The following is a 229,640-nucleotide window of genomic DNA, read 5'->3' as shown; positions in this document are numbered from 1 at the left end:
AACTCCGGCTGTTCGGATATCTGAATCAGCCATATATGTAGCAAGGTATGATCATAATTCTTTAGGCTTGGATAACTGAATTTGCCATCAGAGTGTTCTGATGGCGGGAACCTCTTGGCTTGTACAACTGCGTTTTTTCCTGCCTCCTGATTTCCTCCCGAACAACATGTGGCTGTGCCATGACAGTTGCCCAGTGTCTCCTAGTAAATGAAAATCGTTAGGTTCCTTGTTTAACTCCACCAATTGCATATCAGTTTTGGCTGTGTAGCATTTCTGAAAAATATCACACACCTGCTTTGGCCACGAAATATCATTCATCTGTCTAAAACACGGATGTAGAATCCATGACAGCTGGACTACAACTCCCATCATTCCTGACTATTAGCCATGCTGGCGGGGCTGATAGGAGTCCATTCCTGTTTAAGGAGAAGAGTTAGTAGTTCTCTGGTTGAACCTTGCAGGGAGGTTGGACCAGATGACCCTCTGGGTCCCTTCCAACTCTACAATTCTATAATTCTATGGATCTCTACCACATGGCCTATCAGTTTGTGCGTGAAAGCACATTCATGTTCTTCAAGTGGGGGTTGAGGAGCACCTTGGAAAAATTAAACCAGATTCATCTGCCACTCTGTCACCATGTAGCATTGACTCTCCACCCCGGATATGTACAACATCATTCTGAGGGAGGGACAAGGGTCCTCCTTGGCACAGCCTGTATTGCCACTGGCAGGTAAGGAGAAGCAACATCATAGCCCAGAAATCATAGTTCCATGCCTGAACATTGACTGACTAGGCACAGGAAAGGGCAGGACACTGGAGGAAACATTTACTGGCTATCACCCCATTGCAGGGGAGTGTGTGTCCATTATTTTGGGAGCGGGTAGACAACATGCACACAAGAAGATATATGTGTAAGGGTTAAGAATGCCTACATATATAGTTCTGTAAACAAGTGTACTCCTGATAACAAAAGTTTGGGAAATAGTGTCCACCTTGGTGGCCTCTCTTTTCCCGAATTACTTCTAAATTATACATTATATCAGGGCTGGGGAACCTCAGATGTTGCTGGAGTAAAACGATCAGCCCTGACCATTGCTCATACTGGCTGCGGCTCATGGGAGTTGGAGCCTGAGCACATCTGGAGGACCACAAGTTCCCCATCCCCGTGTTATACATTCCTTTAAAAAACAAAGCGGGGTGCTGGTGGTATTTAATTCAGGTCCATGGCATAAGGGAAGCAGGGTTAACTCTGCTGTCACACAGATTCTGATGTGTTTTAACTTTGCAGGTAGTAGTTTGGGGAAGGGGCATTTAAGTTGGAGAAAAAGATCCCCAGGGAAGACCTTTTACTTAATTACATAGTCCACATCCAGATCAGAGGACTATAGCTGTCAACCATCCCTTATTTGGCGGGAAAGTCCCTTATCCCAGCGCCTTGTCCCGATGCTGTCCCTTATTGATGCTGTCCCTTAAATTTCCCGGGTTTCAAAGGAAGCAGCTCCTCTCCCTCCCTCCCTCCCGGCCAGGGAGGAGGGAGGCTCCAGCTATGATGCTTGGCTGTGTTGCTCACCCAATAAGGAGTCTAAGAATGACTGGGAGGTGGAGCTTGCATGCCTGGTGCCGATCAAATCGGCCGCGTTGCCTGAGGACTCGCCTCTGCTCAGCACTTCCCAGCGGAGAGGTGACGGTGGTTTTCCTTGCTGCATCCCCTTTACTGGGTTGCTGCGCTATGGGAACCACTGCTTGAGGCTTCGTTTGGCTGCTGGCTGGACTTTCTGCCTTTGGCTCGGAGGGGCTCAGAAGTTGAACATACCTGTGCTCTGAAAATCCTGTATTTTGGCTGCTGATCCCTTATTTTCGAGGCTGCTGATCCCTTATCTTCAAATCTGTAAGTTGACAGCTATGCAGAGGACCCTGTGGCTGCTATTTGGGGGGGGGGGTAAACGAAATATGTAGCTTCCTGATTTGTTCCTACTATAAAGATTCCTGGGAATCCACGATCCACGGCTGCAGGAAGCAAAGCTTACTTTGAGAAGCACCTGCCACTCATAACTGAGCTTGGTTTGCTTTGAACTCATTGTAAAGGAGGAAGAGGCCAGAAGAAAAATAAAGGTTGCTGTGTTTATCTCTTGAATGGGATGTGGGAAGGTTGAAAATTGGATATATGTCATGTAAGCAACAAGCCATTTACCTTCCAGCCGGAGTGTACCTATTTATCTACTTGCACTTTGACATGCTTTTGAACTGCTAGGTTGGCAGGAGCAGGGACTGAGCAACGGGAGCTCACCCCGTTGCAGGGATTCGAACTGCCGACCTTCTGATCAGCAAGCCGTAGGCTCTGTGGTTTAGACCACAGCGCCACTCTGCTCTGGTTCGCCAGAAGCAGCTTAGTCATGCTGGCCACATGACCTGGAAACTGTACACCGGCTCCCTCAGCCAGTAAAGCAAGATGAGCACCGCAACCCCAGAGTCGTCTGCGACTGAACCTAACAGTCAGGGGTCCCTTTACCTTTAAGCAACAAGCCAACAAAAAATGACAACTGCATCAAGCAAGTAGGTTTGAAAGAGTCCTCCCCCTCTTTTCTTCACAGCTGGCAGAGCAATGCTATATGGGGCTACTCAGAAGCAAGCCCCACTAAGTAATGGGACTTGCTCTCAGGAAAATGTGTTTAGGAATGTAGCTTTAACTCTTGGATAAGCATAGCAAGGCGGGACACATAGGTTTAATTTTTAAAAACCATTAAAAAAAGGTTGAATTGTTGCAGTTTCTTTCCAAACCAGCAACCTCTGTTAGCATGAAAGGGTTTTTGTTTTGTTTTGTTAATTCCAGTTTCTCTAGATCTTCAGGAAATTCCACTTTCAACGGGATTTTGCTCTTGGTAATCTTAGGTGTACAAAACATATCTTAACCTTGCAATTAGATGCTTTCTTTGCATTCTTTATACATCTGCAGTGAGGGACAACTTTCCAGTGCTTCCATGTGCTACAGCCATTGGAAGATACATATATATTTGAAAGGGATTTTCCCATCCTGACATTTGTTATGACAGCAGGAATATGGAAGCCCATGCCTGAAAGACTTAGGAGCCTTTGGGTACTGACAAACACTGCACCTCGTTTTTCCTGTCTTGCATATTGAATACGATCTGCTGTTATCACCCACACAAAGCAAACTGGATTGTAGGCAGGCAGGCAGTGGACCAGTCGGCTGCAGTCGACTCCCATGCAGGCACCCTGAAAATAAATTGACTTGGATCCTAGGAACCTGGTGAGTGTTATCACTATTGAATTAGATTTGCCCACAAAAAGGAAAGACAAATTTGCACTCTCTAGTATGCTGCATGATTTGATTTTAGGAAGTGGGTATGTGTGGGTTGCCATATTTCAAGAAGGAAAAATCTGGACACCAAAGTTGTTGAGCACTTCCTTGTTCTGTTTGCAAAAACCCAGACATTTTGCCAATTTAAAACAAATCCCCCCAGATGCAAATGTTGTGCTTGGAAGAAGAAGGATAATAACAAAGAAGATTTAAAGAAGGGACTAGTGGACACTCAAAGCAGTAGAAATATGAGATGATTGGACCCTACTGAACTTGAAGCATGGGAACCCCCAACAAAAATTTATAATTTGGCAAAATATTTGGACTTTATGATATATATTTGTATAATTTGGAATATTTAATGTGATTTGATTGGGTTGTTAAAATGGAAAACTTAATAAAAATTATTATTAAAAAAAAAGGAAATGTTGTGCTTGGAATCCTGGACATGTCCGGGACAAAACTGACAAATAGCAACCCACACATTATCATTATCATTAATATCACTTCTAAAAAGTGATGCTGCTTTAGTTAATTAGTATAGGAGTACCCTCCATTTCTTTAACGGATGTATGCAGTGGTCAGTCTCTACAAAAAAAATGAGAAATTGGCTATCATTTGCAAGCCATTGATCTGGTCTATGGTAGTTACACAACATTATTTATTAATTCATTTCTTTTATTTATTGCATCCATATCCAACCTTTTCTCCAAGGAGCTCAAGGAGGTGTATGTGGTTCTCGGCTTCCTCATTTAATTCCCACAACAGCCCTGTGAGGTAGGTTAGGCTAAGAGGCAGTGGCTGACGCAAGGTCACATCCAGTGAGCTTTATGTCCAAGTGGGGATTTGAACCCAGGTCTCCCAGGCCTAGTCCAACACTCTAACCACTACACCACACTGTCTCTCTCATTTAGAAAGAATAAACAAACAAACAAACAAACAAACACAATGAGGCCTATAAATCCCATGCAGAAGTCCATCCTGGGAGAGGATAGCCTTTTAGTAGTGAAAGAGAATTATTGAATTGTCTAATAATCCAGCTTTGGTGCTCAGACCATGTTCCCAATGATCTTCACAGCTGCCTTAATAAGTTCTATCAATTGTTGTTCTTGACCATCTCGGATTGTTTTCATTTGATTTTTCATTCTGCATTGCTCAGGTGGAAAAACAGCTACCACCCATCCCCAGGCTTTCTCAATAGAAGATTATTGGACCTTGCAGTTGTGATCTGTTTCGTATGGTTTGAAAAGGATTGGGCAAGAACACAACAGCTTTCTTGGGAGGAGCAGCTACAACGCCCTACAACTATTTTTCTCTTCCCTTTGGGCTGGGAACCTGGAGTCACACAAGAGTATATTAGTTCATACACAACTCAAAAAATTAATCAGGTCGTCCTCAGTTGAGAAAGTGGCTGCTTTGAACGCTGTACGGTAAGATCAGTATTACTTCGGGTTTAAAGGGTTAATGCAGAAGGGAAATGTCCTAAATATGCAACATTGCATTTAACTTTCTTATTAGCTTTCTTAATTGAGATTGTAACTGTGTTAGGGGTAAACTGTAGTTTCCAGTATACATTGGAGGAAATTGTGTGCTATAAAAGCACAGCTTGGGTGTGAGTATTCTACTGGATATTTTTACTTACCTGGGAGGAAGGTGGTCAAAGCCACATAGATGCAAAGGTGCAAATGATCTGAAATAAATCAGACAGAATAAATAATAATTTGGAGCAAATATCAGAGCTGGAAATGTGAATTTCAGCTATCTACAGGCTGTATTGTTTGTTTATTTTGCAACATTTATATACCTCTTGATTTTAATAAAACCTCAAAGTGGTATATACCATGATCCTTTTGTATGTATGAACTCCCTGCAGAACAATATTACTGCCTTAGTTCATAATTCAGCAGATGAGAACAGAGTTTTAGGATTAGAATCTAATAAAATTACGGGTAATTAAGAGTCAATGGGTACTGCACAGGATGCAGCACTTAGGAAACCAGGAGGAACTGAAGAAGCCTATTGTGCACATGTGTAAATGTTCAATTACTAATTTCCAAATAGAATTTAATCATTACACAAAATGTGTAATGTCATTACACAAGGCTGTCAGTATAGCGTTGGTGGTGGTGTGTACATGAGAGTAGAGGACAAACTCCTGGTAAAATGTGATGGTAGAAAAAGATGACCTGTCATCACACAGCAATGATATAACTCAAGAGCTTTCCAGACTGTGTGTTGCGACACATTTGTGTGTCAGCCATAGTGTGTAGGTGTGTCATGAGAATGCTCCCTGCACCCCTCCCGGGGCTGAAAAGGGGTTAATTTAACCTCCAGTTTGCTAGTAAAACTGAATTACTGTGTTCCAAAATGATGCCTGTCTAAAATGTGTGTCACCAACATGAAAAGTTGGGAAAGCTCTGATAGAACTGCTTCTGTCCCTCTGTGCTGTTGCTTGCCTACTTCTCTTACCTGCTTGGATAAATGAGATTCCAGGAGTGCTATTAAGCAAGTGCCTAAAGGGAATCTGCCAATAGGATCATGGTGGGAATGGGTTGGGGATTCAGTAGTACCTCAGGTTAAGTACTTAATTTGTTCCGGAGGTCCGTTCTTAACCTGAACTGTTCTTAACCTGAAGCACCACTTTAGCTAATGGGGCCTCCACAATTTCTGTTCTTATCCTGAAGCAAAGTTCTTAACCTGAAGCACTATTTTTGGGTTAGCGGAATCTGTAACCTGAAGCGTATGTAACCTGAAGCGTCTGTAACCCGAGGTACCACTGTATTTGTTTGTTTATTTGTTTATTCTGTTTCATAAAATTTATACACCGCTTAATTGAAAAAACAAAAAACCCAAAGTGGTTTACAAAAGATATAACACGCAAAAGTTAAAATACTAAAGCAGATTTAAATTATCTCAATTTTCTAAGCATCTGGGTAGGCTTGTCTAAACAGGAATGTTTTTAGCAGGCGCCAGGGGAAAAGAGTACAGTGAAGGCGCCTGCTTAATCTCAATAGGCAGGGAGTTCCAAAGGGTATACGCTGCCACAGTAAATGATCAAGTTCTTACAAATGCGGAACGGGTATTATGTGACACCTTTGGAAGTGCTATTTCCGCTGGTCAAAGCGATTGAGTGGGCACATGGTTGTATTTTCTTCCATTGCATCATGAGTTTTAAAAGAGGCACATCCAGGTTTCAGGATTGCAACCCTGAGTACTCAACACATTAAAAAGTTTCTTCCTGATGGGTCCAGATTGCCACCAGAGTTATGTGGGTCTGTGTGTGTGTCTGAATGCCTGGTGAGAAATCAAAACGAATAGTTGACCTTTACATGTCACAATAAACCATGGTTTACTATGAATAAGCCAGTCTTGTCTACTTTGCTCTTCCCTGTTGGCATGTCAGAGAAACAAACCACATATGCAAAAATGGCGAAACTTAACAGAAGAATAAGAAATCAAGGTAACAAACTTTTTATAAACGAATGGAAATGGTTTCTTGAATATTTACAGATAAATTGCAAACAGATAAAAACATTAGCAGAGTTATTGTAATAACCTGCAGTTTTATGAGAGTATATATTTAAAGTAGATAATTAAATGAGCAGATTAAATGAATTTGGATATGCAGAAAATGTTAAAAAATAAATTTAAGGAACTGCAGAAAGAGGGTGAAGGAAGTCAAACTTTGAAATGTTAAATTGATTGTAAATCTAATTAAATGTATAAACTTGAAAAGTATAAATAGAAACTGGGCATCATGGTTTGTTTCACTCTATGGCTAAGGTGTGTAGCTGAGGCTCATTAATTGTGGTTTGTTTGAGCAGAACAAACCCCAAGCCTCTATTTGGACATAATTTGGATCATAGTTTGTTATGTGTTAGTGGGAAGGAACTGCAAGCAGTTTTGGCACATTTACAGTAACCCATCAACCATGGTTTACCATGACATGCCAACTGGGCTAACTGTGAATGCTTAGTGATCTCCTTGAGGCCTTCACCTCCCTTCTGAAGCCCACCTCAGCCAATGTTTCCCTTCAGGAAAATGTTATTCACTTGTGGACTGCTCAGCTGTATTCCATGGCTGGCATTATGGAACAGGCTATTGTGAAAAGCCTCTGGAGTTATGTCATGCCTCTGGATTCATGTGACTGCTGACTCACTCTAAAACGCTATCAGCAGACTTCCAAGCGCAGATAAGATCAGCTGTTGCATCTTTTTAATTATATTTTAAGTTGATTTGAGTAGGCTGGCCATTTTAAAAATTCATGTATCTATAGTAAACTTGGGAGTGCAGGTGTCAGAACACAATGAGTCAGTTTAAGGAGCTGCTTCGATTTAAGCAGGGGTTGAGCAAGAACACGGTCATGTGCTGAACATTGTTTTTGGGTTTCCTTCATAGCTCGATACCTTAATTCACTGCTTCTTGCCTTTCCTGTTGCTTGAAAGGCACTAGGAGGTTCTCCAAGAATATATTGGCATTCTCTTTTCCAAGCCAAGGCCATCCGCAGGCATTGAGAAAAGCAACGTTATTCTGCACACGGGTAATTGCTAATCTCAGGCTACTATTCTACACTGAGGTACTAGGGTACCTGCATCCCCATCAGTTCTTGCCTAACTGAAGGAAGATAAAAAAATATAACAGAATGTGGCAGTCAGGTGTCTGTGATGCAATCCTTGTTTGCTGATTTGGCATGGAAATTACCATTTCACAAGGACATGGATTGAAAATAAGGTGCTCAAAAGCACACAGTGCAAAAAATAAAATAAAAATTAGGACACAGGTGGGCTATGAGCAGCCAAGTCAAGTCCTGCCCACCTCCCTCCACTGCCAGTGGATCAGCCATCAACTGGCCAGTGGGTGGGAATAGTAATATTCCCATCCCATGTTGCAAAGCAGCTCAGGGACAGCAGTCAGTTTTGGGGCTGCATCAGGAGTGATGTTGGAGGCCTCCAGGGCTCCTGAACCACCCAATATAGCCGTTCCCATGTTGTTAATCTCCCTACCTGCCCCAGCATATCCTATGGAACCTTATTGTCCAACTCATGGCTGAACAGCTATGCAATGACTGTGTCTATGTGAATTTGTGTGTGTGTGTGTGTGTGTATGTGTGTGTGTGTGTGTGTGAGAGAGAGAGAGAGAGAGAGAGAGAGAGAGAGAGAGAGAATGTGAGTGTTTGTGAGGTGGAAGGGTGTGCCAGGGAGGACGGGGGGAATTTTTAATACCATTTTTAATATTTTTTAAAAAATATAATATCTGGAATCTCTATAAAATAAATAACAGTGAAGGGAGAGGGGAACGGTTAATCATTAATATTATCTACACATAGTAAATTCCGGCACTCTGCTAGGATGGCTACACAAGCTCAAACTCAAAAATGCAGTTATTTGCAAAGCCTAAATCAGACAGGTCAGGAGACCGTTTCCTGTCTAACCAGCTATCTGAAACTGCTGATGCTAGCTACAGGTCAGAAGGTCGTTTCCTGCCTAGCCAAAAACTGCTGTCAACTAAAAACCACTAGCAAGATGTTTCCTGCTTTGCTTCTGCTTTAAGTAATGCAAGATAAGAAGAGATACGAAGGGAATGCTTAGCTAGCAAAAGAAAGACACGTGTACAAGAAGGTGGGAGGGGGTGCTTACTGAGCAGAGAAAATGCTTAACCAGCAGAGGAAGTGCTTAGCTAGCAGCCTTAGCCAGCAAATATTGGGGGGGAGGTATGGGAGGAGGGTGAATGCTTTCAGGTATAAAAATGCTTGCTGAACATGGTAACAACACAGTCAGATTTCAGAAACTATATTCTGCTGACTGTCTCTGTGCACAGATTTGCAATAAATCTCTTTTCTCTGACCAAGAAGTCTCTGGAATTGTTTTTCCCCTCTGGCCACGGGGTTGGCGGACCGCTGGACCTCCGGGTACTGCTAATCTAAGGCTTCAGTTTTGGGGGCTCGTCCGGGATGGGTCCCCACCCCACGAAAGGTGGACCGAGGGGCCAGACTCGACCGGGTGAGCAACCAGGACCAGGGCTCGCAATCTCCAGCGCGCACCCTGCCAGTTTGTAGGGGGAGATCGCCACGCTGTGCCTGAGCCGAGACACCCAGTCGGGAGAGAAAAGAGGACGGCCGAAGGAGGGGTCCGCAGCGGAACAGGTAAGCCCAAGGGAAAGGGCGTGGTAGGAAGCCTGATCAGCTTCCCCTGGCTGTGAGCAGTAGAGTGCCGCCAGTAAGGTTGGGTAAAAGGGAAACAGAGGGGAAATTGTATTGGTGTGTTTTGTGTGTTGCATGTTGAAATTATAATGGTGTGATTTGTATGTTATATGTTGCATGTCGGATACCCCAGTGACTGAATTGTTGTCAAGTGTGGGTCGGGGCTTAGCGTCCCCTTGGCCGAGCGATTGCAGGGTTGTGCATTTTCTGCCAGGGCGACCTCGGCAGGTCACAATCTGTAGTGCGTGGAGTGTGAAAGAATTTACAGCCCATTAGGTGCGGGGTATCTGAAAAAGAAAAAAAAAAATGGGGTCTGGGGCAAGCCAATGTAGTCCTCTGGAATCTTTTTTAAAGAACTGGAAAGCGGCCACAAAGCATGATGATTGGGGGTTCAAATTGAGAAGACAGAGGATGAGGACATTGTGTGAAGTTGATTGGCCCCAACAAACTAACTGGCCCTCGGAGGGGAGCTTTGATTTGCAACTAATCAGCCCACTATATCAAAATATCTTGAACGTCCACCCAGACCAGATCCCTTATATTTCTACTTGGAAAACCAATGTAGAAAAGAATCCACCGTGGTTGAAAGCCTGCCAAGGCGACGCCCCACGAAATACAATCTGTACAGTTCGACCGGCAGGGAAGGCAGAAAAGCCCCCGGTGATACCAGACCCAGAAGATGAGGAGGGGGGAAGTCATTAAACCGCCGCCACCCTATGCTCCACCAGCTGCCCCTCTAGCGAATCCCCCAGGCCCAGGGCCCCAGGACCAGGGAGGAGCCGGCCCTCAGCCTGAACCCTCCAAGGTTGATGAATTAGAGAGCAAAGAGGAAGAGGATGATGAGGAGTTTATGAAGGGACTAATTGAGTTAGCAAAGAAAGGAAAAATGTGGACACAGTATCAGACAATTGAGATTGCAACAGTATGTACAACCCTATGTGAAAGAAGTGGATGTTAGTTCCCATTTGTTAGCAGCAACCAGGGTGTCCCTCCATAAGTCCCATAAGGCACAGAAAAAGGGTGGGACTGCAATGATGCCTCTATGCAGAGTGTATGACCCACCAGCCCCCCAGGACAGGGTGGGGAAGCACCACCATGCACTTATACAGTCCAACATGTGCCTTTTTCAAGTGCTGATGTGTGCAATTGGAGAAATTAGAACCCTACCTTTGAGGAGAACCCAGATGATATTGCCAACGCCCCATTATAAAGGCTGCCTTTGTAGCTCAGGCAGCGTCCGATATTCGCCAAAAGAAAAAATCCAAAAGCATGAGGGGTGCATCGGCCATGGGCTGGAATAGATGTTGGAAATAGCTCAAACCACTTACAATCAGAGAGATGAGGAAGCCCAGAGGAAAAAAAAAAAAAAAAAAAAAGAAGTATCAAACAAGGAAGTTGACGGCATTACAGGCTACCACACCCACCCCTCAGGAAAGAGGAAGTGCCCGGGGAGGAGGGCGAAGCCGTCTTGGAAGGAATCAGTGCGCCATCTGCCGACAGGAAGGGCACTGGAAGAGAGAATGCCCTATTCTATTATTAGGAAGAGATTTGTTGGTAAAGTTGCAAGCCCAAATTACTTTTAAGCCATCGGGAGAAGCCACATTGTCCACTATGTCACTTGGGGAACTGGTTGTGGAGGCACCCCTGAGGGAGTACTGGCGCCTCATGATAATAAAAGAAGAGGAGGGACCCATCCCCGCCAGTATTCTGGAACAAGTGAACCCCCCAGGAATGGCAAAGAATATCCCACCAATAATTGTGAAGCCCAAGCCATTTGTCAATCCTGTTGCAGTAAATAAGTATCCCATCCCACGAAGGGCGACTGAAGGAGTGTAGGTGCATCTAGAGCGACTGCTCCAACATAGGATCTTGAGGCAATGCCAATCACAGTGGAACACCCTTTTGTTACCAGTGAAGAAAGGAAGCAGGCTATTATCCTGATACCAGAGCCAAAGAACTGCAGAGAACTCTGTGGCTTTCTGGGGTCTGCAGGATTTTGTAGGATATGGATATTTAATTACAGCATCATTGCCAAGCCTCTACATGAGTCAACCAGAGGAACTGAGAGAGACCCCTTTGTTTGAAACACAGAACAACAGCAAGCCTTCGTGGATTTGAAGAGGGCACTACAGCAAGCCCCAGCGCTTGGCATCCCAAACCCTGAGAAACCCTTTACTCTATTCGTGGATGAGGACCAAGGGACAGCGAAAGGCGTTTTGTGCCAAAATTGGGAAGCTGGCAACAGCCAGTGGCATACCTATCTGAGCGCCTGATGCCTACAGAACAAGGCTTACCGCCGTGCATGAGAGCAGTTGTGGCAGTAGCCACCCTACTGAACAAAGCAGACAAATTTACTTTTGGCCAAGACACTGTTTGTGTGACCCCGCATGCAGTCCCAGCTCTGCTTGACATGAAGGGTACCTATTTCCTCTCCCAAGCAAAGATGATGAAGAATATTTTAGCAGGCCTGACCTCAAAGATGAAGCAAACCCCCACTGGCCTTCATGGTTTGTGGATGGAAGCAGCTTTGTTAAGGCTGGACAGCGAAAAGCAGGCTATGCAGTGGTAGCCTTGGAAGACCAAGTGATCGAAGTGCAGCCACTCCCGCCTGGAACGTCGGCCCGGCTGGCATAAATAACAGCGCTCACCAGAGCCCTGACCCTAGCAAAGGGACAGAAGATAACCATCTCCAGAAGAGCGCCAGACGGTTGGACAAGTGGATGGGAGGGACGCCCGCGGGCAGCGTCCCCAACGTAGAGACTTTTTTTTTTCCCAGCAAATTCTGAGGCACCGCCAGGACTTTTGATATTGGGGCCAGAACTCTTTGATATGGTCACTCCGTGTGTCAGGCCTCTGCAAGGGTGGATATATATATTCCTGTGGGTATATGTTAATATATGTAGAGGGAGAAGCCCCTTTCGGATACAGTATGTTGGGAGGAAATCATGAGAGTATTAAGCATCCACAAGGACAGGTGGGAAAATTGGTTAAGATAATAGGCTCCTCCTCAGAGAGGTGGGACACAACCTCCCAAAAAGCAAGGCAGCTGATAGAGCACGAGTATCAGTGGGCCCTTCAGCAATAAAATAGATATGTCCTAGATAATATTTCAGTCACCATTGATCACATGGAAACAATGTTAGCCAGGAACCCGCTGAAAGCCACAGGGAGTGATGCATGGGGTTGGTTGTATTCCTGGCTGCCTGATGGCAGTTGGCTCAGGAATGTTATAGTATTATTAGCAGGACCGCTATTAATCCTTTTGCTTCTTTGCCTCTGTATCCCCTGCTTATTGCAATGCTTGCCGCAAATGATGCAAAGACTCCTGTCACGGAAGCTAGGACCCACAGTCATCGCTGTGATGAGGGAGTATAGGCCCATACCCCAGAACGAACCTAAGTATTAGGTTGTTCAGAAGAAGAGGAGGGAGTGAAGGGAGAGGGGAACGGTTAATCATTAATATTATCTACACATAGTAAATTCCGGCACTCTGCTAGGATGGCTACACAAGCTCAAACTCAAAAATGCAGTTATTTGCAAAGCCTAAATCAGACAGGTCAGGAGACCGTTTCCTGTCTAACCAGCTATCTGAAACTGCTGATGCTAGCTACAGGTCAGAAGGTCGTTTCCTGCCTAGCCAAAAACTGCTGTCAACTAAAAACCACTAGCAAGATGTTTCCTGCTTTGCTTCTGCTTTAAGTAATGCAAGATAAGAAGAGATACGAAGGGAATGCTTAGCTAGCAAAAGAAAGACACGTGTACAAGAAGGTGGGAGGGGGTGCTTACTGAGCAGAGAAAATGCTTAACCAGCAGAGGAAGTGCTTAGCTAGCAGCCTTAGCCAGCAAATATTGGGGGGGAGGTATGGGAGGAGGGTGAATGCTTTCAGGTATAAAAATGCTTGCTGAACATGGTAACAACACAGTCAGATTTCAGAAACTATATTCTGCTGACTGTCTCTGTGCACAGATTTGCAATAAATCTCTTTTCTCTGACCAAGAAGTCTCTGGAATTGTTTTTCCCCTCTGGCCACGGGGTTGGCGGACCGCTGGACCTCCGGGTACTGCTAATCTAAGGCTTCAACAGCATATCTTATTTGAAAAAACCCTCATTTGTTTATCAGTTTTAGCATTTTTTCATTCTATTTAATTTAAGCTTTTCATAACAAAACATTTGTTAGCGTCATTGACAAAGATCATTCTCATAACTCACTAGTGTTGTAACCAAAGCATGACCACCTCCATCTTTGTTATAACTGAAGCAGGACTAACACCATCTTGTTGCAGGTTGACACCATAATCATGTATCCTCTTTGTAATCATGCTGAAATGCAAGCTTAAGACAGGGAAAGAGAAAGTGCAAGACACAAGGGGTGTGTAAAGGAAAGTTTTAAGAGCGTGCAAGGGCAGGACCTTTAAAACATGGGTATAAACAGGAAAATGCCTAGCTAGCTGAGGTTGGAAACATCCGTCTTTGTGGTTAAGCTGGGAGTAAGGCTTTATCGCTGGGTGTCTTGCATGTCTAATCTGTATGAATATAAAATGTCTGAGTCCCCACTTTGGGCAAAAGATTCCTGCATTGCAGGGGATTGAATTAGATGATCCTCATGGTCCCGTCCAACTCTACAGTTCTATGATTTTATGAAAAGCTGTATGTAAACAGAGATCAGGGTTCAACCTCTGTCCGCCTTCTTTGATCTCTTGCTGCAACCTTTCCTGTTTGAGCAAGAAATAAAACTGCCTTTAGCGGAGAATTCTCGGGTGACACTCGTCCTTGCTGGTAAGTGCTTTAAATCAGCATAATACCCTATTTCATTTCGAAATGAATATCTAAATTAGTTTGATTACTTTTAGGATTAGTTTTTAATCGTGTACAGAAACAAGAAAGGGAGACGCAAACCACAGTATTTGAATATATTATATATTCATATATATGAGAGAGAATATCTTTCCCTAAAAGAATTCTGGGCACTATAGTTTACCGCTTGCAAAGTTACAATTCCCAGCAACATTTAACGAACTACAGTGCCCAGAATTCTCTGAGGGCAAGAATGTGCTTTATAGCATGTACACGGTCTGTTTTCTTTGCCACAGGTCATCATGTCTTCTATTAAAATCGAGACTGTTGTGAAGCAGAAGAACAGGATGGGGGAGTGCCCTACATGGGAAGAAAGGGAGAATTCCCTTGTATACGTAGACATCAATTCACAGAAAGTTTGCCGCTGGAACTCAGTCACCAACGAAGTTCAGTGTGTGTCTGTGGGTAAGGAAATAGTGTTTTTCCTTTTATTTTGTGGAATTGTTTTGGCTTTGAAGAATCAACTCCTGAGGCATGACTTTCTCAGCCAAGGTTTGTGAGAGCGAGGCAGATGCAGGCCCCCTTCAGACCCAGGTTGTTTTGCGATCTTTCCTCAGTGTTACCACATTATTGCCCTCTGAAGGGGCACTCTTGTGCTGTAGCACAACAGAAGTAGGACAACCCTCCCCCCCCCCAAAAAAAAAACCCCATTTGGATGGCGGAATAGATTTCATCAGAGAGATGGAAAAGGGGTTAAGTAGGCTTGCTTTGGCCTTGTGCTATAAGCACGAAAGCCCTGGAGTGGGGGTGGGGTAATGCAGCCTCTTTATTTTGCATTGTGCTCATGATGGTATTAGGACAATTATATGCTCTCAATACCGTGTGTGCCTGCAAATGTTTTGGGTAGGCAGCCTACCATTTTGTTTCCAGTCAGTGCACATCTTGTAGTAATAATAATGATAATAATTTATTATTTATACTCCGCCCATCTGTCTGGGTTTCCCCAGTCACTCTGGGTGTTTCCCAACAGAATATTAAAAACATGATAAAACATCAAACATTAAAAACTTCCCTAAACAGGGCTGCCTTTACCGCTTGCAAAGTTACAATTCCCAGCAACATTTAACGAACTACAGTGCCCAGAATTCTCTGAGGGCAAGAATGTGCTTTATAGCATGTACACGGTCTGTTTTCTTTGCCACAAATGGTTCTAAAAGTCAAATGGTTGTTTATTTCCTTGACATCGGATGGGAGGGTGTTCCACAGGGAGGGCGCCACTACCGAGAAGGCCCTCTGCCTGGTCCCTGTAACCTTGTTTCTCACAGTGAGGGAACCGCCAGAAGGCCCTCAGAGCTGGACCTCAGTGTCCGGGCTGAAAGATGGGGGTGGAAACGCTCCTTGAGGTATACTGGGCTGAGGCCATTTAGGGCTTTAAAGGTCAGCACCAACACTTTGAATTGTGCTCAGAAACGTAACTTCCTCAAGTCCCATTGTGCAACAGTGCCAGAGTGCTCCTGCAAATAGCAATAATGCAATAACACAGGGGAAGCATAACAACTACTGGAGTGGTACAAATCCATCACTAATGCAGAGTTATTGCGACCATGACATGTTGCAGACTTGCCATGCCAAAACGAAAACCAACCCAAGTCTGGAAGGGGATTTGTGGAATGGACACTTAATATAGTTTGAGTTTATTGCTCCATTGTCTCCAATCACATGCTGGCTGCAGAGATGGGAATTGTGGCCCAAAGCTTCTGGAGAGGCCCACAGTGACTATTCCCCAAACAGGCTTCATTTCTGCATGGGAGCACTTCTTCATCAAGGGTGCTCAGTGTATTTTGCCCTGGTTTGTAAACTTGTCCGTTCTTTCCCTGCCTGCAGACGCTCGTGTTGGCTCAGTAGCCCTTCGCAAGTGTGGTGGCTACGTGATCGCTTTAGGAAGAAAGTTTGCTTTCTTGAACTGGGAAGATCAAGTAGTCACTGATATTTCTGAAGTGGAACAGGATAAACCAAACAACCGATTCAATGATGGAAAAGTAGACCCAAGGGGTTCTTTTTATGCAGGTATATATTTGATCTGAATGCAATTGTATGCTGAGCTCAGTTTAGATAGCCCTAATGAGTTGGAATGTGTCTAAAAATTCATGAAACTGATTAATCTATTTTTTTTTAAAATATTTTTATTCAAAATTTTTTCCATATAAACATAACATACATAAACATACAAAAACAAAAACAAAACAAAAAACATGTACCATTTCATATCCTAATTTCTTATACCTTCCTTCCCCGACTTCCTCATGCCTCCCTTTTCTGTATTCCAAATTCTTATCAATTACTCAGCAAATCTTCCCTTATTTTAATTTAAATTTAAGCTAACCTCCCTTATTCTCCTTGTCTTAACCATTACTAATAGTAACCATTTACTTTCAATCCATCATCATTCTAGCTTTCATTAACTTTATGATATTTCTTTAAATAGTCCTTGAATTTTTTCCATTCTTCTTGCGCTGTTTCTCTTCCCTGGTTTCGGATTCTGCTCGTCATTTCTGCCAAACCCATGTAGTCTATCACCTTCATCTGCCATTCTTCCAGTGTGGGTAGATCTTACGTCTTCCAGTACTTTGCAATGAGTATTCTAGCTGCTGTTGTAGCATACATAAAGAAAGTTGTATCTGTCTTTAACACCCCTTGGCCGACAATACCCAAGAGAAAGGCCTCTGGTTTCTTGGTGAAAGTATATTTAAATACCTTTTTAAGTTCATTATAGATCATTTCCCAGAATGCCTTAATCTTCGGGCACGTCCACCAAAGGTGAAAGAATGTACCTTCCTTTTCTTTACATTTCCAACATTTATTGTCAGGCAAATGGTAAATCTTTGCAAGCTTGACTGGGGTTATGTACCACCTATAGATCATTTTCATAATATTTTCTCTTAAGGCATTACATGCCGTAAATTTCATCCCGGTGGTCCACAACTTTTCCCAGTCAGCAAACATGATGTTATGACCAATGTCCTGAGCCCATTTAATCATACTTGACTTAACTGTTTCATCCTGTGTATTCCATTTCAGCAGCAAATTATACATTTTTGACAAATTTCTAGTACTGGGTTCTAACAGTTCTGTCTCCAATTTTGATTTTTCCACCTGGAAGCCAATTTTACTGTCCATTTTAAACACTTCATTTATTTGATGATAATGCAACCAATCTCTCACCTTCCCTTTTAATTTCTCAAAATTCTGCAATCTCCATTTGTCCCCTTCCTTTTCCAAGATTTCCCAGTATCTTGGCCACTTTGACTCCATATTAGACTTTTTAACAGCCTTTGCTTCCATTGGCGATAGCCACCTTGGAGTTTTGTTTTCCAGCAAGTCTTTATATCTGACCCAGACATTTAATAGTGCTTTTCTGACAATATGGTTTTTAAAACTTTTATGTGCTTTAACCTTGTCATACCACAGATATGCATGCCACCCAAAAATATTGTTAAAACCTTCCAAATCCAAAATGTCTGTGTTTTCAAGAAGCAGCCATTCTTTCAGCCAGCAGAAAGCTGCCGCTTCATAGTACAGTTTGAAGTCTGGCAGGGCAAACCCCCCTCTTTCCTTTGAGTCCGTTAATATCTTAAATTTAATTCTGGGCTTTTTGCCCTGCCAGACAAATTTAGATATGTCTTTTTGCCACTTCTTGAAACAGTCCATTTTATCCATTATTTGCAATGCTTGAAACAAAAACAACATTCTTGGCAATACATTCATCTTTATGACTGCAATTCGACCTAACAAGGAAAGCTTTAAATTTGACCAAATCTCCAAGTCTTTTTTCACTTCTGTCCAAGTTTTTTCATAATTATCTTTAAATAAATTCACATTCTTAGCTGTCATGTTTATACCCAAGTATTTCACTTTTTTAACCACAGTCAACCCTGTCTCATTCTGAAACCTTTCTTTTTCAACCTGTGTTAGATTTTTCTCCAATACCTTTGTTTTTGACTTATTCAATTTAAATCCTGCCAATTGACCAAACTCTTGGATTATTTCCAAAACTCTTTTCGTACTAGCTTCTGGCTCTTGCAATGTAAGTACTAGGTCATCTGCAAATGCTCTCAGTTTGTATTGTTTAGCTCCGACCTGAATCCCTTTAACCAACTGGTCCCTCCTAATCATATTAAGCAAAACCTCCAGGACCGATATAAAAAGTAGTGGGGAGATAGGGCACCCCTGTCGTGTCCCTTTTTCAATCTTGAACTCTTCTGTAACCACATTATTTACAATTAATTTTGCTTTCTGTTCAGAATAAATTGCACCTATACCATTCTCAAACCCTTGGCCTACCCCCATTCCCCGGAGGTTCTTCAACATAAAGCTCCAAGAAATGTTGTCAAAGGCTTTCTCGGCGTCCCCAAATATCAAAACAGCCTTAGTATTTATGTTCACTTCCAACTTCTCCAAAATGTCAATTATATTCCTTACATTGTCCGACAAATGCCTTTTCGGGAGAAAGCCCGCTTGGTCCCCATGAATCTCCTCCATCAAAACTCTTTTCAGTCTCTTTGCTAAAACATCAGCAAAGATTTTGTAATCCACATTTAGTAACGAGATGGGTCGGTAGTTCTTAAGTTGGGTCTTTTCAGTCTCTGTCTTTGGTATAAGTGTAATATAGGCCTCTCTCCACGTATCGGGTGCCTTCCTCCCCTCCATGATCTCGTTGCAGACTTCCTTCAAAGGTTGTATAAGCCCTTCCTTCAAAACTTTGTAATATTTGGAAGTCAGTCCATCCGGTCCAGGTGATTTGCCCAACGTCATATTTTGAATGGCATCTTCTATTTCCTGTGCTGATATCTCCTGGTTCAAAATTGTCTTACTTTCCTGCGAAATCTTTTTCAGCCCATTTTTCTCGAGGAATTGTTGTATATCTGTTTCTATATTAATACATTTGTGTATACAATAATGGTCTCTAAAATATTGCATTATAGTAGTACTATAGTAGCAGGGTAGACATAGGGTGGTATACAAATTTAAGAAATAACAATAATAGTCAATTCTGCATACAGTATAATGACCAGGATTACACCCAAGTATGCAAATTCTTGATGGCAACAATCAAAATTGCCCAAGCAGCAAAAAAAAATTGAATTAGAAGTATGATAATATCCATAATATATATGTAAAATAAACAACAGAGTAGTATCCAGTCTGAGAAGTTGAAAGCTTGCTAACTTGTTTAGGGAAGTTTTTAATATTTAATGCTGTATTGTTTTTAACACTTGATTGGAAGCCGCCCAGAGTGGCTGGGGAAACTCAGCCAGATGGGTGGGGTATAAATAATAAATTATTATTATTATTATTATTATTAACTATTTTTGGTTGAGCCAAATAAAAAGTACTGGCCTCCTGTGGATTTTGGCCTATTTATATAGGGTTACTTCCACTCATTTATGGAGAGAGATCATGAATGTAAATGTAATGACTTTCAAATAATTGAGGTTTACGTAACAATTCCCTGCATTTTAATGACAGTCTCCATATTAATTTTTATTAGAGCCAATTTCAGTATACTAAAAGAGCCAAACGATTATCCATTTACCAGTAAAACCATCCCAGACTATCAGAAGAGGTGCATCAGTTTTTCTATTCTTCAGAGGCAACTGGACAAGTGACTGAAATATAGAGGCAGTAAACATCTTTTCAAACTGCTAATGAGAATGAAAAATCATTTTCTGATCAAAGTTTAAAAGTAAAATAGTATTCCTCAGGTTTGTTTGTTTTTAAAATTGCAAATGTGGAACTGCTTACGCTTTAACTAAAACACATGATGTGTTACTATAATTCAACCTTTCAACACAGGTCTAGAAAGTAGCTAATTAAAAATAAAAGACCAGGGAGCGTATCTTTTGTCTCAGCTAAATTGGCGGGGTTTTTTTATTTTTTAATTGTTTGATGTAAATTTTAATGTTCATAGTAAAGGCTAGAAATCCAACGTTAGCCATGCTCAGATGAGATGCTCTGAAATTAATAGATTTAAGCTACTTAACCTCTTGGAATATCAGTAAGTAAGAAGACTGGTAGGCGGGGAGCTGGCTGAGGGCACTGTGAGGTTGGTGATTCATGAAATGGAGCCGCTTCCATTGCATGATGTATGATGTGTGTCAAGGGCTTAAATATACCGTATTTTTTGCTCTATAAGACTCACTTTTTCCCTCCTAAAAAGTAAGGGGAAATGTGTGTGCGTCTTATGGAGTGAATGCAGGCTGCGCAGCTATCCCAGAAGCCAGAACAGCAAGAGGGATCGCTGCTTTCGCTGTGCAGCAATCCCTCTTGCTGTTCTGGCTTCTGGGATTCAGAATATTTTTTTTCTTGTTTTTCTCCTCCCAAAACTGGGTGTGTCTTGTGGTCTGGTGCGTCTTATAGAGCGAAAAATACGATATATATATATATATATATGTGTGTGTGTGTGTGTGTGTGTGTATATATATATATATATATGGCTGCAATCTTCAACACACTTGATTGAGTCCCATCGTACACAATGAGACTTACACCTGAGCAAACGTAGGATTACACTCTTCCTCACTAAAGGCTGCTAGGAAAGCTAGGAGGTCATTAGACAGGTGGTGTTGTGGGACTAGTCAAGTGATTGACCTTTGGGTGGGATCAGTGCTATTTGTGCATTTTAAAGAGAATTACCTGACCTGTGCCTCTGCTGACCACCCCCTAGGTACCATGGCCGAAGAGACAGCACCTGGAGTCAGAGCAAGGCAGCAGGGGGCTCTTTATACTCTCTTCCCTGATTGTGGTGTCGTGAAGCAGTTAGAGAAGGTGGACATCTCCAATGGGCTGGACTGGTCACTCGATCACAGGACCTTCTTTTACATCGATAGCCTGGCTTATGCCGTGCAAGCCTTCGACTATGACATGCGAACAGGAATGATTGGTAACATTCTTCTTCAAACTGTTTATTGCAACAGCTAAAGAAATACTTGGTAGTAGATTGGTAGGCAACCCTATCCTTTGGGGTAGCCAATGTGAAGCCTTGCAGATATTGTTGGACTACAACTCCCATCATCCCTGACGATTGGCTATGCTGGTTGGAGTCCAAACTCTGGAGGAGGGTGCAACTTCAGTCACCCCTATTACAAACTGTTCCTTTTCTTTCGATTATATGCCATATTGTCACATATGGCATTTTTCTTTACTTAATAACAGAAAACAACTATATATTGAACAGACAGATGTTTATTTCTCATAAACACACACATCTGTTTTTGGCCCTGGGAAGCAACAGTGAAGTGCTAAGGATGTGGTAGTGTCTTAAAATCCAACTCAGCATGAAAATCAAATTTTTTGGCATTTGATTCTCGTCTCAACTTGTTCCTATCTGCAGCTGACGGAAATATGACATGCTCTCAGCTTTAAGCAAATGAGAGATGTGATTTGGTTAAAACCAAAACATTTTTGTTGTTGTTGTTCACTGATATTTTGTCATATTTAATGATGTCTCACTCCTTTTGTGCACGCCCTATTTTGTTCTTGTGTGCCATCATTTTTAAGTTTTTATTATGCCTTAGGGCCCTCAAAATATGGAAGTGGCTGAGGGCTCTCTGGACCTCTGAAACGGAATGTCCCTGATCATTGAACATGCCGTTCAAGGCTGGGAGCAGGACCACAGGCATTCAAACACTTGGCCAGTACTCACTGTGAAATTGAGTGTGCGCGCATGCACACACCCACATACCCCAAGCAAGCCCCATAACTTTTTTTTGCAATTTGCCTTGTTTCTAAAATGTGGAAAATTTGAAAAGCACAACAGACAGTACAGTCTGCATAAAAATAAGCACTTGAATGCTGATTGCCTTATTCTTTATGCAGATTGTTGCAGTTGCAGGCCTGTTTACAAGCTGGAGAAAGAGGAGGCGATGCCTGATGGGATGTGCATCGATATAGAAGGGAAACTCTGGGTGGCCTGTATTGATGGTGGACGAGTGATCCGCATTGACCCTGAAGCAGGTAAACGATTAATGAGGACTCTGCATTTTTGATCCCCAAAGGGCGGGGGGGGGGAGGTAGAGATAGAAGAGATCACAAATGGAGCACTTTTATTTGACTAACTCCAGTTTAGTGACCTCTTTAAATATTTACAGGCATCATTAAATGTCTGGAAATACTTGTCTGGATTAAACGCAAGGGAGATTCTCTGCCGATTTGGGGTCATTAGTTCACCTTCTGCTGGAGTGAGCTGAGTCAAGACGAGTCTACAGACGATGAGAGGCAAATATACGTTGTTTTTTTAAAGGATGTCACCCAACAGTGAACCCTAACAAATGGCCAATACCTGTCACCTGCACATAAAAAACTATTTCATACCAGTGTACAGGGATTTCAAAAACATAGTTGTGTCTCTTGTATGTTCACTCTTTAAACATGTATGCTGTATGTCCATGCTAAAGCATAATGAGTGAATTGCTCCTGAGTTATACACTCTTTGGTTTATCAAGAGATATTGGATATCACAATATTACTGATATCACAAAACAGCTAAAATGAGTGCTATTTGGGCTAACCATGTGGCTGTCCCTTTTAAACCTCAGCACCCTATGCAAACTATTTGAATGTTTGATATATGCCTCAGAATACCAGCCATGCATGTGTGTTTTGTTTGTTTGTGTGTTTTCCAATCACTGTCAGTGAGGGCAGGGATTTTAGGGTTCCAGTAAAAATCAGAGCTCCTCGACCCATTTTTTAATTAAATAAAAAATGGACATATACCTGCATTCTACACATTTAGCATAATGAGGAAGTAGGTGGTCGGCATTGAGTAACAATTGACTTGTTATGTCTCTCCCCCCCACCCCATACTTTTGTTTTGGTTGTCCTTTCAACTACTTTCACGCAGGAAAAAGAATTCAGACTGTCAAGATGCCTGCTTCCAGGATCACTTCTTGTTGCTTTGGAGGGAAAGACTATTCAGAAATGTATGTCACTTCGGCCTACGATGGACTGGATAGCGATGCGTTAGCCAAGGAACCCCAGGCTGGGGAAATTTTCAAGGTAAACAATTTGAGCTTTGTAAAATGAACCAAGCATAACATTCATTCAGCAGAATGTGAATAATGTAAAATTAGTTTGTAAAATTACAGAAAGGCGGGTGTTGAAATCCCCTTCTCCTGGCCCAGCACAGTTTATGATAGTCAACATGGTGTGGCTTGAATTTTCATAATTTCTGAGGCATTTGTGTTGATGGTTCACTCAGAAGGAATCGGGACTCTGTCCTTTTCTTCTGTGCTCTGTCTAATTTTCTGTAGTTGTGCACAGTTGCCTTCCTGTCTCCAGGAATATCTAGCATCCTAGATGAGCTTCTAATAGCCACTTTGTCTGGGCTCCAGACTCCAGACTGCTCACTGCTGCTATGACACGTACGTGTGTGTGTGCGCGCACGCATGCACACTAACAAGGCCTTGGCAGTTCACCTGTACATAGCCTGAGGCCTAGGTGAACCCAATGGAGCAGCTGATGCTCTAGCAGTTTGCCATTGTTATGAGAATTATAAGGTCTAAGATGTTGATAAATGTACCAGGCAGACACATACATAAATATATAAGCCACATGTCTGAAACAGTACACGAAAACAGTCCTGAAACCATATTGACTCTCCCCAATTGACCTCAAATATTTCTCTGCAAGGAGGAAGGAAATCGAAAAAGCTTTCTAATTGTCTTTGGACTGTAGGGGCTTACACCTCCCTTTTCTAATACAGTCTGGCAAGTATCTGTTAAGCTGAGCACACTATCAATATGCATACGAGATTCAGGAACTGAGTATTTACCATCACAAAAGAATGGCGAGACTGCCCAGAAAATGCAATCAGTGACCATTATCAGGTATCTGGCAGACAGAATTTCTGCTGTAGACCGCCTCCTCTGCTGTTGACCTCCTCCTTCTGTGATGTATGTATGATGTTTCAGGGGGATGGCCTTGAGCTACAGGTCTATATAAGGGCTTGCACACCATTGTTCTGGGTTCCTCCTCCCTCCTGCATGGGGGGGGGGAAGTGAGCACCCTGTTGCAACAGTTTAATAAAGGTCAGGCTTACTAGCTGCTTTGCTTCTCAATATTCTCTGGATGGCCTCTGTTATTTTTTCCTACCAATAGGGAACCTACATAAGGACTCTTTACTGGCTCTTGGGTACCCCATAAGGGAAAAAGGAGCAGGTTTTTTTTCTTATAACACATTTTCCTATTTCCTAAGAACCTCCTGCTCTAAGCAGTGACTGGTGATTCATATCTGCCTGCCAAATGTGGCACGAATGGATAGGCCAAGCTACGGATCAGTGCATGCAGTGACAGATCAGATGATGAAATCATGTCCTGGTGATGGACTACTCCCCAGCCCCCTCTCCCACCAGCCTGCACAAACACACAGACACACAAACTCTCTCTTTTACTCCCAGTTTAGAAAGTTTGGGATGCAGCCTGCGGTGACACTTACAGCACCCCCTCTAAGTGCCTTAGCTAGCAATCTGTGACTTATTTCTTGTTCTCTGGCAGATAACAGGACTGGGTGTGAAAGGCATCCCACAGAACTACTTCACTGGTTAAATATTCATATGTGCTCGATATTCAACCCACCCAGAAGCCATGGTGGACAACAAGAGAAGCATGAATTTCAAACCTGCATTCTTATCTGAAGGCTACCTATATATCCTTTATGTACTGTAATGTTCCATAACTGGTTTTTTTCCATATGTTTGTCTTTTATGTTTCCCCCCCCCCAAATAGGACAAATGGCAGCTTAGGACTGTATGTGAACGTCAGGATTTTCAGTGGTTCCCCATCAAGCAAGGATCAACTTCCTCTATTAATTCTTTGTACAAATAGAGAGCAGTTTGTAGCGTCTGCTTGCCAAAAGGTCACATTCGCTTTCCAGTAGCAATTTCCATTTTAATTCCCTTGATTAATATCATTAGAATTCTTAAGAGTAAAATTGTCCTCTGCAGACAGACCTATGTTAATACGAAAGAAAATTATTCTGAAAACTGTACAAGTTGATCCTGTTAACCTGCTCTGGGAAGGAAGGAGGTGTTTCTGTTTTCCTACAACCGACGTTTAGATTAAAAGTTATTGAGTGAATTAAATTACAGTGCATGGAAATGAATAACTATAGAAATGAACAAGGGTTTTGTCAGAAAGAGCAAGGGCTGTAATTCAGCTTGTAATTAAAAGGATTTGCATTTTAAACATGATTTGACAGTTCAGCTGTTATTCCAATAAACTCATGTAAATGTCAAGAATAAACTAATATTAATTGGCTAGTAACTGGGCAGGCCTGTGAAAAGTGGGTGGCAGATATAGAAGACAGTCTCATCACAGGTGAAAGGCAAATGGGCATGATACATCATGAGACATGGAGTGTGTGTCAGTAAACAAGGGGAATTAAGACTAAGAGAGCTGAGCGTGTAATCTCACTGTATACAAGTTGTACAAGTGACAATAAAGTATTTCAATTAGTTATAATTTACTTTAAAATTAAAAAGCAGCTGGTGTTTCCTGCTTCTCCTCTGAGAGAATTTTCAACTGTATGTTCTTTGCCCTCAATTAGATTTAGGGACAGCACCTGTCTGCTCATAGCAGCAGAGCCCTGGAGAAAACATCACAAGGATGCAAAACTTGGTTCTGCTACGTTTTCCTTACTTACAAGGAATGTAAAGAACTCTGTCACATTTTCTTTCCAGTGGATTTCCCCCCTCCTGCAACTTGCATGTGTGGTTTTCATTTAAGCTGTTATGAAGTTATTATGAAGAACGTTTTGGAATATTGGAGTGGGGTGAATATCTTCCAACTTTGGTGAAATTATTTTAATTGGATATATATATAAAACTGTCACCTAAGTGGGGTTCAATGCTACTGAGATATACTTGTGAGAAAATTGATTTTTCCAGCTCAGCTTTTCCCCTCAGCAATAAACAGCCTTCTATTAAACTTTCTCCCTGAAGCATGGTAGCAAGATTGGTACCATATAAGGTATCATCTACCTGGTGCTGTCTTAGGCCTGCAATATGAGACTGCAATATGAAATTTCTGATCAAGGAGGATTATATGAGGACATGAATTTGGGTGCCTACCATTTTGTGCATGACCACTGCTGATTATATACTGTAATTATTGGTGGCTCTTTATCTCTGCATTTCATTTTCCTCTGACCTCACTGTTTACAATCTATGCCCCAAACCATGTGCATATATAGACCTGCAACCAGGGGCATACCTAGGGTGCAGGCCCAAGCGTTGTGGGGGTGTTGGTGCAAAAATTGTGCCTTTCCACTCTTGCTCTAAGTGGCTAGGAGCCTGTCTGCCCGTCTGTGTGCTCCCTGGGCTACTCCAGGGCTGCTTGGGCCAGTTGGGCAAGGCGCACAGGTTCCTCTGCCTTGGCAGCAGAATCCGGTTGCCAGCGTGGGCCATCGCAGCAGCCTTCCCCTCAGCTGGTGCTATTAGAAGTGTGAGTGAGTTTCTGGTCCATGGTGTCTCCTGGTTTTGGAGGCGCCGATTCAGCTCCTCACAAGGGAGCCTAGGTATACCTCTGCCTGCAACTCAGAGCAACACTGAAATGGTCTGTAGTCTTAAGGTGCCCAAGACACTTGGCTGTTTTTGCTGCAACAGATGAAGACAGCTACCCTTCTGGAAAGCATTTATTTTTTTGTCACAGATGGAACTATGGCACCAGGTCCTTCATGAATATCACAAATAATCTTGTAGAGTCATCCAAGGTCAGCTTTGATGCAGAGGTCTGTGGCATAATATCAGCCTGGCAGAAACTCAATAGCTTTCTCCCTCCACGCTGGATAAATAAACTTTGAAGAAAGTTGTGAGGTCACTCAAGTTTGCGCGTGTCTGAAAGTCACAAGATGTTAACTGCATGTCTGTGCTTTAGTAGTTGTTCTCCATTTTCCCCAGCAGAAAATGCCACTAGAATATATTTCTGTAGTTATCCAGGCAAAGAATGGCAGCTTTGTCTTCTTCTTTTTTAAGCAAGTATTTTTTTTAAAAGCAGGAACCATGAAGCTTTGGCCTTCTGGCTGTTGTTACACTACAGAAGGAAGTAGACAATTGTGGTGGGCTGCTGGTGCTCACCTGACCATCCTCCAACTGAGCCACTGCTGCACACCTGACCCCACTTACCTGGGAGTAAGTCCCATTGACTTCAATAGGACTTATTTCTGAGTAATCAGGATTAGGACTGCACTGTAAATCACCTTGGCCATTAGCAGCACAAAGCAATTGCCTCACACAGAAGGCAAGCATGCTTGTCAATTTCATGTGTACAATGTCTTGTCAGTTTCTTTCTTTTTCCAAAAGAGGGAGAGAGAGATAACTGTGCGTCACAGCGATAATGCACACATCCAGCCTTCTTAACCAATCCACGGATGGGCCAAAGATCTTAAGAGGTTTATCAGGAAAAGACAATGGAGGTAGCCAGGCAGCCATGGAAAGGACCACAAATCAGTCTGCAGTTAAATGGTTGGGGTGTGGAACAGGGGCAGAGGAAGGGGGTGTGGTGGGGGCGGGCTGCCCTGGGTGTCACCACTGAGGGGGGTGACAAAATGCTGGGCTGGGCATGCAGCGCACCCGAGCCACGCGTCTCTCCTGGGCGTGACACGGTGGCTTGGGTGCCTGCAGGCTCCACTCTGCCCCAAACGGTCCGCCTGCCGCCTCCCCCTCAGCTGTAGGGTGGCTGAGTGGGAGGAAGCAGGCAGACTCCTCAAAGGCCCCATGGAGCATCCTGCCCCGACTCACCCTGCCCCTGGGCATAGGGCACATGCGTCGCCCCAGGCGCCCAATCGGCTTGCTCTGCTGCTGGTGTGGAAGGAAACAAAGAGCGACGATGCATTTGAGACATAATAGTTTTGTTCTACAAGGGATACACAAGTGGCAGGGGTGCCCTGGGAATGCAGATTGGCAATGATGGTACAAGATACAAGTTTTGGAAAAAGAAATAAGTGAAAAACCAATCTGATAGCGCTGTTCTCTTTTCTCCAGAGCCAGAAAGTGTTGAAACAGCCGGCAGGGAAATGATTTGTAATGGGGAAATGGTTAGGAGAGAAAGGATTATGCAGTTATTCCCAAATATATCCCCCTGTGACTGTTTTTCTTTATGCAGCAGCAACAGGAGGGGGGAGATTGTTATGTGCTTCTGTTGCATAGGGTCTAATCTGGTTCTTTAGTTATCAGGTCTCTCACACACAAAAACTCAATCCCTTTCAATTGGGCGCCCTCATGTGGCTTTCAGTCAAGCTACTGGCAGTAATGGCAAAGGTTGAGATCTACTGAGTTCTGATAAACTGGAGGCAATATTCAAATTAAACTGGTTTTATTCAAAACAGTTCTGTTGTCCAGGGGAGACTAAAAAACAGTCTTCTGTGTTAATATAAAATACTTTTCTCAAAGGGACAGATTACTTTCCTAACACCAGGAAAGTTTTATTTTTATTAAAAGAGAAAACTTTTCTATACATTTAAAAAATATATTTATGCCATAAGTCTATCTGACCAGAATTACTTACGTCTCTCAGGAAACACTTAACCAATGGCTCATTATTTGCAAACAAGGTGAATGGATCTGCACAAAAGACTCTCAAGTTATCTTCCTCACTATTGGCATGAATTAGTTTCGTTAATTTGTCAATGGAAACTCTTTGTTTATACTCTGCTTCTAGTGGAATTAAAGGGTGTGTTTTAAATATTAGTATCTTTATAACTCACCTGACATGTTCTTAAGTATCAGATACCTTTTGAAACTAAAAATTTAGGCAAAGCATCCTCTTGAAAGAAATGCAAAAATATAGATGAATGCCTTAAGAATAAACAAAGGATTGTAGCTACTTTATATGTGTATACCCTCTCTTATGAGTTAAATATTTTAAAGCTCTATTCAGTAATAAGGTATGCAATATTTGCTACATCATGCCTGATGAAACATTTGAGTATGCATATTAAGGTAAACCAAATTGTGGATTACCAGGACCATGTAAACGTGGAGTCCTGGAAAGAAATTCCACTAAACTAAGCCTGACTTGGGTTTGAACCACATACAGGAGTAGCAAATTCTTAGGAAGCCATACTAAAAGTTAGCAAGGTACAGAACTTGTATTTAATTCATTCTCTGAGATCAATAGTCTTTGGCTGGTAGATAAACCTGCATGTTCAATGAAAATTTCAGGTACAAACACATAAGAGAATTTATAGAATCAGAATTGTAGAGTCGGAAGGGACACCAGGGGTCATCTAGTCCAACCTCCTGCAATTTAGGAATCTCAACGAAAGCATCCATGACAGATGGCCAGCCAATCTCTACTTTAAAACCTGCAAGGAAGGAGAGCCCACCACCTTCTGAGGAAGTCCGCAGCTCTTACTGGCAGAACGTTCTTGCTGATATTCTGTCAGAATCCCCTTTCCTGTAATTTGAAGTCATTGGTTTGAGTCCTATCCTCTGGAGCAAGAGAAAACATGCATGTTCCCTCTTCCATATGACAGCCCTTGAGATATTTGAAGATGGCTATCATATCTCCTCTCAGTCTCCTCTTTTCCAGGCTAAACTCCCTCAACTATTCCTCATAAAGCTAGTTTCCAGAACCTTTATCATTTTGGTTGCCCTCCTCTACACACATTCCGTCTTGTTAATATCTTTCTTAAATTGTGGTGCCCAGAACCGGATCGTACTGGATAGTACTCCAGGTGTGATATGACCAGGGCAGAATAGAGTGGTACTATGACTTCCCTTGGTCAAGACACTACTGCTGATGCAGCTTAGAATAGCATTAGCTTTTTTATTTTTGCTGTTGCATCACACAATTGACTCATGTACTACTGGCAAGCCAAGTGCCCCCCATCTTATGTTTGTATCACTGGTTCTTCCTGCCTAAGTGTAGAAACTCACATTTGTCCCTACTGAAATTCATTTTGTTAGTTTTGGCCCAGTTCTCCAACCTGTTAAGGTCATATTGAATCCCAGTCCTGTCTTCTATAGCATTAGCTACCCCACTGTTTGGTGAATTTGATGAGCATCCCCATCAATTCCTTCATCTTAGTCGTCTTAGGAGATGCTGAGGCAGTGCTGCGACATGCTTATTTGGATGACTCACAGGCAAGGACTCCATAGCCAATTGTTTTAATCAGTACCCACTGGCTAGTAGCTTCCGCATTAGTTTCCTGCTATTCCTGTTATTTAATAGCTTCCTATAGCCCCGAGGCTTAAAACTGATGTCAGTCCGGAAACCCTAAGTTGACTGAGGAAGCCAGGAATGAACAACAGGACTTAAGTCACTTCTTAGAAACCGCTCTTCACAAACACCTGCTCTCAAGGACCATTTATTGAATTACTGTACATGAATTACTTTGGCCAGCTCATGAGAAGAGAAGACTCCCTGGAAAAGACCCTGATGTTGGGAAAGATGGAGGGCACAAGGAGAAGGGGACGACAGAGGATGAGATGGTTGGAAAGTGTTCTCAAATCTACCAACATGAGTCTGACCAAACTGTGGGAGGCAGTGGAAGACAAAAGTGACTGGCGTGCTCTGGTCCATGGGGTCACGGAGAGTTGGACACGACTAAACAAGTAAACAACAACAACAATGAACAAACTAGTGTGATTCTCAGCGTGGCTAATCTGAATTTTTTAGCACCAATCTTTTTCCACGGCCATTAACAAAAGCCGGCATCATAAGCCTAAAATCATGAGAGTCCTGGTTTTCATTTAGACATAGGCTGTGATTCAGCTGCTGATCCAAGCCACCAGGTGCCAAGGTGTAGGCTGGCATGCTCTACTGGTGAGTAAATCTGTTCACGTTATTAGATCAAGGAGAGCCCCAGATACCACATTCTGGATTCCAGGGGGGTCGGCTTTTGCCTCTTGTCCCATCTCCAACAAACATCTGGTCCTCTGAAGGTTGCCGAGATGGGAATGTGGCACTCAGGTTGAAACAGACTTTCCACCCCTGCTCTTTTTGAGCTGGAGCTTCTGTAGCACCTTTCGTAGGAATTTCAGTAGATTCCAGTGCTTTTTTTTAGGCTGCAGCTATGGGCTCTTTTTTATTGTGCTCGCGACGCTGTGAGGGTGGTCATACACAACACTGCTTTCAGTACTGTCTGTCTCTACAAAAATTTCGGGGTGTTCAAATTGCTTCATAAGAATATTAGAAGAGCCTTCTGGATTACGATGATGACAACGACGACTTATTAAATTTGTATACTGCCCTAAACTTGCAGGTCTTAGGGAGGTTCACAAGATAAAAACACAATATAAAACCATAAAATGCATAATGAAAACAAAAGCAAGAACAACCCAATACAGTGGTACCTCGGGTTACAGGCACTTCAGGTTACAGACTCCGCTAACCCAGAAATATTACCTTGAATTAAGAACTTTGCTTCAGGATGAGAACAGAAATCGTGCAGCGGCGGCGCAGAGGCAGCAGGAGGCCCCATTAGCTAAAGTGGTGTTTCCGGTTAAGAACAGTTTCAGGTTAAGAACAGACCTCCAGAACAAATTAAGTTCTTAACCTGAGGTACCACTGTAATCCCCAACACATTTTAAAAGGGCATTGGATCAGGCCAGTAGCCCATTGGCCCAGCATCCTAGACTCACAGTGGGCAACGAGATACCTGTGGGAAACCCGGAACAGGACCTGAGTATAACAATATTCTGTCCACCTGCAATTCCCAGGAAACGACATTCAGATGCATATTGCCTCTGACAGTGGGGTTAGAACGTAGCCACTGTGGCGAGTAACCATACGATAGCCTTATGCTTAATCTCCAGCCAGCTCTTATGCCACAATGTCCTGTTGAAACCCTGTAACAGAAACCCTGATTTTATTTCCGTCCCACTTCGGTTGCCATGCAGACGGCAATAACGTGGCAGTGTTGGGCAAAGTGTCACAGAACAACAACAACAAAAACCCAGTATCCAACAAATCCGCTAATGCTGTGTGAAGAACATGCTGCAGGATACAGCGAAGGGACCCCGAGGCTTCCGAGGGTCATCTAGTCCAACCCCCTGCAATGCAGGAATCTCAACATGACACGGTTCCCCCATCCAGTCTGAAACCACACCAGATGCTACTTTGCTTTGCAAAGGTGCTAGCAATTTTATCACCTTCCGTGCCCTAAAAACCTTTTCGTATATATAATTTATATATACATGTCCATTGTGCAGAGTACCCTACATGGGCGTAGCCAGGATTGATTGGGGGGGGGGAGAGGACTTTTGTGGAGTGTCAGAACCGATTTTGCACCTTAATAACTGTTGATATTTACTATCGTTGTACTGTGTATTTTGGGTTATGGACCACAATGAAGCTGTGTGTGAAAGAAAGAGAGCTATAAGCGACTCCATTGGTCAGTTCGTTCTTTTTATTTACAGTATTTGCTTGATTAAAAATCAATCCAAATCTGAGGTTCTGCCTCCCTTAACAAAAGCCTGCCCCCCCAACAACAAAAATCTTGGCTACGCCCATGGTACTTTAGGAGTAATCCTGGAATCACAGAACCATAGTTTTGGAAGAGGACCCACGATGGTCCTTTAATCCAACCAGTGGCGTAGCGTGGGGGGTGCGGGGGGGGGGGGGCGGCCGCACCGGGCGCAACATCTGGGGGTTAGGGTTAGGGGGCGCAAATCCACGGGTTAAAGGGTGCAAATTACTTGCCTTGCCCCGGGTGCTGACAACCCACGCTACGCCACTGAATCCAACCCTGGCGTTTAGTTCTGAGAAAGCCTGAACCAGCCTGTTAGAAACCCCCCGTGGATGGGGCGCAGTCCCGCACCTCCGACGCGTGTTTCTTCAATCGCGCGTGGGGTGTGCAGCTCGATCCATATTTACTCGCAAGTAAGCCTTGCAAGGGAGTGTGCCCAGGGTCTCTCGGCGCTTCTTCTGCCTCTCTCACCCACCCGCAATTCAGCTTCCGCGCTTTCATAAAGCCCTGATTCTGCCGTTTCAGATTTTGCTGCTCCTCGTCCCGCCCCAAATTCAGCTGCCCCCCCCATACGCAAGAGGCGGGGCGTTGGCGACAAGGACCAATCCCGGGGCTTGCATGCAAATCGAGGCCAGCGTGTGTTTGTTTTCATTTCCCGGTGCAGCGGCTTTTGGGAAAAGGCGCGCGCTGGGTCCAGAATCTGAGCGGGCCCGGATTGAGAGAGGAGGCGAAGCTAGGCTCTGCTGTTGCTGAGAGGAACGGGCAGCTGCGACCCCAACGCTGTGGAATTGCGTGCTGTGGAAAGCCAAATGTGACACGCGACAAGGCGATTTTGAAGAATGTTTCCTGGAACGGGATCTTTCTGATTCTTCCTCAAGTAAGTTAACAGTTTTTCTTTGCAGTTTTTCTTTTTTTTAAAGTAAAAATTATTTGATGCCTCCCGTCTCCGCTTTGCGCGCGAGCAACGATACAATCCTGTGCAGCCTTGTTTACTCTCGAAAGTGTGACTAGGACTGCAGCTTAAATATTTTCCCACAGCTGAATGTAGGGCATGTCCCGCGTCTCTAAGCAACCGGTTTTTTAACTGTGCCACCACAGCAGTAATAAAGTCTAACTGATAAACATCCGTCCCCATTGTTATATAGGACTTTCCCATTCAGTTTTTATAGTAGCATAACGTTCTAGGTGCTGTGTGTGTGTGTGTGTGAGAGAGAGAGAGGGAACTTGGATTATTTACAGACAATACCAATGCCCCGTTGAAATATTTTGCGCACAATAACTTCCCAGGTGTCTATGGGGGGCGGGGAGGACGATCTACAAACGCATTAAATAAGAATTTTTACTTGAAATTTTGTATTGGGTCTGAAACCCGTGCCTCTCTCCCCCCCCCCCCGTCGTCTGTGAGCCTTTCAGTTCATCCGAGTTGGGTTGCTGAACTCTAAAAAGAAGTGCAAGACGGGAACTGTGAAATTGTGGACTTTGTGTTTTACGGATTGCTGATGTGTTCAAAACAAGCGGCATCCACAAATTCCAATAAATGCTTAGGGGTGGTTCATACTTCACCAAAATATGAAATATCAGACTGAAATATGACTAAATGAGGCAATGTGTATCATATAAGTACATTTATTGGATTGCAAAGATAGAAGAGTTGAATGTATACTTCATGACAAATACAGAAAGATCCAGAATAAGGTGCATGTTGCATTAAATGCAGTTACATATTTAATATGTCTGGCTTCTTTTTTGTTAACTTGCAGGCACAGAGGAGCAGAGGGAGGGGAAGATTAAACCTTTTCCTTTGTACTCCAGGTCCAACTAAAATTGTCCCTCAAGCTGGGATTTGCTGTAGGACAGAAGGTGCTGTTGGTGAAACCATGCATTTATTGTAACATGTAGTTCAGCCTTGAACGTACAAGTTTTTAGGTCAAGTATGGGGAACTGGTGGCTCTCCAGATTTTGTTGGACTCCAACTCCCATCAGCCCCAGCCAGCATGGACAGCGGTTAGGAATGATGGGAAGTGAAGTCCAATAATACCTGGAGGGCTACAGGTTCTCCTTACCTGTTTAGAACTTTTCTCAAACATATGCACTGTAATTATGCAATTTTATGATACAGTCATATAGCTTGAAGTATGATGTATAAATATAACAAATTAGAATACGAGTTAGCATCTCACATGGAATTCCTCGCAATAATGACCGTAAGCTAGAGGTTCCTTTACACATCAGGAACCTGTTGCTATTGCACATGAGGATCTTCTCACTAAACAGGCAAGTGTTTGGTTTAGCAGATACTGTTACTACTGATCACCTGAATAGATGGGTGATCTAGAATAGAGATGGTGAGAATTCTGCCATCAAATGAATGGTGCTCTAACTTCTTTTTTTTTGTTAGGGAGAAAGTTGGTTTGTTCTGACATTATTATTATTATGCATTTTTACCTGGCTTATAAGGTTCCTTAGGAGATTATGCCAGAGCTGTAGAAGCTTTAGCGTTACTGATTGGTAATTTATGTGTGGGAACAACTGACCTACTTAGGAAAACAATAGATAAGGAACGGCAGAAGGGATTTTACAAAAAAATAGGTTAATAGCCCGGTAGGAAATAAATCAGGTTGTGGCTGTCACAATCTCCTGTAGTCAGGCAATATTGCCCGCTATATATGGGGCAGATTAGGATGTGTTTGTATAGAGTCTAATCTGTGTTGTGCTCCCTGATGTTCCTAATTCTTGCCAAATAAAGTATACATGGATTAATTTTGCCCAGATGACATCTGTTGTTATGTTGGGATTTTGTTGTATTATATCATGGACTGGCTGGATGCAGAGGAGTGTTGGGGGGCACCAGCTCGGGAACCCTCAAGGGAAACCCCTGGGGAAGAAGTCTCAGAGGCCAGGGGACTGGTAGTGGGACGATGGGTGAGATGTCAGAGGGAGAAGAGGGAGCAGACTGGGAGGAAGAGGAGGTGTCAGAAGCTGAAGAGGCAACAAGGTTTAGTGAGCAGGGAGTGGCTGTGGCAGAGAGCAGTCCAGATTCAGAGGCAGGAGAGGGGAGGGCCAGGAGTCGGAGATGAGGCAGGCTGCTGAAGAATCCAGGGGGTCTCCCTCTCCTGTTGTGACCAACTCCCCCCACCCCGGTCTCACAGAACACACAAAGAAATGAAGAGGGTGGAGCAATGAGAGACAAGATTATGAAGCCTCAGTCTGCTGGGGAAGAAACTGGGGGAAGAGCCTTAGAGAGTGGTGGGAAGGCTCTCACAACTGCCTCTTTGGGGCAAGACCTACTCGGAAGGATTGCTGTGACCACTAGGTATGCACTGTTTTGGTTTCTTTGAATAAAGAGTTAACTTCAATGACAGTGGTGGTGGTGTTGTTTTATTGCTGACCTATTCCTGACTCCAGCTTTTGACATACTGCATCTTTTGCAGTTCATGTAGTAAAATAGATTGATGGATTTGGGATGGGTATAGACCAGTGTTTCCCAGCCTTGGGTTTCCAGCTTCTTTTGGACTACAACTCCCATCATCCCTAGCTAGCAAGACCAGTGGTCAGGGATGATGGGAACTGTAGTCTGGAAACAGCTGGAGACCTAATGTTGGGAAACACTGGTATAGACTATCAATTTTATCAATATTATTTTCTAGCATATCAAACGTGAATGACTTACTCAAAATGTATTTTGGTATTGGACCAAGATTCTTCTTTCCACCACACCCCTTCGGCCATTTGACATAATTTTGATTGCAATCCTATATCAATTTGTCTGGGAGTCTGTTGAGCACAGTGGACCTTACTTCTGAGTAAGCATGCAAAGAATTGCGCTGTTGATCTTGGTTTGTAGATGGCAGACTGTTCTTCCTAGTTACCTGTGTAAATGGTTGGGATTTTAGACATGGTAAAAAAAAGAAGTGTAGATGCCTTTTAAAACAAATTCCTGAAAACTGATTTTACAATTCTTTGGGAAGTATATCCAAAACCATTGATATGCACTTTCAGGACAGGAAAAGGTAATTTGATTGGTTTATCTGCAAAGTGAAGGGGGAAAAAAGATGAATTCAGACAACCATATTTCCCCCCCCCCCCGACTTTTGCAGTATCTAAGTACTGGGACTCAAACATAACCAGGTCATCTAAATGGGTCTTTGAAGTAGTGGACAACATAATACTTAGATGTTTTCAAATGCATTCTGACTTTAGGACACTATCATTTGTTAGATCCTTCCCAGTACCATTGGATTCCAAAGGCAGCTACAAAAGTCATCACATTAAGGGAAGAACCCAATTGTCTGAATCTATTATTGGGTATAGGCCTCTTTTAGATGGGTTGTTTTAATCCCATGCATATGCTTTAGGAGCAGTGATGCATATGGTGACTAGTGCCACTCACAGGTGAATTGACCTGGTGCCTGTAGGTCAGTTACCCAGTTCTGCCCTATTTGCCATGACTCAAAAAAAGGCGGTGATGAATTGTGCTGATGCATATCATTCCACCCACTGTCACAGCCCTTAGGCTGGTGCAATATAAATGGCTGCCTTGGAGGGCAGTTTATGACAGGTACGAAGGGTGCAACAAAGACTTGATGTGCGATTTTTTGTCTAGTACATTAGGGCCCTCCAGGTATTTTAGATGGCAAGTATCTGAGGGATAGCTCATTCGGTAGAGCATGAGACTCTTAAATCTCAGGATTATGGGTTGAAGCCCCACGTTAGGCGAAAGATTCCTGCATTGCAGGGGATTGGATTAGATGACATTTGTGGTCCCTTCCAACTCGACAATTGCAGAGTTTGACTAAATTAGTCTTTGCTCTGATTCAGCACAGTAATTCTTACATTCTCATCTTAGAGTATTGTTACTAGTTTGTGGGTGCAAGACACCTATAATTCCTAAATTTAGTAAGTGTTAGAATTTAATCAGTGCCACAACTGTACTGTGCAATGAGAAGGTCGTACCGACGGAGCAGACTTAACTTCTCATTTTGTTCAGCTTCTTTTATAGAACATCACGCAAAAGGGGAAAATGAAGGGACGTTCAAAGAAGAAATCTGTTCACTTGTACAGTGACGGCGGCCAATGGATGTCTAATTTGCCGGAATGTCTCTGGGGCATTCCTCTCTCTAATTTGTCACTTCCAGGTAAATAGCACCAGCTTTTCAGTATCCTATTACACTTAGATTTGGATTGGCTATGCTCTGTAGCATCTGTGCACTCCCACAAATGCAATATCAACATGTGTAGACCACATTTTGGAAATAGTTCTGGAGTGAGCTTCTTCCTGTCATGTTGACTGATGTTTTGGTACCAGACAACTCAGTCAAGGAGCAGGCCCAACTCCGAATCTCATCGACAAAATCTAATAGATGTAAGCCATATTGTTGGGGTACGTGTAAAAGGTAAAGGTAAAGGGACCCCTGACCATTAGGTCTAGTCATGGCCGACTCTGGGGTTGCGGTGCTCATCTCGCTTTATTGGCTGAGGGAGCCGGTGTACAGCTTCTGGGTCATGTGGCCAGCATGACTATGCCACTTCTGGCAAACCAGAGCAGCGCACGGAAATGCCGTTTACCTTCCCACTGGAGTGGTACCTATTTATCTACTTGCATTTTGACATGCTTTCGAACTGCTAGGTTGGCAGGAGCAGGGACCGAGCAATGGGAGCTCACCCCGTTGTGAGGATTCAAACCGCCGACCTTCTGTGATCGGCAAGTCCTAGGCTCTGTGGTTTAACCCACAGCGCCACCTGCGTCCCCTTGGGGTATGTGTAGTTTGCCCAAATTGTATCAGGAGGGTGGTTAGGAAATCCTAACTTAAAGCTTCTTGCTGAGGGAAAAGCACTAGCCAGGAATGATTTTCCTTTTTTGCCAGCCCTCCAGAAACAACAACCTTGGGAGGTTGTGTGATGGCTCAGAATCAGACATCACATGGATCTTGCTTTTCAACCCAGTCTCTCAGCCTCTAAGAAACTTGATGAAAGGGTTTGCACTGAGCTGGGATTTGATACCCACTTTTCCCCACTGATAGATCTTTTTGCAATCATGTGCTCAGGGTAGGAATTGTGTGTAAAGCCACATGGTTTTAGAGATGAAGTTTTGTGCAGAGGGTAAGATTTGTCAAATGATTGGAAGTAGATTGACTTTACATTTTTATTTCAATAGGAAGTCATGATGCTATGACTTATTGCTTGGATAAGGACTCGGAAGTGAGCATAAATGAATCCAAGTTGCTGCAGTTTATGGACAAGCATATGCACAGCATAGTACACCCAATTATTTTGAGGTGGTCTATAACACAGGTAAGCAGTTCTCAAACTTTCTGGTTCCTATGTCTTATTACTGAAGCTTGCTTTTTCAACAGTTAGCATGCTCACTCTGCTGTAAGGGCCACACGAGATGTCCCATCCCACAGCTACCGCAAGGAGAAATAGAATAAATGTGCCTGATGAATTAAAAATGTTGAGGTTTGTGCTAAGCAATTTAACAGCACTTTGTTTTTAACTTGACAGGTGCTGACTCTGTCAGAGCAACTGGATGCTGGAATAAGGTATTTTGATCTGAGGATTGCTCACAAGCCTGATGAACCTTCCATGAAATTGCACTTTGTTCATATGCTGTACACAACAGCGGTTGTAGAGGTACAGTTTTGCTTTGATAGCACTGAAGTATTTATTATTTCATATTATCATGGGATTTATTACCTGCCTTTCACCCTAAGGTCCCAGGGAGGACTTAAAACACAACATCAGAACACAATTTAAAAAAGAGTTTAGGACAACTTACTGTAGTTACATATACAGTCATACCTCATGTTACATTTGCTTCAGGTTGAGCATTTTCAGGTTGTGTCCTGCAGTGACCCGGAAGTACCAGAACGGGTTACTTCCGGGTTTTGCCGCTTGCGCATGTGCAGATGCGCAAAATGACATCACACGCATGCGCAGAAGCAGTGAATTGCGACCCACGCATGCGTAGACGCGGGTTGTGTTCTTTTCAGGTTGCAAACGGGCCTCTGGAACAGATCCTGTTCGCAACCAGAGGTACTACTGTAATGATCTAACTCCCCTAGATGTTGTACTCCCACCTCTCATCACCCCCATCCATTGGCCAGGGATGATGGAAGCTGTAGCCCAATGTTTGGAGGGCTGCAGGTCCCCCAGCCCTGATCTAACTACTATTTAAGTAATATGGGGCATGTGCCAGCCCCTTCCTGGTGCAGGTGAAAAAGCTGCATGTATGCCTCAATGTCTCATCTGTAACAGCCTTGTGGGGGGACATATCCCATTTGAGGAATTCCATCAGCTTTACCATTGGCTTTTGGAACTATCAGGCTGTGTACTGGATCAGGCAGGTGCCAGGCAATTTGTCTGATTCTGCAGCCAGTGCAGAGAGTACTGACCCCTATGATCCTGCAAACAGTGCTGCAACTAGACATCCCATGCTTACTAAGCAGGACTAGTTGGTCTGGCCATTTGCATTTTGTGTGCATGTATACATATGCATGGTTGCCATGGCTGTACCAATGTCCTGTTGGCAGAGAAAGCACCACATCTGTACCAGGTGAATCAGAAACTTCACTTATGTGCTCCCATGGCTTGGTATGGGTGCTGGCTCACTACAGACCAAGGTCTGTTTGTGCGTGCAGGAAATACACTACCTTCCTACGGTCCAGATCACGGTCACTGATGCCATGATTTTCATTACAGAGTGCAATGGATCTGTATTGGAATGGAAGTTATTGAATACCATTATGGCCTAAAAAAGATGTTAATTCTCCCCCCCTTTTTTTGTATCAAATGATCTTTAGTGTCAAAGTTCAAGGAGATGCTCCTTCAAGTCTGTAGTGTGGAAATATAGAACTAAGGACTTATTTGGATGTTCTTCTGCATATGTCCTGTTGGAATGAAAAGGGCGCTGCTTAAGCACATCTGTGTTTTACATGGATCCTGTTCAGTGGAGCTTGTCTAGAAAAATCCAAGGTCCTTGATGACTTTACCACAATATGAAAGTTTAAAACCAACATGCATGATTACAATTCTTTATTAAATTTATATCCTTCCCTTCCTCCCAAAGGAGCCCAGGATGGCCTTGAGAACTGAAGGCATGTTAAAGACAGAGCAATCAATACCCAGCTTGGGTATTTTGTATTCATGCTGTAGCAATGGCCCTGTTCAGAAGAAACCAGCTGTGCTTTATTTCCATTAAAATCTACAAACTTGCCCCATTGTTTTCGATCTTGCTTGTGCATGTCTCTTTTTTTCTGGATTGGGGCTGTTGCAATTAATTTGCAGGAATCTTGGTAGCTGTGAAGATGCAGTTGACTGGTATATTGGCTACTGTTATGCTGCTTTATAAATATCATAAAGATAGATCCAGACTAAGTTATTTTTGCTTAGCTCCCACTGAATGGGATTTAAGTTAAGGCACAGCTAACTTGTTAGCTTAATGAAGCTAACCTAACCAAATGTGTTATGGCTAGAAAGCGCAGCTCTCAAAAAGCTTTTTTCTCAGGTGTCCACCATTTCAATAAGACCCAAAACTTAGACTTACTAAAGATTCAGCAATGACCATGTTGACTCAGGTATAACATAGCAATTCCCTGTGATGTCAGGCTGGCATATTTTAATCTGTTTGAAGATTATTAGGATTCCACAGCAGGCTAAGCAACAATTACAGCAGACAAACATTACTAACCCTAAGTGTTCAAAATATGAATCAGCTTCTCAGAATTGCCTGACTGGCTTTGCAAAGCATGAATTAAAACACACTTCTGCTTCTCTTTTATTGGCCTTCTAGTTTCCATGAGGTTGGAACAGATTGTTTTTCAAAATACTGAGATCCTGGTGTACCTAGATTTCCAAGAATAATAGATATGCAGACTGTGGTTCAAAACAAACTCTGGTCAGTTTTAGAACAAACCAACTTCAAGCCACAGTGTCTGAAGCTAACAAGTTTGCTTTACGTGGCAATCTCTGGTCCAAATTCCTTCTCCTGGCTGTCCAGAAGGAAAACAAAGAATGTATGAGGCCAAGACTTGTGGCTACTTCCTGGTGTGTGTAGTGCTAAAACATGGTTTACCAATTAAGTGAGAACTAGACAATTGTGTTTGCTAGATATTTGGGTGCACTGGCCTTTATAGAGATTTCTGTACGCACAGAGGCTTCCTCTGTGTTTTTTTTCTTTTTTTAATGAGCCAGGGAGCGCACCACATGGACAGAAAAGGAATTCTGGTGCATACAGCCTTTCCCTTCCATGTAGAGGAGAGGTGGGAAAACCACAGCTTGAGGACGGCATGCAGCCTCCAGCCTTGCCCAGTGTGGTCCTGACACCTCTCCCCAGAATATCCTGTAGCTCACTTTGATCAAGTGCCGCCCAGCATGGAAGGAAAAGCAAGTTGCAAGTGGAGAAACATATTGATTTCTGTCTTTGTGGCTCACTTTCCTTCCCAGTTAGGCTGGAGAAAAAGAAGTCTCTGTAGATGGGTACACTCAAGAATCTTTGGATCACACCTTATGTATCTAATTAATCAGATCCTTTTTTTAAATTATTAAATCAAATGGCCCATTAATTCTGCCTACTATGTGATGAATGTTCTGGGGGGTTTTTTGTATTGTATTTGATCTGTAGTTAACTTTAGGTTCCTAATTATAACACTGCCATATTTATTGGAAAATAATGATTGAGCAACCCACCCCTAAGTTGATTGCTCTGTTATGTGTGCCAAATGGATTTGATGTCAATAGGATTTGAGACTATGCAACAGATGTTAATATGAGCCTTTTAAACCAAAAGGCCTTCTGAGCTAGGATACCTCTTCTGTTTTGGTTTGTGGTTTTGTTTTGTTTTTTGGCATGTGCAATGCAGGAACTTCAACTTAATCATACATGACAGGTGGCCATCCAACCTCTGCTTAAAAACCTCCACCTCTCGTGGGAGTCTGTTCCACTGTTGAACAACTCTTCCTGTCAGACAGTAATGCAAACAGGGCAGAAATACTCTGCTGTGTCATAAGGACAGGTTACGTGCCACTTAGACTTGAAAATTAAAGTCGAGATTTTCAAGATCCCACAATTTAGTCAAGATTATTCTATAGTTGCAATTACATCAAGTGGTTGTGTGGTTTTTTTTTAGCTGTCTCTACTGTAGACAAGGTAAAGGTAAAGGACCCCTGGGCAGTTAAGTCCTGTCAAAGGCGACTATGGGGTGCGGTGCTCATCTCGCTTTACAGGCCGAGGGAGCCAGCGTTTGTCCACAGACAGCTTTCCGGGTCATGTAGCCAGCATGACTAAACCGCTTATGGCACAATGGAACATTGTAGCAGAAGTCAGAGCGGATGGAAATGCCGTTTACCTTCCCACCACAGTGGTGCCTATTTATCTACTTGCGCTGGTATACTTTTGAACTGCTAGGTTGGCAGAATCTGGGACAGAGCAACAGGAGCTCAAACCCGTCACGTGGATTCAAACCGCCAACCTTCTGATCGGCAAACCCACATCCCTGCATACTGTAGATAATATACTTAGCTTGCGTTAGCTAACATATGTCAAACAGGAAATGTGTAAAAAAAAATCCAATCCTGCACAATTAACATCACTGTATCTGTAGTATGCAACTTAGTGTCACTTGCGAAATTCATCAATTACAGGTTGCTGTTTGTTTCAGTTTCCTCGTAGCACTTAGCAGCTATTTATTTTACTTGTTTCGTGTTGGCTTTTGCAGGATGTCCTGTGGGATATTTTACGATGGTTAAGAAACCACCCCTGGGAGGTTGTCGTTCTAGCTTTCAGAAATTTTGATGGATTAGATGAGGACCATCACCGCCATTTGGTCTCCCGCACAAAGGAGATCTTCAGTGGCAAACTGTGTCCTAGAAATGTAAGTTGCTTGGAATGTTTGGTTGTGAAGTTTCAAGATTGTAAAAGCCTTATTCACACTGGCCTGTTCAGGATGATACACTGAAATAAATAGGATTGCTCATGTATATATGCAATTAGAACTATGTTCTAATTGAATGAGATTCTGTACATATTAACATCAATACCCACATCCTTTTTGGTCAATAGGATTTCAAAAGATTCACTGTGATTCAATGGGAATAGTTTAGTGTTTAATTTCTTAAAATGAAAAAAGAAGTAGTGTTGAGACTTGAGGCGCACTATCCAGTTGGTGGATACAGACTGAAGCTAGTTAAAATGGAAAGGAACTCTTTGTCTGCTAACATTTTTCCACGACTCTTTGTCTGCTAACATTTTTGAAAACAGATTCCAGAGTGCAACTTTAGCACAAATTAAATTATGCTTTGCTATTACTGACATTACTAAGATGTTAAATGTTTCGGCATGTAAACATGTTGACGTAGTTAATTCCTTAAAGGTATGCTACATTAAAAAAAGAAAGAAGCTGCAAAACAATAATGGCAGCTTACATGGTTGCATCTAATTAAGTTCTACCCTGCATAGACCCATTGAAAGTGATGGACCTAATTTTGTCATGTGGCTTAATTTCAATGAGCCTGCGAGTAAAACACTGGATACAAGGCCTAATCTACCCTCCCAAAATGAGCATCAATCCTCTCCTGGCTGAAGTAAGCTTTTTCCAGGTTTGGTGGGGGTGTTCAGTATCTGGCCAAATGTAAAACATATCACTGAATAGTTGCTCCATTGATAGCAATGGGATTTACTCGCAGGCAGTACCACAGACAATTCTGTAGCCTGCTCCACATGGGTGTATGGATAATGAATTGGGGGTGCCAACTTGAATAAAATATGGGGGCGGGGAAGAGGCAGATAAGCCCTGCCCTACATAATTGATCACATAATGCAGCACATTTACACTATTTGCATACCAATGGCCATTAACTTTGGACCCCCCTTCGAATATTTTATTGGGGTGGAGGGTGCTGAAGGGACCCCAGTCCCTAGGAGTTAGCTTCTGTATAGTGAATTGTGCTGTGATTTTTTTTTTAAGTGTACTTGCGTAGGAAAGAAAGGTCCTTTGGTTTTTGAATAGACCCCAGTCCTAAGCTAGTGGATGGGCATCAAACTAGCAATGGTTATATTAAAAGTACATAGTCCATGGAAGGGGGTGGAGGAAGAGAGTCTCCATGAATTCAGTGGCCTTATCCTCAAAAGTGTCTTGCAATCCACTTGCAGCCGTCTTACTGTCATATATTTTGCTATACAATTAGGGAACTACAGGAAGTATGACTTGGAACTTGAGGTTCCACAAGAGCTGCCTTGAACTTGAGCCTCATCCTTCCTGTTGAGCAACATGAATTCAGTATGTTGACTTCCCTTATCTTTCAGGTCACTCCGACCCTACGGAGCATGTGGTCCTCTGGTTACCAGGTTATTGTGTCCTATGATGATCCAGGACAAGTGACAAAGCACTGTGAGTTGTGGCCTGCGATTCCCTACTGGTGGGGAAATAAAACAACAGCGGCAGAGCTTATCCGTTACATGGAGATGAGGAAAAAGAATGGTCGCCCAGGTAATTGCTGCATTTTGATTCCCAAATGGCCAGCTGGCTGGGGCTGATGGGAGTTAGTTGGAATCCAAATTCTGCAGATAGGAGGCAGAGTGCTTGGGTCCAGGAGAAAGGGTAGCTTACAACTGAGCAGAATTGCTCGTCGGCAGGCAACTTGATTTTCTCTTCTGAGAAGCAAGATGTGCTCATCCATGTCAGTTCTGCTCTTAAGTGCCCATCTCTGGTACTTGAAATGAAAAGCTAGAAAAAATCTAGAAAAAAATGAAGATCAACTGCTGAGTTAAGAGCCATAGTCTATACTCAGCTGCACTGTAGGGCACATCCCCATACCTTTCAAATTTGTGTTTTAGTCCATGGAACTAATCTCTTCTTTTTTAGCTGGGTGGCCTTTTAGGATGATTTTATGCTCCTTGTGTTGGTTTTATGTGGATTTTATATTGAGGGTTTTGTTTTGCTTTTCATCAGATACAGTAAAACAATCCTCTAAATTTTGTGAACTACGCAGATATGTGGTCAATGGGGTGGTCTACTAGATGGATAAATAAATGGCAAAAGTAATATCTGGCTTGCTCTCTGTGGTTTGTGAATGCAGCAGATCCAACATAGTGGTAGAAAGGGAGCAAGTCTGCTCTTCCTTGCTTAAATAAATAACGACACGCTATGCTGGTGCAGAAAACACATATCTAAAAGGGGATAAAATCACAGGAATTTCAGCTAGCAATTCTCTTTTTTCTTTTTTCCCTACAGCGGGATTATTTGTTGCAGGAATCAACCTCACTGGAGATTTAGGTTATATTCTCGCACATCTACGTGGATCTGTTAAGAAAATGACTCTTCCTGCCCTTCCATTCCTAAATCAGTGGGTTAAAAAACAGCGCCCTGGATCCAAGAAAGACTGTATCAACATAATTGCTGGAGACTTCATAGAAAAAAATAACTTTGTGGAAAACGTGATAGGCCTTAATAGAAAATTTTTAAAATAGCATTGCAGCTTGGATGCATGCTTGGGTTAACTCCTAGCATGCTATCTCAAAAAATAGAGAAAGAAGAAACAAAAACCTTAAATAACCCACCTACCTCACAGGAATGTTCTGAAGATTTTGCTTGCAGCTAGGATATGGATAAACCGAAGGTGGCTTCATGGAAATTTCTATGAAAAGACCCAGTTTTCCTGGGAAGCATTTAGTGCAGTAATTGCACTATACTAATATACAATCTCCCAAAGCCCTGCTCTAAAAGATCTGTGCATTCCAATCTACCAGGGGGATATATTACTGTGAAACATTGAGTGTTTGGGACAGGCATCCGGCAACCACAGGCAGAGCAGCATTCTATGCTGTTGTGATCTGGGAGAATATGGGTGATACAAAAATGGAAAACCAGGAATGCAGGCTCCCACAGTTAGGGAATTGGCTCATCTTGAAAGCTGTTAAAAGACGTGCGCACAAAGAAGTAATCATGACAGCGCAGCTTTTCTTCTTGGTTCGAAAGCCAAGCTGTATCAAGTTCCCAAAAAGCTGCATGCTAAGTGAGACAGCGACTCTTGATTGCGTGCTCAGCTACACTAGGTCTGTAAAATTCTGCAGGGTTACCAAATTCATCAAGGCTTACTTATGGAAAAATAAGGAATGTGATAGAAGTTCATGGTTTAGGAACCACTAGGAACACTAGGAAGACAGGAGTGCCTGGCGTGCTCTGGTCCATGGGGTCACGAAGAGTCGGACACAACTAAACAACAAGGAACAAAATGTTTAGCTAGAGCATCATGTTTACCATGGTAGGCAACAGGAAGGGGAATATTCATTCCAAAAGCAAACCTTAGGCAGTCATACTGAATAAATAAGAGCACTGGACTTCAACCACTATGTAGCAGCGTTACAGAAAAAGCTAATCTACTTCTATGAAGGGTATAAGAAAGGAACAGCAGCAGAAAGGCTGACCAATGTATTTCAGAATCCCTAGTCAGTGTTAACAGTTCTAAGTGTACATTGGAAAAAATAGAGCTACAATCAAGTTTCCCCTCAAGGCATTAAATATTTATTTTTGTTAAAGGAGGCCTGTAATATAAAACTTTAGGACTTTTCTTCTCCAAATAAGTAAGTACTTTTTAACAAAGTGTCAGGAATTGTAACACAGAAGTTAGAGCAGCATTAGCAGTCTGGAAAATCACGGCAACTTTTCTGATAAAACAACATTCACTTTGATTAAAAATTAGCTTTCTGACTGATAACAAACCCTGCATATAAGCAGTTGAATAGATCTGCCACTTTGCCAAGAATGGGTGGTTTTATGCAATTCCCCATAAACCGAAAGTGTTGCAACTGTCTCATGGCATTTTCACAAATACGCTTCTTCAGCAATTCAAGGCAAACAGTTCCTGATCTGTCTGAAGCAAACAGGATGAAGCTCTATATTCTAGCAAAGCGCTCTCTCTCTCTCTCTGTGTGTGTGTGTGTGTGTGTGTGTTTGACAGCTCTGTAATACCTATTAAACAGAGACTCTCTGCAAAGATAATTTATCTTGTTAACTGCAAGAGGAATAACTTGATCGAGGAAACAGTCTTTTGTATTTGCCCAAAGTGGAATTGTTTATGATCACCTTCACGTTGGCTGTACCATCTTCAGGAACAACATCCACATCTTGCACTGTCGCTTCTTTGTAGAGCCAACTAGAAAGGCAGAAAACAGTGAGTGCCTTATAGACATTGGCTGTATGCAGACAAAAACCAATCTCTGGAGTATTAGGAACACTGTGTGCTTATGCACTCACTCCTACCCTTGCATGCTCGGATTAATAAGCAGTTCCCTGGTCTGAGCAAATGCTCCAAATCAGGATTGCAGTTCACTTTGCACAATACTCGTAAATACTTCGCGTGAGGTGGGCACAGGAAGGAGGTAGGGTAGGGCTGGGGGCTCCCTAAACCAATATGAAGAATAAGAACTCCTTAGCTTCCTTCTACATTGAAACAAAGCAGTCCTGTGACTGCAGCCTAGACAATCAATGGGAAACATTGTTGTGTAGCAGCAGCACAGCAGCAGCAGCATGATTACAAGTTACTGGCCTGGTGGCACCCAAGGACATATTTCACCAGGCTCAAGGTCAAGAAAGCTAACTAACACACCAAGAAGGGAATCCTTTCAGCTTTAACTGTTACAACAGAACCAGCAGAACACAGGCAAGCTGTGGGTTTGGCAAGGAAAATGAAGCTATTTTTAAAAGATGGCTAAAACTTTGCTGTGGCGAAAGACCTAAAAGCTATCTGCGTTTGATGAAAAAGATCCTCAATACAAATTTGCTCTACAACAAACGCCCCGTAACCAGTAAGTAGCCTTACCTGAGCTGAGGTCCAGATAGATCGATTTTAATTGTCACAATGTTTTTCCCAGTTACTTTCAAAACTCTGCTGTCTATTTCCTTTTTTAATTCTTCTAAACCATGCCCGAGGAGAGCAGAAATGGCCATGGCTTCTGGCTCAGCCGGATGGTACCTCAAAGAAAGCAGAGGTCAGAAAGTCAGGTCTTGGCAGCAGGAAACAATATAGTTGATACACAGTGTGTTTTGTTGCTGTGGGCCTAGGAATGTTTCAGACATATTAAGATGATGCTCATATTTTGATTCCATTCTATGTAAGAAGAACATTCTGGAATTAAGCTCCAAGATCATTTTGTTTGGGGAAAATTCAAGAGTATCAGGATCAGAAGAATGGTAAAATTTGGGTATAAAATCAAACTTGATCATGCATGTGGTTGACTCCGGTTCCTACCACTATCTAGTATCAAAAATATTGAAGTAAATGCAAGGTTCTTTCGCTCTTAAACCAATCACATAGCTCAGGTGCTACATCTGTCTTCACCGTAAATGTAGTACAAATTACTTTTTTCTTCATTATGGTCTTCTGTAAGTGCAACTTTTCAATTCCCAAGTGTTGCATGCTTCTGAGCCTCATTAAAAGCAAGCAGCTCTTTTGAGGGTTGTAAATATTAAATGGTTTATTTCTATTTTATTGACATTTATAAACGAAGAAACTCATAAACCAGTCAATCCAGTTTAAAGGACACAACATGATTTATATTTAAATAACGTTTAAAACTGAGGAAATCAACAAAACACAAACTGTTGTGCACTGGATTCCACCTAGCAGTCATTTGCCATTGTGAGTTAGAGAAAATGTATCAATTTTTGGCCATGCTGGGTGGAATCCAACCATCCGCCCTGCATTCATGGAATACCTTTTGACTCGGCAGAAGCCTCTGCTAACCCCTGTACCCCTCCAGAGAGTGGAAGGATTTTCCAGACCAGTGTGGAGGTGTCTGATGGATCAAAAGCCCTTCCTTGAGTGCCAGGGATTCCACCCACTGACTTTTGGCTCTTGTCCAGGTTGACAGGGCCGTGGCGTTTTGCCAGCAATGCAGAAAATGAATCTGGCACATTGCAGCTCATTGCAATACTCTAGTTTAACTTGATTAAGAATTGAGATAGCCGGGAGATATAGACGATAACATTCTGTTACCTCTTACCTATTTATCAAATCCACTTTATTGTGAACTTCAATAATTGACTCCAGTAGGTGGTTGGGAAGATTAAGTTTCCTGAGAACCGATAGCACACTTTCCTTCTGGAGGCTGCTTTCTGGATGGCTAACATCCCGCACGTGTATGATTAAATCCTAGTAACAAATAATATGCATGCCCCAAAAGGTGCTGAGTTATTTGACTTTTAAAAGAGAGCTGTAAGAGAGAAGGCTAGTGTTTCATACTGCTATTTGATGAGGTACAAAACTGAACTCTAGGTGAAGTATTATTTGGCTAATTTCTAGAGTGCCTGTTTACTTTCCTAAGAAGTAGAAATTGCTTTCATCTCTAGCATATATTAACATTAACTATAGACCCTAAGCAATTTGACCTTCTCCTAAGGCTAGAGGTGGAAGTCTTTGGAACAAGAGAGGAAAAATAGACCAGGAAAAAGAAACTTTTCAAAAAGCTAAACGGATGCCTCCAACCAGATAAAACTGAACCAAACCACACGCATGTAAAGCTCCTTTCGTCAAATTCTCTTGCATCACTCTGTAGTATTTAAGATATGTGACACAAATGAGGGCTTAAAATAAACCTATTTCTGAGACAGACCCAAGAAGGTTGAAGTTAGCAAGCAGTTCAGCATATCTAGGTTGTTTTTGGAAATCAATGTAAGAATCAATGTAAGAACTATTACGGGGGTTGGGTGAGTTGCCCCCCTTAGGTTTGATATTTTGCTAAACAGATTAACAACTTAGTATCTAAAGTCCTCACTTATGACAATAAAGGTAAAGGTAAAGGACCCCTGACAGTGAAGTCCAGTCGTGAACGACACTGGGGTTGCGGCGCTCATCTTGCTTTATTGACCAAGTGAGCTGACGTTTGTCTGCAGACAGCCCCCCCCCCCGGTCAAGTGGCCAGCATGACTAAACCGCTCCTGGTGAAACCAGAGTAGCGCACGGAAACACCATTTACCTTCCTGCTGGAGCGGTACCTATTTATCTACTTGCACTTTGACTTGCTTTTGAACTGCTAGGTTGGCAGGAACAGGGACCAAGCAACGGGAGCTCACCTCGTCGCAAAGATTTGAACTGCCAACCTTCCAATTGGCAAGCCCTAGGCTTAGTGGTTTAGACCACAGGGCCACCCGCGTCCCCACTTATGACAATGTCCAATACAAATTGAGCGCAGTATGTTGCAGTCCTCAACTCTTCCTGTAGGTTAGTTAAACAGAAGCCTATAAATTCCTCAGAAACAAGTGCTAGTATCCAGGGGACCAGTATTTGCACCCACCTAAAGAGTAATTTCTCCCAAATTGGCTTTTAGGCTCCATGTCTGTTGAACGGTGGTGGTTGTACTTACTGAGCAGGCTACATCTTCTAATGTAGCTGAAAACGATTCCACGAGGTCATGGGGCAGCTGAGACAGAAATCCAATCGTGTCAACATACAGGACGGTCAGACATGATGGCAGGAGGCCAGCATGGGCTGTAATGTCCAATGTTGCAAAGAGCTGATCTTGAGGCTGCAGTGCTGAATCCCCAGTAAGGGCCTTGATTAGAGTGGTTTTACCTAACAGAAATCAAGGAAGGAAAAGCTGAACCAGCCACAATTATAAAAGGGGGGGGGGAGTTAATGGGATGGAGACTTGTCATTTATAGAAGCACAAAACCAGCAACCATGTCAATACTATTTTATAATCCATATGCCGGTGCACATCAGTGTGTTACGGACAGGTGTTCAGGAGATCATGATCCATCAGGTTTCATTTGAACAGAAGGAAGTGTGCCTGTGAGTCTTTCTGTGACTGGTAGGGGGTCCCAGGATCCAAGTTCCTTCCCTTCCCTTCCCTTCCCTTCCCTTCCCAAAAGACAGTTATGGAGCTAAGTGTGCAGCACCCTTCTGTGAAATGAGCCAGCCTGACTGCTTCTACCTGTCAGCATTTGTAGCCAAGGAGTGAAATCAGAGCTGTGATTGATGAGAGGGTTGTTTCAACACCAGTAACAGGAAACCCCGAGGTCCTAAACAGCTTGTATTTCCCCCTCCCCTTTAGTGCACTTTTGCTGCTTCTTATTTTCTAGCTGTCCTTGAAATCTCTGCAGTTTTCAATTCTTTTTCTCCTACATATCAGGCTCCACCTATCTTGTGGTGGGATCTGCTACTCCCTGTAAGTTATTTTCTGAAATAATACTACACAATAAACACAGATGGGTGTTCAGGAATCCCCTTCCACACATGTCAAATGCAAAACGTGAAAACTTTGCAAAGAGGCTTAGGCACTACCATTTATCAAGGATTTTAGCTATGTGGGAAGCCCTACTAAGTAACAAAAAAGCACTTTGTTTTCTTGAGAAGAACTGGCATGGATACATGTTACAGTCCAAGAATTAAAACTTCCTTACACAAAGCTCTCTTCACATTTATGTGAATTTCCGGCAAGTACTTAAATACTAGCAACATAAGCATTTGTGGTGCTGTTCCCTACCACAATTAGTGTAGCCCATTACTGAAATAGTAGGAAACTCTGACTTTCTTCTTTGACTTCTGAGTAAGCGCCTTTTTCTTCTAAGCCTCTCTAGCGCTTTTCGAATTTTTAGTTCCTTTTCTTTTAAGAGGCGAAGTTGTACTTCCATGAACGTTTCACCTGAAAGGCAAGCAGCAGCAAAGCAAAAATCACCCATTTGGAACACATGAGGGAAACAAGGGCGACACCAAAGATTAAGTATTTGCACAATTATTATTTTAAAAAAATAATCACACAACAGTAAAAATAAAAGCTGGAAACAATCTGAAAAGTCATGTATCATTTTTGTTAAAATGTAACAGTTTCCATCATCGGTAATGATAATATAAAATAAAGAATTTTAATATACACTGGAACCTCGGGTTACGTTACCCTCGGGTAATGTAAACTTCGGGTTGCGAAAGTGGCAAACCCAGAAGTGTTTCACCACTTGCGCATACGCAGAAGTGGTCTACTGCCGCACGCACATGTGCAGAAGAGGTCTCTCCTTCTGAGAAAACTTTGGGATACGGCCGGACCTCCGGAATGGATCCTGTTCACAACCGGAGGTACCACTGTATATGAAAATAAAATTTTGGAAGGGATATGAAGGATTCAGCAGTTGGTGGAACACAATAAAAAGTGTGTATATAGTGGTAACTGGTTATGAACTTAATTCGTTCTGGAGGTCCATTCTTAACCTGAAACTGTTCTTAACCTGAGGTACCACTTTAGCTAATGGGGCCTCCCGCTGCCGCCGCATGATTTCTGTTCTCATCCTGAGGTAAAGTTCTTAACCTGAGATACTACTTCTGGGTTAGCGGAGTTTGTAATCCAAAGTGTTTGTAACCTGAGGTACCACTGTATTGCTTAGATGTATAGAACATTGAACATGACTGCCACACCTGCGTATTGCAGCTAGAATAGTCTTTAACCTTGAACATACTAGGACAGGAATGCCTTTTTCAGGAAAGATCTGTAAAAATGATGCCAGACTCCCTTTTATTCTTACCCCAGTTCTCACATAATGCTAAGCCAAATCATGAGTAGGCAAGTATGTGGGTATTCAGAGCAGACATCACACCTGCATCATTCCTCCAGCTACTGTCCTGCTACCTGGAGCTAAGCCATGGTTTTGGCTTGACATTATTTCTGAACCCAAGGTCATGGTAAACAAAGAGCCACGGGTAAGCCAAGAAAAAAAGCTTGGCTTTAGCTCATGCTTTGTCAGGACACAAACCATGAGTTGGATTTGGATGCAACGCCAAACCAAACCACAGCTTATCTCCAGGTAACATGGCAACCACAGAATCGGAGGAAGAGCAAGGCAGCAGCAATTCATGCTTAGCTATGGTATAGATTAGCATTACGTGCTAACCAGGCCACAGATTTTCCTGGAGAATCCACAGAACCAAGTCTAAGCGAACGTGTTTCATCTGCATGGCTCTAAAGGAATCATTACAAGAACAGTTCCATAAAGACAAACTGCTTGTGGGTGGTAATCAGTGTTTGCATCAAAGCCCTTGATTGCAATAGTGATGGAGTTTTTTTACTATTAATTTCCACAATAAATGCAGCCTACCTGAACCCATAATGTATCTTGAGCCACCTCTCTGCTGATCCAACCGATTGACATCATTTCTTACATTGGTCCTGAGGGATAAAAAAATTAATATGCCTTTCAGTGGCCATAAAAGTCTATTGACAGTTAAGTTACAATGGATGCAACTCAGTTAAATTAGTTGAAACCAATGCAAGAAGTTAGTTGGAGTTAAAGTAAATACCATTGCTTTTAATGAGACCTAAAGCACAAGCCTAGGGATGCGGGTGGCGCTGTGGGTTAAACCACAGAGCCTAGGACTTGCCGATCAGAAGGTTGGCGGTTCGAATCCCCGCGACGGGGTGAGCTCCTGTTGCTCGGTCCCAGCTCCTGCCAACCTAGCAGTTCGAAAGCACGTCAAAGTGCAAGTAGATAAATAAGTACCGCTCCAGTGGGAAGGTAAACGGCGTTTCCGTGCACTGCCCTGGTTTGCCAGAAGCGGCTTAGTCATGCTGGCCACATGACCCGGAAGCTGTACACCAGCTCCCTCAGCCAATAAAGCGAGATGAGCGCCGCAACCCCAGAGTCGGCCACGACTGGACCTAATGGTCAGCGGTCCCTTTACCTTTAAAGCACAAGCCTATACATGCCTAGCCAGAAGTTAGACCCCACTGAGTTTGACAGCACCTGCTCCCAGCTAAATTGGCATAGGACTGTAATTTTACACATAATTAACATTAGCTAAGATCAGGGCCAATCTGTGATTCTTTCTGGTCATTTAAACATACAGTAATACTTTCACTGGCAAATAAATCTGTTTTATGGTACTATGGTGGACTTTTAAACCGATGGTGCTTTCACACATAAAAAAGTATGTTAAGGGTCTATCAGAACTTCTGAAAACTACATACACAGCCCTGAAAGGAGATGAAGTGCTGAATAAGCACTCATAAAAAACTGTAATGATAAAAAACATCCATGTATATATCTTTTACCAAAAAAAGGTAACTGCAAAATAGCTTTTAAAAACTTCTTAATTTGATCTAAAGCTGCTTTTATATGTTGTAAGCTGCCATGTTATATTTTATAATTTTTTCAAATAAAACAAACCAGTCTCCCAGTTTGGTGTTCTATTGATATTTCAGACTACAACTTCTATCAGCTTCAGCCAACATGGTCTGTTGTAGCTGTAGCTGATGGGAATTGTAGTTCCAAACATCTGGAGGGCACCAGGTTGGGAAAGACTGATCTAAGCTTTGTAATGTAGTTAACTACATCTATCAGTATATTACACAAGAGGCAAGTCAATTTTAAGTTATCTGAAAGCGGTTCTGCTTGCTGTTCAGATACTAACATGGAATGTGCACTGCTTTAAGTACCTTAGAAGAGGGATTTCAGCCAATGCTATCTGGAGCTTTGCCTCTTTCGTTCGAGCATTGCAGCGGAAAATATGAAGGACGACTGTGTATCTGTCAAAGACCTTCACTTGCCAGGCTTCTTCAAGTTCTTTCTTTTAAAAGATAAAATAAACTGAAGGTTTTTATATTGCCTGTGAATTTGATGGAATTCAGAATTTTAACAATGTACTGCTGTAAAAGTAGCATCTAATGGCTTTAAGGACTTGATTGCAAAAGCTATCAGAACAGCTCACGCCACTGAAAGTGGCAAAAGCAAAACCTCGTGCTTCATTTCCTGCATATTTATAGCCCTCTGATATAGAAGATGTCACTCCTGGAATGGGGATGGACCAAGTAGCCCCATCCCATAGACTTCATGCCAACAACACAACTATCGGTACCAACAGACCCTTCACACATACAGCTGTACGTGCAAAGACTTCTATGTGACCTGGAAACTGAACTGCACAGGCTTCTGGAGTGCAAAGAAGCCTTTGTGCATACAACTGTATGTGCAAAGTTTCTATCAGCACACAATCATGTTGTTAATGCAAAGGCATGGGAGTGAGGTCTATGTATCCCTGGCCCTTTGCCAGGAGCAATATATTCTGAAGAAAGCTCTATGCTCCATAAGCAATATATTCTGAAGAAAGCTCTATGCTCCATAAGCCTTTCTAGACATGGTTTCACCTACACCCAAGTCACCACCTATGATGCGTTTCCTCTTCTCTGGCATAGCATGTGTGAATATGTACCATATCACCGGGCACTATCGCATTGTGAGTTTCCCTGCTCCCACCAGCAGCTGGTACCTAGTGGAGTGGATTGAGTAAACTACTGCATTACAACACTGTGTGGTCTGTATTTATGCTACAGAGGGGAAATGTCATCACAAGGAAGTATTTGAGGTGCAAGTAAGAGAATGCCTAGTCCAGTTTTTCATGTGTATATTACAAACTGATGCATGAAAAGGCAATAACACATGGAATATGGAAACATATTTAGGTAAATTTTAGTGATGTTTAGCCATGAAGCAAACATCATACTCTGTCATAGTCCAATCCTATGCAGGTTTACTTAGCCCGTTCAACAGCAAGCGGCTACTGGACTTCTGGACTACTACTAAATCAATGATTTATGCAGATTCTTAGCTACATTCACACTATATCAATATAATAAAAATATTCCAGAACAACGAAGGAAGACTTGTTAGCTTAGATATAAAACTTTGGATTACCTTTGTTAGAGGAGAAAGCCTTTCGACATTTACAAAGACAGATGATATGTGTGGCAGTCCTTTAATCTTATCTAAAAGAAAAGTATTGAGATACATAATTTTGTAACATATTGACTTTTTTTTTAAAGTGAAATAGTAGCCCTGCATTTTAGGCATTTCTCAAGGATTGGCAGGGCAGGCACCCACTCCCTCCGCCGTGTCCTACAAATACTCATCAATCACATTCCTAGGGACAATTCACACCCTCAGGTAAGGCAAGAGTTTCAGCATCAGTCATTTGCTAAGAAAACATCTGACTCACTCTTGCACATAGCCAGATTATAGCATTATACTTGAACTACTACCAGTATCTGATGTTGGATTAATGTATATGGATATTAATCTGTTTCCCCAATTTGGGTGCGTTAGAAAACAACAAAAGTGCAGCAGCTGGTGGATGAGGGAAAGGGGTAAGCGGGTAGTACACATGCAGAAAGCTTGCTCAGAGTTTAATAAGCCGCAGGTTTATTACCAGTCCATTATGTACAGTCAATTGTTGTTATTTATTATAGCAAACCTAAACATTTCACTGAAACAGTCACAGTGAAATATTTCAAAGTTATAGCCATTCAACCCCCCCCCCCCCCGATTTAGAGCATGTGGTATTTAAATTAGTATATAAATCTTATGGTTAGATACCATGGGGTTTTGTTTCATTTTATGAAAATGATAATGTGAAGCATTAAAGGAGAAAAGAAAAAAGTTTCAAAGCTTCCTAGAGGTATCGTCTTACCAGTCAGAAGCTGAAAATTCCCTTTGCCAAAGATAAATTTATTGTCAGGAACTTTTGTAGAAAGGATTATTTTATCTACAACTGTCCAGTTCTGTATGGTGTTTATGAGAGCAGCAGCCTCAGCTAGTTGTAGTTCAGCTGTCAGTTGGGAGAGAAAAATGATACAAATACAGTTCTAGTCACATAATAACATCCATTTTCAACATCTGTTTATCCATAAACACAGTTATAATGCAAATTACATCTACGAAATGAAATCTTGGAATGTTAACCCCTTTCATGCTAGAGGCAATGTCACGTCTAGAGATGGAGACACCAGTCTGTTTCTGTTCCAAGTCAGTTTCACATGTGCTCAAAGTCCCATGAACCCGTGCAGAAGTCACCCCAAATTCAGTTTCATGCACGTCACCGTAACAGTATTATTAACAATAATTGCATCTATGCCCCTCCTTTTTCCCTATGGAGCTCAATGTGGTGTGCATGGATGTCCCCCGGCCCTCAATCTCATTTAATCCCCTGAGAGGTAGGTTAGGCTGAGAGGCAGCTGACTTGTGATGACTTGGGCTGGTTTCCATGCCTGGTGCCAACACCGTTACTCCATGTGCGAGTGCAACACACAGGAGGACAAGCTGGGCGCATCTGCCTTGCAGACAACCACCTTTCTTGTGTGGCTGTGCCTGACGTCTGGCATCACACCTGTGGTCAGCTGCGGCTTGCCTGGCCCCCATTTCACAGCTGGATGAACAATAAACACTTTCTGGGCGTCAAGAGGGAGAGTGGGCAGGCTCGGTTCCAGCAGATCTTCATCTATGTCCAGCCCGTCCTCATCTTCCTCCTCGTCGCCCCCTGCTCCGCAGCTGCTCCGGTTGCCGTCCCAAACCCTCCTTCCCTTAGCAGGCCCATGGTCAGACTCCGGGAGCCGATAGCTGGCGCCAGTGGCGTGCCAAAACCTGACCGGAGCGGGCGCTAAACGCCCAGCCGGGGGGAGAGGAATAGCGACGCGCAACTTCTGCAGCAGCTGCCGCCACCGAAGACTCACGAGGACCATGGCGAACGCGTGTGTGTAACACCCATTAAGTCCCCCCAGTCGCGATTTGTCCGTCCCCCAAAACACGCCCCGTTGGGTCCATCACCGGTTGGAACAGAACCGGGCGCAAAGCCCAGCCCCCTCCTCCAGCTCCGCCCACCGCCAACCCGGAGCAGAAGCAGTTGCCATGAGAGGGGCGGGGCTTGAAGGAAGAGCCTTCCAAAGCGGAAATCTCGTTCCTATTGGGTAAGTCGCGGCACGTGAGGGGGATCGGGGAGCCTCGAGCGACTTTTGTGGGCGGAGCTCGTGCCGCTGCTGTGATTGAACGCCGGGGCGGGCCGCTCCGTCCGTGTCAGAACCGGGCCTTCGCCTGGGCCGTTGTCGGCCCCAGAAGGGTAGGGGGGGCGCGCTCGCGGGCGGGCGGGTAGATAGTGTCCGGGCTGAGGGCCGTGCTTGCGCGACGCCGTGGCTCCCTTGCTTGCGCAACGCTCCGCGCGCGTGACCCGCCGCGTTCTCGGTCGTCGCCCCTTTTCATCACTTTCCGCCTTGCGCGGCGAATTTCTCTTCCTTTCTGCTCCTGCTTCTGCTCCACTTCGCAGCCTCTCTGCGTACTTTCCCTGGGTGGCCCTCCGTTTGCTTACAAGGTTGGGTGGGAAAACAAAAAAATTTTTTCCTTCCAGTAGCACCTTAAAGACCAACTAAGTTAGTTCTTGGTATGAGCTTTCGTGTGCATGCACACTTCTTCAGATAAGGTTGGGTGGGAGTTTCAGAACAGGGCAGGAATTCAACCGCTGGAAGTTTTTTGCACCCTATTTCGGCCCCTTCCACCCACCTGCCCCGTGTGAAATTTGTACCTGTTGATTTTCTGGTGTGGTTAAGGACACAGGAATCTCAACCCCTCGCAAATGATGACAATCTCATGTTCTTGTTTGGGAATATCTTCTTTTTGCATTCAAATCTTGCCTAGCACCTTCCTACGAACATACTTTACTTTGCCCTGGCTGGGGAAACCTAGCCAGATGAGCGGGGTATAAATAATGATAATCATAGTAATAATTCTGTAATTGGGTTGTACTTCCTCTTTAGCTGCAGTCATGATAACTGTAAAAAGATTTCCTTTTCTGAACTATATGTCCTATTCTAAACAGCTGTAGGTTTCTCTCCTCATCCCCCCCCCCAAAAAAATCTCTTTTTAAAAGGGGATTATTTTCTCTTTGGTAAATCGTATTTATACAGCAATCTCTTTCTTCTGTGTATTATATTTCATAACATACGAAGCAACGGTCTCAAAGCAAGTAGATGTAGAAGGAATTTTGTCATTGCGCCACTGGTGAAATGTTTGTTCTTTCTTTCTTTACCCATCACCGTTTTCCTCCCAAGGAACTCAAAGGCAGTATACTGGGTTCTCCATTCCCCATTTTATCTGCACAACAACCTTCTGAGGCACATTAGTCTGAAAGACAGTGACTTGGAGAATTTCAATAGAAATTAAGGAGGTAAGAAGAAACCTGTTGGATCAGATGAAAGCCAGCTTTCCTGCAGGCAGGTGCATCTACTAGGCCTATAGGCAGGTCTATGAAGGTGATCACTCTCCCTGGCTGTTGCCAGCCTCCCCTCATAACTATTTAGTGGCATGAAACCTTTATCCTTGAGGGTCCCATTTAGCCCTAATCAGCTTTGAAGGACATCTTAGCCTGTGGTCATCATAACCACATATTTATTTTTTATTCTACAGTCATACCTCTTGCTATGTTTGGTTCAGGTTACGTCTTTTCAGGTTGCGTCCCGCAGAGACCCAGAAGTACTGGAAAGGTTTACTTCTGGGTTTCGCCGCTCACGCATGCGCAGGCGCTCAAAATGACGTCATGCGCAGAAGCGGCAAATTGCAGCACGCACAGACGCGCAGATGTGGGTTGCATTCTGCTCATGTTGTGAACGGGGCTCCGGAACGGATCCCATTCGCAACCAGATGTACCACTGTATTAAGCACTTTTCTTCCATAATGGAACACACAGTGGTGTACATGTGGTTCCTTGATTACACCCTATGTGAAGAAACATTTTCTTATGTCTGTCCCAAAAGTATTACCAATCAAATTTTTGCCACAGGTGGTCTCCCTGTGACTTGAAACTTCAATGCATAATAATAATACTGAACTTTGTATAGTGCTTTCCTGCATTCCTGCACATTGTTTAGTTGTTATCTTTAAGCAACCTTGGAAGACTAATTAACACATTGTTCTGCAGCCTAAGACCTCGTTCATTTTGGCAACGAGGGCAACAAATAAAAATGATAAAAAATAAAGCAGACATGTGCTGAGGTGCCTAGATCGGGATACAAATAGCTTTCTTTCCTTCATCTGATTGCTCATTTGGTGTGTGAAGTGGGGCTGATAAGCAGATTACAGCTGGTCTGCCTGGATCAGTTGAGGAGGGATGTTTGCCAATTTGTGTGCATTGTGGGTTATGGGGTTGGTCGCACTCAATTTCGGCCCCAGCCACTAATCTCATGCCAATCCTGAAGGGATAGCAAAAGCACCTGACTTCCTTAAAGTATACTGGTAATTCATAACATCCTTAGAAAACTACAGCTCTCAGGATACTTTGGGGGAAGTCATGCCCTTTTAATGTGTGGCTTGCACACAGCCCAGCAAAGGTAAGTAAAGCTGGAGGTTGGTGGTGGGGAGAGAGTTCACCTAGTGAGATTTGAACAGATTCATAACCTGGTCTCCTAGCTGCTATGCTACAACAGCTTAGTTTATGAGCAACTTGGATTAAGAACACTGCAAAGCCAGAAGTAGGTGTTTTGGTTTGTGAACTTTGCCTTGGAAGCAGAACATGCTCGCTTCCTGTTGAGCGTGTTCCATTTGTAAATTGAGTCCCCCGCTGCTATGGGAAAGCACGCCTTGGTTTAAGAATGCTTTGGTTTAAGAACGGACTTCCGGAACAGATTAAGTTTGTACAGTCATACCTCGGGATAAATATGCTTCAGGATAAGTATTTTCGGGTTGCGCTCCATGGTGATCCGGAAGTAACGGAGTACGTTACTTCCGGGTTTTGCCGCTCGCGCATGTGCAGACGGTCAAAATGATGGCATGCGCGGAAGCAGCGAAACGCGACATGCGCAGTTGCGTCTTACGTTCTGTTCAGGATGCAAACGGGGCTCCAGAACGGATCCTGTTCGCATCCCGAGGTACAACTCCTGTCTTAAGACACAAAGTATCTATGAAAAAGACTATGTTACTGTTTTACTATAACATACACTGTTATGAAATTGTTGCTATGTTACTATGAAATTGTTCTGTAGTGTTTGTCTCAATTTTAAAATTTAATTTTTATGTTGCCCTTCCTCTGAGGATCACAGGGGCAGTTTACAATATAAGAACACAAAAGTACATAACATAGTATCAAACAAAAACAGTAACCCTCCCACTTAACCAGAGGCCTGGGAGAAATGCATTCCTGTTTCTTTGTTGTAAGCTGCTTTGAGCAGGATTTTTCTTGTGGAAGAGTGGCATGCAAATGAAATGAATGAATGATTGACCTAATAATGTTGCGAAATGATTTCTGTGTAACACAAAAGATTGCATACTGCATGTTGACTGATGGCTGGTCTTCAGAAATGCTGTTATTTCAGCGACTTTTGTCTTGTGGGATTGTAAGTAATGCTGATTAGATTTTCCTCTTAGCCATGTTGCTAAAATATACCGTATTTTTTGCCCTATAGGGCGCACTGGCCCATAGGACACACCTCGTTTTTTTGGGGGGGGAAATGAATAAAAAAAAATTATTTCCTCTCCCCCAGCCACGGGGCTGGGGTGGGGGAAGCCCGAGCTTCCCCCGACCCCAGCCCCCAGAACAGGCTGCTGCCCGCAAGCCTTGTGAGCCTGCGGGAACTCCTGCCAGGCTCACAAGCCTTGCGCACACCTGCGCGAAGCACGGAGCGCCCTCCGGAGGGCGCCCTGTGCTTCGGGCTGCAGGCTGCTGCCCGCAAGCCTTGCGCCGCAGGAACTCCCGCCGGGCTTGCAAGGCTTGCGGATAGCTTCCTGAAGTCTGGAGAGCGAGAGGGGTCGGTGCGCACGGACCCCTCTCGCTCTCCAGGCTTCAGCGAAAGCCTGCATTCGCCCCATAGGACGCATACACATTTCCCCTTCATTTTTGGAGGGGGAAAAATGCATCCTATAGGGTGAAAAATACGGTAATTTTACTGTTGTATTTTCAAACTGCTGCTATTAACATATCGTATTGTAATTTTATGGTATGTATTGTCTGCTTTTTTTAAAAAAAATTGTACAGTTCTGCTGTTCTGAGGAGAGCTGAAGAAAATGAATTTGAATTGCTGTTGCAAATATTCTTTTTCACGATGAAGCGTCTGATCAGAATGACTTGCTTTCTGTGCTGCTGAGAGGATGTAGCGAAAATGATAGCAGAGCCCAATTCCGTTGCCAATCTCCCCAACCACAAGTAAGACTTTTGACAGTAGCGTACAGAACTTATCTTGTTGTTTTTATTGAGAAGTTTATTTTATTTTAGTGGTCTGGAGTGGTGTGTGTGCTCATACATTAAAAATGTTGCTTGTCAGTTTATAATTTTAGTATGATACAATTATATAGTTTCATGTTTAGTATATCTTAACACTTAACAATGCCAGCAAAACTTAATAAGATCAGAGTTAAAATAAGAAGGAATCCGCTAGAATAAAATATAACACCAGGTTGGAGAAGGCTGAGTTAGTATAATTTAGGGTTGCCAGGACAAACTCCAAACTTGTTGAATATAATGTCTGAATTGACAAATCATCAAAACTGACTCCGAAATTGAGTGAAGTGAAAAGTAGTTTGTGCAGGTACCTCCATAAAAAGTGGAGTGCTGGTCAAATACTAAATGGTAGCAATCAAGTGGCCTCTAAACCACAGTTTGCCCATAGATTTGTAAGTTCAGACCATAGTTTGTGTTCCCAGCAACAGTTAGCCACAAACTCTAGCTTGGCATGGCTGGCTCATGCAGTATTGCTCTCCAACTTTTTCTGAGTACCCTGCATTTGGGTCAAAGTTCAGTGGAAGCTGAGCCTTCTGGTTTTGGTTGTGGGACTGTTTTACCCTAACTTTTAGCCTGGTATGGCAGTTTTGTTTTTTTAACTTGGAGGAAGGCAGCAGAAGGCTTATTTGTTGTTTAGTTGTTTAGTCTTGTCCTACTCTTCGTGACTCCATGGACCAGAGCACACCAGGCACTCCTGTCTTCAGAAGGCTTATAGGCTACACCTACTTTGCAAAGCCTTTCCCCCATCAGAAGCATTTCCTCCCATTTTTCCTTCAGACAGCAGCCACATGCTGTACAAATTGGAAGAAAAGCATTGGTGAGCCAGATATGGCCTATGGGTTGCTGACCCCTGCTTTGACTTGTGTTTGTATGTTCAGTTTGTGAAGCAGAGGTTAAAGGAAGCTAGAGACTGATTTATGGATGGAGAGTTAAATACCCTCTCCGCCCCGCCCCCCATGATGTAAAGCAGATACCCTCTCCTATTTTGCTTTGGTTGAATAGCTGCAAAGTATGTAAGCACTTCTTGCTTTGAGACATACGTAACGCGTAAAGTTGCATGTGGACAGAAGTAGTGGTGGCTGGTGCCCATTGGACGAGGAGGCCAGTGATAGGCAAAGCCAGTACCACTGACCAGCATCTTGGTGTAATGTGAACAGTGGGTTAAATTATAGAGTGTTTGGCCCATGTCTTGAGTTAGCACATCCCCTATTCTTGCTGGATTCTCTGAGATAAGAGTGCCAGGTGCAGTGAGTTACCCTATCAACACCAGCAAGGTTGATTGTATGACTTGCTGAATCATTCACCCTCCCATTGGTTCAGGAATGTAGAGGCAGACATAATAGTCTGAAGGGCATGTATCTCATTACATCCTTGTTCCAGGGTCTGACTCTGAATCTCTGAGAGTCAGGAGAAGAGGCTGGGTGGTTGTTTTTTACACAGCAGTGTTAGATAGCATGGTGATCGTGTTTGTGGATCTGTTCAAAGACCAGAAGAGACAGTATATAGTAGATAGCAGTGTTTGGCTTTGTCTTGTCCCTGGAGGCAACAATCACTTTGTTACTTTGAGCTGTGTGGGAGAGGAGTTTCCCCCTTGACTGGGGACTCTGGAGGAAGCTGTTCTGCTGGGAGCAGATAATCTCTAAAGGCTCTCCTGGGGCACTGTATGCTCGCCTGATACATCACACTGGTTGAGGTGTGGTGAACTACCAACTGTCTTCCAAAATTCATCAACAAGGCAGGGTGAACTAATGCTAGGTTTGCACCCATCTTCACCTCCGTTGAGTTCTATAAGGATGTCACAGAGACTAAGGGTGGAAGGTGGCAATTTTAAGAAAGAAGGCAGACAGGTTGGGGACTAGCTGAGGGCAGACTGAGGTTGGTGGGGCAGTGATCCATTCACCCTATTGGAACAGCCTCTCCTGGAAGAAGTGAGGAAAGCTAAGGTAAAAATCATGTGAGTCATTGGCATGTATTAATGCTAACTTGAGTGAGGAAGGCAGTGTGTGGATTTGCTACTTCTTTCTTTGTCTTAATAGACAGCACAAGCCCAAACAAGTAAGCTAGCCTGTGTGTCCATGCAGAGGGTGGGAAATTTGTTTTAAGAAGGTAGACCAACAAAGCTTCTGTGATTAGGATTATTTAAAACCCCCCCCCCCAAATCTTTAGGGTATAGTGAACTTCAAGGTGGCATCATTGACATGGTTTCATAGTATGCAACAGACTAGATGTTACAAAGGAAATAGGTAAACAGTTTCCTGTTTATTTATATTATGAATAAAAAGTGGAAGTGGTAGAGTGACTGCTTAACCCTGACATCTTTTGCTTTTTGTCTGTTTAAGAAATGCTGGGCACCATCCAACAGAAATCAACACGTGCAATGGGACTTCCAGTTTAGCTTCTTCTCCATCCGTATGTGTCTCCAAAATCTGTTCTGGACAGTCCCCGAACCTTACGGATCAGATTTTGGGGGAGCGCAAGCAGGAGACTGCAGGGGGAGAAGAGTAAGTTGAAGCTCTGTTGTGCGAGCAGATGCCCGCTTGTGCTGCGTTGGATTTCACACCCGCTCTTGAAGCTGTTTTGTCTCCCATGGGGAAAATGATAAGGGAACATATATCTTTTTCTCCGTGGGGGGGAAAAAGTGACTGGTGGGAATTTTTAATGGACAAAAAGCAGGAGGGGGGAGGGTTTAGCATCCCCTTTGCTCCTGATTGCAGTTTCCTGCAGTTGCTTTTCATTCATAAGAAGTTGTGACTTCTGTGTAACGTGTAGTTTGGCCCTTTGTTGCCTGTAGTTGCAGTAACACAAGACTACTAATTTGTTTGCCCTGTAAAAAGAAGAACATTAAAAAAAACCTAAAAACTGATAAAATATTAGCTCTTAATATTCAGCATTTCCTTTCAGGGGTTTTGAGTCAGTTTAAGTAGCAACTTGGTCCTCAAAAGAGCCTTACAGTGCAATCCTATATATATAGGATATATATGTATATGTATATCTGGAGGGATGATAAAGCTGCAATCCTATACAATTATTTGGGAATAATTAAGTTCTGATGAACTTAATTATTCCCAAATAATTGTATAGGATTGCAGCTTTATCATCCCTCCAGATAGGTGACTTTTTTTTAGTGGGTATATTCTGCAACATGTCATTGGTGTAACAGTAGTTGGTTATCAGTGGATTTGTACTAGACTGTGTGCACATCATTCAACTTGATTGGTTATTCTGTGATGCTTTCCCCATGTTACCTTATTATTGCCATCTGGAGGGAGCGCTCTTGGACTAGAGTGGGACAGAAATAGGACACATACCCCTGGAATATTTATGGTATGAAAAGTTACAGGATTTCAGCAGGAAACTACAGAATGTGCACTGATTGCAAACAAAGCTGTATGTCCACCCCAGAACCTTTACAGGCACAAACAGTATTGAAAGAAGCATCACATAAACCACCTTGATACCGTCAGGAGCATTAATAATCACGAATGCACAAAATAAAGGATATGTGGAGGGTAGGATAACAGTTCTTAAAGTCCACAACTCGATAGAGATTGCTCTCTGTCTTCAAACGATTTTTCTTTTTCTAATGACTCAGAGAAAATGGGATCCATGAGGAGGTTGTCTCTGAATCTACAGTGCAGAACGGCAGCTGCTTGAGAAATGGCAATGTTAAAACTTTTGTAAGTTTCTGTTACGTTCTATAAGTTCACTAAGTGGACAGGAGAAGGAATGTGCTTCCCTGGATCTCGTTGTATTGTACGCATAACTTAGGGTTAGATTGGGTATACAGTTGATTCTTTATGAATGATTTATATTTCTACAACTGTTGAATGTCAGTAGTCCCATACCAACGCAAACAATCTCAGATGATATTTGCGCATGCCCATAAATAGATCTCTCCCCGCCTTACAATTTTTAGGTATACATAAATGAACGTTGAATGTCACTGAGTATCATCATTCACCAATGAATTTCCAGACATTCACACATTTGTGGAGAGGGAGAGAGAATGAAAGAAAGGGCAAGGAATTGGACTAATGCCCCATGGTTTCCTCACTACTTTTATGATTCCGCACTTTCCCTCTGATTGAAGTATATGCAGTTGAAATTATTTGCTATTAAGTTGCATAAAATGTAAGCGAATTCACTCCGCAAGGGATGGCTGACTTGACACATGCCTGTTCACCATAGAATCATAGAATTGTAGAGTTGGAAGGGACCTCAAGGTTCATCTAGTCCAGTGGTGGCCAAACTTGGCCCTCCAGCTGTTTGGGGACTGCAATTCCCATCATCCCTGACCACTGGTCCTGTTAGCTAAGGATGATGGGAGCTGTAGTCCCAAAACAGCTGGAGTGCCAAGTTTGGCCACCTCTGAATTCTAGTCCAACCCCCTGCCATGCAGGAAACTCAGCTAAAGCATCCATGACAGATGGTCGTTCGACCTCTGCTTAAAAACCTCCAAGGAAGGAGAGTCCACAACCTCCCGAGGAAGACTGTTCCATTTGATTTCTGAGTGTGTGGGCATGATTTCAGGCATTTGGACACATGGTTACAATCTTCATTTGGAGAGCACATGCTAAGCACCACAATCCTAGCTCCTACCATGTAAAGATGTTAGCATGAGTCCCTGTGTCTGAACTGGGACCTCTAGCTTCAGAAATGATAGAGGGGCATTGTGTTTTGGGCGATTTAAAGTAAGGTGAAATTTCTGACTGTGACCCGTGATAGCTCATTCATACAGCCACTTAACGCTTTATTGCTGTAGAGAGGTAAAAGGAAAATCCGAGAACAATGTGAAAACAGAAGAAGACACCCTTCAGATGGTAGACGGCCAAACCAGCCACAAAATGGAGAAGTGGTTGAAGCGGTTACCTTGTTTGAGGTGGTCATCATGGGCAAAAGCGCTATGCAGGTACATCAGCTTCCAAGGTTATACGAGAGTTTGATACTGTCTGTTTCTAGTTTTTTAATCTGTTGCCTTTTTGCAATCTGGTTCAGTCTGTGGTAGATGACTGGATTGAAGCCTACAAAAGCGATCGAGATGTGGCACTTCTGGATCTCATCAACTTCTTCATCCAGTGCTCAGGTTGCCAAGGTAATTTTTTATTCCCATGCTTTCTGAGGGCAAAGATTTGTGTGTGTGTGTGTGTGAAGTTAATTCCTGTTTAGGGGTCCTGTTAATTCAGAATCTGGCATGCATTTGCTAAGATGTGGCTATTCCATACAACTCGGGTTCTGAATTTAGAGCTGTGAAAGCAGAAAGGTAGAGTAGAAATGCAAAAGAGAAGAAGTGGAGAAAATAGATAGATGAGCATAACTACTAGTACAAATAGGTAAAGTTAAAGGGACCCCTGACCATTAGGTCCAGTCGTTCCCGACTCTGGGGTTGCGGCGCTGATCTCGCTTTACTGGCCATGGGAGCCGGCGTACAGCTTCCAGGTCATGTGGCCAGCATGGCTAAGCTGCATCTGGCAAACCAGAGCAGCGCACGGAAACACCTTTTACCTTCCCGCCAGAGCGGTACCTACAGTGGTGCCCCGCAAGACGAATGCCTCGCAAGACGGAAAACCCGCTAGACGAAAGGGTTTTCCGTTTCTGAGTTGCTTCGCAAGATGATACGTCTTGCTAGTCTTGCGATTTCCCCCCCGCTTTCCCCCCTTTTTCTAAGCCGCTAAACCGCTAATAGCCTTTTAGCAGCTTAGCCGCTAATCCTTTAATAGCCGCTAAACCGCTAATAGCGCTAATCCACTTAGCCGCTAATAGGGTTGCTTCGCAAGACGAAAAAACCGCTAGACGAAGAGAAACGCGGAACGGATTCTTTTCGTCTTGCGAGGCACCACTGTATTTATCTACTTGCACTTTGACGTGCTTTCGAACTGCTAGGTTGGCAGGAGCAGGGACCGAGCAACGGGAGCTCACCCCGTCGCAGGGATTTGAACCGCCGACCTTCTGATCGGCAAGTCCTAGGCTCTGTGGTTTAACCCACAGTGCCACCCGCATCCCACTACTGCAGATAGTTGTGTTTAAAAGCTGTCTTAACCGGTAGTTGGAGAATAAGTCACACATTTAAAATGAGGTATGGAAAGTTACAAATATTGGCTGTGTTGACATGAAACGCTGAACTGTTGTTTTTTTTAGCACAGAGGGAGGCTGCACTGTGCCTCCAGATGTTGTAAGAGAGCAGCTTCCACCAACCCCAGCGAGCGGGATCAGGGATCCTGGGAGTTCAAAAATAGATGGCACTGCTTTAGCCATTCTTAGTTTTAGCACTGTGTGCATATGGTTATGCCCTGTAGGGTGGGGCGGTGTTGCTTAATTGGCTTTCCGAGGTGGAGGGCACTGCCAGTAACAGAGAGGGAGAGGGGCAATGCGGCAGGGAGGCTGGCACGGTGCAGGCGTAGCAGTGGGAATGTTGGATTGGCTATGCCACTGCGCCAACACCACAGTGACCTCTCTGCTGCCTTTCCTCTCTCTTTGTTGGTTACTGGCAGCAACTTAATGCATCAGAAAGTAACCATGGTCCACAATGATGGCCTGCTACTGCAAGCATGGATTGGAATGAGCCTGGGACTAGAGACGTGAAAGCCGGAGTGGGGGGAGGGAGGAGAAGACGGAACAATTTGAGGCTCCCTCTCCCCATGTCCATTTCTGTCTAGGTTTTTTCCTAGGCCTTCACATTCCCATCTGAGACCCCAAAAAAGTGTTGCATTTGCACCCCCCATTTCCTCTCTTCCACCTCCTGACTGGCTAGAAATATTATTACAGGTATTTTGCATCATGTGCTTATTTCACATACACGATCACAGCTTTTCCTGGGTGGGGAAAAATACATTGATAAATGAAGGGCAGAGGACGTCCACTCTCAATTTATTTATTTACACACACACCTCATGCACGGAAAGCTGTGATCACAGGTTCGCTGGTGATGGACTTTGGGAAAGGAGGCATGAGGACTCTGGCAAGGGTCTGGAGTGCTTGTGGTTCCTTCCCAAAGCCAGGAAGGAATTCCTGGCTTTTAGAGTCATGTATATTCAGAGACCTTGTTTTAAAATAGAGTTTGTCTCTATACTGGCATACTTTGTTCAGTTAAATTTTTATTTCTGTGGTTACTTACATAGGAATGGTTACGGCAGAAATGTTCCAAAGTTCGCAGAATTGTGATGTGATGCAGAAAATGACAGAGACATTTGATGAGGTGGGTTCTGCTTGTATGAGAACACTTTTAAGCTGCTGATTGTTGATAAGCTTATTCAAAAGTCTTAAATAGTTTATTTTGTAAATAGATAGATAGATAGATACGTACACACACTCACTGCTGCATTGTATAACTATCATAGTGGTTTAACAACAACCTTAAATCATAAAAACACTGTTAAATTTTATATAACTTCCCATCAATAGATATAATGCTTCTTAAAAGAAACAATGCAATATCTAATTAAACACAATTTTATGTTTTGTCCAAGCTGGGAAACTCTGCCAGTTCGTATTTTAGTATATGTGCTGCCGAAGCGAGCACGAAACTCTGCCAGTTCGGAACATTGTCATATATTAAACCAGCTTCCCAGTTGACAAAATGGTTAACTGCTCATGCTGCAAGAGTACAAACAAAGGGTCTATATGCGTGTGCAGAAGGCAGAGCCATATATTTTGCTTTTCAGGCAAAAATACATGATTGGCCAAACTGTGTAGAGGGGGAGGTATTATGTGCTACAGTGGTTATCAACTTGGCACAAGGATAACAGCATATGATCCCACTGTTACTCTCAAATGAATGAAAGCTTTGTGCAGTCACCCAGATCCTTAGCTTTGTTGGTGTTGCACTGTGCGCAAGTAGCCTACCCTTTAGCTGACTTTAGCTATTGCACACAGCTTTGCACATGAGGTCATGGTGAACCTTAAAAACTTGGGTTTTACTGTGCTTGTTTATTCCTGTCAGTTAGATTTGTTTAGCAATGCTGTTGCTTCAGTTCTGTTTTGCCTCTCTATATCTTGTAGGCAACTGGATTGCAGTATAAAAAGTTCATGGCCTATCCCTGGATCTTGACGGTTACTTGGCCAGTGGATATGGTAATACTTTGCATTTCTTTTATATTCCGCCTCTCTTCCATTGGGACTTACGATAGGGTACCGGGGGTTCCCAAGGTGTGTCCTATCCAGTCACAGGCCAGATCAAGCTTCAACAAGGCTGTTTTTTTTGCTGCTTTACCTATCCAAAAACTGATTCCAGGGTCTTTCTGTGAGCATAAGCCAGTTTTGCGATGTGTAAAACTCCCAACAGGAGTGTTCTGGTTATTCATTTATTACCCGTTTTGCAAAATTATTAGCAATGTCTCCTGCTTCCTCTTTCCACCGAGTTGCATAGCACCCTTCAGTTCTCTTCCCTTTAACCAAATAGTCTAGAATGACCTTCATGCAAGGAGGCAAAACATGGACAGTCAGTGAGGATTGTTCGAAACTAAGACCTAGGCAGTGCTCCTAGGATCAGACTGCCACCCTCAGCCGTCATAGTGCAGGGAAAAGGGAGATGTGGGAAGTAGTGTTCCACTGCTGAAGCCTGAAGCTAGTATAGTCCTTCTCTGAGCTGATGATGAGGGCTGGGTCTAAGGTGGCAGCTGCCGCTTGGGCTGGCTTTCAGCCGTATTAGTTCTGTTCATGGAAAGTAACTTGTACAGAATTCCATATGCGTCAGAAGTGGATGGGGAGAAGCTTTCCTCTTGCTCATAGCACTAGAACTTGAGTTTGTCTAGTGAAGCTGAAAATCGGAAGTAGTTAAACTATGGAATACACTCTTACAAAATGTAGTGACCAGAGCATCCTTCTAGTACAGTGCTGATCTCTTGTACAGTACAGTCCTACCTTGGTTTTCAAACAACTTAGTTCTTGAGCATTTTGGCTCCTGAACGCCGCAAACCCGGAAGTGACTGTTCCGGTTTGCGAACTATTTTTGGAAGCCTAACGACTGACGGGGCTTCCAATTGGCTGCAGGAACTTCCTGCAGTCAGTCAGAAGCTGCACTTTGGTTTCCGAACGTTTTGGAAGTCGAACGGACTTCCGGAATGGATTTCATTCGACTTCCAAGGTACGACTGTATTATTCTGTGCAGTGAGCTTGGGGGAAGGAACAGAGGCAGGAAGGGTAACCGTGTCAGATCACTAACTCTTCGGTACATTTTTGTCTTCTGGATGCATTTCCCATACACTTGGCCATTGTACTCCATGCTCTGTGAACTTCCAGACTGTATATGGAACCACTCTTGAAGATGACTCAGGAACTTCAACTGTTCCAAAATGCAGCAGCCAGATTACTACTCCCTGTGGTCCCGTTTACAATCCCCATAACATCTGTTTTGAAACAGCTGCACTGTGGATGTCAGTTTGTTCCTGAGTCCCAATTCAAGGTGCTCAAATTAGTGTTGGACGTAGGCACCAAAAAACGTGGAAGATTACTTCCTTCCTTACAGAATGTATTTGGTGTATTTGATCAGCAGAGGGGGGCCTCTTGGTCATTCCACTGCCTTCGGAAGTTCTGAGACCTTATGGTGAAGGGTGGGCAATAACTCAAATAATTATGATAAAGAAGTAGGGCAAGTTTTTGTCATAGGGGGTTGTTGGGTGGTTTCTGTTTTTGTATTTTGATTATGTATTTTGTGCTTTTATATTGTGATTTTATCCTGTGAACCACCCTGAGACCTGGGGGTATCAGGCGGTATACAGATTTAATTAACAGCTTGTTTTATACCTCTTGTAGGATGATAAGGACTACCCGCTCGTGAAGGCAGGGCCCTACTGGAAGAAGTTCAGGACTAATTTTTGCGATTTCACTTCCGTATTGGTGCAGCAGTGTCAGTTCAGCATCCTCTATGACAACTATTTGATGGACACCATCATCTCTCTCCTTTCGGGCCTGGCAGAGTCCATGGTCAGAGCATTCCGGCACACCAGCACATTAGCAGGTATGCACAACTGGACCTGTCATGATTTTTCAGAAGTAGTACATTTGGTAGCTTGTACTGGCGAAGCTGGTTAAGGTGTAGGGCAGGGGTGTCCAGACTTTTAAGAGGGCCAGATTTGATGAAGTGAAGGGCCATGAGGACCGACCAAAGGGCCGACCAGGAAATAAACTGCCACAGAGGCCGGATTAAACCAACCGGTGGGCCGGATTAGGCCCCCACAATGGACTTTGGACATGCCTGGTGTAGGGTTTGGGCAGGGATAGGTTGTCAGCAGGTCTATTCCTGTCAGCCTGATTTTCATGTGGTGCAGCTTCTCCGATCACAGCGCTGCAGCAGTTAAAAAAGCAGACCTTGCAAATTTCCCCACATCTCTCATTTCAGCTGTTCAGGTCACTATTGTGGGAAGTTTCAGAGTATAGTTTACTCGGTAGTGACTGCAAAACATCAAGATAAACACTAACAAATATATAAAGTAGTCACTGGTCATATTTTAATCACATTAGGAGTTCCTGATTATGTATTGTAAAATAAAACACTGCCAAAATATTAAGTAAAAAAAAAAGGGACCAAGAACTCATTACTCTTAATAAGAAAATAATTCCAAGAAAAGAAAATAATTCCATAACCAAAACAAATTATACAACTCACAGCCGTGGTTATGATCAGGCAATGAAGCAAAATGACTATTGACCTTTATCAAAGTTTTTTGAAACACATAAAATATGTTGATTTTTCTTTGTTTCCAGCTATGAAGCTTCTAACAGCACTTGTAAACCTCATTGTAAGTATAGATGTCAGCAAGCATAACCTGGAAAGATTATACGAGGTAGAAAAAAACAGGACTACAGGCAAAAGGACCAATACTAGACTGGACCAGCTAGAGAAGAAGAAAAAAGAGGTAGGATAAATTTCCCCTTGGAAATCGATGACAGTTTGTAAAAATCCCTATTTGTAATTGCTGGTGACTGGATTTCAATTTGAGGTGGTCTGCATGAGCGGCTCACGCCAAACGTTTTCCTATTCTCTCAATCTAAGGAGAGGAAATGAATTCTGAATCACTGATTGGCATAGTGTTGCTTGTTTCATCATATTGCAATATGGTGCTAGAATGTGAAGATTGCGTTGAATACTGGCACATCGCCCCCTAAAGACTCTCAAGACTCATGTGCCAGTCATGTGCATTCACTGAGAGTGTGACAATCCCAAAACAAGATGGTATTTGTGGTGTGGAAAGGCATGGATTCCTTGGATGGAGGATCACAAAGTTATCCAATAGCCTTTGCTTTAGTGAGTGATCAGACCACTTTACCTGGTAGTGGGTGACTTGGGGAGACCCAAGACCACAGGATTTTTTTCTCAAGTAAAGTTTCTAAACGAAGCTTCCTCTATTTCCAGTAACAATCCTTGTTACCACACTTAAACAGAGCTCTTAGGTAGCAGCGGGTTTCCTAATTTTTAAAAAATTGTTACAGTCCTAATTCATGTGTACTTACAACCACACACCTAAAAGTGGCCAGCCTTTAGTTTTATCTGGCTCTCTTCCCAAGGCTGGAGTTCAGGTGTGCACATGCTGTTTGATCTCCAATTTGTTGTGAGGTGGAGTTGGCTTGTTACATGGTTCTGGAGTTCGATGGCCACTACCCCCTAGGCATAGCCACGACTTGGTTTGTCTTTTTGGCATGCCCTCCTATTCCCTAAAGTAGCATCTCCACCCAGTCCAGTTCAGCCCAGTTCAGCCCAGACACTGAGGTCCAGCTCTGAGGGCCTTCTGGCAGTTCCCTCATTGGTCAAGGAAATAAACAACTATCTGACTTTTAGAAGGCATCTGAAGGCAGCCCTGTTTAGGGAACTTTTTAATGTTTGATGTTTTATCACTTTTTTATTATTAATAAAAAAGGGGAAACCCAGCCAGATGGGTGGGGTAGTAGTAGTAGTAATAATAATAATAATAATAATAATAATAATAATTAATAATATAATTCCTTGCCCCCACCAGGTGCTGACATGGTCCTTTGCTCCTTAAGGGGGAATTTCCCCATGGAGCTGTTCTTAGCTTCAACAGTCTTGTTTGTGGCTGTCTGGACTGTTTTCCTGAAGGGTTTTTTTTGTAACTGTGCCATCCAAAGTTCAACAGTTGCATCTGATCAGCTGTGTTGTCAGTGTTTACACACATCTTCTTCCTCCAACCCCAGCATACATCCTTATCTTGTTCCAGTCTTTCCTGCATCTTGGAGAGCGAGATCACCCTGAAACCCTTGGCCTTGTTTTCAGCCATTTTTGAAAGGAAAAAACCAAGTATTCCTGCTCCCCCCCTCACACACAAGGCTATGTCTTTATCTATACTTAGAACATAGAACCAAGCCGATTACCACAGTCATCACAGTTTTGATTAATAGAAAGTGTAAAAAATTGTACAGGCAAGCATTACATTTGATTATAGGATAACATTAGCCCTGTTGTTCCGCTATTCATTTACAAGTGAAGATTAAGATGTGAACCAACAGGTTAAATAAATATTAGTGATGAAGCAGGTATTCTAGCTGAGTTATTGAGGAAAGGAAAAAATATATATAACTATCTTCTGTTGTATCCTTATCCCTTCCAACCTTTCATTATATCTCAGTTTGAAAAAAATGAGGTGGTATTTAATCTGTGCAATTTCAGTGAAATGAGATTAAGCATAGAGATAAGGCCTTGCCTATAGGAAGAGACTGTTCAATTGTTTTCGTTTCAGTATGAACAGAAACACCTGGACATAGAGAACATGATGAATGCTATTTTCAAAGGGACCTTTTTGCAACGCTATCGGTAAGAACCTTTATGTACTTGGAAGGAGTCTCTGGTCAGGATATGGGCATCTCAAGGACAGACTGGATGATGGGATTCATTCTACTTGGGGCTCCCTCACAGGATATGCATATTCTGCAGCATCAAGTAATGGTCCTGCATATGTGACCATTCGCATGGCCTCAGTGTTCACATATTCTACTGCCTGCCCTCACATATTGCTTAAGTGATAGCAAGTAATATAATTTTTAAAATAATGTTTCAAGAATACTTTTGTTCTGTTGAATTTTTTTCCTTAACAAAAATCTGTACTGCAATTAAACAGTGAACAGTGTTCCATTTTTATTTTATTTTGAAGTGATATTATTCCAGAAATCCGGGCCATTTGCATTGAAGAAATTGCCTGTTGGATGACAACTTATCCTGATCGGTTCTTAACGGATAGTTACTTGAAATATATAGGATGGATGCTGTATGATAAAGTGAGTATTTTTTTTCCTCGACAGTTGAGAAAAAAGTTAACGCAATCAGGCGGAATCCCAAGAAGTTGAAAAAGTGATTTCTTTTTAATTGATATTTGAAATAACAAAGAAAGAAAGAAAGAAAGAAAGAAAGAAAGGGGGGTTTAAAAAAGAATGAGAGGGGAAGAGTGAGAGGAAAGAAAAAAGAAACCCACCAGCCTACAATAACAATATAATAAGCATTAATGCACCCACTTTAATCTAAGCATACAAAGTGGTACATGCCATCCAGATAGGTGTCTGCATGAAACTGAGGTTTACAAGAAGTAGGTTAAAATATAGCAAGGGCAGTGATGTCCCAGAACACTGCATAATAAATGGGTGAGTGTTTATCTTTCAAACATTTTTATGTATTGGATTTATATCCCTCTGTTCCTCCCAAAAGAGTCCAGGGCAACAAGCACATCTGAAGTTTTTAAAAGGAAGCATTCTAAAACTGTTAAAACCATGCTAAAAAACAGGGTTTTTTAGTTTGGAAAAGCATAGACCTCTTGGTGACCATAAAGGAACACAAAATCTACTTTTGTTGCCTTGCCACTAATTTAATTTAATTTTGACATATACGGACACCTATGGCTTTATAGATTTCTTGCATAACAACTCTTCTTTGTTGAAAAGGCATTCTTGTTTTATTTTGCTTTTAAAGTAAAGCACTTTGTTGCAATAATTGAACACAACATCGTATGTGCCTTGAGTGAGGCAGGAGTGAGCTCTGTTGAGTTCAGTGGCAATTGATTCCAGGAATGTGCAAATAGGATACAGGTTGGGGTTTATTTGTTTTTTGCCCCTTTAGGGAAAACCCCTAAAGCGTTCCCCTCTACTTCCTTGAGGTTCCCCAGAGTGTGCTAATCACTCGCTGCTATTTCTTCGCAATCCTGTTTCGGTTGCATAGCCACCTGATGTCACGGGACTGGCAAGGAACGCCTTTGAGTTGGGGGGGGGAAGGGAGGAGATGAGTCAGAGCCGGAACAGTCAGAAGGAGACAGAGAGGAAGTGATGGAAGGGGAAGAGGGAGAGAGCCAGGAGGCGGGAAGGCTCTCGGATGCTGAAGCAGAGCCCCAGCACCGCACAGGAAGTTCAGGAGCAGACGAAGAGATTATGCCTGTGCCTTCTGCACAGGAAAGGAGAGGGTTTAAGCGCAAGGATCAGAAAAGTCCCATGAAGCTTCCCCTCCCCGCCTTTTCTGTTGGAGGAGAAGCCGGAGAAGACTACTCCCCAAATCTGAACCGGATGATTCAGATGCATGATTGTACTGTGCTGCTTCTACATATGTAAAATAAAGAACTGTAAATATCTCTCTGAGTGAGCAGAGGGTGCTTATTGCGAAGAGCATACGCAAGTCATCACATCTGAGCACCTGAGTTTGCTACTCATATGCACAAGTGGGACCTGCAACAAAATACTGCAGCGTCGAGTTCTCTTGTTCAGGGTTCAAACCAGCTAACCAACCATCTCCCAGTTTCCCATTCCTCTTTCTGCTCTGGTTTTCCATTCCTTCCTTTCCTTTCATAGTAGGCATATCCTGTTGGGTGGCCACTGAGTGTGATCAGCCCTCATCAGTCTGTTTGGGGAGGTTTGTTTCCCTCTTATTCCCACCCACCCCGCTGCAGATTTTTGTAGTTCTGTAATTGTCAGGGTTGCCTCAAGCCTGCTGATACCTCAGTTTTGTGCATGAATGGTGCTCTGTTGACTGTACAATGGTCATAGTTTGGGGAAAATGTTTGCCGAGTGCCAGTTGAATTTTTTTTGTCCTTTGAATAACTCCAGTAGTTGCATAGTCTCATCAGTGAACTTCATCTTCTATTTCATCTTGTATTCCAGCAACCTGACGTCCGACTGAAGTGCCTTCAGGGCCTGCAGGGAATATTTGGCCAGAAAGCGCTGGGTTGTAAAATGGATCTCTTCACTTGCAGGTTCAAGGTGAGCTTGAGCAATAAGTGTCTCCCAGATTGAATATTCTGGTTGGTTTGCCTTGGAGGGCTGACCATTTTCAAAGCTGAACCCTGAATCCTGTATCACTTTAGGCCTATCAATGGTGTACAAGGTGTAAATTACATATAGCTTTAAATGGGAAGTGTTTTATAGCTGATATACAAGGGTATATTGTATATACGTGACTTTAAATGACATGGTTTCCCTTCTCCCCATGACCCAATCCTGGGAGTTTTAGTTTGGCTAGGGTGGTAGGGCTCCTCACAAGAATTCAGTTCCCAGGCTTCTCTGGGAAAAGGAGGTGAGTTAAACTAGCTTTAGTTTATAGACATAACCAAGACATAGCTTTAGACATACCCGATCTGTGAAGTTGGAAGGTGCAAGCCTTCCTTTTTACATGTTTGCTCCATGGGATAGGCATGCTGTGGTTTTGCCATTATTGCTGGAAAGCTGTTCCTAATCACACAAAATTACGATGACTGCCTGACCTCCAGTCTACATCCATTTAACACTAATGGAGATTCCTTGGCTCTCAGGCAAGAAGCCTTAAAGGACGGTGCCCTGATCATGTTGCCACATTGAAAGAGGACAGATCAGAGCAGATCGGACTTGGTTTAGTATTCCTCTTTGGACAGAAAGCAGGCTTTGAAAAACAGGTTCTTATTTAGAGAGAGGTTCATATGAACACAACCCATTTGGAGCCTTGTCTTTTGTTTTCATCAACTTTGTTTGAATTGCTGTGCAGAGACGTGAAACATTGTATGCATTGCTAGTATATGTCAGTGTTTGCAGGATGTTTTGGTACTTTGCAGTCAAGAATGCCAGGATCGAAGATTGAATCATTGGGGACTTTGAATCATAGTCTTGAATCATGTTCTACAAAAGGGAGGACATTCCTTTTTCTTGAAATAGATGGGGATTATTATTTTTTTAAACTCGTAATTAAAGTACAGACAACCCATTCCCATTTATAAAGCTTGTCTTCAATGACCACATGAGACCAATTAATGTAAAAAAAATGGTAGAACATTTTGGATCCTTTCCGTATGTATATACTAATAGACAAGTATTGGAATGTTTCTAATATATTTTTGTGCCATACTCCAGTCTTGTTTGTTGTGACATGGATCACTTGGCAACAAAACAGAAGGGAAATTAATAAGGCCGGAGTTTTGGAATGTGAAAATAAAACTTCTAATGATGTAGTCTATTGAACTATTATCAGAAAAGACTAAAAGTGCTTCTTCTTTTTTAAAGTGATCCCAGTTAAGGGAAGCTGTGTTTTTGTACTTTTGACTATCTCTGCAATAGTGAGACTCATCTATGTATTTGGGATTTACAGTCATACCTCGGGTTACAGACGCTTCAGGTTGCGCGTTTTTGGGTTGCGCACCACGTCGAACCCGGAAGTAGCGGAATGGGTTTATTCTGGGTTTCGGCTCTCACGCATGCGCAGAAGTGCTGAATCACGACCCGCATGTGTGCAGACGCAGCTCTGCGGGTTGCGAACGTGCCTCCCACACAGATCACATTCACAACCCAAGTGTCCACTGTACCAACTTGAGATATCAGTGACACCTTTAAACTGAAGAATTCTGATCTTGAAGCCTGCAGGGGGTGCTACAAACCATCCATTGCAAGTCAGAGCAATCACCACCCGAACTAAAAAAAATTGTGGAACAGTTCTGGGCCATGAGTTCTATGTCACAAACACAATGCTTATTTGCTTTTCAAATATGGGTCACTAAGGAGTTATTCTTCTCTCTCCCTGCATGCATTTCATTGTGGCCATCTCAACTTACAGATTTTACTCTAGCTTAATCAAACTGAAAAAACCAGCGTAATCTCAAAAGCACGCAGTCTGTCGAAAAAGTATAACTTCTTCAGCAAAGACCTCCAGAACAGAATCTTTACATCTTTCTTAATGTTTGTTTGCATCCATTAGGATCGACTTGTGTCCATGACTCTGGACAGGGACCATGAAGTAGCAGTTCAAGCCATGAAACTCTTGATGCTTATGTCACAGTAAATAACTTTTTCATTCAAATCTAAAGTTTACTTGGGTGCAAGATGCAAACTATAACTAGTTAAGACTTGGGGCTGCACACTTGCCTACTGTGCTCACCAACCCTCCCCTCCCACTCTCCCTAGTCTCCCCAGTTTTCCCCACAGTAACCCATTAGAGATTAGACTTTCCCCTTTCCACCCCATGCTGCTCCGGAACCCAAGACTGGCTAGCTGCCATTTCTGGGTGGCTTCCCCCTGCACTGCTGCTCCTGCCACTCTTCATGTTGATTGGTGGTGGCGGCAGTAACAGTGGATCCCAAGGGAGGAGAGCTGCTGTTTCTGGTCAACTTTCTTGTCCCTGTGCTGCTGCTGCTCTTCATCCTATTCACAGATGCTGAGGCTGGCTGTTGCTTCTGGGCAGCTTCCTCTTCCTCTCTGTGCCCAGGCTGACTCTTAATGATAACCCATGTCAGTGCTAGTAGCAGCAGCAGAGGCCTAGGCCAACCAGTGAGGAGGAAAGCAGGCAGTGGCCAGAAGATCTGAGGCCCTGAGTCTGGCAGGTGGAGGAGCTAGAGGTCTGTCACAGCCTATTCAAACTTGTCCCTCCGTGGTGATAGGGTGTGCATGAAGGAGCCTGTGCCTCTCTTCACATTGTAGTTTACAGCACCACCTTTTTGCAGTTGTGCAAACTACAGCGTGACGATGGCTGAGTGCAAATACTAGAGAGAGAAATCCCTCATATTGTGCCACATCTGCAACTGTGCATAGATGAATGTGAGTGCCAAATTTCTCAAATTTATTATGAATCTGAATATAGCATATTGCAAAGATTAACACATTCTATAGCATTATGGATTGTTTTTATATTTATGCAAATAATGTGACTTCACTTTTGGATTTATCTAACATAAACCTGTTAGGAGCATTTCTTCTTCTTTTGAGTATGGCTACTGCTTACGCCAGTGTTCCCAAACAGGCTAGCTAATGAGTTTCCTTCTGGATAATTTTTTGACTGCAGTTCCCATCATCCCTGATGGAATGCTGGCTGGGCTGATGGGAGCTGGAATCAAACAACTTAGGGAGGGAATTAAGTTGGATACCTCTGCTCTAAAATGACACCCGCAAGCAATGAGATGGCGGCTCACCCCATCCACACACGATTGTGCGGATACAGTCGTACCTCGGATCTCAACACCTTGGCTCCCGAACAAATTGGCTCCTGGACGATTGAAAGCCGTAAGTGAGTGTTCCAGTTTTGGAACCATTTTCGGAAGCCGAACATCCGGTGCAGCTTCCAGTTGGCTGCAGGAGCCACAGTTTAGTTTTGGAAGTCGAATGGACTTCCGGAACGAATTCTGTTTGACTTCCAAGGTACGACTGTATATTCATCCAGGCAGTGTTCTGTGATATTTCAGACAAGGTTACCAGTTTGTGAAAAAAGGAGTAGGGGCTCAAATATACACTTTGCCACTTTCGGTGGGTGACCTCTTTGGGATATGGTTAGTTCACCGCAAGTAATAGTGGAATATCGTCAAATTGTTTCACTAATAAATTATGCCTTGCAGTTTGTCAGATCTAAGCCTTAGTTTGTCTGGCACTGCTGGGGTTATTTCATTAGTGTATATATTACAGCAGTGAATAGATGCTAACCGGTTTGGTTACCTATTCAGTGTTCACATTGGTTTTGTGCTACAATTTCCCTTTTTCAATTCTGGGGGAGCCATTGTTCAAGCAGCTCCCACAGCAGACAGATGATCCCTGTGGACATCGCCATAGTGTCATCTCTGTGTGGTGTTTGCTTTTTCCTGGTGCATTGATAGTAGAACAAAGTACAGTGCAGTTGTCTCTGTGCTCATTCTGTTCCTGTGCTAAGAGGGGTCATGTGCCTTTGTTATGATACAATGATGATTTTTAAACCATTTAAATGTTACTCTTGTTCTACAGCTGAACTGACAAGCATTGCATTGGCACTGCAGCTGTTCAGCATTTCTGATTTTGCTGTTGTCGCTGCACAGTGCAAACTATAGTCCAAGTGTTTAAAGAACAACACGTGTTATTAGGAAAGCAGAACTCAATTATTGGACTGCCTACTCATACGTCAGGCCTATTCAGTTCAAGGAGACTTACTCCCAGGTAAGCATGCATAGGATTGCAGCCTGAAACCTAAGCCTGCCAACACCAAAGAGTTTTTGTCTGAAGAATTCAAGCGCATCCTAACACATATTTCTGTATCTGTGAAATGTGAGTGCAGTTCTCCTTTTCCTATTTAAAATCCTAGTAGAGTCGAGAGACTGCCTTGTTGTTGCCTTTCTTTCTTCTTCCATCTGTTGCTGAGCTGGTTCTCCAAAGTCACATATAGCCCTGTGGATTTGGTCTAATTACTGAGAAGGTGTGTTCAGGGAAGACAGAGATGACGCTAAATAGTGTGCGGAAAGGTTTCAAAAGCATATTTCTCTTTTTGGCAAGCTCAGCGTTGACCATCTTAAAACCATCTTACGTTGAAATTCTTTGCAGCAAGCCTAGCAATTTGCATCAAACTTTTTTTAAAAAAAGCCTTCCACTTCCATTACAGTGGTACCTTGGAAGCTGAACGGAATCTGTTCTGGAAGTCCATTCGGCTTCCAAAACGTTCAGAAACCAAGGTGTGGCTTCCGATTGGAAGCCGCAGAAGCCCTGCCGGACATTCGGGTTCCGAAAGAACGTTCGCAAACTGGGACACTCACTTCTGGGTTTGCGGCGTTCAGGATCCAAAACGTTCGACTCGCAAGTCGTTCGTTAACCAAGGCTACGACTGTATTGAATTCTGAACTGAACAAATGCTTTTTATGCTTTTGCGCCAGAAGAGAGGCTCTAATTCCAGGTGACACGATTTATTATAATCCCGGGTGTTCATGACATTCCCATTGTGGAGCAAGGATTTGAATACAAATGCTCAGCTGTCTTGGCATTGTAGACTAGTTAAACCCGGGGCGACTTAGTCATAGGCATGCTCTGGGTCATTTTGCTAATTCATAGGTTTACATTTCTACAGATCTGTCCTCCTGGTTGTCTTTGCTACAGATCTGACACCTCTAGGCAGGATCCAGCAGGACCCCCAAAAGTTCTTCAGCCTTGCTCGTGTTTATCAACCTCTTTACACTGCTGCAGCTATGTGTATGCGTGTGTGTTGAGAGTGTGTTAAAAATCACCCATGAATTTTATCGCCCTGCATTTAGCTCAGATTTTCAGAGGCAACAGCTGGCATGAAACAGGGATATAACAGTCCTTCATGAAGATGAGGGATGAGATATTACCTTCTTAGCATGCAGAGTTCACTAGAATAATTTCGTTGTACTTTATTAACTTCCGAGCACTGGAAATACTGGGCTAAAGTTCGGCGAGTTCGGAAAACAACATTGAAAACAAGTCCCACTTTAGTGATTAGGCAATTGGAAGAGATGACTGAAGGGGAAATACTAGAAGGGAATGTTGGTGTGTGAGCATAGATCTACAAATAGCGAAAGGGTTTAACACTAGAGGAGAAAGGAATTTTGGCTGGTAAAAAGCAGGGAGATCTAGCCAGCAGGAAATATAGGGAAGGAGTGTGGAAATCTGCCTTGTCAGTATTGTCCAGAAATACATCACACTTTTAAAACATTCTTTAGTGTTGTCCTGACAAGGCAGTCTTTGAAGTAGGAAAATGACTGTACTGTGGAGCTAATCGTGGTAGGTTTTATAAAAGTCACATGTTACCTTGATCTGCAGGTACTGAGCCTATATTTTTGCTTTCCTTCCCACGACTGGAACTCCTTTAAATTCTAAGAAAATTACAGTATAATTTAGATTGTTCCTTTCTTCTATGTGTTGTTTAAAGCCCAACATGGTCACTGGCGGCTTAGATGGCATCGGTGGTGAGGAGATTCTTTTTCCAGTTCCAGCAGGTTTGCCAGCTCTGACCCCTTTTTGACAGAGATGACCCACTGGACAGAGAAAAATAAAACCACTATTTTCATTTGCAGTTCCACTTTACAAGAAAGTGTCTCTATTGACAGCTTGGAAATGAACTATGCCTATTTAAAAATCAGCTACTTGCTTGTGGTTATATGTGATGGGAGAAATTCTGTGAGAGTCCAAATACTCCCTCAGTTTTACGATGAAAAAAATAATCACATACCCAACCTCAGTTGGCGCAAAGCCTCCTCTGATCTTACAGTACTTATAATATGGCATCACCCTGCCACTTAAGCCACACTTTTCTTCCAAGATCTGTCTTTTGCACCCTTCCCTTCACTCGTCTCCTGTTCTTCTTGTCTCTCACCAGCTTTCTTTGTTCTTTTGAATTTATACTTTCAATTGAGGTACTTTAACATTGTCATCATGGGTGAAGCACTGTGGATGTGCCCTTCACTATTATTTTTTTAACCAGATACAAGCTGAAGACCATTCTAGGTTTCCGTACTCCTATGCTGCCATCTTGCCAAGGTCACCTCCATAAATGGTATCCTTTTGAGATTTTTGTTGGTGAGGGTGGAAATGCCCAGAGGAAACTAAGCTTCCGTTGCTTCCCTAGAGAGCCCTACCCTCAGTTCTCTGCTACGTGTTCTGTTTGTGCTCAGTCACAGTGAAATATGGAGGAAAATGATATAACGCGGATTTGGTATGCGAAGGCAAGACTTATTTTTAGACAGCTAAATACCGGAAGGCCCTTCTGGCTTAACCTTTATCTGGCACTTGGCATTCCGTATATTTGCAGCAGAAGCATTGCTCTCAATGAAGTATTCCTTGAATGTGTAATTTCTGGTTCATGGCCTGCAAAACAGAGCCACTCTTTCTGAGGTAAAATAAGACACCACTGGGTATCAACCTTTACAAGGAGCAGACTCCATTAACTGGTATTTATTTATTTATTTTGAAAAACAAAACCCACTATTTACTTTGTAATTATGTTGGTATCTCCAGTAAACAACGGCCAAATTAGTTGAGGAGGAGGAGAGAGAATTGATGCTTCCCCTCTGCCTTTTAAAAATTAAGAATATTAGTCCGAATTGACAAACCATTAATGCAGAAGTTATACCCCACCTGCAGTGTCTATCTGCTCCAAAGCCAGCAAGGATTCTCATCTCATCTGTTGTAAACAGCTTTAAAGGTTTACTTCATGGGTGCTTCTGTAATGTTACATAGCAAAGCATAGGTTTTCTTTCCTAGTAAATACCTTGGCATACTTTCCAACAATATTGCATGCAGCTTCATATATCTGATTCTTGTCCAGTGCAGAACTACACATACATAGGGAAATGAAATTTCATAGGCATTGTCTGATTGTTTTCTAGGTTTCTGAAAAGCTTGTTGTTGTTTTTTATTCTGTGATGCCCAGTATGCATTATCATGGTGAAGCTGCATCTACTGTGCTTGAAATCATTTGTGTAAGAAACTTTTATTTTTTAAAAAGCACAAGAAACAAAAATAAAATAACAAGCAGCTCTCTGCAAATGATGGACAGTAGGATAATGATCAGCTTGCAGTTTTTCTGAGTCTGCCTTGACTCCTCAGATCCCTTTGTGCTTCCAACCCTCCACTCTTGCCTTGTTTACAGTGAGAGCAGACACTTAGCCAAAGTGTGGTTTTCTGGAGCTTTTGCTTTGCAACTTTGTCCCACTAACAGAAACTTGAGGTCCAGTCAACTAGTGGGATGCTTGTTCTGCCAGCTAATTAGCTGCTAGGGGACAGGACAAGATAGGGGCAAGGTTTGACTTTGATAGATGGTCATTTGCTAAGGAGCTGTGCTGCCTTAACATGCAAGTCGTACAACATTGTTCACAGGGCAGCAGAGGCATTGTTTGAAAAACTTTCTTTGTGTTGGGACTTGTATGAACTTTTCAATTTAGCAATTTTACATAGGGTTGTGATGTTTCAGAAGTGGGTGTTAAAAACTCCTTAAAAAACCAATGTAATGAAATCTCTCACTGGAACTGCATTGTTGACCTGAAGGTTTGAGGGGGGGGACCAAGTACCCCTCCTTGTTTTAGAGATAGCCTTAAGTGGTATGAATGTGGTGGATTTGTTTTCTCTGTGAGCTAGCTAGTTAGTCTTCAAGCATGTGAAGCTGTCTTATCCAGAGCTAGGCCATTGACCCATCTCCCTGTTGTATATTCTGACTAGCAGTTACTTCTCATGGTTCAAGAGCAGCATAGGTTTCCCCAGCCCTGCCTTGAGAGGTGATTTAATAGCCCATGACAGGGGTTAAACCTGGAACCTTTTATATGAAAAATAGTAGTTTTAATTGATTTTTGTATCATGTATTATGCTTTGCTGTTGCATTTTATTTTGCTGCAAATCCCCCTGTGACTGTTGTGGTGAAGGGTAGTATGAAAGTAGAGAAGCACATAAACAATAAAGGCTAAACTATGACCCCTTTCCAACCACTCTCTTATCTTCAAAATGCTTGGAAATAAATTTTATTATTGCTTGAAGTACTTAGCCATGTTCTGGTACAGTGGTACCTTGGGTTACATACGCTTCAGGTTACAGACTCCGCTAACCCAGAAATAGTACCTCGGGTTAAGAACTTTGATTCGGGATGAGAACAAAAATCAGGCAGCGGTGGTGTGGCGGCAGCAGGTGGCCCCATTAGCTAAACTGGTGCTTCAGGTTAAGAACAGTTTCAGGTTAAGAACGGACCTCGGGAACGAATTACGTATTTGCCTGTTCATGCAAAGGGTTAAACTTGGGGTGGGGCAGGGGTGCAATGCCAGCCCCACTCCCAGCGAGAAGCATCATGGTTGCAGTGGTTGGAATGTTGGACTAGGACCTGGCAGGCAGGCCAGGGTTGATATCCCCACTCAGCCCTGAAGCTCACTGGGTCATCCTGGGCCAGTCACTGCCTCTCAGCCTAACCTACCTCACAGGGTGGTTGTGGGAATTAAATGAGGAGGGGGAGAACTGTGTGTGCCACCTTGATCTCCTTGGAGAAAAAGGTGGGGTACAAACACAGCGAATAATAATAATAATGTCCCTCACAGGCTGGCTGCTCTCGAGATCTTTCTCCGATTAGCAGAAAGGTCTTCAAGAGAGTCTTTAAGTTCGTTGCAAACTTTGCTGTGAGCAGGAGCCCTGGCATATTGGGATTTCCAGTCGGTGGGAGAGTTAATTGTGCCAAGATCTCAAGAGCAGCTGATGTGCCTTGGGGATATTGGCTTGCAAACTCCAGCCCCACTTAATCTTTCACATGTGCGACTGAATGTCAGAACACTGCTTCTGTTGACATCTTTGCCTAATGTTCACCTCATGCTCTAAATATGTAACCAAATTACCTTATTCATTCTTTTCCATGATTGTTTGTAAATTCCTGGAGAGCCTCGCATGGTACACTGGCATAAATGTTTCTGCCGTCAAAATATACCGTATTTTTCGCTCTGTAACACGCACCCGACCATAACACGCACATAGTTTTTAGAGGAGGAAAACAAGAAAAAAAATATTCTAAACGAAACAGTGGATGTATGATTTTTGTGGTTCATGCTGTGGCCACAGACATGTGATCTGATGGTGAGTTTGGGGTAGCCCAATGCAAAAATCCTGAGGATCCATGTGGATCCATGCTTTGTAACCACGTTTTTGCACCACTGCGGCCCCAAGCAACAGTGGGTGCGTGATTTTTTTGGTGCAAGCTGTAGCCATGGACATGCTATGTGATCTGATGGTGAATTTGGGGTGACCCAGTGCAAAGATCCTGAGGATCCATGTGGATCCGTGCTTTGTAACCACGTTTTAAGTGGGGAGGGAAGGAAAAGCACTCAAGGGACACGCGTGGGGTGGGTGGAGAAGGATACTGTTAATAATGCAGAAGAGGGGTATAAGAGGAGAAGGCTCTTCTCCTATCCCGCTTTGCTCCTTTAAAGCAAGCAGGCTCTCTGTCCCTCTCTCCTCCCCACTCAGCGGCTCTTCTCCCGCTTTGCTGTTTCAAAGCGAGCCATGGAGGAGGGAAGGAAGGGGAACCATGGATCCTCTGCTCACGACTGCAGCAGATCCCCCCGTCATCCGTAGGCATTCGCTCCATAACACGCACAGACATTTCCCCTTACTTTCTAGGAGGAAAAAAGTGAGTGTTATGGTGCAAAAAATACGGTAATTTAATGCCATATGTTATGGAAGGCTTATAGGACACAGTGCTTAGAAGGCTTGGAACAGAACTTTACAGTCTCTCGCCGGCTGCAACAGAACGGACAGAAGAAGTTTCATGACTCCATGTGGATATAGCTAAGTCCAAAGCTGTCTAGTGACTAAACACTATCCGCCCCAAGAAAGTAATGTACAATTAAGCCCCAACCCAAAGTATTTACAGGCTTAGGCTGCTATCCTATGCACGCTTACCAAGGAGCAAGCCCCATTCGCCGAGGAAGACTTCTGAGTAAATGTATAGGGTTATGCTGTTAACGTGTGTAACAATGCCCTTTTTGACAAAACATAGTTAATACCATGTCTTTGTACAGGAACTATGAAGATGCGTTGTCATCTGAAGACTGTGAAACCTTATACCAGTTTGTTTATGCCACCCACCGACCACTGGCTGTAGCAGCTGGGGAGTTTCTTTATAACAGGTACCTCAGTGTGACTATTTTTATTTGGCACTTGGTTGGCTCCATAATAGCAGAGCCTGCCCTTGCATGTGCTGTAAGCATCGTAATTCAACACACCACACACACACACACACACACACACACACACACTTCTCTTTTGAGTGATCGTGGTCTAGGCTGATTCTTGTTACATTTCCATTTGGTCCGATCTCCACCGGTGTAAAATAAGCATGCAAACGTAGTAACCAAAGAACTGCATTAGTAGAAATGTTGATCCTTAAGCATGTGATGGGATGCCCAAATATACACTCACTCAGACAACCAGTCCTAGGTTATTTTTATGCGTACTTTTGTGTGTGTGTGTGTGTGTGTGTACATGGTTAGGGCTAGGGCAGCTATACTCTCTGCTAAAAAAGATAAATTGGTGAAAATCAGTTTTGTTTCACCAGGCCTTAACTTCAGCTGCTTTTGTCTGTTGATTTGTCTTGCCAATGCTTGCATTTCTTAGTTAGTTCTTCTTTTCTTTTTTCTTCGTAAAATTTTCCTTAGTTCTTTCTGTGCCTCCAGATGGGAAGTTCTTTGGTCTTTCATAGATTTAATTACTTTCCTTTGGATGCCGTCAGAGAGTATAGAACCCATGTGAATTTTCATCCACACTGAGTTCTTCTGTGAATATTTCCCATCTATATCTTGTTTGTTTTGTGTTAGATGTCCACTGGAAGTAATCCAGAATTATCTGCCTGCCTGTGTGATTATCATACAATTTGGAGCATAATGCCATTTCCCTCAGTGTGAAAGTTGACCTTAAAGGGACCTCTTTTTAAGGTGTCCCCTCCCTCCCTCCCTTGCCAGAGATGCTTCCTGTGGGTGTAATAGTGAGGAGACATTGTTAGGGTTCACTGAGGAGCGTTTTAGGCCGAATGCCTGGGTCTGGCTCTTTAATGATATTTTGCAATTATAATTTATATACACAGACTGATGTGCAGGCTTGCTACAAAATGTTGCCTGGCTTTATTTATTTCATTACATTTGGATCCCACCTTTTATCCAGGGAGCTTAAGGTGGCATACATGGTTCTCTCCCTCTCCCTATTTCATCCTCACAACACCCCTGTGAGGTAAGTTAGGCTGAGAGACAGTGACTGGCCCAAGGTCACCCAGGGAGCTTCATGGCAGCGTTAGAAACTGAGATATGAAAGCTAGGAGCTAAATGGCACCTTAAACCTAGGTTATGGGCACAACAATGGAATGTCTAGGTGCACTTTTTTTAATAAAAGAATACAAAGCTGAAAATGAATGAACTGCAGCTAAAATATTATGTTCATTTTTCACATGGTCTAGTCCTTCCCCTGCCCACCCCCCTAATATTCTTAAGAGGGTCTCTTCTCCAGTCTTCAGAGAGTAGCTGGAAGTAGGGAGGCAGAAAAAAGTTCTTCCTTTTCTTCCACTCTGCAGTTTTAATCTGAAATCTTGGGCACAGTACTGCGCCCAGAGCTCAAGAACTGCTCACGCTAATTAAATTCCCTGTTGCAAAATGCGCATAGAACAGTGGGAGTTTCGAACACTGCATCATGGGTTAAGTAGGGTTCAGAATCTGGGTCTCCCAAGACTTAGTTCAACACTCTGACCACTTTCCTGTGGCTCTTAGGAAATTGCCTCATGCCAAGTCTGATTGGTCCCTCTAGATCACTGCTTCTCAAACTTGGGTCCCCAGCTGTTGCTGGACCACAACTCCTATCATCCTTGACCGCTGCTCCTGCTAGCTGGGGATGATGGGAGTTGTAGTCTCAAGAACAGCTGGAGACCCAAGCTTGAGAAACACTGGTCTAGATCATTGTGGTCTGCAATGACTAGCAGCGGCTTTCCACGGTGTCAAAGGGGGCCCCCGAACCCCACCTGGAGATGCTGGTGAGAGAACCTGGAGCCTTCCCCATGCTAGCCAGATGCTGTACCATTGAGCTGTGGCCCTTCTCCAAACATTTAGTCCTTCACAGCCCCAGATCTCTGCCTTCCCTTCCCTTACATGCCAACCCTTTTCATTTCCTCCTATTGGTTGTCCCATTTTGTATCTCTCCTTCCTCTCTGCTCCGTCAGTTGTCTTGCCAACTCTGTTCCTGACCTGTTTTCACTGATTTTCTTGCTTGTCTCCGTCCCACCCTCACTATTTCTTGTTTTCCTTTTTGTCCTTTGTTTTCTTCTCCTGCCTTCCTTCCTCGTTTGCTTGCTCAATTCTCTTTCCCACCTACCCAATGACTGCTTTTCTTTGCCCCGTTCTTCCTTGGCTTCCTTTCTCAGCTTTGTTCCGGCCCCCATCCATCCTGCACCACTTGTTTCCCTCTTTCCTCCCTCTCCAGTTTACCCCTGCAAGGGCTTTTTTCCTTCTCCCAGCATGCTCATCCAGGAGCCTTTGCAGTGGCTTTTGGAAATTGGATCTGGTGGTTCCCTTCCACCACATTGCAAGGGCTTTCTCAAGTCCCACATTACAGTGCTGCATGAGAAAAGTTTTTTTAAAAAGCTGTCCAAAGATGATGTTCTGCTTGTGGGACGTCTTGAAAAAGCACGAGAGCGGCTATAGAAGCAATCTCCTGCAGTGCTTCTCAAAGTCTTACACAAGTGTTTGCAGATCTGTCTGAGGGGCTACTTTTCCTGCAGCTCGTGGTTCTTTAGGATCCTACCCATTATCTCCAAAAGTCTCACAAAACTTCAGTAAAGCAAGTCAGGTTTGCTGAGAGAACAGGGGCGGGGCTTCCCTAAGGCTGATTACCGTATTTTTCGCTCCATAAGACGCACCTTACCATAAGACACACCTAGTTTTTAGAGGGGGAAAGGGGGAAAGCCCCCTTTTTTGAGGCTCAGCTCACAGTTGTTGAGCTTACTTTGCAAAGGGAAAAAATCCTGTTTTTATAGGGTTCAACTCACAGCTCTGCAGCTTCTTTAGGAAAGGAAAGGGAGCCGTTTCTACAGTTTCCAGACAGATAATCTAATCAGCCAGTCACATATCGCAACAAACAGCCTCCATTGCAGAACATTCAACAATGGAGGCCTGGTCAAGGGGCCGGGACCGGAATGGCAGCCAGAGATCGACCACACATTCGCTCCATAAGATGCACAGACACCTCCCCTTACTTTTTAGGAGGAAAAAAGTGTGTCTTGTGGAGCAAAAAATACGGTATTTTAAGTGATTTCAGTGGTGTGTGTTTATATTGTTGTGATTCTGGGACCTTTGTGATGAAGGGCAGGTAAGAAATCCAGTGAATAATAGTACCATTTAGTAAGTTCACAGCTGCAGTAAGATTTGAACAAAGGTTTTCCCCGCTCCTCCTGCTTACACTTTTTGCCTTTGACTTTTGCCAAATATTATATAGGGGTGTTCTCTCTCTCTCTCTCTCTCTCTCTCTCTCTCCCCTTCTGTTTTTCTGTTTTCTCTGCTTGTTGATTTCTATCCAGTGAGCCAATTTCTTGCCAAGCAGCATCTGCTTGTGATTGTTGTGAATGGTTTATCTTTTCTGATTAATCACAAAGGGTCTCTTCTTGCACAATGCAGCTGCATAGTTTAAAAAAACAAAACAAAACCCAAAAAAACCCAAAAACAAACAAACCCAAAACTAAAACTTGAATAATTTAGTGAGACAGTAGATTAAAACAAGTTCCAGTTTTTCAGTCAAGTTAAAATCTCACTCTCCCAAGAGTAACTTTGTAAATGGGCCTTGGTAACAATATGTGGATTAGGGGAAATGAACTAGAATGATAAAAGGGAAGCAGTATAACCCCCATTGGTATTGGGATGATTTTTTATTACTTACCACTGTGACATGCTGATGAAAATAATTTATTATAGTCAAGGTTTTTCCCCCCGTTTTTAATCAATCATGCTTTTTGTTTAATTTTCCATAAGCCGATAGGTTGAAAAAATGCATAAAAAATCAAAATTAAAATAATGGGAAGAGAAGTAAAATAACAGCCAACAACTACCCTGATGCAGAAACAATACGCTCTTGCCATAAATTAAAAGTCTTTCAGTTTTGTTCTTTTCTGGATTTTAGCAGGAGGAACAACACCTGCTCATGCAGTGGGTCTTCTCCTGCCTCCCCCCCTGGGGGCACGGGGCAGGAGAAGGACAGCAAGTTCTGTTGCATTAGTGGAAGTTGTTCCACAAGCCCAGTTACATTGTTGGATACAACCCCTTGTCTTCAACCCTTTTTGCCCTTTCGCTCAAACCAGAAAGAGCTGGAGTTCTGATCATTAGCCACATGACTCCTAACAGCTTCAAAAAATTAATGTGTTGGATCAGCGTATGTTTATTAATGTTGAAATTATCATAATGGGAGTAAGTTCCATTGAACTCTATATGGGAGTTACATCTGAGTAGACATTTCTAGGATTGTGCTGCTAGAATATATAATATACCTGGCAAGGCATTGCCATTTTGAAAACAGATTCCTAACTGTCCTAATATAATTGTCCACTTTTTCTGTTGGCAGTTTAATTGTCCAGGAAATTGAAATTGAAGCATTCTCCAAAAGTAATGCAAAGTGGGAGCCCAATTCTAGTCAGCTGAGAGCACTAATAGATTTCTTCCTGGAAAGTGAGGTAAAGGTAATGCATACTGTGTTGGATGAACAGATGAGTTTCTAATATTCACAGAGGTGCCTCACAGATCAGGACCAATTAATGAAGTTGAGTTAATGTAAGGGTTTGAGGGAGGGAAGAAAAGAATTGTGATAATAACAAGAAATGATTTGATGATAAAAGTGTACTGGAAGGTAAAGTTTCAAAATGTGATTGATATTTTCAAGTATTGTAGACTGGAAGATTTGGACAAGAAGCCACATGAAGAATATATTTAAGAAGGGTGCCTGAAGGTGCAGAAGGGAAGAGCTTGGTTATGTTCTTAGAAAAATAGTTAGCTATTTTATTGGAATGGGTAGAAGGCTGGGTGCATTTTCTGACTGGAAGCTAAGGTGCCAAGGCAATTCATATTTTGCCACCAGGTTTTAAGTTTGGCAGAAGGTGGAAGTACAAATTAATCGATAGAAGGTCAAAATCTTATCTGAGATCTCTCATTCTGAGAAACCATAAGAATTCTAATACTTTAACCTGTTTTGCTGCATGATATAAATTGTTTGCTTTTCATAAATAATCATAATAAATTATTACCATGCATTATTCATTGAGTTAAGGTTGTTTGTTGAATTTAGGTGCCATACATGGCCTTAATTTGAGCTGCTTGTTACTGATAGTTCATGTCATATATATTGGCAAAATTTTAACATGATAGGCTGCAATCAAAAGAAGCAATATTCACACGTGGGAAAGAACTGTGCTTGAAGAGATAGCGGCTTGTCTCTTCCACTGCTGAAGAGATAAGCCACTGTTCACTTTAAAAAGCAGCCTGGCTGTTTGACAGTGGAGATCTGCTGCAGGAATAACATAAAACAAGGCTCCAGCATGTGTTGTACATGCCTCTGCTCCACCTCTTCCCAAACAAGTATTAGATCATAGTGGGAAGTCATGTTCAGTGAACCATTTTTGAAGGTCTGAATTGTTGTTGTTGTTATTTATTTTTAGCTACATAGCCACGTCACGTATCTTGTAGACAGTCTTTGGGATTGGGCCCCAAGTTTATTGAAAGACTGGGAGTACATGACTGCTCTCTTATTGGGAAATGCCGATAGCCACGAACAAGGTAGGTGCGTCAGGAGAACTTAGCACTTTCGACTTGTGTTGCTGCCTTCGGGTTCAGCCAGTCCAATACAAACCATTGGACTATAGAGCCAGGATGGATGAGAGGCGTCGTGTGGTTTCATTAACAGATACCCTTTTTCATCAAGCACCAGTTTAAAACCCTGTGTGGTGTTTTGGCACTGAAATGGAGTTCTATCTTCCACTCGGAGCTCTGCTTTGTGGTCCACTCAATAAAAATCCTCATTGTTCTCTTTGGAGCTTAATTGCTACTTCAGAGCAAAGCAATGCAGTAACCGGGATATGTATGGTACTCTTTCTTGGCTAATGAACTTTGATGTTCTGTTAAATTCATCTGTTTCCTTCTTGAATAATTTTATTAGAGCTTTGTCCTTCATTATGTGCTGCGTTACAGTAAGTTCCGCAGAATAATTTGAATGCCCTGCGTGGTGAAAATCTATTCAAAAACTTCCAGTGTTGCTTTTTAGCTAACTTTTTAGCTAACTTAAAACAAAATGGACCGAAGAAAGGAAAAGTTTCTGTGTTAACCATCCTAGGATTCCCACCTCTTTCTATGAGAGACCGAATGGCGTCTGTGTGTCATTTTGCTTTCAGCGCTGACTGATGCCCATGAGCGTGTCCTTATTGAAATAATCTTAGCGACCGTTCGAGAAGCTGCTGAATTTCATCCTCCTGTGGGGAGAGGAGGGACCAGGAGAGTGAGTGGCATTTTGTTATACTGCTTTGATCATCTGGCTTTTGATTCACACCACACACACACACACACACACACACACACACACACACACACCATTGATCCCAGCTGCAGGTTTCTCTGCATTGACAGAACAGAATCATGGTTGCAAGACGAGCACAAAGCCTTCAGTCTAACCAGTGCAATAGAGGGCAAGTGTATTTAGAACACCCACAGAACCTTAATGTCCAGTGCCTGCAGTTGTAAAGCAGCTCTGTTTTCATTTGCCTGCAGTTTGAGGAAAGCTGCAGTACTAAGCATGCTTGTTTTGAAGGCCATTACATCCAATAAGGAAGTGTGCTTCTCTCCTGCAGAGAGATGAGTGGGCTGTACGTGCATTTTAACACAGTATTCTTCAACCTTGGGAATTGTAGTCCAACAACATCAGGGTGTTCAAGGTTGAAGAACACAGCAGTATCTTCTGAATAAACATGACTAGGATCAGACTGGGAAAGCAAATGTTTAACTGCAGTCTATTGTAATGTGGTTTCCTGATCTTGTAAGCTGTAACCCAGTTTACCAATTATAGTGACAAACACACCGACTTGTTGATACTGCAAGGGTCAAGAGATCTGCATAGCTTGTTCGCAGAACTGAGAAGTGTTGGAACTCTTTCACAAGGTTCCTGATACGACTGGAATGCCCAGAAGTTTCTTTATCTGCACTCCACGTCCCTTGGCTCAAAACAAGGAATACTTCTTTGCACAACTAAAGAATCGGCATGGCAAAGCTGCCAACTTTTCCTTCCAGTCCATAGCCACCCCCCCTTAAAAAAACTCCATAATCCGCAATCAAAACACTGTTCAAATACTGCGCTTAATTAATTAAAATCTGAAGCTTCCATCCCCAGCATTTTGCCGTATTAAGTTTTAACCCTACAACTAGCTTAAGCATAGATCAGCAACCAGCTTATGCTATAACTGCAACAAAGGGCTTTGTCTGTAGATCCTGTCTTCCAGGGAGAAGAAGATACAAGTGGAAGATTGTACTCGAATTACTGAACACTTCATTGTGGTGCTTCCTCAGCTCTTGGCAAAGGTAACTAGCAGCTGCTCTTGTGAGTGCATATTAAATAATTCATTTGAATTTCAGCAGCTCACTCATATCCTGTTTTTCCCCCCTCTGCAGTATTCTGTAGATACAGAAAAAGTGACAAACCTCCTGCACATTCCACAGTATTTTGATTTAGAGCTGTGCAGTGCTGAACTCCTGGACAAGGTGAATTATTTGTGTGTGTGTGTGTGTGTGTGAGAGAGAGAGAGAGAGAGAGAAAGAAACTTCAAGATAGGATTTAATATTTATTTATCAAGATTTATATAGCAATTTAATTAAAAACCACCCAAGCAGTTTGCATAAAATTGCACAAGACAGCTATTAAAAAAATAAACCCAGACTTTAAAAGCAGTAGACATAACAAAATGTCAAAATATAGATAAAACCCACAAATGTCTGTAATAAAACTGTGGGCCTTTGTTTAGGCTTGATTTCTTGCAAATGTGGCGCTCCTGCCGAGTAAGACTACAGTCTGCGGAACTGTAATTCATTTTAACTGATGAGTTTTTATAGCCCTTTTGATCCATGTGCGTGCTGATGCATGTGGTTGGATTGGTGCTTGTGGGGTGGAGGCAGGTGACAGCCTTTTTTTTCCATCACAGTGCTCCAGAAGTTGAGTTGAAAAAAACATAGGCCACCAAGACATAAAAGTGTCCCACATGTGGTGATATTGAGGGCAGATGCTCAGGCTGTACATATGTGGGAAATCCTGAGTTACACATGAATGGCATCTTCCTCTCAGGTCACACCTTTGCCCTTGGATTCCTTCCCACACATCTAACTTTGTGCCAGAGCTCTGAACTGGTGACATAGGAAGGTCTAGTGTGCATGTGCTCTAAGAGTGAGGCTGTGTATGCATGACATTCTGGAATCAATGGAAACTGGGTCCTTGTGTTTTTGTCCATAGTCCACACGTGAACTAGATATTTTTGTCTGTAGCCCACACGTGAACTGGCATTTTTGCCCCAATAAGATGCTTGTTGAGTACTGGTTTGATTCTGAAATTAAAGCTCACTGCAGATTGTTTCTGCATTGCCCCATAGCGTGTCTGTTTAAATACAGATGCAAACAGATGTAAGTGTGAGTGTTTACCCAGATTTCTGTTGCCATTTCCTTCTTCATTCGCCTGGGGCATGTGCAGGGAGGAAAACGCATGGATAACTTAAGCAAGGGGAAGGGTATTCAAAATGTCTATTAAGTCAGCACACCCCTTGTTAGTGGCATCTTCTAGAATCAAGCTAGACTGGAAGCAGCATGCTGAGGATGACCGCAAGTGATTCTGGATCGAGGAAAACTATGTTTTTTCGTGCTATAAACAGCTTAGTGTATATGCAGCCTGAGTAATAACATATGCCCCCCATCTCTGTGAATTAGGTCACTGTTGTTCTCCCTTTGCAGACTGGCCATGAACCATGCAAGTCAGTGTCCTGCTCAAGGCTATACGAGGAGTTCATATAATAATAATAATAATTTATTATTCATACCCCGCCCATCTGGGCAATTCCCAATAGAATATTAAAAACACGATAAAGCATCAAACATTAAAAACTTCCCTAAACAGGGCTGCCTTCAGATGTCTTCTAAAAGTCAGATAGTTGTTTATTTCCTTGACATCTGATGGGAGGGCGTTCCACAGGGCGGGTGCCACTACCGAGAAGGCCCTCTGCTTGGTTCCCTGTAACCTCAATTCATGCAGTGAGGGAACCGCCAGAAGGCCCTCGGCGCTGGACCTCAGTGTCCGGGCTGAATTATGGGGGTGGAGACGCTCCTGGGCCTTGGCCATTTAGGGCTTTAAAGGTCAGCACCAAAACTTTGAATTGTGCTTGGAAATGTACTGGGAGCCAATGTAGATCTTTCAGGACTGGTGTTATGTGGTCTCGGCGGCCGCTCCCAGTCACCAGTCTAGCTGTGTAGCCAGACTTTGAACCTAGGTCGCCTGAGTTCCAAATTGAATGCTATCTTGCGGGTTCCATGGGTTCATAGTTTAATGACATTTGCGGTACTTTTGTTTTATCCACAGCACTTGGACACATTTCTGAGCGAGATAAAAGCCGTTGTATCCAAGCACTCTTACACAGATGTCCTGAACGCTTGCGCCAGGGTATACGCCACTCTTTGCGGTGAAGACGGTTCTGGCCATAAAAAAGTGGGCTTGGCCAGAGATGAACTGGTGGATGAACTGGTGCACGATCTAAACCAGAGTTTGAACACCTTTTGGGATGAGGTGGGTGTGAAGTCTGGATATGTAGCGAGAAATGAAACCTAGGTTTCCAGAGCAAAATTTGTACAGGATTTCTTTTTGTTAATTTTGCATGCTCTCGCTCTCTCTCTCTTTCTCTTTGTGTGTGTATGTGTATACAAGTGCAAACATGGCAAGATCACATGTGATTGATTTCCCCAATCATGTTCCTAAGATATATGAAGAGGTGGTAGGGTTTATGTGATATTTGCATAGGCACGGCTGAGTAGATTTGCCAGTTCACAAGCTGGCAATGCTGCCTGCCGCTTTGGCCGTTTGGGGGGCGGGGAGGATGTCCTTTCCCTCCCTCTCCCTCCACCAGTGGAGAAATACTGAAGTCCTCTAGGCCATAGCAGGTGCTGGGAGGAAAACGGCAAAAGGTCTGGCCAAGGCACGAGCTGCATCCCCTCCTGTTGCCTTGGAACGTTTAAAGTTAATAATAGGAAGCGCTTCGAAGATTCATTATGGGAACCCTTCTTTAGCCCAATATACTCCTACACAGAAGTGATATCCTTGCCAGAAACGTATCACATGCAAAGTGGGCCAAACTTTAATGATGGTCTTTACCGTTTTTGTGTGTTTAACTGTTTAGATCCTGCCACAACAGTAATTACCACAAATATTTCTGACTATTGCTTGTTTTCTGTTTGAAGTAGTGCAAAGAATCCCTCTATTGGAATATAATGTGCCTCTCTTGACTTGAGTGCTGCATGATTTGTGAACATTTAAGTCTGTTCTTCACATCTCGGGGAACTGATATTCTACCACTAGACTATTTAAAGTCTGCATTCTTAACTAATGACTGTCTGCTATTTGACATCATTTGTCTGAGGTCCAGTGAGGAAAAAATAATTTAACTAATTGGAGATGAAACTGAGCTTTTTCCTTATTAGGGCAAGGAAGACATTTCCTCTTCCATAACTTTTTAAAGTTCAGCCTCTGCATGGCAATTGCTTTGTTAAAACATCTTGCAGCATTTTTAAACCTTAAAAGTGGCTTTTGCATTTCCATTTGTGTTGGGCTGGTTGGGGGTGGGATTTGCTACAGAAATACTTGAAAAGGTTTTCATTAGTTCTAAGAATACATGAGCAGCTGTTGGGAATATGAATAGCTTGCAGACTCGGTTCAACAACAGTTGATCAGCTGTGCCATTGCTAACAGATGTCATTCCAACATATAAGAGTTCATGCTGATAGTTTCTTTTCTTTTCTTTAAAAAAAGATGGAAGTACAGTAAATGTGTCAGGTTAAATTTGCCCACACTTTTATTTTTGGTAGAAAATAATAAGAAAACATCAATTCTGCACCAACCCACACCAGCTTATTCAGTGAGATAAGCCAGATTCTAGCCATTAACAACCTAGTTTTCTGCAGATTTGCAAGTTGGCGGCGGGGTGTGTGTGTGTGGATTACAGAGAAATATGCTTGATTTCCATTATTTAGGCTGGCCCCCTAATGTGATTCTTGCAGCGGCATTTAATCCCCCAGGTCGGGGAGGAAAAGTTCCTGCCATTCCATGGAACTTTGCACACACACACACACACACACACACACACACACACACCCCGGCAAAGACTCGGTGAGGGTGGCATCCTACAGTTTGACAGATCATCTGATGTGAGTCAGAGCAACACAGGAGCAGCCCAGCATAGGGGATCCAGTAGTAAACTTTCAGCACTCTTGCAGGAAGACTGCATGTCCCCCAGTAGGCAGTGCAGGCAATCATGCTGCCTCTCTGCCAAATAACTGCTTACAGTAGGAAGAAAACTCTATGCCGGTAGTAGCCAATATGGTGCCTTCCACTTATTGTGGGCTACAGCTCCCCTCATCCATGACCATTGGGCGTGCTAGCTGGCGATGATGGGTAACATGATAATGATGATAATAATAATAATAATTATAATAATAATAATAATAATATTTATACCCTGCCCATCTGGCCGGGTCTCCCCAGCCACTCTGGGCGGCTTCCAACACTATTAAAATACAACAACCTATTAAACATTAAAAGCTTCCCTGAACAGGGCTTCCTTCAGATGTCTTCTAAAAGTCTGGTAGTTGTTTTTCTCTTTGACATCTGGTGGGAGGGCATTCCACAGGGCGGGTGCCACTACCGAGAAGGCCCTCTGCCTGCTTCCCTGTAACTTGGCTTTTCTCAGCGAGGGAACCGCCAGAAGGCCCTCGGCGCTGGACCTCAGTGTCCAGGCAGAACGATGGGGGTGGAGACGCTCCTTCAGGTATACTGGTATTGTTGTCCATAAAAAATACCCACTCTATATTTTATTGTTGTCGTTAATAGCCCCCCACAATTTAAAATGCCATAGATTGTTTAATTAGCACAAAGGCCTAGGAGAGCAGGAATGTTTTTGCCTGGCACCAAAAGATATGTAACAAAGGTGCCAGGCAAACGTCCCTGGGGAGAACATTTCGCACATGGGGAGCCACCACAAGAAAGGCCCATTCTTGTGTTGGTGGCATACAAAGGGCCTCAGATGATGATTGCAGGGTGTGGGTTGATTCATATGGGGAGAGGCAGTCCTTGGGGTGTGCAGGTGTATGCACTGTGGGGGGAGTCTGCACGTTGTGTGTGTGTTGGGGAGGGGGCAGGAATACTGCAGGTCCCTTTTGCCCTATCCAAGCCTGCTTTTCAGAGAGAGAAGTTGCTGCTCAAATGTCACATAGTCTTTTCTCCTGTCTCCTACACAGGGAGGAGGGTTTCGTGCAGAAAAAGAAGGAATTCATCATATATGCTTGACGTTGCGAAGAATAACTGCTTTTCATCAGTGAGATGCTTGTTTATGTTGATTATTAATTCACTTTAGTGACCCTCTGTGGGCACATACAATTAGAATAATGCTGTTTATAGAATAAATGTTTGTTTACAGACCTAAAGCCAGGCAGCATAGAATCATAGAGTTGGGACCCAAGGGTCATCTAGTCCAACCCCCTGCAATACATAATACATTGTATTAAAATGTAAGATTGCTGGGTGAAATTAAGAAGTGCAGGTGTTGGGATCAGGAAAATCCCAGGGTCTGCTCTGAAGGCACATTAAGCAGCTGTCCCACTGAAGGTAAGCAAGTCTACCTGGGAGCCATCTTGGGTTCCATGGTGGAAGAAAGGTGAGATATAAATGGAAGAAAAGAAAGACTTTGCTAATATAAGCCAAGATGCTAAGAAACTCAAAGTTTCTAAAGTCTGTGGAGACTGTTTTGGGGCCCATATACAGATGAAAGTTCTGGTGTTTATGTTTCCTGGTCAATTTAGATAAAGTGAAGGCCCACTTAGAGCCATTTAAATATAAAGGCTGCCACCTTTCAAGATGTTGTGAAAGAATTAATAGTTAGTGAATATTGGCTATATTTTTAAATACTTTACAGTGGTACCTTGGTTTAAGAACAGCTTGGTTTAAGAACAGTTTAGTTTATGAACAACTTGGATTAAGAACGCTGCAAACCTGGAAGTAGGTGTTTTGGTTTGTGAACTTTGCCTTGGAATAAGAACATGTTTCGCTTCCTGTCGAGTGTGTTCCATTTGTAAATTGAGTCCCCCACTGCTATGGGAAAGCACGCCTTGGTTTAAGAACGGACTTCCGGAACAGATTTAAGTTTTTAAACCAAGGTACCACTGTAACAGGGATCTCTGGAATGTTTGATTTCTAGTTGTGCAAATAGGGCTCTGGGACTTTTTTTTTTTTAAGAGTCAGACTGAAGCCCTCCACCCTGCCTGCCACTCATGTCTGAAATGGAACTCAGTTCTGAATTCACCACATTAACGCTGTGTCACAGTGTAAATACATAGCATGATGGATGGCACTGACGTAGTGGGACAAATCTAGGGTTTTGCTGAGCATCCGTCCCTGATCTTTGTACCAGGGAGCACATGGCACATGTCCTCTTTGCATGCTAATACTTATATCATAGGCTTGCTGGTTTCAAGGGTCTAGAAACATCTATAGTGCTGTAGACAGGCATCGTCAAGCACTTCTGTTTATTCATGCAAAATTAGTATAGCTCAGTTGGTTAGAGCATGGTGCTGATATCGCCAAGGTTGCAGGTTCAATACCCCACATGGGACAGCTGGCTATTTCTGCATTGCAGGGGGTTGGACTAGATGATCCGCAGGGTCCCTTCCAACTCTACCGTCCTATGAAATTGTTGTATTTGTTAAGATTGGAGTACTATAGGCCTGGGCTAGAATGCTGTGTCCTCTCTGGGAATGGGAGTCCTGCCTCGCATAGATCTTGCCGATAAGCCAATTATTATTTCCCCTGCTGCACTCCCCGTAGGCCAAGTTTGACAAATGGGAGGGGCCTGCTGCTACAAATATAAGCAAGCTCCATTTTGTCTGAACCAGGGTCTTTTACCTGATGCCATATATAATGTCGGGTGTTGGGCAGCTGGGCATGGCTTTGCCGAAATGACCTAGCAGGCCAAATTAGGCCCCCTATTTTGGCATTGGGACGCGGATGGCACTGTGGGTTAAGCCACAGAGCCTAGGACTTGCCGATCACAAGGTCGGCAGTTTGAATCCCCGCAACGGGGTAAGCTCCTGTTTCTCAGTCCCTGCTCCTGCCAACCTAGCAGTTCAAAAGCACGTCAAAGTGCAAGTAGATAAATAGGTACCGCTCTGGCGGGAAGGTAAACGGCGTTCCCATGTGCTGCTCTGGTTCGCCAGAAGCGGCTTAGTCATGCTGGCCACATGACCTGGAAGCCCTCGGCCAATAAAGCGAGATGAGCGCCGCAACCCCAGAGTCAGCCACGACTGGACCTAATGGTCAGGGGCCCCTTTACCTTTACCTTTATTTTGGCATTACCAGTTCAGGCAATTTATGCAACACAACTCTTGCACCCCTTTTAGCACTTGTATTCTCACAGTGCTGGAATTTGGGACTCTCCTTTTGAATTGCTAACCAGGGTGGGAACAAGTAGGCTTTGAAGATGATTCTGAATCTGTAGCAATCCTACTAAAAGTCTAGTTGTAATAGGCTGCTTTCCACTTGCTTTGTTGGGCTGGATTAATTTGGGTGGGGTTTTCTTGGGTTTTTTTTTTTACAAAAAACCCCAGTTGAGTTAAATCCATGCTTCATTGTGCAGATTGCCAACCTAAGGATTTCTGAGGGTTGTTTTTTTTTTTTTTTTTTGGTTAAACGAGTTGTAATTAAAATGATGAGTAAAGAGGGTGAGGGCAGTCTTGAGTATTCTGTTGATGGGACTGTTTTGTCACAGCTGCTTGAAAGTTCTCAGAGTGATGCTGTGTTTCCTTTTGGACTTGTAGTGCTCATGATCTCACCAGGTGGAATCTCTATGGCACACTGGCTAAGCTCCTTGGTTTTGAGGTGGAACAAAATGCTTTACCTGTTCAGGTAACCGTGACCAAATTATGGACCAGAAAATATTTCGCGTCTCCAAAATAGCACACCAGTGTAAATTAAGTCCTAGTTTCAGCATCCCATGGGTTTAATGACCTCCCCCACTCCCTGGCCATTTTCCATCTTGTTAGGCTGAATTTCAGCTGATCCTTGAGTCTGAGTAGAACACATTCTTAATTCAGTGACAGAAGTGGCGTTTAGATGTGGGTGAATCACTGGATTCTTCCTTTGTGGCAGAGGAGTGGAATTTTCTGCAGTGAGGTGACTGCCCATGCTAAGCTTCTCAGTTCAGAATTTGAAATGATTAAGTCACGACTCTTGGTTTTCTTTTGCAGATCCTTTGGCCTGCTTTACAATGTGCTTATTCTGCACTGCTTTGGCAGCTCTCTTCTGCACTAGAGACCACTTCTTCCAAGGTTAGTCCCAGGGTGGGGACTTCAAGCCACTTCTCAAGGTTTCTTTGTGTCCTTTTGTGCTTCATTGGTCAATTTGGAGCTTCAGAAGAATTTGAGCTTCCAGAAGCAAAAGTGGCTCACGTTCTGATTTCCTGATTCTGGTGCAGTAGTGACACAAAAGCAAGCCACGCCATCCTTGAGCTCCCACTTCAGAGATTATTTGGCGTCCTTTGTGAGATCCATTATCCTCTTCTTCCCAGGTTGCATCAGAAGCATGTTGTTCATACATTTGCAAACCTTGCATCTGATAATAACAACTGATTGGTTGGAGAGAGAGCAAGTACTTGTGAAACAGGGGCTTCACACACTGAATTTTTTCTTCCTCAGGAAGAAAATCATTATGGTAACATGTGCTTTCCTTTGATCACATGGACACTGTGTGCAAATGTGAACTGCTTGAGTGTAAACCACTATGAGGTTTTATCAGTGCTTTCCCCCCCCTTAAAACATGTTTAGGGGTACTCTCATTTTGACTCAAGAAAAATCACCATTTTATAGTTCAAATCGGGGAAATAAATACGGTAAATGAACAAAAGTACAAAGATTCACTAAATGTTTAAGGGTATGCATCCCCGCAGAAAAAAAGCACTGGGCTTTATTACAATCAAGCAGTATATAAATAAAATCAACACTGTGGGCAGCATGTTGATGTCTTCCTAGCACATGCACATGGCCAAAAAAGTGAGTTTATATTTATATTATATACCATTAGAGAGGATAGGGGCAGCCTGCCCTGATGAGAGTTTTTGGGAAACAATTAAAGGGCACCTGGGACACCAAAACGTCTTTGGCTGCCATATTGTACCTGGTAAACAATGGTTATATATGCAAAATACACCCAGATGATCCCTGAGTGACTTCACTAATCTGTTTTTTGATAGAAAACCCAAACAAATCATGCCAGCAGCTCATTTGCTGCATGTTTGTGTGGTTTCTGTCTTGATTTCATCTGCAGTTTTTTGTGGGATGCTGTAGCCAGTTTTTTGGGGGTACTCAAGGGTATGCAGTACTGGCACCTGCTTTCCCCAGAAGAAAAGCACTGGCTGTGTCTCAGAATGAAAAAAGAAAAGAAAGGATGTCACTGTGAGATTAAAAAAAAATTCTTTATGCAAATCAGCATTTCCCACTCTGGGACACCTTGGTCCCCTGCAGCAGGGACCTGAGTGACAAGGGGAAGTGAGCTGACACAGATTGGAGCTGATTACATCTTGTCCTTATTCCACACTATCACTACGCTGTCTATATAGTGTGACAGATTGTTGCAAAACAGTGGATGGGAGGAATAAACCCTCATTAGATTCTGTGCACATCTCTGTGCTGCGCTACTGGCAAGATAGAGAGTGAAAAACTGCTGGATACAAAGGTAGAATGAGGAGGATCATGGTGTCCTGTGGATTTTATAGAGATTTCTCACAGCTCCTGTGACTCCTTTCTCCCCCCCCTTCCTCTGTGCTTCCTCTTCAAACAGAATAAGATGCGAAGAAGAAACTTGAGATGCTACAAAGTTCTGCACCTTTCACAGAAGTCTTGAGATGGGCTTCGATGACATAGAATTATTCAAAGAGGCATTTTGCAGAAATAATTTCTGATTTTCTCCTTCCCCTTAAAGGAAAGCATTCTTGCCTTGAGGACACACTTGAAGCAGTACTGCCACATTTGTACGTGCTACCTCAGCCACCGCAGCAGAAAGTTACGTGAAAAGGTAAGAATCCTACATGCCCTTTCATATGACTTTTCCCTTGAGATTTGCACCCCTCCCTATCCTAAGAGCAATGTGGGCAAGTGTTATGTACACATATTCAGAAGAAGTACTCCCCTGTTTTGAGGGGCGCTGTATTGCCTAGAGATACTAAAATTCTGGGAAGGAAGGAAGAATTGACTCTAATCTCTATACAACACAGCACCCAGTTGCTGGTGTGACTTAGTGGCTAAGCAGGCTGAGCTGTTAACCAGAAAGACACTGGTTTGCATCTTGTGTCTGCCATCAACTCACTAGAGGCATTAGGCAACCCACTCTTTGCTCTCATCAGCATCTCCCATCTGCAGCATGGGGGAGATTAATATTCACTTGCCTAAGAATGTTGTTGTAAGGATTACAGGTAGAACATGCTTTAAACACTTGAAAGCACCAAGGAGGAGGATTAGTCCAGTTCCCTGGTGGACCATAGTGAGGATTTATTCCTCATGAGAACAACTAACCCAGTTTGGTGCTTCTCCACACGAGGAAATTGCAATCTCCCCTCTTGTCATCCTGGGCCCAGGTGGGAGTAACACTCCCTAGTGGTTGAGGTTGGGAATTTAGTTGTCTCATAGGAATTTTTAACCAGTGGTGTCCCTGGAAGCACCTTCAGTTTAAAGTTCCTGTTGATTCACACTTTGTGGTGTTAATGGTGCCCCCCCCCCAGTGTTGCCCATGGGGATTGGATGAAATATGAAGGTGAGCCTGTGAGGAGAAGGGGTTTGCTTGGTTGTTACTGGGCAGTTGCTTCCACTGTGGACTGGATTTGGCAGAAGAAGTGCTTTCGCTTTCAATAGGACCATCCCAGTAAGCCAAGTAGGGCAAATCTTAAGCTGTACTTTGCTGTGTGTTACTAGTACAGGTGAGATGGAGAATGGTCGCTCAGCAGAGTTCCCAGGTGGGCAGCATGTGCACCCTGGCATGGCTTTCCTTGGGGCTCAGAAGAAACATTTCGCCTTGCAGACAGCTGTTGGAATTGACCAACTGCTGGGGCTTGTGGGAGTGCCTGCCAAAAACTTTGTTTAAATTGGCCAATCATGACCTTCGAAGTGGGTGTGGCAAGAGCGGCGGACCAGAGTAAAGAAGTCTTCACTCCAGTCCACTCCCAGAATGCTTAAGCCAATGGTGTTGGGCCCCAACAACACTGTCAGCAGAGCATCAACTCTCCTGCCCCCACCCTATATTCTGCTCCCTTGGTGCTGTGGTTCAAAATGGTTGCTGTATTTGGGGCTGGGAAGGATTTTGCCTCCAAACAAATGGACCCATTCGAGGGCTTTGCCTTCCTCATAGCAATCATCACAATTTTTGGCAGATAAGGAATTGGTGGAATCCTTAATCTAATCTCAGGTGTGGGGATTGGCGGGGGGAAGGGCGTACTTTTTGTTCGTGTGTGTGTGGCTTTGAAATTGGCATTTCACAAGCTGAATTATAGCTGGTGAGGTTTTTGTATTTTTTGAATGTTCAAGGTTTTGATGTGCTGTAATCCATTGTTATGTTACAATAATATGGTACAGCATTTTTTTACTGCCTTGGAGCACGCAGTCCTGAAAGGTGGCTAGTAAATATTTCAAAATAGAAGTGCCTAAGTGCCCACATGACCCGGAAGCTGTACGCCGGCTCCCTCGGCCAATAAAGCGAGATGAGCGCCACAACCCCAGAGTCGGCCACAACTGGACCTAATGGTCAGGGGTCCCTTTACCTTTACAAGTTGTTTTTCTTTTATTTATCATTGTAGGCTTTTATGATACTTTGCGACTTGCTGATGATTGTAAGTCATCAAGGTTTAAGTGATGGACTGATTGAGTGTGTGGAGTATCTTCCCAGTTCATCTCTTCAATCAAAACTGCTCTTCTTCGTTGAGGATCATGTTTTTGCAGAGGAGCCAAGAGAATTCAGAGGTCAGCAGTGCTTTCCAGCAAAGAACTAAACATACGTTGCTGATAATGTCTGTGTTCCACTTAGTAGTGTTCTGCTACCCAAGGTAGACAGGGCGATAGCAACTAAAATCACATACTGAAATTACATGCCTCGGTGGGCTTACTGGAACAAAAAGTTTTAGCAGGCTCTGAAAACAGTACAGCGATGGTGCCTGTGTAATATCAATGGACGGGGAGTTCCCAGGGTGCGAAGGAAGATGGAGTGGAGGCACCACGGGAGGTGCCAATGTGATCGCTCATCATGTGTTTATTTCAGTATGGGGCTTTCAATGCTCTCCTGTTTAATCTTCCTCCTCATTCTTGGTCCCCATGATATAGATTCTATTGGCAGTCAGAAGTCAACCCTGTGGTTAACATCTACTGCAGGTTCTGGCACTGAAGATGGAGAATTTACTCCAGAAAAATACCTTGTGCCATCGTTTATATTTCCTACAAGAAGTTCTTCCCAACACTTTAGTATTAGTATTTCTAGCATATAGGTTAGCACAATGCATCAGGAAATGTTATTTGTTATTATAAGATGAGTTGCACTTTCACTGATTTTTATTATTTTTATCCAGCCATATATGAATGTGATTAACTTCCAGTCATAGTTACATAGGGTTTAGGAGATCTCCGGTATTCACTTGCTCCTCTTTGCTGCTCTGTACATACTGCTTTTCAGCGAGGAGATCCATGTGAAATGGCAGATGAGTTGTTAGCACCATCATCAGCCTTGATAGCTCAGTTGGTTAGAGCGTGGGGCTGATAATGCCAAGGTTGCAAGTTCAGTCCCCGTGTGGGACTGCTACATATTCCTGCATTGGAAGGGTTTGGACTAGATGATCCTTGGGGTCCCTTCCAACTCTGTGATTCTATGATGTCTGAAAAACAACAAATAAATGCTTTTAAGGTTTTGTGAGCTGGCCACGCACTCGAGGGTGTCTATTGCTCAGATTAAGGTTTGTATTTGAAAATGCTTTGGAATGCAGTGTTAGCATGAAACCTAACCAAACTCGCTGCTGTAGTCTTGACAGGAGAAGAAGTGAAAAAGATGGAAGAACAAAAATTGGATGCCTTGCAGCAGAAACGGTGCCTCCTTGCAGCTTATTGCAAGTTAATTGTCCATAATGTTGTCGAGATGACTGCCGCTGCTGAAATCTACAAGCATTATATGAGGGTAATTGAATAATCTCTTTAGCGATGCCTTCCAAATGCTGTAAAAGTTACAGTGGTACCTCGGGTTAAGTACTTAAGTTGTTCCGGAGGTCCGTTCTTAACCTGAAACTGTTCTTAACCTGAAGCACCACTTAGCTAATGGGGCCTCCCACTGCTGCCGCCCCGCCGGAGCCCGATTTCTATTCTCATCCTGAAGCAAAGTTCTTAACCCGAGGTACTATTTCTGGGTTAGCAGAGTCTGTAACCTGAAGCATCTGTAACCTGAAGCGTATGTAACCCAAGGTACCACTGTATATAGCAAGCACAAACACAGAGTTTATTAGTACACACTGTCTTGATGCATGTGCCATGGTGAGTACAAATGAGTACACTCTGTATTCCCTTCTGTTTTATTACATTGCTGACTGCACTTCTAGAAGACTCTTCCTTAGCAGCACCCATATTTACACTGTGACAGTGGGTGGGGGGAGAGTTATGGCAGGCTGGAGAAGTGTTTATGTGCATTGCTAATACTCTCACTACTTTGAGGGAATCTTACAAGGAAAGAACTTTTGCAAGGTGTCTTTAGACTGTTGGCTTTGTCACACCCTACAGTTTGTTTGTTTTTTAAAAGGTACATGCACCTAAAATGTTTTGAGTTGAAAACTCAAAATACAGTCGAAAGTGCAAAGATGCCAACACACATATCTGGCGGGTACACTTTCCAGGCAACTGTGCCTGGCTGTGGTTCTGTTTGAACATACACTGGGAGCAAATCTGGTTAGCTGCAATATAGTGAGAAGGGCTAGACATAATACAAAACCGTAGCTTGGTGTTATGCGCACCAGCCTCAGGTCCACACACTTCCCTCTACACTGCTGTGGCCATGAGTAGGAGATTGGAAGCATTCACTCCAGTTTTAAACTAGCTGCAGTTTGTTGTTTCTTACAAGGGGCAAATTGTGGGTGGTTCACCGTAGCTTGCCTGAAAAAAGCCTACTTCAAATCATGGTATGGTCCCGGTTTGTTCAGATAAACCTCGGTTAAAACTAAACTGCAGTTCCTGGTTTTGATGAAGCAAAAGATTGTGGTTTGTTTAAAACAGAAGTGGATTTCCTCCCTCCTTGTCACTGGAGGAGGGAGTGGGAGCAGGCCCATACACATAACACTGAACTGGGTTAGCTTTGTGTCCAAATTAGGTCATCACATGAAACACCTCTGCAAAACTGATCAGGTATGGTCTCTGCGTAATCACACACACAGGAAATAAGCACAGAATGTCTTCAGAATATTCTAGAGCTAGAACCTAGATGTTTTGTTCAGCAGGGTACACCCGGGGGGGGGGGGGAGATTCAATACCTTCCTGCTCAGTTCTTAATTGATGACTTTACCAGTAGCATTGACTGGAATATTTTTTTAGGTTTTCCAAAAAACAAGCGGATTAGGCCTGTGATTTTTCTTTTCTCCACTTTCTTGTTTTTATATAGATATGAGCTATGATCCTGTTTGGAAGTGAAACTTACTTCCAATTAAATGTGTTAAATCAGGAGTGTACTGCACGAATAAAATCGTGAGAAAACGCTTGCAATGTACAATGGAGCCTAAATACCATCGTTCCTTATACAAAGCTATAAATAAGTCAACTTGTTTCATTGTATTTTAGTATTCTGTTGGAAGCCGCGAGTGGCTGGGGAAACCCAGCCAGGTGGGCGGGGTATATATAATAAAATTATTATTATAAAAACTTTTGTTTTTTAATAGCCTTTTAAAAAATTATGCTATTCCTTGACGTGATTGAGAGTTTTCCCCTCCTTTGCCATTTAACAGACTTATAATGACTTTGGCGACATAATTAAAGAAACCTTGAGCCGGACGAGGCAGAATGACAAAATTCAAAGTGCAAAAACACTGATCCTCTGCTTGCAGCAGGTAAGGCGATTCCTGTATACATCCCATTGGCAGGATTCTAAGGAGGCCCTTCTCCATCTAGCCTCAACTCTTGGTTAGGACTATATTGGGGGGACGGGGGACATGCTCCTTCAGGTATTTAGTCATTCAGGCCTTTATGCGTCATCTGTAAAATTCTGAACACAGACCAGAACTGTGTTGGTTGCCAGGGTAGTTCTTTAAGAATGGTGCGATGTGGCTCCAAATATTGACTCCTCTTAAAAGGCAATTTACTGCGTTTTGCACTAGCTGCAGAACGCTCCGCCAAATTGTTTACCTCCACATAGAATAGATTTTAGGGAAAAAGGGAATGGCCTACTTGCCATCCTAATATGCTGGCTTTATCCAGGGCCAGACCTATCATTAGGCAGGCTGTGGTAGATGCCTCAGACAGCTGTTTTGGGCAGTTCATGAAAGGGCAGGAAATTGTTAGTTGGTTCATTTATTATGATTTTAGTTTTACTGGCAGAAAGAAGAGGTGCTTGTGGGATTTTCTGCGGGAGGTGCCAAAATAACTTGGCTGGCCCTGGGTACCATGAACCTTGGCTTTTTTTTAGTTGGAAATGGTGTAGCCCCAATACACGTTCACCATTTCCATGTGAGCAAGGCCCCAGATGCACTGATACGTTTTATCTTGGTGTCATATAAAGAATGCAGAATTTTGCTAGCCTAGGCTAGCTTGCTCAGAACTGTCTTATCTGCTCTGCAAGCTTATACGCCACCCTCCAAGCTTCAGAATGTCCCCCTTCAGATGGCTGACATATGAGCCCAGTGGATTTCAAACAATGTCGTCAAGAGCTTAGGAAGTGCCATGACCCATCTGCTGAAATATGAGAGGTGGGGAGGCTCAGCAGCATTTAGGGAGCTCTGCTCTGCTCACATAAGTCAGGAGCCTGTGTTTACATATCACATAGGCAACCAGCCCAGTTTGGGAGTTTCATTGACCTTGGAAAGTTCGAACATCAAAGCATGCTAATAACTCAGTTGGTTTGGGGGAAATCATGATCTCTCTTGTATTAATGAGCACTTTGGGCTTGTTCTCCATTTATGCAAGGCAGGCTTCAATATAAAATGTATTCAGAAACTGAGAGCAAAGTATGTACACTTAGCTCAAGTTACGTGCTTAATCTGATCCACAAAAATATTCCTCAGAAAAAGTATTGGGAACTGTTAAAAAAATAGTTCCCCCATATTCAGAAGAATTCTGAAAGGGGTTAATTGCATGTTACATGCAAATGGATAATTCATGTTGTTTAATTAAATGGCATCTCTCAGAAGGCATGGTTTATTTGTTTATTCGCATGCTCTCACACCATTTTGTACTGGAGAAGTGGCAGAGTTTAGGTGTCTTAATTGTGTCCCCTATGTATTCTGATCTGCCCACCACCCGCCCAGATTCCCACCTGTAGCGTTTGGATTCTTGCTCAGCTTGGTGGGATTCTAAAAATATATAATCAGATTACTGGTGCTTAACTGGGTCCTGAGCAAGGAATTTGTCAGATGTATGGCAGGTATGTGTTCTTGGGGCTTTCCCCCCTTTAATTGCCTGGAAAATTTTATATCAATTCCTGTGGTCCACAGCTGTTTCAGAAGCATGCCAGAAGCCAGGACAACAGCAATAGCATTAACAGCATAGATTCCTCTTTCAACAACATTAAAGAGCTCGCACGGCGCTTTGCTTTGACATTCGGCTGGGACCAGGTGAAAAGTCGAGAGTCAGTAGCCATGATACACAAGTAGGTGCCAAATCCATGTTGTCCCTTGGTCTTCCATTGTGTGGCATCCATGTTATAAACCTCTCTCGTTTTCTTCTCTTCCTTACTGTTGCTTAAAGGGATGGTATTGAGTTTGCCTTTCAAGGAATTGGTGCCCTGGAAGGGAAGAGCCTGCCTCCCAATCTGAACTTCCTGCTCATCCTCAGTGAATTCTCCAATAAGCTTCTAAAGCCTGACAAAAGACTTGTGTAAGTTTTCCCTTTGGTGTTCAAATGCTTCTGGACAGCACAGGAGTCTCTGTGGTATTGAACTTAAATAAACTCTTACGTATAGGAGGTGTTACGTATAGGAGGTGTTAGCATGGCTCCTGCTTACAAACTACTTGTGCATTTGTGCTAGGAGCGAATAAATGGCAACCTCTCTGTATACAATTCTGCTATGGATTTCTGTTAATGCCCTCCTCCTTGGTCTTCTGCTGCCAATTTGAAGAGGTGGGCTGAGCTATTTGGACTCAGGCTTATTTTTGTTGCTAGTATAGCTCACACAGCACAGAAATGGACAAGCTGTGGCTGTCCGGATATTGTTAGTCTACAGCAGGGGTCAGCAAGGTTTACCTTGCCTGGGCCGGTTCACTGCCATGGAGCCCCCTTTGTGGCGCCCCCAGATTGCAGGCGCATGTGAGTGCCTGCGATTTCTGCCATCTTTGTCTGCGCAGACACGATTTCTGGCACTACGGAAGCGAGTTCCCGTGCTGTACTGGTTTAGTGCAGCGCACAGGGACTCACCGAGCGGGCGGCTCAGTTCAGGGGCAGCTCGTGGGCCGGCTAAACGACCCCCGTGGGCTGCTTGTGGCCCATGGGCCTTAGGTTGCCTACCCCTGGTCTACAGCTCTCATCATTCTAGGAACGTTTGCTATGCTTGCTGGGGTTGATAGGAGTTGTGTGTCCAACGATCTATAAAGGGCCACAAGATACTTGACATACAACTTAATTCTGTGTGCTTTTAGGCTAACCCTTGCTGGCCAAACCACTCCTAAGAGTTATGTGAAGCTGCACACATGCATACACACTGGTGGTGCATGTTATGAGCAAGCAGTGTTGTTATCTATCCCTTGTCTACAGGAGAGCCACTGGAATATGAAAAGCAATTAGGAAACTGCTGTAATAGTATACTCTTGCTACACTAAGCAAGCACCTTTGAAGTCTACGTTAAACTTGGCGTACTTTAAATGTCCTTTCTGTGCGGAATTGTTTCTGAATTAGTGTTGTCTTGTCTTAGCTGATCGATGGGCTGCCTTGGTTGAGAAATAGAGGAAAGCTTTGTTAATTACTATAGTGAACCATCTCCTTGTCAGAGAAGAGCTCCTGATCTTTCGGTCGTTTGTAATTCTCCCTCATGTTCACATCCAGATATAGTTACTTGCTGAGATATACCTCTGAACCAGCACTTTGTAAAGAAGAATTTGTGTACTCTCTGGAGTGGTACAGAACCTCTTTGCTGGCCAGTGATGAAGATGAGAGTTCTATCATCAGCAGCATAAGTGAATGGCCATCCGATAGGACACCATGTAAAAAAACCCTCTCTGAAGGTATAATGTGACTATTTTATTTTTAAAAGTTATAATAATAATATGTATCTGTAGGTAATATGTATATCTGTAGGCATATGTATAATATGTATCTGTAGGTAAACAATATACCGTAATTCTCTCATCTGGTGTCTTGTAGCAGTTGTATGGAACAAAGCAATCACACATTAATTAATCTATATAATGCAATTTAACCATGTATATTCAGTAATCACAAAGTCATTTATTTAGCCCTTTCAGTTTCTCCATTATCCTAGCTTGCCAGATGGAACAATACTCCCTTCACCCCTTTGCTGTTCCAGGGGTTCTCTGAAACTGCCCCCTCAAGCCACTTTTTGTAGCATGCAGGGAAGGGAAAGCTCTGTTGCTGACAAGGCTGATCAGTATCAATCCAGACAGTGAGATAAGATATAAAAAGGGTAGAGAACTATCCTTAGACGTTTCCCAGCAACTCCGTTCTTTGTTTCCCCTGAGTAAGCCAGCATTTTGTACCCACTGGGCATGCTTCCTTGGTTTTGTTTGCTGCATTTTTTAAAATATACTTTTGCAAAACTCAGGGTTTCCTCAAAGCTGCTGCTGCCTCTGTTTTGGCTACATAAGCGCAGACATTCTTTCATGAAGACTGGAAATACAAAAGCTTCTGTATCCACTGAGAAAACATTTTATATCCTGGCCCCTGGAAGCAACCCATTCTTATATTCTTTCTCCTCTACCATGGCTCCCCACATAAACCCTCTCCTGAAGTTTCGTTGTGGCCTTTGATGTGGTACAAGGAACAACAGTGACATGTAGATGGATGATGGATATAATTCGTTGTTTCCAGGATCCTGCGCCAAAGCCAGTCACACTGAGATGGCAAACACACCTTCACACGCCCATTGCCCATCTGACCTCCCTTCCTTGGCACAGAATAGCAGGAAGAGGCTAAAATCTCATGACAGTTGTCACCAAGAATATCCATCAGGTCCTGAAAGACTGAAGAGAAAATATAGGTAAGGAATAGGCTTGGGGTTATCTTTGTAACTTGGAATCTCTCTCTTGGCTGTAGTTGCTGCAGCACTTAAGAACTGAATCATTTCAACTCAACCTTTACTGAAGAACATATGAAGCTGTTTTGTAGGGTCTGTTTAGCCCAGTATTGTTTACTCCAATTGGCAGCAGCTCTCAAGAGTCTTGGGCAGAGCTCTGGTACGCTGTTCTTTAACTGGAAATGGCAGGGCCCTTCCCAAAGTGTATTGTTACCCACCAGTTCTTAATTTCAAAAACGAGTTTCCAAGGACACCTATTAGAAAAGAAAATCTTTTTTTTGGCCAAAACTAAACAAAAACTAGTTTCCAAGGACAGCAGCTAATCTATCTGGCTTCTTGTTTCAGTATTCCAGATGGTGGCAAGGTAGAAAATACAGTAGAGGTTCTGGCTGAAGAGGCTGATATTGATGTTGTTGGTGCTGACCAGGTAAGGATGGCTTTATATTGAGGTTTCAGATATCTTGTTGGTAGTACACACTGGTGGAGTGGGGAGGAATAAGGCTATTGCTCACAAAGGCTAGCCTTTTCACTTAGCGTCTCAAATCTTGGGAAAACACTCAGTACTGTACACTTTTTAATCTGTTGCGGTAATATCTGCCTACTGTTAATGCCTGTTAAAGACACACACATAACTGGTAACTCCTAAATTCAAAACCCAATCTGCCCAGCACCACTGTTACCCATTCTTCATTTCTGCTCCGATGAGGAACTGGTGATTAAAAATGCATTTTTAATTAGAAAACATTATTCAACTAGCAATATAACTGCAATTCAAGTTGGCCACAGGATCTGTACAGAGCTCTGTGTAATAACCTTGATTTGTGTATTATTTAGGAGACGTAAGAAGCAAAGACACTCTGCTTTTTCACGTGAATGAAGAAAAGTACAGGCATTGCAATGGGGGCCACACCTGGTTAGCTGAAAGCATGACATGGTATGGTTATAATATAACTGAATCATGAGAAAGGTAATGGCCAAAATTACAATAATTTCTTCAGCCAGTGTTACTACATGGTTTGATATGCTGTTGTGACTACACTTTTTTTCTGCAAACACTTGATTTTCACCTTCGTTTTGCTGAAGTTTCTCTGTCCAAAATGTGACGGCAGATGTATTTGTAGTCAGGGCAACAATGGGAAAACCTACCATATAGTAGCAGAGCAGTATTTTATGTTGGGCCCATGGCAGACCACTTTTGAGACAAGACTGATTACTTTTTAACACAGAAGCAGGGTAGTGGGTTTCTGGGGAATAGAGAAAGAGAAACTATTTATGTATGTGGGTGGGGAGGGGGAATCCTTAAAAACACAATTTCTAATTTGTATTTCATATGCTTTCTTGTATACCATGGCAGTCTAATATTGGTACTAGGGTGAAAATGTGCTCTATTCATTGTCACTGAGCTTGTAAAACAGCTGTTTGGTTTCATACTTTTATATTATCATGTTTGCAAAATAAAACGAGTGATTGTTTCAATCTGCCTAAGTGAGACATTCTTTTCTTACTGTGGGCAAGTGAAAAAGGAAAGCCCCCTGCCCACAGGTTCCCCTGGCTTATTGTGTGCAAACAGACATCTGTTACAAGCTGCAGTAGTATTAAAAGAGTCTACACAGATGTTGAAGGAAATCAATGAATTTACATATATGAAAAAAACTTTATTTGAAAATAACATATTTAAATGCTTTAAACAGATCTGCACTGCAAACAAAATAGCTTACACCTGTTTTTGTTTTACATGAAAAACAGCAAGAATCTTCCTGGAACACAATATTTAGTTCCTTGTGTGAACGTTGAGATAATTAAGGCACTACAAACCTTATGCTTTTAAAAAACTGGCGTAGCAACTTCTAGCTTGTCCAACTTCAAGCCATCACTTCTCAAGGGAAGCATCAAACTGTTCAGCTGCTCTGACACCATTGGTATGAATACTCATGGAATGTGTCATTAGCTAACCATTGAGGAAACACACTAAATGCCCATAACAAGGTTAGTGCACATCACAGATCAAGTAAAACTTACATAAGGTTTAAAAATTGGTTCCTTTGACACAGAATACAACATCCACTGCAGTCAAGTGTGAGCGATAAAAACCATTCTTGCAATGGGGTGGCGGTGGGGGTTTAAGTTGAAGGACTAAAAGGAGCACAGTGTGTGTGCGTTAGTTTTCAGGGCAAGACCACATTTTGCTGCGTGCACCAGCATGTCCAGTGATGCTTTGACCTTCACACACAGCTGTGACATTTTTTCTCTTTGAACTCTGGCAAAGTTATTAGATTTCTGCTGGGAGACCATTATTGCTATAAATGAAAACTAGGAAGAATTCTACTCTTTTTTTTTAGAGGAGGGGGGAAGGTACGTTGTAATTCCATAAAGGTAATATAACCTATCTATAAATAAATTAACTCTATCTTACAGGCAACAATCTAATGAATAAATACAAAAAAGTAATTCCATAAAAAGCAACTTTCTTTTTCAAGGTATCTAAGGGTGATATTAAATGTTAGTCATACTCAGAGTAAGCCCTTTGACCTTCATGTATAAGACCATTCATTTCAATGGGTCTACAATGTCTACTTAGAGTGTGACTAACAATAGCTATCATCCAAAATGATTAAAATATTAACTTTGCAGCACAAAGAACTAAGTCCTACATAGATTTAGCAGACCTGCTGCAGACGGTCCTTATTTTTATACAAACAATTCATTCAAAATCATCTTCATAGTCATACTCATCTAAGTCAACGTCTGCCAAATGGGAAGGCATATCAAAGAAAGGCCTTTTTTCCATCTGATATTTCAGCACGTTGGTCTTCTGATGATCTCCAGGGTTCAATTCCGCTTCATAACTAGGAAAGCAACATAGGAATTAACGAAGAAAGTACATATTTATGGACATACCTTGTACTTTATTGCATTATGCTCCCAGCTGATCCATTTTTGGTGATAGCTATGTACTATGTACTCAATGGCTTTTAGGTTAGTTACGGTAACTGCTCATCAGTGTTGTTACTCACCATATATACTTGTGTATAAGCCAACCTTTCCAGCACATTTTTTATGCTGAAGAAGCCCCCCATGGCTTATACTCAAGTGAGGGTCCCACTTACTGTTTGCTGCCGCTGCTCTGCCAAGCGCAGTTCCTGTGCCTGCCCTTGCGAGCAGCAGAGGCTGTTGGCGGTGGCGGAGGAGAAGGAACGAGCAGCCCGAAAGCAGCCCTTTCAGGCTGCTCCTTCCTCCGCCTTTGCCACTGTTGGCATTTCCCACCCTAGGCTCAACAAGTTTTCCCAGTTTTTTGTGGTAAAATTAGGTGCCTCGGGTTGGCTTATATTCAAGTATATACGGCAATTAATGTTTTACATATAACCAGCCAGTAGCCCTGTTTGCACACAAACTCTGGCTTAGTGTTGGATAAGCCTCCATGAGCCCAAACAAAGCATCAATCTCATATGCTCCCCTCCTCTCCTTTCATGCTGCCAAGAGGAAGATTTCTATAAACTTGATTTTCACTTTCAGAGATCCTCAGTTAGAATTATGCACACAGGGGAACATAGTTTAAAAATAAGCAACCCTCAGTTAAATAAGTCAGCTTTGTAAGTCATAGCTTGAAGCTGGATTGTTCCTTGTCAACCATAATCCCCAGTTCATAGGCAACACTAAACTGAGTTTCTCTGAAAGCTAAACAAAACTCAGGAGAACTGCTCTTGGCTCCATGGGAGGAGAGAGCAGCGTATAAGCCCAGCCCTTTGCTGTGCGATGTGAACACTCATCCACATATCACTAAATCAGAAATGGGGAACCCGTGGCGCTCCAGGTGTTTGCGGCAACTTCTCATCAGGCCACGCCAGCATGTCCAAGAGAAAGGAATGATGGGAGATGGATTTTAACAACATACACAGAGGCCACCCCCCCAGCCAAACCATGGTTCAGCATTCTATGCGAACACAGGCAATATTCTTAGGCATGGCTTTGAAATACTTGCTCTCTCATGTGACTTTGGAAATAAGCTTGGGCTAGGCTGCATGTGGACTTCCCCTAGAAAAGCCATGGTTGCTACCCAGAACAGGTTTGTGTTTTGTTGCAGGAAGCAAATTCTTCATTAAATAATTATCTTTCCCTGAATTAGTCACTTCGGTCTATCTAAGCCTGAGCTGTGGTAATAAAACCAATCTCTTTTGCTAATATTAAGAAGAGATTCCGTAACTGTAGTAAATAATAATAATAATAATAATAATACTTGTATTATTTATACCCCGTCCATCTGGCTGGGTTTCCCCAACCACTCTGGGTGCCTTATAGCATCTCTAAAACAAAAACAAAAACATCAGGCCTTAAAAACTGTACTCACCAATCATTCCACTGGTCACTAGCTGCTTCCTCTGCTACTAGGACATCATACTCTTCAGCAGCATATTTTTCCCAATCAGACAGTTCTTGGTTTTCATTTTCAGTGCCCTAGGGGTATGATCAATGATGCTTATAATACTGAAGAATGTTAAATGAAATTATCATCAAGGAGACTGTTAAGCTTATGAACATCAACTTGCGACAGTAATTGTTCTTACCCTGAACATAGAAAACTGATCCTTCTGCTCATGGTCTAAATATTTCTCAATGTTGAAAAAGGTGTCGAAAAACACATTTGCCATCTTGCACTTCTTTAAGTCATGAAGAGTTATTTTCCCTGGAAACAGGATCAGAAACAAGGTTTTAAACGTTTGATAAGTTACGGGCTGTGATAGAATTATTTGGCTTATAAATGTTGCTTTTACTGATGAATTAGGACTAGTAACCCCTGTGGATAATATATGAGCGATCCCCCAATTAAGATCTGTGGAGTAAGGTCTTCTCAAAAATGTTTCCTATTACTATTAAAATCAAAACAGTCCCTTTGGAGCATCTTCCCAAGAGGATGAAGACTCATTATGAATTCTGGGGGTGGGGGTGTGACAATTCTTATTTTAGCAAGCTTTTGACTCAGTCTGATAACCTGATAATTTTGCCAATTTTCAGGTTGGAAATTACGACTGAAATCCTGTTATAATGCAATTTATCAGATGAATTTTGCCTGCTAAATGTGATAACTAAACCAGAACATTTAGCCAAAGAGACTTCATACATTATTTTATCTGGTTAGCAAAAAGATTGCGGCAGAGGCTGTTAAGATGGAAAAGAACCGATCACCTTCGCACTCTGGTTTCACAAGATCAAGCATCTGGCAAAGGCAATCTTCAAATGGCAGTGGTTCAATGGCCATATTGTCCAGTTTTTGACATTGCTCTTCATAAAAGTACTGCAGTTCATACATTGACAATACACCATCCCCATCAAGGTCCATGCAGCGAAACCAGTATTCAATGCTGCAAAGAATAATTATATAAAATTTTTATTAGGGTTTTTGCATTACAAAATAGAAAAAAAAATACAAAATAAAAATAATTAAAAACAATCAATCTTTTCATCACATTATTTTTCATTAACTTATTTCCCGGACCTCCTCTTACCTCCCTTTTTTGTATTCCAGTTCAATTTATTAACTTAGCAGTTTCTTTCCCTCTTTATTCTACCCAGATCTTTAATCTTAAGTTATTATAACATTAGATTTTTACTAATAAAAACCGTTTTTTCATGTTCTTTTATACCATTACAGCTAGAAACCACTTAATTTCAATCCAACATCATTCTAACATTCATTAATTTTACAATATTTCTGTAAATAGTCTTTAAATTTCTTCCAGTCTTCTTCTACCAACTCTTCTCCCTGATCTCGAATTCTGCCAGTCATTTCCGCCAATTCCATATAGTCCATCACCTTCATCTGCCACTCTTCCAGGGTGGGTAAATCTTGTGTCTTCCAATACTTTGCAATAAGTATTCTTGCTGCTGTTGTAGCGTACATAAAAAAAGTTCTATCCTTCTTTAACACCGATTGGCCGACTATGCCCAGGAGAAAGGCCTCTGGTTTCTTCAAGAAGGTATATTTAAATACCTTTTTCAATTCATTATATATCGTCTCCCAGAAAGCCTTAATCCTTGGGCACGTCCACCAAAGGTGAAATAATGTATCTTCAGTTTCTTTACATTTCCAACATTTATTATCGGGCAAGTGATAGATTTTTGCTAGCTTGACTGGGGTCATGTACCACCTGTATATCATTTTCATAATATTCTCTCTTAGGGCATTACATGCCGTAAACTTCATACCTGTGGTCCATAACTGTTCCCAGTCAGCAAACATAATATTGTGTCCAACATCTTGTGCCCATTTAATCATAACAGATTTCACCGTTTCATCCTGAGTGTTCCATTTCAACAGCAAGTTATACATCCTTGACAAAATCTTAGTTTTGGGTTCTTACAGTTCTGTTTCTAATTTTGATTTTTCCACCTGGAAGCCAATTTTCTTGTCCAAATTATATGCCTCCATTATCTGATAATAATGAAGCCAGTCTCGTACTTTGTTCTTTCGTTTCTCAAAACTCTGCAATTTCAATCTATCTCCATCTTGTTCCAAAATTTCCCAATATTTCGGCCATTTAGCCTCCATATTGAGCTTTCGCTTCCATCGGTGACAGCCACCTTGGGGTTTTATTTTCCAATAGATCCTTGTATCTTATCCAAACATTAAACAATGCTTTCCTAACAATATGGTTTTTAAATGCTTTATGCGCTTTGACCTTATCATACCACAGATATGCATGCCATCCAAATACATTATTAAAACCTTCCAAGTCCAAAATGTCTGTGTTTTCAAGAATAATTAAACAATTTAGCACCCAAATTCAAATTTATTTTTATATCCTTTGTTATAACATACAAAACACAAAGGACCTTTTGCAAATGGCTGAGAATTTGTGAAATGCTGAGAACACATGCTGAACTTTTAAACTGCCAACAACACCAAAAGTATTCAGCAGCAATTGCTTGTACTGTATATGAATATTGCTTGGAGTATCACACATGCCATTCATTTTGTTGCTTTGTTGTACTGTCATGGGCCAAGAGTCTGGGACACATTGGGTGGAATCCAGTGGGTTCTTCTCAGTGAAGTTGCTCAAGTATAGAGGTATCTGCTAACAGAATACCCTCTCTGATTCTCTCTCTGCTCCTGCAACTCCAGTCCCTGAAAAACTCTTCCAGAACAGATTTGTGGGGCATACTGGAGGGGGACATAGTCAGAAATTACATCCTCTGTTGCTGGCTAAACCAGGTGAGGGTAGGCAGTGGGTCTGGTGAGTTAGGGACTTCCCCTGCATACAAAGGGAATCGAGTGGGCGAGAAAAACCGTGGTTCCAATAGTCAAGAAGGTGATTTCTGCACATGCTGCAGAGGGAAGTGAGGGGCAGATGGGGCTCATCAAGCTGGGAGAAGGAAGGGAGAAGGAAAAAACTGATCTTAAACCTCTGCTGCCTTGTGGGATATCTTCGGAAGAAGAAATGGCTAAGGAATAAACCCTACACAAATCCGGATTGGAGTTCCTAAGACAGTTGGATGGCGGCACCTTGTGTGCCTCTTTCTGGCAACTCCTGCAGCCAAGCTGCTGCCAAACGCACTGCTGAGGCTTGCGCCCTAGGGAAGTCACTTTGGTGCTGCTAATGCAATGGTTTGACTTCCCCCCTGAGGCACACTCCATTGCCTCTCGAGACAGACAAATGCCAACAACATTTCTTACCCTAACCCTCTGGCTCAATGTAGTATGAAATAATTGCACCCCTGACAGCTGGCACCCAGCCTCTCCTTAACACACAAACCTCTTAATTCATTAGTACTGAACGTAAGAAAGATCTATAAAATGAAATTTAATTATCGAACTTTGATAGCAGCACAAATCACCTGACCCCATGATCTTGTATAAAAGGCCTGCAATTATACTCCTAACAGCTATTTATTCTTACCTGGTTGCAGTCTTTTTATCCTCTTCTGATATTAAAAACCATACAAAATCTGCATAACTTATTTTTCCTTCTTTCTGTGCTTTCTTGCCTCTTTGAGATTCAGGTGATTAAAGCAAAGGGAGAAGAGATGTTATTAAAAACCGTTTTCATATGTGTATTAGTACTCTAAAACACAACTGTCGCTGTCAGTCATGAAAATGCAGTTGTTGATTGTTTTCTTTATAGTCAAATTGTACTTTTAATATATGGAAAAGAATTTATAAATTAACCTACAGTTTGTCAATCTTTTTAAAAATGCACAATTTAGAATAATCAATATTAAGGTAAATATTGAATCTTGGAAATAGGTTTCATATTTATCAGAATTCAGCTGTCCATGTATTTTGCCAACTAATCTTAAAGCATGATGGTTAAATTTAAATTTAATAAGTAAAAAAGAGACACCTTGTTACAGCTCCTGAGAAAATCCTCTCTATCATCCGATTAGATATAGCTGTGAAAGAGCAAAATGGTTACAGTCAATATGTTAAAGTTAAATCATACATTTTAAATGTTTCAGAGATTGTGCATAAGCACTTTATTAGAAATACTTCAGTCCTTGCCTTATTTATTATTCATTAGATTTCTTATGTGTTCTTCACTATAAGGTCGCAGGACAGGATACAAGATTATAAAAACCCAGTATTAAAATTAGTTAATACACACACACAAATGCTATTTAAATGCCTGCAACTGAACACATGTGCCTGCTTCTACCTGGACAATTGCCAACCTGAATTTCTGAAAAACATCTTACATTTCTTCTGGAACACATTCATACTCTGGCTTCGCTGAACAATTTCCTCCCCACTCCAGCAATTGAAGCCTTAGTTCACCAAGGAATCACCATCTAAGGACTCTGGCCTAACGATCAATATCCACCCAGCAGAGATCCTTTTTGGGCATCTTTTAGGTAAAGGAAGTGTGGTGTCAATATGCCCAGTTTGCCCATGGGAGAGTGTCTTGGGGGAGAGGAAACTGCATCTCTCAGGCCTACATGTGTATCATATACTACATATATATGCGTGGCAAGAACACTGCTCGTGATTCTCATGTCACGTAAAAATGCTGAGCATATGAACTGGCCCACTGAACAGACATGGTTCTGTTCAAAATTCTAGCCCCTTCTTAGGTGTGTCTAATTAAAACTTATTATAAAAGAAGCATACATCCAGTTAAATTTTAATTTCAAGTTCATTGTGAGTCTAGAAGGGATAATCGGCACAACGAAAGTGTTAGTTCTGTTAGCCAATCTGGAGGCTTAGCAGTACAGATAAAATGACATATGACAGTGTAAAAGGTATATAGCCCCAAACCTCTTTGATCATAGCTCTTGACTGTGTATTGGTAATTGTCCTCAGGACATTCCTGCACGCATCCTCAGAAGAGTGCACCATCACTAAACTAACACTAATGTTCTGCACTGGTACCAGCCAAGCTACTAAAATATAGTTGTATTTTACTACTGCAGACTGCCTTTTTATAACCAATTCCTCAGTAGAAAAGGTTTAAAGCAGATGAAACCCTATAGTTCATCTTTCAAATATTTCTCATTCCGTGTGGACTTCAGCAAAATCTCCAATACAGCACCAAAAAGGAAATTATTAACACTATAGATACTGTAAACACTAAGAAGAGTCATATAGCAAGCATCACACAGAAGTGGCATAAGAAAGCACACATTGATTCTGAGTACTGTGTGTGCAGGAGAAGCTGGCTCCCAGTCTACAGGAATGTTCCTCAGATATGCTAAAATACACATAGTTTTTACACATGTAACATCCAGGTCTACAGACTATTATTTTATGTATTTGAAAATTTAATGGAATGAACTATGATCAAAGATTTAGGACTGGTTTGCTACAAATATGGATACTATCACAGAAGCAGTTTGTAAGGTGGAGGCAGTCACTATGCTGGCTTCACAGCAAGTGGGTCGCTGTTGCTTACCGAAAAGGAGACACAGTGGGGAAGTCAGCATGGTGCAAATGCACTGTCAGAAACAACAGAATGGCTCTGCTGGTGTGTTTGCACTGCATTGGCCTCTCCCCTCCAAGTAAGCAACAGCCACCTATCTGCAGGGAAGCTAGTGTAGCGGCTCTGCCCCACCTGGCTGGCAACTTCTGTGCTGTCATAGAAGAGCATAGGCTATCTTCCAGCTTTGCAGACTAAGAAATGTACTCTCATGCACTATCCAAAATGAACTGAATTGTTCCATTTGTCATACCATGGTCACTATGCCGAGCTAAATCCTTCGGATCAATATAAAGGTCATGGTCTGTATCCAGCTCCCAAAATTTGCAGTAGATTACATAGAAGTGCTCATATGAAAAATATTCTGTCAGCTGGTTAATATCTACTTCCTCTTCCAATAATGCCACATTCTATTGATAAAAGAAAGGAAGTACCGTATTAGCAGCTTGTAGGAAGAATTCAATATATTATAGGCCCCACTGAGTTCTATACCAACAACTTCTCAAACTTCTACATCTAACAGGGAACTGAGGTTTAGTCAAAACTGAAAACAACTTTCACTTGTCTCCTCCCATGTGCATCGAGGAAGCATGCAAACCTGAAGTTCATCTGCAATGGTGTAAATCATGATTTAAACTACTGCCTGAACTGTGCTTAACAGTTCTGTGATGAAAAATATGATCTTACTTAAATAAATATGGCACAACCTCCTGCAGCAGGCTTTCAACAAACCAACTTAAAATTCAACTGGAACATTATCAAATCGCAAGCATTAAGCCTTACTGGCTAACTGCAAATAAAAATATTCCTGAACAGAACTAAGATCCACAGGGAAAAAACCAGTTCACCCTCTAAACCAGTGGTTCCAAAACTTATTTGGCCTGCTATCCCCTTTTCAAAAAAATAAAATACTCAGCACACCCCTGGAATTCTACCTTCTTTGATTGAACAAACAAATATGCAGTGACAAATTTGCATTCTTTTATGGCAATACAGTGGTACCTTGGCTTACATCCGTTTCAGGTTACATACGCTTCAGGTTACAGACTCCGCTAACCCAGAAATAGTGCTTCAGGTTAAGAACTTTGCTTCAGGATAAGAACATAAATTGTGCTCCAGTGGTGCGGCAGCAGCAGGAGGCCCCATTAGCTAAAGTGGTGCTTCAGGTTAAGTAGGGACCTCCAGAACGAATTAAATACTTAACCCGAGGTACCACTGTACTGGCTAGGACCGATAGTCCTAAATAGGCAGTCAAGCTGCAATCCACTTCCTGGGTGAAGCCAAAAAGGGTTCCCCCAAGCCCAGGAAAACCCCTCACCTCCAGCTCAACCGCTGGGTCCAGGGGAGGAGGAGTTGCCGTTCTGCAACAGAGCCCAACCTGGCAGTTAGCGTTATTACACAACAGATGAAACATGTATGAACGGTTTATGCTTCCATTGCCCCCTCCCCACAATTGCACCCGAGGCTGCTAGTGCCCCCCTGGATAGTTCCAGCACCCTCCAAGGAAGCAGTATCGCCCACTTTGGGAAACACTGCTCTAAACCATCTGGCACTCATTGATTTCAGTGTCCTCTATTTGAACAGTTAACATAGAAAGGCTTATGTTGTTATTCACAAAACTACACAGATCATACCTGTAAAAAACTGCTTTTTCTGAGTTCGTTACAAGTGATCCTTCCTGACCAGGATCTGTTTACTGTATAAAATATCCTTTGTATTACCTGAAACATAAAAATAAAGCATGAATGGTGCACCAACTGCATTCATTCAAATAGTCTGAGTACTTAAATATGATACAAACACTCATTCAATTTAACTTGCTCAAAACCTTGACAGATCTTTTGGGCTTAATCGATAGCCACTGTGCTTTTTCCTTCTCCTCCAAATCCCTGCTTTCTACAAGCTTTAAAAGACTTGTACTTACCTAAACAAAGCTGAGAAAACTTTCAGTGGGATATTTGGTGGAATTCAATGTTGCACTAATTATTATTTTACTATTAGGCTGTTCTGTCAGTATGTTTTTTACTATATTTTTATTACGTTTTGATCATTGATGTTTTGTAATGTGTTTCTAATGCCATACACCGCCCTGAGTGCTTTTGATAAAGTGTGGTATATAAATGGAAGTGGTAGTAGTAATAGCTCGGGTTAAAGTATTTAATATGTGATGGTGACAGACTCATGTTGCTCAGTTCAAATAGTTTCACTAATTTAATGGGCCTTTACCCTGCTATCCACAAACACACACACACACCTTGTTGGTTCTGAGGGATCAGGAGAACTCGCAGAAGGGATATCGTTTTGATTGGCGAGCAGAAATGCTTGTGCTGGCAGAATGATCATATTATAACAACAGTCTACTCCCCCACACTTTCACTTATTTAAATTATTTAATAGCCATAGGCCTGGATAAAGAGGAATGTTTTTGCCTGGTATCTAAAGACATGTAATGATGGTGAAAGGCGAGCCACTCCACAATCAAGGAGCCACCACAGAAAAGGTCCATTATCTTGTTACCACCCCCAAACCTCTCTGGGAGGGAGGTGGGCATAGAAAAGAGCCTCAGATGACAAGCGCAGGATCTGGGTTGGTTTGGATGGGGAGGGGCAGCCCTTAAGGTATTGAGGTCCTGAGCCATGTACGGCTTTATAGGTCAACACAAGCCCTTTGAATTGAGTCCAGAAACTAATTGGCAGCCAGTGCAGCTGTGCCATGATTGGCATTATATACTCAAATCGTTCTGGATTGGTCCCAAGAAAAAACAAGCTTTATATACAAAACACTTACTGTTGTAATATACCGAGAATGAAATTCTGATGCTTCTTTTAGGAAGACTAGACTGGGATGACTATTGACCACATCCTAAGAAAGAAGCAGAAAGGTTAGAAGCATGTTGTTGGTACTTAAGCTATTTGAAAAAGTAGGTTTCATTTTTAGGAAGAAAAACAGAATTCTAATTTTAGAAATAATATGCAAAATTCCAGTTATTTGGGAAAAGTGTTCTTCTCCATAGAGAAAGTAGTAATGGAGGAAAACAGTTTGGAGGCGGAGGGAAGGCAAGCATGGATACAGAGTAGGGAGCTGGGCGAATGCACATATGTAATCTGAATGCGAGCTAGAAAAGGAATAGAAAGGCTTCAGAAGGCTATGGAGGCAGAATGGCCTTCATATCAACTTTGGGTGAGAAACCTAGCACTGATTCATTTTCACCATGTTCTAGTAATCAGGCTGCCTAGGAATGGCTTGAGCTTTTTAATCTGTCAGCTTGTGTGTCATTGAGTTAGCAAATAAGGGCTAGTCATGTTTATTTCTTTAAAAAAGAATGGAAAGTAAACTAAAGTCTTTTAAAGGGTTCATGACATAAAAATAGCAAGCAAGAAAGTGCAATTTACTTGTAAAAATGGAATGAAGTCTTCTTGTACCAAATAGTTACATCCAGGGCTCTTGAGAAGATGAACAAACTTGGAGGCAGCATCATGGCAAGTCTGTAGAATCCTGAAATGCATAAGTAGAAGAAGAAGAAGAAGAGTTTGGATTTGATATCCCGCCTTTCACTCCCCTTCAGGAGTCTCAGAGCGGCTAACAATCTCCTATCCCTTCCTCCCCCACAACAAACACTCTGTGAGGTGAGTGGGGCTGAGAGACTTCAAAGAAGTGTGACTGGCCCAAGGTCACCCAGCAGCTGCATGTGGAGGAGCAGGGACGTGAACCCGGTTCCCTGGATTACGTGACTACCGCTCTTAACCACTACACCACACTGGCTCTCATTAGTAGTCTAATGTGCACATGTATATTAAGTTAAATGCCCTGTGAGTTGTTTGCAATGTAGTACAGGCATACCTTGGATCTTGCGATTCGAATGGTTTGGCTCCTGAACACCACAAACCCGGAAGTGAGTGTTCCAGTTTGCGAACAGTTTGGAAGCCGAACGTCCAACACGGCTTCCGAGTGAGTGCAGGAAACTCCTGCAGCTAATTGGAAGCTGCGCCTTGGTTGTTGTACGTTTTCAGAAGTCAAACGGACTTCCAGAACAGATTCCGTTCGACAAACAAGGTATGACTGTACTAAGTTAAAGCCACTTAGCAATATCCTTGTGCTGGTGGAACATGGTTGCACAAAGGAAAGCAAAAGTAGATTACCAAAGAATGTTGCATAAGAACAATCAGCTGTTGTGTAGGGGGAAACACAAATTCTACACAAATTGTGTAGGGGGAGATTATTGTGCAACAGATTGAGAAAGAATCATCTGCTGCACAACAAGCTTCTGCTAGTACAAGTGTTGCACTGGATTTCTTTGTAATGCAACCTGTTTTTCCCCAGCAGGAGATCTGCTCAAAATGTAAGCATAAGAATTAATGAACTCTCTTAACTAGAGGTGGCTAAACTGTGATCCCTCGGATACTGCTGGACTACAATACACATCATTCCTGACCACTGGCAATACTGGCTAGGACTGATAGTCCTACAACACCTGGAGGGCCCCAGGTGAGCCACACATGCTCCAATCATCTCCTACATACCCAACCAATCACCACACTCTGCACAAGGACCTCTTGCAAATAGCATCCTATCAGGAAGTCTATTCCACACAATGTTAAAATCGAGCCTTTCCTGTGGTGGTCCTTATCCTCTGCATATCAGAGAAGGGCATCCTCTATTGGCTTTTTGGTGCCTGCTAAATATATTTCTCTTTCCACAAGCCTTTTAAAATATTTTCCTAGATGGTCCCTGCCCTGGATCTGGATAGATTTTATATATGCGCTGTTGTTTCAATCTGATATATCTATTGTAGTGCTTTATTTCTGGAAGGACATAGTGGTATGCATACCCCTAAACATTTTGTGAATCTTTGTACTTTTGTCCATTTACTGTATTTATTTTCCTGGATTTGAACTATAAAATGGTGATTTTCTTGAGTCAAAATGAGAGTACCCCTAAACATTTTTAAAGGAAAAAAGCACTGGGCAATTGTTTTTACATGCATAACTGTTTTAAATATGTCATTCTATTGCAATGCCTGAAATAATTATTAATAATAATAATCCTAAATTTCTTAAATTGCCATATATGCACCCATCAAATGTTAGGAATCTAGCAGGCTTAAAAGAGTTACTGTTCAAACCCAGCAATGCCTTTATTTATGAACTTTTTCAAGCATCTTATTTTTCCTTCTCTTTTTTAAAAACTTCACTTTGAAATGGCATGGTTGTTTTACACCAAATCCAAGTATACATTTTTGGGATGGGGGAAGAGGACAATAAATATTTTAAAACTCTTGCCATGTTCCTTATTCTAATGCTGGGTTTTTTCTAGGAAAGTTATTCAGTTAAACTATTTATTTATTTATTTATTTTTATAAATTTTTTATTGATTTTCCAACATATATTATAAGACATTACAAACAACAATACAAAAACAAACAAACATAAAAACATGTATAATTTCATAATCTTTTTTCCTTATACCCAAATTCAACGACTTCCCCATGCCTCCCTTTTCTGCATCCCTGTTTTAAACTTTTTTTCAGCAACCCCTGATCTAAATTACTTGTAATTCCCTTTCTTTAACCTTTTCCCCCCTCTTATCCAATCATTTATCGCTGCAAATCTGCTATGCTTTACCCATGACATTTTAACACTCACTAATTTTACAACAATTTTTAAGATAAAATTTAAATTTCTTCCAGTCTTCTTCCACCGTCTCTTTTCCCTTGGTCACGGATTCTGCCCGTCATCTCCGCCAGTCCCATATAGTCGATCACCTTCGTCTGCCAATTGGCCAATCAGTTAAACTATTTAAAGCAAGATGAAATGGCCTTGCTAAATAAATCATACTTACTTCCGCCACATTGCAACAAATTTATGAACCGATACAAATCCCGTTCGTTCTCCTCCAGCACAAAAAAATAGTGGACCTTTCCAATATAGAGGACATTCACAAGCCTAGAGTTAACCAGAAGCAAATTTGAGGATTATTATTTTAGAACTAACTGTCAGGCCTATTAGAATTAATAATAATAATAATAATAATAATAATAATAATAATAATAATAATAATAATTTTTGTTTATACCCCACCCTCCCCAGCCAAGACTGGGGTCAGGGCAGCTAACAAGCAATAATAAAAACAAGTTGAATGAATACAACTTAAAAACAAAATTAAAATACAATATTAAAATATTGAAACATTAAAATGTAGCCTCATCGCAGGAGGAGAAAGGAAAAGAAAAAAGAAAGAGGGGGAGGGAATCAAACTGGCTCCAAGCCAAAGGCCAGGCGGAACAACTCTGTCTTACAGGCCCTGCGGAAAGAAATCAGATCCTGCAGGGCCCTGGTCTCATGAGGCAGAGTGTTCCACCAGGCCGGAGCCAGAGTTGAAAAGACCCTGGCTCTGGTTGAAGCTAATCTAACTTCCTTAGGGCCTGGGACCACTAGGGTGTTGCTATTTATGGACCTTGAGGCTCTCCGTGGGGCATACCGGGAGAGGTGGTCCCGTAGGTACAAGGGTCCTAGGCAGTGAAGGGCTTTAAAGGTCAAAACCAGCAGCTTAAATCTGGCCCTGTACTCCACCGGGAGCCAGTGCGGCTGGAAAAGCACTGGGATGCCAACATTTTGGAAAAAGGAAAGTAGCTTTCATTTTTATTGCACTATTGTAAGCATCAAAGTACACGGTTTAACTTATTGAGTGAAATGCTGTACTGCCCTAGATGCCATACAACCTTATTCATACTCATTTCAAATTTAAGTCAAAACCTTAGGGCTCATTAAAGGGATGTTTCTGGCAAAAACACCACCTGTAGCATGCAAGATCTTGCTGGACAGAATCCTATCACTTTTTCCTTCTCTTTAAATACAGTGGTACCTCTGGTTACGAACGCTTCAGGTTACGAGCTCTGCTAACCCGGAAGTAGCTGCTCCTGGTTGTGAACTTTGCCCCAAGATGCGAATGGAAATTGCATACCGGAGGCCACATTAGCGAAAGTGCACCTCATGATAAGAACGCTTTCAGCTTAAGAACGGACCTCCGGAACAAATTAAGTTCGTAACCAGAGGTACCACTGTACAACTCTTTCCATATCTGTTATTTTCCAATCTGTTATTGTCAGCCTCTCTATTGCATAAATAACTTATACAGACTGTCAGCGAACCTTAACTCGCTGGAGAGATGTTGAAACACAATATGTTTAGGTCAATTTTATGACTACACTGATGACACTGATGACACAAAGCCTAACTGTGCTCAGCCATTTACAGTTCAACCTGAAGAAGAAGAAGAAGAAGAAGAAGAAGAAGAAGAAGAAGAAGAAGAAGAAGAAGAATTTATTATTTGCTTCCCCAGCCACTCTGGGCGGCTTCCAATAAAGATTAAAAATACATTAAAATGCACCATGCAAGAAAGAAACTGCTACCGCATATTTTGCAGGTCTTTGTGATTCAGGCCATATTCTCACATGCTGCTAGTGGCATGCAAGCCACTTCCTTGAGGTGAGAGCCTATATCAGTATAGCACAGGAGCGGCTGGTGAGGAGTACTACCTCCACCAATGTACCCACACAGTGCCAACCATCCTGCTGCCTCATCCCTCCCCCTCCCGGTAAGTGGCAGTTACTCCACCATTATGGTCAGAGGTAGGTCCCACTTAAAAATTATTTTCTCCTTCCCAAATAATATACTAAGGATGCAGCCCTATGGACACACCTAGGATTGCACCGCACACACTTCAGTATATTTGATGTTCTTCATGAACTTCATATCCTTCTGGGCAAGAAGAAGAGAAACCTACTGGGCTCACCTTTGCAACTTTACCCATATCTTCTAATGTTGCTCTCTCATTTGGAAACTGAGCAAAAGTTTTCTCTATCTTAGTAATAACACTATCTATGTTCACTTTTTCTTTCGGACATCCTTGAGGAAAATAAAATGTTGGAATGGTTTGGCTCAGAGATGGTGTCAAAGGTTCTTCTTTCTTTGACTGAACCTATAGAAAAAAGAAAAATTAAACTTTAAGACATAAACTAAAATAGGCATCTTGACAGTTTTGTCTCCAAGTCTTGAAATTACGCTTAACAATCCTACCACTATAACATTTGTATGGTAATATAGGAATAACCCTTAAACTGGGGGTGGGAGGGAAATGAGAGATTTTTCTGAAGCCTAACAATGAAAGTCACTATTCTTTAAATTTGTGATAGAAAAAACTGCCTTTTGCCTTATAGCCTCCTCTCACGCTTTTGGAAATGGGTAACAAACATCTGCAATTGCTCAAAGGTTAATCTATTATTGGAACCAACATTACCAAGTAATCACTAGCAAATAATGAACAGTTTTACTAAATGTGTCAAGACTACACTATAATTTCCAGTTGTTTAGCCAGTTCTTTTCTAAATTCAAATAGGGAGAACAAGGGGTGGAAAGTGATACTGCATCCTTGGAAGAAATGAGAGGGCAGCTGTTTTCTTCTTTTTTTTAAAGGCTCAGTTTAAAGAGGGGAAGAAATTGCATGTCAACGTATGTATAGATGTGACTATTAGTCAAAATAAAAAAAGAACAATAGCAGTTTTTAATGAGCAACTTGATAAAAAGTTGCTTTTGGTAAGCAAGGATTTAGCTTTTATTCATATTGCTGTCTGGAAATATGACAGCATACAGCAAAAGGAACAACAGATGGAATAAAACTAAGAAATGCTACACCCAGGCTGCAATCTTATACGCACCTGGGAGTAAATCCCATTGAACTCAATGGGACTTGCTTCTGAATAGACATGCATATGATTGCACTATAAAATAGAATTGCATACTGTTCTGAAAAGTTAGCTTTACTTATAAACAAATCACCACATCTCAAATAAGGTATCAAGGCAATGTACAACAGAATATGCAAGCACAATAAAACATGCACTATAAAACAACACAAACAATGGTAAAAATGGCTGGTTCTTCTTGAAAAAGTTATGCCTGAAGAATCAGCATGGAGCCAGCAACACTAAGTGTCCTACTTCTAGTTGAAGCCATTTGGGCGTCTGAAGCTATCAACAGTGCTCCTCTGTGTGATACGGTGACTCAGCTGGGATATCATATAAGGGCTCAGGAGGTCCTTAAGATATCATGGACCTAATCTGTTCAGGGCTTTGAATATTAATATGAGAACCTTGAGCCTGGCCCAGCTGTATATGGTGCAGATGTTTTAGCAAAGGTTTGTTGGCTGTATGCCCTCATCAACAGTTTAGCTGGAACTTCTGGTTCAGACTCATGGGGCAACCCTGTATTGCAGCAGTCTTGAGAGTACCATGCGTAGACTACAGTGCTCAGACTACCCCGATATAGATATGTCTGTAGCCAGCATACTAGACAAAAGGCAGTAGTAGTCACAGAGGTCACTCAGGTCTTTAAAGATGCATCTTGGAGTAGCCACATATTTGCTCCTGCAGAAGAAATACAACCCAGTCCAAAACAGGCAACTGGCCTATCTTCTGGCATAAGACCATCTATCTACCTAAAGAACCTCTTCTCTGGATTCAAATTCAGTTTATTGGCCTTCATTCAGTCCACCACTACATTCAGGCCCTGGCCCAGGGCTTACACAGCAACTCCTGAGTCAGGTGTTCTGTAGGAACATACGTTAAATAGCACTGGACACAAAATAATGCCCTGTGGAATACTATATTAAAAGTACCAGGAGGCCAAAGAGCACTTCCACAATGGTACTCTCTGGATTCTTCTTTTTCTTTTTTACTCTCTGGATTCTCACAGGTAGGAATGGAAGTGCTGTAATACAGTTAGCCCAGTGGTATTCAAAGCCACTGAGAGACCAAGAAAGAACTGCTCCTAAGATTTCAGATTAAAACTACAGAGTGAAAGGAAAGGAAGAACTTTTTCTGCCTCCCCATTTCCAGCTACTCCATGATGACTGAAGAAGAGACCCTTTTAAGAATATTACGGGGGTGGGCAGGGGAAGCACTAGACCATGTGAAAAATGAACATAATATTTTAGCTGCAGTTCATTTTCAGCTTTGTATTCTTGTTATTAAAAAAGTGCACCTAGACATTCTGTTGTTGTGCCTATAACCCAGGTTTAAGATGCCGTTTAGCACCTAGCTTTCATATCGCAGTTTCTAACACTGACCATACCTAAACAGCTCTGTAAAAATGTCCGAAACAGCCAAGCATAGGCAGAGTGCTATGGATTCACATTACTGAAGAAGAGTACTGGAATTTGTTATTGGCTGAATAATTCTGCACTCTGAAAGCGCCAGTTTGATTTTTTTTTTTTTTACAGTTTGAAGCCTTGCTGGATGGATGCCAAGGCAGGCTCAGAAATATGTGGGCGCTTTATCTTGTGCTGGGGTGGGGGAGGACAACCGTATTTCCAATAGCGAAGGGTCAGAGCTTCAGTGCTCTTCATAGCTAATTCCCTACCCTATGACTAATAGGGCCATAAATTATACAGATTGCAGGGTTTAAACTCTCTTGCCACATAATATTGGTATACATACTGCTACATTAGTGTATACACACCAAATGGCACAAAAAAGTTTCAGCTAAGAAATTAAAACTGAAGTTTGCAAAACAGCTCACTACAAGAAACTTCATGACAACAAAAAGCAGCACTAACATACCATACAATTTAAGCTTGTAAGCACTAATTATTTTCTACTGCAGCCAAACGGAGGACAGCAGAGTGTAACATGTTAAGCCTTTAGATTTGGGAAATGTTGATTATATTTAGCATTCCCTTCTTTACAAAAGTGCTTTGCTCTTTACATGTTAGGCTTGTGACAGCTAAACACGACCACCAGCTGTTTGAGGAAACACAAAAATTGCCATCAGCAGATAGTAAGCTCTTCAGTAAACACCTTTTAGAGTTTGAAGTCGATGATATATGTTGACACATTTTTACTCCAAAGATGCAGAGAAATGATGACCAAAAGGGTCACAAGCATGCACAATGAAAAATTGCTTTGGTATATGGTATATGGCAAGAGCAGAATGAAAGCAATGTGTTCCTGGCATTGAGCAACTGGGATAGATTAGGCATTCTGCTGGTTTACCAGCCACCTCGCTGCCTAGCAGTCTCCCTGCCTGAGGTGACAAAGTTAGTCTCATAGGCAGTGTTGAGGACTCCCAGACTGCTGGGTCTGGAGGACTTCAACATCCATGCCGAGGTGACTGGCTCTGGCCCCTAACGTCACTGGCCCAACGTTTGTGGCAGGCCACACTCTGGGGCAGGGAGGTGATTAATGCCTCCTTGTGAAGCAGTGGTCCCTACCTGCTTGAAGGAAGCAGCAATAAAACCAATCCTCAAGAAACCAATCCTCCCTGCATTTGGAAAATCTTAAGTAACTATCAGTCAGTTGCCAAGCTCCCCTTCTTGGACAACATTATTGAGCAGGTGGTCATGGACCAGATCCAGGTGCTCTTGGAGGAAAATGATGTTCTAGATCCATTTCAATAGGGGTTTAGGCCCGGTTTGAAACATAAGCTGCTTTAGTTGCCCTGAATGATGATCTCTCATTGGAAGGGAGTTGGGGATAATATGTCTATTTCTCATCCTCTCGGTGGCTTTCGGTACTGTGGTATCCTTCTGAAGTGGCTGTCCGAGTTAGGTGGCACTGCTTTGTGGTGGTTCCAGTCCTACTTGGATGGTTGTTTCCAGAGAATGATGCTTGGGGAATGATCTGTGGGCCTGTGCAGCCTTCAATGTGGGGTTCCTCAGGGTTCAGTTTTATCCACTATGGTGTTTAACATCTACAGGAAACTGATGCGTGCAGTTATCTAGAGAAGACCGAGCCACTGTTAATGAGCAGTTCCCTAGGAGGGTGCCAGCTCTTTTTAGGGGTCACATTACCACTGAAGGAGTGGGTATGCAGCTTGGGGGCACATCTGGATCCTTAACTGTCGCTTGAGGCTCAGGTGGCCTCAGCGGTCAAGAGTGCCTTCCATCTGCTTCGGCTAGTGGCTCAGCTGTGCCCCTATCTTGAAAGGTATAGCCTATGCTCCGGTAACCTCTAGCTTAGATTACAGCAACGTGTTATATGTAGGGTTGCCTCTGAAGACGGTTTGGAAACTTCAGTTGGTGCAGAATTCAACAGGCAGGTTGCTTACTGGGGCAAGATGGTTTGATCATATTACATGGATCCTGGCCTCACTGCACTGGCTGCAGTGTTGGTTTTGTCCTATAAAGGTCAAAGTGTTGGTTCTGACCTATAAAGCCTTAAATGGCTCAGGACCACCTCTCCCTATATGAACTGACCTGGACCCTACAATCATAATCTGAGACCCTCCTTCATGTGCCTCCTCCATGAGAGGTCCAGAATGTGACAACACAAGATTGGGCCTTTTCGGAGGTGGCTCACCATTTGCTGAATGCTCTCCTCAGGGAGGCTCACCTGGAGCCTTCATTACATATACGTTTCTCTATAATGAGGCCTTTGGCTGATAAACTTTCTATGGCCCTTTAAATGTGTTCGTAGGAGGGGGGTTATTGATGTGCTTTTGTTTTATTACGTATTTTGTGTTCTCATTTTGTATTTTTATGTTGCCAACCGCCCTGTGATCTTCGGATGAAGGGCACTAAACCAATTTAATAAACAAACAACCAAACAAACAAATCAATAAATACAAAAAATGCTAAAAAATAGACCATGTATACTTATGAGCTGCATAACATGCAACTTCTATTGCATAGGCTTGGAGCAGCATTATATCAAAAACAGATTATTATTAGGACACTCAGTCTTGAATCAAGTTTAGATTTGGTCTCAAGAACTTCACAATATAATAACTTTGTTCAAATATTGTACACTACTCTTTTGCCAAGGGATAACACTGTAGATGTTCTTTGTTTTAAATGTCCACAACAGAAAATACTGTGAGGTTTCAACAAAAAAATTCCTTCAATTATTTATGAGCTCTGATAACAGCAAGATTCAGCCTGCACACATCTAAACAATTGTTTCTTCACAACAGCCCCCACAGAGAGAGAAACTTGTTTTCTGGCCAGTTATTACTCAGGTGTGGAGGGGAGAGAAAGGTGTACTACTGATTCAAGTGAATGTACTCCAGCATGAATCTGAAGACTTAGACACATGATTTGAGTTAGAAAAAGAGCTCTGCAGTCTTACAGGAAGGCATGCAAGAGTACAATGCCAAACAGTGCTCCTCACACATTCTTTGTTAACCATTGTGATAGTATTGGCAGGCAACAGAGACTGCAACAGCACTTTATATTATAACACATTCTGCTCTTTCCTAAGAAAATCTTCAGGTCTGTTAAAGCACATTTTTAAAAAAAGTAACTTTAAATGACACCTCTACTCAGAGATCTGCACTGGTTGTTACTAGGCCAGGTTCAAGGTTTTGGTGTTAGTATATAAAGTGCTTAACAGCTTGGGACAAGTTTACTTGCAGGAGTGCCTTATCCCATATATGCCCACTTAACGGCTTCAAAATGTGGAACTGACTTCAAAATGTCAATAACTTACATGTTTGTCTCTGTTTTTTCTTCTTTTTTTATAATTTAGTTATGTTGTTTTTATTTTTTTTGTGAAGAATTTATTTTGTGTATATATGTGTGTATCTGTGTGTATGAAAATTAGAGTTAGGCTTCCGGGTCAGTGCCATCAACGAATGGCGGAGTTCCTCCGACCGGAGGAACGGGCTCCGTGGAAATTGGGTCTTCCCGCCGCGGCGAAGGCGGGGGCCCGCTAGAAATCCCAGGCGGAGAAGCCTGGGAATGTGGGTTCGGCAGAGCACCAAGAGCGCCTCCCCTACTCACAAGGAAACCCCTTTTCGGGCCTCCGGAGTGAAGTGGGGTGAGCAGCACGGTGCTGCGAACCGATCGCTATTTCCATGGAGGGAAGCCGCGCAGCCATCGCCGGAGAGCGCTGACTTTTTCCTGATGACATTTGGACTCTAAATCAAGTACCCATGAGTAAAAATGGAGAATTGGATTAAGAAATTTGCAAAATTTATGAATTAGGCACGAAGCGGGAAGGTTTAAACAGGAAGTCTGCCTTCCGCTTTTTGTATATAGACTGAAGCAAAGACCTTGCAACCTAATAGCCTGGAAAACTGCTTTAAAATTGGAAATTTCCTGCATCCACAACTAATAAAACCCCCTTGGAAGCAGGAGAAAAGGGGGGGGGGGGAATTTGACTGTTCAATCCTGCAGGAGGAGAGTAAAGGAATTTAAGTTTCCATCGTCCCAAACCTGGGGACGGGGTGTCGGGACAGAAATTGTTTGAGACGTCCATTGATTGAAAGCGGAGTACTTTTGACAGATAGTTAAAGAGAAACAAATTAACTTCAACGCTACTTTCTGCATTTCTGCATTTTAAAGAAACAAAGTATTTGAAAATCGAAAGGACTTGAAATCGAAAGTAATCTTCTTTGTTGGATACATTTTAAAAATGGATACAAATAGAAAGTGTGTCCCCTAGAGGGAGCCTGCCAGTTTGTTGCTGCAGTTTACTGGAGACTCTACAGCTGTGAGATTTGGATCGTGGGACCAGCCGTTTGACCTTGACAGAAATGTGTTGGAAGGAAGGTTTGGTGTCTGCCCTTGGCATGACAAATGTTTTGCTGGAGCAGCTGCACGAGTAAATGAACTTGATGCATGAAAAATTGGACTTGATGAGTGCTGTGGCCAGTGAGTATGATTTAACAGAGAATAAGGATAAAGAAGTTATACAGCGATCAATTCAGGAATCTGGTTTAACAAGGCAAGTCCAAGGGCAGATGAAGAAGGAAGAGGTAGTGATTACTCCTCAAACAACACAAATGGAGAGATCCAAAGTCCTGCAGGAACAAAAGCCACTGCGTTGGAAGATTGAACTTGGAGAGTGCTGGGAAGTGTTTGAAATCAAGGAAGCTTTTAACTCTAGTGGGACTATGAAACAGGTGAATAACTATCTTTTGGATAAATTTTCTTTGGATTACAAAGATGACGCTGGAGAGTGGGACTGGGAGGAAGGGGCCAGTCTGACGAAGGAAAATGGAAATTATCACTGGATGGAACCCTCCGGAGACCCACTCCCCAAGAAACTAACAGTAGACAAAGAAGTGCGTAAGCACAAACAAGAACAAGAAAATTTGCAGAAGGGGCCTAGAAGAGATTTAAGGGCCTCGGACATTAGAACACCAGATTGATGGACTGGATGTAATGGACAGAAAGGACTGACACAACCCAAAACCAGGAAGAAGGGACGCTGGATAAAAATTAGAGATATAAAGGGAAATTCTTTTGTTAATTTTGGAATTAGTGCAACATTAATGAAATATCAGGGAATATGCTGGAAAGGAACTAAATTGGCTTTAGCAGAAATGATTTAAGGAGATATGTATGAATATGATGTAAACTTTGAAATTTTAAGATTTTTAAGATAAGGTTAAAGAGATTAAGGTAAATTGAATAACAGATTACATTAAAAGATGGAAAGGTTATGTCGAATCAACAAATAAGATAGATTGTGAAGATTAATTATTTAAATTAAAATTGAGAAACATGGGAAGAATTTGCTGGAATAACAATTTAAACTAGAATACAAAAAGGGAGGTGCGAGGAGGTTCAAGAAATAAGCAAATGAAAAGCTGTAATTTCAGATTTGTTTTTTTTCTTTCTTTTTTGGCTTTTTCTTTTTGTCTTATTTTTTGCTGTATTTTTCTGTTTCTTTTTTGTTTCTTTTTTGTGTTTATGTATTGATGAAATTGTGAATAAATATCATTTAAAAAAAAAGAAAATTAATAAAGAGAATTTAAAAAACAAAAAAAGTGGAACTGGCATGGTTACAGGTGCCACTTAATACTAGTTCTGCAGTAAACAGTAAATAATAATCCTATTTACTTAAGAAATGCTTCACGCACTACACAGTTTACTGGCACAAGCAACGGGTAATTCAGAGATTCTCACACACAGCACAATCCTACACATGGCTACTCAGAAGTCCTCCTACTGAGTTCAACATGGCTTGCTTCCAGGTAAACAAATGTAGGAGTCCAGCTTAAAAACAATTCCAAAAAAGATGAATAAAGTAATGGCAATGCTTGTAGAGCAACTACCCACTTAGTCCAGCTCAGTAATTAAAGATAATGGTCTAGACAAGGGCAGAAAGAAGATAGAGCAGGATCAATGACAGATTTCTGGTGATGTATAGTACAGTGGGCAAGTGTTCTGGTTTCAAGTGCTTAACAAAAAAAACCTTAAAAGTATGTATTGCTTGAAACAAAGTTGGGGGAAACTCAGTGACCTCAGTTTTGGGAATGCAAACTAATTCCTGGTCCAAGCATATGTTCAGAGGCACTCTGTTCTTTAATTATATGTCTGCCCTTCTGAGCCAATTTTTGCACCAATATCTGACTGAATGGCCTCATGGTACTAGCAAAAAATGATGTAAATCCCCACAAGTCTGGAGTTTCCCAACTCCTGACCCAGGCAACAAGTTAAAATAGCATAGATGAGGGAAGAGTCGCTAAAAGATGCAGAAACAATATACAGTAATTAATTTCGAGTGAAAAATAGCCTTTCATTCAGAAATTTGAAAAAACAACAACACACAGGCAAATGTTCACTGACATTAGATCAATAGTTATTATATGAAAAACAAATATAATGGTGGTTTGTTGTTGTTTTTTATTTAAAAAGTTAAATAAAAAGGTTTTGAGACCCTGCAACTCAATAACATGTTACCTCCTAATGTCAGGAACATTTCTTGACTACATCTTTGTATTTCAGAGAGGAGGTTCTTGCAACAGCAGAAGGGACAGTTGCCCAATATATAATGAGCTTGCAGGTCTATATTTATATTAAGAGTTTGTGGTTGCAACACACATACGCCCAAGCAAAACCTGAAAATGGGCTATTTTTACATCTAGCGATCAGAATCTGGGGTATGAAGGTGACCTCATAAGAGAGGCCAGCATTCCAGCACAGGGCAACCCAAAGCCACAAGTGGGAGGGAATGTCAAGCTACAAGCATTCGATTGCCTCTTTGCACATTTCAAGCTGTATCTTCAGAGGAAAAAAGGGGTAGGAGCATCTCACTCTCTGCCTCATGCATGTATATAATTATATATACACAAGGCCACATTACATATATATGCTACATACACACACCTCTTTCTCTTTCACCTTAAAATACATGAAGCACAAAGTAGCTCAATGGTGCAGTAAACAGATTCAAAAATGTTTCAAGCTTCCTAACAGGAACACTGGACTTCTTTTAAAAGGAAACTTCCTTTACACTCTCAAAAAAAAAAGGGGGGGGGAGAAAGAAAGAAAAGAAAAAAGAAAAGAAAAGAAAAGAAAAGCTGATTGTCCTGCAAATTCTTAATCAGAGACTGCAGGAAGGACATTCACAGATGGTGGGCCCTACTGGACGGACTCCTCCCACAGCAAGAATTCACTCCATGCCTGACTTAATCTACACTATCACTCCAGAAACTGAAGGTAAGCAATTGCACTGAGGTTCTGGTTGATGGACCCATGTACTGGATTAAGCCATGTCCTAAAAGCACCTTCCATTAAATCACAGCAGCTGAATGTACTCCTAGCATATTTCCAGCAACATGCTACTGATATCTGAATGTCGTGGAAATGCTACTTCATCACAACAAAAAGTTAGTTCTCAAGTAAGCAATGAGTAACACTCGCATATTTTAAAAACTCAGGAAAGGCCCACAGAATGATGTGATTTTCCTCTCTTCCTCTTTTCATGAAGGTGAAAGAAAGTAGCAATAAATAAATAAATAAATAAATCCCACAGTATTGTGCCTCTTGCATAAAATTTGTAAACTTTTGCTGCCAAAATCTACCTGTTGTCAGTAGCTAAGGATCCAGAATGGAAGCAGGCTGTGGAAATCAACTATTGCACCTTGAAGAACAATCATTCAGCACTGAATACCACAGCTCGCTTATTTCTATAAACATTATTTGCCCCATCAAGAAGTGTTGCTAGTCTCTTAAGAGACTCAGAGCAAAGGCTCAATAAATGAATTCGCACGCTAGCTTTTATGTGTAGATGCAAATTTGAGGTGGCTCCTGCTGTCACATCATAGTTTGGTGTATGCTAGGAGTGGGGGTAGACAGAGGCAGAGAGGATTTTCTGCACCCAGTACACTGCAATGTGGATTGGACCCTCTGTCCCAACCACACAATCTTTGGTAAGGTCTGCTGCTATCAATACTAATTAAAACTACAAGTCTTGTCCTACATGTAACTTGACCCCCTTGTCCCTCTATCATACATATACATCCTTCCTCACCCAATCCAGTCACTGCATATATTTACAACTACCCTGCCACTAGCCGATTATTGCTCACACATGACAACCAACAATAATAGATTGACACAATCTTTGCTACAGCTGGAAATCAAGAAAACGGCCCTCACGTAAGTTAGTCAAGCCAGACATGATGTGTATTTTATCATCAAGAATATATGCATGAAGAAGACTTTTCAGAAAACATGTTTCCATTTCTGAAATGGGCAGAGCACTTATGCATGCAAGATGTAAAAAAGAAAAAAGAAAAAGAATACACACATTAACAGTTTTCTCCGGATGGTGATGACAGACAACAGACTACAAGAAAATTATTGGCTCATGTTCACCCAATAAACTTCCTGGTTACTATCCCCCACCATTCAGTGTGCTGTCCTCCCCACTCCATAGTCACTCCCCTCCCCACACCTTGTAGCTTACTGAGAACAAGTGGGAAGGGCTTGCCTCCCCCCTCTTCTCCTTTGCTTACAGGATGGCTAGGCAAGCCAGAAAGTGCAACACCAGTACTCCCCAACTATCTATCTTAACTTGTCCAGAATGCCCTATAAACAAAGCTTTGACAAAGGGGGAGACACAGAAGATCCAGGCCCAGTGCAAACGTTTCATAGCTTCAGCCCTCTGGGCCACTTACTAACAACACCCCTGGGACTACCCATATATGTATAAAATGCTGCAGCAGGAAGGCTAGGTTGTTGGGGATTTTGCCACCCTAGTTGCATGCCTGCACACATGCATAACTTTTTACTCCAACTTAGTAAGTTGGGAAGAATAGCATTCAGCAGATTAACATTTCCACTGATACCTGTGTGAGGAAATGAGGCATTTTTATTATTAATATGCTGCCCATCTGAGCAACTCGCAACAAAATATTAAAAACACAATAAAACATCAAAAACTGAAAACTTCTGAAAGTGCAATTTAGCTTCCAGTGTCAAGCCTCCCTCCAGTTGAAAGCAAGATGGTTATCAGATTCCCAGCTTCGAGGACAAAATTTCATTTTTCTGTCTAACTATGCAATTTTGAAGATGCTCGCATCAACTAAATACAGCTTTGTCAGGGTGGTGAAAGGCAGGGTGAAAAGATTAAACATTAAAATGCATGGTAGTCATCAACGTATTATATCTGATTATAAGCAACTAAGATCAGTATTTTCTCCTGATCAGATTACAATACTATACAGTAGAAAATCATGGTAAGTTGAGAAATAACATTCACTTATTTATAACACGAACTGGATAACATGTATAACAGGATGCTGGAAATGAACTTTAAAAATGAATTTCATTATGCAAGATGGCCAGGATAGATAAGTATGCAAATAACTATTAATTGTTTATTTTCTACTGAACAGTTTCACATTCATAGGCTAAAAAAGGAACACTTATGCTGGGGAAAGTTATATTGTTCAACACCCCACTTTTACATACGGAGTGTAACAAACAGCATGTCTCAAGGCAAACAGTAGCAACAATAACAGGAACAAAGTAGCCATATTCAAACGCAGGTGTATTTGTTTTTATACTAACCTAATAAAACCACTTGGGCTTTTCAAAGTTCAAGGCATATCTGGCTAGTTTCCACTCAAACAGCATGAACATCCCCCCCAGTCCCTCAAAATATTACACACACACAGTCCAGTCAAACTCATAATGGTAAACAAACCTGGACTTGCTGGAAAGCTTTGAGTCTCTTCTTGAATCTGGAAGGCAGAACAAAATCACATCCCCGAGCTAGCAATGCCAATTCCTTTCGTAGATCAGGATCTTGCCGTAAAGAAATCTCCTTTATCCTCATGTTTTCAGATTTCATATACTGCTTGTGCGTGTACCAGTCCAGGCACTTGAGTTCCAGTAAACAGCAGAGTCCTATTATCACACAGTGCCACTTAAAGCAGCAGCTGCGTTTTACTTCTGTGTTATTCTGAGAGCGAGTTCAACTTAGCCTGCTCCATACATTAAAAGGGAACTTGGCTAGAACTGCGGACACAGATTGGAAAGTCACTTTGGGAGCCTGCCCCTTACTCCAAGCATTCCAAAGTCTTAATGGTATGGTAGAGTATGGAAAAAGACACAAGCCTGTTATAAAAGTGGCACTTCAAAACCATCAATAAAAGTAACTTCCAATTTAGTGAAACCAACCAGGGAGGAACATGAAAATACCAGACGTAGCGGTTTTGTAGCTTCCTCTCTTCCCCTTCCTTTTGTCGCAAGTCACAACTGCTCAAGTCTCAAAGTAGGCTATTGAAGGATTAAGGCTTGCAGGCGCTTCCAAACTTGTAAAGCCCTTTGAGTGTTTTGTATGTCAGAAATGAAAGCCACCTTAAGATAAACTGTGGATCTACGTGCTTGTTTAAAAATAAGCAGCTATAGCAATGCCAAAGCAAAAAATAAAAATAAAAAGCTTAACTCTTTTTTTTGGGGGGGGGGGATATTTTTAAGAGGGAGCATTGACATGACAATAAATAATGGTTATTATTTGGCAATCAATTACCCTTTATCCTTTATTATTTTTCTGACACATTTGAATGAATATATTTCTTGTACCCTGGTTACCCTAAATCTTGATATGTAATTTATACACATTGGATTTGAATTTTTGTGTGTGCGTCTTCATTTACCACATAATGGCTATATCATATACAGCCACAAAAATGGAAATATTATGGATGCCATCCAACAAAATAGTGGGATGCAATGATTACTGGCCACGTAATGGGACCTCTCCTACCTCTCCCATCCTTGTGTATTTGTTTTGAGGGTTCTGCAACCCTACAGTGCAGATCTGGAGATGTCATGGGGCAGAGGAGAGGAAGGGGAAGTTCTGTTGCTCACTTAGTTGGGTACCATGCTATATAAATTGGAATAAAGTATCAAGTAAATCAAATGTTTCTGAATTCTTCCTAGAAAGTTTGTGACAAGTGTGTATGTGTGTTTAAAAGGCAAGTAAGAGTGGGGGGGAATATGATAGAGGTGTATACAATTATGTATGGTTTGGAGAAGTTAGGAAGCTGCCTCATACTGAGTCAGACCATTGGTGCAACTAAATCAGTAATACAGTGGTACCTCGGGTTAAGAACTTAATTTGTTCTGGAGGTACGTTCTTAACCTGAAACTATTCTTAATCTGAGGTACCACTTTAGCTAATGGGGCCTGCCGCTGCCACGCGATTTCTATTCTCATTCTGAAGCAAAGTTCTTAACCCGAGGTACTATTTCTGGGTTAGCAGACTCTATAACCTGAAGCATCTGTAACCCGGGGTACCACTGTATCTACACTGACTGGCTCTTCTGGGTTTCAGACAGGAGTCTTTTCCAGCCCTACCTGGAGAAACCAAGGATTGAACCTAAGATGCTGGGCTAACTAGTGGTGTCCACTCCTGTTGAGGCATTTTTCTCCCCCTCTCATTATGTTAGAACTAGGGGCAACCTATGAAGCTAAATGATAGAGGAGACTCAGGACTAGAAGCAATTCTTCATAGGTACATTTTAAACTATGGAATTCCCTTCCACAATATGTACCAATGGCTACAAACTTGAATGGTTTTAGAGGATTATATAAATTTATGGTAGATAATGATTGTTGCTGAGCTTCACAAGCAGGAGAGAACTATTCTGATCATGGGTTTGTAACCTTTCAACTGACACTTGTCTAGCCGCTATGAGAACAGAAAGGTGAAATAAATAGGCCTGGCCTGCTGCAGCAGCACTGTTCTTATGTAATATCAGTGATGGCCTGATGTTAAGAGTGAGTCAGCTGAATCACATTCCATTAAATATAATGAGAAATCAGGGAGGGAATAGCTTCTATGGCTTCTAGTTAGAAAATGGTTCAATGGACTGATTTGAAACTTTACAGTGTAAGAGAGAGATGTTTGAGGATGGTTCATGCCAATTTTGGTTAGACAGGATATGAAATGAATTATTTTGAATGGGTTGAGCAGTTGATGAAAGTCACTAGCATGTTGAAAGGTGCTGTGCCTTTTCTTGCATACACTTTGCTGGTTTTCTGGAAATATTTTTCTTTTTGTACATACTATCTCTTAGGGGAAATGGTTTGTTGTTAGGTCAAAGAAAATGTCCAGTATGCTTGGTGTAGTTTTTATTTAAAAGGCATTATTCTGGCCAATGTTAGTCTCTGGAAGTTTAGAACGTTGCTGTTACTAGGCAAGATTCTCAAAGCAAAGGGCTCAGTATAAAAGACTTGAAGCATTTACCATCCAGGTAGGCCAGGAAGTTAGAAATTAGGTGGGAAAGGAGATGTGGAGAAGAAATCACAGGAGGCAAGTGAAAATAGTTTGAGAGGCATGGGTGGGAGGGATATCTGAGACATGCAGCGGCTGGATTTCTGAAGGGCAACGTTTGAAGGCAAAGGAGAAGGCAAAGGGAGAAAAGAGGAACCAATGTTTGTTTCCAGTTGGAAGCCTTGCATTAGAGGGAAGAATTGAATGTGGGGAGCAGGGCTGCCCCAATTGAACACTGTGAAGATTCCATTCAGTACTTTCTCATATTCATTTTTACTGTCTGCTGCTTGTTTACTTCCTCTCCTTTACAACTGTGTCTATGTCCTGGACAGCTGACCAAGATCAGAAGGATCACTATCATGTCCCCTGGAATGCAAGGGATATCACCCAGCCAAGGAGATGAGTCTGTGTGCCTTCACCTCAGCCAAAAGTATAGGCAGTGGCTCTCTCTCCAACAGCATAACTGGGACAGACAACTTTGAAATGCTGGCATCCTAGGCGGTTGGCTAATGGGGATAGCCCTGCCAGGAAGAACAGTTTAGCTTTCTAAAAGGGGAGCAAATTGGCAAGCATATACACAAGCATAGCTGAGATTTGTGACTTAAGAGTAAAATACTAGCAGAATGGATCTGGTTCCAATCCCTATACAGTAAGCCTGCAACTTACATGGGGGTTACATTCTGGAGATCGTGCCTAAAGCTGCAACTGTGTGTAGTCAAAATACATTGGATTCAATGGGGCTGCCAAAGTCTTTTTGCCCCTGACACATGCCCTCTTTCTAATTAAAAATAAAAAAAAAAATGTCAAGCATGTAAAGCTGAATGTGCACAACTTAAATGCTTCTAAGTTGCAGGGTGACTGTATTGCTTTAGCAGACAGTGAGATTTCACTTAATCCAAAAGAGTAGCTTGTAAAAGCAAGAATTTAACACGCAAAACAAACTTTAAGGCTTTCCTTATGTTCAATGAAAAGTTGTCGAAGGTACAGCCTGTTCAATTATATCCTGCTGAGCAGAATACGAGTTATTGAAGTAACTGGAAAGCAGCTGCTAATTCTTCTGAAAAATCCAAAAAACTTCAAGAAAAACTGTTTCACTCTCATTCTCCAGCAAACTAATATAACTGTGGGATTATCTTGCTTGATCATTTCCATATAATGGCAGTGCAATAGGCAGGAAAAGACAAGTCTATCAAAGGCCAGCTAGCTCCCTGTTTAGGAAGGGAAAGGAAACCCTCCCTGGGTGATGCATGTTGTGTTATCTTTGTCGTCTAAACAGATCCATCATAGGAAAGAGAGTGTCAAGGGTTTTAAAACCTAGAGGAGAAAACCTGATGTTGAGAAAGAGCCTGCAACTAAATACTGTAACCACAATTTGGAGGTTTGTGTCTCCCTGCAGTGAGGGCATAGAAAAGAGTCTGTGATCCTGATGCCTGCTTCTAGTTTCTCCTTGACAGGGGGAGAGGCTGGTAGAATACATAGCATCTCAGCAGGCCCAGAAAGGGAGCTGAATCAACTACTTCTTTTCCCACACACAATTGGTTTGAGTGGTCAGTTTTAGGCACCAATATTTTTCACACAGATAACCTGATATTGAGGATTTTGAAAACATGTTGTATTGGAATTTGCTTCCAGAAGGAAGCATATTTGCCTGTTTAAAAATCTCACTCAACTTCTAGACCCTTCTTGCCATCTTTCTGCTGACAGATGTCTGCTGGTTAAGACAAGAGAAAGGTCCTTTTCAAATGTGACATTTTGAACCAGTGTTCAAAACTCCCATTGTGCTATGCACATTTTGCAACAGGGAATTTAATTAGTGCTAGCAGTTTCTGAGCTCTCGGCGCAGTACTGTATCTAAGATTTCAGATTAAAACTGCAGAGTGGAAGGAAAGGAAGAACTTTTTCTGCCTCCCCACTTCCAGCTAATCCATGAAGACTAGAAAAGAGACACTTTTAAGAATATTAGGGGGGTGGGCAGGGGAAGGATTGGACCATATGAAAAATGAATAAAAAATATTTTAGTTGCAGTTCATTCATTTTTAGCTTTGTATTGTTATTAAAAAAGTGCACCTAGACATTCCATTGTTGTGCCCATAACCTGGGTTTAAGGTGTCATTTAGCTCCTAGCTTTCATATCTCAGTTTCTAATGCTGCCATGAAGCTCCCTGGGTGACCTTGGGCCAGTCACTGTCTCTCAGCCTAACTTACCTCACAAGGTTGTTGTGAGGATGAAATAGGGAGAGGGAGAGAACCATGTATGCCACCTTAAGCTCCCTGGATAAAAGGTGGGATCCAAATGTAATGAAATAAATAAAGCCAGGCAACATTTTGTAGCAAGCCTGCACATCAGTCTGTGTATATAAACTATAGTTGCAAGATATCATTAAAGAGCCAGACCCAGGGATTCGGCCTGAAACGCTCCTCAGTGATCCCTAACAATGTCTCCTCACTATTACACCCACAAGAAGCATCTCTGGCAAGGGAGGGAGGGAGGGGACACCTTAAAAAGAGGTCCCTTTAAGGTCAACTTTCACACTGAAGGAAATGGCATTATGCTCCAAATTATATGATAATCACACAGGCAGGCAGATAATTCTGGATTACTTCCAATGGACATCTAACACAAAACAAACAAGAAATAGGTGGGAAATATTCACAGAAGAACTCAGTGTGGATGAAAATTCATCTGGGTTCTATACTCTCTGTTGGCATCCCAAGGAAAGGAATTAAATCTATGAAAGACCAAAGAATATCCTATCTGGAGGCACAGAAAGAACTAAGGAAAATTTTACCAGAAAAAAGAAAAAAGAATGAACTAAGAAATGCAAGCATTGGCAAGACAAATCAACGGACAAAAGTGGCTGAAGTTAAGAGCTGCAGTTCATTCATTTCAGCTTTAATGCCTAGACATTGCGTTGTTGCGCCCATAACCTAGGCTTAAGGTGCCACATACTGGGTAACTCCTAGCTTTCATATCTCAGTTTCTAACACTGCATAGTTTCCTCAATGCCTGCTTTTAAGCATAGACATAAATCAAGACATAGACATATCAAGGTAATTCATCATAAATAATCTGTCATGTTTTTTAACTAATCCTTTCAAAAATGTATTTACTGAATATAAAGCTTTTTTGGGGGGGAACTATATTATGATAAATTGCACAGGTACCACCTTAATATAAGTAACACTTCTGAATAGACATGTATAGGATTGCCCTGGAAAACTTGCAGTTTTGGCCTTCAGAGTCTCACTTTAAGTATAGCGTCAGAACCATTTCCTGTATGTTCTGTTCTGCTGCTTCCATGGAGTTACTGCAATTTAGGGAATGGAAGCCTGGAATGCAAAGTCAGCTTTTTAAAAGCCACACATAATACTTCTGTGCAGCTTTAAAAGCTGAGTGCACCAGAATTGCAGAACATGGGCAGAGAATGCCCAACATACTATGTAGACACTATTTTAGAACAGGGCCAACCAATTGCACACAACCAGAAGTGCAGTCATAGCAATATTATCCCCCTGCCCCACAAAACAAGTGGTTGTACGTTAATCAAGTAAGAAATAATAATAATAATAATAATAATAATAATAATAATAATATCCGTTCCCCTAGCACAGGGGTCTGCAACCTTTAAGACAAAAAGAGCCACTTGGACCCGTTTCCGAAGGAAAAAAAACTGGGAGCCGCAAAACTCGTCATTATAAAAATAACTTTTTTGTCACTTTTTTATTATTTCTTTGTTTGACCCCTCAGAATTACTCCTCCTCATAGAAATAAACGTTAAATTAACAAGTTACCTTTTTGTGTGTGTGTGTGTTCTTCACTCCCCTTCAAAACAGTGACCAGCGTACATGCCCCCTTTCAATGCAGTGACCAGCGTACATGCCCCTTACAATGTAGTGGGCGGGCGGGAAGGTGACGTCGGGACGGTGCGTGACTAATGCACGCACCACCCCCATGCGACGTCACAGCCAGTACAGCGCCCGCCACAGTGGGGAATGTCGGGGCGCACAATGCGCCTCCTCCCCTTGCTAGTATCCGCCCCGGAGCCGTGGCAAAGGTGTAAAAGAGCCACATGCGGCTCCGGAGCCACGGGTTGCAGACCCCTGCCCTAGCAGGACTCCTGCATTTTAGAAGCTCAAGCACAGCTTTCCTTTGTCTCAATGAAATATGAAAAGAACTCTATATGAAATAGAGTAATGAATAGAAGATGCTAGTTTAGTAAGTTGAAGTACATGGTATATGTTTGTTGAAAACCTTTCTTTTCTCTCAAGCCTTCTAAAAAAATGTCTTGGTTTTTATGTTTCAACAATTCTATGAACAGTCAAGCTCGCAAAGATTTACCATTTGCCTGACAATAAATGTTGGAAATGTAAGGAAAAGGAAGGCACATTCTTTCACCTCTGGTGGACGTGCCCGAAGATTAAGGCATTCTGGGAAATGATCTATAATGAACTGAAAAAGGTATTTAAATATACCTTCCCTAAGAAACCAGAGGCCTTTCTCTTGGGTATTGTCGGTCAAGGGGTGTTAAAGACGGATATAACTTTTTTTATGTATGCTACAACAGCAGCAAGAATACTTATTGCAAAGTACTGGAAGACACAAGATCTACCCACTCTGGAAGAATGGCAGATGAAGGTGATGGACTACATGGGTTTGGCAGAGATGACGAGCAGAATCCGAAATCAGGGAAGAGAAGCAGCGGAAGAAGAATGGAAAAAATTTAAGGACTATTTAAAGAAATATTACAAAATTAATGAAAGTTAAAATGATGTTGGATTAGAAAATAAATGGTTACTATTAGTAATGGATAAGATAGGGAGAATAAGTAAGATCAAACTAAATTAAAATAAGGGAAGATTTGCTGAATAAATGATTAGAAATTGGAATACAGAAAAGGGAGGCATGAGGAAGTCGGAGAAGTAAGGTATAAGAGAATAAGATATGAAATTGTACTTGTTTTTTTAATTTTTGTTGTTTGTTGTGTTTATTGTATTGTATTGTTATGTTTTTGTTGTCATAAAAAAAAATTCTTTAATAAAAAAAATTAAAAAAAAAACAATTCTATGAACAGTATTGTGTTTTAAATTCGATTTCTGTACACTGCTTGGAGTATTCTCTGGAAGTACAATGGTTTATACATTATGAAAAAAACAAATTATGTCTTAGCACTTAAGAACCATAGGCAATGTTCTGCTAATACAATGGGACTTTATTCCTTCTTCCTGATGTAGCCCTTATGTCCTCCTTTATAAATCTGCTTGGGGCCCCTCCAGAATGGCAAGAGCTGGGTGGAAAATCAGCAGAATTGTCGACACACCCACCCTCACCCCGATTGTCCAAAGAACCTTTTGGATTCAACCAGCATCTAGAAAATGTAACTTTCCTAATTTCTAGAAGTTGTTTAGGATAGTGGTTTGTTTTTATCATTTGCAATACTATGGCCTGGCCTGATTGTAATGCTATGGCAAACTATAGTGTAGTGTGAATAAGCAAGTGTGCTGGAGCACAACAAGAAAATTGTGGCTGCTTCACTCCTGCCTTGCTATTGGGAGCTAAGCCAGTTTACATCTGAAACCAGACTCAAGGTTTGTATTGCTCTGAACAAACCATGAGCTATAACCAAAGTTTGTCTTGGCTTACCACTTGTGCTTTGTCACCCTCATTGTGGATATACAACAGTTTTTCTTGCTTACACTGGGATCTCTTTAGTATGATGAACAAGGATAGCAAACATGTATCTTTAATAATAGAAAATCTATTTTTAGCAAGATGATTAGCAGGAGGAATCTGATGCTTGCCCTTGAAGACAACTGTTCACATAAGCTATATTTCATAAGAAAGGTATGTATTCCCATTGCCACTGGGATGAAATTTTTTAATTAAACGCAAACTTATTTATGGCTCAGTATCCACCATCCTTAGTTTGAAGAGCATGGCCAGAACACTTCTCCCAATCTAACACTCTCCTTCAAGGTTTAACTCAAATGCTTCCTGTCACTCTTCTCAACTGGATATGGCACAGAGCAAGTCATCAGTATGGTACCCATTGACACATGTGTGTCTGCAGAGGTCTTCTTTGCCACCTGCAGGGTCCCCCACACACCCATCCTTCCTCCATTGATATTAACCTTGAAAAAGCCCATCTACTGGCTTTTTTAAAAAGGCTTCTTTCAAGCCTAATTGTAAAAGGGAAGGGACAACTTTGAGGGTCCCAAGTAGGGAGGTAACAATTAATCATTCCCTCTCTCATTGCAATTGGGCTTGGGGGAAAAGCGTTGTCTCTAATGGAAGGTTTATTCCAAGCCTAAACATTGCAGGGTGGGTGTGTGGGTGGGTGTGCGCGCGCGTGCAGATCTTGCTGGGGTTGAAATTAGCTAGATTTTTTTTTAATACAAAAGCATGGAAGATGAACCATAAACCCAACATATCTAATTAGAGAGTTATGAGAACAACTGGGAATTATCAAAGTGACAAAAAGGTTAAGGAAATACAAGCCAAATAAGAGATATATGCACAACAATTAGAAGCTTTGTGCAATGTCAGAACTGCAACTGACATTAGCAAGGAGCTGCTTCCTTTCTAAACAGCCAGAACTGCATAGACAGAGCTATATAACTGTTATAAGCAGTGCAACTATATCCACCTCCTTGTGTGTTATGTCTTGTTTAGGTTGTAAGTCTGACAGTGGAGATTGTTTTAGTACTGATGTTTGTAAGTTGCTCCAAGAGCCTTTTTAAATATCTTAAGTGAATGTATGATTACATGGAAATAGCTGGAATAGGGACTGATTACATGTAGTGCTTATAAATACTGCATATGGGAAATATGCTTATATCCATTCTATACTTACACAAACATGCTCCAATTGTGTATTTTCCCCCTTTGCATTTTCCTCCCATAAGCCCCTCAACGCTTACAAGAATACTGTAAGATAGATAGATAATACTTTATTCGGCTATAAGCCCACAAGGTAAAACCAATCAATAAATAAAATAGCATTTTACATTCTAAAATATCAACTAAAATATTTCAACGCATAATCTCCTTCACGTTACATACAATCTCTAGATGTACCATATTGTGGCCTTGAATATAAAGATGGTGGATAAAGTTTACTAGATTTTTAATAGTCATGCAGCATTCCATGAAGTCTTTTATATGAAAGAACTGAATTCAGGAATCTGGCAACCTGTAATGTTCTATAAGAGTCAATGTCCTGGAGTAAATAGGCTAGATGTAATTCAGGTGGTTTAGTAACAGTTTCCAAGATGATTGAACTCAGAATCCTTGATCGGGGAACAATATATAAAGGACAATTAAACAAGATATGATAAAGGGATTCTATTGATTTACTGTCACATGCGCATAAAACAGAGGTTTTACCGTTAGAAAATCTATTACTCAGCACATTTGAGGGGAACACATTAAATCTGGCTCTAACAAAAGCGAATCTATGCGACGCAACCGATAAGGTAGACAGATATCGAGGTATCTGGGACATAAATGTAATGCCCTGATTTATCGGGGAACATGTACCTCCACCTGTAGTAAGATTTTGTTGCAAATCAACCTCCTCCAATCTTTGTTTGATGACCTTTTTTGCTGTAATTAGATCTAAATTTAGTATATCGGAAGGAGAGATTCCATAAGACAACAGTTTGGAATGGATTTTTGTTGCCCATGGGCTGGTAAATTCATCTCTCCAAAGGCACTGAATAAGATGGTAATTGGGCAATTTATGCCAAAGGGACAGCCAGTAATTAAAGGCATGTCTCCACATCAGGATCTCTAAGGAGGGGGTCTTGAGTTCTAAGCGAATAGCAGAGTTGCTTACACAGGAGGGTAGTTTCAAAAGGCGTCTGAGAAAAAGATTTTGCAATGTCACCAGAGGCATGAAGTTTACAAAAGCGCCCCATAGAGGGACCGCATAGGCCATAGTTGCAACCACTTTTGCACTATAAACTTTTAAGGCAGATGGAACATGCATAGCCCCCTCTGTAAAGAAAAAGCGTAATAGAGCGTAGATAAGGGCTTTGCCCTTATTTTGTAAGTATGTGATATGCGCTTTCCATCCCATATTATACTGAAAGTAAATTCCTAGATATTGAAATTTGTAGACTTGTTCAATTGGCTTCCCCTCGAGTTCCCACCTATACAATTTACGACTCCTGGAAAAAATTAGGACTTTAGATTTGGAATGGTTAATAGTAAGTAAATTTGTTTGGCAGTATAACGTGAAGATCTTAAAGGCCCTCCTCAAACCGATTCTTGAATATGAGAGGATCACCGCATCGTCAGCGTACAATAGTAAGGGGCAGCGATAGTCTGCAAGCCTGGGTGCATGAATGGTGGTTTGGGCCTCAACTAGGGGAGTTCTCATGTCACTAATATAGAGGTTAAAGAGATAGGGGGCAAGGATGCACCCTTGTCGGACCCCCTTATTTATTGGAACAGAGTTTGTGAGATCGCCCTCAGGTGTTAACCTCACCCTAGCGGCTGTCCCTTCATGTAATTTAATCATTAGCCACAACAGCCTTTTATCTATACCCCACTTTGCCAATTTTTCCCATAGCAGCTCTCTAGAGATACTGTCGAAAGCCGCCTTCAGGTCTATAAAAGCGGCACATAAAAGACCATGAGTGGGGGAAGAATACTTCCGCGCCAAATGATGTAGAATTATTGCATGGTCAATAGAAGCACGATTAGGTCTAAACCCGGCCTGTTCATGGCCTATCAGATTGGAATCTTCGGCCCATTGGGTTAGTCTGGTTAGCAGGAAGCGAGTATAGATTTTTCCGATGATTGATAATAAACTGATATTACGATAGTTTCCTGGGTCCTCTGGTGGTCCTTTTTTGTATATAGGAATTATGATGGACTCCTTCCATGATCTAGGTATCTGGCCCGTGGCATTAATTGCATCAAAGATTTTTGCAAGAATTTTGGCCCACCATGCTGGGTGTTGTTTAATAGCTTCCGCCGGGATCAGATCGGGCCCTGGGGCTTTATCAGTTTTCAGTTTAGCAATTAAATCAGCTATTTCCTCCGGGTCAGTATCTGGCCATATGGGCAAGTGGCATGAAAGAGTATCAGAATGAATGTTAGAGATCACTGTCTGGGAGAAATATTTTCTTAGAAATTGTTCCCATATCGGGGCTGGTATAACCGTCAATGGGTATTTCCTCGATCTTTTGTTGATTAAATTCCAAAAACCACGAGAGCTGCGAAGCTTAGAGGCAGCAATCAGCGCTTGCCAACGTCTTAGCTGCCATTCATGCTTGGCTGACTTCTGTGCCTGTTTGTAAGCAATTTTGGCCTGGAAGTACTCTGGGGGAAGAGTTTCAGCTCCAGAAGATTTATATCTGTTGTAGATACAACAGAGAGAGAGTCTAGCTTGCTTACATTTGGAATCAAACCAAGGTGCACCGAACCTGGGTTGATCTCGGTTAACCAGGTGAGTCGGCATCGTAAAGAAGCTAGTTAAATCTACAGAGAGGTGGGAGAACCACTCCAATATCCTATTTGGTTCAGACAACTCCGCCACTGAAACAATAGGGGGTTCGGAGATATTCCTCTGGAAGAATTCTGCGTATTTTTGGGCCTGTTTCATAGACCATTTAATGCTTCTTACTTGAGCTGCGGCATTTAAACCTACATGAATTGGGTGTGAACCGCTAACCGGGTGCCAGTCAAGCGTTAGCTTGGCCGCTAGAGGTAGGTGGTCACTAGATTGTACATTGCCTACCTTAAAATAAAAGAAGTTTGAGAATAGGTCTTCTGAAACTAGAAGGTAGTCTAGGACACTATTTGATGTTGTGCCCAAATGAGTGAATTCACCTGGCACGTCCGGAGGGCAATTGCCATTCAAAATGTTCAAATTCATACGAATGGCCAATTGATAAAGAAGGACTCCCGCCTCATTCGCTCTGATGTCCTTAGATCTTCTTGATGTAAAAGAGATTAAATCAGATTTTGGGTAGTGGGGAGGAACCCACCACTTGGCCTTGATTATCCCATCCCAATTGGCGCCTGTACGTGCATTAAAGTCACCACCCATTATCGATGGAATATTAGGGTACATAACATAGCATGCCAATAAATGCTCTTCCAGAGAATCCCATCTATAATGGAGGTCCGATATAAGACCACCTGGAGGAAGATAGACATTGGTGATTAATAGGGAGAATTTTTCGCTTGAAATCAGACCTGTAAAAGCAAAAGGAGGAAAAGTCTGAACTAGCGAGAGTTTAGCGCTCATTTTAAGCGATATGGCGATTGCAAGACCACCTCTGGACCGGCCACCTTTTTGGGAGGGACTAGCTGGAAGTGATATCAGTTCAAAGCCATTTATGTCTATTTTCTCTTCTTCCCATGTTTCTTGCAAAAGGATTATCTGAAAAGAGTTTATATAGGACAAAAATTCGGGATCTAATCTTTTCCTTTTCCAGCCAGCAATATTCCAACTTAGGACTGCTAGCTGGGGACTTCTGTGTTGTTCTTTTAACAGTCAAAGCGAAGGAGGTGCAGGCTCTCTGGAAGAGACAGAAGATGTAACAAAAAAATCAGTTATTTTACATTGGGAAGATGGTAACTGTGAGGAGCCCTCCAAATTAAAATTTTTAACAATTTGGTTCGACTGTTGGAACACCGAGGATGATCTACTAGAAGTAGATCCCTGAACAGGAGGTTTCTTCATTTCGAAATTCTTTGTACAACTTGACAGAGAAATACCCAGAGAGGGAGAAATTAAGTCCGTCGGAGAAAACCCTCTAGCAGATTTATCATCAGGCATTAGGATGATTTTATTGATGCGTCCCATCGGGTCTTCAATCGTTTCCGACGACGGGTCCCGAAGTGTAACATTCACATTTTCCTTTAAAGAGGGTAGTTGAGGGGACATCACGGGGGCGGTAATTGCGGAAGACTCTCTCAGGGGCATCACTTGTGGACTACTTCTATATCTGGTCGAAACTGGAGAAGATTCTAGCTCTGGCATAGATGAGTGAGTTAAAGAGGGATTTGAGTCAGGCAGGGAAATCAGAGTTTCGTCCTTAGGTGTGTTGGTCGATGGATGTAGATGAAGGTTAAGTGAGGATGGCAGAGCCTGGTCGTCTCGTGGAATAGCACTGGGGGCAGAAACAACTTGAAGATTTGAGTCTTGCAGGATGGTTTTTGTTTTCAAAGTGGGGCTGAGCTGAAGAAGGTCGACCACTTCTGTCCGGTGAACCCAAGTGGGGTTGTTTGAAGCATCGTTAGTATCTTCCCCTCTGTGTTGGACTTGCAAAAGCTGCGATTTAAGCGTGTCAAATCTTTGCATCATCACCGACTGTTCTTTCGGAGGGAGGGCTCTGAATGAATCAATAAGTTCCCTTTCATCAAGGGCAGTCTGCAGGTTTCCGTCCTCATATATGTCTGTTTGAGAGGGTATCGAGATTGGTCGAGAATGGCACGCTGCAGAATCATCGCAGTGGGGCCTAACAGTATTTTGAAGTAAGGCAGAGTCTCTTGTCCTAATGTCCTCACCGCCAGGGCACCTTTTTAGAAGGGGTTTGATCTTGCTATCTGCAAAAACCCTCGTTGCTACGATATCGGCCATGGACAAAAGCGTTTTCCGCCTAACAATAATAGATGGTATCTTTTCAGAGTGGAACGCAAGTATCACCTTCAAGAAGTTTGTCTGTCGGAACAGGGGCATCACCGCATATAGGTCAATCTGGTGTTTCTTAATTTTTAAAAGTTTGCTTAAACAGTCTTTAGCCCCTTCTAGCGATGACCATCTTCCTATTTCCGACCTGACAGAAAGGCAACTTTTCTTGGGTTGCAGAGTTAATATCTGATTATTCAATTGGGAATTTAAGATATATTTAATTTTAGTCTCCTTTCTTTTATCTGAATTGGGGTGAGGCAATAAGTTTTTGACCTCACAAACTGAAGATTGAGTTGTTGATTCAAGTTTTTCGACTTTCAGTAGGATATTGGATAATTGTGAAGATACCTCATCCAGCCTTTTAAAGATACAGTGAAGGGTCTTAATTACTAAGTGTAACTGCTCACAACTGGGGAACTCCCCCATATCAGATGTTAAACCATCATCCTGTGTTGAGAGTTTTTCTTTCGTATTCTCCTTTACAGGCTTTACTTTTGAAAAATTTTAGTTGTCCGAGTTGGAGTGGCTTCTAAATCAATTAGAGGTAGGAAGCGATTTTGGGTTTCCACCGCAAAGCAATGCTCAGCATTGTCACTCCCTCTTCTATTCCGGTGTGGCACCAACCTTGATAGTTTTGGTTTAGGGGATGATAGGGGCTCGTCAAAGTCTCTCAAGCGTTTGTTCTGACCCATGCTTTCCTCAGGCCAAGGATTTTACGATTCTTAAAATAACATAATAACCCTCTCTCCAATTAGGATAATGGCGTTCTCTTCTCTTTTAGCAGCCGAGGCCGGCCCGCAGATAAGAGAGAAACAAGGAGCAGTCTGCTACAATCTGGAGCAGGGCCAAATCTCTCAGAAAGTTGCCATAGCATGTAGCTGCAGCAATTATAAAATGCTTCAAAGACTGACTGGGTCAGTTAAGATAAAATATAAAGAATTAAAAGAAGATTAAAAGAAATCCGAAGAGCACCGGTAAGCGCGTCTTACCTCGGCGCCATGTTGAACCCGTGATAAAAGCTAATAAAAACTGATAAAAGCTAATAAAAACTGATAAAAATAATAAAAACAGCATCAACTGATGCGGAGCTCAAGTCGACGCTACTACTAACGACGACGCCCTCTTGGATCCTGCTCAAGAATACTGTAACTAATCAGCAGGTTTTACTCCCAAGAGATTACATTTTGAATGCTCACAAACTGTACTATCACACTAATTTGCACCATTTGCAGCTTCATAGCAGCCTTCACTAGCCCAGCAGCACCCTAGCACTTTGTCAAGATATCTGCAATACCAGAACTAGACAAGGTGCTATCAGGACTGTTGCTACCATTCAAACCATCAGCATATAAACTGAAGGAGAAAATGGAGACACATTTTTGGTATTGTTTCCGGGACAAGCTCATTGGAAGAGAGAAAAATTAAGTAGTTTTCTATTGGCTGGGGCTAGATATGATTATATTTTTCCAAATTACTGTTTCTCCTCAGGACCTTAAGAGGTGGGTTAGAATTTTTTTTAAAAAAAGCTTTGATCAAATATTGGCCTTGCTCCCTGCCCCCACGCAACAAGACAGTGTGCGAACTGCGGGTTCTATGTCAAAGTACTCTTGCAGCCACCCTGGAGGGTCACAGTTTCCCCACCCATGCCCTAGAAAGTAAAGTGGCATTATGAAACTGGTTGTCAGCTTATAACATAGAGTACTGGTCAGTTGCTAAATATAAAAACATCTGTTTAAGAACTAGTACTTGAGTTTGAGGGACGTGGGTGGCGCTGTGGGTTAAACCACAGAGCCTAGGACTTGCCGATCTGAAGGTTGGCGGTTCGAATCCCCGCGACAGGGTGAGCTCCCATTGCTCGGTCCCTGCTCCTGCCAACCTAGCAGTTCAAAAGCACGTCAAAGCGCAAGTAGATAAATAGGTACCGCTCCAGCGGGAAGGTAAACAGCATTTCCGTGTGCTGCTCTGATTCGCCAGAAGCGGCTTAGTCATGCTGGCTACATGACCCGAAGGCTGTACGCCGGCTCCCTCGGCCAAAAAAGCGAGATGAGCACCGCAACCCCAGAGTCGGCCACGACTGGACCTAATGGTCAGGGGTCCCTTTACCTTTGAGTTTGATTTTTCCTCTTCCTTTCCTGTCCCTTCCCCCTTGTGTGTTGCTTTTTTATATTATATATTGTAAACCTTAAGGCAGGAACAGCCTTGTTTTCATTGACTGCATGTAAGCCATCCTGGGAACCCTTTTAGTTGAAGATTGGGGTACAAATGCTCTACATAAAATCATCATCATACTGATCTTTTACAAGATAAATATCAAAACTACAGTCCATGAAATCAAGGCACTTCATATTTCAAAGAGTGTTTTGGGATATTTCACAGTGTATCATTCTTAATATGTGAATACTACAGTTAGAAGCAGTAGACATAGTAATAAAATAAGCTCTAATTCTGGTTTTCATTTACAGCATTCCGTACTATTTGAAGTCCTTCATGAATGGAGGAAGCCCTAACAAGCAAAGAACGTTCACTACAAAGTCACTAATGAGGCCATGCTTGTGGTTCTGTACCATCAGTGATGCCTGGTATGCTATTCACTAGACAGAGACCATTAACAGCTGATGCAAGGTGCCATACAAGGGAGCAAGTGCTGACAACTACAATAAATAAATAAATTCACAGGCTATAAATAGCTCATATCTGAAGGAACTGAGGAAATGGTATCAGCTGCATGGCATTCTGAATACTGCCACAGCTGTTAGGTTCTTTGCTCTGCTAGAGTGTAAAAAACTGAAGTTCAACATAACAATAAAGGAAGACAGAAGACAAGGCCTGAGAGACAGCCAATACAATAGGTGGAAGTCAATGCTAGCTCTGCTCAAGAGCAGACACATTGGTGTTAATAAACATGACAGTTAGACCCATTGAAATTAACCTAGTCTGAGTAAGGTTCAGTTGGAAGCAACTCAGTGCTACTGCCATCAGCAATGAAACTTATTTCATATTAGTGATTCATCATAAGCATTTCATCATAAGCATTTCATCATAAGCTAGTGATATGCTGGAACAACTGCCGATACCCCACAACCTCACTACCTAAATGTTTACAAGTTATAGGGTTGAGCACTTAAAAGTCAATTCTATTGTTTGTTACAAAACCAATTGTAGTAACACCAAACACACATAATAGTCACTATTTCCCCCCATAAGATACTTTTATGATTTCTGCTTTTCCCATGCCTAGAAAGTATGGGCCTGAGCAGCTCTTTTCAGTTTGCTACACCGCTTACCCAGGGAAAATGTGCTCTTTATAGAGCTGAATTGGAGCACACATCAATCTGCAAAAAAAACCAACTGACCTTTGGTTCAATTCATTGGTAAAGATCAGGTTTCCCCAGGGGAATGCAGCAGGACAAGTGAAAATCTGGATGAGCCCTCATTTATATATGGGGAAAAACAGCTGTATGGAATTTCCTACAGACCAACATGCTCAAGTCACCTCTAGATTTTATTTTAAAAGGTTGATATTTTTTTCAAAAACAAAGAAGATTCTTGCACTTTATGATACCTACAAGGCCATTTTATTATTGATTTGGGGTTAAATGTTCATTGCACTAGTAAACCATGTGCAGCTCACAGCAGATGAAACCAACCTTTACAGCCCTTATTTGTGTCCAAAATGACAAAAATTGGTGAGTACTATAAAGCAAACATTCATAGCTTATCTTAAATAGGCTTACCTGCCCAAATAGCAAAAACCACTTACACTTTTGGTGCTTGAAGATCTGCGTTTACCTCGAATATTAGAAAAGCTCCTTGGGCTTGTTGGCGTCCCCAGTGGGAGAGCAGTAGATAGATGAGGAGGGCTTGTAGGAGTCAAAGTAGACATCAAATTCCCCAGCATGCTTTGCTTCGAGACACAATTTATATGGCCAAGAATATGTTCATTGTTCCCAGCATCACCACTACCGATTTCAATCTTCTCCTTGTTAGTTATACTTCTTAAGCAGTCCTTGAGCATCACCTGAGTTGAGGCATCACTCAACCAGCGCAAAAAGAGTTCGTCCACTTTCATTTTTACTACAGGCTTCAGAACTGGCATTTTTTCTCCCTTTCTCTGCTTTATGCCTCAACAAAATGGCTGCAGTTCTCAATTCAGATTCTAGAGTTTTCCACCTTACTTCCTGGAAAACCCCCACAGTATTTCTTCAGAACTTCTGATGTAATGCTGTCATTCATTTATATTCTGCTTTTTGGGTCAAAGGAACATAAAGCAGTGAGAAGCATATTAATACCAAAGAAATACACAACAAACACACCATGAATACAATTAAAACATAAAATAACCACCAATCATACTGGATATGCACCCAAGGAGTTGCATTTATGCCCTTGCCACTGATACAGCTTCCCAACCTACCACTTCTCACTTGGAAGCCAGGTTAACTCATCTCTCATGACCCTTTTTGCACTGGCTGCTTCACAAGTATTAGTGTAGGAGAGATTTCAGAGATAGGTATAAACAGTAATGATGATGCCCTGGTGTGATGGTTTTATTATCCTTTATTTTATTCCTTTTTATCCTTGGTTCTGGTTTATACTGAGTGTGTTTAACATGCATAGCATAATACATAGCATACATAGCATAATACGTTTTTATTTACAAATATGACTTATTATATATCTTTGTTTGAATTTTTGCAAAGGCCTCAGATCATAAGCAAAAAAGGTTTGACCTGGCTACAAAATTTCAATGTAAAGATATTTCATTTGAGAACATATTAGGGAAACACCAAGGGAGAAAAATGGAATAGGTCTAAGATCATGAAGAATCACTATGCTTAGAAAGTTCAGGTAATTGTGATCTGTTTTAGTATTTTAACTTTTGTCTGTTTTAAAGTAGAGTTGTTTCCCCTCCCCTCAATTTTAAGGTTTTATCATTTGTAAAGCACTTTGAGGGTTGTTGTTGTTTTTACAATCAAGCGGTATACACATTTTCTGAAAGAAATAAAATAATCCCTCCTCTCTTTCTAAAAGACAAGTTAACATCACATCCTTCTAACAGATTAAGGCATACTGATTAAGGAATAAATAGTTTTTGCACCTATTTATGCTTATTCCTGTTTAGTTTTAAGAATTAAGGATGTTTCAGTGAGTTTTTGAAGAACAAACTCATCGTGTGTTAAGTACCTGAGCCTCTCCAACCTGGGCGACTCTCTTCTGTTTGGGTGCCAGGCCTTTAGCAGCTGGGAAACGAGCAGGGAAACCTAACAATTTCCCGCTTGATGCGAGCCAAAAACTTCCCCTTATTGAACAGCTACTGGAAACAGACAGGGGCAGAAAAAGGCCGCCAAGGCTAATAAGCAACCCAACCTTCGGCTAACACACATGGGCGACTGTAAGCCAAGCACTGCATACGTTGGGCTACGTGGTTACAGGTGAATATATTTCCGAGGCTTTTTAAAGTCCACCTTTAAAAAAGAGCCTCCTTGCACTTTGCATCCGCCCAGTGTTTATTTTATCCGCAACACAGCCGTGGCCACTTCTGCCTGCATCCCTCCCCGCCCACCGCCAATGTGTGAGGAGATGCAACAGGTGTGTCTTGTGAGGCGTTTGGCTCCAAGAGTTGAACTCACCTTTCAGGGTGGCTACCTGACTGCCTAGCCCGGCCGGTTTTCGGGAGTCTGTCCCCCACCCCCCACTCCTCCCTCGTCGGTGTGGCCCAGAGAAGCGAAAACTGCTTTTCCCGCCCCCGCTCGGTCGTCCTTTTAAAAAGTTCGTTATTTTTAAGTGGTTCCCCCATCTCCCCCTTCTTTTACGCATGCGCGCCTTGGGCACGCATGCGTTCTGGGGCAAATGAGCCCAAGTAACGGAGGAGGGCGTGTGGGTGCGCGCACGCGCACGCCAGCGAGGCGGCGAAATCGAAATCGCCTTTGTGATGACGGCGGGCAGCGGAGCATCCTGATTGGCTTGCTCGCTCGCGCCGCGGAGCGAAGAAAGAAAGCGCTCGCAGCCTGCCCGCTGCTTACTGCCGCGGGTCTGAATGATTGACGGATATATGGGTGGGTGTTTATGTGAAAACTGGCTCACTTTCTTGACCGCTCTGCAGGGGCTTTTTGAGTTCTCTGCTATGGATTCGCAGATATATTTCAGACTACAGATTCTCTGCCGATCTGTAAAATGGATTTTTCTATGGTGTTTTCTAAATGCCCAAGTCTTTAATAATGTGATTTCGTGATTATGTTCCGAAATACATAGTATGGCAGTGTCCTTGTTAATATCAGCCAAAATGTCACAAAATGTGTTCTCCATAGTTTCATTGTCCTGGATGGAAGGGAGAAGGAAAAACTAGCTTGAAATTCATACAACGTGTATTGGTATTCATCTTAAGCTAGGAGCTGTTTATACACTATTCCTTTACGCACACCCACCCACCCGAAACCTGGGAATTGTTGTTTGTTAAGCGTGCTGGGAGTTACAGCTCTGAGAGAGGTAAACTACAGGCCCCAGGATTCTTTGAAGTAATAATTCAAATGCAGCTAACCACTAAAAATGAATGAATTTAGTCAAAGGACTTGTTAAACAGCCCAGGGGTATAGTATTGCATAGGCTGGGTGCCACCACAGAAAAGGCCCTAGCCCTGATTGCTGTCAGCTGTGCCTCATAAGGTCAAAGGATCTGGATCGGAGCCTCAGATGAGGATTGGAGCATGTGGGAAGGAACATACAAGTCCCCAGGTCCCAAGCCATCTAGAGCCTTAAAGGTTAACAGCACCTTGAACTGAGTCCAGATACAAACTAGCAGCCAGTGCAGGTCACATGAAATTAGCATGATGGAATCAAAGTGTCTGGCTGGAGGATTTTATACTAATTTGAGTTTTGAGCACTTTTCAAATGCAGCCCTACACAGAGTGTATTATGGGGCCATAGATGTATTGAAAGACAGGGAACTGTATACAGTCTCTCATATCACAGATGGTATGAAAACTGGACTGGGGTGCACACCAAATCCCAATGTGTGCTGTAGCTTTCTGCTGTGTGTGGATATTGTCATGTTCCAAGGATATCCACCCAACAATAACTCCTGGCTTGTGGAGCATAGTTCCCTAAGAGTGTACTGATGGCTGAGGTGAAAAAGCTAGCTGTCTCAGTCATATGGTGCTGACTCGCCATCGTGTATCCAGCTGCTAAATTCCATTAAAGTGGAGTTAAAAATACATTAAATATTTTCCTATTGCGTTGCCATGTAAACAGCTGCTGCAGTTGCCATAGGGATGTTGAGGGATTGTAAATTGAGCAGAACGTGGTACGTGTGATAGCAAATGAGAGGAGAGGTGGAGACAGGCAAAAAATAGGCTAGTTAACTGATGCACAACATAAGCCACCTACTAAGTGTCCACAGAACAATTACATTTTTGAGAACCCTTTCCCATTTGATCTCTTGTGCTTCAGTTTCCATATTGTGAAAAGCTACAGTTTTAGTGGTTGCCATCCAATCACGGACCAAATGTAAAGTGATGTCTGTATTTGCATGTGGTGACCATTAATACAAGTGGGCTGGCAAAATGCAGTAGTAACACAGTGAGGTCTAAGTCCCGAATCGACATCTCATTTCGGACAAGAGCTAACGGCATTGTCTTAAGCCACTGATTTCTAAACTGAACTGTAGGAAACCTCAAAGTCCCTCAAAAGCTCAGCAAGAAAACCTTGATGAAGAGACTGGCATACCAGACAGGTTTCCCTGAAAGACAGCTTGTCAATCATTGCCAATCGTCCCCTGGCATGGGAGAGTGTTGAGTATCTAGCCCACTCTCTTGAGTTCAGGCGGATCCAACAAACCTAGCTAGTGCCTGACATGTTGTATCTTTAGTTTTAGATCTTATGATTTATGTAGAAATTGTTTCCATTTGGTTGTGCACTTTTTGATGTGTTTTATTTATTGTTTATGACTTCTGTTATGTTTGTAATTATGTAAATCTTGTCATGTTGTAAGCTGCCTTGAGCATAGTTTCAACTATGGAAAGGCGGCATACAAATAAAATGATGATGCTGAGGTGTGCCTACAGCAGGGGTAGGAAAACTTTTTCAGCCAAAGGAACAACCTTTCCAAGATGACATGGTGCGAGGGGGGGGAGGCAAATGTAGGTGAAACAATTAATGTAAATTGATGGCCGGAGGGTGGCAACATAAGAAGAGGCCTTTTCTGCAGTGGCTCCCCATTTGTGGAATGCTCTCCCTAGGAAGGTTCGCCGAGTGCTTTCACTATACAGCACACCTTTAGGTGCCAGGCAAAAATGTTCCGCTTTGGCTGATTGGCATCCAATGGGGAGCGGTTATTGGGTTGCTTTTGTTTTATTTTTTATTGTGTATGTTGTGTTTTTATGTTGTGATTTTATGTTGTAACTGCCCTGGGGCCTGTGGGTCAAGGGTGATATACTGCTGCTGCTGCTGCTACTATTACTGCCACTACTACTACTACTACTACTACTACTAAGAGCTTTTGTACACTAGACTAGTTTCTACACACACTCACAAGATTCTATCATTCATATGGGCAAGCAAATGCCATTATCCGAGCTCAAGGACACATTTCATCCAGCCAAAACACATTCCAAGAGAGTGTGAAGCAGGACCAGTCGTGGAGGATGGCGGCCTGAGGACAGGCCAGAGGCCAGACAGAAAGACCAGGATTGCTGAACCTTATAGGGTTGCTGTAAAGATTACTACAGTAATGCATACCAGACTTGTTTTTGACCACTCACCTGGTGACTAGGGAATTCTTTCAGGAGAGTGAGAGGGTTCCTCTTCTGACTGCTATATGTTGGCTGAGTGGGAGGGGATTTGCCTCCCTCCTGCCCAGCATAGAAACCAAGTGGGTTGATAGGGAAAGGATAGAGCATGGGTAGGCAAACTAAGGCCCGGGGGCCGCATCCGGCCCAATCGCCTTCTAAATCCGGCCCGTGGATGGTCTGGGAATTAGCATGTTTTTACATGAGTAGAATGTGTCCTTTTATTTAAAATGCATCTCTGGGTTATTTGTGGGGCCTGCCTAGTGTTTTTACATGTGTAGAATATGTGCTTTTATTTAAAATGCATCTCTGAGTTATTTGTGGGGCATAGGAATTCGTTCATTCCCGCCTCCCCCCCAATATAGTCCGGCCCCCCACAAGGTCTGAGGGACAGTGGACTGACCCCCTGCTGAAAAAGTTTGCTGACCCCGGGGATAGAGTGTTTGGCCCTTCACAGGGGACAGGATTCCTCTCCCAGAGGGTAAAGTGCAAATATTTGACAATTTGGTGCCCTCTAATGGTATTCCCAAGGCCTTCCACTTAAGGCAGACTTTCACTTTGTCTTTAATAGTAGGGATGTCCCTGGAAGTTTAGTGTAAATATTGCAATGAGACTCATGATTTGGGTGTATGGAATAGTTCTAAAAAATTTGTTGCTGTATCTTTCTCAACTGTATCTTTCTGTATCTTTCTCAACAAAAATGAAAAGCAAAGCTCACATGCATCATATTTCAACAACGGTCACCCAAAGTAGCAGAAAGCATGTGATAAAACCTCAAGCGTCTTCTAATAGGGACACTGTCATTCAGCGATTAGCTAAACAGCTATCCATGTGGTTGCTTTTATATATAACATCTCAGGCATGTGGAATCTCCCTTAGCTCCTCTCTCTGTGTGTGATGGCCTTAGTGACTGAACTACACAAGCTCTCAGTCCTGTACAACTGTATACAGGGTGACAGAAATCAAATGATAATGTACAAACACTAAGCAAGTTGGGGAAAGGAAGCTACTAAACTGCCAAGGAAGACAGACCTTGTAACATTATCCTATACATGTAAGGCCCCCTGAGTACAATAGTACTTACTCTCAGGTATATAGGACCGCAGCTATAGGGAGAAATCCTAAACTCCCAGGAAAAAAGGCAGAAGGGCCATTGGATCTTGACCATCCTCCTCTCTGCAAAGATGCATGTCACATGCTGTATACAGAAAGAAGTAGGCAATAGAGAACCTGTGGTCTCTGGGTGCATTGTAACCTTGGAGCTCCCCCCCCCCAGGGATTTAGGAATGCTCTGCCTATATATTAAATACACACTACAGTAGTACCTCAGGTTAAGTACTTAATTCGTTCCGGAGGTCCATTCTTAACCTGAAACTGTTCTTAACCTGAAGCACCACTTTAGCTAATGGGGCCTCCTGCTGCTGCCGCGCCGCTGGAGCACGATTTCTCTTCTCATCCTGAAGTAAAGTTCTTAACCTGAAGCACTATTTCTGGGTTAGCGGAGTCTGTAACCTGAAGCATATGTAACCTGAAGCGTATGTAGCCTGAGGTACCACTGTATGAACATGCAGTCTTTATCGTAATAGAAACTCATTAACGTCATTAAAAAACCCCCAAAACCCCTCTCTACATTTCCTTGTTGACCCATCTACAGTATCTGTTCAACATTCCATGGATGAGCCAGCATAGGCTCATATCTTATACATGTATGACATTTTAATATTAGAGAACACAACAATTGGGAACAGCTAGCTCCAGGATTCTCTTATATATGGCAGATCTATGCCAGCTTTTCATATAAAGGGTGGGAGGCTAATTCAAATAGTTTGGCAACTTGCCCACATCAGCAAATCAGCACACTTTAACCTCTCTTGCAGCTGTCTACCAAAAATAGAATTAGAATGGTTAGCTACAGATCATATGCCATCCAGAAGTAGCATCGTATGCAGACAAAAAAATGTGAACAATGCTGATTTGGTATACATGCTACCCACCTTGGAGGAAAATGCAGTTCAGATGAACTTGAGTTGCTTCATTTCATTCTCTAGTTCATTGCGGTTTATTTCAAGATATAAATGGGATAATTGACTTGAAAATTTTACAACTGCTGCAGCATCAGGAAATCATGATGCAGGATTTAATTGTGAATTGCTTTTCAACCTGATGGTTTGCTTTTCTGGTTTAGGTACTATTTACAACATAGCTCTTAAGAGTCAGTTGCAAATAGTCTGCCTGTTGACTGCCACTGAGTCACATTCTCATATTGTATCAGTACAACAAAGTCATTTGCAAATCATCTGAATTTTTTGGGATTTAGTAAAATTGTATTCAGCATTAGCAGCTGCAGCAAACTGTGGACAGGCCTGCCAGCAGTTTTATCCTTTGTTGACTGACTGTTTGTCTAGCTCTGCAGAGCTACTGTGATGTTGTGGCAGGGTTTGTGAGTAGTGCCTGGGGGGGAAATATTTTTTTTTCTTTATCCCCCCCCCAAAAAAACTAGGTACATCCTATGGGGCGGTGCGCCCTATGGGGCGAAAAATACGGTAGTAGTGACCAGCAGCATTCCTGTGTGTTTGGTTTTTTTTTGGTAATACTTGAGAAACTAAACTATATAAAATTGCTTTATTTCGGTCTGAGAGAAGCTAAACATTTTCTCTTCCAGCAACGTTATAGCTTCTTGTTCTGTCTTTCTATCTTGCAAACAGAGAAAGTGTGAGACGGTAGTAGTTGCAATTGTAGATCAATGTGCTGGCAGGCTCTTAATTTCCAAAATACAAGCGCTCTAATCTATGCAAAGGGCCCTGCCATTGATTTCAGACTGACCCAGGAAGATTGAGATCAGCAATTGAATTCAATAAAGAGGAATAAAAATATTAGAAAAACGGTGTGTAAGTCCCAGGTAGTAAATAATATAGGCATTGCATCATTTATGAAACAGTATGTGATTGTGAAGCAGTTCCACTAACTGAATAAACCACTTAAAAATGTAGGCTCTGTGCAACTTGAATATGGTTTCAAGTTCTGGTTCAATTGTTTATGTAGTGATTGGAATGCTAATATCTGTATAACATGGAACCAGGCCAATTCTTCCATTAAATATGGAGAATTTCCAGGAAGCTTATATTGGCATAATATTTCATATCCATTGGATGATTTGTGGAGTTAACGTGCATGAATGTGTACACATGGAAACGTTCTGTGTGAATGTGTTGACTGCACAAGTGTGGGGAAGGAAGCCTCACTAGACAGAGATCACGGTCCTATTTGGAGTGAAGCATGAGTAAGTCCATTGGAACTGGGCTTAAATGTGCTTAGCTCTTTGTACGATTGTGGCTGTGATACTGGGTTGAGGCCTGGGTTGTGGCTGCATTCAGCTATAAAAGATTGTTGGTGAGTTGAGGGCACTAAAGTTTAAGCAATTCACCACAATTCTGCATAATAGCGTTCTTGTGAAGATAAAGGAGATGGCAGCTGTAATTGTGAGGCACTTTGTGCTTTTAAGAAAGTGTTAAAATAAATTATTTTAGAAAAAAAGAGGCCCAGTTTATTAGGCTAAATGCATTTTTGATGAAAATTCTGTGAGAATTTTTGACAGAATGTTCTTGCTTTATGGGTTCAATACACTGCCATCTAATCACAGTGGGATATTTTTTCTGGTTGAATATACTGATGGAATTAATCAGAAAGTCAAAAATTATTTCTGAACTGACCTCCACTGACCTCCACACCATGAATATTTGCTTAAAATATTTGCTTAAAATGAGAGTTATTCTTAGAGTGCAAGAGAAACTATTTCCAGATACAGTGGTGCCTCAGGTTACATGTGCTTCAGGTTACAGACTCCGCTAACCCAGAAATAGTACCTCGGGTTAAGAACTTTGCTTCAGGATGAGAACAGAAATCATGCTCTGGCGGTGCGGTGGCAGCAGGAGGCCCCATTAGCTAAAGTGGTGCTTCAGGTTAAGAATGGACCTCTGGAACAAATTAAGTACTTAACCCGAGGTACCACTGTATATCCTTTGCAAATGAGCAAAATAAGGTGTTTGCAATGGTATTTTGCCACATTCTCTTGCCACAGTTCAGGGTTGCAAAGCAGTATAGTGGTCCCCCAGCACACCCCCAAATTGGTATGGATTACTACCTCAAAAATTTAAAGGGTAATCCAGAAACACATTTCATGAAGAACAGCCCCATGCAACAAATAAAACGAGTTGCGTCAGGGGTGGAGGATTGGATCCAGTTGGCCGACCAGATCCAATCCAGTAAACCCCATCCCCTTCCATGCCAAGTATGACAGATGGGTGGGGCTGGGTGTAAGTTTTACATCAAACACATCTGTTGAAGGTCTACTATAATTTCTTTGCATGTCAGTAGAGCCTGGGGCCATTTGTAGGTTTTCAAGATGGGTATTATACCATCTTATATTTTTTAAAAGTTGTATCTTTGGGAAAATATGTCTCCAAACTCTTTTTAAAAAACAAGGTTACAAAACTTACAAACTTATTGCTGTGCTCACAAGATAGAATTTTAAAAATATGTATTTCAAGGAAATGTAGATCATCACAATGAACCTATTTTTATCATTGCAGATGTGCAGAAGTTCACAGGTTTTAGTACATATTCATTTAAAAAGTACTTTCCCCCGAACCTCTTAGCAGCCACTGTTTTACAAATGTTTTAACCCACATAAATTCTTAATTTCTGCTTGTACTTTTTTGCGATGGAGATGTTATCAGTAAGGTAATAAGAAAAAGCTTCCCTTCCCCTGTGTATTGTGCATTTTTGCACCTTATGAGAATATTGAATAGACTTCATTATTATTTTTTCAATACAAGTCTGAATCCCACCATTTGATTACCTAAACCAAAAGCATTTCCATATGCCATCCATCACCCTGACCAGTGTAAAATGCTGAATATTCAGATTAAATTGGAACTTTTTTTTTCTATGAATAAGGAATTTGGTTCAATTCCATAATATACAGTGTCTCTGGGGAGAGAAAATTGAGCTGAAGGTCGCTGAAGGCAAGTGAGAAAATTGTATTATCCAAATACAAAATTCTTTTTCTTATCATCAAAACCTGAAATACAGCCATGGGGAATAAAGGGGTCAAGGGAGGATTCAATTAGAGGTGAAAATGGAAAAGGTGCATTTTTCAACTTGCCTTTCATTTTTCCAAACAAGTGGCAGCAGTGAGCCACAGGAGTACAATGAACTATTTGTCAAGCGGTTTAAACTTTTACAAAATGTAAATTGGAAAACACTCTTGAGCGGTTATAAAAAGAGATTAGACACAGGGAGCGGTTGAGTTAGCATATCTCTTGAACACAAAGTAGATTACAATAAACATAAACTGCAATACCTATCACAGGACACCCAGTTTTTAAGAACAAGCAGAATTCTCTGTTTATTTTGGGTTGTTCTCTTCCTTTGTGCCCCCCCCCAGTTTTGAGGGGATGCGCATACATGGTGTGCGAAAATTAAAAGTACCTTTGTGTTTTGATATTTTGTGCTAATTGTGGTGATGAATTAAACGAGATGCATGATTGGTTTGATGATATGGCTAAAGGCAGAAATCCTTTTGGGATGAGGGAGCCAGGGGAAGAGGAAGCAGGAGATGGCGACATTGCATGCCTGTTAGCATAGGAACCAACTCCTAGGGACTGAAGTCCCTTTGCCCCCTCCATAAAATATTTGAAGGTGCTAGCCCCCCCCCCAGTTGATTGGCATTGTGTGTGGTGTGTGTGTGTGTGTGTGTGTGTGTGTGTGTGGGTAATCTTATGATTGATTGTGTGGGGCAGGGCTTATCTGCCATACCACCCCCCATATTTTATTCAAGTTGGCACCCCTGCCTCTTAGGATGGATTGTCCCCTTTTGCCACAGTAGACCATGGTTGTGAAAGACCCATTTTTCTTGTGTGAGGGAAGCAGGCAAAGAAACCATATTGTGCCAGTTCCAGTATCAGCTGAGAGTTGCCTCTTCTCAGTAATCGTATTGATAGATTATCAATTCTAAATCCTTACCTCGGCCTAAAAAATATTGTTATTTTCTCAGAACTCATTTATTTATTTCAACAACATATATACCCTTAGTCTCTAAGCAGCGTACAGTAAGGTTAAAAAGAGGCAACAAAGATAACATCAGTTAAAACTAAAACCAGAAACTTACCTAAAATGCCTGTTGGAATAAAAAGGTATTCGCTAGGTGTCATAAATTCAACAGGGAAAGGGCTTGTCTAATCTCATTTGGGAGGCTGTTCCACAGAACTGGGCCCACAATACTGAACCCATGGCTCCTGGTGGATAAAAGCTGTGAATCTGAGCAATGAGGGACCACCAGTAGTGATTACGCTGAAGGACTCAGTGATCAGGTAGGGATATAAGGAATCAGGCAGTGCTTAAAGTATCACATCTTGGGGCTACCTTTGAAGGTGACCTGGAAACTACAACTAATCCAGAGTAGCCACCGAGACCATATAACACCGGTCCTGAAAGACCTACATTGGCTCCCAGTACGTTTCCGAGCACAATTCAAAGTGTTGTTGCTGACCTTTAAAGCCCTAAACGGCCTCAGCCCAGTATACCTAAAGGAGCATCTCCACCCACATCATTCAGCCCAGACACCGAGGTCCAGCGCCGAGGGCCTTCTAGCGGTTCCCTTGCTGCAAGAAGTGAAGTTACAGGGGACCAGGCAGAGGGCCTTCTTGGTAGTGGCACCCACCCTGTGGAACACCCTCCCACCAGAAGTCAAGGAAATAAGCAACTATCTGACTTTTAGAAGACATCTGAAGGCAGCTCTGTTTAGGGAAATTTTTAATGTTTGGTATTTTATTGTATTTTTAATATTTTGTTGGGAGCTGGCCAGAGTGACAACTAATCCAGAATGTGGCAGCTAGACTGGTGATTGGGAGTAGCTAGATGGGCAGAGTATAAATAAATTATTATTATTATTAGTGAATTAATACAAGAACCTTAAATTTGGCTTAGTAGCATATGGGCATTCAGCGCAAACCTTTAAGCACTGGAGTTAGCTCAACTCCTCACCAACAGTCCAGCCGCAACGTTCTGTTATCAGCTGGAGCTCTCGGCCAAGAAGATGGAGAACAACATTTTCAAATTCATTCTCCTGCTACATCTTACTCATTTTCTTACAGCAGACCATAAATCACTTCACCTCAAAAAATGGTTCTGGGACTAGGATGGCTGGCCAGTCCCTGACTGACTTTCCCTCTTACTTCAGGCAGCAGTTACTTCCCCAACCGTATCAACTGCATTTCACACACACACCCCTAACCTAGTTAAAAAGGGGTGTGTAGGATTCTCTTCCTCCTTTGCTCCCCTGCAGAGTAAAACACCTCAGAATTTCACAAAGGGCTGGCAGAACACATTTTGCTGCCTAAGGCAAAGAACAAGATGGTGCATCCCCCTACCCTCCACTGCATATACAGAAGCGGACTGGTAACTGAATCTTGTTTCAGTTAGGCAAAAGGATAGTTTCTTCCAGAACAGACTAGTTTATGGGGTAGAGAACAGACCATGAGGCACAGACATCCAACAGAAGGGCTGCCACTGCTGCCCTCCAATATCTGCTGCCTGAGGCAGTTGACCCCCAGTGTCTGATGGTAGATCCAGCTTTGCTTTTACACTCCGCTCCACTCCCACAGAACTATTTGAACCATTCCCAGTTGGGTTGACAATGAAACTAAACCAAAGGGCTTCTCAACAGGGACACATTAGAGGCCCAAAGCGGTTAAAAGATTTTGGTGCCCCCATATACAGTGGTACCTCGGGTTACATATGCTTCAGGTTACAGACTCCGCTAACCCAGAAATAGTACCTTGGGTTAAGAACTTTGCTTCAGGATGAGAAGAGAAATCGTGCTCCGGCAGCGTGGCAGCACCAGGAGGCCCCATTAGGTAAAGTGGTGCTTCAGGTTAAGAACAGTTTCAGGTTAAGAACGGACCTCCGGAATGAATTAAGTACTTAACCCGAGGTACCACTGTATATCCAGTTCAAAATATAAACAAGAATAAAGCATAAAATGTTGACTTTATAAAATTATTTTATAAAGTTCAGCATGGCTGAATCTTCTTTTTTTGCACTGAAAGTATGGCACACATATTGTTGGAGCCTTTTTTCGTGGAACATGGTTTAGCTGCACCATATGGTCCATGGTGAATCTGGCAGTGGAAAATTGATCTGGTGTCCCCCTTCCCTTGATGCCCTAAGCACGTGCTTATTTTGCTTAATGGTTAATCCAGCCCTTCTCAAGCACATGCACTGTTGGTTGAAACTAGATGTTGCCTCTGTGCTGCCCCGAGAAACCTGGGATTCTCATATATTTGCCTAAAAGAATGTGAATGGTCCCATACGCTGTATGACAGGGATGGGAAATCTATATTGTAATCTTTATTGCTGTTTAAATTAATCTAATGATGGAAGTAAACAGAAATGTGAGGTATTACTAACTGCAAACCTGGAATGGTCCAGTGATAATGACTTTGTTGAGAGAAGCTTAAGGAATCTTAGTAGAAAATATATAAAAAAACATAAAACCAGTAGCTTACTGCTAAGTCAGTTTTTTTCCTTTCCCGAAAGTCATAATGTTCCAACACTGAGACTCATTATTATCTGGATCACAATAATAAAGCTACGTTTGCATTTAAATTAGACTGGGCACCTTTGTACACGGTGTAGAATAAAATCTGTGAGTCAGCATAATCATATGCTTCCTGGACTGACATTTCTCTCACTTTTCAGTCTTGAATTCTGCTTCCTATCTTGAAAGTCAGCTGTCAAAAACGCAGTAGCCCTGGAGGAAAATGTTAAGAAATACAGATAGATTATATGTGAAATTTATGGATAAAAAGCAGAGCTGCACGGAATGTAAATCTTTAACCTGTATCTGATCTACAAAGATTGTGGAAACCTTGTATCGGTGCATTCTAGCACACTGAGAGACAAAATGGCCAAGGAGATCACACAGCTGCTTCCTAAATTTAATCTTGCGGGGGGGGGGGATCATTCACTAAAGAATACCCTTTGGGTCAGGTAAGTGCCCCTAGCCCCATGTCAGAAGAATGACTAACATATATCTTGCCTGATGTACTAAGAACAGGAAACCAGAAGTCTGCTAATCTAGTGTATTTACATAAACATTTGAACTCCCCTCCTCCAAGTTTTATTTGTATTAGCATTGATATATTTGCCACCCTGGGCTCCTCTGGAGGAAAATGAGGGGTATATATATTTGTTGTTATTGGCATCGGCTTACCTTGAGAGACAATGGAGTGCACCTCCAGGGGTGAAGTCAAACTGCTGGATGATCACAGAAAAAGTTCAGACAAATGCCCAATTTACTTTTTTCTTTTTTTACAATCCAACCATCCCTAGAATACTGCATTTTTATTTGTATTTTCATTATTATTTTATACCATGGACACTTTACCCCAGTTTTTGTACATGTTACTTGCTAGAAAACTGCACTGCAAATTTTAAATTACTGCAGATTCCCCCCTCCCCACCCCCCAAGAATGGCTGTGTTTTGGTTCATGTATTGCTTTGGAAACTGCAAATTAGGTAGTTTTGCCTTTAAATGTGAATTGGATCAAATCCCCCTACATCCCTAGATACAAGCCCTAGTTCTTAAAACAGCCATACTCTAAAGAATTAGCACTGATTAAATTCTGGTGCTATTAGTCCGATTTATTTTAATATACAGTTGGAACATAGTTCATTAAACATTTACAATTAAAAAGAATCATTAAACAATGGGAGTGTGAATTCAATGCAAATAGCAATATGTCTCTAAATTACCTGCAGGATTTCCTTATCCCACATGCACTTTGAAATCTTTGTTTCACATTTATATATTCCAGTGAAAAAGACCATTCTTCCTTCGTCAAAATTACAAAGCTTCTCTGCCTGAATAGTCAGAAATGGGACATCATTCTGCACACAGAAGAATAGTCTGTCCAGGATGCTGTTAGGCAACATAATAGAACAATAATACTCTTCCCTTATTATAGTTACTTTAAAAAGTGAAAGTAGTAATTTCAGGGAGGAAAGGATGGTTTAATCAAGTCATAAGTCAGGAAGTCTGAACTTTATTATCGATTAAAAATGTGAAAAGCGATTTTCTCAATAAAGCAAATCACATTTCCTTTTTTCTTTTTTCTTTTATATATTCATTAAGGAATTTAATATGTCTGGATTTTACTTCGTATTGTGCTTCCTTTTTATTACTTTATATTACTTTTGCTTGTGTTCATAGACTAGATGATGTAATTGCCTTTTGCTGGGACCCAGTGTGCTTTGGTAATAATTTGAGGCAAAGCTCACTCCTCTTATTGGAGGAAAAGGTATTAACAATGTCTGTAAAGTGTGTTCCTTTTCCTCTGATCAAAGGTTCGACTCCTTGTCAAAAAGTTCAGTTTTCCAATCGGGGAGGGGGGAATCTGTTGTCTTTTTTAAAAAAACAACAGCAAACCTTATTTCTAAATAAGAATTTGATGCTCCATCTTCAAAATCAATTATCATTTTAGAAACCTGAAAATATTTGCTTGTGTACCACTCAGCCATGCAAGGAGGTACAGACATTTATAAACAAACACACTTTAAACACAGACACTTATAATACACTTCCACTCATGCGATACTAGTGCACATGCACTAACTATACATGCTATTCATTCATGCACATAATTGCAAAATTAGTGATTTTCCTAAAGGCCCTGTTTGGTACATAACATCAGCTAATAGGGCTCATCCACCCCCCCCGGTGCTTTTCCTGCGAAAACCTGCTCTTTAGTGCTGAATAGGAGCAAACAGCAATCCACAGAAAACCCAAATTGCTGTTTGTTCCAATTCAGCGGTAAAGAATGGGTTTTCCTTGGAAAAGTGGTGAGGCAAGAAAAAAAGCGCTCAGACATGGACCAGGAAAGTGCAGACCCATGCCTAGAAAGTGAGGGGCAAAAGGTTAGTGTGGATGAACCCATAGTTTAGCACTGCAGGAACAAACCTTAGCCTGTGCACTTCCCTTTCTTCTCCTAGTACATGCCGGAGGATGAAACTGAAACATCCGCCTCTGCTCGTAAAGTGACCAGAGTTCTCCCCACTACATCCAAAATTGGGGGACTTTATTACCTCCAACCATCGTTTGTTAACAATCCATGATCACAAATCAACCTATGGTCTGGTCCTGGCTTGTTTGAACAGACTGTTTTTTAATGACTGGTTACTTTAAAGGCAGGAGCAAAAGCTTCTGGTTCCCTTGCAAACATGATACCTCATGAGGAGTGTGCAAGACCAAAAGTGCTGTGACTTGTTCTCATGGGGCTGAACTATTGTTTACCACTATATGTGAAATAGGCTCCAAATGGACCAATGATCTGGCTCTCTGTGTTCCTATGAATGCTTCGCAGGCTTCCAACTCTAGGAGAATGGCAATCTGATGGAGCTTAAGGTGCATTGTAAAATGCCTTGACACAGCAGTTATGAGCATGAAGGACATTAAGCATATAGCATGTTCATATAGTTAACTATGGCTTCTGAATATGAATAATTAGGCCCATCGCTAAAGGGCAGTGAGACATTGCACTTGCTTCCCCTACCTTAAAGTGTTTATATTTCAGACTTTGCTTCCATTGGTATTTGTCTGAACTCTTTCTTAAACAAGTTGGCTTTAAAAAAAATAAAATCATACAATAAAATGCATAGACCTCTGAAGGTGAGCCTAGTTGTTTCACCTTTCAGACAGTCTACTTCCTTGTCATACTTGAGCACCCGTCCTAGTTATTGCCTTGTTGAAATAATTGAACTTTAGAAAGCAATTGCAAAGAAATGTTGGGGGAGACAGAGGTTCTTTTAGACAGAAACAAGAGAAAAAGGTTTCTGCATAAATCTTGGAATAGCTGCTGTACCGCAGAGTTTATGATCGCACTGTTTTATTAGTAGCTTACTTTTGCTCTGCATACAGACAAATACTGTGTTTTGAGAAACTGTGCTTGAAGGAGGAGGCATGTTCTTTGAAGGAAAATAGGAAGGAGGCTATCAAACAAAATTGCTTGTAGCAATGGTTGCCACCTAGTGGACTTGAGGGAGAACTTAGTAGAAGATGGAATAGGTGAAAAAATAGTAGAGGGGATAGCTGCTAAAGACTATCCAGATAAGGGCTGTGGGATGAGTTTTAGCATTGGCGCTGAAAAAACAACATGAACTTGGCAAGTAAAGTTTGTCAGTCGTACAACATCCTCATATAACTTGATGTGTGTTAGTAATGCAACATCTGCAGCCCAAATTCCAGATGATTACAGGGAGAAAGTGCAATTTCCTTGCTACTGCAGCAATAACTAACTGAGATTTTCTTGGATGATACTGCTCCTCAAGATTCTCCCTCAACCCACCCCACTAAAAAGATGAGCAAAAGTAGAGACAACAGACATATTTAACTATTCTCCAAATTAAAGGTCCAGTTCCTGGGTGAATAAAAATGTTTTAGCCAAAGCAGCTAGTGATGGCACCAGGAGTGCTTCCCTGAGAGCATTCCACAAACAGGGAGCCAGTACCGAAAAGGCCCATTCTCATGTTGCCACCCTCCACACTTTCCTCAGACGGGGGCACATAGAGAAGGGCCTCCGACAATGAACCCAGGGTCCAGTTTGGTTCTTTAGAAATGTGTGGAAGGGAATTATGCCATGGTAAGTATGTATAGTTTTAATCAAGTTTATTTAACTGGTTGCAAAATATGGTGGTATCTGAGGTAAGAGGGAAGCAAGAGGAGTTGGAAGCTGTATGCTACAAAGGCCTTCACACCATGTTGCAGGAGCAAGCCACTCAGTTTGGACCAAATATCAAGAGGATTCTGCATTTTACAGCTTGTGAAAGTACTGTCCTAACATCAGCTCCTAACTGTAGCAATACTGTCATCGCTAACATTACTGTCTTTAGAGTTTTGTATGTAGGAATTTTATAGTAGTATAATTGGCTATAACAATATTGTTTTAAAACAACCCTATTTCACTTAAAAAAATATTTCACCCATCCTTCTGAAAGAATATTTTATATCAAATTATTATTTTCCATGGAAAAGCTGGGAGGAGGGGAAATCTTCAGAGAGAAACAACAGCTCTTTCCCCCCAATTTTTCTGGGTCTCCCCAGGCCTCTCCATCCTTAAATATATTTACTCCCTTATATTAATATTTAACTTTTTCTTTATTGCTTGGTATTTTAGTGTGTTAAGATGCTAATGATCAGCACAACAGATTTGACATAAAACTTCCTGTCTTTGTGATCTTCTACTCTATTTCTTCTGGTTTCAGATCTAAATTTAACTGTCTTTCACAGCCCTGCATTGTTAATTCACACCCAGATATTGTTCCTCTTATTTCTTCAGTGACTAGCTAATGTAGCTTAATTTTAGCAAAGGGTATGCATATTAGATGCCCTGCTGCAATCAAAATGCTCTTTAGTTTTGAAGTTTCTTTAATGTTGCTACAAATGCAATCTTTGTAATAAGACATGTTTATACTACTGAGAATTCCTTCTGGGAGATCATTTCATTTGCTCATATTACAAAAATATAAATATAAATAAATTAGGGGAACACTGTCTCTCCTCATGAGCTGAGGGAAGAACAAGATACACTTGTTACATCGATGTAAGAAGCAATTTAGAAGCTGAACGGCTGTGGCATAGATTTTTGCAGTACAGAAGTTCAGTGTGGAATGCTAAGATGCTGTTGTAGCGAGACCCATGTTCAAATCCTTCTGTGTTGCCCAGGGAAGTCACTGCCTCTCACGGTTACCTGACGTACATGTTCAAAAGAACCACGTGGTGCAGACTTTCTGAGACTGTTACTACTTTCAGAATCCAGGGGTCACTATTAAGTCATTTGTCATGAACCTCAAGAGTCTCATTTGTCATGGGATGAGGCTGGGACTTCAGAGTGGGAGAGGGGATTGCTGTCCCAGTGTTGTTGTTTAGTCGTGTCCGACTCTTCGTGACCCCATGGACCAGAGCACGCCAGGCACTTCTGTCTTCCACTGCCTCCCGCAGTTTAGTCAAACTCATGCTGGTAGCTTCGAGAACACTGTCCAACCATCTCGTCCTCTGTCATCCCCTTCTCCTTGTGCCCTCCATCTTTCCCAACATCAGGGTCTTTTCCAGGGAGTCTTCTCATGAGGTGGCCAAAGTATTGGAGCCTCAGCTTCAGGATCTGTCCTTCCAGTGAGCACTCAGGGCTGATTTCCTTCAGAATGGAGAGGTTTGATCTTCTTGCAGTCCACGGGACTCTCAAGAGTCTCCTCCAGCACCATAATTCAAAAGCATCAATTCTTCGGCGATCAGCCTTCTTTATGGTTCAGCTCTCACTTCCATACATCACTACTGGGAAAACTATAGCTTTAGCTATATGGACCTTTGTTGGCAATGTGATGTCTCTGCTTTTTAAGATGCGCTGTCCCAGTACCACCTAACAAAACATAAGCACATCTGCATGAATATTCCATTGTGCCTTGAGGATGTTGGGTTGCCCTCCTCCATATTAGAGGAAAGCTCAGAAGCTCTAGGGCAACTACAGTCTCTCACACTCTGATGGAGCTAATGGTAGGTAAAACAAGCTGGGCCTCTTTAAATGAAATGGCTCCTCTCAGCCAATGCGGCATTAGCAACTGAGACAGAACTGCAGCTCTTATTTAAGGCTCAGTCTGAGGATGACTGCTGCTGAAGCAACATCTGAACACTGTTAGTCTTCAGCCTGAGCCCTGTATGGAGCTGTCCAGAGTACCTTTGGCTCTGCTCACAACAGAATGTAATTTAATGCTTGTCCTGAGGGGAATGTTCCTTAGGATGACTAATCTTCATGTTCAGAAGACTCACGTGGCACAGTCCTGTTGTACCAAAATGCCAAAGAAGGGATTGTATGCTCAAATGTTACTACATGCAAATCACTCCTCATACAAGGCATCATATTTGCTCTTGACACAAAGGTGGAAACATTCAAACTGCACTGTGAAGTGACTAAGTCCTGGATAACTGTACTGCATGCACTTTGATTCCATAGACTAGTTCTAACTATTTAGGATTAACTTGGAGTTAAATGAAATAAGAAATGCGATATACTAAGGCTGATACCCTAAGCACTCTTACTAGAGTGTAAGCCCTGTTGAACAGAAGAAGGCCTTGAATCTGAGTAAACAGGCCTTGCCTTGGGCTACATAAGTACAATGCAAAATATATAGAGTAGCTTTATACTGAAGGTATTTATTTATATTGAGCAGATTTGCAGTAGCACAAAAAAGCCGAAAGATAATGTAATGAGATAATCAGCTTTGAGCAGAGTGAAAATAGTTCTTGGTTATCTTCCTTAACCTATTTTCTTTGCTTGCTTACAGGTTGTCCTTGAATTCACATTCTTGTGCACAGCAGCTGCAGAACTCCCTGGACTGGATTGGGGAAGTGGCGCTGGGGAAAGGTGGTACCCCCCATGCCAGTACAGTGGTACCTCGGGTTACAAGCACCTCAGGTTACAAACACTTTGGGTTACAGACTCCGCTAACCCAGAAGTAGTACCTCGGGTTAAGAACTTTGCCCTAGGATGAGAACAGAAATCGTGCTCCGGCGGCGCGGTGGCAGCAAGAGGCCCCATTAGCTAAAGTGGCACCTCAGGTTAAGAATGGCTTCAGGTTAAGAATGGACCTCCAGAATGAATTAAGTTCCTAACCAGAGGTACCACTGTATCCCAATTTCAATCCTCTCCACCTAAACTGCTTAATTGCCTTCCAGAGCTGCAGTGTGCTTTTTCCTATAGGACAAAGATTGTGTTTGGGAAGGGGGAGGTGACCTGGTTTGGAGAAAGAGCGAAGCACCACCTTTCTGATCAAATCTCACTCACCCCCACACCCCAATTAATGACTGGTCTGAACTAATTTTAAAAAGCAGTAGCTCTAATCTTGGATATCCCAGGGTTTTGCTGGTTTGGCTCTTGGCCTACTGAGAAATGAAGATGACATTTGAATCACTGTTTTATTTTGAGGGCAGCTGAACATTTGAGCAAGGTAGTTTCCAACTAGCTAGACTCAGGGCTTTTTTTTCAGTTGGAACCCACTGGAACTCAGCTCTGGCACCTCTCAGGTGAGTGCCATAAGAGAACAAGGTAGGTGTTCAATGGTGAGTTCCGGCACCTCTTTTTCTAGAAAAATAGCATTGGCTAGAACGGAAAAGTAAATAGAAAGGGAATTTAAAAATATTGTACCCTACCATTCATTCAAGTCAAAAACCACTCACAGTGCCTGACAATAATTTAAATTATATTCCTATTGCAAAATTAAATGTATTTCCAATGCAGATAGTGACTATGGGTGTAACTGAGTCTAGACCATTCCTGCTATTATTTTTGCTGCCCATCCCTGATTGTCTTCCAAAGCTACTTTATATGTATGGATGAAATCTCCTGAGCCACTGCAGGTGGTTATTTAATCCAGGCTCTGTCCACCAATTTAGATGGCTTTGAAGGAGGATTTGACAAATTAAAGGAGGACAAGGCCATCAACACCTGCTTGCCTTGATGACAGTATACTATCTTTAGGATCAGGAACACCATGCCTCTGAATACCAGTTGCTGAGGAGCAACAGTGAGAGAGAGCTGTCATATTCATGTCCTGCTTATGCCTGACCTAGCCACTGGGAGAAAGCAGATGCTGATCTGATCCAAATAGGATCTTGTGTTTCCTATGGCAGGAGAGGGCAGAAAAAGCACCAGATGGATTTAGGAGGCAGCTAATAATAAAGATGCTCTTCTAACAATTTGCAGAATCTTCTCTACTTGTTGAGTCTGCTACCTACTCATTAAGTCTAGGGATGATCAAGAGGAGTGGCCAAATCAGCATAGTGCAGTAGGTAAAGGAGGTAGGGAGGCGGGTGGTGCTGTGGTCTAACCCACTGAGCCTCTTGGGCTGGTTGATCGGAAGGTCAGTGGTTCGAAACTGTGCAATGGTGGTGAACTCCCATTGCTCTGTCCAAGCTTCTGTCAACCTAGCAGTTCGAAAGCACACCAGTCCAAGTAGATAAATAGGTACCACTGCAGTGAAAAGGTAAATGGCATTTCCGTGCACTCTGGCTTTCATTACAGTGTCCGTTGCACCAGAAGCAGTTTAGTCATGCTGGCCACATGACGCAGAAAGCTGTCTGTGGACAAATGCTGGCTCCCTCAGCCTAAAAGTGAGATGAATGCCACAACCCCATAGTCGCCTTTGACAGGACTTAACCGCCCATGGGTACTTTACTTTTTTACCTTAGTGCGGTATGAGAGGGAAAGTGTGCACAAGGGAAAGATGAGGCTTGTAGATTGTGCAGGGAAGTTAAGGGAACAGAACAGTTGTCCAGCTCTACAATTCTGTGATTCTGATATTAAAGGGGTCTATCAGCATCTTGGTTTGGAGAGACCAGCTAATGTTATACAGCAAGCACTAGATGGCAGTGTAATCTACCAATAAAGCATTGTAAACCAGTTTTAAGGAAACATTGATGGGATTATTCAATGGATTAATTATTGCATTACTTGAATATTTTTTTAAAAAATGCAATTTTAACCTAATTTTAATTAGACATTACCCTGTCAAGTCACGTTTGATGGTGGTAGTATGACTTAAAATGATCGGTAGGCATTTTTTAAAATAAAAATGTAGACAATCTCTTGGATGAAATATTAATCTGTAAAATGATCTGTACCAACAAAAAACACACACCACACAACACTTTTATCTCAAGTATATTCTTTTAAATATCTTCCTAATATTATCTTTACAATGTAACATTCCTTTTAATTTGCTCAATTATGTTGGTGAGAATGGGTAGCCGGGGAGTTAATTGATCAGAGCAATTGTAACATGCTGACAGTTCTAATTTCAAGAAACAGAATTTAAAAAAAACCCAGCCACATTTCTGGGGGATTCTGTATCCAAAACCACATTCTGCTTCAAGGTAACGTGAGCCGGAGAGCAGCAGCTCATTTGCATGTTTTTGTGTATACATAATTAACCAAAACTGCATAAAAGTTGCATGAACATGGTGGACATGTTGCACTCCTGTGACACCATCTGTGCAGTTTGCAGTGCGAAACTAGAAGGAGAAGCTCTTAGTATGTATTGGGATATTATAGCCTTTAAAATTTACTAAGTGGGAGGAAATGGAAATGCTGGCTCAAATCTATATATACTGGATATAAGAAACATCCAAATGCTTTCAAAATATTTTAAAAGAGTCTGCATGTACTTTGTGAAGGCATTGCTTGGTGTTATGCCTGCGAGGTCAAAGTGTAAAATGTGTAACGAAGTTCCTGAACGTATAACAAGGCTCAGATCCACACAGCCATCCTCATATCTTCTAGGATAGAGCTTTCCAAACTGTTTGTCGTGACACGTTAGTGTGTTGGCTGCAGTGTGTAGATGTGTCACGTGAATGCTCCTCCCAGGGCTGGAAAGGGATGAGTTTAACCTGAATTAGTTAAAACTGAATTACTGTGTCATGGAATGATGCATGTCTAAAAAATGTGTCACCAACATTCAAAGTTTGGAAAGCTCCGTTCTAGGACCTACAGCAACAGGGGATGAGGCTAGGAAGTAATCTTGCGTTAGGAGAAAAGCAGTCATGTGAATCAATATCTTGAGCCGTGGGACAACTGAAACCTCTCATTTTGCTAACCTCAAAACAACTCTTAGAAATTGTGAGCCTGAAATATAGCCTAGACTGAAATTCCTAATTGTTTACTGCAGATTTTGGAGCAGAAACGCCTATCACATATCCTTTACGTTCGCCTATGTAATCAAAGAGGCTGGAAACTTGCATTTTTATACTGAAAGCTGAGATTCTGGGTGTCATGTCTAGTTTGCCTCTAAGGCTGTACAAAACTTCATTAGGCACTCATGAGCTGTTAATATTCTCTTGCTGCTCATATTCTTGTGAGCAGTACAAAATGAAGTTTTATACCGCCTTAAGAAAAAACTAGAGTTGACACCATTCATGCAAGTAGCAAAGTAAGTTGCAGGCATGCCCACCCTGCAATGCAGATGAGGATCCTGGTGTGCCTTTAGCAAATTGCAGTCTTGATCTGGAGGTTGGGGCACACATGCTATTTGTACTGGGAAGGGGCTGCTCTCATTGGAGCAAACAGTGCAAATAGTAGGTGTTGCAGCTCATCCTAGATAATTTTTGGTACACACTTGAGATCTCTTCTCTCCTTTGGGGTGGTTCACACAATCAAATGGCCATGATGAGAATGAAAATTGGTTTGTGCATGTGCTCTCATCATGTTATTACAGAACTCCTTGGTGATTAGCAGCTGATTCCGTGAACCGGCTTTACTGAAAATAATTTCATGTGAGTTGATGTATGGTGTTAGGTCAATGATGGATATGCAGATTTACTCAGACTTAAGCCTCACTGGGCTCAGAATGACTTACTCCCTTGTATGTGAGCAGAGGACTGAGACTGTAGTCACTGGTTTACAACCTTGTTCTAAATACTCTTGTAACATTCTGTTGGGTGAATAATTCTGCATGATTTCTAAAGCTTCTATAGCAACAGAACTTGGTCTAGTTAAAGGTATTGTTTTGCATTTGTTTGACTTGGACCAAATGGGCAACAGCTGTTTAAAATGCATTTCTTCTCAGTGCACAAGTGAACAAACAAAAAGAAAACACAAATTAACTCTAAATTAATTATAGCTAAAGAATACAGTGTGAGTGCAAAGAATAAGTAAGTGGCTCTGCATTATGTCAGTCTGATAGACACAGCTTCATAGATCGATTCATAAATCATAACGCTAAACGCCTTCTTCTTGATCTAACAATATATGCTCATTTTGTGCAGATGTGATAATGCTAAATATAAGGGCTGAAACCCAAAACATAATTAGTCAATGGAGTTCAAGCCCCCTCTATGCAGAATTTGGTCTGTTGTCTTTAACTGGTATACTAATTCAAATGTTTCTATCCTACAAAAAGAAAGGATAACAATATCACAAAAGCACATTCTTTTGGATTTTAAATAACTCCTTAGATAATGGATGTCTGTATTTGTCTCATTTGGAATTTTTAGCAATATTTTAAAGGCATGAGTTTTGATATTTCTGATGAATCTCAAAGTATTGGCAAAATAAAACTTAGCCTGTGAACTTCCTTTTCTGCCTGAAGTTCCCCATAATCCAATACTAGTTCACATATTCATTAAACACTTCTGACTTACTTTTACAATTAACATTTGTGTTTCCTTTGCAAATGGGCTGAGGTTCCCTGGGATACATTTAAAGATTGAAACCATAAATTTTGTGCAGGAGTATTAAAGCAAATGGTTGTATAGAAAATCTATTTCTCTCTCTCTCTATCTCACAAAAAAGCCACCTGCTCTTTGCAAGTCATGTGAAAGGTCAGAAAAGAATAAGTCTGCAATGTGTGAAAAATGGAATTTATTAAAATGTATATTTTAAGCATTTACAGGAGTTAACCATATTTTTGAACAAGATCCTTCCACTATCCTTCTCTGATGAGTTTACTGTAGCTCGAGACACAATGTTTCCTGTTCATATGCCATTTTTCACATATTGTGGGCTTCTTATTTTTACTAGTATTTACTGATAAGATGCTATACTTATGTAGTGTTATGCTACATAGAAATCAGATTCCTCAGAGTACAATTTCAGTACTTGTTTTGCTAGTTTCCCATTGATAAAATGATTCCCAAGATCATAATGTTAGCGGTGCAAAGCATCAAACACACCATAATTCAGTCCCTGCATGAAAAGGCTGTAAACTTGAATGAGCAGGGGAAGGCGGAAAAAAGAACATACCTGTTTTGCAAAATTATCATAATCTTACTTTACCGTAAGGTTCAATGCAACTTCTGTTGATGAAGTTGAATACAGTAGAACACATTTCTGAGCTGAGCTTGCAGGATTAAATATATATAATTTGCAACGTGGGTGGTCTTAACTGACACACACACAACAATCATTTAGAAGTATCCCCAGTTGCCTTCTGAAAGTGGTCTCTACATTCTTCCTGTTTTAGTTCCATCTCACTAATTCCAGTTGTGAGGTGGAAAATTATTAATGCTGGCAGTGATTGCAGATTGCAGTGTTCTCTGGTTTGTCTCTGTACTGAAAACAGTTTCTTCAGGGAGGTGGAAAAAATCTTGCATTGCACCCAGACTTTGCATTGCACAATGAGGGAGACTTTCTGTATTCTTAAAGCATCCAGGCTGCTTCCAGTGACTAAGCCTTTGGCTGTTCAAGTGGCTAAAATCAAATCAGTCCTTCATGCTGGAAAAAAGAGGCATTTGTCTACAGGGAGGAAATAGCTTGTAAAGGTAACATAATAGGGATCAGCAGCCAGGTGTTGAAAATTTACTTGCAAGGTTTTACAGTGCCTTATATCTTGCAGCACTGTGCACCTTAAATCTTGACAATCTGGAAAGCTAAGACAAAGTTTAAAAGAGGTCTTAGGTTTACATTTCTGTGAAATACGCACCACACACAGAGAGAGGGCTTTGACTTCCCAGGAAAGCATGGACTTGGTTCACTCAAAGTCCACATGAAAGCACTGAATCAGCTGAGAGGTGCTATTGCCTTAAAAATGCCATCCACTCTGGTCTCCCCTTATCACAGAATACAGAGCAGAATGGGCAGGTGAAATGATGCAAGAACAGGAGCATAACACCAGGACCTCTTTTAACTTTGAAACATCTCAAGACCTGAGGTTGCTATGTCTTTATTTTATGCTAAGGATTTGCCAAGAGCACATCTACACATGAGCCTCCTGAGTTCCACTTGTGTTGTAGCACACAAGTGGAAATGCAGGAAGAAAAGCTTCTGGATGTAAGCATGCTTGCGTGTGATTGGGTTTCTGGGTTTCTTTATCTGAATTTTTATTGAAAAATTGGTTACCTGCACATCCAGAAGCTTTAATAAATCATCACCATCATCTACACTTAACTAGTTTACTCTGAATCAGGGAAGAGTTGAAGATTATGATGCATATCAGGGAAGCTCATGAAAAATCCTATAAATTGTAAGTGCCTGTGATGGTACGGTTCTGAATAGACAACACTGGCTGGATTTGCATATAAACCATGGCTAATCACGGAAACCTTGGTTTATTACATCACAGAATAGTTAAAAGGCACCAGTGAGAGCAGCCAAGCCATGAGAGCAGTTTGAACTTTTTGCCACCCTTCGCTCTATAACCTTGGGGTCAATGCTGGATCCATAAACAAAGTTAAGGAGGAGGTCCAGGTACACGTGTAACACTAAGTTGTGGTTAACATGAACTAAGGTTTATGGACCAGCTTCAGACTTTGGTTAACTAGCAATCATAAACCATAATTAAGAAAGCTTAGTTAAGCCGCTGGGTGGGTTTGCATATGCTGCTAGGCCATGGTTTAATAAACCACAGTTTAGCATTACATGTAAAGCAGGCCACTGAATACTATTATTTAAGTGCTACAGTCCCTTCTACAACTCCCTAAAACTAAACTATAGCTCCTCCCCTTAGGCATGCTAAACAGTGGCTGCTGTTTGAATGTCTGGCAGGGAGATTGGCAATATGGCAAATGAGATTCTGTGTAAATAATTGCACTGGGGAAATCAATGAAAACATTAAATCAGGATATGGCAATACTGAAAAGGTCACATTCTTCTATTTACCATTACTGGTAAAGGGACTGTAACTAAAATGTCTAGTGTGAAAATGCCTTTATATAAATCTATGGGGTGGCTATATTTGGAATACTGTGTATAATCCAGTTTGCGGCATCTTAAACAAGGTGCTTTATTTATGGAAGGGTACAGAAAAGGGGAGCCCAAATCATCCAGTGGCTTAGACACTATCTGTACAAAGAAAAGGTGAAGCATCTGAGGCGCCTTAAGTTTTAAGGGGGAAGGGACCTGATTCTGTATTTATGAATAAAATGGAATAAGTGGTAAAGCCAGACTTTGACTCCTTCTCAAGGTCATCCCACAAAGATGAGGGCTAATAGATTCTGGCAAGGGAAAAGGCAGTACTTAATCAAGCCAGCAGTTAACTAACTCATAATATATATGGTCATGTCCACTGGCTTAGATGGCCTTATTCATGGAGCAGAGGTGGATAAATGGCGATTAGCCATGATAGCGAAATGCAGCTTCCAAGTTCAGAGGCCATTATAGGAATAAAAGAAGAACAAGGCTGGCCAAAGACACACCTGGCTCAGTATCCTATTCTCAAAGTGGCCAACCAGATTCTTATGTGAAGCCCACAAAAGCAAGAGCACTCATCCCACCTGAGAATGCCCAACAATGGGTATTCAGAAGCCTATTGCCTCCAACAGTGGAAGCAGAACATAGCCATTATGTCTAGTAGCCATTGGTAGCCTTATCCTCCATGAATTTGTCTAACCTTCTTTTTAAAGCTTGAATTTTGTGACTCTGAATGCCTTTTTGCTGGGGGGCAAATGATGGGGGAGGACTCTTGTCTTTGTGCCCTGCTTGTGGGCCTCCCTGAAGCCCTGGGCTGATGAAAACAGGGTGCTTGACGAGACGGGCAATTAGTCCACAAGGCTTTCCTCACCTCCTCATATATTCATTAATAACCATTTAATCTGCTTGAGCTTTCCCCCACTCTTTCCTGTTTTACAGCCACATTTCCCTCTCCTTAAAGTAAAGACATAATAAACCCTCTCTTACTCCCAGCACAGTGTGCAATAATGTTAAAAACTGGCTGATCCCTCATCCACCTGGCCTTGACAAGCCAAGTGTGCAAGTGGGTCAGAAATGATTGAATGTCCCATAGTGCTGAGTGTCATGTCCCATTTTCTTGGTGAGTTAAGAATGAAACTTGCAGATCTCAGAGGTGAGCACATGTGATGCACACACACATACACACACACTAGGTTGCTGATGTTGACAGGCCCATAAACCCCATCCGAAGAAAAGGTGTGTATTAATGACAAACATTGCACTGAAGGTCTGCGCCTGCAACTATTCCTCAGGTCAAAATTCAAAATTTCAGCTGAAGGAAGCACCTGACAAGGAAATGATTGTTTAATTCTATTAGCTTTATATGAACACCGATGTGCAAAACAAATGGTGTTTAGTATGTTTCCACTTACCTGATCTTTAGCTGTCTTGGTGTCCTGATCGTCTTGAATTTGGTATGAGTCTCAAAGGTATTTCCTTGTCAGTCTGTAATCATATGTAAACAACACTCCTTTTTAAAATGAGCTTCCAGTTATCTAAAAGTTTTGGATGATCCTCAGATCTTATGGGCAAGCGAGTTGTTCAAAAATAACTACAAAAAGCAGGGGTTAGGATTAGGAAGGATCTGTTGATTTCCAGTCTCTCAGTTTCTCATTTTTTCCAATCATTTTTCAGTTCCCCACATTTTACAATTTGCGGGTTAAAAAATCACAAAAAATCATCAGTACCTTTGTGCAAATTTCTCCTAATATGCAGTTTTGACCAATGTACAGTTTTGCAAGCAATTTTCTTTAATATAATGCATGTTAGTGTGTTATTTTCACAAGTATATTCATTTTTATGCACGCTTCCCCCAAATATATGCATGTTTGCAAACATTGGTTGGTGAAGTGCATAACAAAATTCAGGTTAAGTGCAAATTTTAAATGTTAGCTGTGTTTTGGTTTGTATATTGTTTTGGAAAGATAAATTTGATGGATTCGGTTTCAAATAAGACCTGAATCAAATTTCTTCCCCATCCACTACTCACAGATTCTACTACACTGAAAACAATGGTTGGTTATGATACTCTCAAGCAGTTAAATATAACACTAGGTATTGTACAATAATAAAAAGGCAACAACCCTTCCCCGCTGATTAAGAATCTGACAGAATTATTAGATGGCAGGGCAATGTTATTGTTCCCCAAGCTGATGGTCACTGCAGCGATGCTACACTGACACTAGCTATGGTGCAATCTTATACTGAGCTAACTGCTAAGCCGAACAGACGACAGCATAAACAAGCATCCGTGTAGCAACACTGTCAGATTTAAGCCCATCCAGTGCTAATCCCTGATCACCGTTTTGCACACTACCTTCAGATAAGCCATGAAAATGAGGCATCAATCAATGTACACCAATGGCCAATCAACACCTGATACCATCCACCCTCATGTACCCTCTACATACAATGCACTACTAGGGCAATCGGAAAGAGAACAATAAAGACACAAACTCCTGGGCTCCAGTGTGTGCAGGCAGCTCTAAAAAGCCAAGGCAAACAACTGGGACCATACAACTATTATAATGCCCAGGTATCACCATAATCTAGCGGTAGAAGGCAAGAAAGGTGGCATGAGCTCCCCAGGAGAGAAGGGTTCAAGTCATGCTGTGCAATCAGTGCTCATATGCAGATATTCACCAGAACACTCCTAATAATACATTTGTATTGTTCCCCTTGTGAGAAAAGGAGAGGGCTACATGAGCTGGAGGTTCAAGACAAATAAAAGGTAGTTAACGTATGGAGTTAAACTATGAAATTTACTACTACTATCAAATTCTATAGCCAGGAGAAATTCTATAGCTGCAGAGAAGGCCCTTTTTGAGTCCGTCCCCACTCCCAACCATACCTCTTTTGTACATGGGACCAAAAGCAGAGCCTCCAAAGATTATTGTAACCTATGGACATTTGAATATGGGCCGCAACGTTTTCCTGATCCAGATCTAAAGGATTTGGCGCATTCCCTTTGTTCCGGTTCAGAATTTCACCCTCTCCCTCTGAAATGGATTGGATTGTCCTAATACACGGAAACAGAGATTCCTGAATGGTGTCGGTTTTTTTTTTGGAAGGGTAAGCTCCACGGGGAGCATTTAACCTTTTGCTTAGCTCAGCTGGAAAGATAGGAAGATTTAGATGGTAATGCTTATGAGCTTAACACCTTTCCATTGGCATTTACAGTTCTTCAGAAGTTTCATGGCAGTACCTGGGCTGAGCAACAGATGGATTCTGGCCAAGATCCAGTGTTTTAAGAACTGTTGATCAAAGATCAGGTTTATCACAGTTGGTCTTGCAGAAAAAGATTGACATCTCAAAAAATGAGCTTCAACAGATAGAAGCCGAGCTCTTGCAATTTTAGCTGATTTAGCTTTTTCCCTTTTTGGCAAGCTGGCTGAATTGTGTGATTAGTAATTTTTGTGAGCTGGCTAATAGGAAGCAGTAGCAATATAGGTTTAAAAGTTAGTATAAACTTGCCAAGTCCTGCTTTCCTTTATTGAATGATGACATGTGACACTCCTGTTGTTGACCTTCATTGTTAACAGGAGTCATTGTGCATCAATTTTGTTTTAAAAGCGTTGTGTATGGATAAAATTCTCGTTGGACAAAAGACTATTCTCTTAAGAGCAGGGACTGATGATCTCAGAAAGCATATCTACACTACTAATTTATATAGGTTTTTTAAAAAGCAGTTTGTCATAATTTCCCCCAATGCATCCTGGGAATTGTAGTTTCATCTGTCGCTCACAGGGGAGCTCTCCTCTTGAGAGAGGAAGGCTATTAACCCAGTTTAAGTCTGCAGTATAGATGGAAGTTCCCTTTAAATGAACTTTACAAATTTCTCAAAAGTGTTTAAACCACACAGGTGTCCAAAATGCCATTTTAATATAATTTCCATGTATATTCCTGTGTAGAGATAATGACTACTTTCCTTTTTTCAAAGTTCATTCTGTAAACACAAGTAGGTGCACTCTTTCCTTTGTATGGTTGTTATCTTTAAGTCCTTTAATTCGTCGACTCACATCTTGCAATAATACATGCAAAATGGGCTCTGAACTCCTTTGCAATATGCAGATTTGTGTGCAAATGAGCGTTACCTATGGTGTTCGCACTGAAGCGTTTTTCTTTGATGTACATTTCTGACATTCTGAGACTGTAAAGAAGAAAATAACTTCAAAAATTTTAAGAAACCTTAATTGAAGTTAACATAAAAGAAGATACATGGTGTTAATTGGTCTGTTTCAGGCATAATTTGGGCCTTTGAGACCATGTCCCTTACCCCCTGCCAAAGTGTCAAGACTCACATCTTTAATTCAACAATCTTTGTATTAATTACCTCTGGATAAGGTAAGCTTTGATTGGGAGGCTTTTATTGTAAAATTACAGTACATTGCCGGATTTAAGATAAATAAATTAGGGCTGAACTTGAAAAATCTCCATCCAACTGAGAACTTGGAAGTGCATTTGCCTATCAAATGCCAGATGAAAGAGCAGTTCATCTCCAGGCATTTTAATGGGAGAAAAGTGTTGAACTGTTTACAAGAACCAAGATCCACATGGATCTCTACCACACATTGATTGCAGATAGTCTTCTTGGGGCGAAGAAGACAGGCATATTATTTGCAGAGCAGGGAGGGTGGTTCGGAAGCATCCTTACCTTAATCACTCTCCCAGTCTCCCAGTTACTCCCATGGCTAAGAAAGAATTTGAACCTTCAGAACTTCATCACTTAAGCCACAGCATCACAAATAACAATCCTGCTTCACCCTACTTTATTTTACATGGGGTTACGAGATATCCAAGGTATTTCCACATCTTGCTAAGGTGTTGCGGGGGCACATTTGTAAAGCAGCCTTTTCTGAATGTGGAAAAAAGGGGCATTGGTGAAGGACTTATCGCCATATTGGTCTAGAGAGCCCTGTTATATCCCCTGTCTGTGGGTGACACTACTTTACAACAACTGCTATATGTCCTCTTGTCCCAGGCATAAGTTATGCTCTGCTGGTTAGGGAAGCTAGACATGAAGACTGGGTCAAACCAAGTGCACCAAGCTCAGCACTATTTATGCTGATTGGCACCAGAGTTTCAAACGGGGGTCTTTCGCCGTCCTACTTGGGAGATGTCAAGCATTGAGCCTGGGACCTTCAGCATGTAAAGCAAATGTTCTGCCTCTTCCCCGGTTGTCAAAATGGCAGCCTCGCCAAACAAAGGATTCTTTTGCCTGACAAGTGTTTTCAAATCCAGCTGCAGATAATTACCTGTGGCTCTGCCTCCAACTTGAAAAGGGCCAAATCCGCAACACCTTCGAGCAGATTAAAAAGAGGCGAGGCGAGGAATGGAGGCACTTTTCTGCGGCTCCTTCGCTCACCAGCACTTGACACCCAATGCGTACGGGAGGCTGACCATCAAAGGCAAAATGAGCTCGACAGAAAAGAGTAGGCATACATTTGCGTCTGACTGTAATGCAGTATCAATCATTAGAAAGTGCAACACAAAGGATTTGCATGGCAGGCTGTGCTAATCAGAAGAGGTGAGTGTTTTAATGCGTTTAAACGAGGACAGGGCACTTATTAATCAAAACAGAATCCAAAAGGACTGAAAGAGCAAGAATGCGACTCGAAACTTGCAAAAGTGGACCAGCGATACTTCTGAAATCCCATTATAGGAAACCATCTAGGTTTATTATGAGAGGAATAATGAGGTAACTAACAAATACAACAAAAGGGGGGAAAATGTGAGAAGTTGTAATTATATCAGAGAATGCGGGCAGCTGATTGGGGGAAATGTTTCCCATTATAGCAAAGTGTCTTTTGGCAAGGTGAAGTAAAATAATGGATTTTTCATTGCCTTTGATTCAGCTTAGCACATGTTACTGCGGCAAGAAAAAACTATTAAAAGTTTCTACCATGTGGAATAAATGTGAGGTGCTGGAGGTGCCAAGTCATTTATCCACACCGAAACCTCCAAGATCCCCAAATTCAGGACAATCTACAGTAGAGTTCATCCACGTGTGAGACAAAGGGGAGGCACACTTAGGAAATTGTGGGTTAATCAAGATGTCTGACCTGCAGACACAGGGGAAATCTGTCATGGATGAGATGAAAAGGGACAACAAAGGAAGTCTGAGAGGAAAGTAGGATGTCAGGGGAAGCATGGTGGTTCTAAGTTGCCAGTGCTAGCAGATAAGGTTACTAATTGCTACTGAGCCCTCCTTTTACAAATGCCATGAATGATGTTTGCCTCTGCCCCCATCCCTGGTTGCTAGCTTTATGGTGAGATTTAGAAGGGACAGTGGCGTTGCTGCTTGAAGCCTGTAAAAACCCTTGTGGATCAGGCAAAAAATCCATATTGTCCAGCATCCTGTTCTCACAGCGGTCAACCAGGTGCCTATGAGAAGCCTCAAGAAAGATCTTGGTGCAACAGCACTAACCTAGCAGCAGGCCTCCAGAGGCATACTGACTTTGACAGTGGAGGTGGTACATAGCCACTGAAAGCCTTTATCCTCCACAAATTTGTCCAATCCTCTTTTAAAGTTGGTGGCCATCACTACACCTCACAGAAACAAATTTAATAATGAATAGCATACATTTAATAGTAGTAGTAGTAGTAGTAATAATAATAATAATAATAATACCTTTATTGTCATTGTACAACCTGTGTACAATGAAATTAAATAAGCCTCCCCCCCCACAAACACTCAATCTCTTATCGAACAACACACTACCTCGCAAGTCAATTTCACTATGTTATTTTCCGTTCAACAGCCTAACAGCCCACAGATAAAAGCTATTTTTTAGCCTGTTGGTACGGCTGATTATACTTCTATATCTCCTGCCCAAGGGTAGAAGATTAAAGAGATGATGGCCGGGGTGTGTGTATTTATTTTTTTATATTATTATTATTATTATCATCATCATCATCATCATCATCATCATCATCATCTGTTTTGAAACACTGACCACAAAGGATTTACACTGAAAAAACAGAAGAGCAGGATCTGCAGGATCTGGTCGATGCACTCTGAAGACCAGAGGCGCAGCTCCTTTACTCACATGTAACTGTAAATCCTCCCAGCATTTGATTATTGTTATCCCTGGAATTTCAAAGTCCCTGATTTACTACGGTGCTAGTCCTTCTCTCCTGCTGTCGTGAGAGAAGACTAGTTTGTTGGTTCTCTCCTGCCTCCTCAAAGGAAATGTCAGCAGGGACTAAAAAACTCTGGGACTGGTAGTACTTGAGAGGGCATGTCATATAGGGGGGCAAATTAATTCCTCTTCCTTAAACTACAAGTCCTAGCTAGAGTTTACTGTACAAAAACACTCTCTTTCCTTTCTAGTTACACGGGGGGGGGGGCCAGCACAATAATACAACCAATTTGCTATCAACATTATTGAGTGACTGAAGAGTTAGATCCTTGTCAGCAAATTTGTTCATATGACTAAAGTTGCTGAAATTATAAACAAAACAACTGTTTGCAGGTTACTTTCCTTGAATGTTTGTTACCACGTGGTAATAGTCCAGCTGAACTCTCTGCAGGGAAGTGCTAGATCACAGTCATAGACTTCCTTAAACATCATTTTACCTCACTGGTAATAACGGTTTCCTGTCAGATTTCAGAGAAATAAATTTCTCTGAAATCATCATACCCAGTAGGTTGTATTTGAATGCTACCTCAAAATAGGCAGCCCTTTGCACTGTTCTACTCTATATGAACCTATCCACTACTGAGATTTGTATCTTCATCATTTATCCCTCACCTATTTTCAGCTTGCATGTTCTGTGTTACAACTCACCTCTGAATACCAATTTATCAGTGGCCCTTGAAACCCCACAGCATATTTTATTTCTTTGGTAGGAGAAGGGACCCACTGATGCCATCACCTTTGCTGACATCCTCCTATTGCTGAAGCATCCTTTCAGCCACTCACACTCAATAAAGCGGCCTTTGTGGCAGATTTAAGAGGCAACGGGAGTGTGATGAAAGATACTAAATGCCAGTGGCCTAGAAGGAGCAGGAAGGGAGGTTGTGTGTATGAAAATCTTGAGGCTATTGTGCTGGATTGGAAGCAAATATTTCATAGGGAGGGCCCATAATTGGAAACAGTTGAGATTCATTAATACTGCCACACAGGGATATCTACCTCAGAACATTAAGGTTTCCTATGATAGCCTTTTCCTTGTCTTTTCCATGGCCCTAATTGGTTGTGTTGTGGAGTGGGAATCCAGAATGCATCTCCATCATGCATCAATAGTTTGCCTAAAAGTATCTATTACTGTCTTTCTGTTACCAGAACAGGCAACTCTTCCAATTTAGAGCATCAGAACGATGTTCATTTTGCAATGTAAGCTTTGCAGACGTTCACAATCACATGTTGTGATATATATTTTTAATGATTTGTCTAATTTTGAGCTATTTACTCCTAACATATATCTGTTGCACAGCATAGAGAAGGGAGCATAGAAGGTATCTTTGGTGTTGAAATTAAAAAGAAAAGGAACATTTTGAATCAAGTTGTCTGGCAGTTGGGTTTTGCTCACTCATTTAGCATCTTCCAAACAGGTATTTTTTTATATCCTACCTTTCCTTAGCATACTTAAGGCAGCTAGCAAAACCCAATGTGGGACGAAGCAGTGACACTAAATCAATTTTCTTTTTCTTTTTCCTTTTCCTTTTAAAAATGAGATCGGAATCTTATGATGGCAGATTATGATAACCTGGTGGAAAATTGAGAGATGATCTCTCCATCAGCTACCACTAAATGAGAATGTCTTCAGCCACTGCTTTTGCTACAGGGAATAAATGTTGCAGAAGCATGGATGGCAAATGGAAGGCTTCATTTATTATTATTTTTTTTTAAAAAATATATTTATTGAGTTTTTCCACCTTTATACATTAAAAAATCAAAAAAAGCACACAAAAAAGTTAAAAACACATAAAGTTTACAATCCTTATTTTCAATAACATATTTCCCTGACTTCCCCACACCTCCCCTTCTTATATTCCAATTCAAATTGTTAATTCAACAAGTTCTTGTCCCCAATTTTTGACCTTTGTATATTTAATTCATTTAAAAAAAACCAATTTTAACTTATAAACGTCAGTATTTAAACATCAGTGTTCATTCTTAAAACTTTTTTCTAAAGTCGACCCAAATTCCCTTCCACGAATTCCCCAATTTTCATACTAATAACAAAACAAAATAAAAAAAAAGATTATAATTCTGCACCCTTTGGATTCCCAAACCCCACCCCACCCTTCCCCGGTTTCAATCCCCAACAAATGTCCATCAGTCTTAGTCTACTATCAGCCTGGAGACCTCACGTCCGAGGCTCTTAATTCTCTCTCAATTCCTCTCTGCCGGTTTTTTTGGTAGTCCTTAATATTAAACACCAGATCTCGGAGAAGCTCTGTCCCGATAGGGTCCATATTTCTTCCAGCCAGACCTCCATACTTAAAAGTGGAGCCCGAATCTTGTTTCTTACTCCTTTTAAGTCCAAATGTCCCAAAAGCTCCAACTTTCACCTTAATCAAATTTGTAATCCATAGGTCTTCAGATCTCCACATAAGGAGATCTCTCCATTCTTCAATCTTCAATTCAAAACAGATTTTCATCATCCAGTACTTATTTTCCTTTGTAGCCATCATGTCAGGCCTCTGGCTCTCCTTTGTCATCTGCAACATTACATCTCCTCCTTCCTTTTCCTCAGAAACAACATATATCTCTTTCTCCACACTCTCAAATCTTTCAAGTTTCTCTTCTTGTCCAGCTGCATGGACTTCATGAGTCAAGTCCTTATCAAATTCAATGAATTTGTTTACTGTTAAGTCCAGAGTTGCAACATTTGTAGCCAAAACATCAATTTGGCCTTGTAACTTTCCCAAGAGAAGAAACACTCTGTCCAATTTAGCTTCAATTTTTCCTCCTTCAGCCATTCTTGTAATGTCCCAAAATCCCCTCTAGAGGGATTTTGGTTACTTTATCTTCCTTCCAGTTCAAATCCAAAAATCAAGTTCGTTTGTATCAGTTCTTCCTTGTTTTCAACAAAATATAACCAAATTGTAGCAAATATATCCAGCAGAGACAGCAGAAACAAAGTTCTCTTTTTCCTTCTTGACAGCTAATTTGACAGCTGTCAAACTCTTCTATATCTCCTTAACAGGCTCTCTCACGGATCACTCCCGGGTCCGGGGGGTTGGCACTTCAGCTCTCAAAATTAGCTCTTATCCTCCAGTGAAATTACTTATACTGCCAAATCGTGAAATTAATGTCTTTTACCCAATAAAGAAGAAGAAATTCTCTCGACCTTAGTTAGCTAGTCCTTGCTTTAGATTATTTATAAGACGGGGAGACGGACTTCCTGTTTGTGCCTTCCCCGATCATGCCTAATTCAAAAAAAAATTTTTCTTTACAAATCCAATTTCCGTATTACTCACGGGTTGTTGCTTTTGGAATCCAATTGTTCACAAGAAGAAGTCAGCGCTCTCCGACCATGGCATGCGGCTTCACTCCGCAGGAGAAGCAGTCGACTCTCAGCACTGCGCCGCTCACCCCGTCCCCCGTTCCGAAGCCTTTAAAAAGGCTCCTTCGCGGGTCGGGGGGGCGCAAATGGTGCCCGCCGAGTCACCAAGTTCACAGGCTTCAGTGCCTGTGATTTCTGAGGGTCCCCGCGTCGCTGCAGCGGCAAGACCCGGTTCCTGCGGAGCCGATTCCCTCTGGAGCTCAGAGGGAATCCGCCATTAGCCGATGGCGCTAACCCGGAAGTGGAAGGCTTCATTTAAATGGGGAACATACACACCCAAGTTCCTAGCTATGAGAAAAGATCTAGGAGGCTTGCCATTTACCCTGGATTTCTTTGTACAAGTTATTTTCTTAGAGATTCCTTACAAGAGTCATTAAAAAATCCCACCAGATTCTTAGATGTTCTGTCTTCCAGTCTGTTTCTGGGCCCAATTTTAAGAGCCAATTTTCATCTATAAAGATCTAAATTTAAGGCTCAGGTTACTTGAAATATCACTTTCTTGCAAACACCAATGTGGTTTTTAATATCTTTGTCTGAGACCCTGCTCTGAGTGCCCTTGCCAAATGACATCAGGTGATGGAGGTCCTTACCCTTATGGGAGATATATATGGCCCCTTCTCTATTGGTTTTTAAAACATATTTTAAGACTTCTTTTTAATTCCTCATAGCCAAACTACATTTGGATATTTTTCTGGAGTTCTCTTTTTGCAAATACAGTGGTACCTCAGGTTACAAACACCTCGGGTTATAAACACTTCAGGTTACAGACTCCGCTAACCCAGAAGTAGTACCTCGGGTTAAGAACTTTACCTCAGGATGAGAACAGAAATTGCGTGGCAGCGGGAGGCCCCATTAGCTAAAGTGGTACCTCAGGTTAAGAACGGTTTAAGGTTAAGAACGGACGTCCGGGATGAATTAAGTGCGTAACCAGAGGTACCACTGTATTTGTTTGCTGCTGTTATTTCACTGGTAGACCTTTTGTAAACTGTTTGTATTATCTTCTGGACATGATGTCTTGCCTTCTGGAAACATGCCCAGCACGTTGGAGAACAGGGGGGTGTGTTGTATTGCCTATCCTGCTCCCCCCGCCCCCAATCTGTCCTGTTTCTCTTAGGTGCAGTGGGTGGTCACTGTCTTATTCTCACCAGTACTGAAGTAAGATTCAGCTGGCAGTCCTCTTGGTTAATGTACTTAGAATGCAGGGGAGGCAATTTTGTCCTTTCCATCATACAGCAAAATGTATCAAGCCCAACCTGGGATCTCAGTTATTACATCTTTGGGAATCACACTCTTGGGGTTTTCTTTAAATCTTCCTTGGAAGAGTTGAAAGAACCTATCCTTTTCCTGCTCTTCAACCACCTTAACGATAGGAGCATATTTAAAGTTAATAAGTGTGGGAAGAGGTAACTAAACTGTATGCTCTCTTGTTTCCAGAACTGTTTTTGGAGGGGGACTGACTTTCTGTGTCTCTTGAGAGTCTCTTCAAAAGAACTCCGGCACAGGAGTCCCTAATGATATAAATTCTGTGGCAGTTGCAACAGGCAGAGTTTACGACGACGGAATATTGATCAACAGATGTAGCTTAGCTCAGAGACTTGAATAGACATGGATTAGATGCAAGACCCCATATGTTCCCCATCTCCAATTTCATTAATCTTATTGTGTTTGGTGGCTATGAGATACTCCTTTATATCAGATTATGGGAAAGACCTGATTGATAACACTATCTAGAGAAATATTTATTCTGTGTCAATGATAGTACTTTTGATTCTGAAAACTTTTGTGCCGCAGCGTGCCAGTTGCAGAAGTCCTTGAACTCAATGGTTCTTTTTATTATGTGATATGAGATCTTTGTCCTTTGTAAATGAATAAAGAGTAATGGGGAGAAACGTTGGACTTTTTCTTTTAGCTTTGCCGTCACTGATTAAAGAAGCTGAAGGGGCTTTCTAGAAATAAGCTCTGTTTGGACCCAGGCACCTTAATTAAATTGATTGCTCAATTACTTTTGGACTAAAAGAAAGAAAGAAAGAGCAACACTTGATTAAAATTCTGCTCCGAAGAAAAATGAACACCTGTTTTTTGTAAACACTGCAGCCAGAGGGATCTCAGTCAATGCTTGCAAGAGAAAGAAGCACTAGCAAGTCGTGTTTGGGGAAGAAGCGGCAGCCCAGGACAATCCAGCAAAAGAGGGAAAAGGACATGCGTTTACATGCAAACAAAAGATAATCTTAAAGCTGTCACCTTAAGGGGACATACTAAGTTTTATTTGAATACTAATCAGCTTGCAGAATCCAGCATACAGAACTGTTGATAGCTGGCTTGGGATCAAGGGTGCTTTTCTGCATCTGGCAACAACATGGGTCATTCTGACTCCACTGCAAGCACATGTCAAAGAACGGGAGTCACTGAGGGGCAAATTACTCCATTCATTTCAAAGGATGGCACTCACCCAGGTCAGAGGGAAGAGTGATGCCATATTGTACTTCCTTGAAATGTGTGAATAGCATCAACTGAAGTGAATGGCAACGTGCTTTTCCGAATGTAGCAAATGGATGGGATGAAGGAGAGATTTAGGATCTGTGCTTGGTTTCTGCTTTTGGCTCCTTGCACTTCTCTCTCTTATCTAAAATGCATCTTGCCCATTTCCTCTGGCAGGGAGACATTATGCTCTGGGAGAGAGAGGTGCAAGATTAGTTCTGGTGTTGATGGAGAAAAGTTTGGACAGAAAGCCTAAGGGAAATATGCACCCTATGGCTGCAAAGGTATGGATTTTTGTCCCATCTGAAACAAGCCTGAAAGGGAGCTACATATGAATACAAAATGGCCAACTCTTATACTCAGAACAGAAAGCTACTAATTTTATAGTAGTCTGCTGCCTTCCGATTTTACAAGTTAATCTTCTTTCTCCAGAATCTAAGTTCTGTTCCTGAATCTACTCTTTTCCAGTCACTGCCAGATGTCATAGATCTCCATAGATCTTTTCATTTTTAAGATCTATGAAAAGAAGGGGTGGGTGGGTGGGGGAAGATAGATTTTTGTGGCCCCTCACTGACTGACTTCACTAGATGCCTTATCACTTGATGATTTGCTGCTGCTTGTGCGAATTGCTTCAATTGAACAATATTGATTTAAGGTTATGCAAAGTGATGATACAGAGCCTAGGGCTTGCCGATCAGAAGGTCAGCAGATCGAATCCCTGCAACAGGGTGAGCTCCTGTTGCTCGGTCCCTGCTCCTGCCAACCTAGCAGTTTGAAAGCACGTCAAAGTGCAAGTAGATAAATAGGTACCGCTCCAGCGGGAAGGTAAACGGTGTTTCTGTGTGCTGCTCTGGTTAGCCAGAAGCGGCTTAGTCATGCTGGCCACATGACCCGGAAGCTGTCTGCAGACAAACGCCAGCTCCCTCAGCCAGTAAAGCGAGATGAGCGCCGCAACCCCTGAGTTGTCCACAACTGGACTTAATGGTCAGGGGTACCTTTACCTTTAAAGTGATGATACAGCAGTTTCCCATATAGTGCTTGACCCATGATGGTTCTTTCACACATGCAAGTCATCATATTATTTTCATTCATAACATTTCTGCACACCCTTTATATAAAGTACTCAGTGTAGGTGTAAATATATAAACATTGAGTGATAATATCTGTTTCATCCATACCTGCTGGTGATAGGCTACACAGCACAGGGTGCAGAAATGGAACGGGCAACTCTCTCTTCTACCATGCAGGTATTGCATGCAGAACGAGGACTCTTGTGTGTGGTGGAACATCTGGTCAATAAAAAAACATCTGAGTGATACAGGGAAGGGATGCATCCTTCACTCTGTCATCATGTAAAACAATAGCGAGTCTTGGGCCGCCTCACCAACACAGTTATTGCCACATAAGCTTTATGCTAGTCTTTAAGGCACCACAATATTCTTGTTTTTCCTGTGGCTGGCCATCACAGCTGTTTTCTTCTAGAAAGGCACCAGCCTTTCTGAACACTGGGTACCGGCAGAGTTTTCATGAGCAGGAACCTTGACTTCTCCCTTTCCCACTAAGTAGATATACCATAACGGCCCATCAAATTCTCTGCATTCCATCTTGTTTTATGTGTAGGTTAAATAGCATTCATATATGTTTATATGAGGGTGGGGATCCAGAATAGTAACACCAATCATTCAAGTTATATTACTGAATGCCTCTGTGTTTGTAGAACTCTTTGGGCCACAAGAGAAGAATGAAAGGTGGATTAGAATCATGGGAATAAATACAACAAGGTTATTGTTTGAGTTGCAATTCTTCCTGCTTCTTCTACTTTCTTTTTCTTTCTTTTTTCTTTTTTCGAAGGGGTTGTGTAAAGTTCTGCAAATGATTGTATTAATCCAATTATCATATGCTTCTGCCATGGGTTTCAGTGGCAGAGTTCCAGTAATTACTCTTCATTAGTATTCATTAGTACCAGGTCTTGCCTGATCTCAAGTTCATGTTGAATAAACTCGGCTGTAATATTTTTGATATGGGCTAGATGTAGAGGTCACCGTGGAGGCATTAATTAGGCCTGGTCGTCAGAAGATATTTTTGTGGCTCTTCAAATGAGTTTTGTTTCAGATGCGCCATGGCTTTCCACTTGTGAAGTGTGAGCAGATATGCAAAGCAGAGTTAGCAGCAAAGCCGACACTTCAGCGTCCTAAGAATCTAAGAGCGTAGGCCACAAGAAAGCCCAAACACACAAACTGTCTGCAACGATCTTCCAAAAATGCACAGTGTTTCGGGACAATTTCTTTACAACTCTGACTCAAGCATGTATCTTCTGAACCCAAGTTAAAGTGGAAAGCGTGGGTGCTGGAAAATGACGCTGGGTGATTTTCTTGGAATAGATTTCTCCCCCAATTAGATGTTGTAAGGGATTGTAAGATCTTGAAGACATCTCTAACCAAATGCTAGACTCTGGAGGATGGGGGGAAGGAAATGGTAAAAACCAGCATGCTTGTATATTTTCTTTTTTAAAAAATTCCTTTAGACTACTTCGTCTTTGGCAATGCTGAGATACGTCTCAGAGAGGAAGAGAATAACTTTCTTGTGCAAGAGGAGTAGACATTTTCTTCATTCAGAGGCTGTATGCTGCTGAAAGCTAGCTTCTGGGGAGTAACCGCAGGAGAGGCTTATTGATTTCTTGTCCTGCTTGTGGGCTTCCTGTAGGCATAGAATCACAGAATTATAGAGTTGGAAGGGACCAAGAGGGTCATCCAGTCCAACCCACTGAAATGAAGGAATCTTTAACCCAATGTGGGTTAAAGAACCTCAGGCTCTACCAACTGAGCTGGCTGGCTGGCCTGATTCAGAAGGGCTTTTCTTATTTTCTTCTGTTTTGAGTAAAAATGAAAACTGCATAATAACAATTTTTAAAAAACGAGGATGACATTGTTAAGCTCAAGTTAGCCTACACTTTACTCTCTATGCATGTATTTATGTATTTCTAGGTCAATGTCTTTTGATGTATTTAAAAAAGAAAAGAAATGTAACCTTATTTGTCTTTTCCATTTCATTAATGTTTGTTTGATTTTATAAAATATTATGAACTTGAAAAAGCAACAGCTATTCAAATTATCTCAGTAGGTCCCAGACAAGTTTGCAAGATATGGAGGCTTTGTACAAGAGATATTGATGGTTATTTGCAAATAGCTGTAGCTTTCAGGTTTCATTTTTTAAAGAAAATAATGTCAATTATAGGTAAGCAAGAAAATCTTCAATGAACCTTGTAGTCTTATGCATACATTGGCTTTTGCATTACTGAAATAGCAAATCACCAACATAATAAGGTGATGTCCAATAAGTCTGCTCTGAGTATGACTAACATTGGAGATCACCCAATAATATTAGGACTCAGATACTGAGCTTACTGTAATGCTATGCCCAGTGTATTAAACACCAGGAGTACTATGGATGAGAAGCCAGTTTTGTCAGTAGAAACCCTGCTGTCAGGGACTGGACAGAGGAGGAATGGTGGAGATCGACTCCCCAGCCTGAACCTTCCAGAGAAGAGGAAGACAGTATAGATTTACAACAGTGGTTTGAAGGTTACGGCTCAGAGGCAGATGAAGGGCAAAGTTGGGAAATAATGGGAAAAGAGGAGGAGGAGGCAGAACCAGAGCAGCTGGCTGACACTTCTCACGAGAAAGCATTCCAGACCCTCCTTCCCCCAGAACCTGGCAAACAATGAAAGTAGGAGAGCAAAGGGCTCAGAGACAAATGGCCCTAAGCGGCCACCGTAAGGTGGGTGGTGCTGTTGATGATTGAGGAAGTGGAGAGAAGGGGGTGGTGGTGGAGATTTACTCGGAGCATCACCATTACTCCAAGAGGCTGCATTTCTAAGCTTCTCTCTGTGAATATTGAATAAAAGACATTGGAAAGAACTTTCCTTGTCTTATCTATTCCTGGCAGCCTACCGTGGGGGGGATCGGATTCCCTGATGCCTGACACCTGCACAAGGACTTCTGGTTATGTGACGGGGCTGTCTCCCATGAACCTTGCTCATTTGCGGGGCAGGGAGTGTGAAGAATCCCAGAAAAGCATGTGGGAGGAGGAGAGTGGGGAAACTTTATTCTGGAAAGCTGCAATGATGAAACATTTGCCATAAACTGTGGCATTGAATTCTATTCCAGTTCATTATTTGCTGTTTTGAATTCCTTTTGGTGTTTTCTTGTGCAAAATATTTAAGAATCAGCCACCCTTTTCTCCATGAGTAGGGCTAGGTAGTGTACAGGGCTAGGTAGGTTTCGCTTTATTAAATTTCTCAGAGTTGCATCCAATGCTCTTCCAACTTGGAGTACATCCACTCAAATGAAATGATGCAACTACACTTCACTGCATTCAATGGGTCTGTTCTGAGTAATACCTTGGCTGAATGCAGTCCTTAGTCACCAACCACAAGCAAAACCAACCACAATATGTACAAGCTACAAAAATTTAAAACATACAAAAAATAATAATGGAGACATAATCATACTGTCAACAGGTTAACATATCAGATTATGGCAACCTATAAAACTGTTAAAAAGCACCACTGACACAATTATAAATCATCCAATTCTGAGGTGGGGAATTAACAGCCAATCCCTCAAATATGCTCACATGCCTGGCAGTAGAGGAAAGTCTTAACTCCATGCCAAAACTATGGTAAAGTTGGGGTCAGGCAGGCCTTGCCTGAGGGGAGAACTTTGCAGATTTTAAGGGCTGCAGCTCAGTGGTAGACTTGCCACTTTGCATGCAGGAAATTCCCACATGTTGCATCACCCCACCCTCTTTTCTTGTGCAGCACCCAGAGTTGCGGCACTTCCCCCTCTGTCGCTGGAGTGGGCTACAGGAGTTTCCTCTTCGTTGCTCCAGACCACAGCCCTGCCCCTCTGTCCTTACTGCCCCTACCATTTGGCAGATCCTGAAGTGTGCTCTGTGGGAAGGCACTTTCCAAGAGTGTGTGGTGGTGACCAGTGCTACATTCCTAGAAGAAGAGGGCCAGAACTCACCATGAACTCCTCCCTTGTTCTCTTATAATGGCAAGGTGCCCACCTGAGAGGTGCCAGAACTGAGTTCTGGTGAGTTCTGGCTGGGGGGGGGAGCCCTGGTGGTGATCTTAAGAGAGAGAAAGAGAGTGAGGTGGATCTGGCACTAAACACTGCTGATATGTAGCCCCCAAAACATCCCACTGGGGAATAGGGCCCTCATTGGGGAAAGAATTCCACACACTGGCAATGAAGAAGGACAAAAATTACACTCCTTAAACAAATCTGTCAATAGACTCTGTGTTGCCAGATTGATTTTGTACACTTGGAGTTTTCTTGGCCATGAAGATAACAAAGCCTCATATTTAATGAAACTACCTTGGAAAGAAGGCATTCTAATACGCCTCAGATTTTCTGCAATAATCATCCTATTGGCTAAGAGTATATAGAATGCTAAGTTTTTATTTGTGTTAACATGGGAAGCAGAAATTGTGATGGGACCATAATGGGGTTGGATTAGTTGATTTTGATGGGACTATAAAAGGGTTGAATTTGAATGCTATGCTTACTGGCGTTTGATTTGAGTTTAGGAGTATGCTTGGGAGCAGAGGGCAGCAAAAGCTGCTGTTAAGTCATTTCTGTGTACAGCATGCCTTGGTAAAATGGGAACTTGTCGATACAGCAGGCATCTGTGTCTTTTGTTTTTGGTATTCTCCCACATTGAACCGTAGCAGAGTGGAGAATGAGGCTTGATGGGCTCCATATTTTACAACGCGCAACGCAACCCAACATCTGGGAAGCACTTAATGGAGAATTAATCTTGTTTTTAATGTGTGGGGAGCGGGGATAGCCCTAGGCATTTTGTTCTTGATTATTTGTGGTTAGTTTTATTTTTCCATCCTGTTGTCATGGTTTGCTGCCAAAAAAAAAAAAAGGCAAGAAGGAAAGCTTGGCAAGCTGTTGGGAAATGGACTAACCTGTAAGGTGTGATGGTGTGCTTGTAACATGGAGATTATTTGGTCTGCCATCCTAAGTTTTCTTCTTGATGAACTCAATGGAAATTACCTCCTGGCAAACAAATAAACCTAGGATTAGGTTGTTTGTGTCCAGCTGGGATACTGAGTACACTGGAGGTTATCATTATTATTATTATCATCATCATCATTATTACAATTTATTACCCACTGTTCAGCCCAAGGTCCCTAGGAGGGTTATAGCAAATGAAACACACTATTAGAGGGTACCTTCTCCAGAAATCTATCCCCAGTTTCTGGGAATAGGAACACAACAGGCTATTCACTAATTAACTAAGGGCTGCTTTACACATGCCTGCTCATAACTTGCTATCTCATCATTTGATGGGCTCACAGATGAAGCAAACCACTTTCGCTGAACAGTATTGGATGCAATCCAGCACGAGTTTGTTGCAATTTAAGGTCCATGGAAATCTTTGGAATTTAATCACCCATTTCTGTAGGCAGATGAAGCCCTACATGTGTGTCCTATTGCAGGACTAATAACATGATTTTTTTAAAAAAACCTTTCCCTCAGAAAATGGGCAGAGGATCCAATGCATGAAGTTTTTAGTACAGCTTTTTTTTTCTTTTTAAGGCAGCAACATGGCTCAATGCTAAGTCAAGTGAATGTGAACGGGAAGCATTGCAAAGAGCTTTGCTCTAAGCTATTTGGTTATAAAAAGCATTTCACATTGCAAGTACAACATTAGGAAAAGAAACCAGGCACTACAGATGAAGTACCACCCTTTACTTGCGATACAAAATGAAAGTTTCCTTTATTTGTGGCTAAGGGAAAACTTAAGCGCAAGGAGAACTTATCTTCTGTCTTGCCTCGCCTGGCGTCTTGTTTTAGGCGCCCGCTTTGTTTCTAGTGCAGGGAAAGAAGGATGTGTCTTTAATAAACAAGCCTGGGAACTAATACAAATCCATGTTGACAAATGCTTGTCAGGAAGAAAACCAAAGACGCAAAATCAATACACAGCCTTGCATTAAATCTCAATGCTTAGAGATAGATATCTTTGCCGTTCCTTTCTCTCTCTCCCCTCCTTTTTTGTTTACTAAATAGCTGTCCCTGATTAATTTAGGATAAACAAAAATGTGTAGACTACAAAAGTACCCCCCCACCCACGCAGATGATAATAATAAAAAGTTTACAGTGAACCTTTTTCAAACAGTCTTGTATTTTATTTTAAGGGGGAACAGGAAAAGAAGGATACAGCCCACCCCTCCCAGCCTTCTTTCTTCTGACACCATTTTACTTTAGAAAATCTCAAAGTACAAGTGAATACATGACACTCGTGATGTCTCCAGTGTACACATTTTACGTTTGATTTATGACATTACTATATAGGTGCACTTGACAGCTTTCAGATTGAAGCAGAGACAAGAGAGCTTTAAAGTGAGATGGGTTATCTGGGTAAATCTATCAAGGGTTTCATCCTGGGAGAACAAGGAGAGAGGCTTTGTAGAGCCCTGCTGTGTAGCAAGCCTCATGCTGAGCACATCCCAAGCTCCCTGACAGTTGCGCACAGCCTTCACTGTAATAACGAATAAAAGGGAGCTCCCTGTAGATTACAGATCTTCCGTGTTTTGACATTGACCTTAATACATAATTTAACCACAAAGCCTGAGAAGTGTGGAACAAGATAAGAAAAGACCACAGAACTGGCAAATAAAGTGATGTTCAATCAGAAATCATATTTGTTCCTGATAGTGGAGATGTGGGCATTAAACAGGGAGACAGAGAAAGATTGAGGGGAAAGAAGGAGAGAGAGGGAGAGAGGGAGAGATTGAGGAAAAATGATCTGGGTTATTTGAAGAGTTATGGATCAGTTTTAAAGGACATATGGCTGTCAAGTACAAATTTGCCTGGGAAAACATGGTAAAACACACACAAAGGAGTCAATAGTTATTACATTTTTCAAAATTGGAGGTTATTTCTTTTCTTGAGCAGTCTAAGCATGCCTTTAAGACTGGTCACTGTGTTCACACACACACCTTGACTTTGGGGGTTGCAACAGGAATGATAGAATGCCATGCATGGATGATGCCTAGTTTGGGAACTCGAGGATACTTATGCCTTAAGAAGAAGAGGTGGATTTCCTCACCCATTTTATGGATAGAAACTACCTTTCGTGCAATAGAGAAACAGGATGGTGGCATGGTAATAGTATATTTAACATATAGAAACAAACAAACAATGCAATCCCATACAGTATATGTCTACTCAGAAGTCAATCTTAGGGTTACTCAGTATATAGGACTGCACTGTTAGATGTTCATAATTAAACCCTAGAGTAAACGTTTCTTATATTATTCCTCATTACAAGGATTTTGAGTAAATTTTATCCAGATTTACACATGCTTAAGCACAGTGATTTTCAGTAAGAGCAGTTAATGTGCTTAAATCTCACTCAGTCATTTCAATCTCTGCCACTGAAATGGTAAAAGAGAATTTCCGTATGCAACATTAGTGGTTTATTAAAAAGTTGCCAGAATAACAAATTATTAGCTAGTGTGTGCCTGGGCACAGAAAGCAGAGTCAAGAAACAACCAGCATTCATAGTTTGGCAGAGAAAAGTCAACATGGTTTTGTAAACCATGCACAGAATTTTGAAAGTTAAATGTCCCCAGGTATGATATCCTGATTTATTATCTTAGCATTAGCCTGGAATCAAATTTTTCAAGAAGGTTTAGAGTAGGTAACAATACATTTCATTTATGCAAAAATCCTCCAGGATATTATCCAGCACAAGATCCACAGAGATTAATGGGAGCTCCATTCATGTGCATGGGAACTACCTTCTAGAGACCATACAAGCAAGGGCCATCCCAAGTTCACCTACGACTCTTCCTTCCTCTGACTGCTTTATCAAGTTCAGTCTATTACATTTCAAATGATATCAAATGCTCATGGTACATTGAAAAGCTCTTGCACAATGAAAAAAATAAAACCTAAACATTCTAATAATTGTTAGCATTTAAAAACCAAACCCTGTGATTTGTGGTAAGATCTGCTTTTTTATACATTCATCAATAATAAAGTATTTATGCTTGCAACAGCTATGGTTGCTATGCTACATGCTAGGTTCTTCATCAAGAGATTCCTCAGTAAGGAGATTAGTGGTTTTATTTATTTATTGCATTTATAACATGCCTTTCCTGCAAGGAGGGCATGGCTGTGCACACGCTACCTTATTTATCTACACAACAACCTTGTGAGGTAGGCTATGTAAGAGATGCCCACGGTCATAGCTGAGTGAGGATCTAAATTAGGGTCCCCCTAGCCCTAGTCCAACACTCTAAGCACGACAGCCTACTATCTCTGTCAGACAATCTTCCCTAAACTATGCCAGACAATGAATATATATATATATAAAACTTAAAGCATCCATAGGGGATTGGCATGGTTTTCTAAACTCTTTCTGCCATACTGCTTCCCTGACCTAAACATCCCAGTCCTGAATCTATTAGCTCCAACAAAGCAGGTGGTGGAGGAGGAAATAAATGCATGTCTATTTCTGCTGAAAGCGCAAACAACGGGTCAGGGATGGGGTGCAATGGAGTGGGTTAGATCAGGAGTACGGTGTCAAGGAAAGGATTAAAACCCTGCTCCCCAGTGCCACTTCTCTGGTTAGATTTGGACCCCTGCTACAGCTGTCTTGAAGTAAAAATAAAAATATGATCATGGATCACCCATAACATATGTAGCGTGAGCCCGAGAGACAATTTGTGCACCAGCATCAAACTTCCTTGCAGCTTGAGCATGGGTGTACTCTAAGGAACATTTTGTTCCCGGACACTGAGGTCCAGTGCTGAGGGCCTTCTGCTGGTTCCCTCACTGCGAGAAGCGAAGTTACAGGAACCAGGCAGAGGGCCTTCTCGGTAGTGGCACCCACCGTGTGGAACACCCTTCCATCAGCTGTCAAAGGAAAAAACAATTACCAGACTTTTAGAAGACATCTGAAGGCAGCCCTGTTTAGGGAAACTTTTAATATCTGAAGGACTATTGTTTTTTAATATTTTGTTGGATGCCACCCAGAGTGGCTGGGGAAACCCAGCCGGATGGGGGGGTATAAATAAATTATTATTATTATTATTATTATTATTATTATTATTATTCCAGTGGAATAATAGGAAGGTCCAACAGACCAGGCCAGTATGTAATGGAAGCTGAGTGTACCCCAATCTTTTGCAGTGGTTCCTTGACAGATATGTGGGGCTTCTATGACTGGCAATCGGGGGGAAAGTTCCACTCCGATAGATCTGGAAACCACTGTTAGAACACGGAAAGATCTGGAGCCCAAACCTATGTCATCCACCAGAGAAACAACTATTCCCACCCACCCCATCAAAAGAAAACAACAAGATTTCACAAGTCATTCAGATAGAAGGGTGGGAGATCTGCTAAATTTCTGTGCATTATATATGTGGCCAATATAACAACCGTAATGGTAGAGAACATGTACGTGCGGAACAATAAAAAGATGCTAAGCAGGCCTTTCCATGTGGCGGGTACACAGTTCTTGATTTTCTCTTTGGTTGTAACTTCAAAGCTGAAACCAGCCATAAATCATTGGCAGGGTGGGAAATGCAATAAAAGACTTGGAAAGACACCATCAGGGGTACATCAAATGTGGACTTTTAAGAAGCACAAAAAGATGCCATGGCTCTGAACTTCGAGCCAGCACATCACCTAGTGATGATGTCAAATGCAGGGCCAAAAGGAATACGCTCAGTCTTAGAATGCACACACAATCTGATGATTTGAGCATGTGAATATCATCAAACACTGATATGTCACCAAGAAACACAGAATCAATCAGAAGGCATCAAAGAGCTATGCTAACACGGCATGCAGGGAGAAATTCTGCAAACTGCCAAAGAGCAAGTCAACAATCGTTATCTGCACATTTCTAAAAGACTTCATATTTGTAGGAGTAGCTGCATATTGTATATAATGTGAAGTATAATGCTGTTGAGAATAGGGGTGGAGTGGTACATTTTGAAGTGCAAGAGCTCCTCATGAAGTCTCCATAGTCACACTGTCAAGATTTAATAGACATGCTTCCAATACAAATAAAAAAAATGCAGGCAGTTGTGTTAATCCATTATTACACACACACACACACACACACACACACACACACACACACCAGCAGTATATAGTATAATAACCAATATATTAGGATTACCGTGACTGCAAAGTTATGAACAACTTTCTGGGAATAAGCTGAATTGAACTCTGTGGTGCTCAGTTATGACTGCATAGCTTCAAGTTGTAAAACACAGTGGATGTTAGCAAAAGATAAATGCAACCTTTATCTTGTAGATGGCTAACACTTTGCATAGGGGTTTAATTTGCCCCCCTCCAATTTTTGATGGCCCTTCAATATTCAATTGATTGTGGTGATGGCAGCAAAATGTTGTGCCACGTTAAATACAGAGGTTTAAACCTCTCTGCTCAGCCTGGTGTTCTGATGGGAATGCATCAGAATGCAACAAGTCCCTCCTCAACTGATTTGCACGGCTCAGCGAAAGGTGGGCCTGCGTGCGAGAGAGTGGTGTGTCTACACCCATTGCTGGCATGTGGTCCCCTAGAAACTTTTGTTATGGCTTTTAAAGGGAAATCCATACAATCCTGCAAAAAAGTATTATTTAAAATAAACTGCTGGTGTGAAGGAGAAACCTCGTAAAATAAAAGAACGTATCCAGCCTCTGTATGATTGTTTCCCTAATTTTCTTGTTTCCTTTTGTGCTAAATTGTTACAAGCAAACTTGAAAGGCTCATGTCATCTCACCTATTCGCCAGAGCAAGGGCAGTCTTTTCAATTACCCTGGTGCTCTGACAGATGATGTCGTAACTCCTGCTGTGAAAAAATCAACGCTTTTAAATCTCCAAGCCAAGCACTATCTGGCCACTGGCACTGAGGAAATATTGGGCACAGGAGAAACTCTTCCGAAGTAGATATATATGGAAAGAAATGAAACAGAAGCCATAATATTGGAATTGGCTCAGGAAGGGAGAAAATTGGATGATTGAGGTAGCAGTGAACCCGTGGCCTGGTTCAGGCCTGCCAAGCCATTTTAAGCTGCTCATCAGCTGCCATACTGTGATGGGTAGGAAAATATCTGTCTCGGCTCTGCTGAAGGACAGAGATAAAGATTGTCCTCCCCAACAAGGCACTGGGAGAATAGGTTTAAGCCTCTCTGCCCAGCCTAGCATGATGATGGGACAACTTGAATGTCCATTACAGTGCTGCACTGGGTGGAGAGGAAGCTGTGATGGAGCAGAATGTGGTGTGTGCATGGATGCATGCATGCATGTGTGTCAGCACAGAGAGTGTGACTATTTTGGCCATGACTGCTGGCATGTGGCCCTGAACGAGTTGGCCAAACCCAGCTGCAGCCCTCAGCCCAACTATCATGGAGGGGAGATAAGGCAGGAGAGGAAGGAGGGTTCACTACAAGTACATGCTACTTGTAATAGTGAAGCTTCCCTACCCTTCACAGGATGGTTGAGCAAAAAGGGGTCTTCCATCCTCACATCTAATTTCGCCCTTTGAGCACCATCAGTTAGATCACCCTCTTTAAAACCTATGATCAATGGAAACCCATTCAATACAATCAGTGCTGACAGTGGTTGGCAAGGCTTTACACACTTTGCAAACTAGACCCCCTCCATTAACTCAACCTTTGATGTTTCATCAAACTCAAAATACACTATCCAGAAGAAAGCTTTGCCGTGTTTCCACCCTGTGCTTTACTAGTTATATATAGTTTCGAGTAAAATGCATTGTGGATCGAGGGCCCGACCCCCGCTATGTGAAATAAACTCACAAGGACACGTGATATAAGGTTAATGGGCAAGAAAAGGCCACAACTTTATTGATTACAGCAGTGAAAAGGTATTGGCTTAGGCATTGGATGACTATAGGAGGTGGGTTTATTCAACAGTAGGTGGAGCCTGTTGACGACGACTGAGGAGGAGGCGGAGCTGGAGCCGCAGCATTAAGCCGCTAAACACGCCCCCCGGAGACACCTGGTTGGCTGCCTCCGGTGGGCGTGGGCACCAGCCAGGTGAGGAGGGGCGGGGGCTAAGGCCCCCGGCCAGGGGCGGAGCTCGGGCTCCCGCCCACAACCACTCCCCTCTCTTCCAGGGAGGAGAGTCTTTGCATGATATTGTTGGGTTAGTATTTCCCCTTGCTTTGCTGTCGGTTCCTTCTGGGGCCAGGGGAGTCCTAACACACATAGGAACAAAGCTGCCTTATACCAGCACAAACTATTTGTCTATTTATTGGGAATGGGTGGGCAGGTGACACCTCCCATGCACTGAAAACACATGGAAGGGAGTGGCAGAGCTGTGCAAACTCACCCTTCCCACCTGCCCCAGCATCTGCATGTTGAGCTAGCATATGAAACAGCTCTATGTGTACAGTGGTACCTCAGTTTATGAACTTAATCCATTCCAGGAGTCCGTTCTTAAACTGAAACCGTTCTTAAACTGAGGTGTGCTTTCTTAGACCGTTGTAAAGTTCTCAAACCAGGACACTATTTCCGGTTTTGCGGAGTTCGTAAACCGAATCGTTCTTAAACAGGACTGTTCTTAAATCAAGGAACCACTGTATTTGTGTCCTCTTCAAGGAACGGAGGAATCAGACTCGGAATCCCCCTTCATGTAAAGGTGGTCTACATGGGTACATCAGCACACACACAGAGTCCCTTCACGAGCCAGCTGAATGCTTGGGTGGCAATGTGGCGTAGTGGATGGGGTGAGTCAACAAGGCCCCACAATCCCCCTTGTGCATTTTTTCAACGTATGTAGGTGGTCATCCCTTTTGATTGGCAAGGACTCTCCAGGCGCTTAGTCTTTCCCATCACCTACCCAATCCTTTTAACAGGACTTGCCAGGCACTGAACTCTGAGCCTTCTGTGTGCACAGCAGTTGATTCACCAACAAACTGTGGCACCCAGCCTCACATTATTTTCATTGACACTTTACTGAGGAGGTGTGTGTTGGCAATGCCCATGTGGTTTGGGACCCTGCCCTTTCAGGGCATGCAACTTTTTATTGCAGATAAATTGATTTAGGACAGGATAGATATGTTGAATGGTTTCTTTAAATGTAAAGGTTCATCATTGTTCCACCCGATGTGTATGTCTTTAAGGGGCCAGAGCAAGGGCCAGAGCAAGATAACGAGACCCAGCTTTGCAGCTGTGAAGCACAGCAGGTGCTGCTGAGTTGTATTTGATTAAGGTGTGTCAGCATTTGGGTGTAGTATATAAGGAGCAGCACCTAGCTCTCCCTTTACCCTGGGGGATGGGTTGGTGGTTGGGTCTGGTTTGGTTGTTAATGTATTTAGTGTAAAAGGAGTTTTTGTTTTTCTTATTAAAACTTGTTTAAGTTATTTTTGAGTCCTTTCTTTTTAATGCATGGTCTCCCCAGCAAGCTCTCTGCAGCGCTACCATACTGCAAATAGCCAACATCTTTGGTTATGGGCCCAGCTGCTGAGTGGATGACTGCATATTTTTGGACTCTGAGAAAGGTTTGAAAACTCCTTCTCCTGTTAGCGTAGTTCTGTGGGTCTGGAAGAGTTCCAGAATGGTTGACCGGGTTCCTGAAGCTGAGAAGGCTCTGGTCTTCCCACAGCTAACAGATGAGAACTATAGTTTATGGTCTTTTCGGGTGGAGGCGCTTTTGACCTCTAGAGAAGTATGGACCTATGTAACTGATGACCCTCCTGACCCTGTGACTAATGCTTGGTCGAAAGGAGATGCAAAAGCCAGGGCGATAATTAATTTGGCAGTCAGTGACCAGCAAGTAGTCTATATAAGAAATAAGAAAACTGCCAAAGAAATGTGGGACAGTCTTGCAGCAGTGCATGTTAGAAAAGAGTCAGCATCTGCACTGACGTTTTTCAAGCAGTTGTACCAGATGAAGTTGCAGCCTGGTGGTGATTTGGCAGCACACTTGAGACGTCTGGAGGCAATACGTGGCGAATTAATTCGAAGGGACATGGACATACCTGATATTCAGTGTGTTTTTATCATTCTTTGTTCCCTTAATGAGGACTTCGATGGTATAGCTAGCCAGATATCTGCCGTTCCACCAGCACAATTAACTGTGGAAGGGGTAACGGCAAGATTAATGGGCGAGTTGGATAGAAGGGAGGCTTGTGCCATAAGCACTCCTATTTCCAGAAAGAATGAGGAACGCCATATGCAAACCTGTGGTGATACAACTGCATTTAAAGCTGCAAAGCGTTGTTGGTTCTGCAATAAGCAAGGACATTTTGCAAAGGATTGCAGATCCAAAAGAAAGCAAAGTACTCCCAAGCCTGTTTCTGTTCGTCAGTCACGGTTGTCAGCCCAGCAGCCGACATCGTATAGTAGAGACAGAAACGAGCCGCGAGTTTTCCATGCTAGGACAACAGATCGTAAAAGACTTAAACGTGCCAAGTGGAAGTCTTTTGTTGTGGACTCAGGAGCATCTCAGCATATTTGCAACGATCGAAGCTTGTTTATTTCTTTCGAAGAGGAAATTGGTAATGTACATTTAGCCAATTCACAAGTCTTGCAGTTGCTTGGCAGGGGTACTGTTAAACTTGACTCTTTAAACATTACAATAGCGAACTGCATTTACTGCCCGTCAGTGGACAATTTATTGTCAGTAAGGTGCTTTGCTCGTCAAGGCATAACTGTGCGTTTCTTAAAGTCAATGTGTGAGTTTTTTGATGGGAACAAACGTCTATTTTATGCCCGGGAATCTGATGGTTTATATAGACTGTATTTTCGCACCTACTCCCAATCGCCTATAAATTGCAGAGCAGCACAGTCAAGCCAGGGGTTGAGGAATGTAAGGCCACATTCCGGGTGTGTCCATGAGGCACACAGAATTCTGGGACACCTGAATTTTGCTGATGTAATTAAGACAAAGAATATTGTTAATGGCCTCAACTTAAAACCATGTAAATTCTTTATGCAATGTTTATCCTGTTGCAAGAATAAGATTAAGGTTGCACGCAAGGGTAGGTGCTCAGATAGGAAAGTAACTGAGCCATTTGAGCGTGTACATTGTGATTTAGTTGGGCCACTCCCACCATCATTAGGAGGTTCTAAGTACTGGCTTACTCTGATAGACCAGTATAGTAGATATTGTTGGACTTATGCAATAGCTGAGAAGTCCCAAGCATTTGAGAAGTACAAAGTTTTTTGCAACTGGGTAAAAACGCACTTTAACAAACCAATTAAGAACCTGTTTTCTGACCGGGGTGGGGAATTTGTTTCTGAGGATTTTGAGAAATTCCTGGAAGCGCAGGGGACTACTCATGAGTTATCTTGCCCCCGAAGTCCCTGGCAAAATGGGCTTGTTGAAGTTGTGCAGCGTGACCTACAGGCAGGGGTTAAAACGTATCTGCACGATGCTAATCTGCCCAAAGACTTTTGGGCTGAAGCGCTTAATGCTTTTTGTTATGTTAAAAATCGCAGTTATCATTCTGGTTTAGATGTCACCCCCTATGAGAAGCTGTTTAAAAAACGCCCTAATCTGAAATACCTACGCATTTGGGGTTCAGATGTAATTATGCATTATCCCGCTAAGCAGAAATTGGGTGAACGTAGTGTCCAGGGAAAATTAATGGGCTACCAGCAGGGGGCGTACAGAATTTACATACCAGCAACTGGCAAATTTCATATTACCAGAAGCATGATGCAAACTGTAAATTGGAATGGAGTTGCTGTCTTCCAAGATACTGATGGTATAGATAATACTGAGGAAGAAGAGGAAGAAGCAGCAGCAGCAGGAAATGGTGCTTCTGAATTAATGGGAAAAGACAAAAAGTCTGTTGAATCTGATTTGTTTGGTGATTTAAAGTTAAAGGCACCCGAGGGGAGGTTAGATTCTCTTGAGTTTTCTGATCGTGAGCTTAGCCTACAGGCATCTCTTCAATCTGACAATTATTTACAACCTGAAACTGGTGGCTCACTTAGTCCCATTAAGTCTGAGGAGTCTGACTCTCCTTCCGGACTGAGACGTTCAGATAGAAAGAGACAGAAGCCACAACGTTTTGCAGATGAACATTTTAATACTGTGTATGCCAATAAGGCAGTTTTTGAGCCAAAAAGCTACAATGATGTTCAGAAATTACCTTAAACACACCAAACATTATAGGTTGCAGTTTACAACATGTATTGACAAAGGTTTTGAAATTTTCTGCGATGCATCTCATGCAGTGGAACAAAATAATTGCAGGGGTGTGTCTGGTATGGTGTTTTGTTATAACGGTTGTCCATTTGAATGGAAGTCCCAGACACAAACCATTATTTGTCTCTCCACAACAGAGAGTGAATTATGTGCATGCGTTCAGGCCACTCGTGATGTAGAATGGTATCTGCAAGTATTTGCAGACCTACAGATGCAAGTAACACTACCAGTAAAAGTTTACCTTGATTCCCAGAGCGGACTTGCTATCCTGTGTTCAGAGACCAATACGCAGCGCACTAGAGTCTTAAGGTTACGTTTACAGTTTGTAAAGAAACTAATTGCTGACGAAATGATTGTATTTGAATATGTTCCAGGTGACAATCAAATTGCGGACATTTTTACTAAAGCACTTCCAAAGGTTACACACGAAAAACATGTACAAAGTATGCTTTATGTTTTTGTTCCACAATGATGAACCGCAGGGGAAATGTTGAATGGTTTCTTTAAATGTAAAGGTTCATCATTGTTCCACCCGATGTGTATGTCTTTAAGGGGCCAGAGCAAGGGCCAGAGCAAGATAACGAGACCCAGCTTTGCAGCTGTGAAGCACAGCAGGTGCTGCTGAGTTGTATTTGATTAAGGTGTGTCAGCATTTGGGTGTAGTATATAAGGAGCAGCACCTAGCTCTCCCTTTACCCTGGGGGATGGGTTGGTGGTTGGGTCTGGTTTGGTTGTTAATGTATTTAGTGTAAAAGGAGTTTTTGTTTTTCTTATTAAAACTTGTTTAAGTTATTTTTGAGTCCTTTCTTTTTAATGCATGGTCTCCCCAGCAAGCTCTCTGCAGCGCTACCATACTGCAAATAGCCAACAAGATAAAGCTAATGCTATAGCAGTGACAGGTTTTGAAAAGAGACTAGTATAAAGCAGTATCATACCACCCTACTTGCACGACACAGGCCATTTTATAAGACATGTTAAATGGGTCTCTAGTGTGTACCTACAATGCAGCCATGAGGCACTTCAGAAGTCTTTGGTTCAGTCTGGGGTTTATTGGACAGATCCCACCCTGCCTTCAACAAGTCTGGAATCTTTCCAAAGGATCCCACTTCAGTTCAAGATTCACCTGAATCCACTGCAAGGTCCTAATACTAATACTAAAATGTTTTTCTTGGAGTTTTTATATCCATATAATATACTTAGTATATGCTGATATACTTAGCATATAACTAACAATAGAGTTTGAAATTAGGCTTGTGACTTCATTTTTTTAAATATAAAAAATATATAATATATAATAAATATAAAAATAGTGCTTAAACATATGGGTGTGATTCAGCTAAGTTACTTAGAGAAGACTCCTTGAAATAAGCATGGCTAAGTTAGGTCAAGTAATGTCAGTGGTTCTACTCTTGGTTGAAAAGCATCCAGTCCAACTGATTTCATATTCACAATGTCCTGACATTTTTTTCTCCATTTCACTATATGAAAGTTATATGTCCCAACTGTATCTACTAGGCGCCCACTATCTGACACTGGGTGTACATTTGGCCATACAACTATTAGGTTGTTTTTTTTTTAAATGGCCTTGCCTGACTTGCTTCCAGAGTGTACCATTCTGAGGCTTCAGGCTTCTGGAAGAGAGTATATGGTTAAATAAGACTTAAAGAAGTAAAGCAAGCTGACAGAGCCTTTTGGGATTCCTCATGGTCCTGCAATGAGTAATAACACCACATGTTAATTGAATTCCCTGCTGTGTGGATTGAACAAGTCCCTTTCCCCTGCTATCAGGGACAGCCTGGTTGATTTATATCAGTTGTATAAGACTAGGCCGAGAATAAGAACCTGTTATTCAAAGGGCCATTTTGCAGTAGTAGTGGAACTAAGTCACCACAAGCAGCTGATTTTTGGTGCGATGCTCCTTTTATTCATTCATCATCAGTGTACATGACACGAGGAAGATCCCTGTCCCAAGGAGCTGCCCAACTTGTCGATTTCTCTTATTGCCTCCTAGAAAACCTCAACATGTGAGCTGATCCAGGAGATGGTGATCTTAAAGAGAACTGGAAATGGATTGGGACCCTCAGAAGTTGGGTGATCATGTGATAAAAATGCATCTAGACAGGAAAGGACTGCTGCTGACATTCATAAACGCTATGGAGGTTTGTAATAAAAATAAGGATGTAAGATTGCACATTATCCTGGAAATTTAAGTCTATCCACAATAAACATTCTGCTTCATATGGGCAGAGACGGAAATGTATGAATTATTCATATTAGTTATGAATGCATGTAACACCCTAGCCATCAATATGAATTATGTTGCATGATAATTCAGCCATTTTGGGGTGTGGGTGTGGGTGTGAAGTGACACACAAGCTTGCAAAGGCCCCAGGCCATTTCTATTGCACTTTTATTGACACCAGTCACAGTTTGTTTGACCACTCAGTTGTGCTTTCAGGAAAAATATGGACACAGTCCAGTAATGATTTTTAAAAATGATTTTGTGTATTTATAATATTATTATTTAGAAATACAGTGGTACCTCGCAAGACGAATGCCTCGCAAGACAAAAAACCCGCAAGACGAAAGGGTTTTTTGTTTTTTGAGCTGCTTCGCAAGACGATTTTCCCTATGGGCTTGCTTCGCAAGACGGAAACGTCTTGCAAGTTTGTTTCCTTTTTCTTAACACCGTTAATACAGTTGCGACTTGACTTCGAGGAGCAACTCATAGCACGCGGTGTGGTAGCCTTTTTTGAGGTTTTTGAAGACTTTGGTGATTTTTGAAGCTTTTCCTAAACTTTTCCGATACCGTGCTTCGCAAGACGAAAAAAATTGCAAGACGACAAAACTCGCGGAACGAATTAATTTCGTCTTGCGAGGCACCACTGTATTGCTTCTGAACCCAGAAATGGTATAGCTAGACACCATGGCTGCAAAAAGCCAACTGGTGTCCAACTTTATGCCCCAGTGGCTATGGCGCCAGGTGTCAATCTGAGAAGTGGTTTTAAAACCTTCATGAACATTTATCCTAATATACACTTTTTTGGATGCAATTTTGCCCAATACATTTTTGCAAGCATTTCCCCAAACAGAATGCATTTTTGTATGTTGTTTTCACTAACATATGCATCTTCATGCAGACTTTCCCCTAATATATGCATTTTTGTACACAGTTCTGGGTTGGAGAAATGCATAGTGCAACATTTGGAGAAGTGGGAATACAGAAGGACAGCTGCATTTTGGTCTATGTATTGTTGTGGGACGTGCAAATTAGGTAGGTTTTTATTCAAATGAATTTCACCCCATCTCTACTTATGCTCAAGCCAATTTAAATCTGGCCAGGTGGCAATTCTAGGTACATCTGGATATCTATTTTTTTAAAAAAAGAAAGGCAGGGTGAGTAGCTTAACATTTTGTCTTACCTGTATTTTTTTTAGAAACAAATTCTCTTCTATTAAAAATAGTAGAACTAATTTAGTAGCATGTTCAAATAGGGATAATAAAAAAAAATTCTGTAAGGAAGAGAAAATCTTTTGGGGCCCAATTACTGTTAATTTGTAATCCTGGAGGTCAAGTGCCTGATTAAATATTAACATAGGAGAAAGGTCACTGTCTTTTGCGCTTCTCTCTGCCCTGTTTCAGTATTCCATCAGATACAAAGAGCTCTTTCAGTGTGCATTTCACGAGAGAAGAATTGTTTTGCTTGAGCCTAATCAAGGCCTGCCTTATGGTTTTCATCTTCAAAAATGAAAACCAATCACATGCGGTGTCATATCCATGGACGTTTTCATGGACTGGCTGGATGCAGGCACTGGTGGGACAGCAGGGGGACCAAGAGGCAGAGATGAGGCAGGCTGGTGAAGAAGCGAGCGAGTCTCCCCCTCCTGTTGAGACTAGCTCCTCTCCCCCTGGTCTCCCAGAATCAGAAGAGGTATGAAGAGGGCAGAGCAAAGACAGACAAAGCGTTGGAGTCTCGGATTGCTTGGGAAGGACCTGAGGTAGGAGGAGACTTAGGGTACTGTGGGAAGGTGGGGACCTTCAGTTCTTGCAAATGCCTCATTGGGGCTAGACCTACTGGGAAGAGTTGCCACACTCACTAGACCTGGTCTCCTGAGCTCTTTTGATTCTTTGAATAAAGATAGTTAACTTCACTGGCACCATGTGAGTTATTGCTGACCTGCTCCTGACACCTGCCCTGACGGACGTCAATGCATCTAGTGGGTTGGTTCCTTTAAATGTTTGGATCATCAACCAGCAGGTGATACTGAGAAGCTTCCAACTCCCAGTTCAGTTTCATAAGCTTCTTTTTGGGAATCAGATTCCCATCAGCTGCCTTTGGCATTCTTGACAGCAGTTGACCAACGCTGGCCGTAGGATGGCTACATCTGACTTCAAGCTCAGATTTTGGGGGACAGGCCATAGCTCAGCTGCAGAGCACATCTCAGGTGCAAGTCCTGGCATTTCAAGCTAAAAGAAAAGGGGCAGACTGCTTCTTCTACCACCGCCACTCATTATTGATGGTGTTATTAGTCTAGGGAAGGAAGCAGACATTTCCAGTCCTGAGGCAGCTTGGGAAGTGATTTTTTTTTATCAGAACCATGACAGGGGAAAGAGAGTTAAATCCTGCTCCCTGTGTCCCAGAGCCCCAATTTCTCTCTTTCGCCCTGCCCCAACAGCTGTTGCTTAAAGAACAAAAATCAGGCTTGTTCAATGCTGACATGTGTTTAGCATCACATCTAGTTCGGTCTTAATTTATTTAAACGAGCTGCATAAATCCCAACATGTTTCAGGCAAATAGCTCTCGATTAGCAAATAGAAGAGCAGATAGAGGCTACCTTTGTAAAAAGAAGAAGAAGAAGAAGAAGAAGAAGAAGAAGAAGAAGAAGAAGAAGGAGGAGGAGGAGGAGGAGGAGAAGGTGGTCTTAACAATTAAGCATTTCCCCCCTTGAAATAAACGCACACAATGAACACTGAGCAACACTTCAATGGCACATGAATAGGAATGCATTACCGTGGTATGAAGTGAATGATACTTACACCTGAGTAAGGGTGTGTAAATATAAGCTTGCAGCCCAAAACATGCAAATGAACATAGCAATAATTCTGCAGAGAAAACAAAATGTAAAAATATGTACAGGGATCAGAATATATTTCCTCAAAACATAAGGAAAAACAGAAAACAAATCTCCTATGGTACAAAATGTAACTTAGGAACTTAGGCAACAAACATATACAGAATCAAACCATGAAGGCTCTGTGAACAACAACAACAAAACATTTAACCCTCAAATAAGCAAGGACTGGAACAGCTTTCCGAACTCCTCACCGATCAATAAAAAAACAGGATTCCTGGCATAGTTTCATATCAAAAGGCTTGTCTAACTGGGAATGCTTGTATAACTTAGGCCCCAAATCTCTGAAAGACTGCCTCCTTCCCAACAGACCCTGTCAGGTTTTAAGATCAGCAGGGCAGACCCTCTTGGTAGCTCCACTGCCCTCAGAAGCTAGGAATGTTGGGGGGTCGGGGAGAGGGAAATTTCTGTGGCAGCCCCCAAGTTGTGGAATCCCCTCTCCGCAGAGGCGTGTCTGGCACCTTCATAATACAGCTCTTGAAATCTGTTGGAGATGCACTTCATTGCTTTGGCTTGGACGCCTGAGATGTGCTTTTGGGACCCACCCTATTCCTGTGATTTGATTATTTTTCATGTTGAATTTAAGATTGTTGCAACTCTCCCTGTTACCTCCTGGCGAAGGGTGGGTAATAAATTTAACAACAGCAGCAGCAAAGAGCATAATCATAGTTATATCCTCCATGTGAAGAGGTGGCAGGGCTACATGCTAAGTGCCTTATGGGCTGAGAAAGTTCCAAAGTACGTAGGAAACTGTGCTCCTAATGCAGCATTTTACACAAGCTTCTTGGCAGAGAGCTGTATTGGGTATTAAAACCTGTGGTCCTCCCAGACCCAAATCAAGGAGTGGTGTGCGAAAGGCATGTGCCCAGGGCAGTGGGGGGGGGCATCAAAACAGCATAATGTGTGAGAAAGAGAGCATAAAACCTTTATTGTTACATTTTATGGACATTTTTCCTTCTCAGGTCCATTGGCTAATTAAAAGAGGAATTAAAAAATCAACTTGTTTTTAAGGTCTGATCTTATCAGCATTACAGTGGTACCATAGCTGTCAACGTTTCCCTTTTTTAAAGGGAAATTCCCTTATTCTGAATAGGACTCCTCACAAGAAAAGGGAAAAGTTGACAGCTATGCAGCAGCGGGAGGCCCCATTAGCTAAAGTGGTACCTCAGGTTAAGTACAGTTTCAGATTAAGAACGGACCTCCAGAACAAATTAAGTTCTTAACCCAGGTACCACTGTATTATAATTTTTTTAAAATGTAAACTGCTTAAAAGTTGTGATGATTAAGCTGTGTACGAATCCAGATAGACAGGTAGATAGGTAAGCAGATGAATATTGCTCAATAGCCTAGTCGTAAAACAAGCCAAAACAAGAAGAAGAAAAAGGCGGAGCAGTGCCCATGTAGGTACAACCGGAAAGGTATGGTTTATTTCTATTTATTTTCTCGCATTAATTTTCTCCCTTTCTTCTGTCATGGAATCCAAAGGGTGGTTCCCCAGTCGGCCCCCAACCAGGCACTGAACAGACCCAGACACCTATTTAGCTTCAGCAAGCCAGGGAAAGGCTTTTTACTTCTTTATTTTATTAAATTTATATATCGCCCTTCTTCACCAAGAAATCCCAGGGTGATTTGGTAATATTGCTTTGCTAATATGGCGCCCTGAGTGAAGACAAAAGTCGCACCCTCCTTCCAGTATTTCTCATTTTCACAATAATTCATTTTGATACAGTTGCTTTTAAATATTTTCACTAGGTACCTGCATAAATATAGGTATTATTATTATTATTATTATTATTACTATTTTGTGCCCTCTCAGCCCAGCACCCTGTACAGAGAAACCACCCTCATCACGTTAAATCCAGCACAGGTAAAATGGTAGTCTGAGTTGTCTTCATACTATACCTTGGTACCCTATTAGATAGGGACTGTTGGTTATGTATCAATCCGTTTATCATTCAACTGATGTCTTACAACAACATTAGCATAGCTCAACGGTAGTATAAAGTAGAATCAAACCCTGATGATTCCATTTGTTTAAAAAGTTCAGTCAGAACGCATAGCGAAAAACCTTTTCTGGAGTGCCACCGCCAGTCAGGTGAGTAGACAACTCTGCCTTTAACTAGAAATGAGACAAAGCACGAGGACAATACGGATATGTTGGGTGCAAATGCTAATCGCACATGTAAACAAGCTCAATGGGACACCTATAGTAAGTTTTGACTCTCTGGTCAGGAAGTCCTCGTCCTTTAACTGCCTCCTCATCCACTTCACCACCAGGTGGCAGTGTAGTAATTACAATCTGCTCTCTTGATTTGTATTCTTGCATCACCATAAAAAAGAGCTCTTTCCCAGACATACTGGGTAGGGCTTATATGCCTGCAGTCCTCTAGGAGGCTGTCCACCAATGATTCATCTGAACTGAATTCTGCTAAATCTGGTCTGTGCATAAATGTTTTGCTTTCTCATTTTTAAAATGAACTGTGAATACATATTTAACATTTAATGATAGGGCTTACCCGAGAAATGCCAGAGAGGCAAAATAGCCTGCATTTTGTGGGAAATGTATTAAGAAACTGAGGTATCTAGAAACAGCTTTTGGGAAAGTAGTCCAGTGTTCAGAGTCCAGGCAGAGGGGCCTAAACAGCCTGACACATATTGGGCCCCCATTAGTTTTATATGCATAGATGCTGAAGAAAAGAAACTACGGAAGAATGTTGATTCATGCTTTCCAAAGCCTTAGCTTGCAGGATGCTGTTTTGATTTATTGTATGTAACAGATTTCATTAATTTTTTATTATATTAAACAAAATATTATACGCTGCATTTCAAGACAAAATCTTCCTGAGACGGCTTACATCAAACCACAATATCCATGAAACCACAATGTAAAGGAACTACTGCAATATTAAAACAGCTGCAGTTAAAACAATCTAGGACACCACATATCATTTAGTTTCAAATTTTTGTAATGGTATAAGTTGCTTTATTATTAAGTCTCACACAAGAACCCTATTCATTTTCTCCCTATAGATACTAATTCACTGGAGAATGTGAGAATTCAGTGGAGAATGTGCACAGACACCAGGAGTTCTGCACATTCACACAGAGGCAAGGAGAATGTGCAGAACAGGAAACCACAAATAAGGCAGTTTGAACGTTGGATAGTCAGCACATATAGTCTCCAAGCGGTTCTGGAAAATGTGCACTATGGAAAAATCGCTGTCAGGCAGTATAGACATTGTCTGTTTGTCAGTGTCCTGATTCTCAGCCTACTTACCGTTTTGCTTGTGAAAAGCCCTGCCACAATGGGGGAAAATTGTACCTTTGTTGTTACCATTGCAGCAGATTAACACAGCTTCTCTTCTATGGAAACTGCATATAATTTAACAATTTGTGCATTGGACCGTCAAGGAGGAAACAGTGATGAAAAAACAATGGAAACTCATCCCAGATTTGTCTCATAAAAAAAAAAAGCTTGCATCACTATGGGTTGAAAG

General features: G+C 42.0%; 5 protein-coding genes and 2 long non-coding RNA genes across 14 annotated transcripts; 4 read left to right on the top strand and 3 right to left on the bottom strand.

The window, feature by feature from the left end:
* The first annotated feature begins 14,109 nt into the window (after positions 1–14,109).
* Positions 14,110–25,052, top strand: LOC128411725 (regucalcin-like). 2 transcript variants are annotated; one of them, XM_053384087.1, is made up of 7 exons: positions 14,110–14,295; positions 14,610–14,778; positions 16,198–16,380; positions 21,038–21,253; positions 22,189–22,326; positions 23,213–23,367; positions 24,865–25,052. In XM_053384087.1, the coding sequence occupies exons 2-7, from the start codon at positions 14,616–14,618 to the stop codon at positions 24,913–24,915; spliced, it is 906 nt and encodes a 301-aa protein (XP_053240062.1). In that variant the 5' UTR covers positions 14,110–14,295; positions 14,610–14,615; the 3' UTR covers positions 24,916–25,052. The 2 variants fall into 2 exon arrangements, with proteins under 2 accessions (XP_053240062.1, XP_053240060.1); XM_053384085.1 differs by lacking the exon at positions 14,110–14,295 and having other exon boundaries at positions 14,541–14,778.
* Positions 25,053–33,434: 8,382 nt separating this feature from the next.
* PLCXD1 (phosphatidylinositol specific phospholipase C X domain containing 1) lies at positions 33,435–47,784 on the top strand. The gene is made up of 7 exons (XM_053384084.1): positions 33,435–33,656; positions 37,767–37,914; positions 38,934–39,070; positions 39,281–39,409; positions 43,491–43,646; positions 45,077–45,260; positions 46,005–47,784. The coding sequence occupies exons 2-7, from the start codon at positions 37,800–37,802 to the stop codon at positions 46,238–46,240; spliced, it is 957 nt and encodes a 318-aa protein (XP_053240059.1). The 5' UTR covers positions 33,435–33,656; positions 37,767–37,799; the 3' UTR covers positions 46,241–47,784.
* GTPBP6 (GTP binding protein 6 (putative)) lies at positions 47,008–58,359 on the bottom strand. 2 transcript variants are annotated; one of them, XM_053384082.1, is made up of 10 exons: positions 57,916–58,359; positions 57,220–57,357; positions 56,448–56,518; positions 55,193–55,323; positions 53,856–53,926; positions 52,256–52,414; positions 51,134–51,342; positions 49,775–49,923; positions 48,592–48,744; positions 47,008–47,925 (listed from the first exon to the last, which is right to left on the bottom strand). In XM_053384082.1, the coding sequence occupies exons 1-10, from the start codon at positions 58,265–58,267 to the stop codon at positions 47,781–47,783; spliced, it is 1,578 nt and encodes a 525-aa protein (XP_053240057.1). In that variant the 5' UTR covers positions 58,268–58,359; the 3' UTR covers positions 47,008–47,780. The 2 variants fall into 2 exon arrangements, with proteins under 2 accessions (XP_053240057.1, XP_053240058.1); XM_053384083.1 differs by having other exon boundaries at positions 57,878–58,049.
* Positions 58,360–59,210: 851 nt separating this feature from the next.
* Positions 59,211–116,655, top strand: LOC128411720 (cohesin subunit SA-2-like). Of its 5 annotated transcripts, XM_053384075.1 has the most exons (34): positions 59,213–59,742; positions 62,542–62,709; positions 65,124–65,285; positions 66,377–66,461; positions 67,547–67,693; positions 67,780–67,876; positions 69,900–69,976; positions 70,780–70,851; positions 72,532–72,736; positions 73,483–73,634; positions 75,471–75,544; positions 75,882–76,005; positions 77,866–77,964; positions 79,922–80,001; positions 88,452–88,559; positions 93,019–93,133; positions 94,106–94,223; positions 94,835–94,938; positions 95,919–96,011; positions 96,102–96,191; positions 98,047–98,250; positions 100,971–101,047; positions 103,542–103,629; positions 103,971–104,051; positions 105,700–105,792; positions 107,564–107,726; positions 108,773–108,924; positions 110,729–110,830; positions 112,430–112,584; positions 112,683–112,811; positions 113,973–114,151; positions 114,975–115,143; positions 115,525–115,606; positions 116,014–116,655. In XM_053384075.1, the coding sequence occupies exons 2-34, from the start codon at positions 62,666–62,668 to the stop codon at positions 116,020–116,022; spliced, it is 3,729 nt and encodes a 1,242-aa protein (XP_053240050.1). In that variant the 5' UTR covers positions 59,213–59,742; positions 62,542–62,665; the 3' UTR covers positions 116,023–116,655. The 5 variants fall into 5 exon arrangements, with proteins under 5 accessions (XP_053240051.1, XP_053240049.1, XP_053240050.1 ...); XM_053384076.1 differs by lacking the exon at positions 88,452–88,559 and having other exon boundaries at positions 59,211–59,742; XM_053384074.1 differs by lacking the exon at positions 116,014–116,655 and having other exon boundaries at positions 59,212–59,742; positions 93,019–93,127; positions 115,525–115,642.
* Positions 116,656–117,819: 1,164 nt separating this feature from the next.
* PPP2R3B (protein phosphatase 2 regulatory subunit B''beta) lies at positions 117,820–163,525 on the bottom strand. Of its 2 annotated transcripts, none has more exons than XM_053384080.1 (13): positions 163,006–163,525; positions 132,876–133,061; positions 130,923–131,026; positions 128,477–128,579; positions 127,872–127,946; positions 126,719–126,805; positions 125,338–125,494; positions 123,516–123,564; positions 123,072–123,161; positions 120,361–120,536; positions 119,742–119,860; positions 119,525–119,631; positions 117,820–118,025 (listed from the first exon to the last, which is right to left on the bottom strand). In XM_053384080.1, exons 1-13 carry the CDS (start codon positions 163,339–163,341, stop codon positions 117,881–117,883), a joined length of 1,734 nt encoding a protein of 577 aa, XP_053240055.1. In that variant the 5' UTR covers positions 163,342–163,525; the 3' UTR covers positions 117,820–117,880. The 2 variants fall into 2 exon arrangements, with proteins under 2 accessions (XP_053240055.1, XP_053240056.1); XM_053384081.1 differs by lacking the exon at positions 163,006–163,525 and adding an exon at positions 145,021–145,551.
* LOC128411724 (uncharacterized) lies at positions 127,885–130,361 on the top strand. The gene is made up of 2 exons (XR_008329896.1): positions 127,885–127,965; positions 129,408–130,361. It is a non-coding gene; the product is annotated as an uncharacterized LOC128411724 (long non-coding RNA).
* Positions 163,526–192,165: 28,640 nt separating the features above from the next.
* LOC128411719 (uncharacterized) lies at positions 192,166–228,391 on the bottom strand. The gene is made up of 4 exons (XR_008329895.1): positions 228,046–228,391; positions 226,049–226,114; positions 209,770–209,860; positions 192,166–192,239 (listed from the first exon to the last, which is right to left on the bottom strand). It is a non-coding gene; the product is annotated as an uncharacterized LOC128411719 (long non-coding RNA).
* Between the last annotated feature and the right edge of the window lie 1,249 nt (positions 228,392–229,640).

Source organism: Podarcis raffonei, chromosome 4, assembly GCF_027172205.1.
Source record: "Podarcis raffonei isolate rPodRaf1 chromosome 4, rPodRaf1.pri, whole genome shotgun sequence".
Taxonomy (NCBI): Eukaryota; Metazoa; Chordata; class Lepidosauria; order Squamata; family Lacertidae; genus Podarcis; species Podarcis raffonei.
The sequence above is the reverse complement of the archived record's forward strand: the minus strand, read 5'-3'. Positions and strand labels throughout refer to the sequence as shown.

What these genes read in the sequence shown, in the direction of transcription:
- PPP2R3B (XM_053384080.1), bottom strand. Translation starts at nt 163,341, where the DNA reads ATGCCAGTTCTGAAGCCTGTAGTAAAAATGAAAGTGGACGAACTCTTT. An exon ending in TTTGTTGCAATGTGGCGGAA is followed by an intron (nt 128,580 to 130,922) that starts GTAAGTATGATT and finishes TATGCATTTCAG; the next exon opens with GATTCTACAGACTTGCCATG. An exon ending in TTCTCAGGAGCTGTAACAAG is followed by an intron (nt 123,162 to 123,515) that starts GTGTCTCTTTTT and finishes TGAATCTCAAAG; the next exon opens with AGGCAAGAAAGCACAGAAAG.
- LOC128411720 (XM_053384074.1), top strand. Translation starts at nt 62,666, where the DNA reads ATGATAGCAGAGCCCAATTCCGTTGCCAATCTCCCCAACCACAA. An exon ending in ACCTTTTTGCAACGCTATCG is followed by an intron (nt 75,545 to 75,881) that starts GTAAGAACCTTT and finishes TTTATTTTGAAG; the next exon opens with TGATATTATTCCAGAAATCC. An exon ending in AAAATGCTTTACCTGTTCAG is followed by an intron (nt 103,630 to 103,970) that starts GTAACCGTGACC and finishes TTTCTTTTGCAG; the next exon opens with ATCCTTTGGCCTGCTTTACA.
- GTPBP6 (XM_053384082.1), bottom strand. Translation starts at nt 58,267, where the DNA reads ATGGTCCTCGTGAGTCTTCGGTGGCGGCAGCTGCTGCAGAAGTTGCGC. An exon ending in CAAGCCGCAGCTGACCACAG is followed by an intron (nt 57,358 to 57,915) that starts GTGTGATGCCAG and finishes CCCAACTGACAG; the next exon opens with CTGAACTACAACTAGCTGAG. An exon ending in GCTGAAATCCCTCTTCTAAG is followed by an intron (nt 53,927 to 55,192) that starts GTACTTAAAGCA and finishes TTTATCCCTCAG; the next exon opens with GACCAATGTAAGAAATGATG.
- PLCXD1 (XM_053384084.1), top strand. Translation starts at nt 37,800, where the DNA reads ATGAAGGGACGTTCAAAGAAGAAATCTGTTCACTTGTACAGTGACGGC. An exon ending in TGAGGTGGTCTATAACACAG is followed by an intron (nt 39,071 to 39,280) that starts GTAAGCAGTTCT and finishes TTAACTTGACAG; the next exon opens with GTGCTGACTCTGTCAGAGCA. An exon ending in GAAAAAGAATGGTCGCCCAG is followed by an intron (nt 45,261 to 46,004) that starts GTAATTGCTGCA and finishes TTTTCCCTACAG; the next exon opens with CGGGATTATTTGTTGCAGGA.
- LOC128411725 (XM_053384087.1), top strand. Translation starts at nt 14,616, where the DNA reads ATGTCTTCTATTAAAATCGAGACTGTTGTGAAGCAGAAGAACAGGATG. An exon ending in AAGGGGTTCTTTTTATGCAG is followed by an intron (nt 16,381 to 21,037) that starts GTATATATTTGA and finishes ACCACCCCCTAG; the next exon opens with GTACCATGGCCGAAGAGACA. An exon ending in AGGCTGGGGAAATTTTCAAG is followed by an intron (nt 23,368 to 24,864) that starts GTAAACAATTTG and finishes GTTCTCTGGCAG; the next exon opens with ATAACAGGACTGGGTGTGAA.